This window comes from Cuculus canorus, chromosome 7 (genome assembly GCF_017976375.1).
Source record: "Cuculus canorus isolate bCucCan1 chromosome 7, bCucCan1.pri, whole genome shotgun sequence".
NCBI classification, from domain to species: Eukaryota; Metazoa; Chordata; class Aves; order Cuculiformes; family Cuculidae; genus Cuculus; species Cuculus canorus.
Genome location: NC_071407.1, coordinates 16455974 through 16694683, shown reverse-complemented (window position 1 = coordinate 16694683; position 238710 = coordinate 16455974). Strand labels below are relative to the sequence as shown.

The window sequence follows — 238710 nt, the reverse complement described above, 5'->3', positions numbered from 1 at the left end:
GCCATTTTGCACTTCTTGTCTGATAATCATGTCTATCTGTCATGTCATTGTGTATAAAGTATAAATTCCTGTGAAAAGGCATCGTGTTATGTCTGTCTGTAAACTGCCAATGCACAAATGTGGCTCTGTATAGCTAATAATATGTATTAGGCTTTTCTGAATGTTGAATTGAGTAATTACGGGTGTGTACAAGACCTCATTTTCAGGATGCCTTGCAGCGTCTGAACAGTCTTAAGTTTCTCTGAGCTTTGAGAGCAACAGAATAAAAGGTAGCAGAATGTCTCATTAATTTTATTAACTCTATATTCTCTACTAAACAGACACAAAAAAAGGCACTTGAGATAATTTGGAGATTAAACCCTAACTAAATACTTAAACTGGCCTGACAATTAGAGTAAATGTGTTGCCCTGTTGTATGTTGATAGCCCTAGATCATAAAATAGGTGTCTTTTAAAATGGCTTTGGCATAAATTCTGACTAGTCTTTTATAATATTAAATATTTATAATATTAAATAATGTTGAACTAGCCTAATGGTGCTGGAATTATTGTAACATTCAGCTTTTTTTCTTTAATTTGAGATCTAGATTTAAAGTCTCAGCCTTGTATTGAAAGAACATTGAATAGAGTCTTATAGTTCTGTATCTTGTTGGATTGAGCTTTAATTTGGCAATGATGTTAGAGATGAATGACAAAGATCTGTTACAAAGATGCTGGAGGAGCTGCTTTGCTATTCACCAGGAGTCACAAGCAAAAAGAGGAACCTCAAGATAGTATATACCGACACTTGTGAAGTATGCATTTGCAGCGTAATTAATCTGTCCCTTTTTCTTAAGCTAAAGTAAATAATACACCTTCCAAAACTGGATGGAAAAATTTAATAAATCTGATTGTCCAGCAGCGCAGGAAGAGGTAATTGTTCAGCAAATGGACTGCAACACAAAATGAAAAGCAAGTGTAGGTTTGTGTGTGTGATTAAAGCAGACTGTAAGGGATAGCACAATCAGTAAGCTTAGACTGTTTTACTTATTCTTCTGGTAGTTTCTGGGTCATGGAAATTGCCGAGGTGCCCTCAAACGTCGTACCAGAAAAGTACTGGTGATTGTGTGCACAGTCCTGGTAGGCTGGCATTGCAGGAGAGAGACCGCACCGTTTGGAGAGGCATAAAGGGAGTGGATAGATACAGTGTCCGCAGACCAACAGCAGCTCTTGGATACAGAAAGATGAATTGGTAATATGTCTTTCTCATCCTGAAAGTGTGAATGGCCCAAGCTGTCAGGAGAGGAAAGCCCTCTTTGTTGGCCCCTTGCAGTCTCGGATGCATTGGGCAAACAATGTAAGTTCTGTTCTTGAGCAGCAGCCACAGCGAATCCTCCCTACTCAACAGGTCTTTCTTTCCTTTGGTTTGATTTGATATTAAATGTTGCTGCCTTTTTCTGGTCAGAAGGGAAGTTCAAGTCTATCTCCTCTTTTGCATTTTTTACAGTGCACTGTTAGTGCTATTTCCAAGCAGTTGCCTGTGCCTCCAGGCAGTGGCTGTGTGTATGTATTGGAAATCTTCAGAATGAACAACACAGCAGAACTGGGTGGTTTATTCACGATGATCCGAGACTTCCGTTTGATTTGGTTTGGTTTTGGTACCTTGCTGAATCTTCAGAGCTGGCACTTACAAAATATTTTTTTCACCTGGAAAGTCAAGCAGGAGTGACTTAACTGACAGTAAATATTGAACTCTTGAGTGCTGTTTTTACAGTAATGAATTCTAGATCAGGATTGTATCCTTAATTTGCAGAGGAATGTTCAGGTTTATGATGTGGTCGTGCATATTCAGTCACTACTTCTTGCTGCATCACCAGGTTGGGGTAGGGGAAGGCTAGGAAAGGAAGAACTGAATCTTTTTTGTTGTCCTTAGGTTTTCTTATCTGTTTCAAAGTTTTTAAAGAAAATTTGCTATGCAAGAAATCAAATTTCATAATTTGTAGAAAGTGTCAAGTTTTAAAAAACAGGTACACTGTAACTTTTTAAATGTGAAGTTCAATTCTCATTGCTTGGAAAACAGCATTTAATTCCCTCAAAAAATCAGCTTAAAGAGCTTACCATGAAACAAGCAGTTTTCATGGCATCTTTCCTGCACACTGTAACTAAAATTCCTCTTGGTGCTATATGGTACAACATTTGCTGTTGTTCCCTGTAGCCTTGTAAAGAGTTCTGCATCTCTTCTTAGCGCATGCAAATGATTTTCTTCGTTCTGCTGAGGAAAACTGTGTCTGTATGACGCTACAGATAAAACCATAAAACTTTAAATCCTTCATCAGAGAAAATAAATCACTTTTAAATCACAGAGATGGTCCAGATGTGTATTTTGTAAGGAGTGAGACTGTGTGAAGGCTTTATCTTCACCAGTTTAGTGTTTCATTAGGTGTCCTGTGGCTTAAAACTGCTTTCCAAGGGCTCTCCAACGTGGTGATGGTGATGGCAGCCCCATTTCCCGCTACTCCCTGCAGTGGGAACGGGGCTGCTTTCAGCAGCCTGAGGCACAGTGGGGCCATGAGAGGGGCCAGGCCTTCGCCTGTCCCCGTGGCTGGGGCGTGCGTGGGAGCTGGGGATGTGTGGGACAAGATGGCAATGCTGGAGGCAGCCTGGCCCTGGGGTGCCACAGGCTCGGCTTCATCTCACAGCTGCCTCTTTCTTTTTTGTATGGACACCTCATGTGATGTGTCCATGAATTAGAGGGTAGTTTGCCGCAACAGGTGGAGCTGCAGCTTTGCCAGTGCGCTGAGCACAAGACTGATGTGATGCCTGTTCTCCTGAGGGGAAAAAATCCTATATGTATACCAAAAAACCACACCTATATATCAGATCTCAGGCATCACGAGTGGAATTACCTAAATTCATCAGCACAGCAGAACCCGGGTACTGCTCGCTCCTGGCCAGCCCTGGGGAAGGTGGTCCCTGCGGGTTTGCCACTGTAGCAACAGGCACCACCACAGGGAGGCTCAGGGAAAAGGGAAGCGATTTTGCCTTTGAAGCAAGTTTCAACGAGAGTGGCGTGCGGGGCTCTGTGGAAAAGAGCGATTGGATCGTGGACAGATCTTTCATCAAAGAGGGCAGAAATAAGGCTGCACAGGTCACTGTGGTTGTGTTCCCTAGGATTTTGCATTACAGGGACGTGGCAGTAAAGTGCTGGTAGCACAGACGTAGAGGTGTAATTGTGAAGTGTTAAAAGGGAAACTGGAAGAGGGGGGAACAGCCTTCATTTTGTGTTACTGTGGTGACACAGATGTGTTATCTCCTGGGGGAGAGCCACGGGATCTGTCACGTGCTGGATGTGTCAGCACTAAGGACATGTGTGTCTGTGCGATAAGCTCACATCGCTGGCATTTTGAGGTGCTGGAAAGCAGCAAAAGAACTGAGGCATCCACTCTGCTCTAGCCTCCAATGGTGATAGCCTTCCCCTGTCTCTGGATCCGCATCCTTCTCCCCTGGCAGTCTCAGTCCACACCTCCTCATCTCTTTGTCACTTACTTCTTTCATCCAGTCTGTGATCTGTCAGCCCCACGCTCTCTGTGTCATGGATTAATGCCACAATTTCTTACCAATTTTTCTCAATGACTACTCAGTCCCAACCTCTTTGTCCTTCCTTCACTACAGCTGTTGCTGAATCCACGTTTTATCTTTTGCCTTTGAGTAGGATAGGCTAAGCAGGGAGCTCTGGAGGACAGGCTTTCTGCTTTGAGGTCCAGCTATATGGCACTGCAGGTAGCAATAAAGTACTAAGATTCATTTCTTCTCTTAATGTGCCCCTTACACAAAAAAAAATACAGGAAATTCCAGTTCAGTTTCATCAAATCCCGAGCAGCTTCAAACTTCAAGTCTACAAGGTGTTTGGGAAGATTATTCATACAAGTCACAAAAGCCTCGACCAGAAATCTGAGGTCCTTACTGCCTAATTTTCAGTTCCCTGCTTCAAAATTTGCACTTGTTGGAGACCTGCCACAAATTCTCATGAGGTGACTGTGGAAATCTTCCTGCACGTTGGCCTCTCAAAAGTTTGTACTAACTGTCTCCTCTCATCTCTAGATGTTCTAATCTGGGGGAACTCTGTGTCCATGTAGGTGTGTGCAGGCACAAGAGCACTGGGAAAAGAATAGCAACATGAGCCTTCATTGCAGAGCAAAGGAAGCAAAATTGCTCTGGCAGCAGGAGGTAACTCGCACCAAGTGCATACTTTGCACAGTGAATGAAGAACAGAATTACTCAGCAGCTGGGAATTGTCTGCCCCTTTCCCTGCTCTTTGCTGTGCAGCAGGACCTTCCTTTTCACCTGCTTCAGCTCCCTGCTATGTGTGAGCATCCCTGGGCTGCACCTGGCCGTGGTGGCGCACTAACACATCTATGTGCAAGAGATGCCTAGTTTGCACGTTAGAAGGATAAACTGCTTATCCTGTTTTCTGTAATTCTGTCACAGAGAGCAAAAGCTCGTCTGACTGGTTTAACTTAGGGATAAGTTCAAGGCAATATGGTTGAAAGCGATAGAAAATGGAGAAGGGATTCTAAGTCAGCTGATTTGTATTTAAAGACTTTATTCTGCTTGCTCTCTCTTTCTAAAAAGAATTTCTTTTCTGGTTTGGAGAAATAAGACATAAATGATCCCCTGGCAAGAAGTGCATAAAATCTGACAGATTAATAAATTGTTCTCTCCAGAGCTGTGAGCTTGAGAAGAACATTGCAGAGATAATGCGTGTTCTCGGCTTGAGAGAAGTCCTGTCCATTAGAAATATGCCCCTCTGAAGACTGATCTGAACTTTTGACTTCCCAATTGAATAATTGCTCTGTGAGATTTGAAATATTTTGAATTATTTAATTTCCTATTCACCAATATTGAATAACATCACAGTTGGTGATTTAAAATGTTGCTGAATTAATGATGACATTTTGTTAAATTCTCTTTTGTCTTTCCTTTGTCAGTTTTTTATTTCAAAGACAGCCCATGCAGAGAGTGTATCACCCCAATGCAGGGGAGAGATGAGTCAGAGATTTGTCAGCTCAAATGGCCTTAGACCTACTTATGCCTACAAACTGCTGTGATGCGTGTCTGAAGTGATGGCACGTGCATATTAAAGAACGAGACTGAGAGAGCGAAGGCTTCCTTGCCAACCTCCGTTCTCCTGACCCTGTCTGCTGCAGCCTTTCGTGGAGAACAGGTCAGAGTCACACACACGGAGCTGTAATAAATTATCTAAATCTAGCAGTAAAGGAAAAGGTGAATTCATGTAGGCAAGTCAGGGTGAGTCTGAAGGTGAGTTTTATGAGCTGACTGCATCGTTCTTGTGGCTGTCTCTCAAGGAGCAGGTGCAGGTTCCATCCTCCTTCACGGTGCCCAGCTCCTGCTGTTGGGGCACTGCCAGGAACTGGAGTGGGGGCTGGAGCAGCTCCTGCAGGAAGGACAGTACAGGCCTTACGCTGTCTGGGTCCAAGCCATGCTCTCGGTTACCCAGTTTTACAGGAAGTCTGATACAAATCTGTTACACACAGTATGAAAAGAAGAGATGGATCTGTTGTTGCAGCACCTTTCTTCATCTGCTTTTTAATTTAGCCTCATAAATCTGAGGTCTCCAAAGTTTTAATAGTAGCCATGATTTAAGTAAGACCAATATTTGTGTTAGCTGTGTATGTGCACCCTGCATCTGACGTACATATATGTGAACGAACTCTGTACAGAAAGAACTGCTTTCGAAGCTGGGCCACGCGGCTGCCGCACGAGGCCTTTGGCAGAGCACACGATGCACACGAGCTCCGAGCAGAGCGAGTGCTGCTGCCCCTGCCCCTTCCATCACCCGTGCTGATGACTGGCCTGTCTGTAGAGCTGTACTGCTGTCTGTCTGCATTTTGGTGTCAGAGCCTTCCAGGGCACCACTAAAGACAGAGGATTTATAAATAAAAATACCGTATCTTCTGGGGAAAAGAAACAGTGCATGAGCTTTTTCAACAGAGCAGATCAGTCTCAATGCCATCTTTAGGTGAAGCAACAGCGAACTCAGCTGTCTGCATTTAGGCTGTGCTTTCACTGCCTGGAGGGCAGCCTGTGCCTTTCCTGAGTCCTAGGAGAACTGGCCTTGGCTACCCTCCCACAGGGAGAGAGGTGCTGTGCTGCTGGCCTGGCTCCAGTACAAAGGAATTACCTTCAGGTCAGCCCAGAGCTCCAAGTTGGCGGTGCCCCAGGAGTGGCCCCCTGGTGCAGGTAGGCCATAAGCTGGCACCACCTCAGGTCTGCGATCCATTTGTTGCGTGCACCATTAAATAAGAGAAAGGGAAAGAGGGTCTCGGCCCAGCTCTGAGCTTTCTCCTAGCAGCCCTTGCACCTGTCCTGCTGCTGGAGCTGGGAGCAGGTTACCCCTGCTGCCTGGGTGAGCTGGTCACAAGTGGTGGCCAGGCACCAGGACAGGGGCATCAGCTGTGGTCTGCAGGTGCATCCCCTGGAGGCAACTGAGCATTAAGACAGGAGCATCAAGATCTCACCCAGAAGAATCCCACTAGCATCCAGCAATCATGTGGAAGGTAGGAACGGGCAAGGTGCAGTACAATTTGAAATACCAGATGGTGTATCTGTGGCTCATTCCATCACAAAGTTTCTCTATTATGACCTCTGCTCATCCAGCAAAGACCACACCTGAGTCATGTAACGGCATCTTGAACCAGCTGAAATTAATTCTGTAAGAACATCCAGCTGTCACAAATTTGTCAGATATGTGTGAGAACCCCCACTTCTCCAAGGGACACCTTATGTCGTCAAGTTGTTGCTTTGTTTCTATAGATGGAAAATGGAGTTGGTTTGTAGGACTTCTGGGACTGAAAATCAGATTGTGCAGGTATAAGTGACTCTGCAGTCCTTGCCTGTAGCACCCTTCACACTTCAGTCACTTCCGAATTTAGTTTCATCGAGTGATTCATCAGATCCCCCAGCTTTTCGGCACGCGCTGCCATCTCCAGGTGAGCCCCATCGCAAGTGGCAGAGCAGAGCGCTGGAAGGGCAGGATGGCCAAGGCTGCTGCTCTGCCATCGCGCTTCTGCTTTGGTATAGATATTGAGCAAAAAGGCAGATTTTGTTTTGTGTGTGCACACTGGCAGGGTGGGATAAACGGATGTTTTGTTTTATAATGCTGATATATTTTAGAAGACAAAATGGATGATATGCGCTACTCAAGACATAAGAACCAACTTCACCTGTTAATAGTAACTAGAATTTAACTTCATTGCACCCTCTCCCCATCCTTCTGCTTTTTTACCTACTGGACAGGGAATTTTAAGTCTTGTTACTGTATTTTGATGGTGATACAGTTTAGTTCCTCTGCAAATCAATTAGTAAAGAAAGAGACTTGACTTTCAGAAAAGGGTTGTTACAGAAAAGAGATATTTTTAGGCCATCTAATTACATCTCAAAAATGCAATAATAAGGAAAAAATCTACTTTGGGAATACAGGAAATGTTAGGATTCAAAAATACACCACTACTTTTGGAATCTGCTTACCACATGCCATCTAATTGTGGTGCATATTTGATTTATCCTAATTACATGTCAGTATATTTATTTGCTTTCTGACTGGAGCAGAACTGCCACAAACTTTATTCATCTTCATGAATAAAGTTTGCACCTTTTCTGTGGTGTGCAATAGCTGAGCCTTGTTCTTTTAAAAATAGAGTAGAACCAAACCAAAACTGAACCCCCCTATGCAAGCTGCACATCAGGGCTGCTGTATAAATCCTCAGTTTCTCATGGTCACGTTCCTATGTGCAAACATGCTTTAGCATTGGCTCAGCGGCTGCCATTCGTACGGACATAGTTTAGGTGCAAGAAGAGGATTACGTGCCTTTCCAGGTCGTTATGCAGCTGCCCAAAGGGATGAATTCAAGTCTTATGCACTGCTTTTTGATAACACTTTGTTAATTTGTTCTCGAGGAACATCCAGATGCAACTAATTACCCTGTCATGAGGCTCTTAAAAGCTGACAATCTAACAGGCTTTTGAAGGTGTCCAGTTTATGTGTGATAGAGGATGGTTTGTTCTGACTTTCTTTGAACCGTTGTATGTGCACGTCATAAATGGTTGTATTCCTCACTGATGAGGCACTCTAGGGGAAGTTTATGGGATTTAATTAATGTGGTAACAGGGATTATGGAAGATGCATTCTGTTTGTCAGCTGCAGGTTTGCAACTATTTACTTAGGTAACACCAGCATGTGAGCTGCAATGAATTAAGGACTTTGGCCCCGATTCTGACGGTAGGAAGCCAGTAACATTGGTTAATACATGTACCTCACACAGTCTGAGGAGTTGGCTGCAGTATTGTTTCCCATTCGAGCATCCTCCTCTAATTACACCATCTGCAACTGCAGTTTTCTATGCACAGATTTTTCCTTGTCTTGGTACTTAGTTGAAGAGACGGAGGCACAGAAAGCTCAGTGCTACAAGGCACAGGGTATTGGCTTTGGCAGAGGAGGTACTCAAGATTCATGCTTGGTCAAGGAAGGCCCCACAATGCTCAGATTTTTGAGAAGACAAGATGATCCCTGACATTTGGGACAATTTCCATGGCACGTTGCTGGAATTGTCTCTCAAATGTCTCCACAGATGCCAATGGTAAAGCTCATTTATGTTTTTCTTGATCCTAATCTGTAGATTAGGAAGAAATATTTGCGGGCTGCTACTGAATCTACTCTCAAGTGTTATAGAAAGGGATTCCAACACATCGTGTATAGGATGTAGCTCAGCTAGAACTGAAATGCTTTGAGCAGGACTTGCTGAGAGGAACATTATAGACTGTGATCACTATTCTGACTCTATCCAAAACAGCTTAAGACCTCAAGGCTCAGGAAATAAACATACATTTTCTGTCATCTGGCATATAAGTAGCTACCTGTAAATGTTATAAATGTATTTAAAAAAAAATCCATTTACATAGTAATTCTTGCCACCCATTAAACAGAACAGCTTTCACTTTTGAGCCTCTTTAGAAAGCAAGCTAGAACAACTCTGTTCATAAAGAATCTAAAGCTGAACAAAGAAATGCAAGCACCTGTACTTCAGAAATCCCTTGTGAATTTACTGCTTAGGTTAGTTTGCATTTTTGTTATTCTTTGAAACAAGAAGGGAAGAGAAGCTGTTACCAGTAAGATGGTTTGCGACTTAAAAACAGTGCAGTTCTGTGTCTACGATAGCAGAAAGGGCTTGGTAATCTGGGAAGGTCACTTGCATTGCATGGTATTTAATTTATGCTAAGTGGAAAGCACTTTCATTTTTATAGTACCATGAAATTTAACAGCACTGTGGGGTAGAGAACCCTGCAGTTAGAAGATACTGGTGCTTTTTCAAAGGGAACCACTGTCAGAACAAAACCACCATTGCTCTGCATTTAAAAGGTACCAAAGAATTTAAGAAAAACCAGAAACTTATGTTTAAATGAAGTTCGGACTGAATTATCCTTATGGGTTTGCAACAACTTTCTCTGCCCCTCTCAGCAGTCAAAAGAATTGCTGTTATGTTGGCTGTGAGAAATCCCACTAGTCATTTCTGGCTTGGTAGTAAGGAAATCTGGTCCAAGTCTCAGATTCAACATGGTAAAATGGCATTTTTTTCTATCTCTGAAATGATCTTAAATTAAGTTTTCATTCCTTCAGTTCCGCGCCCCTAAAAGGCTTTCATCATGTAACTTGTGTTCCAGAAAGATTCTGCAATGCTTCTCATCCAGAGGGAGTTATTGTAACATTATGTACACTTAACCAACATGTGTCTTGGACTAATATTTATACATATATAAATCTCTGAAGCTGAAGTGCAAATAAACTGGAGAAGCAGAACTTCCCTTATGCACTGTGGTCTTACTTGAAACAGAAATGCAAGCAGCTCATGCAAGAGCAATGCTAGTAACAAACTTCGAATCACCCATGGGATCTGAGCCTAGAACTCTGCAAGTGAAGCAAGATAGCAGAGATTTTCTTACATCAAGTCAGTCAAACACTTCTGAACCAGCTCCCATCTTGCTGCAGAAAAAAACCCCAAAATTACTCTTGATGTTCATAAACATAAAACTATTTTTGATTCTGTCCGATCTTACCTTCTATGCATGAGAACTCTCTGGAAAATTGGTAGGAGGAGCCTCTTCCAGAGGTAGTGAGTAGGGGTAGGAGCTTCTTATAATGCAGAGAAGAAATAATTATTCACAAAAGTCTTTAGACTTAGAGTAAATATTTGATCACTGTATTCCTTTATCAGCTCCCATTAGCTGTAGCTTAAGTGTTACTGATTGTAGAAACAGTAGAGGAGCAATTGAAAGAGACAACAGCCACAGCCCCTGAAGGTGTGCGTGCTGGATCACAGGGGCCTGAAGCTGGAAGTTGCTTTTTTGTTGTTTTTTATAAAAATAAGCACAGCACTTCCTAGGGAGGCTCACTGCTGCGGCAACTGCTTTTCCATGGCTTAGTCATCCAGCATTAAATGAGGTGCCTGTAAGATGTGTTTTGACAGCTGCTGCTGAGCTGTTCAGTTGAGGCAGTTTCAAGTCATGTCTGCTATTTGCTTTTAGTGGTTCTGGAACAGGGGTTTTCTACTGAGGTACTTAGTACAGTAAACCAGACATACTGCTTTATGCTTACAGTACTCGAGGGTGCAAAAGCAATTAAATATCTAAAGCACGTGAATAACTGGCAAGAATGGCCAAAGAGGCCACAGCTCTTCAAACCTTCTTGAGGTACAGGGCCACCACCTGAAGGACATGGTTCACCTCTGGTTAAAGAACAGAATTTTTTTTCACTTGCAGTAATATTCTTCACATGCATCGTGGGAGTTTTGCCTTTCTGGAAAGTGAGACATACTCTACCTCCTGAACAAAGCCTTGAAATTAATTAATAATCCTACTCTGGCTTTCTATAAATTAGTAAAGCAGAAAGAATTTGAATGGTTTAACTCTGAATGGCAAACTTTGACACAAATACTTCTAGTATTACAGCTCGTTCCAAGGGAGCAACCTGTTTAACAGCAATGAGGAAATAAGTCTTGGCCTCAGTGCCTAAAAGAACTGAACCAACTCATTAAGGAACACTGGGTTCCAATTTTCCCAAATTATGCTGGAATCAATTGAAACAGATTAAAGTGAGAATTCCCCCCCAAATCATTTTAAGAGAAGGCTTGCCTTTGCAGTCCAAAGAGTTAGAAAATGGTAGGTACTGAGAGGCTGTGAGGATAAGGAGGATTCAGTAGTATATTCCAAGCACATATACGAAGAGTACTTATTTACCTCGCTAATTTAAATATCAAGTACATGTCACTTCTTGAAGCAGTTCAAGTTTTCCCTCTGAAAACCCTAGTAGAAACAGTAAGAATAATCTGTCCATTTAGTTATGGTGGAAGAGTCAAAGGTCTCAGTTTAGGGAAATGGAGCTAAAAGTAAGCAAGTTGGCAACAGCTGAATTCCTCATATGTTAAAATGAAAATAAATTAAGCCATTTTGCTTAGTGAAGAAGACAGCAGATACTGCACAAACACTGCACAGCCTGTAGGTTTTTAGGTCATCTTAAATACTGCCTGCAACAAATTCTATTTAGTTGACAAAACTGTAAACAGATTTGATCTTGACAGCATGGAGTAGTGTGATGGATCAAACTGTTGTGTCAGTCCTAGCAAGAACCATTTTCCAATATGTTGCTATTTACATGTAAGTACTTATCTAAAGCCAAGAAAACCTTCTAGTACAGTTTTCTTTTTTTTATTTAGAAGAACACACATACTGGAAAAGAACTTCTGAGAATTGAGGACAAGGGCTTGTTTCCATAAACAGTTCCTCTCTCAGGCTAATGCATTAGTTAACTTTCAGCCTCCTTGAAGTTTCTTTCAATGCAACAAGCGCTATCCCAATCAAGTAGCCACATGGCCTTGTCTTTTGCGAAAAAAACAGGAGGAAAATTAAGGTGACAAGTAACACCTACACACCAAAACAGAATCACTGCCATTTTAATTATCCTTCAGAACCACAACTCAAACTGCATGAGAATACGCTAATACTTTTGGGGTGCAGAGGAAGGGGCCTGTGAGTGAGAGCACAACTGCTAAGACTGTTCTTCAGGATTCTCTAGCTTTTACTTACAGTCCTCATGCTTTCCTCTATCAACCAACCAACCAACAAAAAAAACACAAACAAAACCCACAACCATAACACACATCAACACAAGTTTTGGCAGCAGCTGCCTACTAGAAAAGAATTCCACAACTAGACTTTTTAGTGAGTGTGGCATTTGTACTTTAAAATGGGAAGCAGAATTGTCAGCACAGCATTTTTTATGAGAACAAGTAACATTAATACACTCAGTGATGCTTTAAACAAATTTGACCCTAGTTCTTCAAAAAAAGAAAACCCAAACAAAGTGGCATGGATGCAGAATAGTAAATACAGGGGTAAAAGCAAGATTACTGGTGCAACCATAAATGGATCCCTGACCTTTGTAGTTCTACTCCCAGCTCTCTCCATCAGTAAAAACCACTATGCAGATGAAGAGACATACTAGTACGTGATTAAAAACTTTTCTAAAAAGCAGCTAGTAAAAAGCTGCTGTGAACAACCCTCAAACACCTCTTCCATAGACTTGTCCAAGTTCCACAGTATGCATTTAAAAAAGGGGAATCCTCACAACTGCCACAAACGTTATGCAGCTGAAATTCTAGTAAAAATTGTATCGTCAGTTAAAAGACATAATTCTGTCTGAAGTCATAATTCCTAAGCACAGAACTACTCTAAGTACTGGAGGGGTCTTAAATAGCTACATGGTTGAATCCTCTGATAACCAAGGGAGACAGCTGACCTTTGAGAAACAACTCCAGATGAGGAGGGAATTAATTATACTTCAAACGAGGCAACTCACGGAAATTCTTATAAAGAAAAGCTTTTGTAGGGGGAAAGAGTATGAAGGAAAGAATGACCATTCAAACAAAAAATAGTGAAAAGTGTAGTAGGGCTCCATCTATGTCTAAGAGTTTAAGACAGGAGGGGAGAAAAAAGGGGAGAGGCATCTCCCATGTATTTACATAATCGCTGCTCAGATAATTTCTGCCTTTATGTTGGTATAGTGGAAGGCTAAGAGAAATGCTAGGTAACATGTCATATCTGTTGTTCTGGAAGTAATGAGGCATAAATTAGCCATCAGTGAAAAACGTACTTCCTAGAGCCAGTATTCTTTTCAAATGGAGAGGGATCAGTGTATTCCCCAAATAAACGCTGCACGTCAGCCAACCCAGCGGAATGTAATGAGTCCCAGCCCAAGCTCAGTACTATCTGAAGTTGTTAGTGTTGCAGCAATTCTGTTGCTTTAAATGTTTAAAAAATGCATTTCCGTACTTCATTTATTGATCAATAGAGAGGAAGAAAAAAATACAAGAAATGTAAATGTAAGTTTGAAGTCTCTCAGTAATTCTTCATTCATTCCCAAGATACTTCTTTAGGCTGTCAATTATATAATCCTTAGGTATACATTAGAAATAAAACACATTTTTCACTTATAAGTTTTGCTTCAGGCTTTTGTTCAATTGACAAAGTACACTAGGGAGTGTAAAAAATATTTATTCGACCTAAATCAATGCAACTATAAATTGCAGTACTTAAGAACAAGATTTACAACAGAGTAATGACCTTTTGCCACTCAGGTGAAATAATTTTATAATCCATACAGTATTTTTATAATTGTATTTTTACAACAGCTTCAAGTTTCCAGAGGAGACAAGAAGCTTTCCCATTGACTAAGTTTCAAACCCACTAATTTGCACCTTTCAATTCTTCATGAGACTTTAAAAAACTGTAATAAATTGGTTGGAAATATACACAGTGAAGACCACTGAAAAGCTGTTTACTCGAAATGAGGAATTCTGTAAGAAATAATACACATTATATTGTTTCAAGACTATCTTACAGAAAGCAGCAACTTGCAGAGGTTGCTACTCTATTTAGAGTTTTATATAAAAGTGAGCCCACTAAGACAAATATCATCAGCATACTTACAAGATTATAGGAATTCATCAGTTACAGCAAGAACCTCAAAAGTATTTGATATTGATTGAATATATCATTTTAAATACCTGTATAGTTTATGAATACTAGTTGGCCATTATATACACTTCTGTACAGCTCTAAAATATTACATCTCAGTAATTAAGACAAACATACTATAGAAAAGGTACTATATTTTGAATTTCTCTAACATACATTATTGCAGTCAGATATGAAGTTCACTCTGCATTTACCTAATTTCTGGTGAAAACGAAATATTTACTTATGAATACTCCCACTAAATGATTTTTTCCAAACCTTTCTCCATGCATTTGACATACTAATATGAACAAACAAAATTAAAAACAGCTTTGAGAAAAAACAAAGTGCTGTTAAGAAAAAACTTCAAATATTAAATCTAGGTTAGGTCTGATATGAATATTAAATGGCTGTATTGCATTTGTCAAAATTTAACTTCACAAAACAGTTAATTTTTGTTGAAGTTAAATTTATAAATACATCAAATTACTGAAGTGCTAATGTCTCCCTCAGCTGGCTACTTTGAACATATTGTAACAGTAAAGATTACTGTATTAACAAGCTTACTTTATTACACATTTAAGATTTATCCTTTAGTTCTTCACAGAATGGAACCAAGTTGTCTTAAGAGTGTCCAGACTGCTGGTATGTACCATGCGCAGAGCAGGTACCCAAAGCGTAGTGCTGCCTCTTCCCACAGGAACCCTCCCGGTGGAGCCGTGATGGGCAGCAAAGCGCTCAGCCTCGGTGCAGAGCCGAGCTAAGCACCCAGGTCTGGAAGTTTAGAAGGGTGCCCTCATCTGTCAGTTCAAAGGTAGCTTTAGTGTCTGATATTGTTTCCTCATATATTTACTGCCCTTTGTACTTGTAGGGATATTTACATCATCAAAAGTAAGAGGAAAACTAGACGAGACCTCTAATACTTGACTACAAAACAAGCAACTGAAATTTACTTCCTGCCACGTAATCATTTTACTGTGGAGCATTTTTTTTCATCCACAGTAAAATAATGCTATCCAGCACCAATAACAAAATAGTAAAAAAGCAATCAGAAAATAACACCAGGCACTGCAGAAGATACAACAGGACAGTAAAAATTATCAGTAATAAAATAGTCACTTGGAAGCCATGCTAATTTCAACACCTAGTACTTCAATGGCTAAAGCTGACACATGAGTTCTGTAGAGTGATCCATCTTCTGTGTTCTATGAGCAGTCACTTGAGTATTTTACACTCCTTTAAGGAAACCTTTATTGACCGGTGTCCCACAATTACCTCTCCTTGGTAATGACTCACATTTCTTTTCTAAAAGAAAAAAATTCCCTTCATTGTGTGAAACGCTGGACTGGATGATAACGGGGGTATGAAAACACATATAGAAAAGGCATTTGGATATACTACACAATGTAAAATGCTGCATTAACATGTATACTGCATTAACTACACAATGTAAAAAGATCTTGTTCTGCAGTTGATGCTTTCCCCCGCCGCCACCATTCAGCACATCGGCTCAAAGAAAATAATTCAGAAGCCTGTTGCTCAACAGAAATACCCCAAAATAATGGAAGCTAAATCACATTCTTAGGTTCAGTGGTTGCTGAAAGGATTTACCCTGCCACAAAACAGTACTTTATTATATTTGAAGAGAAAAAAATAGGAGCAGCAACTTATCACAATTCTTCACTACTATGCAATAATGATGGAACCAATACAGCATGGAAACCTGTCAGGTAGGACTGTATGACGTCTGGAGATCACAGCCTTATGCTCCTTCTTGCTCAGGATAATTTAAAATTTTGCGGTGAGCTTGGCGCAAATATTGCTGCTGTTTGAAGTAAACCTTAAAAGCTCCTTTTATAGCAACAAAAGCAATTCCACCCTGAAAGAAAAAGATATTTTGAAAACCTGAAATGTTCAGTGTCATATTAGTGCAAACTTTCTTCTTAAAAGCTTCTGGTCAAAGAGGATTTTTTTTTCCCCAGTTACATAACAGTTTCTTTTGAAGTTAGCTAATTAGGAGTATCTCAAATGAGTATCTCAAAGTTTTCTGTCACAATGCACTATTACAGATGTTAACATTACTTAAAGGGATTACATATTGCATCGGAAAATCTTTAAAAGGTTGTATTTGCTTGGAAGTCTGATAAATAAACTAAACCCCCCAAAACACATCCCTATATAAAAGAAAGTAAAATGCAGATAGGTACCCGCTTTCCTCCCTTCTCTGTGTATACACTATACACAGCACAAGGAATAATTACCATTCTGTAATCAGGCTGTGAAAAAAGGCCATTTACCAAAAGCAAGTGCAGTGAAATAAAATATGATCTTTGTAAAACATTTTTTTTTTCTAGAAAGTTTTACAATATTTTTATCTCAGGTCTTCCAAGAAGAGACACTAAGAAGCCTTTAGTCTGCATTAACGGTTGTAATATCACTGTTTCCTCCATATGGAACAAAAGGGTGTGTAAACATGCCGGAATTTAGAAGAGGGGCTGAAGTGACAGTCAGATGACCAGGGATACCATCTTGCCAAACTCTGTGGGCTTCCCCTTGAAAGACTGCAAGCCAGGGAGGTTATTCACAAAGGAAGAGATTGTCTCTTCTCTTTGTCCTCCCCATCTCCATTCAACTTCTATGGACAGTTTCTTTTTTTCTCCTTATTAAAATAAGTAACAAAGAGTTTCTCTCAAAGAATTAGTTAACAGAAGCTAATAAGAGAAGGTTGATAATATAAACCCCAGTCTGTCCTTATAGGGACTGTTCTTAGAAGATGCTGGTTATTCATCTTCATGATCACCCTTAATTACTGCTAAGGTCTGCCTAGTACAGTACTAGTCACAAGTTTCAGCCTTGTCTTGACCTGAGATTAGTTTCAGTCATAAGGACAAAGTCTCTCACACACGTGATTTGTCCACTGCCAAGATCAGCCACCTTAAAAAAAGACCCCTTCCTTTAATCAAATGCCTCTCAAGTTCTAGATCAATTTATGTTCCTTTTTCCTTTCCCCCCTCCCCCACAACACTTCATACTGCCATATTATCATTGTTTATAAAATAAACAATACTGGATCTTACCAAGATTGTCCTTTGTAAATTTGAGTTAACGCTGCTGAACATCAGCTTGCCAACTATTGTGGCAATAGTAGGAAAAACTAAAGCTCCACATAGAATTCGGGTAGCAGAGACATGGTCTGCCAAAGGGTTGGCCTCTGCTGGAATACGAGGAACAGGACATCCAATGCCTACAGAGGTAAGAGTGAGGGAAGAAAAGGTTACATAGCCACTACTTTAAACAGAACAAGTGCACACCCCAACTCCATAACAAATCTATAGCCCAATTACTTTTTGAGAACTATCCCTCTTCTCAGTGACTATTCCATTTCCATTAAATAACTGTTATTAATAAATCAATTTTTACTTTCAAAATAAGACCCATGATTTCCAGTAGCTTGTTTTGTTACTAAGGCCTTAAATGAAACCACGCTCCTGCTCCTCTTGCCCCACCTTTCTTAGTAGGTAGTATACAAACACAATCTAAATAGACTGAAGATAAAATAGAGGGAAGGTGTTAATCATCTCCTGTCCTCATCTCCTTAATGGCACAAATTCAAGCTTGATATTTCCTTTCTAAATTTAATCACATTACCTGGAAATATGCTGTTCAAAATTTGTAGTTTATTAGAGTATTTGCGCCACAGTCTGAGCACATAGTCCTCCCAACGAATCATCTTGCCCAATATCAGCATGACTGGGATAGTGGGAAGTCCAATCAAAAGAAATAAAGGATCAGCTCTCTCCATGACGTCAAGACCTTCTTTGTGACCCACAACCTGGTAAATACATATATAACTGACAAACGTAAAGGCCACAACTGAACAAAGAATGTAACTTCTAAAGAGGCTCGTTTGTTTGGGACTGCCCACACTTTTTAAGGTAAAGGGAAAAAAAAAAAGTACTCTTTCACCTAAGGTACTTTGTTTCCTGAAGTGTTTTCATTGACTTCTTGTTTTTCTCACAAATGCAAAAAGCTATTAAGTCTTCGCTTACACAGAAAAAAATCCTCAAAATCCCATCTCTTCTGCTTTAGATTACGATTTCTGTCTGTGTTCAGTAACCCCACATATTACTGATGTAGGCACTGGAGTCACAATGTCAACTCTGTATTTATTTTTCTCCATCTGAACCGTAAGCTTTAAAAAACAGCTTTTGTGCTTTCCTCTGGCCTTCCAACTGAAGGAAGGGAGCCTGAAATGCATCAGGAAACAAATTCTATTAAACCTGGCAAATTTGGGGTGGCAGGAGGGATGGTACAGTTTCCCCTCCACTCCCAATTATCTCCTCCATTATGAGCAAAAATAAGTTATTGTCTTACCCAGTGTGCCCTCCATTTAATAAAAAAAAATTCAGCTTTAATAAAAGAAAATAACTAATTCTTCATGCCTAGGATTTGACCAGCTGTCTAAACTAATGTTTAAATAGATCCTAATTTCAAAAGCAAAACAATACAGAGAGGAACGTTTATGTTTCCATTTGGTTATATAGTTCTAGAGAACTAAAAGGTCCTATATGTTCCTACAGAAAAAGGCTCAAGTGTAGCAGTGAGCATGGAGATTTAATAGCAAGATCACAAGAACAGCAAGTAGAAAAAATAAGTATTTTTTTCCCTTTCAACTAACCTATACAGTCTGAAGTATTTAAAAGTATATACTACTCCTTTTCAGTGTTTTGCATTTGTTGTTTATGAATCAATTGCACAGTTTTAGAACATGCATTTTCCTTTATAAAATAAAGTGGTAAGACTGAAAAATTCACCATGTCTCAACCCTTTATGTCACCAGCAAAATTTTTCTGCAGGTAAAGGAAGAGATTACTCTCATGCCTTTTCTGAAGAATTAGACTACCCCTTAGTAGTGAGATGGTAATGGTACCTTTGGTGTAAGAATGAGAGTGAGTTCACCAGCCTGCCATACGAAGGGCAGTCAGCTGCAGCAGTGAAATTTGTTAGTTGCAGACTGAGCCACGTTTGAACAGGCACACTTCTCTTTACCTGGTATGATCAGTTAAAAGTGAAAAGCCTTCTATTTACCCATCCTGAATTCTCTTGTTAACTACGCTGAAAGTGCTGAAGGCAGCTAAAGTGTGTTTTAAGCCAAGGAAAGAAGAGTCTCAGTTAACTGACATTCTTTAGTATCTTTCAAAGCTGGTAAGAAGAGGGAATACATGTGTACCTGCATCACTGTCACAGCTCCATATGTAACAGCTGTCCAGTATATAGAGCCCACCATTATTCCAGCTGCAGCAAATGGACATGCCTTTGAAATCAGTCGATCTGCAAGATCCAAAACGTAAACAACTGGACCTATGATAAAGGAAAAGTAAGGTTTCAAGATATATAGAGATGAACACATGTAAAAGAATACTGGAGAACGCTCTTCCACACCTATCACTGATCAGAAAAAAGAACTTAGCAAAACACAAGACTGATATCCCACACAGGCTGTTTAAATGAGAATATATAATTAAAAAGTTACTAAGCTAAACTTGTAACTTATTTCTACCTACCATTTCCAATCCTTCTGGGACATTAGGTGCCAAGGATTTTTCTTTTTTACTTTTCTAAAGGTAAAGGTCTTGTATTTTGCATTCTCCAAATATATATATTAAAAAAACAAATCACTTGGGAGATCAATGCTTAGCTTGAATACTTGTAGTATATAACAATTCTATACTTTTATTTTTTTTAGGGGAATAACAACTTAGACCCTGTTCCCAAAAAGCTTGTCTCTGAACTATCACATTTACAGCAAATTAATTAAAAGCTGTGCATTTAAATGTATAATCAAGACTTGAAATTCACATCAAAAAAAAGTTTGCCTGTATGTTTAAATTTCCAGGACAGACTTAAGAAAGTGCTCTGATGTCTATTGACGTGCTGAAAGTAGCAATAAGACCATAACTGCACTAAACGCAGAGTAATTTACGCATCTTAACTGTTTCCCAGGGTCACTGAAAAAGTTGTTTAGTCGTACCATTTTGAAAACTTATATTTGGTTGAAGAAGGAGTAGACTCAAAACCCCCATCATACTTGGCAAGTCCAAAAGGGCAACACAAAGCACTGCTGCTTGTGTTGCACATCCTGGCAAGAAGATCTGACAAGAGCAGGAGTCAAACATTGACAGTACTAATATATCACGACTACTAATACTAAACATCACTTTAGAAGCAAGCTACAGAATTAGGTATAGGATCTTAAGAAAAGACTAGAAAAAACAATTGTTCCAATTTTTTTTTTCAGTTGGCCCTTTAGGAAGCAAGAAGGGCAAACGCAACTGTTTCCTTTAAGATGATATTAAGGCAGAAGCAGGAAATTAAATGTCACTGACATACAAATTAAAGAAGGAGATATAAAATACAAAAATATTTTTCATTTCATGAAAACTATCATGCTTTAACAGAGCTTTTTCTGCCAAACTGTTTTCTATTTATTAAAATGAAAAAATTAAAATACTCTTATGACTTTCAAAGTGGCAGTAATATTTCCCTATTTAATAAAAAAGTTGTCAGAAGAGAGCAAAATAGCTAATAAGAGTATAGTACCAATCTCTAAAACTGATATGCACTATCAAATTTGAAATGGAATTATAATTTTATGATACATCATTAGACGGGTTTTTTTTAATTGGTAAATACATTAAAAAAAAGACACCCACTGTTACTTATAGGAATATTTGTTTATGCCTCCTCAAGTTGATATTACTTCAAAACTATAATCATAAGCAAAAGATGTTATGTTAGGGAGTGCTCTTTCACAGAAATCTGCTTTTCAGAAAACATTCCCAGCAGGATATTAAAGAAGAGTTAATGTAAAAAAGTTTTTGAACTATGATACCTAAGGGAAACTTTAGCTGTTCCTTCTTCCCTGCTCAAGTAATTTTAGTTTCTTGAATGGTATGACGGGTAATGTCTTTGAAAGACATCTGCTCCAGCAGAGACAGGACTACTGGCAAGACTGCTTGAAAACACCTAGCTGTCCTAACTCTGCCTGGTATGACCTTGACTGACTTATAGCTGAGTTGTGATAGGACAGTTTTGGGTTACTAAAAAAAGCTACAACAGGACAAGACTGTCTCTCTTGTTTAAGGCTTCTGAAGGTCAAGATTGATGTCTCATGGACCCAAATTCACTTCCCCGTTTTACTACAGATGTCTTGTGTACTGTTACACAAGTCTGAATTTTTATGCCCTTCTCATCTTTAAAAATGGAAAAAAAAATGCATTGTGAGAGGAAAATACATCAAAAGATTCTTAGATGCCTGCATGCTAGAGCTGAACAACCTTGTGCAAGAATTTCAGGCCAGCTTCAGGACCTTGGAATGTTAGCAGTTGGGAATCTAGCATTTCATAGCTAAAGTATGCCACAAATTGCCTGTTCTTGGTTATGTGCATATGTCCTCTCCAAACTACAGCTGCTTCACCTTCTTCCCCACTGCCAAAATAAAACACAAATGCAGCACACATTACTATTTCATCATTCAAGAAACAAATGAGAATTTCTAACAACTTCAAGCTTTGTGGAACGTTGCAAGAATCAAGCTATCAAACTATTTTTTTCCCCCTAAGCCAATGCTAAATGTTGTCATTTGATATCTTCTTCATTATGAAGATTATGATTCCTCTCTACCTTATCCTTATTGGCAAAGCTGAATTGTGGTTGATACATTAATAAGTTGGTAACATATTAAATGCTGGTTTGTTTTCTTGAGTATCAACAATACACTAGACTATTTTCTTTCCCATTACTCAGTGCTCTACTGTGGAAATAAATGTCATTGCCCATATAAAATTCCCTTCACACCTTAATTTTGTCATCTCTTATACTAACAGGAAAGAGGTCCTGTCCCAAAGAACTGACAATGCAAGTTGTTTTCAGCTATTTCATTACAGAAATAAGATACTTTAAGAAAACCTTCAAAATCCTCTAAATGCTTGTACTCACACACTGTATCAGCAGTTCTTTAACATGCAGTTTTACTTTTTTTTAAAAAAAAAATGTTTCCATAGCAACATTTAATTTTCTTGCCCTACTTAATATAACCCAAAGAACATATGGGCAAATGAAGGCTGGAATAACAGCAACCACTGCTAATTTAAATATATGCAACAGACTGTGCAGTGCCTTACTCAGCTGCTCAAGTAAGTAGACTCTAGAAGACCATATCCAATTTTTCTTTCACTGTGATAAACAGAGCTAGAGCAGTGCCCAGCAAACACAGGTATTCTGCCTCCTGAATACAGGGCAATATTGATCCAGGAATACCTCCCAAACAAAGTAAAATTATGTTTTTCAGGTAACGCAACAGCTTGCTCTGAATTTCAAATTCTCTGAATTTCCTTCAATACTTTTTTTTTGTCAGCTTGCAGAAAAACTGTTATGTGTTTACGTGCTAATATGTGGCAACTGCTGAAAGAAGTCACCCTCTGCTCAACAAGAAAAAACACACAAATCACATTAACCATGAAATAATTATAGAACAATCATTTGTAAGATTTATCAATATACCTAAGTGGAAAACACCCAAAACATCCTTTTCAGAAGGTATTTAACTAAGCCACCAAATAGGACACAAGCAGGAAATAAAGTTATTTCTTTCTGTCTGGAAAAGGGAACAGAAAAGTTTTCAACAGAACTGATGCTCTGAACATCGAAAAGTAAAAAAAACCAAAATAGAAACAATATAAAGAAAAAACCTATTGTATTATGCCTAAACGTTAAATGATAAATATCTTACCTAGCTTTGGAAATACTATTAAATATTCTGCATTGCACTGAGGGCAAGCAACTCTAGCAGTACTGTTTCCTCTTTGCTTTTCATCCACCCAGCGCTGTAGGCAAGTCTGATGAACCCACTTTGTAGAGCCCCTGCACCTGCAAGGTCTCACCCACTCTGCTGTCCGATCATCCTCATCGGTGGCAAAACAAACCCAGCAGCTTCTGTAATTAAAAGAAGGAAAAAAAAAAAGTATGTAAAAGTAGCAAAAAAAATTAAAACCAATCAAATTTTACATGTGAAATCATGTAGTTCTAGAAAAATGTGCACCTAGAGGAGATGACGCTGGTTGCTTGATTATTAACCACCAAAAGAAGCATTTTGAACATAGTATCACAGACAGCTAAACAACTGCTTTTAATACATTCCAAATTAGTATTTTAACTTTTAGATAACTTATGAATTAAAATACACTAAGACTGTAGTTCAACCTCTGAACAATTCAGCACATGAAAACCCCATATATTTTTAAATGTATCATCTTCTACAGCAGGTATTTTAGTAGGTTTTAAAAACTAAAAGCATAATATCAACACAGTGCCTTACCTGGGAAACTAAATACAATCTGCTTAAATGACAAAAGCAACACAAATGATACAATGTGTCACAAAAACTGTGGAGAATTATATTAAATTCATTCTCTCTGAAAAGAGAAAGTAGTTCATTTGGATACATTATTTTGTGTAATATAAGTAACAAAGTACTTCAAGAACAGTATCCTACTACTAGAGGAAGAAATTTCTGCACTGAAGAATTATCTGGATATAATAAATCCATACATAATAATTCTACAAGGAAAAACCACAAGACTGACAGGCTACATGATCAGACCTGAAGAGAGTATGCACCCTAGTAATTCCCAGATACCTGATCCGATGATTAAGCCAGACCCTTGGACACCTTACAACTTGCAAGAGAAAGCAAAGTATGCATCTAAACTAGGAAAATATCAGACACAGTGATCCAATACTTTAGTTCCAACTGTGAAATAATTTGCTAACTCTCACATTGAAGATACTGAAGTTTAGATTCTGGTTTATTATCTAACAAAATAAGGATCTTACTACAAGTATAATATCATGTGATATATTTTATTAATTATCTCACGCAAGCCGTTCTAATTTTAGTTAAACCTTTATAAAAGTAGATGGCAACAGCATCCCTAATAATCTAACTACCCAGATACAATATAATTGGACATAATGGACTAACTAAGTTTTGCAGCACTATTTTGATGCTGAAGTTTTATTCTCTTAACAATCTGAGTAAATAATATTAAGATGAAACAGAAAAATGTTAAGATTCAAGAACCTTGATTGCAGTTTCCATATGGGGATGTTCATGATGCTTTTCCTCTCTCTTCTCTAGCATTTGTAGTCCGTAATAAACCTTCCAAGCCTCTTAAACACTTCAATCCATCTTTTTCCTTGTTCCAGCCTCTCAACTACTCCTCAGCTTTATTCCCTCTCACCATCTTTTGTTTCAGTCTGCCCTTTCTGTATTCCATGTCTAACCTTTATTACCATCTGGGAGAAGAAATTACAGTTTAGAAGTCCCTTCCAACTCTTGTCATTTTGCCAGATAGTCATATTGTCTCTTATGGAAATCAGTACTAAATAGTTGTCAGAAAACTTAGTTGAAAAAAAAAAAACAAAACAAAACAAAACAACCCACAACTCCAAAACGCTAACGCACAACCCCAAAAAAGCCAAACAATGCTTGTAACTAACCAAGGCTTGTTAGGCAGAATTTAGAAGGGATTTACATGCACAGCAAGGGTCAGTCTTGCTAGAGCCACTTTCAAGGCAACAAAAATATAGTAATTCCTTGAAAAGCTCACTATTTCCTCCCTAGCACGTCAGTTGCAAACAGGTTGGGGGATTTGTTTTTAACTCTGAGTTGAAAGGTGGGGGAAATCTACAATGGGAAATTTTGTCAGGTTCAAACCCTAAGTAATGAAAACTACTGTTGTCTAACAGTTTCCTGTTAAGATCTCACTATTTTGGATTGATGGTGTTCTATCTGTAAATTGAAAATGTTTCTCTACCAAAGAATAACGATGTTTTGTTTACAGGAATAACTGTGCCTATACACAAATTTGCAGGAGATTCTTTTAGAGTACTGAAGCTTTTTCTGTTTTATAGCATTGCAAGTACACTGAAATCACGTTGCAGAGTTGTAAGGGCTGAATATAGTCTGTAGCAACTTATTCCTAGCACATTTGTGAAAGACAAAACAATTTGAGATGCAGATTCCATGGAAGACTACAGAAAAAGCAATTTAATATTGAACAACATATAAAACAAATGTGTCTGTCATGTCCATGTGTCCAGTTGCAAGCACAGAACATATTATAGTCGGTACAGATGTAAATTTTTAAAACTGATCCTCTAAAACTAAACCTGGATTGGTTTGCATTCAAGAAGACTGTGCAGTTGGGAGACTGACATCTTGAATCAGAACAGCAATTTTTTTCCATTAATTTTAATGGGAAGGTAAAAGCAAAGTCTGACTTTGCTTCTTCTGTCCTCCCCCGCAACTTGTGCTCAAAGCAGAATCATGCTATGGACTCCTGTAATAACATCCCACTTTTCACCTTCATGCTCCCAATATGCACCTATAGCAGTCCCAAATGAAAGGACACATCAACCTTCCTATGCAAGAGGAGGAAAGACAGCCAAGCCACAAGTTAATAAGAACCTACATGAAAATGCTGAGACCACCACAAAGATTTGAAAGTGTTACAAAGCATTGCAGACGCTTTGATTCATTGCACTTAAGAAGATCTTAAGTAACACAAGTTCTTGCAATGTTTATTAATTTTATATTTACACCAAGAAACCCCACATTTACTGCTAGAACAAACAATACAATACAATACTACTGATAATTGTTCTGCTTCAACATTTTTTTTGCATTAGAGGTAAACATTCACTCATTCATTCCACATCCTATTTAGGTCTACAACTGCTGTAAATATGTGACTTCAATTTTTATTTTAAAACCACAGGCTTCACAATACAGCTAGTTAGGTCTGTTGCTGCCAGAGAGGTTGGATGCCATCACACCACTAGTCTAAAGTTCATTCAAATAATGACAGACTTAGGCATGAACATAATGTTGCTACATTGCAATTTTAACTACCAAATTTGTCCATGAATATCTGTAGGTTAAACTCTGTTCAAGTTTTCTGTTAAGATTCATAAGTCAAGAAAAATAGGCATCTTTTAATTGCTTCATCCAATTTCTTGCCAGGCAATCATATCTGAAACCCTGAAAAGCATCACAAAATTCTTTACAGGCTTAAACCTTTAGCAAGTCATGAATAATGAACAGTTAAGTTCCTTGTTTTTGGTCATGAGCTTTATCTCTTTCCATTGACAGCAGCTATAGCAGAAAGGGCTAAATAAAACCATTTCAAAACAAGCATCTTGGCTCTTGCCAGATTTTCCATTTTCTTGTACTGAATAAAATATGACCTTGATTCTTAGCACCGAATCAGGCTGCTACTCAGATTACCTGAAATAGAAAAGGCTGACAAGGTGGAATAAAGCATTGCTTCCGATAGCAACTCAAGCCTTCTTCCTTGATGACTTTCTGCAGAGCCAAAATCAATAACACTAATGTCTTTTTCCACACTTCCTTGGCTTAAAAAAAGAAAAAAAATCAAAACAAAACATACACAAACCCCACGCCAATATAATTATTTCAGCTTTGAATACAGGGTTACAAATGCCTTTTAGATTCGGCTCCCCAGCATCTATAACTCTCCAGTCTCAACAATTCTATTCTGACTCCAAGAATAACTAATTTATTGCATCTGTTTTATTCACTATCAAATATAAATTCTTCTCAGGATATTGCATATATTAAGAGCAAAACAGATGGAGATAAAATTGTATTAAAGACTAGAGATCCTACACTCCAACGTTATATGACTAATCTAGAAAGCCAAGGCCTGCCTAAGACCAGATTCCTCCAAGCTACAAGTTTCTAATCAGTAAAAAAGCCACTCTATCTGGCTGGAAGCTCCAATGCCAACAGACACACCTACAGGCAGGCCTTCCTTTTCAGTGAGTTCTACTTCTCCTAAAGGTTACTTTTCCCCCCAAACTAGTCTGAGCTGGGAGAGAGGACTGGATCTAATTCATGTTAATTAAATCAAATCTGCACCAGTCTGTGGGAGCTGATTTCACCATGACACAGCATTGTTCTCAAGCAGGCATGACTCTGCAAGCAATTCAAAAAAAGGTACTTAAAAAGCAATATGTTAATTTTATATACAGTAGTAAAAAGTTGGCAGAAATCTTTAATGTCCCATAAGTCCTGCAGAGGTCCTTATGTCCATAACACTTAATGGAAGATGATTTGTGAGACTGGGACGTCACAGCTGCCTAATTTTTTTTTTTCTTTACTGCAAGAGAGAACGCAAAAAGTCTTGCAATTTTTTCCCTGATGTTCAGTGGTACACGTGTGTGAATAGAAAGCAAACACAGAAAAATTCTGAGAAAATTCTGACAAGACCCAATCCTTACCTTGGAAATGCAAATCTGAACATGCATGACATGCTCTGGAGTGTAAGCTAAAAATAATTCTTCCTTTTATTACAGTTCCTTCATAAAAGATAAGAAATCTCTTTAAGGAAACTTTTCTGCATTTCTCCCACATCATAAAGCACACCTCTTTCCCCTAAGGCAGCAGGAGTTTGCTGATATCTTGCTAGCATATCTTGCTAGAGTAAAGCATCCTTGTTCTGCTAAGCAGTTAGCAACTGACTAACTTACCGCAATTGAATTTCACATCCAAAACCAAAACAAAAGTGCAAAGCCTGAAACATACATGATAGCAATGATAGCACAGAGGGCTAAAGCAGTGGGGGGTGAAAACATATCATGGAAGAAATAACTGAAAGCATTCCAATAACTGGACAGAAAAAGGCACTGTTCCAAAGGATGACCCCCAAATCACCTCTTTCTAAGAGGCAATTTTTCATGACCTTCTATGAAAAAAAATTATGAATAGTCTATACTGACAAATAAGATATCTTTGATGAGGAATAGCAATAAGCTTCCACTACACCTGCCAACTACACTCTAAATACTATAAGATCACATGTAAGGTGGGAAGACTAGGAAGTCAGAAAAATCAAGAGTTACTTAGCAGCACGCAACACAGGTAGCCCGCTTTGGAACTGGCTCGAATTTTAGTATAGAAACACAGTAAACTGTTCTCTCAAAAAGCAAGAGAAACAACGTATTGTAAATTTTACTGCCACACTCTTCCTGAGTTTGAAGGAAGCAACAGGAATAAGATTCTTGTGCTAGAGGGTCACTACCTGGTCACAACATAATGCAACCCTAGCCTATATATCCTTGATAAAGGCTATAAAAGAGGGGAATGCCACTTAACCCAAGAAATGCTAGTTTATGCCATGCTTCAAAGAGGAGATTGAGTGCTGGAAGAGATGAACTCAGCTGCAAAGCCTAAAGCATCATGAATACCAACAGTAGAAAGCACACAGACCTATTTACCAGAATGGTGGAAAGTGAGTAGCAGAGGAAGACTGCAACAGGATGAAGCACTGTCTTTCCCCAATATTTTCCTACCCATCACACACAGCAGAAAATATTTTTATCTTCAGCCCAAGCTCTCTCTATCAAACTCAAAAAATCCTTACACTATCCTAAGGGGGAAAAACCCCAAACACACACACACAGAGTGAGTAACAGAGATACCAATGCAAAAGCAGTAGTCTCAGGTGCTCCATCATTACTTCTGCAATTGTTTTTAAGGCAGCATTGAGTAACAGCCAAACACCTGGATCATTCAACTAGAAAACATGCTGCCACCCCAAAACAAAGCCTAAAATCTTGCAAGGAAGTTCCTGAAAGTCCTGTGACCAAATATGCAATTCTGCTCTGCTGAGACATCAAGACCAGATGTAATACTGAATAAAGGAGAAGCTGATGAGAATCTAGGAACAATAGTAACTAGTCTTTACTACAAAAGTAGTGCTTTCATTAAAACCAGCAGTGGAAGGTTAAATAGAAGCTACCAGGCTTGTGCTGTTGTGAACGTATGGCCACACAAGTGGTATCCATATATAGGTTCTGACTTCCTCTAACCACAGGACAGCACTGTTTAAATTTTAAACAGCTTTTAATAAAGCCTGTGTATGACTAAAACTCAATAAGCAGTGAAACACAAAAGCAAAGCATAGTTAACTAGAAACTGTACCAGAAAGATCTAGTGATTACCAGAAGCTCAATTTAAACTAATTTATATATTCTCAAATATAGCTCCAATTAAGGAGAAATATTTTTACACTTGAGTTAACACACTATATAAAGGCAGAGATACAAGTAAAGGACAGTTCACAGAATCCTGCTGGCAACGTTCTAGTTTGTGGATAAAATTAAACCTGACTGCCAGCCACCACCTATAGTGCTTGAATTGTGCCTTACATGGCTTCTGCAGCCTTTGCTTCTACCCAGCTTAGAATAAGAAATCTCCCATAGATCAATCTATCTCATTGGGTTTTAGTCTCTAGTTTGTCAAAGACAATCTGGACATTAGTAAAAAAATTACCTTTCATTCAGGACAAATTAAACTTTTGCAACCAGTTATTTGGGCATATCCCTTTTGCAAGGACTTCAAAATTCAGTGCCCTTAAAGGCTATGTTTAATATTATCATGCTTTCACTGTTCAAAAGGAAAATTTGGTAAGCCACCAAGGCTCAGTGGCCTTGCTATGAGTCTCTAAAAAACACCATCGAAGTTCTCTGTATGTTTAAGGTAGGAAGGGAAAACAGTGCCCTTCTAAAAATGTGCAAATGACAAATGAGGTAAAACTATTACTCATACAATAATCAACTTATTACTAAAATATTACACATTCTGCTAATTAAGCTTGTTATGTATTAGCAGCCTGGCGTATAAGTTCAACAACTTAACCTACTGAGCGTCAGCCGGGGCAGTGACCCTGATTCTTACCCTTATGTTTAGGATGAGAAATAAAAGTGACTAAGACCAGGTGGTAAAAAAAAAAACCAAACAAGAAAACCAAAACAAAGAAGCCATAAGCACACACCCTCCAATTTACTTCCAAAGTGAAATACGCCTTGAACCACATGATCTGGAAAGAAAAGCTGGAATATGTAGTCAAATATATACATACATAGCAAACACTGAAGAATACTAATAGCATTAAGTTCATACATCAGCTGTTTAATGGTGGGGTTTTTTTTCATAATGCAGACAGCATCCCCATTACATAGAGAAAATATTTTCTTAAGCACTGTTTGACAAAGCTGCCAATAATCACAAACATAGAAAGTAACAGAGCTATGAGGCAACTAGCAAGTTGTTATAGAAACTAAAGTTACTTCTTTGAATGTTCCTTTAAATACCTTAATGATGTATTAATTGCCTGTAATATCCACAAAGTTGTATGACAGTATGTCTGAAAGCTCCTCCTGATGAGGAAAATGAAATCTGCAGAAATTCCTTGAAATCTGACATTCTCTCAAATGTCTAACAGCAGAGCATCATAATGTCAAGGTATAACTGAAATAGTAGGAGGCTCAATCAGCTAGAATTCATACTAACATGCAGCTTGGATAAAGAAATAAAGCTGCTAGCATGTTCAAGATATTCCAAGAACACTACATGTATCCTTCTCTAACAAATGACATGCCCTACTAGGAAGGTAGGAAACCCAACTACTAACAAGCTGTACTATCTGATTTATGTACAAGTAAGATTATTTAAAGGAGGATGGATTATTATTTGAAGCTAAAAATAATTGTTTTGGTTCTAGCAAGACTGCCAGATTTAGCAAAGGAAGGCAGTCTCAGACTTCAAAGTAGCTTTAAAAGCCATTCTTTTTATAATTCATCTGCAATCTACTGTATTAAACTCTTATAGTAGACCTCACTCCCTAGAGATGTCACACATTTCACCATATACTAAGCTTCAGGGTTTGACTGTCTCCATGGTTTCCAATATATTAGATCTACTTGCCAAACAGTAAAATTATAACTGTAAAACAAGTAACCATATACCTAACTTCAATCATTTGAGGCCTCCTGGAAAAAATATCTTTAACTGTCGCCTTGATCACAGTCATCATAACCTGAATTCTACTATTTAAGAAAAAAGAGCATTTGCATCATTGTTTTCAGTAGCTCAGTCAATACCCTCTCCAGTTCGGCAGTGACATTTAAACCAACACACACAAAATATTGGTGGGGAAAAAAACAAACAAACATACATTTAATCAAGAATAGTGCACCAAAAATTACTCACTTGGCTCTTTGAATTACTAATGCTAAAGAACCACAGATAAATAGAAGATAGGGGAAGGTTTGTGTGAAAAACATTAACTCAGGCAGCAGAAAATTGATTTGAAGCTCTAGAACACAAGAGGTTGTTTCTTTGTAAAGAGAATGCTACAATGCTCTAAGATACTGCCATAGCTTAATTACATATATAAACTATTACCCAGTCAATATTCCCTCGAAACAACTTCCTAACATAATTAAAGAATTTAAAAATATTAGCATTGAGGCTAACCTTGATATCAAAGCAATTCTGCTTACAGCACTGCTTGCTTGAAAATGCTGCCTATGGACCAAGGTTACAAATCACTGCACAACTGCTTCATTGCGATGTCAAAATTCTGTAATTAGCTGTGCCATTCAATGAGTGGTGACTATTCATTTTCTCCTCTATTAACCAAGCTGCAAGTTAAAGGCGGCATTTGGTGAACTCAAAGGAATTTAACCTTCATTTCTACAAGTTCTGAGACAAGGGATAGCAAGCACTAGTCCTTCGTATCTCCTGGAGGATTTACTTTTCCATAACAGAAGGTTAACATTTATTTACTAGCTTCCTTAATCAAACACTAACCATATCTGTGTTTTTAAAGATCAGTAACAAGATGTTTTTAATCTGCTGTTTTAAACTGGAACATTAAGTACAATTCCTAGTCCCAGAAAAAATGATAAAAATATGTAGCTTGCATTCAACTAGTATTAAATAACGTTGCTCTGCACTGGGGGAAACGGGAAGAGAGTTGCTTCAGAAAAATATCAATAGCGGTGTTTGTAGCATTTGTACAGAGTGGATGACAGATGTTACCAATATAAGTGACACGCATACAGAATAGACCAACTTTGACATGTCTAAAACTGGAACAGTCCTGACATTGACATAAGCAAAAGACAGAAAACGCAAAGTTATATTCCACTCAGGGTTTGCATGATGTGAGCTCAATCTCCTGCTGAAATTTTCCAGTATTACATGGGTAATGTAAGAATATAGATTAATCTTTAGCTACAATATCTTTAGATACAAAAGTAAATGAATTAGCATAGACTTATTCTGTTAGAAACCAAATTTATGGTTACTCACTTTATATTCCATTCTCAGGCAAAGTAATTCTGAAATAAACAACAGTTTTTGTATGGGTGCCTACAGAGTTTCATGGTTAAACTCACCATACAAAGTAAGCAATTTTTCTGCTATCTTCTTCCACAGAAACGAGAAGAAAAATAGGAAGTGTAGTCCTCAAGCTGCAAAAACTGCTTTGCACTCAAGAGTTCATATAACAGACACTATTACTCAAGTTATTCTCAGTTTATAACTTCTGTTTTTATTAGAGAATTTACAGTGCAAAAAAAAAAGCAAACCAAAAAGCTCTACTGAAGTCAGTCATCTTATATCCTCTTAATATACATAATAAAAACTGATGAGACCTAAAAATTATCAGAAAGTTTTAAATGCCAAGAAGATACATTCTTGGGACATAAGCATCTCAAGAGCAATAAAAACCATCATCCAATGTGGCAAATTGAATTTGGAAATGTCCTTATTCTGAATAGATGTGAGCAAAACTCCAAGGTGTCTGATCATAATACAACAGAACTCTCCTTGGCACTCTGCTGAACTGACTGCATGACTTGCCAGAAGAACGACTAAGCACTCTGCATTTAAAAGTGGAGATTTTGATTGGAATTTGTCTTATCCTGTACTAGTTAAACAAGAAGCGTACCATCCTTTCCTCAAAATCACTGTCACAAAAATCCTTACCCTGTGCAGTTTCATTGAATGGTAGAAAGCTATCAACAAAAAGGACTCGTATTACCATTAAAATAACAGGAGAGAGGAAAAAAAAAAAGTGGGGAAAAAGGAAGTCCAACTAGCCAAAAAAAGTCATCTAAACTTTTGACTGTGGATTTCAGAGCAGATGCTAGTTAAGGTATGTGCAGATTTGCCCAAAAGTTTTAAGTGGGCTGTACTTGCCATATTGGCACTTCCAGTACAGTATGTTCATGTCATGCAGTGCAAATAGAGCACCAATGCGCTTCTGTTTCTCTGTTTAAATGCAAGGTTGCTTCTAGACCTGGTATCATAAAATTATTTAGGTAGGAAGGGACGACAGGAGATGTCTAGTCAGATCTCTTGTGCAAAGCAGAAGTAACACTGAGAACTCAGACCGGATGGTCAGAGCTTTCTCCAGCTGGGTCTTGAACAGCCCCACAGACAGATTCACAGCTGCCCTGGGCAACCTATGTCAAAGTTTGACAGCATCACTCCCCATGCCCACATGCTGAAAACTTCTGTTCAAATTTACAGTCATCCTCTGTGAATCTCCAAGATGAGTCAGACTGCCTTCTCAACAACCTTCTTGGTAGGTATTAGGAGGTTATTAGGTCTCCTAAAGCCACCTCTTCTACAGGCTAAGCAGGCCCAGAATAGTGTTCTCATTCTTCTGCACTGAAGATGGATTTACTACTTGTGTCGATCCGCAAGTGCTAGTAAAAAAGTGAGCAAGTCATGCACTTTCTTGATATAAGCATTACACCCTAAAACAAGCTAGCACCCAGCTCACTTTGTTGCTGAGGAAGAAAATATGATGCATCAAAAACCTCTTATCACTTTCAGAAACAGAACTTCCCACCTACTTTTAGTAAGACCATAAGCAGGTTAAGCCATCAAAAGCACCAAGCAAACAAGTCCTAAACAGGTGGCATCCTCATTATCGCTTTAAGTATTGCTTTAAAAGATGTTCCAAAATGAATACCTAAACCTTGATCCTTCTCTGTAAATTGTTATACATAGAGATATTTATGCAATAGATTTGCATTAACTGTCAAGTTTTAACTTCAGTGAGCACTGCAAGACACTGCCAAAGGAAACAATCACAGTTAAGCACTACTATAGAGGTCTGAGAACTATTATGTAGCAGATGTCAATAAAAAAAGCTTTTTGTATAGCTTTTTTTGATTAAGCAGATACAAAAAATATTATTTCAATGACTTGATAATACACAGAATACCAATTTTTAATACCAAAAATGATAAATACCCTCTCAGGAGTTTCCCCATATTTAAGCAGGAGGAATAATTGCCTTCTGTCTGCAGGTAGAAGTTAACAGTTAAGCAGCAATTAACACATGTATGTTTGTTCCTAAGCATATCAAAGCAGAGGTCAAGGATGGAAATGTAATGCACACAAAATGACACGCAAAAGGTTAACATAGTTTACAAATAACATGCTGACACTTTTATTCTACAGATGGGCAAAGAGCATTCTACAAGTCTGCAATAAGTTTTCACTAATCATCTCTGCTGATAAGACACAGGAAGAGCTCAATCTCAGCATAAAAAGAACTGGAATAGCAAGGGATGTACCCGGGATGAAGCAATAATGAAAAAGTCAAGCTCTGAGAAAGCTATTACTGTTTCAAACACAGCTTTTTTCCATCCTATACCAACATCAGCTTCCAATCAGTTGGGGTAAAAATAGAGGAAAACACCTTTTTTCCTTTCTGGTAGGATATTAACTCAGCACAACCCATTCTTTGTTCTTATATTTTATTCTTTCTAAGCATGCATAGTCTACTCTAGAGGAACAACAGAAGGCCAGGTACTTTCAGCTGCTGACAGACTTTGACCAGAAGCCAAGGAAAGTCCTCTTTCAAAAAAAGTGACTGTGTTGTTTAGAAAGCAATTCTTTTGGGTAGGGCAATGAAGAGAGGTGTGCTTGTTCAGAGCAGGTTGAACAGACAGAGTAACTGCAGAGACTGTAAATAGTTTGTGAAAAGTAAAAATACTACATAAATCCTGTCTTTTATGTTGTTTATTACTCTGCATATCTTATCCAGTTGAACTGCACTCCTAAAAAGATTTACTCGTGTCAACTTTTGTCAGTGACTATTCACAGCACTCAACATCTAAAACAAGTTAAAGGAGTTCAGAATAAAGGTCTTAAATCAAGGGCCACATTACACTAATTATATTGCCTGAGCTTCAACAATGTGAACCTATGTGTCTGGTTACTAAAGTATCAACAGTTAATTGCCCAAATAAACCTAAATCAACACTGCACTTCCAAAGATGGAAGCAAAAGATTCCTAGCAGCACACATGCTAACTGGGATGAACAGAGCGACTAAAAATGATATACTACCACTTATAAATAAACTACCACTTATGTTTTTTTTTTTTAAAAAAAAAAAGAAAGAAAATCAGCATTGAATCAGATGACAGTTCAGAAAACCAAAATAGAAACCCCACGATTTTACTATTTTGCAGCTTTTGAACCTCAACTGCTAGAATTTTTCTCACACATCAGTGCTCTGGCAAAAGGAAAATTTAATTGCAACAATATTACTCTCTTGATAGTGTAAGTAATTTCTTAGGCCAACTATAATTCCTCATTTTATCTTCAACTGCTTTTAAAGTCTACCTGCAATTTCAACTCCATTGTCTTCTTCAAATAAGGAATAACAAGAGCAGAAGACAAGTCATATGAATTTTCTCTTGTTTCTATGAAGTAGTGCTGCATATCAACCACAACTGAACCAAATGCTATCTATTCTAAAAAAAAAGCATGTAAATTCAAAAATTAAATCACTTTAAAATTATCACTACATTGATTCTTCAGCATGTACCTGCATAAGCCTCCAACAGATTATTTACCACATTTCTACTAACATATCTGAATACTGAAAAAACAGAAGGCAAAAGTGACTGCGTTCTGGCCAGCTGGCAAATACAAGGGAAGGAGGGAGCAGGACTTGTCTTTATGTCAGATCGTATAAGCAGCACCACAAACCACAACCACAAAACATGCTTTGAAAAAAAAACAACGAAACACTTACAAAAAAAACCCTCAGCATTCCAAATCCTTGGTATAACCAATTTCAAGAGCAATCGCACATAATCCAATGGAAGTCAGCAAATAAAGCTTAAAAATATGAGTACATTTTAGCATTATGGCTCCCATCAAGGCAGATACAGGCAATGACATAGCTAGGGAAAAACTGGTGTGTGGCTAAACATTTGGGTTTTTGAGGACAACTGATTGACCAGACTATCTTCATAAATAAATCAGAGAGCATCTGTGATATATTTATCATGAAAGTAATGATAGTTTTAAAAATTTGACCACATTGAGGATTAATCAAATATTTACATTGCCTAGGTTTTCTATCAACATGAGCTTGCCATCAACTTTGTGATAGCAAGTACGTGTTTAACAACTGTTTTTTGACGTCTTGTCACTTCAGGAAGTGGATGCTCAACCAACACAGTAAAAATACTGCATAGCAAGATAAATGGTTATTAGTCTTGTTTTCTTGTATGTATCCAAACAGCAACTCTGGTAAGACCCCATCTGTAAGCTCTGTAAGAACACAAAGTAGTACAGGATCACAGCCAACTGGAGTCCTGGCAATAACACACAAGCTATTACAGAAAGCTATAAAATAGCAAACTGACAAGATGTCGCAACAGACATAACTTAAAACCAAAATGAATTTACACATCAGTTCTGCTTAAAAACATAACTAAAAAATAGGAGAAGTAAAGTCAAATGATAATTGACAATCAAATGATACAGGAAAAATACTAAGTACTTAAAGGATTAAGTTTTTAACCTAATAGAGCACCACAATCTGCCAGAAAGTTCTACATATTTTCAAAGTTACTCAGAATGAAAAAGTTTGAAAAATGCATTAAGACAGACTACTCCTTGTTACAGGTGCTACACAGGATAGCTAGAGGAAGAACTGTTGTCAAACAGTGCTAAGCATAGAAAGGTTACATGACCCAATTGAAAACAAAACATCAAAAAAGCCCATACAACACTAAAGTTTTTTTGCGTATTTTCAAAATTACATTTGAAAGCACAAGGAAGACTGACTCAGGTCATGATCTTGGCATACCGGGCACAGGAATTTCACTGTAAAGGTTAAACATCCTAACACCATTCAGAAAAAAAAAAATATTTCTATGTATTTCCTTAAAAAATTGTTGTATATTAAAAATGTGTATAGAATATTAAATAGGCCCCTGCCTATTAATATTTGACAAAGGCATTAGGACTGACTTTCAAGTGAAGTTTGCCCTGTGGACTTCATACAGTAATAGCTATAATTTCTAAGACATTGTCATGTAACCTGACAATTTTATTTAAATAAAACTTGAAAAACATTTTTACATGGGTTTACAGCATACAAAAACCCCTGCCACATAATTTCCATTCTTTAATAGAAATCCCTATCATTCTGTAATTTATCCATTAAGACAACATGAATAATGAGAAAAAATAATAAATCCTTACCATTTAGACAGATTACTAATCATTGCCTTCAAGTACACACATCAGCCCAAGAAAATCGCCCTTTACTACAGATTGCAAAGGTTTCTGCATGCAGAAAGGGATGGTATTTTAAGGCCATTATCTAGGCCTCTTACTTAAGCACGAGCTAGAAGAAAAATAATTAACAAGACAGATGAAAATTCCAATTTTGAGGACAGAAATGATTATGATAATCATCTGGATACTTTTCTAAATGCTGCAGTTGAGAAAACTTCAGAATACAGTGTCACTTCATGGTCCTGTCTGCTTCTCATGCTTCTTATAGTAATGATGCAGCCAATCCTTCAGGCAAGTATAAAATCCTTAGCTATAAATTTCAAGTAACAAATACCTTAGACCTGGACAGCTATTTACCCTCTTTGTTACAAATGTGTAGTTTGCTTCCAGAATAAAATTACATAGGGAAATTTCAGGATGGAACACAAAATACATAAAGAATTAATCCCAGGCAACAATGTTGAGATGCTATCAGGACACTCCTTACACTGGAGAAATCCAAATTGCTTTAATAAGGAAAAAACCCTCAGGTAAATCATACAGATGTAAAAGTTAAGAGTCAAGAGAGTCTTATTCACTGAAAAGCTGTGTTCTGCATCCTTCACTAAGAGATCTGAATACAATTTAAACGTATGTGCTTTGCATTAAGTTATAATCCACAAACAGTTATTCTTGAGCTTTTGCATACGTACTTTTTCCTCTTACATGGGAAAAGAACTGTCATTAGCAATAAAGATAACAGGATAGTAGAGACATTTCAACCCCTCAGAATCCCTACAGATGATTCACCTACAAGATAGGTCCCCTAACATGAAATACTGCAGGTTTATCCAGATCATCACTACATACCACATGAAAACATTTATGTATGACCTTCAGGAAAAAAAGAAGTGAAGGCAAATTGGTTTCTTCCAGTGTAGCCTTGCTCCATAATCCAAATATTTAACTGAAAAATTATTTAAAGTGACTGCATTTTGAAGTCTTGGTTATTCTAAAATCCTTCTGTTGGTACTGTACTATACTCTGAATTAAACTGAAATTCAAAATATTTGTCTCCTTAATATTCCATTCTTCACTTCTCACACTACTGTTTCTAAAGCTTCCTACGCTGAGCCCAATATATTCTCATATGAAAACCCTAGCCTCACTTCATGCCTCCTTCCATACTACCTAGGTACTTAAAACTTTTTTCCCCACTGTTCTCATCAAGGAAGTCAAGGACACTCTCAATTGTTTTAGATTATATCAACTCCAAGTTTACTGGAAAAAAACACTTTGAAAAGTGCCCGAGGTACAAATTAAAATTTCACAAAGCTGAAAGGATACAAGAATATTAAATGTACATCAAACACCACAAATCCATTACATGTAACAACTGGAGGACAGTAAATTGGTTTTGTCACTGGTTAACTAATTTCCCTCTTTTTAATTAACTAACAGCTGTTCACATCTCATTTAACACCTTCTTACATTCACTTCCCAAAAAAACGTGAACTAGGACATCATGGTATGATAAAATCACCAATTACGGAATCCACTCAGAATATCATGGTTTCCTAGAACTTGAAAACAAACTGAACACTTTGCTCATAGTATTTCTAAAAATCTACCTCCTTCCTGTTACTTCTTGGATATGCACTGGTGGTTCTTGACTGCCAGCCTCCTCAACAGGCACTGCTCCAAATTATAACCTAAATCATCCCATTGTCACCTCTCACTTCTTCAGTTTTTCTAAAACATAGGAAAACAACTTTCCCTGACTCTCTCCCCAGCTCACCTTTATTCTCTTTCCACACCAAACTGAAACTTTTCTTCCTCCACATTCCAGGCTGCACAATTTCTGCCCCTGCCTTATGCACTTGCCTGATGATTGTTTGTATTACGCTAAATCCTCTTTCCCCTAAGGACCTTTCCTTAGCGGTGAACCTGGAAAGGACCTTTCCTTAGCGGTGAACCTGGAAAGGACCTTTCCTTAGCGGTGAACTTGGAAAACTAAGGGGTTTTTTTTTTCTGCTTCCTTATCAGGAAAACTTGACAGGTTCATCAACCGAAGCCTGATTCTTTTTGGGTACCAATCTTCTGAAATACCAGGCTATCATAATTCCCGCAATAAAAGGCTATAAATTTCTTTTTGTTTTCAGGGGCGGGTCCTAAGGGCTTACTAGATGACTCAAAATTATACATAAGCAACCATAAACTCTCAGTAGCACAGGGTAAAAGTGCTACATATAAGCATAACGAGAAAGCCAGTATAGTAAAAATATTTTTAAGAGTTACTAAGCATCCTTCCTCTCCTACATTTAAGCCAAAGTAGCTTTTATGTCTAAAAAGCACTACGGAAAGCAGTCATAGAATCACAGAATGCCCTGAGTTGGAAGGGACCCAGAAGGATCATGGAGTTCCCCTTCTGTCTCTGCACAGGACAGCCTCAAAGTTCCCACCATGTGTCCGAGGGCCTGCAACCGCAGCCTTTCTTCATAGCTCACAATAAGCAGAAACAGAAGGCACAAGGCCAGCTCAGCTTTCCCGTCTTTCAGCGCCGTATTCGTGCTTTCCGCACCCCCGGCCCCACCTCCTCCCGCCCAAGCGACACCCCTCACACGACTTCCCCCGGGCCACCAAAGTTCCGATAAGCCCATAAAGAGAGCCCGTCCCCGGCGGCGGCGGGGGCTCAGCGTCCCGTACCTGTCCAAGCTCTGCGGCATCGCCAGGCCCGTCTGCTCGGCCATGGCGGCGCGGCCGGACAAAGGCGCCGGCGCACCCGCGCGTTACGCGCACGGCGGAGGTGCGCGAAGCAGCGAAGCAGCGCCGCCGGCCTGGCCCCTCCCTCCCAGCAAGGCGGAGCGCGCGGAGCTGCGCGGCCTGGGCCACCGGGCGAGCGGAGGCGGGTAGCGGCTCCTCTGCGAGGGTCAGCGCGGCCCCGACGCCCGTCACCGGCCGCAGCGTCACGCAGCGCGCCTGCGCCGCCGCTGCCCCGAGGCACGCTGGGAAATGTAGTCCCGCCGTGAGCTTAAAGGCGCTGCGTGGCGCCCCCTCTCGCCAGTCCCGCAGAGGGACGCGGGTGTGCGGGGTCGTGGCAGCGGCCGCGCCCTTGCACGTGGCCCCGGTGTCCCAGGAGGGCGAGGCGTGCGACGGGCGGTGGCAGCGCTCGCGTCCCAGTTTGTAGGCGTGAGCCCCGATGGGAGAGAATCCATCTAAAGTGCTTTTAAATTAAATGAGTCACTAATCCTGAAGTCAGTACAGAGCATCGCAGTCTGGGAAAATGGAAACGTAGAAGCAGAGAAGTCTTTATAGAACCAAGAGGTCCCTGCCCATTCCAGAGTGGGTAGAACAAGATGAACTTTAAGGTCCCTTCCAACCCAAACTACTCTATGATTCTGTGAACAGTACCTAGAGACAAGTCACCTTCCCATTCTTCTCCAACATTAGTGTCTGCCTCCCTTTTCTCACTCCAAGTGTATTGCGATTTTGCATCCATGTAAAAGCTCTGCCTCGTGCATCGTGTTCTCCCAGCAAAGGGCAAGATCCTACTTCTCAGAGGCAGCGGTGACATTCCAGGTTCTTGGGAAGGCTGATTAGTAAAGACCAGTTTTGAATCTTCCTTTTCAGGTTATATATAATTCAAATGTATGTATGTCTTTGATAAATTGTTCTCGTAATAAGCTTTGCTATATGCAACTACTCTCTGATACCTTGTGTAAATTACAGCTTTGTCAGGCTGCAGTTGCTGTACAAGCTACCTCTGTCTGGGCCCACCCCACCACCAAGCAGCTGCGTCAAAATACTTCTGGTTTTGGTTGAGACGAGTAGTGATTCCACGGTTATGTAGCAAAATGCATGACTACAGGGATGAGCTAGAGTAGGAATGAGAACACTGAATATATTGGATTCATTGACCATCCTGCCTTAGCAAGGGAAAAATCAGTCTGGTTTTCGGAGTCTCTGTGGAGAGGAAAGTGTCATAAAGACATATGTAAAATATCTGGACTTGTACTTTTACCATATGTATGGGGGTGTGTGTGTTTCTTTTCTGATTGCTACAAGTATCATAAACAGGAATGCTAAAGTAATTACAGTGATGTAAATGTTCATTACAGAAGTATGTGTAGAAGCAGGTATGAAGAAGGCATCATGCTGACATCCTGTCCCAGAAAATTCATGTTGTACTTATTCTTGGGACAGTAAAATTTGGGTTTACTTGCACTGCTAAGAAGTCATGGAGGTACAGTGGCCTGAGTAAACCATATGGGCATGGCTTCCTGGAAGAGAACCTAATACACGCTGTCCTAATTACACCTGTTTGTGAAACGTAACAGCAATATTAGATATCAGAGTTTCTGGTTCCTAACCTTGGTCTGGAATAAATGCATTGTCTGTTGGCCAGAGCATTGACCAGCTAGACTAGCCAAATACTTAGAGTTTATATATTTAATCTCAAACTTTACAAGTGGAAATAGGAAAGCTGGTTTTATTCCTAAAGTTATGTGACTTGTGCAATTTCTGTATTTTTGCTTCGGAGTGGGAAGGATGTGCTAGTTGTCTGTCATTTAGGTTAAAGCTATGAGGTCATGATGACTAATAATGGCTGTGAGCAATACTTACCTGAAGAAATGTAACCAGAACTCAGGATCACTTGGTTACCAGTTGAGGCTGAAGAACAGTCTCTGACAAAAGCAGCCGCTTTGCTCTACCACTGGCACAGGAAGGGATGACACGACTGGAGAAAACTTGAATATCGGGTCAAACAGTGAATACTTGGTAGGTTTGGACATTTTTTTTTTCCCCCCTACTTTTTTACAAACTTGAAATATAAAAAAAAAATAGGATACGTAATAGAACAAGGGGTAATGGTTTTAAACTGAAAGAGAGTAGATTAAGATTGGACATAAGGTAGAATTTTTTTATGATGAGAGTGGTGATGAGGTGGTAGATGCCCCCCTAGCCCTGGAAATATTCAAGGCCAGGTTGGATGGGACTGTGAGCAACCTGATACAGTTGAAGATGTCCCTGCTTATTGCAGATGAGTTGGACTAGATGATCTTTAAAGGTCCCCTCCAACACAAACTATCGCATAACTAGCTTAAAGATCCTGAAATTTAAAAACTGATTTGTGCCTTTTTATTGTTCAGGAGTTTGTTGGACAGCTTGGGGAATGTATTCTCCATTTTTCTGCTGTTCTCAGAATTGAAGTGTGATCCTAAAATACATATATAACTAACTCATTCTAAATTTGAGAAAAAACTCCTTATTCCCTGACAAAGCAAGAGTTGTCATTCTATCCTCATCTCTTCCCCTTAACAAGACCGGATATGCAGCTGCTCTATTCAAATGCTTGCTTTATTCTACTTAACAATCTCCTCCTTCAATTCACTCTCCCTCATGCCCTTTTTCTCTTAATTTTCTTTCCGCTTTTTATTCTTTTTGCTTCCTTCTTTGCGTTGTGAGTTTCCACTGTAAATCTCAGATTGCCTCTTGCAGTTTTTCATTTTTTAAACTATTGCTTCCCGGATCATCCCTAAACAGAGTCTTCTTTGTTCCTTTCTTCTGTCTCCATGATGCTCACTGCACTGTCTCCCTCTTTCCTCTCTTACCTTCACCTGGTAGTAGCTGCATTTGAGCACAGAGAGAACTCTCGTGGGAGCAGACTCCCTTTCGCCAATGCAAAATAAGGGAAAATGATTGCTACTAATTGAGATTTGACTGAGCTCGGCCTCACTGATATCAACGGAGATGCAGCCATTTTGAATTAAAACTGCACATTTGAAGGCAAGTACAGACCTTAGTGAAAATCATCAAAAAGAATAAAAGCTATTTAGAGCTTTAAAATGACCCCCAAATTTAGCTATCAGATTTATGTCAAAAGATCACATTTTAAAATACAAAATTGTTTGATAATAAATCTATACAGATTTAACCTTAATAAAGAAGTTGACAAGCAATTACTGTAAGACTAATACAGAGGTATATGAAATATTTATCTGACCATTTCAGCATGGCCTGAAAAAGAGGCCGAATAATGAAGGAGCAGTATCTTAATACGATTCTTTTGATCTGACAACATTAAGAGTGTTGGAATTATTCAGTGTTTTCAGCAAAGCTAAGTAACTTAGCAATATGGAAGTGTTCTATTTTGGCAAAACTGCATTTTAACTGCTATGATAATAATATGTGAAATTAAATTACGAGATCAATTAGGTGTTCCCTTTTTTAATTTACTTAATTCCATCTTTAAAAAGACAAGGAACCCATCATATCTAAACTGAGAAAAACGTTTCTACAATAAAACTTGTTTTTTTCAGTAACATAATACTTCATTTTAACCTTCAAGCTAGGTGGAATATTCACTGGCAAAAAGACTAGCATGGTGTGTTAGTCATAGTAGGCTTAAATTGCTTCATAATGAATTTCATAAAATAAAAATACACTCAATTCAATGTTAATTGAATTAGCTGGGCTTATGTGAGCCTTTCTTACATTTGTTTCTTCGGAGTAGGCCCAGGTCAAGTTATTCAGATACCAGATTGAATTAAACTCTTGTGTTCTGATACAGCTGTTGTTATTATTTTTTAACTTACAGTTAGGAAAGAGTTGGCTGGTAGAAATAAAAACTGTTTTTCTTCTAGTGGCTAGTTGATAAAAAACTGTCTTCATGTTCTCATTTTCTTTGGTTCTGGAGTGCTTCTCCATTTGTGAATATCATAATGAGCACTCTCCTTATCTTAATAATTGACCTACAAAGTGAAGCTGTCTCCTGGGAAGTACTGTCAGCAATGGTGTGGTCCCTTCCACACCAATCCTCAAATGAACTGAAAAGCAATAACACAGAAGTAAATAGGAAGATAAAGAAGGGGTATAGAAAGACTAGAGCCAGCCCTGTGCTAGATGGGATGTTGCAACAAATCAGATATTTTCAGCTGCTGTTTTTCAAGGGCATTTTTCCTGCCTGGAATGATTCAGAGTAGCACAAGCAGGTTAGAGCAAGTGTTGAGAAACTTTTAATTACAGCATTGGTTTAAAGCACGCAGACCATACAGTCCAACATAAACAGACTGTAGAAAGTAGAGACATAAGTGCTTTAACAACACACTTTCAACTGCCCTAATTTATCTGTCTCAGCTCTCTTTCACCCATAAAGCTACGCAGTTCATCCTTTGAAAAATCAGCCTGCAATTTTATTAAACACTGATATTTAAATGTTTCTGTTTTCAGCTATGTAACTTCTATACAAAAATTAGTATTTGGTCCTAAATAATTGCTAATATGAATAATTACCCAGAATAAATATTCAGAATAATTCATGGACTAGTACAAGACAATACAAGTGCCAGTAAACAATATTCTGAAAACTTTAGCTAACCTACATTAGTCATCATAATATTAATATGACAGGAACTCCTGTCAGGCTGTATATTGATGAGGAGATTGGAGATATGTGGATAATGGGTAGAGGAAAGGAGGTAGCTGAAATGTGGAACTGCAGCGTTCAAAGTAAATTTTCTTCAGTTTAGCAACGTGACACAATCTCCTTTGTACTAGTTGTATACTTTGAAGCTGGTATGAGCTTATAATTAATTTCTTATACTAGAAGTTGGAGGGAAGTTTGGAAATAGTAGAACTATTTCTTTGTTTGGCAATTGTTCAGAAGAGGTAGCTATTTTGGCACAGACTTAGAAATTAAACTGCAATCTAATTACTCACTTTCAGCTCAATCTGACAGATATTTATTTTCTTAGAGCTGGTGATTCAGATCGCAGCAATTTTCTTTGGAAGGCGGGAGGGTGCACAGATTTTCTTTCCAAGCCCTCTTCCTTTGAGGACAGGCAGCAGGGAAATGCCATCCGTAGCTCAGACTTCAACCCCCAGGATTCCTTGGGAGAGCATGCGCTGAGAGCTCCCAGTTGTCAAAGTGCTCTTCCCAGAGTGGTCGACTATTTGTCAAACACCAAACCCGAAAGAAGAAAATAAATATACTGTCATTTTGTTGCTCTTTAAATACAGAAAATTCAAAGGTAACTGTTCCTTAAAAATTTCTGTGTTGACTGTGTGGGTTACTGCATGCAAATGGTGCTGGTATTGCTGTGGGGATATAGATTTCCTGTACTGGATTGTAAATTTGTACAAATACTTACACCAGAAAATAATCAAGAGGTACTGCATATTAGTCCAACATTAGACATTGGCTGGCCTGTCTTTCAAAGTCATTTATGATCCAGTGTTTTTCCATTCAGGCTGGCTTCATTCATCAAAGGTAGGTCTTGACCTTGACAAGAGGGTCGAATTGTGCAGCGAGTTTTACCTTTAAGAAGCAATATGAAAACAAATGTGGATTACAGTCCTTAGGATAAAGTTCAAAACCGGCTAGCTACGTCATGGTACTTATTTGGAGCAACTGCTGTGCTGGTCACTATCGATTATCTAGAGGCTAGCTGATTTAAACACACTTTATTAACAACAGAATTTTAACATTTCAGCTGCTACGTTTTTCCTCTCTAAAGATACTTTTATTCTGATAGCTCAGAACTAGGAGAGGGATGCATATAATCATTTTCTCTCTCTGATGTGGGATAATCAGTAATTTTATCTAGCCTTAGGAGTAATATTATTTTGATAGAAATGAAGCTAATGGAACACTACGCAGAGGTTTGTATATTATGTTTTACTGCAGTACTGCTTTAAACTGCCTCACAAGGTTTTCTGCACCCCCACCAGCAGCAGCAGAGTGGCCTGTTAGAGCTGCAATAGTTTACTCCATTTTTACATAGTCTGTTCATGAACCCTTGCTGTTCAATTTACATATTAAACAGGTAAATAACAGGGAGCATGAGCAGTAACTTACGGGATAAGACAAAACTGTCCTGACATTCATTTTAACTACGAGGTGTGTATATGGTTCAGAAGAGATTTAAAAGAAAGGAACAAAAATTGTTAAAGATATACTGAACCATCTAAAAATTCTTGATGTCTTTCAATGTTACATTAAAACAACAGTCCTTAAAAAATGGAATCCTAGGAAAGTACATGTCATATGATTAACTCAATATAAATGCAATTAGGTATTCAGTGATAACAATCTTTGACATTATTAATTAAGTGATTTTTGGCTCATTTAAAATAGTTTTGAGATTTAGGACAATCTCTTTAATTGACTAAAAGTCTGCAATATGTGTAGGTTCCCATTCTAGTTTCATACAATTGCTCTGTATGCATTGGTAATTAGCAATTACTATTGTCTTTCAAAATAATAATCAAATCATAACATGTCCTGTTTCATATGGAGCACCATTTCTTGCAGGTATGACTCAACCATTTTACATACATTTACTTTTTAAAGCATCAACTTATGTGTTGATTTAGCAAATAATTTGCATCACTAGTCTTTGTCTTGTGCACATAAGATGACTTTTAGAGTGTGGCATGTCTATATTTTAGATATTTCAATTTATATTTCAATTTGTCCCATTTTTGTTTTTCATTGTGAAAGCATTGGAAGCGTTGCAGTGTAATAATACCTCCCAGATCTGCTCATTTTGACCTTATTTTTTTCCTCCCAATGAACGAGTTACTGATTATTTCGTATATATAGAAATACAGCGAGTAGAAACACCCTTAAGCGAAGGACTGCTTTGATGCAAAGCAGCATTTTACACGGAAAGATCGGAAGATCACTGAAGGCAGATGTAACACCCATCGGTTGCTTTGTGTGTGTGTGTGTGTGTCTGTCTGTCTGTCTGTCGTCCGTCCCGTCGCCCCGTCCCTCGCCCCGTCCCTGCCATCGTTTCTGGTGCCCTGAGCAAGCAGAAAAAGGCCAGAGAAGGATCGCGCAGCTCCGTGTCGGGGCGAGACTCCGTGTGTGCTCTCTCCGTGATACGTTTAAATAATTGAAAGCTTGTTTGTTAATTAAGGAAAATCGGTACCCGGCTCCTTTAAAGGTCCCCTAATAGAAAAGGGGGTGGAGAAGAGCGGAGCCTGGTGTCTTTTTAACCTTGCTGAAGGACGCAGCAGTATTTATTGACGTATGCAAATAACCAGGGGGAGGAGGTGGAGGAGGAGGAGGGTGCTTGGAAAAACAGGAACCAGAATCAGTTTCTCATTGCAGGGTGAGAGCTCTGAGTTCCGGTGTAAGAGAAAAGAGACGTGGCGAAATTGCTGTATATCTCTGCCCTATAAGCACATCTCTCATTTAGACTGAAGGGAAACAAGGCATCAAAAAGGGTGAAGCATCTTAAAAAATATTTTAAAGGCGATCTAGCACGATCAAAGGTTACATGATCCTAAATGGGGGGAGGGGGGAGATTACGGGTTTGCCTCGCAACTTGCTGTAGCGTAGCGCTAGCAATAGGACGAGATTTTTGGCCGGCAAATGATTAGAACAGCCTGCTTTGTGGGATGAATGACAATGTTAATAATCTGTCTTTGTGGTTCTTTCCCCTACTGTTCCAGCTGCGCAAACCATGCAGGATGATTTACTGATGGACAAAAGCAAAGCCCAACCCCAGCAGCAGCGGCAGCAGCAGCAGCAAGATCCAAACTCAGCAGAAGCCCCCTCTACACCCATCTCGTCGGAGACGCCCAAACCAGAAGACAACAGTTCAGTGACTAGTATCGGCTCATCGGCTCCTTCCCAAAATAGCAAGGAGAAGATGCAGATGGAGTCTCCCATTTTGCCTGGCTTGAGCTTTCACCAGCCTCAACAAGAACCTGCAGCCGGCACCTCCTTGTCTCCCTCCTTCGGCAGCACCTGGTCTACAGGGACCACAAACACGGTGGATGATAGCTTTTTCCAAGGAATTACTCCAGTCAATGGGACAATGCTTTTCCAGAATTTTCCACACCACGTCAACCCTGTATTTGGTGGCACTTTCTCTCCTCAAATTGGCCTAGCTCAGACTCAACACCACCAACAGCAGCAGCAGCAGCAAGCTCAGCAGCAGCAGCAGCAGCGGAGGTCACCTGTAAGCCCTAATCAGGCACCCTTTGCCCAGAGAAATGCTGCTTACAGCCATCAGCCCATCATGACCAGCAAACCGTCTTCGTCCTCTGCCTCCTCTTCTTCCTCCTCCAGCTGGAATAACCATCAAAACGCGGCTTGGAGTACACCTTCCAACCCTTGGGGTGGGCTGCAGGCTGGTAGGGACCCTCGAAGGGCAGTTGGAGTGGGGGTCGGCGTGGGAGTGGGGGTCGGTGTGCCCTCCCCCCTCAATCCCATTTCACCCCTTAAAAAACCGTTCTCCAGCAATGTAATTGCCCCTCCGAAGTTCCCACGAGCTGCACCCTTAACCCCCAAATCCTGGATGGAAGACAATGCGTTCAGGACGGACAATGGCAACAATCTGTTGCCTTTTCAGGTAAATGTCTACATGCACCTTCTCCCTGGTGACAGCTATCACAAACTTGTATTTCTTGCAGGCGTATATTTCATATTACTATTCTATCCGAGAGGCATCTCCATAACTCATTTGCATCGAATGGTCACCTTATATGAAAGAAGTGGGGTTGATCCTAGGGAGTGCATACATAGAGATTCAATATTCTGGCTTAAGGTTTATAGTCTTGCTTTTCTTGTAACTTATTCTTAAATGTAGCAGGGCTTTTTGATTATTTTTTTTTTCCTATTTTTTTCTTTTTTTTTAGCATCTGAAAGGTAATAGCCTTCCTTCATGAAAAACAGGTTTGGCAGGCTACGCTCTGTTGGTGCTGTGTGTGATCATTTTTTTCATATTCTCCCATATGTGAGAAACGGGAGGCATTTAAATCGCTGGCTTTGGTTTTTTAACTGGCATGTTAATTTTAACTGAAGATTCTTCTTGATCTGAAATCCAGTTAATTATTTTATCACAATTGAAGTAACTAATCGGCCTTATGTCACAGTGGGATTTAATAGGGAGCCTGTTCGCATAAGGTATATTTATGAAAAGCTGTATACGTCTGATATATACACCCTGCTGTTCGATTCACAGTGGACGGCTCGAATACATCTAGAAGCAGCGTGGGTGTGTATGGAAAGAGTGGCGTATCTGTCCTTTCCAGCAAGGAAAAGCCTAATACAATTGACGTGATTTAGAAATGGCAGGGAGGTATTGTGTAAAATAAACCATTTTATGCTGTTCAAAATATTTGCAGAGAAAAGAGACAATAGGACACGACCTTCAGAGCCATATTGCAATGGAGTCAATTTACTAGCTACATAGCTCTGAAATATTTAAAGCTGCAGTGCCCTTTGCTGGGTTTTTTTTTTTTTTTGTCTATGACGACAAAGCAGATCAATTGCAGCTGAAACTGGGCCACATAGAAGATTTGCAATTTTAATGCAGAATGAAACCTGTCATGGTGTGAAATCCATTTTAAGTTGAAAGAAGCAGAGCATGCACTTGCAGTTTTATCAATACAAGGTGAAATGAATCTCAAATTTCTTACAGGTTAGCTTTTTCGGTCTTGGACAAATTGAAATTTTCTGTTTTGAAATACAGTTAAATCATTCATATATGCTTTCTCTTTAGGTAATCATTTTCTCAACAGTATAAGATCTCAAATGTTTTCAGCTTATCAGTATGGTAAGAATAGCATCTAGAATTGACAGTATTAAAAAAAAAGTAAAAAAAACCCAAAACCAACCAATCACCCCCCCATTACTTTAAGACATTGTCGAAGTAAAATGTATGCATTCCTGTGCACTTTCCAGTCCCATTCAAAGAGGGCACCTTATAGTCAGCCCTGACATTTCATTTTGCTGCTTCATTCTGTTTAAAGGTAGAGTTGCTGATTTTTATTGGCTACCCTAAATGAAGGTGGAGTGGGTGAACTGCTGGACAATATCTCTGTAGCACTCAGGTCTGGAGGAAGATTATACTTTAGACACAATATGCCTGGTGAAACTACTATGTTGCACAAAGCACAGCAACACAAAAGACAATGAATATAGCTCCTAGTCTTTTTTTAGAAATGGGGAATATTTCCATTTCTAATTATTCTTTTTTTTTTTTTTTAAATTGTCCACTTGTAAGACACTACAGATTCTGTTAAATTTGAATTAGTAGGGAAAACAACAGTAAATGATCTTATTTCTGTGGTTTGGTCAGTGAGATAGGTCTTTAATGAATACACAACTTTACTATTGTGACTGTAAATTGTCATAAATGAAATTAACAGGTACTTATTCATCACTGGGAAAAAATAGATACGTATTTTTAAAGAATAGTTCATTTGATTTTAAAATTAAAGTTGTGCTCTTTGGAAACTGGCTTTCTTGTCTGTAACTTTAACTTGATATTTTCCTGTGCAGCTGCAAGCAAATACTTAGAATACTCTCAGCACCTGTTGGAATAACAGTTTGGTTTCAGAGACTCAGAAATTTTTTATATCTTTTCCTGTTAGGCTCCTTTTTATACAAGTCACTCAGTTTTGCATACAAGACTGTCATCTGAGTTAACGTTGATCACTCCCATATTTAACAAACTGCCAAATAAGTCTTGAAACCATCCTATCGATAGAAGGCAACTGTTTAGTTACATTGATATAAGTGGAATTAAAATTCATATAAAAATGAAATATTTGCTGCCTGGATTCTGATTGCTTTTTTTTTTTTTTCCTCCTTCTTCTCCCTGCCCCCCTCCCTGCCCTCAGAAGTTGGGCAATATGTTGACACAGTTGACACAGTAAGTTCTGCTGGTCAGCACTATCAAGTAGTTCTGGCAGGTTTATCCATGTATATCTGCCAACCTTTATAAGCGACTGTTTTTGACCTGCTTCAGAAATACCTTTCAGTAAACTTGGTAGCAACATGTTAATGCACACTACCAATTTTTGTCCTAACCTGTTCTTTTCTGTTATACTGAGGTTTTAAGACTTCCTCAAATTTGTGGTTTATATTTAATTAATTCCTTAAGATAGAAATTTCAAGATGTTCTAAGTAAAACCAAATATATTCATGTGCTCACTGATTGAATTAACATCAGCGGTACCTATTTTTTAATTCAGGTCTTTGCAGTGATCAAAAATTTTAAGTATAGAACTTTTATAATTGAGGTTTGTGTTCTGAGTCTGAAGACAGCTACTGATATATCTAGTTCTAGGAAAAAATACTGAATTTGAAAGCGTATCTCTTAAGAACCTGTATATAAAGCAATGTGCTAGACGTCTTCATCTCTGAATTTGAGTAATACATAACTGCACCTCATGTCATAACCAATTGTCGTCTGTCCCAAGGACTTGTGCTGCAGAGTGTATCCGAACATTTAAAATATAAATTGTTAGCAATTTTATTGGTGTCTGCCTTGTGGTTTGTGTTGAAAGGTGATTGAGAATACTTTGGAGGAGACTTCATATACTTCCTAAGGAAAAGTGATTGCATGGTATCAAAAAAAAGCATTGAAGATAGAAAGCTGATAGTTAGAAGGGAAAAGAAAAGAAGCAATTGGTCTGGAATGAAGTGTGTAGCAAATACGGTTTGGAGATAAGATCATGGATGTGGAACAAGGCCAAATATGAAATAAAGAAATGTGGCCAGATTATTGTTCCGAATATTTGTTGGCTTCTGAGTGGTCCAGGCAAAGGTGTGATTGCCTTAGGTGGTCCTTATTTCTGGCTCTTGAGGCTGGTATTAACTGATTGTCCCTGGGACCTGGGCAATGGTTCAGTTCCTTTTTACAGCCGTGGTGAGCCCTGAAAAGAGCCATTGTCATCTTGTTCTTCTGAGCTTCTCCCAGAATTCTCTTTTCCTTCCTCTCTCAGGTAAATAGTGTGTTTCTTTTGGCTTTTGGCCATATGAAGATATTGGGACACAGCTTGTGAGGTTAGGAGGATTGATAGTGCCTGAAATAGACCCTTGGAAGCATGGATAAGAAATTCTCTTTACAGTAGAGAAGGTAGAGAAGGAATTAAATGTTTTGAGATGAGTATGCTAGTTAAGGAAATTTATCATATGGATTTTTAATAACAACATTATAACAAGTTTTGCTGCTTTCTGGGTAATATGCCTTAGAAACAATAAAGCACAAGTTTTAGATTTAAAAAATGCATTGCTCTGAAGATTCTGGCATTTATCAAGTCATTCTTGGCAGCTTTACTGATAAATGCTCCCTAATAGAAATAAATACGGTGATATTTATTGTCGATAAAGATGATTTTATAATGCTATCTTTTGCAGGGAGGCTGAGAGAGGATTTTGGGGGGACATGTTTGCTTTTTGTTTTTTTTCCTCATTGATTTCAATAAGAATTTGTCTGGACTCAGATAAAATTATAAGCTAAATTTAGAAATTATATAGAACTTTAATATTTCATACTTAAGCAAAATACAAATCCAAACATGCAGCAAGTTTGTGTATAAGTATATATGTTTGTATGAATAGGTATAGATAAACTAATTAGTAATACATTAGCAGGCACAAGTACTTTGTCATGTGTTGTACTGAACAGACTGTAGCTGTTTGTTCGGTAAAATGAAGGACAAGGGAATGGCCACTGCATAATGTTTGTAATTCCAGTGTGACTTTTGGTTGATGATTAATAGACAGCTCCTTAAGAAGCTGCTTTCTTTAAACATTTGAAGTTCTCCAGGCCTGTCACATCGGCCCAAACTTCGCTTTCTCCATGCAAATACATATTGATACTCAAAATAAATTGTGTGCGTGTGTACACATGCGTATAAATTCACATGCATATGCAGTAAACTAATACAGAGTAAATTTTGTCTTCAAGTCTTGGGGAAAATACTATTGAATTAATTGTTCAATTTTTATAATGTTTGTGTTAACTTCTTCGCAGGCAATGAATTGGCTGTAGTTTCTTTGTCATAGTTCTATTTAATAACACTACAATAACCTGAAATACATATTAGGATATCTCATATGTATATATGTTTGTATTAAAAATGATGACTGAATTAAAATAGTTCAAGGTATTGCAACATTCACTAGAGTAACAAGCACAGCATTATATTTGTAAGTAAATGAGTTTTACTGGCCAATATACTCTGGCAACTATAATTTAAAAATCTTTGTTTAAATCTAGGTAATTTTTTTTTTGCAACCAAAAATAGTTGTGTGCAATAAGCCTATTTGAAGATTAATGTCTAAAACACGGTATTTCTTTCTTCTAAATTTGACATTCTGGGCTCTTAGCAGTTTAGTAGGTAACCATACACAGTAGCATCACTGGTAGCTTGAAAACTATTTCTTAATGTGTAGGAAAAAGAAAAACATGTAGCCTTAATTTTCCTTACGTGATGACAGACAAGTGACAAGTACTCACAGCTGGCAATTTTGTGAACAACAAAAAAAAAAAGAAAAGGAAATAGTTCTTGTGAAAGCAACTTAGTCCACTTCACACACCCCCATCCCCCCGCCACTATTGTTACTATTAATGAGGACAATAAGTAGCCTGAATCTGAATATTAAAACGTGAGGACATGTCATGGTCTCTCTAGTCCTCCACTGTGGCAGGTGCAAGCAATACATGACATTCCAGCTCTAGTAGCTGTGAAGTATTTTGCATTTTTTTTGAGATTTTAAATTTGATTGAGTTCTACGTGTCAATATTTTCAAACTAATAAATATGCAGTAACAATACAGAAGAAAAAGCTGATGACTGTTTCATACTTAAAGTATGGTGATTTGAACACTTGTTACTTATTGATTGTTGTCTTGGTTTTAAGTAACCAATTGAGTCATAGACAACCTCTCAGTTAGTGGAGGTAGAGCAAAGGTGTCATTTCAGTATGTAGCTGATATTCTGAGCAACTCTATAGATAGGCAGGACTGACTTTAAAACATTAAAGGTATTAATATAGAACAACAAATCAATAATTTTTTCTAAAGATTTGATGAACTATTTATCTGCCTTTCCTTTGGGAGGTAAGATAGAAGAGAAGATGAAGGGCATGGCAGTTTATTGTACTATTTCCCTTCTTGGATCATCCCCAGTTTTCTTTTTTTTTCCTGGAGGCTGCTCTTGTGAATTGAATATAACAGGAAGAGAGACCTGGAGCAGTAATGTTTTCCTGTTCCAGATGATTTTCATGGAGAAAATAGGAGTTTGCGAGGTGGATGATTATGAAGGTTTTCATTTCTTAGCAGCTGATGAAATAGCTCTTCTTTCTTTAAGGTTACCGATGAGTGATTCCTGACTGAAACATACCAAAGGGAAGGTAAAACATAGCACTGCTTAGTTTGAAGTTATAGAGTGCATATATATATGCAGTTATATGCTTAAACTGCATATATCTGAATTTTTCTTGGTCTGGATAGACTATTGTGCTTTCAAAAACGTTTAAATTAGGCTGAAGACAAAAACATCATACCAAGACTGTCTGGTGCTGACCTTTGAGAGAGGCCCTACAGTTCTCTGGCATCTGTTTGTTTTTCCTACCGATCGCTTGATCGCGTTACAAGTTTGAATAATAAATAAATAAATAAAACATGCTAGTTTTAGAAATATAAGTGAAACATTGTTTCAAACTGTGGCATAAACTCCCACAGGAAATAAAGGCTTTTACAAACTTTGCTGTTTTTCCCCAAATAAGCATGCTGCTTTGATTTTACTTTTGCTTTTATCATAGTAACATGTAATATGTTGTTTAAAGAAAAGGATCTGTTCAAGACCTCTAGCACAATGTCAGTCAGCAGACTTTAAATAGAAGTAGTATCTCTTTTCTCTTTTTGCTGTTTCTTCCCACTCTGTCTTCTGAACTCCTAGAAATCAATATTGAAAGCTTTTACTGTATAATCGTTGGTTGCAATTACCTGCTGAAAATGGAGCACCATATTTTTTAGGCATGAAAGAGGACTTTTTGCTCATATCTTATGTCTTCAAAAAGATGATGTCTTTATTGACAGAAGATACCAAAAGCTAGGGAAGGAAGTACTGTATGATCTTTACATGGGAAAAACAATGGAAGTAGGTTAAAGTTACTGCCTTCTTTCAGGGGGTAGGTAATCACACTGTTGTGGCTTTGTAGTTTATTGCAAACCCAGTTAAGTGCTTAGTTTTGCAAGATACTGTCTGAAGTAGTTCTTACCATTTCTCATCTGAACCCACTTTTTCGGTACGGTGGGGTAGAAGCAAAACTTCAGAAGGGGTGGGAAATGGAGATTTCTAATTCCTGTTTACTCAGCATAAGGTCAGCTAAATTTCCCTTTGGAGTCTTCCTGGTGCTGTGTGGGCTAACAAGTTTCCTCCTATAGGAAAACTCCCTAAAAGTCCATATATGTTTAGAGATTTTCTTCTTCTCTCTAGACAGCAGAAAGTGGAACGTGTAGAATGAGAGAAATAAACTATGCATACTTAAAAACTTTAGGCAGATTTTCCATTCCCAGTAATGTTAGCATTTTGTATACAAATATGCAAAACATAGATACATAAACATATATTATCTGTATATGTATAGGTAGTTAATTTTCTCCAGAAAGCAGTTGTAATTAATTTTCAGTAACTCCTGCTTTGGAACTACATTGACAAAGTAGGTTTTGCTGTTATTGAGATAATTTCCCTCATTTTCAAACTTAAGCTAAACCTGTTTTTTTTCAGCTACTTTGCAAGTTGAAATGTAGTAGTTTTCCATTCTCTTTTTCTAACAAGGATGTCAGAGCAGTGTTTAGAATTTTCAGGTTTTTTTTAGGCTGTAACATTTTATACACTCTGTAATTAAATTACTGTGTTTTGTTTCATTATTTCTTATTTATTTATTTTTCCCATTTCATTTAGTAAAAATTTACAAATAGTACAGAAGCATTGCTTTTAAGCAATTACTAGAATATTATACATGCTGTTAACAAGCAGCTGCCTCAAAATAGATGAGTGTACTGGTTTTGTATATAGAAATGGATGTTCATTTGCGTAATATTTTTACTATTGTAAATTTTAGAGTTTTTAAAAGGCAAGTTGTGAAATGCCACGAGACCTTTGCTTGTGCATCTTCAAACTTGGTCAACATTTTCATAAGCTTCAATTATATGTTTCTAACTTTTCCTATAAGTTCCCAGTAGCATTTGTAAAACAGCTAATTGATACCTTCCTTTTTCTCATTGTTTTGTGTGGCTTTGTCTCCTTATTGTAAACCTTTCAAATTCATCCCAGAGGTAAAACTGTCAATTTTTCTGAGGTCTCATAGAAAAGAAGCCCTGTGCTGATGAGGATGATCAGAACAGATATTGATCTGCTTTGTCACAACAGTGTTAGGAGAAGGGGTGGTGTGATCTCCATTCTACGGATGTAAATATGAGGTACAGAGTTTGAAGAATTAATTTTCTTCTCAATGTTCAACCGAAGAAGACTAAAAAGGTTGGTTGGGTTTTTTCTTTTCTGGGAAAAAAAAAAAAAAGTTTAGCATTTCTAGCTCTTTGGAAGCAGAGCATCCATTCATTCTAAGTTTGCTGCTTATATGAATCTCTAATTAGGCACCAAAAAGTGAAGAAAGCAAATTGTCAACTGTGAGCAGTTTCAGTTTAAGTTATGTGCCATGTATTTGGGAATTAAGAACTCTTCATCAGGGAATAGAAAAGAAGCAAATATTTATTTTCCTTAATTGTGAAACCCACTTTTCCTTCATCTGCCGATGTCAATCTCTATATATCTTTCAAAATCTGCAAAAACCAACTCAGAAGTTCTACAAACAACCAGACTCTGAATTCTTTATGAACATCACTGATGAGCACTGGATGAGATAGAGCTTTTGTTGGAAATATGTTTTTGAAACTTAGATAGCTATAGTTTATTCATGCAAGATGGTGGGATTTAAATTGCACAGATAGTCTTACTCCTGCAGGTCCTAACTTTTTTTTGGTGTGTATGGCTTTGCAAAATTTGTAAGAATTTTGCATTTTTTTTAAAGTTCTTAAAGCTTAAGTAAAATATTGAGGCAAACCCACAGATTCTGTTAGGATGATGACCTTCACGTGATTCATCAGCCAAGTTGGAGGCTTTTGATCAATTCTACAAGTGGTTGTTGGTTGAACTAAGTTAATCGGAAGGAGTGCACGCAGAGCACATACTGTCAGTGGGTTTCAGTGTTGTCCAAAGAGTGATTTTGTGAGCATGGCTCCTTTTTATCCAGCCATGAACTATTTGACTCCACTCCATCCAAACTTCCCTTCTTCTTCTTCCTGTTCCTGCTTTTTGATCCCCTTTTCTACTTGAGGCTTCTCATTTCAGTTGACCTTCCGTATTCCACTTTTTATGTCAAAGCTTCAAGTTATAGGGGAATGCCAGATAAACCCTGGTAGTCATAAGCCAAATTGTGTTCACTTACTCTGTGGAAATTACTGCTGTGCATACTTAATAGCGTGAGAGATTTTAAGTAGGTATAAATTCAGGAACAATGGAGTTTTCATGAATATTGGTTAGAAGTTCTAAATTTTGGAAATTTAGAAATTGTAACCAAGTGATAACTTAGAACATGCTGAACTGATTTTCTTTCCCCATCCCCACATTCATCTTCCAGAACATGTGTCTTGGGATGGATTTACACACAGATTGACAGAAAAACACTTCTGACATAAAGTGAGAAAGCTTTGTCTTTAACATGGATTTTTTAATATATAATTCTCTTTTATGTTGTAATTGTATGTGGATGTTCCAGTGGAATCAATCTTTCCTACACGGAAGAATTATTGTAAAGGTGCTCATCTTAAAAAGATTCATCCTATAAAGTTATTTTTGGCAACACTGCAAGTGTTCGCAACTTAAAGCTGACCTTTTAATGGGAAATGTCAGGCAACTTTAGAAAATGATGCTATCTACAATGTATTATGTTTCTGAATGAATATGTTCTATATATAAAGGCTCTTCAAAACAAAGAAAATCACCCACTGAAGTTTTCTTGTTTTTTTTTCTTAGAGTGGTAGAAGTTTTTTTGTGAGTAAGCTTTATTTCCTGGAGGAAGTCTTTAAATTATGGCTTCTTATGAAAGTTGATAAAATTAAAACATAACAAACATTTTACTTTAAAACACTTGAATGGTAATATTTTCTTTTGGATTAAATGAAAATTCATAATTCCTCATTGGAAGTTACCGGTTCCTTCTGCTTGAAGCAGTGGAAATGTTTTAGACTCTTACTGCTGTTTTTTAGTTATCAGCAAGGGGAAAAAAGTAAAAGGAAGGAATTGGTGTATTGTCTTGAATGATTATGTAATTCCTACCTGACAAGAATTGAAAAGGCCAACTCGGTGATTTTGACTGGACTTTGAAGGATGAAGTTTTAGTCATCTCTATGCCATCAGTACTACTGCATTATCACTGTTGTTTAGTTTATTTACAATGTTTGTGTAGATGAACTAAATTTAGGAACAAGAAGTAGAAGCACCAAACTCATTATATTTTTCTTCAGGTTTTTTTTTTTGTTTTTCAAATTTAGGCTTTTTTTCAGTTATTACTGCAAGATTTTCACTTTTTGCAAGATCTTAACATCCTAAAAAGTCTCTTGGATGTTTCTTCAATCTTAAACTTACTATGCTATCTCTTCTACTAATCTCAGATTTCTTCTGCCTGTATCCTTATTTAAAAAAGACAATTATATTTCAAACTAAAACCAATTGACATTTTTTTCTTTCTAGTTTTTACTTTGCTGGTAAAGTCGGTTATCATAATGGTTTACTAAAATTTTCTCACTGGCATCTACCTGTGAAATGTCATTTCATTTTGGTTACATGACATACAGTGTATGTAACAAACAATTCTTACCCTGAAAGCATTTAGACTGTTAAATAAAAAAAGGCATGGAATAGGTGAATAACTTTGGAGCTTGTGCCGGGTATTGTTGGACCATCTTCTCAGCTTAGCTATGCTGAATCTTATGCTTTATACATATATTTTTACTTTCACCTGGAATGGTTTTATTTTACAGAATTGTAGACTTTATTTTTTTAGGCCATATTTGTACAATCGCTTTTTCTGATGCTATTTAAAATAGTGGGTTTTAAAGTATTTATGTTTAGCTTGGCTTACAGAGTTGCTTGATTAAGTTAGAATATCTAAGAATTGCAAGATGCTCTATTAAATGTTAGATCATCTCAGTTTTTCAAGCCTGCCTTCCACTGACATAACCACAATCATCCAGTTGTTCTTATTATCTTTTCTTTCTCTGTAACTTTCAAATTTTTCTATTTCTTTCTTATTAACCTAAAAAAAGCTTAAAAAAAATCAATCTTCCCAGACTATCTAAGTAAGTATTAAAAAGGCAAAGTTAATTTGAAAGAAATTGATGGAAAAAATTAACCCTTATTTATAAGAAAGGACTTGTGTTTTCGTTCACCTAACGCATTTTTCTCATGTTCAGTAATGTTTTATTTAAAATCTAATATGCAGGTATGACAGACAAGCTCTTCTTGAATTGCTCTGAGCAGTTCTTGTTTGTATATTACTTGTAGTGTAATAGTATAGAGGTCCAAGAGAGCTTGTATCTGCTTAGTTTATCAGGAAAACACCTAGAAAGTAAAAGGCACAAATCTAAATCTCTTTTTAAAGTTTATTATGTGTTATGCAGCCAGAAATAAGTTGGAGAATGAACAGCATGTGATAGACAGTCATCAAATGTTATATGACCTTACGGGGTTAACAGATCATACTTCAGAAGCCTTAAATCTAATGTACTAAACTCCCAGGTTCCCTGTGGTCTCGCAGGAAAATGTTTTCCAGAGTGCTACTTGGAGCTTTTTTAAGGAGATCCTTTAATGCAGTATTTTACTTTATGAAGGAGGTTTGTTAAAAGCATTAATTAATGCTTTCAGCTTCATTAATATTGCTCGTGGCTAGTGTTACTGCCAAGCACTACATGACCTTTACAGGAACTGTACATTTGTGAAGGGTTAATAGATGATTAATGTATTAGCTGATTGTTAAGTTGCAACTTATTAACAGATGGCTTGTAACCAAATCTAATGCCGTCTATTTGTGTGCTTAGTAACCATTAAGATGTATAGTAACCAAATCTGTCAAATGTTTATAATGTACTTCATAGTTTTGAAATTTTCTTTAAAGTAGTTGTAAAGATACCTTTTAAATTATGGCTACCATAACAATCTGACCTAATATTTCATCTTGTTAAATAATTCTATTATTTATTCTTTCTAGGGTCATATTGTTTCTTACTGCATCATTTAAAAAAAAAAAAAAAGTTGAAAACAGTGAAACCTCTTACATTTGGCTGCTAATAAATGAAACTGTACCTGTGACTTCTGAGTAATAAACGCAACCATAATTGTCAGCAGTTGTAAGTAACGTTTTGATACAAGCTTCTGCAAACAGTCTTGCCTCCCTTGCCTAAACAGGAACACACTCTGCTGACGTGGTTTTGCAGAGTAGAAATAGTAGATTAGTTATATAACAATTTTTTTCTTGTTAGGCCAGGGAGAAGTAACCATGCCCTATTTAAAACTACTTGAAAATGGATTGTAGTAAATGTTGCTATTTGTTTGGAAGGCTTCACTTTCTAGAGAAAATGGAAAGTTTTCTTGCTGTTTCACTTGCATAGTAGCCTTGTTTGAATATAAATTTGAACTGGTCAGTGTTTCAAAATATAGCTCAGTCCTTGGCTACTTTGGGTGTGTCGAGGAAGGAGAATAAATTAAAAGTAAAAAAAATACAATGAAAATAGTTTTTTAAATGCATGTGGATAGATGCAAAAAGCAACCCTACTAGAAATACAATTTTTCATACAGTCTGCAGTTCTTTTTTCCTTTTCACACTTAACTGGCTTATAATTGTCCAGAAATTAACTAATAGACTCATATCTTTCTCCTTTCTATACCGTTCTTTCTGGTGGTTGAATCCCAGTTTATAGTGAAAGTTGAGTCCTTGAGGTCATGACCTTGTAATTAGTGCTATTAAATATCATCCTGCTTTGCTGCAATTCTTCAAATTAATTCAATTCTTCTTGTATGATGAGCTAATTGTGCTGTATTGATGTCTTGTAAATATTATTACCACATTCCTACTTTAAAAACCAATATTACTGATAAAATTGGTCTCAAGACTTGTCTTTAAGAAGCTCCATTAGTAACCTTTCTTTAGCAGATTTCTCTGGCACTATCATGTCTTTCCCTTTTTGTCATTTTCTTTCTTACTTCAGTTGCACTTATTCCCATTTTTATCCCACTTATGTAGTTACTTTGCTCGTAGCACTATATGATATGCTACACTGACATCCTTGTTAGATCAGCCATATCGTATTCTGAGACAAACCAGAAATCATACTTTCCAGGATCTTCCACCATTAATGCATGATACTACCTCGTCTCTGCTTTTTATTTCTTAAAGAGAAGACATCCTTGAAATTCAGTCATAAAAACTACAAACAGTGTTTGTCATCCACAGCTTTGTATCGTGTTTCAGTTATTGCGGCTGTTGCACTTTTATTTTGCTGGTCAGATATACACAGTAGCTACATTCTTACTTGGACTGTCTTTAGTTGTTCCACTAACTGGGCCTTGCTGACTCTTTACAGTGTTTACCTGCAAATGATGTCTACTATTGAATTGGGCAGTTGATATTGCTTTGTTTCTTACTGTTTTCCCATCTTTAGCATTTACCTTCGTTTATCTATTTTTCTCCTCTGGATGTGAAGACTGGTTATGGAGGCTATTATTTTCTCCTGACTTGTGATATGTTTTTGTTTAATTCTGTCATCAGTCGTGGTAGACTTTTTCCTGGACATTTGTTGTCCAAAGTATTCATGTTGAACTTGCTATGGTTTCACTGAGCGTACCTGAGTGGCTGAACATCCTGGTTCTTTCCTTATGGCAGTATTTCTTGAAGTGCCTGTCGAACTTTATTTACTTGTACAAAAAAGAAAAATTCTCTTGCAAATTAGGTAGGGTTTTATCTCCATACGTTTTCACTGTCTAGGGCAATCTTTACTGAATTTGCCTTTTGCTAAATCAGTTTAACTCTTATAATGTAAAAGGAAAGCATTTTTCTGGCTCCTATGAGTATTCTTTCTATTTCTGTGAGGAATTAACATAAAAAATCCCTTTTGGTTAATTTCCTGTTCATACAAATACTTGTGTATCTTGTATGTTATTTCTGAATTATTTTAATTCCTTCCGCCCACATGTGCACCGGTAATTGGGATGCATAACCTGTAACTGACAACACAAAAATCCTTATAGCCTCTTAGAAGAGGAAGAAATATCTATTCTAGTTATTTTTCAGGGCTCTAACATAAGCATTTAGGCATCTTGTATGTGACACAGTTGTTCTTTTCCTCATATCGTGTATGCCTTTAAGCCCTTTTGGTAATAAAAGATGGAAGTGTGCATAGTGTGATTCAGTTGTTATTTTAATGTATTAATTTTGAATTTGTTATTAAACTGATTTTTTTTCATACATGGGATGATTCAGTACTTGCAACTGGAAACATTTCTTCTTTGTTTACAAAATGTGATCTGAAATCAAATTGCTTGCACGTAATTAGTTTGAAGAACTGCTTTTATTAAAATGTTATTTTGAACTGGTAGGTTTTTTCCTCCCCTTCTGCCCTTCCTTCATTTAAGTGGAGCTTGATGCTGTCAGTGATCTCTGGATCTCTATGCTCTGCTGTTTCACACCTGTTCAGTTGCATAGGTATAGCCTTTGATAACTTTGAAGTTGATCACATAGGTCATGGGAAATATTCTCAAACTGAAATTTCTAACATAATGACACATTAGGAAAAGGATTTCCTTGTATCCCAATGGCTATACATGAGTCCTCAACTCATGTTTAGAAGTAGCTGCACAGCTTGAGAGATCCTGTAGTCCTCTTTCCGTTATGAGAAGGTGGCTGTGACAGCTTAGGATTCTATGATAGATAATGTTCTCCATAAAGTCCCAGGATGGAGAATATTTGCAACTTAACTATTCTCAGTCATCGTTAGGAAGAAGGTGGCAGAGTAGAGTTTTGTGTGTACATCTTTAAAGAAGGTTTAAATTCTTTTTTGTGTCAATTTGACAAATTGTCATGCATGTTAGTTGTGCTGTAGTATTTTAAATTTAAGCCTTGGGCAATGTACACAAGTAATTTTAGTAATTAAAAGTATATGGCAGCTAAGAGGTTAATAATTTTCTTTAAATCCTGCTGGATGCAAAGTGACATTATATGGGAAAGGTTACTTCCTTGTCTTCTCTGGGAGCTGTTTTCCTTGAGAGTGTTTATGGCCTGGTTTAGACCTGTGGGTAAATGTTGGTAAATAACTCCATTCCCCTCCCATACTGAACAGCTGTTCCCAATATATTCAACATTTTCTTAGTTTCCTTTTAGAGGGAAAGGGCTATATTGACATTGAAATGGCAAAATTACTGTCCTCTCTAAGGGTGGTTCTTGAAACCGGTAGGTGAAGACATTTCCCTGTAAAGGCAGGTGAAATGTCACGCACAAAAGCACTATTTCTCTTTCAGAGAACCCCTTGCTATTCCTTAGTGGTAGCCATAGAAAATGAGGCTACTGAGCAGTGCTATTCTGACATCTGTTAGAAAATTATCCAAGTAGTAACTGTCAGTCTCCTGTTTTGTCTCATTATCCTATATTCCCATGAGACAGGCTGCTTCTGTTGTAAATCTTTCCGATTTCTGAATCTTTTCCTGATACAGTACTGCCTTTTATTTTATGTAGTCCAGACGGCCAAATGTGATCATTCGGATCCTTTCGCACTGTAGCATCCTCAATACTCTCTTCTCTTCCGTTTGCAGTCTTTGTGGCGCTTTCATCTTGCAATTTGATGTTTGCACTCAAGTTGTGCTGTTTTAGCTGGCAAGCTGGGCTTAGCTCGGTGTTAGTTTTCCCTTGGTCTGGAACACAGGCTTCGTTCTACTGAATAGAGTGGTAGAAGCCCAAAAGGTAACTTATCAGTGTTGAACTCTTGCACAGTGAGCCAATGAACCAGTTAAATTATGTCGTTTTAATAGCTCAAGGGTATAATGAATGGCCTTGGAAATTCTACTGCTGACATTTTTTTTTTTTCCACTTGCTTGTTTTTGTGAATTGATGATCATCTTGGGTGTAACTACTTTAATCCTATATTTTACAAGTGTTAGAACCATTTGTTACTGGAATCAGTAACTATAATGGAAAGTGGATACGTCAGCTTTTTGAGATGCATTCAGCAGCAGCACTGGTGAGCAGATTTTTATCTAAAGCATCACATTGAACAAAATATGACTAAACATAAATCCTGTCAGTGAGTGCTCAGTCAGTTGTAATGTCTGCAAATCATTCCCTACAGTAGTGTAATGGATGTGAGAAAAATAGCTGCTTTGTAGTTTCTTTTGATTATTTATTTATTTAGTTTTTTTTTTAGTTTTTGTGGGGTCTTTGTTTGTTTGGGTTTTTTAAACACATTGTCTAATTGTTTTGATGGTAAAAGGAAGACGTTTGAAATATTAAGTGTATTATGTTTCTCTTTGCTGGTAATAAACAGCGTTCCCTATTGGAGCATTGGGTTAGGTGATTTCAGCATTTGACAGAGGGCTTTGCTGTCTTTGAATCTGAAATGGAGGAATAACACTAGTGATCGTGTCACTAGGACATTTGGCATATTATAAAAGCCTGTATTGGAAGACTAGCTAAGTGTCCTTCAAGGAACACAATAAGTAGGCTATTGCTTAGTGAGACTCTGATGAAAGAAATGAACAATATAATGTAGGACAATATATATGTTTTTTTTTTTTTTGTATGTATAGTTTGTATCCAGTAGGGCCTTACTGTGGTTTTTTTTCCAGCAACTACAAAACATGAATAGCTTAAACCAAGGAAACAGTTAATGCACTCAGTCTGCCCTGTAGCCACCGTCTCTGTTTACGAAAAGGCAGGGTAAATTATATTATTTTCTTCCCTGCAGTTTGCAGGCAATATTGAATATTCAGTAACTTGTCGAGATACTCCATTTAAGTGATTATGATTCCAATTCTTATGACTATAATGCCTGAACATTTTTTGATATATTTTGAGCATATATTAAGTGCGTACAAGAAGGGAATCTCATCTTAACTGCAAAGTAAAATGACCTTTAAACTGAATAATATAATTCATACTAGTTTTTGTAATTCTGTGTAGTGCCTGTTGTATCTTTTCATATTTCTGTGCTTTTTAGTTCATTTGGAAATAAAAATGGAAAAGATTTTATTTTTCTCGTAACTTTTAAAATACTTAGAATTTACGAGAGGGCAAAGTTTGGATACAACCTTTACCTTTCTTTGTGGAAAAATTGATATAGTAGGTTGTTTTCAAGGCTTTTGGATTCAATCTGAGTTCTTGCATGTTAGCTATAAAATTTTATGTAATGCAGCCAAGATGATTAAATGTCACAATGTTCTGAAGTGTTGTTATTCAAATTATATGGAAAAGTTTCCATAATCTATATGCAATTAGATATTTTTTAATATTTATATTAAACTTCCTTATTTTTCTTAGGAGCTTTTTGAACAAGCCTCAAAAAAAAATTCACATTTTTCCCAGTGAACTTTTGAACATCTTTAAAAGTGAGATGTGCTACAATTGATAGTGACAAGAGACAAATGTGTGAAAAGTCAAGTTGTTTTATCTGTGGGCATTCCAAGAGCAATAGTAACATAAGAAAACATTCCCCTTTTTGTTCCGGTAGAAGAATGTAATAAATCCAGTTTAGTTTAATACTATCCAAAATTAACAGGAAAGATTAAAAGAACATAAAATAAAATTAAATTCTATGAAGACTTAGTACTGGTAGGTCTGCTGTAATGTTCTTATCATGGCCATGGACAGATTTCTGTATTTTTCCCTGCTATCTACATTTTATGCCTTCTTATTTGTTTTGTTTCATTTTGTTTTTATGAAATCCAATATAAGGAAAAAATTACTGAGGTTTCTGGTTATTCTGGTTCTGCATGCATCTGTGTTGTCAGTCACGTTGTTACTGGCAGCATTCCAGTACCAAGCTGCAAAGGAAGTAACACTTGCTATTTACAGTTGTTTGATTCTTTTGCTAAGTGATCATTTTCCTTTATCATGTGATCGTATTCCTCAGATTTCCTCCCTTTGGAAAGATTTTCTTTTTTTTTTTAAACTTTATTAAGAACGTCAGTGGGATTGCATCACAGCGAAGCTGCTGGGAGCTAAAGACAGCTCAGTGAGTACTCAGAGCTTGGTGTCTGTGATCGTTCATGTGCACCATCATGGCAGATTGAGCATGTCCCAAGCCAAACCACTGTAATACTATTGTGCAGTTGCTTGTCTTGCTTTGGATTGGGATACTGGAGCAAGACAAACTTGTTTTCCTTGTGTTCTTAGTAATCACCCCTGCTGCAGGTGCTAGAACAGAGTGAATGAGCCCAGTTTAAAACAGTGTTGGCATTTTACCCTGTATTTATTAAAAGCTCTGCTTCCATTGACTTCAGCTTTAGCTGGCAATGCTTAGCAGTCCTGTGCAGCCAAATCCAGGCTTATGTCAGATGCAGAAGGATGGAACACAGCAGTGACCACAGTGATGAAGTTTGCATTGGTAGATAAGTTGTTTAAGCCAGAAGAGTTGTAGCCATTCCTCAGGACCTCATCTCCTCCTTCTGATCGAAGTACTACATGTCATGTCTGAGAAAGTAAAAAAATGCTGGGACTTCTGTGAGCTTAATTGGAATTTTGGTATTCTCCTGGAAGCAGTTAATAGTTCAGTGCGTGAGCCCATCTTGTTGCTCTGCAGAGCTGGGCTGCGTGATGCCACATACTGGTGCAGGAAGCTAAAAAATCTAGGGCAGCATGAAAATGTAGAACACAAATAAATTACAGACACTGACATATTGTTCAGAATGTAGGAAGCTTGGAAGCTTAAGAGGAAGTCAGTTAGCAGATGGACTGAAATATACAGACACAGGGAAATGTATCTTTGGAAGGGTGCGAGTACCTGGGGTTTTGTTGCCTGTATACTACAGACGATAGGCAGGTCAGATTTATCCATCTGCTCAGTGCGTATTTTATGCTGCAGATGCAGGTGACCATCCCAATGAAGATTCAACGCGTGTAAATACATGGTTAAGGGCATTGTGTTAGATTCCTGACATGCTTTCTCAGGGTAAAACTTCTCACTTTGTGACTGTAGTTTAATCAATTAATGGTCAAATGTCTCCGCTGTCATGATCCTCTACAGATGCAGAAGAAAAAAGTACAGCTTCAGTTTCTGGAACAAGGTGCATATTCTCCATGTCTCTGCCATGGGATATGTTGATGATTTCCTTTTTAGTTCACTACTTCCAGTTACTCTGGGCTATGGGTTCAAGCTGAAAGAGGTAGTGAGGAAGCCAGGCTGTATTAAGGTCCACTTGTCACCTGTTGTGCTCCAGCTCTAGATCTGGTCTTGGCTTTGTCACCCATAATGTAGTCATATATTCTTTTTTCCTTCTTTACCTTTCCCTCTTACTATTGAAGTTTGTGTATCTATTGGGAGGGAGCTGAAGGAGTGCTAAGCATGCCTTGCCCTTACATGCCCATGTGCTGAGTCTGAGGGGGGCAGGACAAAGCACACAGCGTTACAGGCCATGACAAAGGCAAAAATTCTTTTGATTTCAAATTATGCGCATACATGTCAATTACTTCAGGTACTTCTAAGTAATCTTTGTTTCATAATTAAGATAACCCTTAAGTTTAAGAATGTCTTTTTCCCTTCCGGAATTGGCTGACACACTGATTACACCTCTGCCATCTCCTGGAATAAGCAACACGCGTATCAGTCCTAGAGATAAACAGGCCTCTTCAAAGCACTGCTTTGATTAATTCCTAGCGCTGGTTCATTATGCATATTGGATGGAGATGGGAGACCTCTGAAAAATTATTATGGTTCTGTAATTAAAGACTCACGTAATACATATGCATAAAAGTGAAAAACACAGGTAAAATGCAAATTATTGCATTTTAAAATTTTGTTTTGGTGTCTTGACTCTGCTGTTATTTTTTGGGAAAGTTACTGTTTGTTGTTTGTTTTTTTTTTTTAAATTAACAGACATAGGGACAGTATTTTATGACATTTTTGATCAGCCGTACAAGCAAGATGTTTAAAGGTAGAAAGTTGAGACCCGACTTCAACTGGAGGTCCATTTCACTTTGTAATCTTTCAGCTATCCGATCCTATGTATTCTTTTGTAATTTTTGGTTATGCTTAATGTATACACTTCAAGGAAATCTGTGTTGTGGATGAACATGTAGATAATAGCCAAAGGCTCGGATTTGAAGTTTTGGGACCCATATCTACTGTAAGAGTTGTTATTACTAAGTTGTTTTTCTTTCTTTTAAGACTAGACCATTTTAAGAACTGAAATATGCTGCCGTGTACACTGGAAGCTAACAAGGAGGGAGCTGCTTTCTGGGCACAGCAAAAGTACAATCCAACATGAGCAACCCGGACTTAATCTTTTGCTAAGTTAATGATTGCTTTGTAGCCAAAGGCAGTCTTGTAGCTGGAGGTTTTTCTTTTATCCATAATGTAGTTTATCTAAGTAGGTCTTGGGATCCTTGTCTTCTCTAAAAGATCCCAGCAGATTTTCCAGATGTGCTGGATTTTCAAACTGCTTCTCCAAGTTTTTTATTCTGCTTTATTGTTCTGTAGTTTATATTTTGATTTCCATCCATAGTTGTAGTCCCAGTACTTCCTTGCAAGGTTCTAGTCTGCTACTAAGGACCTTTGTGAGTCATTTCTGTTGTTACGTTGTTTGGCAGTAGGTTGGCAGTCTGTGGAAACACAATGCAAAAAGCAAATCCAGGAGATGCAATAGTATCAGTTCACAAAACCAGGAGAACCTGTTCATGCTGAGAAATAAGGAAACATCCTGTGCGTGTGTGTGCAGAAGCACCAACCCTGGGAGAAATTGCTGAATTTAGGAAGTAACCTTCAAATCTGCTGAGTACAAATGAGTTACTACTGAAATGAAAGCTATTAAAAAAATTATAATAGCCCTTTTATTTAGGAGCTAGAATATTAGACGTGACTTGTTTGTTTTATCACACACACTACTAAGTCTCTAGTCATCATGCATTATACTCAATACACATGCCACAAAATATTCGTAAAGATCTGTTGTGTCCAAGTTTGCTTTTCTTGATTTAGCTTGCTCAATTACTGTAGTGAGAAGTGTTATAAATACCGAGGTAAAGGGTTTCGATTGAATTGATCTTTTTGTCCTCAATGTAGGTCTATTTTCATAATAAAAATATTTTGTAATTTTGTGCTTTCATTAAAAGGTTACAAAGGTCCCACATTATAGCAAACCTGCCCTGTATAGTCTTGCCTTTGATGCTATGATTTTTTTCTCCCTTTTTTCACATGTGACCACGTGCACAGCTCCTTGGGAAGCTTTAGAACAAACCAAGATCTGCCAGGGATTTCCTGCAGTAGTAGCATACTTAAAATATAACATACATATGTTAATAAATGACAATTAAATTCCATTTGTAGGCTGTGGCCTCTTCTGAACTCACTCCTTCCAGCCTCTAAGACTGTAATCTCAGGAATGGTTGAAGCTGGAATAAACTATCATTGTGGCAAAAGCAGCAGTCCTGCCCTTCTGCATTCCTGCCAGCGTAGGTTTTGCCAGCTCAGCTCTGCTGTAGCTATATAGTAAACCAGATCAGAGCACTGATCTGACTGAAAAATGCTTCTCCACCCCTATTCAGGTTATAAGCTGGATGTTTGCTTTCATATTTTCTCTTAAAAAAGATGCTGTTGTTACGTACTGTAACACCTGACCTCCTTACGTAATCACAGTAAGGATATTTAAAAGAAACAAATAGAAAAGCAAAACTAAATCTTTTTCTTTCAGCGAATAATATAGATACTATGTAATCAAATTACTAATATATCACACGAATGGATATATTTTATTTTTTTACATCCAAGATGCTCTTTCTTTTCAATCTAGCCTTGTATTTCTTTCAAGAAAGCTATTATGAAATAAAACAAAACACATTCTTCTCTCCTACTACATATTACTAAGCAGTGGGTTGCTTTAGCTGAAATTAAGTTTTCCTTAAAACAAAAAAGCTCTCAGGCTTTGGGCATTTTTTTTTGGTTGGTTGGTTTATTTGTCTTTTTGTTGGTTTGGGTTTTTTTCTTTTTTTTTTGTTTTTGTTTTTGGTTTTTTTTCCCCAAGATCTATTTTAGATTTCCTGGGCATACATTTTATTTGATATTCCATAGGTACTGGTCCATTTGTATAGGTGAACAAGAACTCTTTCAAATACAGCATACGAATGTTGGCGTTCTAAACAACTGTAGAAGACAAAAAAATTGTCAACAATGAAACAAGGGGATCAATCTGTTGTGCTGTCCTGTTGCATAAAATACTCTCAGTACATGGGCATGGGTAGACTGTTCCTGGACTTTGAAACTGGTTATTTTAATAGGACTGCTAAAGGTTGTTTGTTATGTTTATATTATTGGGGTTGTTTTGTTTTGTGCTTTTTCCCCTGTTACTGAAAAGAACAGAAGCTGAACTACAGTGAATTAAAAATGGGAGATCCAAACAATACAAACCAACCCTTGCTCAGGTTTTTTGAGTGCCCTACTGTGAAAGCGTTGCACATCCCATCTTTGTTTTGTCTTGCATTTATTGCACTTTCCTTAAATCTGTGAGAATCATGTTATACATTTGAGGAATTACTTGGTACTTTCTGGATCAAAATCTTTCTGGATCTGGATCTGCCTGCTGGCATTTTGAGCATTGCTTGCTTCTTCTCTGGTGTTGAGAGAGCACCATGACAGAAGGCAGATGATGAAGCTGTAAAACAGAAATCTCTGAACTCTGAAAAAATTTCACTTCTCCAGTGTAAACATTAATATTACTTTATCTCTAAGTTCTTAGTTAATTCTAAAAATTATCATTTAGATATTGTCTGTATATATTTTTTTAGAAGTATTAAAATGCCTTCCTGCTTTTTCTTAGCTGTGCTGGTGAAAGAAGCAGTTGAAAAATGAAGGATATTATTTTAACAAGCGTATTCTTATATTTTCCTTTTTTCTCATAATATAAAAAGTTTTATGATGTGTTAGTAAATTATTTTTTCTCTAACAATCTCTTTTGTGTTTTGTTTTTATTCTTCTAGGACCGGAATAGGCCCTATGACACTTTTAACTTGCACTCTTTGGAAAATTCCTTAATGGATATGATAAGGACTGATCATGAGCCTCTGAAAGGTAAACACTACCCTCCCAGTGGCCCACCAATGAGTTTCGCTGATATAATGTGGAGGAATCATTTTACAGGTTAGGAATATTCATATGTCCATGCTTGCTTGGTGTTTAAACAAAAATCAGCTTTTCAGAATTGCTGTACACTTTTTGCTAATGAATGAGTTGTCAGTTATGCAAAACTCTTCTTTTCCCATCTTCAGATAATCATCTCCACTGTAGGAAGATAAGATGAAACGTGAATACATTTATTATATGTGAACAATCATAATATTACATAACTGGCATTTCTGGAGTTTTTGTGAATCAGCAGATTGCACAGTTGAGTCTCCTGCTGCAGTCACTCAGTTCAAAAAATACATGATGCAACTGAAGTCCAATTGTTAATGTTCAACATCTTATTCAGAGTTAATACTACTTTTATTTTTGGATCATCAGTTAGTATACTGAACCTACTCTCTACAGTTGCTTCAGATTTACTCTACAAAACTACATCGTAATGTGGATTTTGAATTGTTAGGAGGAGACAAAAGCAATTAGTTGTTATTGATTACCGGGAAAGTTTTGATTATTTATGCTAACAAACTGTTTGTTCTACCAGGTGTAGCATTGGACATGAAGCCATTTCTAATACTTAGCTAATACTCAATAGTGAAAAGTTGTGGCAGCATTTCAATGAATAAATATTTCTGATTGACCTGCATACTCCTCTATCTTAATCTTTCATTGGTTAAGATTCAAAGTAGATACACATTCTTGCTCAGTCACATCCTTGCTGACTCTGAAGACTGAAGCTAGTAGTAAGCCAATAGAAAGACAGTATTGAGCTAGGAATGATTCCCAAACTCTAAGAAGCCACTGAAACTGATAGAGAAAAAAATCTAGTTGTTTCTGGAACTTACTGTGCTAATGCATATACATACACTTTTCGGATGTCATGTCTGCCTCATTTGCCCCTTTCTCCATTTATGTATTAGCACGTGGAAAAATATTTTTTCTTGGTCTAAGGGCCTGTGCCTTTTTAATTGTCTTTCCAGGTACAGAGCTTTTTTACAGCTATACCAAACTGGTTTCTGTACTCTGAACTGTTTTAATGTGTGCTTTATCTTGAAATTTGCAGTGCTAGGGCCTTCATGTGTCTTTAACCATTATTCAGCTATCTAAACTGGCAAGAAATACTGTCTCCTATCTATTCTGATCATAGTCCTTCAAAGTAAGTGTTAACCTGAAACGTAGGAAAGACAAGCTGAATAAAATTGAGATTTTTGCTGGATATACATTTAATGTGTTTGGTATTAAAAAAAGAAAATATCTAAATTACTACTAAGTAGATGTAAGTATTTATTGTATAATGTATTATCTTGCAGATCAAACTCCACATTTTTTAAATCAATATTTATTTCAATATACAAGTTGAGGCTAGTTTTTTAAAGACTGAATTTACCTGTGAACCTGAGCATGGACAAAAATGAGAAAGATTGGATTAGAAATTCTATTACTCTAGAAAGACTTTAATATCATAGAAGTGCAATTTTGTTTATCCTTTTATTATTGTCTCTTTATAACCATTTAAATTTCTTTTATCAGAATGTTAGAAAACAAAATAATAATGGGTATAAATTTTAATTCTTTTGTGTTGTTGGGTTTTTCTGTTGAGAATGGTTTTCAGTACTCAGCAGAGCTTGCCTATGGAAGTGTTGCAAGTGGTGTACTCCACAGCTGCATCCGAGTGTCATAATGCTATATAATGTTGGTGTTTTGCAGGAGATAGAAATGAAATTCTTGGTTTCATTAAGCATTTTCATGCTTTTCAAGAAAAGCATCCTTTCAAAAATAAGATTAATATTTTCATCTCTGCTTGGTTATTGATTTAGGTAGGAGACCAACTAGTTTAAATAGACATTGTTTGCATCTGCTCAAAAAGTAAAACCAAAGGGTTGTGTATTAATTGCAAAGTTTACGTTGATCTTTCCCATTTGCCAGTGGGACTGTTAGCTTTACTTTTTTCTCTAACAAACATTTCTGTCACTTACTAGATGTGCTCTTCCAGACTCATTTTCTCACAATGCTGCCTCATCTGTTCTGACTTTCCTGCCTCATTACTTAGCTCTCTCCAGCTTCCAGTCCAGTAACTATTGAAGTCTTATTTTCTATTAGTTATCTCACTCTGTCTCTGCCCAGCTGCTTTTTTTCCCCACTGATATAGTTAATTCCCTGTCTTGCTTTCCTCCTCCCTCTAACTTCAGGGCTTACTTTGCTAACGTCCAGCCTTGGCTTGACCTATCTCCTGTTTTAACACTATGCAGAATGACTGGCAATATTCGTAGGAGTGGCTGTTCGAGGACATATTCATTCTCTCTTCCAAGAAGTGTTTGTCTTCCTCTGTGTTAAACACATCTATGTTACCATTTTATCTGAATCCTTTTCATAAAAACCTAAATATTTTTTCTGCAAACATTGATCCACTTCTCAAATCACTTCCCTATTGCATTTTTATCATTGCTTTTTCTGTGAAAATCGATCTTGACTCTTCCCGTGTACCTCCAGCTGTCTGCTCTTCCTCTACCAAAGACACAGAACAACTGCTGTTGTTCTCTGCAACTTGCTCAGATGTCGCTTAATTTTGTCTTCTAAACTCGCTTACTTTTTTCTTATCCCGCTCTCCTCTGGCTCTGCCTTTTAAAGTAGCAGTACATTTTAGTCTTTAATCACCTTGAGAAAGTAAGTGACTGACTCTGCTTGCTTTTGCTTGTTTCTTAACTCATTGTCACATTTCAATTTATTTTCACCTTGAAGTTTTTTGAATGTACTGGTTATGTACTTCAGCTTGATTTTTCAGCTCCTTGTAGAGCATTCCTGTGTGGATGCTTCTTGTGCAAAGTTTCAACTACTCTTTATGGGATATTATTAACTTAGCCTCTTCATTTTACCTCCTCTGTCTTTCTTGGTAAATTGGGTGTGGTTTTTCCCTTTAAATCTTCCTTTATTCTGGCAACTGTGACTGTCCTCTCTTAGGTTTTGTGCAGCTTTTTCTTGTGTAGGTAGAGAGTACAACCACAAAGATCATGGTTTAAAAACCAAGTAGACAAAGGAAAATAATGACATGGCTTTCAAATGACTTTTTAAATTGTTAACCTTTTGGTAAATGAGCCTTATTCTCTCAAATAATTTTAGGTAACAGTGTTTAGATCAGTTGGCCTTATGTTTGCTCTCTGAATTTTTGAACAGAAGGGGTGAAAAAATGAGTATCAAAAGCCTCTGATTTTGAAACACAAATATTTAGATCTAGAAAAGCTGTACGTGTCTTGGAGCCTCCAATGAATGTTGCGAAGTCAGTGCAGCTATTTCGGGATCCTGCCGCTGGCTACAGTCTTCAGCAAATGCATATTTTTAGGAATATTGTCTGTATATGTATTCATTAGTAAAATGTTGCAGATGGTTTATCTGAAGTTTGAAACTTTGCCTGGAACATATGCCCTCTTGGCACATATGCCACCTCACATCCAAACAGATACTTGACACAAAAAATAATGATCTTGGATATAGAACAAGGACTTTAGATTAGAATGCGGGCAAGAAGGTTAACCGTGAAAGATTCTGATGTGAAGACCAAATTGAAATGATTCTGGGATATTTTCTTCTCATTTTGGTGAACAAGTTGGTGTACAAGTTCTTCATGCTCTGCATTGTTCAATAGAGGTAGTGGAGGAGGTCAGGTATGAGAAACAAAGAGCCTATTTCTTGTTTGTAGTTGTTGAAACTCTGTACCTTCTCTCAATCTGAGGTATGATCAGACTTTGTCCTGCAGATCACGGACATTGATTTTATTTCAAGGTCACCAAAACAGGCCACTTTTCTTTTTTTTTTTTTTTTTTAAAGCATGTTCCACTTGGCCTTCAGAGGGCATGTGATTAAATTACTTATTTGGGGCGGTGTTGCTTTCAAGCGTAGAAGAGGAGAAAGGCTGAAGGATTGTTAGTGCAGCAGAAACTGCCTGATCATCAGTCTTGCAATATAGAATCTAGCAGAACTAGGATCACTTAGTTCTTTTTCAGTGCTTCTTGCTCTAAGAGAGATTTAATACCTTTCTCTAAGGTATCTGGAGTTAGATAAATCACCAGCTTATCCATCTACGTTGCATTTTATTTTGAGCCCAGTCTTGGGAGAAGGTGTTTGGTGTCAGCTCTAATTCTGTATCTGTGTAAAACAAGATTTCTTTTTCTCAGTTTTTTGTACCAGACAGGGGTACTCTGCTGTAGGCTCCTGTCTTTCTGTCCTCATAGTCTGGGAACTGTGTGACTTTACAAAGCATTTGCCATTTTCATGATTTGAGATTTAAAGGATGTAGACTCATTAAAAAAGGAAGTCTCACTTTCTTTTCTCCCACAACCATTAGACTTCCTTACCTGCTTTCTCTGCCATCAAGACCAGCTTCGATATTTTTCTTCTCTTTCAGTCAATACTCATAAATCCTTTCCTCCTTTCAGAAAGGAGGGAAAAGAGGGAAAAAGTGCAATAAAGGAATTGTTTAGCCTCTTTGAGTTGAAAACAACTTACTGTACATGGCCAAGAGTATCAGATTGTTCCCTGTGCCAGTCATAGCCAGGCCGACATGACAGAAGTATGTAGTATTTTCTAAGATGTTTTTCCTGAACTGTCTTACTTATTTTCCGAGTTCTCGATAAAATATATTATATGCTACAAAAACATGGGGCAGAGCTTTGCTTTAATGAGGAAAGGATATATTTGCAGTATTTTGTAACCTGTAGGTATTTACGTACTGCTTCTACCTAATGCTGTAGGGCAGAACTGAATTATCAGAATAGCTATGAGAAGTTGCTGCTTATTACTGACTAAAACATTTTTTTCCTACATCAAAGTGTCTCCTGTCTATAGTGTAATATGTCACTGTTGCAACATCTTTATCTGTGTCAAACTATTGCATTACAATGCAAACAGAGGCATTCTGATCTATAAAAAATATTTTGATCACTAGTAACTAGCAGCTGCCTTTGTTCTATTTTTAAATAATTAAATAAAATATTTCAGCTGTGTTGGATCACATGCTGTGCACATGTGCTACTGAGGTCATCAAACCGAATCAAAATATAAAATTGAGAGAAATCATGTCCCTTCAAAATGCTGATACAGTAGTTAACTGTAATATTTGGGATTTATTCTAAATCAGAATGGAAGCAAATTTGTAATGTGCAAATCCCCTACTAACAGAAATTCTGAGCTTTTTATGAAATAGTAATGCAACACATCTACAAGTGTGTGTATTTGGAGACAACATATGTATAAGGAGAGTTTCCAGAACAGAGTTTATTTAAACTAATTTTAATGGATGTCATATTGTAGGATACATAAAATATGTGCTGATTAAGTCATAAAATTTCAGTAGAATGTATGTTCTCCCTGACTATCTTAGCAGAGATTGTTTGAGACTGTGACTACAAATGTACAGTGGTTTAGAGGTAGAAAGACCGTCCATGGGGAAACTTCATCTTGATTTTCAACCTGTGATGAGTGACACCCATATATTTACAGTACAAAAAAGTGAAGTCACTGGGATTATTACTTTTAAAATGGTGTAAAGACTGTATTGGGTCATATGAGAACTAAGTAAAATTTAAGATTTCCTGTTTGCATTTAACTTAAATATGTTGTTTATGAGATCTGACAGCAGCGTTTGAAAATTATATGCAACTTAGGCAGTCCATATAGGATGGGCCTTTACTTTTCCATGTTGATCCTCAGTTAACTTCAGTGCATGCCACCAGATTTTGTTCAGCTCTAATTGTTAACAGGCTTTTTGTAAGCAAGGCAGTAAGTTTGCCACATGACCTGAGAAAACTGAAGGTGAATGCATGGTATTTATGTTTGCAGTCAGCAGCTGAACACAAAGGTCATGCAAATAGAACAAATGTTCTCGTCTTAGTCCTAGAAATGGTGCCACCCAGTTAGAACTTCTTGCATCACTTTTGCCAGAAAAAAGTGCACTGTAACAGTATTTCTCAAAATCTCAGTGCCATTCAGATGCCTTTCCATAAATGCACATGAAAAACAGAGTGAGGAGATGTGTTTGCACGTCTGTTGGTGTGTAAAATTAGGCCTCGATCTAATCCTTTTAAAGGAAGCATACTCTGTTTCCTTTGCATTTAAAACTGCTTATTTAAGAAAATCTGTTTAATAATTTTTTCCAGTGCTTTCTACAATGATCGTGTATTATGATCATACTTCCTAATTTGCTGCTGGCATTCAGCATGTCCTTGTCTTTGACCTGCTGAATCTGTTTTGAGCAGGATTCATGGGTTTTTTTTTGTTTGCTCTGTTTAGTTTAAGGACTGGTGATACAGATATCAATTTTTCCTTCTATTTGTTTCCATTTTTTCATTGTATTATTGAAGACTAGCTTCACAGAGGCCTAAAGCTCTTTCTCTTTTTTCTTTTTTTTTCTCACTTCTCTGTTTTTTTATTTTGTATTGCTCTTTTGAGTACAGTTCTAGAACCACATCTAGAATGGGCATATGTGTGCATTTACTTCTCTGTCCCTCATAAGTAAAGCCATATTTTTTTTTAATGTTCATCAGGTCTTGCTTTTAAAATACTAGTATTTTCAAACAAGCTAAAAATGTTTCACTACTTAAATATATGCAAGACCCTTGTATTTTTCTGGAGCAATGCAATTTACTTATGAAGCGTGCATTTTGTTGAGATGTGTGTGCCGTTTCATTTTAAAGGTTGCTTCCTCTGCTGATGGCATGTATTTGTTTAGTCAGTGATAGGAAGGACTTAGTTTCTGCAAGCTCTATTACTGATTCATATCTGATAATTATACACTTCTGATCACATTGCCACAGTATGTATTTGCACAGTAAAAATGTGTATGTGTAAACACAATAATAATTCTTCTTATTTCCTTTCTGGCAAACAATGGTATTTTTGTTCTGTTGAATATATTAATATGTAAAAGATGCATAAATTACAAGTAGATGTTTAAATTTATGGAAGTGAACAAGTGGCAGAAAGACTTTAAAAAAGGGCTGAGGGTGGAGAAAAGAAAGAAAAAAAAAATACCAGCAAACTTCTTCATGGAGTTACCTTTTATTTTTATAATTTTTAGGCACCTTGCTTACACAGTTCTTGCTTTTGAAATAGTTTTGGGCTTGTATATTGAGTGAGGAAGCATCAGTTCCAGGTGTGTGGTTTTGGGGGAAGGGAAGAGAGAATGGCCTGGGTTCTACTCAGGTAAGGAGGATTGAAATTCTTACATAGATGCACACATGCCTCATGCTATTTGGCCATTTGATGATCATGGCACGAAGACTCATAGCCGCATTGCGGTACGGAGGTGTGGATGTTAGTTTGTGCTGTAAACTAGACCCCAAATACACTTGGGTGAAAATAATCTTGTTACAGACACTTGAGGGAATACTGGTCTTGCTTTGATTTTTGCACTTTTCTGTATCTAAACTTTGCTCTACCCCACTTGCTACCTGTCCATCCAAGTAACTATTGCTGTTTTGTAAAGTGCTTTGTTGGCACAAACTTTGAAATCATTTGATGGAAGAGATAAGAATGATAAAGGAGTAATTCATGACTAAGGAAGTAGAGCAGACTTAGTCCTTTTGCCAGTTTCGTTTGACTTTGCCACTGAAGTCCTAGTCCTAACTTGTAATTAATACCAACAATGATCTTCATTCACATTAAGTTCAGGACTCATCAAAAGCAGGCCAGCTTTGCTGTTTTTTAGCAAATCTTATGCTGGATACCAGTCGCTGAATTGGTATAGGTGGTCGATCTTGGTGAGAACCATGAGGTATAACAGTGCAAGAAGTTTTACTCAGTAAATAACCAAAGAACATCATTTCTTGCAGTGTTGATTGCAACATGACAATTATGAGGACAGGTAACTGTAATCTTAAACATCCTTCATTGCGTGAGTGTTGATGTCCAGGTGGCTGATTAGGATTTCACAACTTCAGAAAACTGTAAAGCACTTAATAAGAGAAAACTAATAAAAAGAGAAAAATAACTCAGGAATTTTTCAAAGCAAAACCAGTAGTTACAGCTCTGGAACTGGTTAATCACTGATGTTTGTTTCAGATGTAAGAAAATAATGGTGATACCAGCATTTATATACAAAGATGAAATTAAAGATTGATTTTACTCTTAGCTGTAAACATATTGTGCTCATAAGCTTGAATACCTGCTAAAAATAGTGGATTTTAAAGGTGGAATTAAGACCACTGCTATGGCCAAGCCTAGTACTAGACTGTCAAAAAACTGCAGTTTGTTAAAACTGTGCCTGATACCCATTTTTTTTTTATTTCTGAAACAACGTTCTTTTTGAAAACTGTTCATGTAACTTGAAATTATCTAGAGAATTTTACAAAATCAGATTATCTGTTTGTGAAAGATTTAGTAAAGAGATTCATGTGTGGGAAGGGTGCACTTCCTTAAGGTATTGGAAAGATTTTGGAATTGTTTCAAAATCGTATCTTTCTAAGAATAAGGTGAAGGTAGATTACAGTTGAATCTTCTTATTTCCAATATAATACAGAATCAGAGATGCACATATTTGAGATGCGCTCTAAGGAGGAAGCGGGCTCTCTGCCATGACATGCGTGATATTGGACATCGAGCAGAGTACTTTAAGCAGTCTAGCCAGAAAAGCCTCTCCAAATGCTGTTAGGAGAGAGAATTTAAGGAATCTAATGACACAAGATATGCAAAAGAACAGCCTGGGCTGTACAAGAATCATTAAACCTTCACTTGTACTCTGAAATATTTAAAGAGCCAGAAGTACATAACTGGATTATCTCTTCTTTTTTTTTTTTTTTCTTTTTAAAAATGAGGAATTGAAAAGATTTATGTGAAAGAGTGATTATTTTTGCAGCCTAACTAGTTTTATAACACACACTTATATTACTGCATGTAATTAAAAATATACTCAGTAGATATGAAACCAAGACAGGCAAACTGAAAATGGCAGATGTACACTAAATACAAATACTGCGGATGTTCTTACTGGAAAGATTCCTATTTATGACTTAAGTGAACTGCTGGAGTCCATAACTTCTGTGCTCTAACTTCTCGCACTTCTGCATATTGTGCTTAATAATTTTGAAAACAGAAAATTTAAAACAAAGATTCTGTTTTGAAACTGTAATTAGAAATATGTGCTTATAGAGACTTTGTAAAGGTCCAGGTAGCATACACGTGCTTTCTTAAAATTGATTGTTTTCTGATAGTCACTTTTGTGTTTAACACAAAATATGTCCTTGAAGGTACATTTTTCTTATTTACATGTCACAGTTTAATATTGCATCTTTAAATACATATTTTTTATGCTGTCTTCTTGTTTCTTAGATAATTATGCAGTTTTGTAATCTGGATATGTTCTCTTTTTTTCTCTAATTGAATAATTTTCTTCAAATAGCAAGGTATTCAAATGTAGTAGCTAATATGAAAGGCTATATAATTATTGGTAACTAATTGTTTTATCATTGGTGCATTACCAGTCTGGTTTGAATGCTTTTAATACATGTGTGTTTTGAAAGTATTCCATTAATCTATTTCTATAGAATTGCAGTAGGGGACCTCTGGAGATGCCCAACATTATCCCACACTGTTGTGTAGCTCAGTGTGAGAACATGTCCTTCTGCTTGTGCGCCTCTCTGTATGCTGCTCCTCTTAAAAGATAGCTGACAAGAACTGTTTAAAAATAGCACGCCAAGGGCAGGTGACAAAATGTCATGCAAGCAGCACCTGGTCCAGTGACAGCTTGGAGGGAGGGAAAAAACAAACCCAGATGTCACAGATACAATTCTATTTCTGAAGCTGGTCAAACAGCAGAATTTCAGCTTCAGCGGTGGAAAAGAGAAGGGCCTCCTCCGAGCACTACGCATTCAGATTTTACTCTTTCTTTTTTATAGTAATCCCCTGTTTTCTATTACAAGTATTAGTTTACAAGTATAGATTATTATATACATCTTTTCTCTTTGCAAGTAATACTTGTGACCTCACAGTCAATAATATTAAGGAAAGGGGAATTAATGCCAATCTGCTGAAGATTTCTGAGAATTTTAACACAAGCTTATACTAACTGAAACATTAGGAGCTTTACTGTTTCTGCAGTGCCACATTTATGTGAAAATATGTATAGAAGAAATGTCTGTAATTAGGAAATTTGTTAACGAAGATCCTTTTAAAAAGCTTTGCTCAAAGAGTTGGGAAGTAAAACTGGAAGTTTTATCTACCTTCCTTCTGCCCTTGCTTCTTTCTAAAGGTGCTGTTCGGTTTATAATCTTGTTTTGCCAGCACTTTTTAATTTTTTTTTTTTTAAAATAAAAAGAACGAGAATACTATAATATGAAGAAAACATATATTTGTTTTTTGTTTTTCTTGACCTGCTTATGACAGTTTCAGAAGCGTATTGAAACTTCATGTTGCATCTGTTCAGAAAGAATATTAATTACAGCACAGCAGTCTGTGACTGGGAATAGAAGGCTGTAACTTATTGGTGGGAACTAAAAATAGTGAAGAAGAATGGCTTTGTTGCTGCTTTGTCAAAGCTTATTTGTTAAAACTTGCTTTTGCAGAAGTACAGGAACTTAATGCACATACTGGTTCTTGGGTGTAGTGACTGGGTCTTGAGCTCCCGCACCGGAGTCCCAATGGAGTGAATAAATGTGGATTGCCTGCTTCCCTTATCTCCCGACCTCAACCACCCATCTAGCATCTAGAGATACGGAGAGCATAGGAAATGGATTACAAACACTTAAGTTCTTTACATTACTTAATTGAAATAACTCTGTAGGTGGCTTTAAGGATCCCTTACAGCTTTTTCCATGTAGAGACTGACATCAATCACAATGTTCAAATTGTTTCCAGGGTTTAATAAAGAATGTCCTGTTACAAAGTTTCTTCAGGGTAAGAGTTTAATGCCTCAGCACAGTTAAATAGTATCTAAAAGTAATCTGAACAGTAGTGGTGTTCACTTATTTCATGAAAGTAGATTTCAGTGGACTGTCTTGTTTGAAACAGAATAAATGGGAGTTGTCTCTCTCCTCACCCCCCATCCGTTCCTGAAGTCACTGGAGGTCACCTGAAGCCAACTTGTTAAATTGTTAAATCTCACCTCAGAAAAATGGTACTAATTTGCACCTTTCTAGCTACCTGGAAACACAGCCTAGCAGATTTCGTTTGAATTTTATAATGTACCCTCTGTGTATGGTGGTCTCATATTATGGGTCAAGAATAAATACTTTTCAAAGTACTTATGAATGTGCTTCATGAGAACAATGCTCCCTCCAACCCATTATCTCCAACAGTAAGCCACAGCAGGTTCCTAGGCAAGAACACAAAAAGGCAGGGTAAGCACTCTGTCTCCAACGATCTGTTAACTCAAGAGCTTATGGTGCCACAGGTAGTATGGAAAACACTGACTTATTTTGACTGATTAAGTGGGGGTTTTGTAATACTGTACTCATTTGAAGCTACTATAAATGGCGTAACTGCAGCAAGGTTGAACTTTGAGGCTTTATTTTGAAAAGGTAAATGTAATACTTTACAAAGCAAAGGGATGTATTAAAAACAATTATTCCATTGTTTATTCTGTGATTTCCAGTATTTTAAGTACATAACAGTAGAGGCACTACATCGTTAAAGATTGTAAATGTGTATTCTTGGGAAGTTATCCTCTATAGATGGAAGATTCACAGCTAGCTTGACTGTTCATCCCCTTTAGCATTTTTTCATATTAATGAGTTTAATTCAGTTTTGAAATAAAAGTAGTAAAAATAACTTTTATTTACATTGCAGGGCGTATGGGAATAAACTTCCATCATCCAGGAACAGACAATATTATGGCTCTTAATAGTAAGTAGTTAATATCTTGTGACGAATATTGTCATGTTGAATATTATTTCTTACATTTACTGTGTGTATAGCTGTACAGTGAAATATAAATATGTCTAATAATATTTGCATAGGAGTTTATGTGCACTATCTTAAAATACTTTTCATGAATCAATTGTCTCTGATTTTCTTGGTGGAATTGGTGATTTTTTCTACTAGCTTTAAAATAGATTTATGTGTTCCACTGGAAGCTTCATAATGCCTGCTATAGCTAATATTGCAAAGCAGTCTTTGTTGTTCCTCCTTTTGTAGGTGTGTATAATCTGTGCTTTTAATTTCTAATATCTGTTCAGTCACATTTCTTCTTTTTGGGATGATTTGTTACAAGTTTTTCATAAAACTACACTGACTGATGGAGTTTACTTTGTTTCCCTAAAACTTTACGTAGGTGGGATTGGAGAGAATGTTTAGACATCTAAATGATGAGGAAAAAGTGTGAGGCTAAACTTCACTGAGCTATTACTGCTTTTTGTTTGTGTTGGGAGAAAAAAAAAACCAGTCATGAATGCATACATTCTAAAAACCTGCCAAAAATGCACTTGGAAGCTCTAGAGAGAGCTTCATGTCACTGAGTGCGGATGGAATGGGGTGTGAGGCACCACCAGCATGCTGGAGAACTGAACTGGCCAAATCAAAGCGTAGTTTTTGTCCATCAAATCCTAAGAAACCCTAATTATTTTGAAATGCCCGTTTTTACTTAAAATGTTGTATTAGAGCTGCTAGGATTAATTTACTAACTTCTCTAAAATATTTTGCCTTTGTGCTAAGTTATATTGTGTACAGTTGAAAAATGCAGGGGGGTTGCGAGTTACCAACAGAATTTAAACAACAACTTATAAATGTGAAGAACTGAAAATCTGTAATAGACAAGATATGAGGGTTTTAACATTTCATTTTAAATGCCAGCTTTTGGAACCTACAAGACTGCTTGTGCTCTCTTTCTCGGTTTTACATTGTTAATGATGAAGTGATATTTTGCAGTTTCTGTTGTCATTGCATATATATGCCCGGTTTTCTTATGGGCACGTGAAATTATAGGAAGTCAAGTAATTGACTGGGAGAAATCCTTCCTTTGATAAAAGGAAGATGTTCATGTGGGTGTGCATGTGCGTAAGTAAGTTCAACACAGTGCTGTCTGCTGCTGTTTGACATTAAGAAGGAATTTTTTCCCCATGAGAGTGGTGAGGCACTGGCACAGGTTGCCCAGGGAAGCTGTGGCTGCCCCATCCCTGGAGGTGTTCAAGGCCAGGTTGGATGGGGCCTTGGGCAGCCTGGTCTGGTGGGATGTCCCTGCCCATGGCAGGGGGGTGGAATTGGGTAATCTTTAAGGTCCCTCCCAACCCAAACTATTCTGTGATTCTATGATTAATTCTCATCTCAGAATGTATTTGTTGTTCTAACTTGGGGATTTCAGTAAGCTGATTGCGATAGAAATATAGTTGTGAGTAATCGAGATTATGATGGAATTTAAAGTTATTTTAAAAAAATGGACAGTTACTACAGAATATAGAGCAGTGTCTCTTAAAGAGTCCTGCAAAGATTTTTAAAAGATGGAATTCATAAACTGATACAAAAAGTTATACTAGATACCGTACAACATCAAATTAGGGTTGTTTCATTTTTGGGCAACTCACTTTTATCCTAAGTGGGTAAATATATTGTGTTCTGATTTCTGTGACTCGTAGGTAAACTTAACAAAAATATCCTTTTTAATGAAAATAATGTTTAAGAAAGTGTTTCTTCCTTCCTGCCTAATTCCTTTGAAAATTTTGCAGCAGCTATATAATCTAATTGTTTGTAAAAAATAATGATCCCTTGCAGCTGTAGTCCTGGTGAATTGCTAAAAGGTTAGTATAACTCACTGAGGACCTAAACAAAGTATATTTATGCATTCCAGTGTTTAAAATATAGGTTTTTTGAAATAGTAACTCTTTAGAGACTTAAATAAACCTGTAAACATAAATATGCAATATATGCAAAATAGCAGTGATTGTTCTTTTGAATGAAATTCGGCACAAATCAAAAGGCTGGATAAATTCCTGTGCATTTTTCCTCTCCTGCATCTCTTCTCCCTCCCATTCTTTATTAGGCAGGGCCACATCATTTTTGGGCATCACTAAGTCCAGAAGCTAGAGTTTTATTGCAGTGTGAAACCTGTGTTTTGCTTTTACGTTTTTGAAGAGTTGAGACTAAAAGCAAGCATTCAGATACATAAGCTTAAAAATTACTTTCTGTTACTTAAGTCCTCTTTTGTATGCAGCTAAACCTGAGAAATCTAGAACTATGTAATTCCCATGTGATCCATTACCTTTGCCATAGGAAGAAAGTTAGTCCAAGAAGAAACATTCTTTCCTGTGCTGGGATGGTTCTGGTTTGGGTTTAAAAAATAGAATTAATAAAATTAAATTAAAATTCCCCAAAGAGATTGTATCCTAGTAATCTTTTGAATAATTTGGAGATTTACGTAACTTCTTTAAATCATTAGACTTGCAATATCTATATATAATTCCTCTGAAACCAAACACTGTCTTCTCAACCTGTAAATCCAGCCTTCTTGTTCTATTTATAGTTGTTGCTGCATAAGCATTTTTCTCTTTTCCTGTGAAGACACAGTAATAATCCTTAAGATTTATTATTCAAAGCTAAATTTCTCACTAACAGTGTATGCAGTCTTTTGGAGCTGAAAGTCAACATAGGATCATGCCAACAGCAACACAAAACTTCACATGTTGCAGGGAGAGGGCAAGGTTTCTTAGGGGTATTCGTCTCTTTGGCTCCTTCTCATCCTTTGTGGCAACACTTTCAACTGTATTTCAGCTGTTTTTCTTGTTTATTGATTGCAGCCTTTTGAAACGAAGCATTCTCCTGACTGACTTGAGCTACTGTCTGTATATGTTGAAGGGGATTGTTCAGTTTGTGGGGAGGTGTTACTTGCGTAGTTGGCAGGGCCTGGTGTAGAACATGCTATAAGCATTTCGTTCATCATTGTGCAAAGCTATAAATCACCATCGTCTCAAAGCACTGATTTCTTAAGTAATAAAATTAGTGAGATAGATGATAATACTTTTAAATGTGTAATTATTATTAGCCTTTTCTTGTCATTAATGGCATTAACGTGTACACAAACTGCTGTTGCACGTATGTATAAGTGTGTTTATATTGTAGAGGTACTTGAAGTTCGCTATCAGAATTGGGCTTCTATTGAAATATTCTATTCAAATATTCAGAGATCTGAGCATAATCCTCGAGCATTTAAACAAAAGGAAGATGCTAATATTTAGATTTGAAACTTTGTGCAAAGGCAAAAAGCTACACCTTTTGTCTGTACTAGCTCTAACTGAAATGTCTTTAATTGAAATAGTGCTTTTAACCAAGTAGTGACATCTCCTTAACTTTTTAATAATGTAATTCATATAGAAGAGTATAACAATTTTTATAAGCTTCCACATATAGCACCTTACTAAATACAATTAATACTGTAATTTCTGGGGGAAATGTGGCATAAATTGAATTATTGATTTTATTCATGTAAATTAATATATTAACTTAAAGAAAAAACATTTACTGATGATCCTCTCAGTAGATGTTTGCCATACTAATTAAAGGTTGTGTTTACAATACTAAGCAAACCCCCCAAATAAATTCATTTGCTTTGTCAAAATTAACTCAAAGGTATCCTCTATCTCCTACTTTTGCTACTATTCACTCCCATCTGCAGTCATATGTTTCTGCAGCTGTTGCTTCTGTTTGGGCAACACTGGACATTCTCTCGAGTCAATATGTGCTCCTTTTTTAGTTAGCTATATAAATAAGACAATGATTGTGAATACAGAGTCACTCACATGCTGGTTGGTGGGCATCTTTAACACTACTTCTGAGCTCTAAAAAGCCAACAATAAACTTCAGGGAGAGAGAGGGATAGCAGGTCAGAAAGGGAGGCACAGAAAAAATGAGGATGTGTGAGCTTTCTAAGAAAATACTGACCTGTACTGGTGGAATCCTAAGTGAACTTATGTAATATGAGTTTAAACTAAAGGCAGTCAAACTGAAAATTGAAAAAAAACCAAACCTTTGTGAAATGCTGGAATTTTGTTTTTCTTAAAGCTCCTCTGTACAGTGACTTTGCGCTGCTGTTGAGCTTCAACTGTTCCATCTGCTTCCAATGTTCATTCTTGTCTCATATGAAAATGCATCATCTGTGAGGTCTGGTACTGTTTGCTCTCCATCTGACTATCTTTTCTTCTTTTCATTAGTGTCATTTCGTTCTGTTTGTTCTGCATAAAATAATTTAAAAATACGTGAAGGCAAGGGTTTGGGGCACCTTTTTACATGTTTATGTAGAGATTTAGTTTTTGTTTTATTAATATAGATAATTATGTGGGGGAGTTGTCGCGCTGTGAGAGAAAATTTAATGGCAGCAAAACACTGGCATGTTTGATTTTCATGCTTTGGGTTTTAAAAGTGCCTTATCTCTTTAAGAGCTGTTGTGCTGGGCTCTTCCTATATTTGATGTACTGTTTTCAAACAGTCTATTTAGGTATAACCAAGTTGCTGAAATAGCATTTTATATTTAAATTTAATAATTAAAATTTAATAATGCTCTTTGTACACCTTGAAATGAACCACTCTGAATAGAGAGTTTACTGAATTATTTTTGTCTCGACAGATTTTGAGTTGGCAGTTTAATAGCTAATAAAAGCTTGCTTTTTGTAGTGATAGTATTATGGGGAAAATGTGCAACTAACTTTTGAGGGGTGCCAATCTCTCCTAACAGTTTGATACCTGCCTATAGGAATTTGCTGAGTCAGGTTACTAAGGTGTTACTAGCTTAATAACATATAGTGTATAGTATGAAGGGGAAAAAGGCACTGTGAGAGCTAATAAGGTTTGGAAAAGTAGACCTGATTTAATTGTGAAGAGAGCAGTTTATTTAACTGGAGGGAAAAAAATTAATGTTGTGAAGTGTGACATAGCAAAGGCAGCAGGGTTTGTAAGAGTCTCAGAGTGTGTGAACTGTCACTTTATATATAACCTTGTTAAGTTTTTCAGAACCAGCTGTACAAACAGTTAGTATTGGTGCTGCCTTGGGGGCTGTGCAGCGGGCTAGCTGATAGCTCAAGTCCCTTCTATACCTGTTTAATTAAAAAAAAGGGGAGGGAGATAAGGGAGGGGAACAATAAAACATGTATTTTCTTCTTTCTTCTTTTCAGTTTTTTATATTGGCATCGACACTTTCTGAGATCTTGTTTGGATGTTACCGAAGGCAGTTTGGCTGTTACTGAACATGCTCTTATCAGTGATTGCTGAAGGCTTTTTGTAGCAGAGGAAGTTTTTTTAAAAAATTTTCTTCCTTTCAGTCCAACTATTTAGGTCCTTTTTGTTTGTTTGGTTTTTCTTCCCACCGCTTTTCCTGCCTCATAACCTCAACAATGTGCTTTCCTTTCATCTATGTGATCTTCCCTATTGTGTGTGAGTGCCATCTGTTTCTGTGGAATTTTAAGAACAAGGTTAGCAAGGCTATTCCACAAGCATTATGTACGATGCTAGAAGAGATGAGATGGAAATCCAGAATTAGGTTTGGTAGATTGGAAGTAGTATGAAGGAAGTTCCTATCAGCCTGTTAGAAATGTGAGTTTTTATCTTTAATCTATATTTTTAAAACAAAACAAAGAGATGCTTGGCTGCTCAATACGACTAAGGAAGGAAGGCCTAAGGAGTTTAAACAACAGTTTTGAGTACCGTGCAGTTCACATGTTCGATCAAGTGTTTGAAGTTCGGTGTGTGGGCCTTAACTGCATCAGCTTGTATGTAGGTCGTATTTTTCCAATGGCGGGATTTGGTTGTGTATGTATGTCAGCATATGTTATCAGGGAGATTGTTGTAATGCTCACATTGCTAGCACTGGAAAAAAGTGAGCCAGAAGGGACTGTTCAGGCCAAATTATCTCAGCACCCATCTGCACATCCAGCCCATCTATCAGGGGAAATTTAGAAACACCTCTTGAGCCACTCTTAAATGAGCAATAATTTATCCCAGCCCCAACCCCCAAATCATTTGGATGACATGTTTTCTTTTATATATCCTTTTAAGAAGACTGGAGGATGGAAGTTATACTCTTTGTGAACAGCTTTTCTAGCCATAGAAAAAGGGAAAGAAAGAGCATTATTTTTTTAAACAAGCTGTTCTATTGCATTGCTCATCGTGAAGAATATCCCCTCAAATCTCAAATGCTGAAACATGCTGAAGTAAAAATAATTGCAAATGCTATCCCTCAAAAATGGGGCAAGTGTTCTGCAAATAACAGATTAATGTGTAGAAAACTTTCTTTGGAAGCAAAGAGATTTCTGTGCACATAAAGCTCATTACAAATGTACTATGGCAAGGAACCCAGAAGTTAGTATAGTGAACCAATTTAAATTTGTTTTTCTCACAATGTAATTGTTATTTTTCCCCATGCTTTGATCCACATGACACGCTGAGTTTTGTCATGTCACGTTGAGTTATCACCTCACTTCTTGTCTGGATAAAATCCAGAAATTGTTCTTCAAGAAATGGTGTTTTATATGCAGTAAAGTCATGCTAGTTCAAGCATTGGTGTTGTCATTGTATGCAAACAGTTCTTGTCAACTCAGTAGCTATTTTAATTAGTAAATATGCTGAATTTAATCTAAACTACATTTATGTGCATATATTTTTTTATGCTGATTGCTACTAGTTAAGTTACTCAAACTGCTTCTGCTTCAGCTACTGTTTTTCATACACTTCCAACTGTATAAAAATCCACTTTTAAAATAAAATATTCCTTACCTAGCTCTTACTCAGTGATATTTTTTTTCCACATTTTGACAGTTTGTTAGATATCCTTGACTGTTCAGACTGAGTAGCATGGACTGACGGAGTGATCAGAGGAAACTTTCACTTTTAGCTTTGATATGGAAAGACTGTAGATCTAGTTCTTCTCAGTTAATGTTTCATGGATTTACAAATTTAAACTGTTTCATCCGTATACAATGTGCAGATCCACTCCTGTACTATAATAAACAAATAAAAAAAAAATCGGAAAAATAACGTGACAGATCAGATGTCAGCAATTTGTAAGTCACAATCATATTTGGCATATTAGATCTCATGGCTTAGACATTTTAGTTCATCTAAAATAAAAAAAATTAAGGGTAAGGTAAAGATTATTTTCATCTTCCAACAAAAGTTAGCTACATTATAATAGATGTGTTTTCAGTTTCTTAATTTTACAGAATTTCTTAATTTTCCAGTTAGGAGCATTGTGCAGTGTGCAAGCTTTAGCACCAATTAGTCCTTTCCATACTTCTGCTGAAATCTGTGCAGAGGGTCTTTCTCAGCTTGTCAGTTTTGTGTTGCTATTAGAATCTGAGTTAAAAGACAAGTCAACAAATTACTTTGACAATATTATCTCCTATATGAACATAATGGAAGTATATCAGCTTGTCTACAGACTTAAGTTATCAGGTTTTTAATAAGGTTTGATGCACTTGAAAATCTTTTTCGAAAGTTCTCTCTCACAAGTTATTAATTAAACTGTAATGAAGCTGCTGAAAGCTCTTGATCTTCTTCATGTAGGTGAATGACATTCAAGTTTCTGTACAGAATATTTTCTTGGAAGTAGTGATAGCAACATGTTGAATAAATATCAGCATGCAATTGATTTACTTCGTAAAAAATATATTTTAAGAAGGTCATTGTGTTTCAGTCATCCTCGTTAATTGTTCTAGCAACTTTCTCCCTTGTGTAGCTATCTTTCTTCCGTGGGGAACTTTCTCCCACAGTTTGACTCATAAAAATTGAACTCTTAACTAGAGATTAAGCTGTTAAAGTGGATATTAATTGTTTCACATGACTAATGTGTTTTCTCCAGGAGATGAAGTAGGGTGGGTTTTGTTTTCGCAAGCGTTTCTTAACTTCAAAGGCTGGTTCACAGGGATATTGAACTATAAGTTATAATTATGTCATCTTGTACTGATGTAATGTGTCAGCATTTAATTGAATCATGTCAGATGATTCTATGTTTCTAGATTGAGCTTTTGTGTAATCATTGCTGGTACCAATTTTTCCCCAAGTGCCAACAATTTTTATTTTCTGTTGTCTTATAACTCAAGTGTATCGTGAACAGTACATATTAAAAGCCAGCCCTGTTACAGGTGTGATTTGAGACCAGAACAGTGAACTAGTGCAAGCCCTAAAGCATGCATATTTTCTTTTAGGAAAATGTTCTCATGGCCTTTCTGTGGAATAATCCCATTCCATAGGAATAAATTAAACCAGTGACAGCACGTAGTTCGGAGTTTTTCAATTTTTTGACTTTGCAGCCTTGGGTAAAGCTAATGAGGCTGATAACGAACATCAGTTTCACTGCTCTATTTCAATTTTCTCTATCCCCTTTGGAAGCTTAATATTTTTTTTCAGTTAGCTATGCTTTTTCTTATTTGGTGCTATCAAAATAGCTAACTACTAGGATATAATTTTCTCTGGATATTATATTTGTTCTTTCACAGAATCACAGAATGGCAGGAGGTTGGAGGGATCTCTGAGCATCGTGTAGTCCAACCCCCCTACTAAAAGCAGATCCTCCCTAGAGCAGGTTGCACAGGAATGTGTCCAGGCAGGTTTTGAATATCTTCAGAGAAGAAGACTGCACAACCTCCTTGGGCAGCTCATTCCGGTTCTCTGTCACCCTCAAGTTTTTCCTCATGTTCAGATGGAACTTCCTGTTCTCCAGTTTGTGCCTGTTTCCCCTTGTCCTGTTGCTTGGCAGTGCTGGGAAGTGTCTGGCCCATCCTTTTGATATATTCAGGTATTGATAAGATCCCCCTCTGTCTTCTCTTGCCCAGGCTAAACAGTCCCATGTCCCTCAGTCTTTCCTCATAAAAGAGATGTTCCAGTCCTTTAATCATCTTTGTGGCCCTCTGCTGGACTCTCTCTGTTGAAGACTGAGTACCTTGTCTGGATGGTTGGTTGGTCTTACCCACCAGCACACTGCAGATGAGCTCTCATAGGTCTTCTAGCTGAGCTATATAGTTCATGTCTACATTTTAACATACACTAAAAATAAGTTTATAAGAATATGGGTTAGTCCAAGTCCTTTCTTCTCTCTAGGTTGTCGCTTGGTTTTCTCTCTTTCAAATAAATTGTAGAACACCTGCCTTCCTAATAATATTTCTTAGAAATAGTTTGTGCAATTCTGCTATTTATTTACGTGGTTTGCTTTTATCACACAAATTACACAATGTCTCTGTTTGTGTTGGAGCCTTCCAACATAAACAACAGGGAAAACCCAAGCTTATTCCCAGCCTAAGTAGAGAGCTGAAGAATGAAGGTGGTTTAATTGTTTAGCGATGTTCTGTTGCTTGATTGTGTTGTTAGTTTTCAGGATGTATATTGGCTGACCAAGAGTAGCTTTAAACTGCAGAGTAACTGAGGTCATCTGCGTAACTCTTCTTCTCTTGCCAATGTTGTAACACTGTGGACGTAGTGTCCTCTGCCTTTCCAGGACCAGAAGCAAGTATTGTTAGGTCACTTCTTCTGAATCCTTGAGGGCTATCTTGTGTGGATGTGTGCTTCTGTGTGTCATGCAGCTCTGCTCATCTCATAAACCATGTTATTTCAAGAGTTTTGTTGGCTCTTCATTAAATTTTATGAATGTGCTCTTATGCCGCAGTAGACACCTTCTCCTTTGACCGTCAGGCAGATGTTTGCAAAATGCAAGCCTTTCAAGTTATTTTTCTTCAGTTTCCTGTAGCTTTCTTTGAGATTCAGTTAAAATTTGAGCATTTCAGTTGAGTTTTTTTTAATTTATTGTGACAATGGGTAATCTTACCTGCAGGGTTTTTAGAATTCCAGTTGCATTAGCGCTATATTTACTTAATTGTATTGTAAGATTTGGGGGTTGGCAAGTTTGTTTTGCTGGTTTGTTAAAAGCTTAGAGTTCTGTTCTTCAACATACATAATGTTTGTAAAAATGCACTCTACTTCTGGGATGAGGTGAGTTAAAAATTCAAGGAGAGTTATCAGGAGGTAAAAAAGAATGTATTGTTCCTTTGTATTTGAGTACATACAATTTGGGACATAGTGGTTATGTAACTTTCTACCTGTCAGTTAAAGAAAGTTGCAGGGGGATCCAGAAATGCTAACACGGTAGTTATTCTGGGAGTTGTGCAACTATTGGTGCCTGTTGCAACAATTCAACATTTTACATGAGAAAAAGCGCTCATCACTTCCTACAGCAGCTGTGTTTTCCTTAATACTGCAATCTTCTATGAGGTACCTAGAAAAGAATCACTTTGATGTTCATGTTGTTCAAAATGATGTTCATATTCGGCACCAAAACCAGTATATAGGAGTGGCTTCCTTTGTGATGGTACAATTTTGAGATCTCTTGGTCTCCTCTTTTCTTTTGTCTTCTGCTGGAATTGCTCAAGAGAGAAGCCAACTTCAGATATGTAACACTGTGCGTTGTTTGTAACACTGCAATAATTTTCTTATTGGATCCTAAATGTCTTCATTCAAGAACGATTTCTAAATCATTTATTTTCCGAAACAGTCGAACTGGAGTCATTATGAAATTTATCTGAATTCCTTCTATTAAATCTATCATGCTCTGAACTTTGACTTATGAACAAGATGGGTATTTCTTAGTAACTTTGACACATTGCTTATTTTGCATCCTGTGTAAACAATGTAATCAAGCGTGTGTTGACATTCGTAAGTTGCTGTGCTGAATAACTGTTGGCTTTTTAGAAAAAGTAACCTTTTAATGTAACTACTGGATAAAATTGAGTTTATTTTCAAATTGTGCACGTGTATATACATTTATCCATATATATATATAAAGATGTCAACAATGGTAAAATTTCACCTTCTTTGAGTGTTTAAATGTGATGCAATGTTTTGAAATCCGCAAAAGCTGACTAGGCTTCTTGTTTAAGTGGATTGCACTATTTTCCCCCTAGACTTTACAGGAATTTGTAAATAAGGCTTCAGTAAAACTTTTTTATGGATATAAAGATTATGTGTGTGAGTGCATATATAAGACAAAATTAATATTATGCAGTGCCGTATAACATAGATGTGCTATAATACCTAATGGTGATAGGTTATTCTAAAATGTACAGAAATCTGTGGAAGATTTCTGCCATCATGTATTCTTATCTTGTTCAAGCCTAAATGTTTGTGAAGTGTATAAAGCTTTATTTTCCCTAGAAGAGTTTCAGAAGTCTTTTTCATCTCATACGGAAGTAATGCTTCTTTATTTATTTATTTTTTAGATTGGTAGCTTTCTGTTTGAGAGACTTCTTACAAATAAATTACTCTTAAAATGTGTTGATAGCTGTACCTTGATATATGCTTTTTTTTTTGTGCATGGGCATTCGGCAAGACAAGGAGTTGCTACGTGAGGTCTGACAGTGATTCTTTGCCACCATAAGAAGTAATGAAATACACCTCTAGCAGTAGTAGAAAGGGGGAGGATTAATTTTATTCTTGCTGTAAAGCCTACTCTAGTATTAATTCTTGCTGTTGTTTGCTGTGCAAGGAGCTGAGTCTGTTTCAGGGCTTACCAGCTACCCCACTGTGGCTCAGGAGTTGTTTACACAAATAACTTCTACTGTCTTTATGTTAAATATAAATGGTGAAGTAGTTCCTCATCATAGCCCTTGAAATTTTTCAGGCCCCTTAATGAAGTATTCACATAATTGCTCTTTTTTGGCCTCACTGATAGCGGGAGAAAAAGGTGAAGGTGTGTGGTGTCTGAGAACGTTTCCTGAGGGCCTGAGGAAGAAGTTCCTTGGGTAGAAGAGAGTTTGCTGGTGCCTGTGCTGAAGGAGGTTCAGCCTTGCTCCGCGTAGCCCCAGCGGCCACTCAGAGCTGATGGTCATGGGACCAGTCAGCACATGAGTAGTTCTCAACTAGCCACAACTGATCTGTGATGTAACTGCTGGCCAAAGAAAAGTAGGTAGGGAAAGGTGAAGGGGTATGGTGGGACATCTCAGGATGTGCCTTTGAAGATGAAAACAGAAGTATAGGAACAACTGAAGGTTTTATGCTAGAGAACACTTGGAATATGGAAGGAGGTAGTAGGAACTACATGAAGTGGCCTAAGGGGGATTGTAAGGAGAGATAAAGGAATCACACCTAAAACCTGGCCATGTAGGGCAGTACCAGAAGGCATTGTGTTAGTTTTGGAAATAAGAGATGCAGTTAGGAAGGAGGAGGAACACAAATAGTGTTGCAGTGAAGAGAGAAAGAAGCAGAACAAGGCTCTTTTTCCTACTGCTTAGGCTCATTTTCTGTTGAAAAACTCTAACTGATCCTTAGCCTTCTGCATTTGACTACCTTGGAGGACCACAGGTATCTTTTGTGACAGATCGAAGTCCCTGTGTAGACAGTGTGAAGACCCTGTGAAGACGGTGTTTTCCAGATTATTTTCTGATAGCCTAAAATCTCAGAATAAAAAAAATGCTACTTTTTGCCTTTCCCATTATATCACAAAATATGCTTCTGCACTTGTACAACATTGTGGATTTTGCCACTGATGCATATCTCATTGAAATGCTGTATTAATTCTGGTGGTTACAAAGACATTTTGTCAGTCTGTTTTTATCCATATGAACATATCAGTTATTCAGTTCATATTGCTTTGGTAGGATTTTAGTATTTACAGATGGTTAATTATTTAAATTGAAGCATAACTGGAAAATATGTTTTCCACAACTAATTAATAAAATGTAAAATTAATACTTTTAATTAGGATTACTGTTGATTATGTTTATTGCCTCTTAAAACCATAATCCTAAATATTATTTTATGGTACTGTAAGTCTTATATGCCTGATTTTTTAAATACCTTTGCTATGTTTTTGGGTTTTTTTTCTTTTTTTTCCTCCCTGGCCGTTTCATCTTCAAACTTTTTCTCTTGTCTTGGGTTGTTTGAATTTCATCTTGCACTTTTTGAATGTCTTTTCCTTCTTTATGGTGGGAGGGGAAAAAGAGAAGAGGTAGAAGCTAAATTTTCTTTGCTTTTGGAGCTAAATCTAATGACTCCTGTACCGACAATTTTCTTCTGTGTTTACATGCAGCCAGGAGCTATGGGCGGAGAAGAGGTAAAAGTATTTACTACATGTTTTGTTTGCTGAATAGTGGGAGAAATAAATATTTTAGTTCTCTCGTGATGATGTTACCAATTTTAATATTATTTGGTTGATCAATTGCTTCATATAACTCAGTCTCATATTCTTCTTTTGCAGAACATCTCCTTTTTAATAGCAGCTAAAGTAATTATGAGCTGATAGCTTCAAGTGTGTTGCTATTACTAGTGAGATGGAGGATGACTCAATGTGAAGGCTCTTTCATAACACGTATTAATGACTTCAAATGTGTAGTATTCCAAAAAAATGGCTGTTTTTAGGTGGCTTTTTTTTTTGTTCAGATGTGCAGTGTTTTAGTGCATTGAACATTTCAAAAATACTTTTTTCTTAGCTGAAGTGCCTTTCACTGAATTTATTATACTTGAGGATTGTGTTGGATTGCTTTAGGTAGAACATTGTGAATACCAGTACTAGTAATTGTCTTCAATAATAATAAAAAAGCTAAAACATTTGAGCACATTTTAACTTTATTTCATCATAGGCAACCCTTAAATAAAAGCAGACCAAAACGATTTTACAAATGTTCACTGATGCATATAAGTTTATTCGGTTTATTCTGAGAGATTAGTGAACATGGATGATAGTTAAGCTTGCTGACTAACAGGAAATCTACTAATGTAGCTTACATTTGTGTATTGTGCTGTAACTTACGTAGGCTGGTTTTTATTGAGAAAATATTAGTGAAGATTGCATCTTTTAACAGTTAGAGTTGGACAGTGCTATCTGCTTGGAGGACTTTGGCATTAAGCTTCATTTTATCTTCTTTTTCATGTATGTTCTGTGACAGCTATGCATGTGACATTGCTTGCTTCTCAACATGTAGAGTTTGCATCACGTTTGTGAAGAAGCTTGGAGACAAACCTAACCAAACAAGCAAAGCTGATAGTGTATAAGTAACTTGTAGTTTGCCCGTATATGTGGATTGGGGTACTAGGCTGTACTGACTGTACTAACACAGTTTATAATACAGAATTTAAGCTGATTTTGTTCAAAGCCAATTAGTTTTAGTGTCTGTTTGATAGCTAAATAAAAAGAAAATATTTAAGTTTTCCCCACGAAATTACATTCTTTTTATTCTTCACTACTTCCAGAGAACAGGCTGTTGATGAACAGAGAATGGATGGTGAAAGCATCCTAATACTTATACTTTTTCAGTGCTCTCACGGTACTAAAACAAACAGAAAATTATGCAAACTATGTAATATCATATATTCTCTGTGCATATGAAGACTGTTTAATTTCATTTTAAGACTGGCAAGTGTTTTCATATTGGTCAAGTGGCACTGAAGTAGGGAGTGAGGCGGGAATCAATTGGAAACTATTAACTTCTTGCAACTCATTTTACTTGAAGAAGGGAAATATAGCAATGTGGCTGTGGTGAATACAGTGCAGGCTGTTTGGTACAAATTGTAGTGGTGACAAAATAGGGCAAGCAAGTTCTGAATGTGCTGGACTTTCAGAATTTTTTTTTACTCTACTAAAAAAAACACGTTTCCCTAGATAATAGTTTTCCTATGTGAAATTCAGGCTTTTCTGTAGTAACAAGTCGATTTATATGTGTGTGTGCGCATGTGTGTCTTGTCATTAATGTTAGGGGTTTTGTGATGTGCCTTATTCATACAATATTCAAGTCTGTGGTATTCATGCTTTTTCATTACTTTGAATTTTCTAATGTTGCTTTGAGCTTTCTTAACCTTAAGAAACATAAAATTTTGCAGTAGTCTGTTAATGCATCAATGTGTTGTTTATCAAATGTTCTCATATATCCCTCTCTGTTATTGTTTTTACCATTTGCATTGTGGTAATGTGTAGTGTACCCAGCAGCGAATCTGTACAGGGACTCATTTCGTGTTTATTATACTTGGATATTTTAGTGTTTGATTCTGTCACTGTGACTAAGCATCTTCAGTGACAAGAGGTTTTGTCAGAAATTCCTTGGGGCTTGCCACAACCTATCAGTTCTCTACTTGATCCTCTGTTTAATTTGAGGCAAGCATTTCTTTGTAGGTATCATGCTTACAGCTGTTGAGTCATGGTCTTTTAGGGACCTTGTTTTTAACTTTTACAGCCAGTTTTTCAAGTGCAGATGTAAGCACAGCTCTGGGGAATTAGCCCCAAATCTGTTCTGCTACACTACCAACTCAGAGATGCCAGGGGAGGGGTGTGGGCGTGTAAAAATAGGGCATTTAGTGATGCTTTCCCATAATACTCTCTGTGAGATTTGTCTCTGGGGGTTTCTTGAGGTGATGTCTCAATATTTATTGCTTCAGAATGATTTTTTTTTTTTCCTGTTTTTGCTCATTGTGTTTTCTGAACCTACAGAAACATTTCAGCGTACTAAAAAGCCTGTGGTAAGGGGTGACTTGCTTTCAACTCTGCTATGTGCTGATTGTGTTCCGTGCACTTCAGCTTCCCCTTACTGGAAGAGACAGTGAACCATCATTCCCTATTCCCTTGTCTATATGCTTTCCATTGTTTTAAATGTATACTTCATATATTTAACTCTAAACTACAAAGTTTTAGGTCATCTTCTGCATTTACTTAAGATGAGTGCAGTACTTACGGACTATCAAGCACCTGGAGCAACAAGTTCTGTCTTGCTTTTTAAGCTGCTGTGCATTTTTATTATTTCCTTCAGAAGTCAGCACTTATTCAGCCTCTTCTTTAGACCTGTATTTTAGTTGAACACCTTGTTCTAGTATATATTAGTTTGATATGTCAACTTCTACTGATAGCTTATGTTTGGTTTTTGTTTTCACGGGGTGGGAATTAAGAGATTATTTAGCTTCTTTGTAATGTCAGTCTCTTAAGAATATTATGAAATTTCCCACTTTTCAAAGGGTTTTCTGATTTGATATTTTTATGCAATTTTAGCCTTTGTAATTATTGTTTCTTTCATGTGTTCTCTTATGCTGAAATACATATGTTTATATATGTGCTGTTTGTCCTTTAATGGAATATTCATCAGTAGTCTTTCCTGTTCTATGCTCTAAATCCACCACTCCTGACAGCCAGTTATACTAGACTTTGAAGAGTAGCATCCTTCTCCGATTATGGCATTTACCCTGTTTTTTATATTGGTGCCTAAAAACACAGTAGGATTTTCACTTCAGTAGATTTTTGTATCTGTGTCCTCTGTCGTCGTACATTCAGTAGATTCTTTCTAATCAAGACTTCTCTAGTGCCTGTTTTTATAAAATCAGGCCTGTGTTGTGCGTCAGTCAGAACATCTTCCCTGTTTTTTGTTTGTCATCTTGTTTTCCATATGCAGGATTGCTGCTTCTTTTTGTCATCTGTCTTTTTTACCACTACTGTCTTTTACTATTACTGATATTTGCAGTGTATACATTTTTTTGACTAGTGTCTTTCTGCATGTCTTGATTTTTCTCCTCACCCTTGTTTTTATTTCCTGTACTTCACTGTGCCGTTAACACCAGTAGGTACTAATTCTTCCTTAGGTCTTGCTGGAAGTCAGGTTCATGTGATCCATTACTCTTTCAATTTAATTATGTGACCCACTGTTTATACTTGTAATTAACCCTCTATAAACTGTTCAAATCAATTAATTATAATTCTGTCCCTGGGAGCAATCTTCCATGATACTTGGGAACAATTAGCTTTTCCCATTTATACATCTCTCTACATTGCAGGGTTTATTTTTCAACTCAGGTACAGGGAATTATTAAATTCTAAATTGGCGTGTTCTACACTGTTGCTTACATACAAACTTTGAATATTTTTTTATCTTCTTGGTTGAGAAATCTGTCTTTAAGATAATGTGTATATTTTTGGTGGTAATGGCAGCAAGTTAATTGCATCAGATGGTCACAAATTCTTTACCTTTCATTGACAAACTGAGCAGCGGCCATTTATGTTGCTCGTTATTAATCCTTTACTGAAAGAGCGCTTTAAGTCTGAGTAACAGCTTGACAGGCTATCCTAGCTAACAACTTTTTTTCTTCAAATGCAAGTTTTTTCTGGTTTATTTAATAAGATTTTAAAGATTTTTTTTTTTTCTTGTCAGCTGAGCTTCTTGCTTTGCCTACATGTTTAAAATCCACAAAGCTTTTCTATGTTTATTTTGCTGTTGCCCCCTGTATTCAGACTGGGGCTCAATTCACTAGAGGAGGAAGTGATGCAGCTCTTTTGGTTAGGACCATGTAAAGCACTCTGAAGAAGTCTGTCCTGCAGTGCAGTGGCTTAAGGGCTCTGCTGTTTAAGATCATTCCTTCAAGATCCGTTATGGAAGATTTAAATCTCTAAGAATCTGTTTGACATGTAAATCTTACAAAGGTTCTTTCTGTAGCTATGACACACAATTTCATCAGGTAACTTGTATTTCATTGCTAGCTATTTACAAGTGTTTGTTTTAAAGCTAGAGTAGGTTTATTGTCTTCTAAGGATAATATGTTCTTGGAAAAATAGAAGCAGTACTAATGGACATCATTTGGATAACTTAGCTATAACTTAGCTATAGGCCCTTTAATGCAAATTCTGTTAAGGCAAAACAGTAGAAAGAAAAGATACTTTTTAAAATTGAAATACATAATTTTCCGGGAAATAGTGTTAACTATAGATACTACAAAATCTGTTACAGGTCGGTCTTCACTTTTTCCTTTTGAAGATGGCTTCCTAGATGACAGTCACGGTGATCAGTCTTTATCATCGGGTCTCAGCTCTCCGACACGCTGTCAGAATGGTGAAAGAGTGGAACGCTATTCTAGAAAGGTGTTTGTTGGAGGTCTTCCTCCTGACATTGATGAAGGTACTGTGAATAAGTTACATTGGTGTGATGTGGGAATTGGTTTAAATATAATCACTTTAAAAAGGTCAGATATTCATAAAACCAAATGTATTTTCCCCAGTATGTTGCAGTGCTTGTGGCATCGTTTAAAACAAACATACACCACCACCCCCGTAACATCTGTGAATTCACTTGACATTCTTTTGTACAGTCGATCAGAAGAGACGGAGACAGAAATGACTGAGTAACAAGTCTTCTCATGTGCGATAGCAGTATGTGTTCCTATGTATGTAAAGTGGCAAAGCTGAAAAAGCAGCTGAGTGGGTACTGCCACTCCTCCGTAGTCTTTCCCTGTTCTTTTTAAAAGATGTGATTGTCTTTAAGGAAGGACATTGCTAATACAGTCCTTATCAAAATAAATCGGTGTTTAATTGATCAACTCTTATATCCAGCATACATACAGTGTTTAGTTGACAAATGTAGGGCAATTAATACAGTTAAAAATAATAACCAGCTTAGTAGGTATGGTCAGATTTTTCTCAATCAGTATCTGCTTTACTTGTGTGCCCCCACACACCAACTCCCAAACCAAAACTGTGACAGGGTTTGATGTGTTAGTAATATTATAGCTAGAATCTACCAGCTGCAGTTGGCATACGTAGGGAATTTGAGGATACCTTCTAAAGAGAAGAGAGCTATCTTTGAATCTGATCTACTAAGTTGAAGGCTAAGCCACATGCCATTTTAATAGAGAAAAAGTATGAGTTGCAAATCTATGGTTTACAAACAGCTCCAATGCAATTCCCATGTCACATCATAGTTGCAGGACTGTTGATACAGGGACCCCTGGGTAATTTCAGTCCCCTTGTGTAAGAAGATGCAGGACAACGGGTCACTGATAATGAGAATATATGCCCAGCCTATTCGGCAAGGAAGTCCCATGGAGCTGTTACCCCTTCCATGATAGGTCTACTCCAGTAGCACCATTTTTCTTCAGCTCCTGATTTGTGTGATATGTATTTTGTTGCTCTAGTTGCTTGGAAAATCTGACATGCAACTCTTGGGGTTAGATAAACTGCACACATCTCAAACAGCAATAAAAAATGTAGAAAACATCTGCCTTTGTCTTCAAACTTTTCTCCTGATGTATTGTTGTTCTGATCATTCTAGCATCACATTAAACACATTTTTTAAATAATTCTTTCTTTAAAGTACATGAATTAATATATCAGGGAAAAAAATTAAGAAAAAATTACTTCTTTTTTTCTGAAGCATTTGCATATAAAACAAAGTTGTCCTATATATTGTCTGAGGTGTGTGTTCCACAGTGTTCCTAAATTTAAAAAAAAAAAAAAAGCAAAGAAATAACTTGGTAATTCAATGCAGATTTCCAGAGAGAACAGAGGAAGGTGAAATCCCCACAGTCGCATGACCTGATGCAGCCTGCTTTCTAGGGCATGCTACAGGGGGTGGCTGTGCTGACATAGAGCACCTCCATCAGTCCCATGTGGCTGCATCTGACCCTGCTTTGTGTCTGTAATTAGAAATAGACCGCAGCTGAAGCGTATTCACTTCGGATGGATCATGTTTGCATTTAATCCTGCAGCAAACTTGCATTAACGGAATGTAAAATTACTTTAAGCAGCCATAGAGGTGAAAGAATGTTTAGGTATCTTCTATGCACATTATTACAGTTTTCACTGTTCTTAATAGGTGTAGAATATAGTCTGTTTTGTTTGTTTGGTTTTTTTAAAGTAAGAACTTTCACCTTGCCACTGTCAGTCTTCAGATTCTCTCTAAGGTGCCTCATTTGTCTTTTGTAGATGAGATCACTGCCAGCTTTCGTAGGTTTGGACCTCTTGTGGTGGACTGGCCTCACAAAGCTGAAAGCAAGTCATATTTTCCACCTAAAGGTAATCAGTTTAAACTACATTTATGCAGGCTGTTCTGGTAAAAAGAAGCTACATCTGCAATGTAGCTGATCTGACAATCCGTTACAAAGAAAAGATTTGACTCTTTATGATTAATTTTCTTTCTTTCAACAAACATATTCTTAGCAGTTGTCATGATTTGAAAAACACAATCCAATGACTGAAAGGTGATCCTGTGTCTATACTACTTCCGTGAGCCTGCGGTCCTTTAATCATGCCTTAATTTATACAAAGCTCTAGAAGGCAAGTTGTAGAAATTTCCTAGTGCTGATTCTTTTGCACTCTGCATATTGTAGAAACTATAGGAATAATGGCTGGAAGTCACTGATGAACATAGTATTTTGTAGAGAGGCACAAGTCCACTTTGTTTTCTCATCCAAGAAGCTGTGATGATGCTCAGAACCATGAGGTCTGCATTGAGGCTCAGCACTGGGTGCAGAACCACAGCAACGAGCTCTGCTAAGAGAGGACAAGGCTGGCATCCTGTGCCACCGTCACGGAGTTTCTAGATTCAAGCTGGTTTGGTTCAGTGTGGTTTAGAGTGCGTGCAGATGGGGCAATTTTACATCTGTGAGCAAACACTATGCAGACCTCTTCTGATTGAGAAAGAACAGTTTATGGGAAACCTGTTTGGAAGGATTACTTGGCCAAATCTAATTCTTCTTATTTTATCCTAGTTTCTCCTATGATTTTTGTAAAACTATAGTCACTGTATTTCCAGTCAGTTGTGCCTCTTACATATAGTTTGGGAGTTTACTCGTGATCTGAAACAGTAGCATGAAATTATACACAGAATTTGTGATCTGTATGTTAAGATTTTCTGTTCTCACTGACCTTGAAAGCTCTTAATTACTCATTAAGGCCACTGATTATTTTGGCAGAACAATGGGCTGTTCAGTCAGTGAACTAGCTAATCCTGCAGTATTTTGATAGATATATTTTGACTGTAAAAGAACCACACAAAAAAGGCGACTCAAATTAACTGGAAGTTTAAGTGCTGGAGGCTAGGTAGCTCTGTGACAAATACTTGCCCTATAAATGGTATCTGAGGCACTTAAAAACAGAACAAAAACCAGTACACACTCACTCTTTCCTATTCCATTCTCACAACTCAGCCTTACTGTCGCTAATTATTATGCAAAATTTGTTCTTGAATTTATTTAAAAACAAAAAAAAACCCCAAACCAGCAACAAAACACCAAAACCTTAAACTGCCCCCCATATATTTCTAAAGACAGTTGGTAAAATATATGATTTTCCCTTTCGTTTTTAAAAGTCTTTGCGGCTAGTGAATTGTGGTTGTAACAATTAGAGTAAAACCAGCTTCTCCTGGTCCCTAGTATCTCCTAGTACTTTCCATTGTTTTTCCTTTTTTTATTTTTTCTTAATAAATCAGTAAGTAACTACTAATGGTAGATCAACACGGGGCTTCCAATTATAATTTTGTTCTGTATCTGAGAGTGGAATAGTTATGCCTCGCCAAACTTGTAAAAATATTTTTGAGTAAGATCTATTTTAGCAGAAGACAAGGGAATGCAGCCTCACTTCTATTTTTGTCATGATTCTAATATAGGAAGCAGCTTTCAAAGCCCCTGCCAGTTGCCCTAAATGTCTGTCTGAAAGTGCTAAACAACAGTCAATCCCAACTGTTCCAGATTTATTTATAACTGACTTCTTAGTTATCAATTAGGGCTGCAGCATCACACATCCTACATTCCTGTCTTTGAGATTCACTTACGTTCATGTTAAGCTCGGTAGGTCAAATGTTTGTGATTTATTGTGATCCTATATAGGCAGCATCTGCACAGAAGACAGAGTGTTATTACCAGGAGTCGAAGTGTAAAGTTTGAATGTGTGTTATAGTTTTTTTTTCACAGCTTTTTGTTCTGTTTTATAGTTATAAACAGTACTTGTTTTCCAAAGTTATTGTGGAATGATTGACAGAATTACCACAATAAAACGCCTCTGCTTCTTTAGAAGTTCCTTTAGAACTAAAATTGTAATTTTTAAGAACACTTATTTTATTTTAAGCTGTTTTGATGCATTATCTGGCATTTTTTTTAAAAAAAATAATATTTGAAAAAGAAAAGAGATATTTGAAATTATGCTTGGTGCAAAATTCAGAGACATGACTCATTCAGCTGTCAAATGCTCATGAATTCAGATGTTTTCTCCCTTCCTTTTTCTAGATGTCTTTTCTTCCATGTTGCATTGCTAGCCTGTAAATTCTCTGACTTTTTTAATATGATTCTTTCAAATGGAAAACATGTAAAAAAAGAAAAGAAAATTATAGAGGAGAGAATGAGTTGGTGTTTGTGTGCTAGCAATCTCAAAGGAAAACAAGAAAAATGGATTGTTGGAATGCAGTGGGGGTGATGTGGAGGCTAATCCTTGTTCACATGTTAATAAAGCCTGATCTCCAAGGCTTCACCCACCTACTTGAATGTGCCCCACTGGCAGTAAAATTGAACCCTGCTCTTTCTGAAAATATGCCATCACTTCCACTTGGTTTTCAGTGTTCTTTTGATGGACAGCCTTTTCTATTACTCCTTCGTGTCTGTAGGGTCAGACCAGTGGGCAGCACCTGGACTTACAACAAAGTTCTTTTTTTTTGTTTTGTTTTGGTTTTGTTTGCTTTGATAAGCATTCTTTTAGAGGTTTGGAGCAGACGACATCCGTAGTTGATGCCATGGGTCAGCATTGTCTGCTGAGTTTTACAATGGGCAGTTTTACACCGTGGTTTTCTGTCTTTATTGTTACCTCCAAACGATGACATCCCTCACAGTCATAAGTGTATTAATACAGACTTCCAGTGACTACTTATTGGCATAATTTATTGAATTTGTGGGATATTTACTATGTTGGTGCAGTATATAAATTCCCAATAGTTGCGCTATATTAGGAACACTTGATAATCTTAGGGCTAGGCACAAAAGGTTACGGGAACTGTTAGCCATGGCTCATCTGATCAAGAATGAAATCTGAAAGATTAAAATAAAATGTTGCTTACAGTCTAGTGACCTTCCCCACCACTGCCACCCCTACCCCCGACCCCCTAAGGGCTTTATCTGGTTAGTTTAGTGAGCAATTCAGGCCATAGATGTCTAGTTAGTTCTAGCAAGCCTTATTAGCTAATTCATTAATTAGTATGGTTGATTACCTTAGGTGCAGTGGCATATAAGCTGTTTTCAGCACTAGCTGGAGTCCAGAAATATTCCTGCAGCGTTGTGCTTGAACGAAGAAGGGTTTCCTGGATTTGGCATCCTGAGCAGGATCATATCACCACTGGTCCACTTAAGCACATTACCTCAGATTTAGTGCTGGACCCAATGGACATAAATGGTTTTGTGGGAAATATGCTGAACTGCAGTCTTCAGCGTGGGGAGTTACATAAGGCTCATTTCAGTGCAGTGCCAGCATTGTGATTTCAGACCTTCAAGGATCGCAGATCGACATGGCACAATGTTCCTCAAGTACACCTGTGCTATCTACATTGTCCAGGTTTTCCTGTTTTCCCAGAGGTTTCTGTTACCCTTTGAATCTTGCCTGCCATCACAGGAAACGCTGTCAGCATGTGTTTAGGAAAGCAATCTGCCTTGGTCAGTGGTTGAGTTTTGGTTAGTATAATAACAAAACAGAAGTAATGTAATAGATCAAACAGCTCCCACAGGATGCATTGGTTGCTACTGAGTTCAGTATTCAGGTTGCTGAGAGGAGAGGGACTGGTGGCACGCAGCTGTTTTGTCACTGAAAGTATTATGCACTTGTGCAGGAGAAGCTGATAACAGCTGATGATGCATATTAAGAGGTTCCTGTTGCTAGTTCTGAGCATTGCCTTAACATTTCTGTTGACCCCTCCTGTGCATTGTAAAGCTTAGCACCATGTTTTTATGTTGGTGTCATCCATGAGTTGACTTTAATGCTTTGCTTCTGAATAAGGCAAATTCATTCCTATTGCCTGAAAAATCTTTGGATTATTTCCTTTGGCATCTGTTTGGATTATGTTAGTAACGGAACTAGCAAAATTATAAATGCCATGTGTTGGTCTTGGGTAAGCAGATGCCTGGTTTGTAATGTGTTTACTTGGCTTTCACCACAGGATTTTGAGAATTAAATGCGGTTTGTGGCTAAGTATTTTTTGGGTACCTATGAGATGCTGAGAAGTAATGACATATATGCTAAATGTTAGCAAATGTAGTCATACTTTGCCATGGCACAGTCTATTATTCTATGACAAAACCCAGATAATTCATATTTTATTTTAATAGAAATTGATGGGGTTTTTGCTTATTTGCTGGCCTGCTGAGTTAAGCAGTGTTTATGCTAACTACAGTAATTTTTTTCCCTTTTTTTTTTTTTTGTTAAACAGATGGTGCTGTTTCAAAAACATCCTTTAAGTTTTGGGTTTTTTTTTTTTAACAGATTGCTAGCTTTAAAGCAACTTTTTAAAAAGTCTACTGACTTTTCTTTGTGATAACTATGATTTTTTCTAGCAGTCACTGAAAACTGCACAACTTACTTTAAAAAGACAAAAACTATGCTAAATAATTCCTCTGCTCCGTTCCATCTAGGTGGACTGATGTTTGGATAAAGAAGAGATTTAGAGTAAGAAAATGAAGCATAGCAGAGCTTGGAGATAGGATGTGTTTGGGATGGGGAGAATGCTTTGGCTTTACAGTTGATTTAGATGTGTAGTGCAGCAGTCTGATCTGCATGTGTTTTCCCTGTTCTTCACTTAGTTAATTTGTTTATTGATAAAAATAAGCACATTCTCCCTACTGCTCCACAGGGGACACTAAGGGTTAACAAGATCTCCTGAAGAAGAAAATAGCATATGCAAAGTTGCACAAAGTAACACTATGAAGTGATTTCCATGCTTTAATTTAAAACAAGTGGTGAGAGACAGACTGTAGGAGCCTTCCTGATGATATCTAAGGTATCGTTAGGTGGGAACATTATTGTTGGTAGTCTTCTGACTGATCTTGATTTCATGGATTAGGACCATTTGCATGGTTAATTCCATTGTCACTGTGGTAGCAATGGTAGCTTCTGCCAGAAGAGCAAGAATGAACAGTTGCAAGGAGAAAGTATGTAAGTCATAATCCTAATTTCATCAGTCATATTCACAAGAAGGTATCTGGTTTGTCTGAACACAGCAATCTGTTGTACTGAAACTAACTGCTTTGATTTAGCTGATATAATACCGTATCACCAAAGTCCAGCATAGAATGCCCAGCCACCTCTTGTGTTCTAAAACCTGAAGTCAGAGGTCATAATATTTGTGAGAATGGAAAATGACTTCCCTTATCCAGAAATACATTGGATGACAGAGAGAGATGCAAGATCTTTTTAAAACTTGGTTTCCATATGTTCCAGCACACACATGTGCGGCATCAGCCTTTTACCCACTGACATCCGAGGCCGTGTATTTAATTTGTAGTCCCCGTGTCTTTCCACAGCAGAGCAGCATAATCTCAGATCAATGCAATTCACTCAGTGTGTGATAGCTGGGCAGGTACTGCATTTTGCTACAGAAGAGCACATTACTAGCTTAAGGTAGGTTTTGTACAGAATTTTCTCATAGTTTTTTGATGACTTTTGTTTAAACCTCCCTTTGTGGAGATCTGCACATTATTTCCTGTCTTGTCCTAAATAAGGATTCTTGCTAGTGTACTGATAATGATGATTTTAAGCTGTCTGTCTTTGAGACTACTGTGCCAGTTATCAAAGAGCATTCAAGGAGCTTGCTTCGTATAATGGAATCTCTGTCCGTAAAACAATGCCACTTGTAATTTCTTTATCTAGGGGTAAACAAGTATCTGATGAGGCAAAATATAAAAATCTTTTTTGAACAATTAAGCCTAGGCAGAACAAATCTGATTTTGAAGTAGCATTGCAGGATTATTCTCTCCCAGCTTTTCATGTTGCTTTCACCAAAAGCTATTTTCTTTCAGAATTGCTAGGTGGCTATAAATTTTTTAATCCCTGATGAAACTACATTTTTCTGGCAAGCATTTGTTGACCCTTTTTCAATCTGCAATAGAAAAATGACCAGGTCCTTTCAGAAGGGGCTCAGCATCCATAGTCTCCACAGGATTTGGTAGTAATGGTGTTTCTATCAGTCTTGCTTGTTAATTATGACTACAGTAACTGTTTAAGTTAATAAAGCTATTTATTATGTGAAGAATATAATGATTGTAGCCAAACATTCCTAATGAAATTTAGGTTATTACTGAAAACCTTGTTTTGAGAGCCAGTGCTGTGCAAGTTTAGAAAGGATGGGTGGTTTTAAGTTCAAGAATGAAATCTGGGGTTCTGGGTTCTACTAAGAAATCATAAAGCAGAGTAAATCCAACTCCAGCAGCTTCTAGCTTCCTCATTAGTAAAACCCAAATCTTATTATGAGGGAAAAATCTTTTTGAAAAATTAATTTCTCTCTTTCTGCCTACTTCCTTCACTTCTTTATTCTCCTTATGTTGTGTCAGAAAGCTTTTTCCAATCAAGACATGACAATTTGATGTAATTCCCTTAATTACTGGATCAGCTCCTTTTCAGGACTGTTCTTGAGCTGCGGAGGCAGCATTGGAGGAGTGGGGAGATATTGGGCTGCAATTACTGATAGTGGCACTCAATTATTATTCTCAGTTATTATTGTGTAAGAATTGATCTTGGAACACCATATGATTGATAACACTGTGTAAGAAGTCTCTTGTGAGATTTTATGTAATGGGACTGAATCAAATTATTTGATATCTACTTGTAACAGAAAAGAAGGCTGTTGTCCAAATTTAGATCTCAGTCCTGTCAATAAATTTATCGCTCATTATGGTTGAATTATGGTTGAATTTTAGTCTACAGGACAATTGTCTATGAGCAGACTTTTCTTTTGTTTTTTCTTCGTTTCTCCCTCCAAAGACTTTGAAGTTCTTGAGATAGCTCTGACAATCTCAAGAGATTCTTGGTTATCCACCAGTATCCTGGCATTTTTGGGCATTTTTGGTAGTTCTTTTGTTCAGCTGAATAAGATTTTTAGGATCAACAGTCAAATCACATAGAATAACACTATGTCTTTGTACTGTAATATGTTCTATGTGCACAACAGACAAATAAAGGACTAACTTTTCTGTGTTTTTAAGAAGTAATATGAATTTGGAGTTAATGTGTCATACATGAAAAAATTTCAGAAGCTTTCCATCACCTATGCTCCTCTTTATTACTCAAGCAGATTATTTAAGCAGGAAAAGTTCTGTTGCCTCCAAAGGGGGAGTTCAAGGGATATATCACAGGATAGTCCTAGAGTAGCTTTTCCAGTGCATATTGCTGATATGATAAATTTTACTGTCAGACTTATTTGTTATCTGCATGAAAATTTAGATTTTAGTAGCTGGTATTTGAAGATGAATATGAGTTTCACATGATTGCTAGAGAAACAACTTGTTTTCATACTTCTCCTCACTAATGTGCTAATCCCCAGAGTTTCCAGAAAAACACTTGTAAAATGGCAGTCCTGTACGATGCTTTCAATTTCAGCCTGCAAGTTCATCTGTCAACCAGCCACTTTTGCATCTGAATCTGTTGGAAAGTAGTTTATATAATCAGAGGGTTGACTGCCGTGGCTAACCATTCACTTAATTTTACAACATTAGTAATTGTTAGAAGAGTTTTGTAGTCACAACTGCTCAGAGGCTGTTGAGAATATTTTGATAAGTGGTAAAATGCGATTTTTACAACACAAGTCAATATGGAAGGTGGTTTTGCTGTATTCAAAAATACAGTAAATTCTAGCCTTCTTCTGTTGGTCTGTGAGATTATCGGAAGAACATGGGATGTCTCCTAACTCCATCAGCAATATTCTGGCCTGTATCTAGAGGCCTTGAACTTCCCACAGAAAAAGTTTAGGTTTCTAAAAGACCTTACTGATTTGTTGGTAACAATTAATGGAGGTGTACTTTGGAAGCCCATATCGTAGTCTGCGTTCTATTTATCGTTTTCTCTTGAATTGTATCTAATAACTGAGTTTTACTGGGCCTGATGGGCTAGGTAGTATGTTACATGAGGAAAGATACTTCGGCCATGTCTACTGCTTCTAGGAAAGTCAGTTCTGAAGTTCATACACATCGCATCTGCACCTACTCATAGTCTTTTTTCATAAGTCTCCTGAGTCTTTGGGGAAAACTAAAGGTCATGTGTTAGAGTTTTGTGATTTTCTCTTTCCAGAACAAAGTCTTTCCATAAATCATCTAGTCGCCTTTTTGTTGCTCATGCCAAAGAGGTAGGCCGTTTTCTCTCTCTCACTGCCTGGAAGTGTTAAGATTGCAATGGGATTTCTTATACTTTACATGAAATATCTATTTTATTACAGTACATTAAATTAAGTCACAGTTAATGTTTAGGCTTGTCTCAAGGGGATTGCTGCCTCCTAAATCTGAAGAGCAGCTGGTTGAAGTCTAGTTCATGCATCTATTAGTCACTACGCATCGTCACAAACTTTCAATCAAAAGCCAATTCAGTAGGTTCTGCTTAAATAGCAATTTCAAGCATCCGCATTCTGGACTGTAGCAGTAAGTTTGTTTGGGCAGATGCTGAAATAACTGACTAGGAGTTTTCACTAAGACTTACCTGCATGTAGTGCCCAGTGCAGGACTGGCAATATTTATTAATTAAAAATGTCTGACCAGCTGGAAAGTAGCCTAAATCTTTGGACTTTTGCTTTCTTCCGCTGAAAATCTTTGTATTTATTTTACCTCATGCTGACATTATGCATGAAATAGAACCTGAAATCAAGCAGACAATTTATATTTATCTGGGATTTTTCTATGTTAATGTTGCTTGGAGTAGAATTGGAAATTGGCTTATTTGCAAGGAAGAGTAACAGGTTTTGTTCGAACTTGGAAACTGATCTCTCTTCAGCCATCTGTTCAGAGTAAAAGCAGCAGCAGCAGACCTGACCCCCTCCCGACGATGACAATAACCTGCTCTGCCCAGAGCAATCACCATTTCATATTGCCCTTGAAATTGAAAAATTTGAAAAATCTGAATTTACTTGCTTTTTTTTTTGTATTTATGAATGTGAAGGCTGCTGACCCAGTAAACTTCACAAAGACAGCTCTTGCCTCATCAAAAATTTAGTCTTTGTCATATGATTAATTAATGTGGCTATTCTTATAACTACAATAAACCAAATTATATGTTATAGCCTTTCTTTTATGTTTTTATACCCGTTAATTCTGATTTATAACTGCCATAGATCATGTTGCAGTCTGAAGTTTTAAAATGGCTGTGACCTTTGAAAGAGGAGACAACCCTATAAATTTGCTGTTGCAATGTTTTACACTAATGTAGACATAAAAAGCCAGATAAAAAGAGAGTCTTTACTATGCTTGTAGAATATTCTTTTATTCTTAAGAAAAAAAAAAGGCATGTCAATGTTTTCTTTTTTGGTACAGGTGGGTAGGAGTATTTTTTACTATAGGATAAACTGAGATGGTGTATGTATACTGGGGTGGGTTTTTTCTCCCCCACAAGTGGTGAAAGTCTTGAAGTAGCTATGAGTAGCAAATTCTTTCTGCTTCTTGACACATCTTGGAATTGAAATGACTTTATAAATCCTTAGCTGTATATATTCACCATAGCCCTTTTGAGACTTTGTCCTTTCTATTCAGCACTGAAGTGCAAAAGAGCCATTGGGGCACCCATATCCCAAAAATAGTGCGTGTCCTCATGGAGCAAGCAGGCGTTCTGTGAGTGGTTTGGGGTTTTTTCCATTTGAATTGAAGATGTGGGGGGAAATCTCTGCATATTTATGACAGCGTAGGAGATTGTAATTTCTCTGTTATTTGTGATATGGTCAGATCATTAGTAGGAAGGGTTAAATGTTAGTTTCCATTCTTTTGGTAATCTCAGTGATGTGGGCTGTTTAATGGTAAAAGCCACGTTAGGAAGACATGCCATTTATTTTGCAGAAGCTACTGATACAGAACCTCAATTTTCATTCAACTCTTCCATATGATCTGCTTACTTGTTGACTTTTCTTGATATGTATCCTGCCTTCCATTTAACTATGCGCACTTATTTGATTGCTATTTAGATTCAGGATCCAATTATTTTTCAGGGGAACTGAAGATATGGAGTACATACCTATAATTGAAACCAAAAAAACATACCCCAAAACCTGTCTTTATTGTGGCCTATGGAGAATTTCTTACATATAAGACTACTCAGTACTCATGAAAAACATGTAAAAATGAATATGAGTCTTACTGTAAATTTCTTATACACCTTTCGTGTTTTAGAGAAAGGAATCAGTAATGGGGTCATACGCTGCCTGCCATTTAAAATTAGACTGACTAAAAGAAATTTGTCTTTGCAGCCCTGACTAATACGTAATTTCACTCTTCTGCGGTAGCTAAGTGAGATTACAGCCCTTTCTATTTTGAGGTTTCTTAAGGATTTAAAGTCTTTGATTTTTTTTTTTAAATGCAGTCATGCCACTGCAATATTTAAAAGAAAGTCTGCATTTTTTTAACCCCTCAGGTTTTTATTTTTCAAAAATGACTTTAGTTTTTAATAGTCGTTTCATCTTTGGGTTTAGAAATGTGTTTTATTCATGTTCAAAGCATCTTGTAATAAGATTACTAAGGGTGACTTTGAGCAATGACCCTTTGTCATCACATTAACTGATTTAGAAATATGGTTCACACTGTTTCTAAATGTCCCTTTGCTGTGGAGTTTGAAAAGAAATTTATTCTAAAAGTTCTCGAGAATACAATCATAATTAAATTCTAATCAATTTTTAAAAATCCAGAAAAAAATAGAAGAAGAAAGTGCTATTTATATGCCATGAAAACAATGTCTATTTAAATATTGACTTTTTTTGAGGTAGCCGTCTCAACCATCTAAAAATAAACCAAAGAAATGAGATGAGAACATTAATTTTCTTTGCCGGTTAAACTCCAGCTTTTTTTTTTTTTTTTTTACATAATAATGTGAGGTAGATACACATATTGAAATACTCTTATAAGAGATCTTAGGTGGATGGTAGATGTTATTGTAACCTTAGAGCCTATAAAAAAAAATCAGAGAAGACAGAGTCTAAACTTTAAAAAGATAGAATGAAAGCAAATGTGCTTCAAAGATAGTTTTCAAGTGTAAGTAGTCCTTCCATTTTGCTTATGAGTTTAACACTTGTGACTACTCAAAGTCTGTTCTGACTTGCTACGCAGTATGTAAAGAGAAGAGAAAGTCCTTCTCTTTGTTGTTTTAGGTCTGCTACTCAACACCAGTGTTATAAAACTGAAAATGCGTGACCCTGAGAATATGATTTCTATATGTGATATTTAAGTGGGCTGAATTTTGGGAAGTATGGATTTGAGGTCAATTACATAGTCAATCAATAGATGGTATGCAGACCTCTGACAGGGATATTCAGATATTCTTTGACCTTATGTAATTCTTCATAACAATTTTTTTCTTTGTCTGAAAAGTAGCTCTGATTCAAAGATCCAGAAATAGTTTAATCTTTCCCTCTTGGTTATATAACTTTTGAATGCCAAAATGCTGGCTTTGTACCAGAAGATGCAGCTTGTGGTTGATATATTTGAACAGCAATTTATATGTTGCTGTTCTCAAATGCAAGAACTTAAAGAACTTATTAATTACCTTTAGTATTCACAAGTTGAGCATAAAATGGTAAATTGCAGTTAATTTAAACAGATGGAACTAATTCACAATTAACTAAAATTTCAAAGAGAAAAATTGTGATTGAATTCAATCCACTCTGGACTTCATTAAGGGAGAGATCTGTGCAGCTACTCCATTAGCACCTTTCTGAAATATTCCTCATCACTAAGTAACTAGAGACTGTTCAGATAACCTTAGCACTCATAATGTTAGTAATTAATCACTTAAAGTGAAAGGAGTGTAACAACTGTAGTATACCAAACTTTTTTCCTGCCTTCTCCCTTGGGCTACAAAACACAGTCAATTATTTAATTTTATTCCACCTGAGTTTGTGTCTAAGGATGGAGCTGTTTAAAGAAGGAGGTTTCTAAGTTTAGAAAAATAAAATAAGCCCCTCCCCCCCCCTTTTTTTTATCATCTTTTGTTCATGGATGCTTTCAAATGCAGTCTGTCTCTTGCTGGAGGGCCATGAAAGGCATGAAGTGGCATCATCTTTGAGAAATATTTTGGTCTGGATGACAACGTAGTCTTCTCTGATAAACTCTGCCAGCTATGGCTTGCTAGATTGAATGGTGTATACAAGGTCAATGTGTTTACTTTCACTCTTGCCTTGTGCACTTAATACACATTCTGCCTTAATAAATGTTCGAGTAGTTCTTTTCATTTGAATTACATTGAGGAAGGATGGGCAGAATACATGCATGACACACTTCTGGATAAAACTCCAATATGTTTGCCTGTAACCTGCACCAACATGCCGGTTTTTAACTTAAAAGTACAAATATCAAGATTCCGCTAAGAAAGGCGGAATAAGTACCTTAAGCTTTCCATCTAGTGTGTTGTTTTGAAGAGATCACTGAAGCCTTATTACAAAATATGCTCTCAGTAATACAGGAAGGTTCCCATCATTAAAGAAGGTATGCCTATGTTGATATTAATTGAAATATTTTCCAGACTGTCTAGCCTGGCAAAAATGCATTTGCAGACTATAGCAACATTATATGGTAGTTCAAGTGTATCTTGTATTTCAAGTGACAGCCTTCTTTCAGGTTTGTGGGACACAGTGTATAGGTCAGATTTTCAAGTTTGTTCTCAGCAAGGTTAAATGAAATTAGACCAACTGGACTAAATTATCCTTTTGTAGAGAAATTGTGTCACTGTTTAGATGTCAGAATGGGATGTGAACAAAGGAGCTTCGTTCTTGTACTGCTTTCCATAAAATAATGAATCCTTGAGCTCTCAAGGTTGAGGAGCTCCTAGGCTGTGTTTCAGAACCTAGGCACATTAATCTTTCTCATCTTCCCTCTTCTCTACGCTCCTCTAAAAGTTGTGGTGACTTTTCTTACAACAAAATACAATGTTGCCCTTTTCCAGTGAATTGCAAAGGGCAATTTTTATTGTCACACTACAGTGGTGTCTTATACCAACATCTGAGAAGGAGCTGGATTGTTTCTGCTCTGCCAAGAAACCATATATCTGTGTATATAGATTATTCAGCTGTTGTCATGTACTTTGCTGTTTTCTGGGGCTTCAAATGTCTCATCTGTTTTACTTTGTGGAATCTGAGTCAGGAGCAGTCCTTTGAGCCCTCAAACCTTTAGAAACATTGAAAGGGTTACTTCTGAAGTTTGTCTGCAGCACACTGCGACAGCACGCTACTGAGTTCTGCTGCAGATGGTCAAAGTTTTGAAATCCATCAAATTTCTTACTTCTTGGAAAAAAAAATGTGCTCTAAGTCATATGACACCCGTGATGCACAGAGAGGAGAATGTGCTGAAGCACTTGATGCTGAGCAATTTGAAGCCATTTTCAGCACCTGCTAAATAATGCAGGTTATTTGGATTAATGCATTTTTGTTTTGGAGACCAATCATCTTATTAATTCTACCTCACCTACTGTCTTTAAACATGAATTAAGTTTCTTTTAAACCTAGATGCCCCTGTAACTGACCATTGTGAATGTTAGAAGTCAATTAGCCATGCAAATAAGGCATTTAGGAGATTAGGCTCGTCTCTCACCGTCTGTGGAAGAAGTAGGAATAGAAATGCACAGTAGAACAGGATGAAATGCCTAAAGTAGATGTTTTTGAGAATCTCTTCAGGAAGGAATACTCTTAGCTATAATGTTACAGAGTTATAATGCTACAGCCAAATTTAGCATTTAAATTCAGCTGACAGTAAAAGAAAATTAATTACTGTTAGTTTATAGATTGTCATTCAGTTTTTCTTTAAATTGTGGATAAAGTTATTAAAAATGGTAGTTTGTTTCTATGCAAAAATGTTATTTGATTATCAAAATGCATCTAGTGTGAAATTATTATTTACGCCATGTCAGTTTTAGAATGCGTATTTTCTGATTTAATATTATATACTGGAATCTGAGCTCACAGTGCAACTCCTGCTATGGAGTTCCAATCAAATGGAGCGCATCCACGGTAGCATGTATTTGCTTGTATGAGCGAGCGGATGCAGCTTTAAACAGTGGTACGGAGAGCAAGGGACTAAGTCTTCAGTAACAGCAATGCCTAGCGCTTCCCACTGCTCGGGGGATGGAGCTGCACCTTTCTGAATATAAAGCCCTATGGGTTTCTAGGAAACGGGTAAAAATACCTTTAACTCTGGCAGGTATCTTTCTTGTCCATATCAGCTTCTACATGATCCTTATATGATCTGAACTTCATTATCTTTCATTTCAGTGTAGTCTTTGTTTATATTGAATATCTGGAGTCCTGGAATAGATGTACAATCATCATGTTTTAATTAATGCTGGACATCACGTTATGCTCATCCAGCCTGCTTGCTTTTCTGGGTTAACATTCGACTGCTACTTGTACCTGCTTAGTTGTCTTTCTTCAGAGGGCCCATAGCCACCCTGTAGCAGGCAGGAGAATGTGTTAACAGTCACAGAGGTCTAGAGGAATGAGGAGGTGTTAACTTGAACTTCATGGCAGGCACTAGCCCCACGTTAGAAAACTGAATTCTTACTAACTTGGACTGCTCTTGTAATCCAGCAGCCAGAGAAAATTAATGACTATCTGTTAGATTAATTTTAACTGGTTTGTGAAATTATGATCACACTGTTTTCGTACTCCCAAATCTCTGGCAAGTCCACCTACCACAGGTGCAACCTCTTACTATGACCTAGAAAAACCTGATAAAGCTTCATAGAAGAAAGAAGTGTCCCCAGCTGTGGCCAAGATTTTTGCTAAGTTGTTAAGCCACAATAAACATTTCTGAATTTTTTGTTTTGACTTTATACTAACAAAATTTCCAATATTTTGCTGTTTTAAGATTATAAACATCTGAAATAGATAAAATTTTATATTTTAGGGTTTGAATCTTATGATCTGATCAGAAGAAAAATCCTAAATGTTTAAATCTATTTAAATATATTGTAAAGTATGCATAAATGTATGTGGATTCTTATCTCTATTTTATAGTACTGGAATGATCTGCACTGCATCTTCTGTGACTTTGTCTCACAAGGCATCTACATAAATTTAAGGCAAGGATTGGTCTGAGCCATAAATTGTGATCAGCTGGCTTTGGAGGTGTAGTTGCCATGGTAGTCTTCTCCCACTACCTAGTTTTCTGACTGGGACATTTTATAAGGCTGCAAGATCTACTAAACTAAAGATGCTTTAATTTCTATAAAGTTTTTGCTCTGATATTTTAGTATAATCAGAAGGGATGGTGTGAAGTGAGGAAGATGTAACAAAGGCATTGATGGAAAATAAAATGAAGCAAAAAGTGATAGTGATTACAAGATATTTATTTTCAAACTCAGTAAATGTAATTAGTTTTGTAAATTCTAAAATTATAATGTTGAAGTGTGTTTAATGCTTTAGAGGACTGTTTAAGAGAATTACATCTGCTAGAGAGGTAACCAATGTTTTTACTCAAGAAGTATTTAACTTTTTATTGGGACTAGTACCATTAATATACTCCAACTCTAGGTATGCAAGTTCCTTGTTTGCTAGCAAGAGTGATTGTCAAACTGTTTTGTTTTCTTAGGCAAGGCAGTCTTTCTAGGTGTGTTCTGGGCTATAACTATGTTGGTAACAAACTTTTTTTCACCTCTGAAAACAAACAACTGCACAGAATTTAATATTCTTTGAGGAGTCCCACAGGACTAGAGATGGTAAGGTAAGAGGTAATTTGGTAGATAATAACTACAGAGGAGAACACTTTTTCAGTGTCTATCTTATTTACTTTTTTTATAAATCAGGGTTGTGCAGTATTTATCTATAAAGCACAGGTCAAATAGTGTTTACTCAAGACTTAGTGCAAAACAGCGTAAATCACTACTGTACTAATGGCAAACAGACTGTGTAAAGCTATATCAAAGGTTGTCAGTATTTAAATATGGTGTATCATCGTGTAGGCATTTAGTTTGTGTCAAGGAAGTCTAGCAGTCCCTGCTGAAGCTCCAGCTGCCTCTAATTGCCGCAGATTTTCTGAAAAGAGGTAGCCTGTAAGACACACAAGTGCCAAATTGTTAAAGGTCAAAGCCATCACATTCACATTCAGTGAGAAAACTGAGTTGCACTGATTATGAAGCAAAAGAGCAGTGCACGTTCAATATAAAATTCCTCTTAACTGGGCAGTTGTGTTCAAGTCTATCGGCCAGTCTTTAGATGGCTTTGCTCAGTGTAGAGTGTGCTGTTTTAGTTTCATTTCTAAGGTAGCAAAAGCATGCACTGCTTGGGTCAAATCTTCATTCAAATATAAGAACGCTAAGTAAAACTGAAGGCTTTCTTGCCAGCTGAGGTCAGGAGAGCTCTGAATGCAACACACTTAGTTTTCCTGGCCAATTTAAAGTCCTAAAATTCTGAATCAATTAGTGCAGCTTTTACTGGACTTTATTCTTTCTTTCTTTTAAGCTGCTTTACTTAAATAAGTGACAACAGCAGGTCTTTGACGCATAATAAAGCACAACGCATGCTATTCTTTTTCACTTATGCTTATTACTTTTAGGTGAGCATTTTTGTCGCAGTTAGGTATTGTGAGCATGGAAGTCTAACTGTTCACCTGTCCATATTTTCTAATATTTATTCATTGTATATAGTAATCAGAAACTGGATGCCTCTGTTGGAAGATGATAATCACTGATGCCAGCACATACTGCTGATAAATAGCTCAGATACAGCTGTTGGATAATAAGAGTGCTTTATTCACCAGCCTATAGTCTTACTGCTCAAAATCAAATAAACACACTCCTATGCAGCAAACACTCTTGTCTTTGTTCTGAAATCAATACTGTGTGAGGGTACAATATTCAGTGAACTTAAATTATGAAGGCAAACTAGCAGCCTTAACAGTTATTTGTAATTTGTATATCTTATTCACGTCTTGGGTTTGTTTTCTTTATTAAAAAAATGCTTTATAAATTAATTTGTTCTTGTTCTTTCTTGTGCCTCTATCCTTTCCAAGGTTATGCCTTTCTGCTGTTCCAGGAAGAAAGCTCTGTACAAGCTCTGATAGATGCCTGTCTGGAAGAAGATGGGAAACTGTACCTGTGTGTGTCAAGTCCCACAATCAAGGATAAACCAGTAAGCAACTTATGCCATGACACTTATGCTGGTTGCTAACCCATTTGATGTTACTTTTTTCAGTTAATAAATAAATACACACAGTTAATTGAGTTGTCTTATTTCCTGCTGCTGTCCTTGCCATTATGTTGAATTGACTTTCTGTATCAGTGTAACATGATTTTAGCATTTACTTCTTTCTGGTAGATGCCATGTTTAATTAACTTTTATATTTAATACTTCTGGTGTCTCGCAGGAGTGTTTACAACGTTAGCTGAAAACAATCGAATTATAATTTTACCCTCAATATTATTTGAAAGAAGAGAAAGCCTTATGCAGTTGAAGAAACTTAACCCCTACCAAATTAAAATACAGATATCTTCAAATATCCCCTGTACTTCATTAGGTTTCTTAATTATTTTTTTTCTGCATCCAATAGCTAATAAATTTATAAGTTGGGTCTCATTAACTTATATTAACTGCAAGTTAAAAACAAGTAAGGCAGACAGCTATAGCAGAATAGAAAACATAGGGCAACTTATTTCTCTTGTTCACATCTCTAACACTCTAATGCTGGTCTTTTTGTGGCTATGGATACATACAGATTAGATGGAAACTACTGACAAATATGATCAGGTAAAAAATGTGCTGCCTATTAAAAGGCTTGCGTAGAGGGCACAGAGACATGAACAACCCAATATTACAGTACAGTAAGTGTCCTTATTTGATTTTTAGGATTAAAAAAAAGGATGTATGAACAGCTTTATTGAAATAACTTCTGAGCAGGTTTTTTTGCATGTAATGTGATTATGTTCTGTCAGCTGTGTTATCTGCTGCTTAATGGAAGTGAGCATTCTCACACTATAAAAACTCCTTTTGTATCCAAGCACAGAAATTAATTTTATCTCTGTCCTATCAGCGCTTTAAAATTTGTGGATCACTGTACCTTATTTCAGGAAAGACAGAAGCCCAAACTGCAACTGTAATTTCACATACATGGTAAAATACTCTGAAAGTCCTTTCACAGATTTCTTATTATAATGGCACTTAGGGGCAGGGAATTAGTGAAGTAGGAGTTTGCTATGATGAAATTTAACTCAAGTCTGGCCTCTAGAGGTGGTAAATGAACTGTCCACCTTCTTCCAAACATTTAGATAAGCTATGTTCTCAAATTCTTTGGTGCTTATACCTCTGATTTACTGTTTTTGCTAAGTTAAAATTATGTTTACATATAGAAATATTTTGAAGTTATTTTGTAATTTTAATGGAGTTTTCAAGTTCCTCTACGAAAACCAATTCTTAATACAGGTGCAAATTCGACCTTGGAACCTAAGTGACAGCGACTTTGTGATGGATGGGTCTCAGCCTTTGGATCCAAGAAAAACGATCTTTGTTGGAGGAGTTCCACGGCCTCTCCGAGCTGGTGAGTAGAAGTGGAATATAGGGCATGTAGAGTCATTCCAGGTGAAGTGGAGAAGATGAGAAAAGATATACAGTACATGTAAAAGAGCGGAAAATATACCCTGTCTTTTCCAAAGATTGTAGCTCGCTTTCTAAATCAATGAGTGTCTGTGAACATTTTTTTATCTTTTAAATAGTTTACTATTTTGGATTTGCAGTAGAAAGTTTTCTCCAAATTTGCATAATATCCTAGAACTTGGATGTTTTTTTGCAATGTATACCATGTTAATCCTAACCCTGATTTGCTTGCTGATGTGCAGACAGTCTCCCCTTTCCTTCAAGTAGATGGCAGACTCCTCCCAGCCACTTTCCAAACCAATTCCAACTGCTGCTTTATGACTTCTCTTTGCCTTTTTTCTCAACCCTAACCTTAATTTTCCAATAGAGCTATAGACAAGGCCTCTCAGCCATTGTCCGGAAGAAAAATTTCTTCTAGCCCAGGTCTCTTGGTAGCCTCACTCTGTACTGAAAACCACTTTCTAGACCCATTCCTAATGTAGCTCTGTTTCTCAATTATTTTTTTCCATCTTTATCTCGTTTTTCTTCACTTTTATTTGCAGAGTCATAGGAAAGAATCCTTAGTCTTTAGCCAGAGGAAACATTTATTTCAGCCCAGATCTCCTGGCAGCCCCTACGTTGATTTGAGGGTCTCTTTTCTGCACTGTTCCCAACTGTAGCTTGGTGCTCTTATCTTTCTTCCTAACCGTTATATTCTTGGGGAACAAATGACAAGGTCACAAAGCCATTAAATTTGAAACATTGTCTCCTAGCTAGGTCTTCTGACAGACCTCACTTCCATTTAGTAGTCTCTCCCGTATGACACTCCAAGTCAGCTGCATGGTTTCTCATTTTCATCCTCTCTAACCTAATCCTAGTTTTCCAGTGTGGTAGTAGCCAAGGCCCCTCGGCCCCTGACTGGAAGAAAGACTTCTGGATCGGTTTTCCTGGTAGCCCCTGCTTTCCTTTGGCAGCCACTTTCTAGCTACTCACTTTGTCTTTCTTGTAATCCTAATTCTTTTAGGAAGCTGTACACAAGGTCCATCAGCCGTTGCTGACAGTAAGATTTCTGCCAGCCCAGGTTTCTTGGCAGTTTTCATTTTTTTCACCATCTTAAAATAAGGTGTAATTGTAGGATGGTAATTATGTAAATAGTAATAATTAAACATTACCCCATTTCTGATTATACCCTTTATAAAACTGTATGGCATTTGACGTGATTACATTTGAAATGCATTACATTTGAAAACTGAGGCCTTTAAATAGTTAACTTCTTCAAATTAAAAAAAAATAATTTCCAGTTTTTCTTGTTTGCAACTTTAAAGATGTGATACAGAAGTTTATCCTAAGATTTCTGAACACTACATGGTTTACTTGCCCTGGAATTCTATCTATTCTTTGTCTGTTGGCAAGAGAAACTTACTGGGACTACTATTGTAAATGTTTTCAAGCATTCCTGATATTTATCCCATACTGTCACTTTCTGAGATCATTACCCTAATGATGATTTCAAATCAGTAGAATGCAGAAGAATTTACTAATCACTACTTGATGCTGATAGTTCTCCTTTACTGTTTGGAGCAAGATTATTATCTCATTCATTAGAATGAGTCAGACATTCATTTGCTGATTGCAAATGGACAGCTTAGCATATGGTCTTCCCTTAATGTGACACACGCATTTATACACTCATACATACAAATTTCAAAATTGTCTCTATTCCTTACATGATTAACTAGTGACAATTTTGTGAGAACTACAAGGTTTTAAACATTTAGTATATCTCTTACATTTTATCTTGGGTGCTAAACTTTAACTTACTATCAAAAGTGTTTTCACACGTTAGCATAAAAAAAAATGTTGGTTTTGCAGGGCCTGTACAGGTCCCAGAGTTTTAGTGAGGGCCTGCCCTTCATCCATCTGACAAAATTGTTTGCCTATCAACTTCTACAGAGAACTAGGTTTGGTGACCATACATTTTCGCACAGTTTATATTCCTCTTCTCCACTTCACTCCGCCTCTTCTCCACTTCTTTCTGCTCTTTCCCTTAACTTTCCTCCTGTGTGTTTTCTCAGCCATGCAGTCAGCCTTTCTTATTTTATTAATGATATTCATAACATCTTTAGAGTTATTCTTAGTGTCAGCAAAAGCAACAAACCATTTTAAAAGATCCACAATCTATTTAATGTTCTACAAAAATACTAAGTTAAGTTGCACCCAAGATGTCGTCTTGCTGTAAGTGCGGTAACTTCTGATGTTTCACAAAATTTTGTTTCAAATGTAAACCACTTCCTTAATGTCTTTTCAGCCTTAGTACTTAGGGCAAAATATCAAATTCTAAATACAAGAAACTCTTTAAGTGATCTTATACATAAACTAGCATTAACAAGCCTGGCTAGAGGTGGGGGAGATCCTGAGTACCTAATCCCAAATACTACAGTTTCAGTTTTCAGTATGATAGATTTTAAAATATTTGACCTGAGACCTATTTTAATGATGTAGCTGCATTTTTTCCACGTTTCAGTCAAACCAGGTTCCTTTTTACAGATTCTGGGTTTTGCCTTTTATGTTTTACTGTAACTCGTGTAGGGTTGTTTCAATCTCTTAAAACTAACATTTTGGGATTATTGTTTTAGATTTTGGAAGACAAGTACGCTAAGGCAAATAGCACTTTTTTTTTAATGCAACAAACCAAACACAACAGTACTATTTATGTTAAAACGGTAATATTTAACAATTGACTTCTTGCAGTTGAATTGGCAATGATTATGGACCGTTTATATGGAGGTGTCTGCTATGCTGGCATTGATACAGACCCAGAGTTGAAGTATCCAAAAGGTGCTGGCAGAGTGGCTTTCTCCAATCAGCAGAGCTATATTGCTGCTATCAGTGCTCGCTTTGTCCAGCTCCAACATAATGACATTGATAAACGGGTGAGTAAAATAGCATGGAGCAGAGTGGTTGTTACTCACAAAACCATACAGAAATGAAAAACATCTTTATATTAATATTGTGTTGGAGAACCCTGTAACCTCTGTTCTTCAGATGACATTTGTTAATTATGTAAAAGTTCATTTAAGCAGCTAAAGCAGAGTGAAAAAATACATCTTAAACATCTTAACGATTTAACATAAACCCAGAAAACAGTTGGTTGTATGCTCATTTGCTCTTAATTTTGTTTTGAATTCTGAAGGTCAAACACTGTAGAATTTGTCAGCTTCTTTCTCCTCCTTTAGATGTTTGTTTATTGTGCATCAACACCTTTGAGTTAGTGGCTACTTATATAGCTTCTGGCATTTCTGCTGTTATTGGGCAACATTTTCTTTTGGCAATGTACATCTAGACTTGTGGTTCTTCAAGCACAGGTTTCATAAGTGTAATAGGTAATGCTGACCTCAAAAGTCTTGAATTATTTAACCAAAACCAGGTGCCAATAGATGTTTGATAGGCCAAGGGCGGGGAAATGAGATGGTTTTGTTCAGTCCCTATGAAATCCTGATTTCTAAATCCCTGGTTCAGGGATAGAGAGAAGTTAAGGTATTTACTGAAATAATGTCTGTATTGCAGACATTACTTAATTTCCAAGATATTTTTTTTTTTCCTTTAGCTCTTCTGTCTTCACCTCTTGAATACATGTACAAATAACACCTGTGTTCTTGGGGACTTGACATTTAGAATTATTCAAAATAGCATACAGCATGCACTGCTGCTATGTATTTTTACAGTGGGGATGGGTTGTTTTCTACTTAATCTAATATAAATTGTTTCATAAGTGATGGGTGTCTATTGTGTGCACTATATGTATAAAAACACACAGCTGCAAAGCCCAAACTATTTTAATTTTCCCTTTAAAATTGAAACTGAGCTTTTTGTTGAATTAGATGAGATCATGGAGTTACCAGTCCTCAAACAATTTTTCTATGGTGCTGCAAAACTTCATGATTTTAACTAAGACAAGGCTATTCCTAAATATTTCTCTTTTTTTCTGAAAAATTTTAAAGGGAGGCTAAGAAGATTAATTCTGGAGTCTTAATCACAGTGTTGAACCCCTTGAGACTTATATATCAGCCATGCTTAAAAACTTGAGGTTTTTTTTTTTCTAAGCTTTAGCATAGAGCCACAAATTATGCTAGCTGGTAGCTTTTTCCATCAATCAGTGCTTTTTCCAGGTGGTTGATGGATAATTTAAGTTTACCTAATTACGTTTTATCAGTTTTTAAAATAGGTTTATGCATGAGTTTGAAGAAGCATGAAGTCTCTTAATCAGTTATGTATTAATTTTATAACCTTATAAATTGAGCTCCCTGAGTTGTACAGCACACATTCTTCAAACTTGTTTCACTAGTAACCAAAACAAGAAAAGGAGTGAGAGAAAGAGAGAATCTATTTCAGAACTTCACAATTCATGCTTTGGAAATGTGAGTAGGTAGGGATCTAGAGAAATGCTGGACATTGGACCTGCTTTCTTCCAGTTTCATTTGAGACAGTGCTGTTTTATTTTACATGATGCTTCTAATTTTAGTGGTAGGGCATCTGATATGCAAAATGGCAGTTATTCAGGCTCGTTCCATGCAATACTAGTAGCACAGTATAATTTAAAAATAAATAAATTGACAGTTCTAGCTGTTCCATAGGCAAGAAATATGATTCGCTACGCAAGCTTTACTTCGATTGAGTAACATTTGTTGAAATGTGATCAGGATAAGCTGAAGTAAAATTCAGCATAAAGCTTTTTTTGTTTAATATATTTCTTATTTTTCAACTTAATATCTCATTCTGTGTTTCATTAATACTGTGTGTATTTAAGTGTAGTTACAGGAGTCAAGTTTTCTTTGCAGTATACAAACCTTTCCAGATTAGTACTTGTGCAGCTACAGCAAAATTATTTATACTAAAAGAACATATAATTCCTTTTTTTTTTTTATGTATTTAAACCACTTCATAAATCATAGAGTCGTAACAATTACACATGCATAAACTAATGATTTCCGCAGAATGAATAAACATTCAATTTAAAAGCGTGGGCTTGATTCTTGGGAGCAGGCACACCGGAGGGAACTCGCACGTTGTCAACTTCTGTAAGAGTATTGTTGCAAGTGCCTAGTCGTGTATCCAAATACTGCTGTGTTTGGCCCAAGTGCTTTAAAAACAAAAAGAATTCCAGTCCTAAGATGTTTATAACTGAGTGTAGGACAAAAGTCGGCAGCTCTCCAGCCTATTTGTAGTTGATGGCGAGGCCACAGCTGAAACTACTATGAAATCTTACTGCATTTCTAGAGGTAAAAATCTTTAGATAGTGATTTTTTCACACATAAGGGGTAGTATTTAAAACAAGTGCATTTAATCTTGTTTAATTTGAATCTTCTCTTTGTTTATTAGTCTGGTCCTGCATTTTGCAGTTCACAACAAAGAAACAAAAATAACTCTCTGGAACAAAAACTCTGATACTCACCAGACCTCTGAAGTTTAGAAATATAAGTTTGTTTTTTTCTCTGTCGTTTTTCTTCCTAAATGCTGCTTTCTCAAGCCCTGCCCCTATAACTGTGTTCACATTCCTCGAGGTTTTTTAGACAGTAGCAAAATCCTTGGAGATGCTATCTTTAGTGTACTTCCATCTTAGTACTTTCATGTACCTAACTTTTCCAAGAAATGCTGAAGAGTGACCAAAGCACATTCTTCTTTCTTGACATTTTCTGACACATAAAGTGGTTGATATGAAAATGTACCTTCCCAAACTCTTTGGGTTAATCCAGCATCAGTTGAAAACCTTCAAGACAGTAAAAAAAATTAGAGTGTTGTTCCTTCTGTTTATATCCAGCAAAACTATGTGATCTTCTTACAGTTATTTTCCTTCTTCCCGGTGCAGGTGGAAGTGAAGCCATACGTGTTGGATGATCAGATGTGTGATGAATGCCAGGGCACTCGCTGTGGTGGAAAATTTGCTCCATTCTTCTGTGCCAATGTTACCTGTTTGCAGTATTACTGTGAATACTGCTGGGCAAGCATACACTCTCGTGCTGGGCGAGAGTTCCACAAACCACTGGTAAAGGAGGGAGGTGATCGACCCCGCCACGTCCCGTTCCGCTGGAGCTGAACCCCAGGCCTCACCCAGCAACAAGTACTGGAGTAGATAAAATCGAGTGAAAAGAGAGCGCTGCCTCAGGGCTTAGTGTTCTGGAAATCTGTGCATTCGTCCTCGACTTTAATGAAGATATGGGTCTTTTTATTACTATTATTATTATTTACAGTCACATTACTGAACTCAGTGTCCAGTATAATACAAACCGGCAGAGTGTAACTGTACTGATTTTGCACTTTGATTCACACAAACATCTGCTTGGTACCTTAATTTCCTACACAAGACTTGTCACTAGTGACATTACGTAGACTGCCATTCTCATCAGCCTTCACTGGGTTGATGTGTATGTGATGAAGATTTTTTTTTAAATATAATTATTTTTATTTTTAAACTGGAGCATGCACTTATTTTCAGAAATTTAGACTTGCCCCTAGCAGATGACTTACCAAAGGTAATATTCACAAGTAGGTGGCAGATGTAGCAAAAACTTAAACAAATATTCAGCAATCATTAGTTTGGGTCATTTAGAGTAGTAATAACCCTTAAAGAAAATAAGCCTTTAGTTGCTCTCCATTTTGACTTGTAAGGATGATACCTCATAAGCTGGATCAGACTTTTTTCTTTTGTTTTGCTGAGGGGTTTTTTTGTTTGTTTTATTGGTTTTTGTTTGGTTTTTTTTTTGTTAGGTCTTTTAGTGTTATGTAAATGTATGCTGCAATAGCTTTTGCTGCTATTAAAATGGTATTACTAATACCATAATACTCTATTCAGGCTAGGGTATCAATTAAAAAATGAATATGTGATTAAAATAGTGATGGCTGCTGAAAGGAGATCAGTATAGCATACAGAAAAGCTTCCAAGGAAGGTCAATATTTTTTGACTGCATGTTTACTTAATCAGGTTGCTGCATGCAATAAATTTTATATATGTCTAATATAAAACCTGCCCACAATGCACAAATTATGAATCTACGTAGGCTACAAAATACTCAGTAACAAAAAAAATTGATTACTGACTGGAGGAAGGCATGCCTCAGTAAATGTAATGCTTCTGAAATTAGGATCAGCCCATTACAGAACGACCTATATTACCACAAATATAAAAACTAGCTGTAGGATATTCTTAAAACAAATTTGTGGATGGTAGATGAAGTACTTTGCGGTGCTCTGTTATATATCGTGCAATTTATTTTATATAGTAAAGTGATTATGTCTAGTACTGTGATCAAACTTAACTGTTAAAGCCTCTGTATCCAACATTAACACATTTTTGACAGTTCCTAACAAGGTACATAAACAGAAATGAGCTCTTAGTTACAATCTCTCTCCTAACGCTTGCATCATTTACGTAGCTGCAGACCTTGTCCGGAAAACCAAAGAGCTCATGCTAGCGTACATACACTACCGATTAGATAGTCTGTCTAATAAACTAGGCACATTTAAGAAAGCTAGGGGAAAAAAGTGGTGCTAAAGAAATGTCTGCATATAAAAGTAACATGCGATGTCTGCTCTGTGGATGTGGCGTTATCTCTCTAATCCCTGGATGTATCCTGTGAAGCTTGAATACAGTTAAGACCTGCTAACACAGTGGACATTTTTTTAGCATGAACTATGGGGCTGCAGATAGCGTATAAATATAAACACACTTGGTATACTAATGATTGTGAGAATGTGTACACTATTTGTTTTCTTTTTCCTCCTTTGTTTTGGCAGTTCTGGGGACAATCTGACTGGATATGACACCGCATAGTAGATTTTAATGTTCTGGTTTTTGTTTGTTGTGATGTCCTTGTTTGTGTCTAATTTAGTAAGCTGTTTTTCCCAATGTTTAGTTGCGAGTATTGGCTTTGAAAGGATTTTTTCTGTTTTTGGAAAAAAAAAAAAAGAAAAAATAGTTTTTTACTGGTTTAAAATGCTTATTATAATTATCCCTTTTGAAGTTACTTCTGGGCGTTTTTGTGATATTGCTTTTCCCAGCCCAGGTGTCTTTTTTTGGTTTTTTTTTTCATCTGTACAAGACATTTTGTTATGCACTACTTTTTCTATCTAGACAGTTTTCAACAGTCGGCTGATTTTTTTTAAAGAAAAAGGCATGCTTTCTGACTGACATGATCTTTTGCAATACCTCAATTTTGAAATATAGGAAAGAAAATGATATTTTCTAAGTAAGTTTATTCAGAAAAATATATATTAATTTAATTCTGCAAGAAAAATGATTTAACAGATGGGTAACTTTATTTTTTTCATGCTTATTTGAGTTTTTTTGAAAATGAAGAAGTTAGAGCTTTATAACTGTAATATTAAAAATCATAGCTAACCTACAGAAATCTACCTAATTATGTGAAAGAAGTAAACCTTTTTGAAGAAATACCCCTCTTTCGTGTAAAAAATACCCCCAGAGAGAAAGAGAGAGAGAGAGAAGCTGGAAAATGTACAATACAGCGTAATGTTGGATTAAATCTAAAACAAAATCATCGTAAAGAACAGGTGTAAACAAAAACTCCATTTGGTGCTGAAAGTTGTGAATAGAAGGTGAAAAAATATTTTCCCTTAATTTGTATATTTATAATCAAGTGTGATTATGCACGACTGACCAGAATTGTGAGAGTTCTTCTGTTTGTATTTTTTTAAAGAGAACTTTTTTTAGTTTATTAAATTATGACATGCTCCCTTTTGTTTTGTAAATGAATGTGCCCCTGAGTTGTTAATATGTTATATTAAAAGAGGGTCCTTCAAAAAAAGCTATTTTTTAAAATATGGAGTTCTGAACTGCAACTTGACTAAGAAGCCCCTGGGTACAACAGGTCCTATTGTGGCCTTTTCTGATGTGAGACTTGAACTAGTCGATTTTTTTGAAGGCTAACCTAACCTCGACTATTTGTTGTTATGTGCAATACTGTTTGTACTGTTTGTATAAAAAAAAAAAAAAGAAAAATGAAAAGAAAAAAGGCATAAATCTTTATTGCAGATTTATTTTCATTGCAGACTTTAGACATTGTGATTCACTAAAATCATTTTTCTACTGTCAAATATGTACCTTTTCTTCATGCTGGTATTTTTTCAATAGTAATGTAGCCTTTGTACTGAGACAAATTTTCATTGTTATTTTTAGAAAGATTTTTTGCTAAGAAAAAAATTAAACATATTTACATATTTTTCATTTTTATTTCGTATTTTCTTTAAGGAGTGCTTTCTCAACCATTAATATAGTTGTTTCTGGGAGAGACTTTCATATCTGGTCAATGTCATTAATATTATTTTGTATTTTTACTTGGAATAAATTAATTTTATGATGCTAATTCTTTAAAAGTTTATTTTTTTCATTTTCAGTTATTTTTGAAGCTAAAATCTTTGTAATATTGTTACTAAAGTGTCTAGTTTTTTGAAATGCAAAGCTTTATGTATTAACTTGCTGATGTGGTTTACAATAGTGTGGCAATGATGAAAATGGTTGGTTATGTAAAGTGATTGGAAAATTGTAACAAAGAATTGGGCAATAAAATGACAGAATGAAGCAGAAAAAATGTGATATTTTGAAAAGCCTTTTCCTTTATCAAAATGATTTAGGGAGATAATAGGGATGTCACAGTACCAGTTCGCTGTCTAGATTTATACACCACCAGTGTTGATGAAATACTATTGCCATTATAAGGAACTAAATCTACTGAAACAATGGGTTTTTGACCCTGCCCATTCAGCATAATGCTCCATTACTTTTCTCATCATGAACTCGACAAACTCTTTTCGATAGTCTTAGATTGAACCTCCTAAAATATATAGTCGTCATTGTATTTTGCCACCGTGTTATTAATTTAATTAAATAGACCCTTTCCTGCACAACTTCCTTCCTGCATACGTTTGTCAGTGGCAGCATGGATCAGACTGCAGGTACCCACATCATTTTCTGACCACGTTACCACACAGTGTTGGTAGCTCCTAGTTAATGCAAAATAATGTCCGTCCGTTTCCTGGTAGCAATGCAGTAACCCATATTGCCACCGTGTCTGAACATCCATTCAGCTTCTTTGTCTTTCTCTGTTCTTCTCTGCCTCTCTTGTGTCTTCGTCCTTTTTTCTTTTCTATTGGCAATACCAAGTGCCAGCATCAAAACACCTTTCGCTTCACCTCCATTTACATCACCTTTGTTTCCCTATGCAGCCAGAAGAAACCCCTTCCTGAAGCCAGTGACTCTGTTCTGGCATCTAAAACAATCCAGACTAAAACTGGTGTTGCGTAAACAGGGCATACAATGACTTTCTCTAGACAAACCAATTACTTCAACAAGTTATCGATGACCTTTTAGACTAACTTAACGCTAGAATGTTAGAGTGGCTCATCTGTAACTTGCAGAAAGAAATGTGTCCAGAGTTGGTCTATTGTGTATCCTCTGTGTGTTCAGTTCTGTAAGTAATGTATAGACTAGATCAAATAGTGAAGTAAAATTTAGACTCAAATTAGGTACTACTGGTTGGAATGTACGCAAATTGCAAACCAAGGAGATTAAGGAATGAAGAGGGAATAAAAGAATTCCTGCTAAGTGGTACAAAGTTTATGCTTATATTTCTGCCTACATGCTTGTATTTTATAGCCTGCTAGCAAGGCATGGGCTAAAACAAATTGTATTGCAAATATGCAGTTAGCAAATAACTTTGCTGATTTCACTATCTGTTAGAGTAGTAAAAAAAAGCAAAAAAAAAAAAAAGCAAAAAAAAAGGCACTTAACTGGGAAAAGCTCCCATGTTAATATTTCAGTATTGTGACATCTCTACTTGCAAGGTATGAGTGAAAGATTAGTCACAGATTTGTAGAAATGTCTCTTTTGTTTAATCTGGCTTGTATGTAGTTGCTTTTATGCTAGTTTGTATGATGTCAGCTAAACCCTTTTTCTTTTCCTTCCTTCCTTTCTTTTTTTTTAAAAAAACAGACCAACTTCGTAATCTCTGCTGCTATAGTGTTCTATCATACCACAGAGTATTTTATATTCATGTTAGTGACTACTCTATACCCCAAATGGGTAGCTGGTCAGAAATCACATTGGTCACATAATTCTGACACACTCAAATTTACCTGAGAAAAAGTTCAGCAGTAAGTAGAAAACCAGGGTGCTAATAAGAGGTAATTTTGGCTTTTTTTTTTTCCTGGATGCAATTCTGTTGGGGTATAAAGTATTAGATATTTGTAATTTTACTGTCAAAATAATGGACATAACTTTTAGAGTATTCACAGCTAAGATCTCTGTACTTGTTTTTCAACTAATTTTAAATGTACTGTATCTTTTATTACATGTTCTCTTAGATTGTTTTTGCTAGTAATTCTAACAAGGCTTCTTCCTTTTTGGCTTGGACTAATGCTTGTATGGAACTGCAGTACTGTGACTAAACATGGAGCTCAATGCTGCTATTGCTTACAACTGCTTAAACTTTGTAGTTTGGACTTTATTTTTTTTCTGTAATAACTTATTAAATATAGTTGTATGAAGTACTGATATTTGTCATCCTTTGCACATGCTAAGGAAATCCTGGGATATGCATTATGGGAATGTAAGCTAGCTACAATCCCCTCCAAATCTTGAGTTGGAAAACTGCTTACACTAGATAAGGTTAAGCAAATACACACCTTACTCACATACACACAAACTATCTTTTCTAGTTATTTTATAATACAGCTATATGGTACACTTACGTTTTCTGTCTAAAACAGAAAAGCCACTCATTAGAAGGCATTTATTATGCTAACCCTAAGGTGAATACAAAAATATGTACGATGGAAATATTTCTGAGAATGTACTCTTCCCCAGCAAATGTGATATCAAGGGGTTTTAAAAAAACAACCTGTTGATTTACTTTCTCTGAATGCAACAAAAATTGCTGCCTAACTGACATTGCACGTTTTTGTTAGCAGTGTAGAAATGACTGCAGGTTAGAGGTTAGGCTGATGGATTGAAAAAGGAAAAAGCACTACAACACTAGTTTCTAAAGGCTTTTATTTTAAGGATAGGAGGCGGTTAAAGCTCAGTGATATGGCTGTTTGGAACTCCTCAGAATACTTCTTGAAAAAGTGTGATTTCTGCTGTGTCAGGGCAGGTGAAGACCACAAGAGCAGGGATGTTCTGTGCCACTGCTTCCTCTCAGTATCCACATGAATGCAGCTCAACAGCCTGGCTGGAACTATCAGCACTCAAAATTAAAGGCTGACTTCAATGTTCTCTACGCAGACAGGAGCTGCCTAGTGTGACACTAGACATTAAATGCCTTTTGGAAACTGTAGGAAAAGCTAAGGAGCTGTGCTGACTCAGCATCATGCATGTTCCTTTAGTGTGCAGAGTGCTGTGGTTCGGGTTATGCTATTTTATCCTAACATTACCATGTGCAATAGCTCACACATATGAGAGAAAAAAAGCTTGAATGCCAGAAAACAAAAGATTGCTCAGGCATAGACTTGTTTTCAAACTAGTCGTGAATAACCATAACCCTCAGGAGAATGGTCTGGTGACTGTTCTTTCAGGAGATGTGGTTTTACAAGACAGTGATCTGTAAAAGGAATTCTAGTAGTAAATAACTGTATAGGAACTTGCGGGCTTCTGGTTACTTCAGAGTTACCTTTCAGAAAGGAGTTCTTATAAACATCTTCCAGTGACTGTTAAACTGCTTATTAAAGCCTCTCTCAGAGTCCATCTGGACAAAATCAATCTGAGTTTACCTCCATCCTCTATTACAGAGAACAATTGTGGGAGGAAGCACAGCCTCTCTGGAACTTCTAATCCCCCGTCCTTCTGTTACTGCACTACTGCTAAAGTAAACCATGCCGCTTGTAAGGTACTGATACTGATCATTTTCCTTCTCCAGCATTTAACTCAGCCATTGCTTACATTAAAAAAAAAAAAGGTTGCACTAATTTAATTTAAACCAATGCACTTAAATAACTACAAAAGGCAGCATGGCCTCTTTTGCGTCTGGTTTGTATGTTTTACTTTTGCTAGTTTATTAGGATTAAAATTGCTACCTATATGACTTTAAAGCTTGTGTTTTAAATCTATTTAGGCATGCTTCTAAGCTAAACATTTTTGCATTCAAGACACCAAAGCAACATCACCCCTCATGCAGACCTGCCAAGCAACATATTTAACCTGTTTTCCTAAAAATGTTGCTAGCTACTTGCAAAACCCTTACACCACAGTTTTATTCCAAACGCAGGACCAAGCTGCATACATCAGACACAATCAAACTACGCCTATTCAAATGAATTCTCTCTCCTCAGTGGTAAGCAAGGTTTTGCAAAGTTTATCTTGGGGTAACAACCTGTATCTACAGTTAGTTTGAGACGGAAATGTGATAGAAGTCCAGAAATTTCCTCCATTCCTATTTTGGAAGGAGAAATAAAATATCAGCAAGTATAAAGTCCTATGGCAGGCCCTTGGCATTACTTAGGAAAGAACTCAGCTGCCTTACAGCACAGCAGTGCTCCAGTGTGGCCACACCAACCTGGTGAGCACCATGGGCGCTTGGGGCTAAATCAGTAGAACAAGATAACCATCCTCTACTTTTAGGTACCTGAGTGACACTCGTGCTACTGCCTTCCTAAAATGCCCTTTGATCTGCTACCTAGCGTTGCTTGTGCCCATGGTCTGTGAACAGGAGTATGTAAAGCTGCTTGTGTCTCAACACTTCTGAAGTGTTCTGTAACCCAAGATCTACTGAGATTATCAAGGTGTTTTGCTGCATTTTATTACCTGCAGGCCTAAACCCAGAAACCCCTTGTAAACATATTTATAGGACCAAGTTTCACATAAAGGAGACAAGAGGTATGTTTCTGCTTATCTATCCAATAACCTGAGCAATTAAAACACTTTGGGTTTTAAAAATTTTCTTCTTCTTTGAAATTTCCTGCTGTGCAGAGTGAGAACTAAATCTTTTCGCTCGTGGCTGTAGCAAATACTGTAACTATTTTGCAACACATTTCAGTTGCTACCAAGTGAAGAAATCCATTCTCTGGAACAGCACAAGCATAACCCCTGAAGCAAATACAAAAAATAATAATAAAAGGTTGTTCATAAAATGACATGTAACAAGATGGTGCCCTCTTATACACCTTCTTGCCAGCTTCAACATGTACTGTAGACCCATTGAAATAAAAGTTTGGATGCAATATGCAAAATAATTCTGAAAACTACTGCCAAAACCATGACAAAGATGCAACTCAGGATCTCATCTTTCCTCCAAGATCCTCACCTTTCAAAATTACAAAAAGGCTTCTAATCTCATTGTTAGACTACAGAGTGTGGTCTGAGTCAAATAAAAAACACATGAAATTCTAGGAGAAGGGCAAAATCTTGTTCATACTGTAATAAATTGCTCCAGCTGTGCCTTGTGCATATTGTTGCAGTCAGAGCCCACATCACAGAATTACAGCATACGCATGTGCCAGAGATGTTCTGCTTTGCACGCTGCCTCTACTTTTCTTACTTCTGACTAGAATTCCATGGGGACTTACGTCCATTTGGTCCTTCTTCCAATTTCATAACTTGTCACCAGTGAATGAATGAATGAATGAATGAATGAATGAATGAAAAGCAGTTGTGACATTTCTTTGCTCTATATGCACAAGGTTTGACCTGTCACAGAGCACCGACTAATATTGGAATGCTAGTGTGATGATGTCTCACAGGAGGATTCTGCCTAAAGCGATAGTTGGGAAAGGGTAAGATTCAGCATAGTTATAACTTAATCTAGAATGCGACCAGATTCTCACTGAAAAAGACAAAGCTAACCAACGCAGATTCTATATTGTGGGTAGTTGTTTGTTGCTTTTTTCCCCCTTGATCACTGTCTAAGGTGTAATTTGTCACAGTTCAGAACTCGACAGTTTTATTACTGAACATTTACATTTGCATCCCTTGATCTGTTGCTTGCAATAACAAATGGAAAATATCAAACATAAATCAACATTAACAAAAGCATTTAAATTATTACAACTGTAAATACCTTTAGACAACAGGCACCCAACATGTTAGCTCTGTATAAGAAGTTCCTTAGACAGAATCATAGAATGGTTTGGGTCTGAAAGGACCTTAAAGCTCATCCAGTTCCAACCCCCCCTGCCATGGGCAGGGACACCTCCCACCAGACCAGGCTGCTCAAAGCCCCATCCAACCTGGCCTTAAGCACTTCCAGGGAGGGGAAGTGAGGAATTTCTTCCTAATACCTAATCTAAATCTCCCCCCTTCTGATTTAAAGCCATTTCCCCCTTGTCCTATCACTCCATGACCTTGTAAAAAGCACCTCCCCAGCTTTCTTGTAGGCCCCCTTCAGGTACTGGAAGGCTACTATAAGGTCTCCTTGGAGCCTTCTCTTCTCCAGGCTGAACAACTCCAACTCTCTCAGCCTGTATTCATAGCAGAGGTACTACAGCCCTCTGATCACCTTCATGGCCATCCTCTGGACCCATCACAACAGTTTCATATCCTTCTTATGTTGGGGGTTCCAGAGCTGGACACAATTCTCCAGGTGGGTTCTCATGAGAGCAGAGTAGAATGGCAGAATCACCTCCCTTGACCTGCAGGCCACGCTTCTTTTGATGGACCCTAGGATATGGTTGGGCTTCTGGTCTGTCAGTGCACATTGCTGGCTTATGCCAATCTTTTCATCAATCAGCATGCCCAAGCCCTTCTCCACAGGGCTGCTCTCAGTCACATCATCCCCCATCCTGTATTGAACTCGGGGATTGCCCTAACCAAGGTATAGGACCTTGTACTTGGCCTTGTTGAACCTCATGAAGTTTGCACAGGCCCACTTCTTCAGCTTGCCCAGGTCCCTCTGGGTGACATCCCATCCTTCTGGTATTATGACTGTACCACTCACCTTGGTGTCAATTGCAGACTTTCTGAGGGTGCAATCGATCTCGCTGTCTATATCATCAGTGAAAATATTAAACAGCACTGGTCCCAATACAGACCCCTGAGGGACTCCTCTTGTCACAGATCTCCATCTGGACATCAAGCCATTGACCACTACCCTCTGAATGTGACCACTCAACCAATCTCTTATTCACCAAACAGTCCATGCTGAACACAACTCTGTGAAATCACTTACTAATCAAAATGGTATGCAATATCAAAGTCCAAAAGAATGTATAAAAATAAGGGATAGAATATTGTTGCCACTAATTCGGAGACAGAATTCCGTATTACAGGCTTCAGTGGCATACCGTTTCACCAGAAAATGTTTCAACTTTCACCCAGTTCTTACTGGCTCCAGCTTTAGACAAAACATTAATGTTACTCCGGTTACTTACTTATGTTACAGTCTATCTAAACATCTCTAGCTTAGAAAATGCCTAATCATTGCTTTCTATCCACCGACAAACTTACTTAATTGCACCCAATGACCTGTAAGTGCACACTAGTGAAGGTGATGTGAGGAGGAATGGGGAAAGGTTAAGCAGTCCATTTTATCAATGTTTTATCTAGAAAATTTCAGTCACTCTGGCAGAAATAAGTAGGAGTATTTGACACCCATTATAAAATAAACTCAGAAATAGGGCAGAAACCAGAACCAAGAGCTCAGTTCTCCAAAGTGGCTGTCCAAGCCTTTCGATTAGTAAGTCAGTCACTCATTTACTCTCACCTTAGCCAAGAGAGCCTTGATTTGTTTTATATAAAGTGTAACAACAGAAAGCAAAAGCCTTCCTCCAGCTTCAGGCAGCATAATGCAAGCTAACTGTACTGTCATGAGAGTGAAATGCTCCAATATGATAATCCACTCTGAAAAGCAACTAAATTAGCCAATGCTAAAGCACCTTGGGTACCTCTAGACCACAGGTGCTGTACAGGTGCCTAAATCAAGGACATGGATGATGCTCTGGCCACCACAATCTAAACAGTTAAAAAAAAAAATCAAATTCAGAGCTAGAATGTTCTAGCACTTTTCTGAAGAGAGTTTAAAGGCAGAAAACTACCGCTACTTTATGGCCATGTAATGAAAGGACTACCCCCACAGCACATGGGTTATAAATATGACAAACTGTAAGTGTCTCCTTCCAATTAAAAGAAAGTAAAAGTTCACGGTTGTGATTCTGGGACACGTTTTCCCCAATGATCAGCATTTGGTAACATTTTGTTCTGGAAAAATCCCTGAGGTACCAGGAAATTTCACTGCTAAAATTCTTTCAGCAATACTACTTCAATCACTGCCCTGAAAAGAAGTTTAAAAAAGACTATGTAGCCAGAAGGCCAAAAAAAACCCTGCAGTTTACTGACTCTGCAAATCTGTGCACCATTATGCAACTCCGTAACTCTTGTATCTAACTCACTGCTGAGAAATGACTATTGATAGCTAATCCTCAGTAAAGCTGGGTGTCATCTGAAACAAAGAAAAAGGAAAACAAATGCAAAAATACATGGAATATTCTGCATTTGTCAGACTATTCACACAGAATATACATCTAAAAAAATCTGAAATTCACATCCTTCCTGTGAGTCTGTGCTCCACTGTACACAGTGTAAAGAGCAAGTGTAGAAATTAAGAGGAAAAGTGGCAAAGTGTAGGGTAGAATTAATCTCCCTTGCAGTGTAGAGTTTTGTTAATGCGTATCTGGGACATTATAAAGGACTGTTCATAGAAGCCATAGTTCAGTATGCCTGTGACAGAGCCACTGCCGTCCTGAAGAAGGCTGCCATTGCTCTAAAGTAGGACGATGACTTTTGTTTTGAGTAGGATTTTAAGGAACACCATATCTGTCTTGTCCTTGATTTCTTGTTTCTGATTGACATATGAGGACAAATGGGCAACGATGGCCCTTCCACTGAGGAGTGACACCAGACATAGGACAACACTATGTGACATTCGCCTTTTGCTCTTTTAAGTTTCTTCAAACTCATGCTCTCCTAACCTAATTTGAGTAGAATTTAGAACTATATTTATAGCAGCTTTTCTGCTCTGGAAACTGCCTTCACTTGCAGAAATGACGTTCTCTAGTGATTAAGTTGTATATTATAAGCTGTGGTGTTGCCTCTGAGAAAAACAGTTTGGGCTAAGCCTGTCTGCTTTAATCCTAATTATTATGGATCAACCTCTTCACTTGTGTTTCTGGCAAGTGTGAAGAGTTCATGGGGATTGGTTGTGTCAGTTCTTTTCACCAGGGAATTAAGCTGCGTTCAAAATGCTGCAGGAGCTAAAGCAGAGTCAGCAAGCGGCAGTGTCTTTCTATTAGAGTCCTTTTAAATTATGCTCTGAAGGAGGGATGTAACAGAAATAACATTATCCAGCAGTGAACTCTTTAAATTAAATATTCAAACTGAATCTTCGCCTGATTGCGGAGCCAATTCCAAATACACTGTCAGATTAGAAATTTGGGGAGTGGGGGTGGAAATATTGTCCTTCATTTTGTGATCCTTGCAGAAACAGGACTGTAAGAACAACCTGGTGGCCCCAGAAAAGGGAGTCACTGTGCTGGAGAGTCGCTCAGCTGCAACACGCGAGTTCTGAAAACTTTGCCCTCTCAGCTTCCTGAAGCGCGGGCTCCGTGGCTGAGCCAGCGCCCATGTGACTGTGAGTCTCTCCGGCTCCTGCTAAAATGAGTTCTCTCTGGCTATCTCCAGCACACATACTGTTCCCACAGACTGAGCCTGTCATCACCAGCTGTACCACCTGCTTGCACTCCTGGGGCCCTTCTGCATCTCCTCCTATTACCAAGCCAATTACTTGTTATAGCCTCATCCTGGCAGTGGGACAAGGCAATCAGGGAAGATGCTACTTCTTTCTGGATCTGAAGAACATGATATCCCTTCTGAGGCATCAGGAGGTGACTGATATCATCTTTCTGTCAGTTCCACCTCTCCTCATAAGCGCAGACCCAGCCATGCTCTAGACCCTTATACACAATTCTTCTCAGATCATCCTCACTCTCGAGGATGAACAGAAGCCTCATCGCAGGACTGCACAGCTGAGGAAAGGAGAGCACAATCATTTGTGTGTCTGTGCTGTCTGATGCAATCCACAGAGCTACACACGCATTTTCTCTACAGAAGCCATGAAAACCTGTCATAAGCTGCATCTCACTTCTTGTTGCTTTGCTTGTTAATATTTGGGATGCACCTGGTAACAGCTGTGTATTTTCTGACAGAACTCCCCAGCGACTTGTGGCTTTTCCCACTGCCTGGAGGAAGGGCTGAAGATGTGAAAGTCAGCTAGGATGTAGTGGGGAGGGTGGTCCCCAAGACTACAAGATGCTCATCTAACCAGACCATCTCTGATGTGAAGTTGCCTTCTGAAGTGACAGACTGAAAGACCCAAGCAGTACTGCTAGTGCTTAGGATCTGTCTCTACTGATCAGTCAATGACCCCTGTAATTCCATGTCCCGTGTCAGAAAGCTGCCAGTCCCAAAAAGCTTATGCAAGAGGCGAAAAGAATTCTTGTTCCAGGAACTGTAGAACTTGCCCCATAGGAGAATTGTGCTGGAATATGTCACAAGTCCCAGGAGATGAGACAGGGTTTGATACCTGTGTACAGCAGTGACACGTATGGTTTGGAAAACCATAGAAGAACAAGATTCATGTGCAAAAGGGCACGTGCCTCAAAGGTATAGGTAATGCCGGTTTTGAAACCAAGAAAGAGCTAAATATATGTTTAATGAAATAGCAAGTAAGTTTACCTGATACGCTTGGGTGGTAAACAGCAACAGTACAGCCTCACAGGAAAAACAAGTCTATTTCTTGCTTCACCATTCTCAGATTTTGAATGGGGCCAGGCTGGATAGTCTGCTCTTCAAGAGTTAGTTGTGGTTAAAAAGGAAGGGAAAGCCCTGCACTCTCAGACAGCGCTCTCTCTATTATAGAATTCTTTCATCGCCAGTGCCTAAATGGCACATAGCCTGGAGACATTTCCTAGTACAAAATATGATTCAACAAATCACTGCCCAGAGGAAATGATAAACTCCCTCATTCATCTAGGTTAGGGTGCAGTAGAAAGTGAAGGATACATTAAAAAAAAACCAATCAGGACAAGAAATAGTGACATAGATTTATCATAAATTCAATTCCCTTATCTACAAATGTCCCAAACAATCCTTCCTCTCTGAAAAGTTAAGCTGCTGTAACTTCTGCTTAATAGCCCTGAACAATATTTGTCTCATGTATAGCATGGAGCTGGTGTAACTTCATGTTTTAGTTCAATTAGTTCAAAGGAGTTTACATGAAAAAATTCCTAATCCCAGTGCAAAAGCAATTCCATTTCTAACACACCTCTTCATTCCTTATCTGTATTGCCCTATTCAGGCTTTGTAAACTTCTTAATTTTGTGGAATAAATACCCAACTTTATAAAAGCTTGTGTAAAATTTTTGCTAATTAGCTGATTGCATTTTCATGCAATCTAGCTAATGAATATCAGCTTTAGCAATACATTTTGCTTAGCTTCTCAAAGTTAACCATAGGGTGTTTACTTCCTTCAAGTTATCTCTCCAGCCTATAAGTCATAGATCCTCTCAGAATTGTAGCTAAAGCAGACTTGCTGTCCGTGCTGACAGAGCAAAGCAGGCTGCCACTTTTCTACCACAACAGAGTAAAGCAGAAATGCTGTTAAATTTGGAGGAAGACTCCTGGGAGCCAAGATCTGAGCAGCTATATGAGCCAGAAATTCCCCAGTTAGCAAAGCACTTAAACACAAGCCTGACTGACTGGAATTACTTGTGTGCTTAAAATTGCATACGCACTGAAGTAATTGCCAAATTGGGGCCAATGGCTATAACTGAAATGCTGAGCCAAAGTATTCCCTGCCCCAGTACTTACCAATGTTTCTACTGTTGAACCTGCACAAAGACTGATGCCATTACTATGTAACTGAAGCCCTTGACTGAAAGGCCATGAAGGCCCAAGTGCTAAACACTAAAGTAGACATTTGTCGACCTGGACATTGATCATATGGCTGTATTTGTAGTATATCAAAGCCAAATGTAAAGAAAAAGAGCTGGCCAGGAATCCTTTCAGATTTTCTGCACAGCTGTGTCCATATTTCAAAACACAATCTAATGACACTCAGGTCAACCAGATGCCAAATCCAAGTCCTCAGGTTTGCTGTCTGTTGAGCCTTTCACCTGCATTTGCTCCTGGCTGATGTAGTGTCACTCTATCAAAACAGTTTCTAAGAATATCATATGCATCACTTAGAGTGTCCGTCACATAATTCAGGGCTGAGCAACACAGCACAGGGAATTAACCCTTTATGAGTATTTGTAGCTCTTGGAAGAAAGAGGCATTAATTCAACCACTCATTTCAGAGAAAAAAATCCAGTATCTGCCCTGTTTAAAATCAGGTGGGTAGGTGAAAATTCAGGGTTGGCAGATGAAGCAGATGATAGATTGCAGGCAGAGAGACTGCACATAGGAGTCAGGATGTTCTCTGGCATGATCCTATTTATGAATAGCCAACATGAATTCTTCCTTCTGTCAGCAGAGGAGAAATAAGTGAAACACAGAGACAGTGTCTGAGGTCACAGCTGCAAATGCCTTTGAAGGTGAAATCGTTGGTTTGGAAAATCTTTCACACTTCCTTAATCATATTTCACTGTAGGGCCAAACTGAAAAAATAAAAAAGGATGTAATTAAAAATTAAAGTCCCAAACTGTTCCTTAAAACTCCTACTCAGCTGCTTCATAACCTTGAAGCTGTCTGAAGTCTCTGGCTGCCTAAAGCTGCCTTTCCACAGAACCAGAGTTGCCCGTCCTGGCAAAGAAGAGCAGGTCAGTCCACAGTACCTGCCTGAACAGAACCAAAACCCAAAGAGCAAGTGCTCGTATAGACTTCCATTGTCCGCTTTCATTTCATACCACCAAGTCAGAAGCTGTACCCTCCACCTTTTCACATAATTTGTCAGAAGAGTTTCAGTTATATTGACATGTTCAGGAAGAAAGAAAAAAAAAACGATGACTGCAAAGGACACATAGGTGTAAATTCCAAGTGACACATGCTAAAGAAGGGCAAGATCCCAGATGTGCTGCTGCCCATACCACATCCTGTCAGATAGTTTCAGCAAAGTGTCATTGCCAAGTATGAAAGCATCTAAACGCCCCTGACACTGTGCAGGTTCAGGATTCTCCAACTATCTAACATATCTAACAGCCTACATAGATGCACCCAACTTTCTGGGCTTATGAGATATTGCCCTCGTCTATATACGCTATAGGCAAGTGAACAAGGATCCTGCCTTGAGGACTGACAGCTCTACCAACCAAGTTCTATGCCTCAAATAATTACAGTTACAAGGAACGCGTGTTAGTGTACTAGAAAGTGAATTAGAACAGTCCACCGTGACAAAATCAATAACCTATCTAAACCTGGGCCACTCCCATGGCAGAAATATATTCTCTGATTACAGAGGACATTATGGCAGCCACAAACCTTGTGAGTGAAAACACACACCACAACACTTGTGTTTCATCTGTGGAATAATTAGTGATGTTACCTTCATTAAAAGCTCCTTCTACACCATAAATGGGGTGAAGCAAACCGTATGCACTCTACCTGTGCTTAAATGTGCCCTTCTGTGATTACATTGGTCACTTTTAATTAAAACCATCTTGTGGGACTTCCGTCAGCTTTAAAAACAAAGAAATTAAAGGCCAGAGTAATTCCAACAGTGACTATGTTTTCAGGTGCTCCTTATTACAACCTGGCACCAAGTCAGTAAGAAGGAATTTTAACTACACTTATTTTCTCACCTGTGAGATCAGGGTCGACTTATATCAGTGCATGTTCACTTGCTGTGTCTTCTGCTGCTGGTCATGGCTAAGAGGTTTCCACTCCCTTAATACTTAACCCTACATCTGTACAAGTGTTCCACCCAGCTAATAACTGCAGAAGGCAATCTGACTCTATAAAAAATTGTCTAATTAAATATATATATAAAAAGTAGATCAACTGCTAGAGCTGAGATGACAGGAACTCTGGAGAGAAAAAGTTTATAAAGTGTAGTCAGATCAGGTGTCTCTTAAACAACTTAATTTGCTTCTCTCACTGTGCCCTGAGAGGAACTGCTCTTCGGGGGAACAGCAGCCTTTCAGTGGCAGTGTTTGTACACTGCCATTCTCCTTATGCTGACTGGAACTGTCAGTTGCTGTTGTGATAAAAATAATAAATAATAAAATAAAGGAAGGAATGGCAGATTTATATTGTTCTTCAAAGTCAAGACTACTTTGATTCATTTGTTTGTTTTACAGACTGAATATTACCACATTGTCAAGCTCCTCTCCCTCAAGACACTCAATGATGAAACTTTATAAGTAATCAGGAGCCTCTGCTTAGAGAAGGGAGTTCAGCTTCTAGTAAAACTCTTCTGGGCTTTGGGTACTATCGAGGGATACAGGTATCAATAAGGCTAATTTGATCTTCAGTCAAATGCAATCTAACCAATCACAATCCATCTCCTTCAATCTGCCACAGCTGCACAAGTGTTTTGAATGTTTATAATGTTTGCAAAAATTCCCAGCCTCCTCCTTTCCAAGACAATATTAATCAGCAGAGAGCTAAGAGTGGTAAAAGGTCCTCCTTCCCAGACCAGTTTATTATTTCCCATTCAAAGCCCATGTTGCCAATTGTCTTTGAAAGTATTTAAGTTTCATCAGTGTCTAAAGGCCTCAAAGTAAAGCAGTACTTTATTTGGCCTGGCGTTACATAAAGCACAGAGACAGATTGTGTCCTAAGTGCTTTCAGTCTAAGTAGGCAAAACACACAGAGCGCATAGGAGGAACAGAAGGACTGAAAATAAGTGACTTGTCTGAGATCATACAGCAAGCAAGTCAGGAAAGCGCTGGTCTCACTTGTAATAATAAATAAACTCAGCCCTTTTTTCAAAAGAAAAACATGTGATGATCTATTTCTGTCTCCATTGTAGAAAACACTTATTGGTGCCTATTAATTTTGACAGTTGACAACTACAAGGATTTCAAAAGCTTTAATTGCCGGTTCTTTCCTACTGTGTAAAGACTCGAGGTTGAAAGTCTGATCCCTGTTTGTAGGGACCGGGCTGGGTAGAGATGTTTCACATTTAACTGCCTCCCTACCCTCAGCACTAGATTTTATTAGGTCAGTGCTTCAAAGATGTGCCTGTGATGTCCAATAAAGACTATGGCAGCATTCAAACAAACCTTGTACTCAGAAGAATACAATACAGAGGCTTCTTCTCAGAAATATCCCATTACATACTCACTCATTTTCAACTGAGACTGAATTAGTCAGAACCTTTTCAATGTACTTATGTTAACACTACAAACCCCTTTGGATTGCAAATCAGCAGCAGAAGCAGGAAGAAAAGGCTTGCTCAGACATTAGGAACAATTCAGGCATCCAAGCTCACAACAGTTATGACTCAGTCTGGCTTGATTTCTGGTAGGCAGATTAAAATGCATTGTTAGTACCAAATAAAGCATAAATAATAGTAACGCCTTTGTCTGCCCCTTTCTCTGCTCTGCTGTTAGAGCTGTAGGAGACCATCCCCCTACAGGTGGTACAAAGAGATTGTACCTTCAGGTTCCTGCTTACAGGGATTTCATGATGGGGCAAGGCTGGATTCAGAAGAGCAGATGGCTGTTCAGGTAGCTCTCAGCTTTGCTTTATCTTCCTAAGTCCTAGGATGAATATAGTGAGATTGTTCCTATTCTTCAAGTCGCTCTGATCCAATTGCTCTGTTTAAGAAATGATAATAAAGTGGAGTTTTTAATAGAATCACAGAATCATAGAATATTTTGGGTTGCAAGAGACCTCAAAGATCACCCAGTTCCAACCCCCCTGCCATGAGCAGGGGCACCTTCCACTGGATCAGGCTGCCCAAGGCCCCATCCAACCTGGCCTTGGACACCTCCAGGGATGAGGCGTCTACAACTTCTAAAGTTAAATTCTAAAGGATGTAACTCTGCCCTCTGCATCAACTTTTTTTTTTCTTTATTCTTAGAAGAGCTAATGGGGCTGATTTCCTCACTGCAGGACAAACTGCTGCACAAGTGTTGTCTTTTCTTTGGCCCACTGGGCAGGATGCGGTCAATAGGGATATTCTTTTTGAAGCAATAGGGATATTTTTAATTTACACTGAAAAGACACTAGAACATTATGTGGTGTGATACAACTTGAGATAAACAAATTCCTTTCTGCCTGTTTTGTTTCTGTATCCACTAGACAGTGAGGCAGAGTTTTGAAGTAACTGTAGGTAAGTAGCAGTTACATTACCAGGACTTTTTCTGCATTTTAGCCAAAGAAAGTTTTGCTTAACATTAATAAACTGAACAGTCTGTGATGCAGAGACATGCATGAAATGCCAGACTACAGCGAGCAGCCTGACAGCCTTGCACACACACACACTCTGCTCTTCATGATGCTTCGGTTTGTTTTGCTTTGTGGCACATCCACAGCCGAGGGGGCTGCATGTCTGTACAGCAGCATTGCTGAACAACCACTCTGGACAGAAACAAGAGAAACAGAAGGACCTGCACTGCCATTTGCCGCCGCTGCTCCAGCTCTGCTCTAAAAGGACAGGAGCTGTTACCAGGTATTTGTGCCCTCTTATGCAACCAGGAAGAGGAGCACTTATTTCTGAATCCAGACTTGGTTTAAGTGAGACAAAAATACCACATTACTCAGAAAGGAAAAGTTACAGCCGTATGAGAAATGACCTTTCTCTTTTGGCTTTCCCATTTCTCAAACACGGGAGATATATATATAGATATATATATATATATATTTCAGAATTTGCTTTTGAAACTTTAAAAGCTGATGAGGAATGTTGTTTATCAAATTTTTGACCCAATTTTCCTTCCTGTTCTTCACATGCTTTATCAAATTTAACTACAAACTTAATTACAATATCTACACTGCATCACTAGATACTTCCTAAAACATAATTTATAGAACATGAAACATTTGCTGTACATTTGCAGAGTACTGGCAGATTACATGATCCCCAACACTTTTTTCACTTTTACTGTTACTCAGTAACATAAATATATGAAAGTGCCTTCTTTCTTGATATCACATTTCTATGCAACCAGCAGCAATTCCACAAGAATTTTTGTCAGTCATCCATGGGAAGTAATGAGATAGGACTCAGCATTGATAACTCCCAAATATTTAGGAGAATCTTTCTTACTCCACTACTCCCGAGTAAAAGTCTCTGCTAGAATTGACAAGACTTTTTTATACAAGATCCTTGAATTTCCAGCTATAATTCTAGTCCTCATATGGCCAGATGGAAGTCTGAAAACATGATGCCTAAAGCACAATTTCTGTTATTTTGTGAACTGCTTCAGTTTAAAACTGACAGCTGATCATAGTGGAAGGGTGGGTTTGGGTATGTGGAAAAAGTAAAAACCTTTGTGTCTGTGCTGTGAAAACCCTCACATCCGTTCTACAAAACACTATTCTAGTGGCTATCTTAAGGTATTGTGTATTTCTAGTCATAGACAGATCTCAATGCTTTTCAGCTGCTTTGAATTTCTCTAAGTGCTGATATACAAAAAGTCATGATATATAAAGTAACTGCATCTGAAATCTTTCAGTATGCAAGAGATCTAATTCTGTTATTGTGTCCTCAGCTTTAAATACTCTTAATTAGCAGCTGCATCCAATCTTTTAATGTCTGCAACATCATTTAGTTCTGAAGCCACACGCTGTTCAGATTGCCCTTCCGATTTTAATTTGAGTTAAATTAGGGTTTAACTTTTACTCATCTCCCAAGTTCTTCAGCTGTGACTAATCCTTACAGCTCAGTGATTTTGCTGGTATTTGTTACCTGTGCCATGCTGCTAAATTGCTCCTACCTGTCCTAACAAGCTCTCTGAGTGGGCCAACTGCCCACTGTCAAAAAACAAAATGAAAGGGAAAACAGCAACAAACTCTCCTAAGCTTAATTGAGCAGTGTGAGAAACAGGTTACCTCATCAACTTTTGTAATTTTCAGGGATTAATTAAAGGATAATGTTTGCTGCAGAGGAGTTTATGAGGCAATAAATAGCTTTTGTGGCTGATTAAATGCCAAAGCAAAGCTGATAAAGGCCTCTAATAATTTCAAAAGCTGTTTGGTGCCTTGAATACATCTCTGCCATGGATGCGAGCCTTACCACAAGACAGATCAGGAGCAGATTAATGAAATAGAGAGTTCTCCTTGCCTCTAAAGACCTTGAGTAGATACACAGACACGTTCATGAGGCATGCAACTCATCCCCAAATCTAGGTTAGTCCTCACTCATCAAGAAATAGACAAAATGCAGCTGAAGATGGTGATTGTGCTGCTCTACAAACACTTCAGCAGTCCACAAGCCTCCTTCTCAGGCCAAGCATGATCATTTTGACTGCAAAGCTGCAAAACCCTATAAGGCCCATGTTGTTCCCCTGAGCAAAGCAGTATAAGCTGCTATGTAGAATGTAGTGTCATACAGGTATCTAATCTAATCTAGGGAACTGGTGAATGACTAGGTCCTCTCTTTCTGTGATATTTGAAGAACAGAATGAAAGGAAAAGGCATTGAAGACTGCAGAAAACCAACATCTGGCTGGTATTCAGGAGACAATAAATATGAGAGGTCAAGATAACCCTGATTTTAAACCTTATATGGAAACTTCAAAGGAGGCCAGATGCCAGTGAAATAGGGCAGGGTCCTGCTTTGCAGACTCAATAAAGGACTGTGGGGAGCACGCACAAGGGGGAGGACATCTATTATAATTAGTATGTGATTAATATGCATGATTTTTACAAGAAATGTAATATGTATTTGTAAGTTCAGTGTATAAATACCTGCTACTCATAACCATCAATATACACGCCAGGCCTCCGTGTACCTGGTACCAAATTAAGAATGCCTGCTTCTTAAGCCCCCCAACAGGTGTTAAGAAGTTTCTTTCCTGATTTTGGTGACACCCACTCCCCAGCATCTCCAGCAGCAGATGGGCAGTGTTGCTGCTGCTGGGGGAGAGACCTGCACCCCAATCCATCTCAGCCCTGGCTCTGACATGGGTTTGGTATTTTGGGGGGTGCCCAATGGCAAACCTAGGGGTGGGATGCAGCAGGAGAAGGTGCTTTGAGGCCAGCTTGCGCCATGCGACGGCAGCTGTTGGTGCCTCAGAGTGAGGTGGGAAGCTGCTGGGGAGGCCTGCACTGTCTCTTGGCTGTCCCTGAAAAACATTATATTACTTGGAGCAGGGTTGCAGGCTTCTGGAAAGGTTGATTGGTGGGGCAGGGCAGGCTCTGCGTGCTGCCCCATGGAAACTACCGTCCAGGCTTCCCGCGGCGCCGCTGCCGCCCACTCCTTGTGTCCTCAGTGCATGGCTGTGGGACAGGCTGGAGGAGGGGAACGTGAGTGCTGAGATCTGAGAGCAAGCCGGGGACAGGTGGCTTTTCTGTTATCATCATCATCATTATATGATCATCATTGCAATTTTGCATTGAGTGTGAAGGATGGTGGATGTATGAAGGCAGCCCCAACTGCTGCATCCCCACAGCCAGGGCTGGGCCTTGGAGTCCGCGTGTGAGAGTTGTATAACACTTCTTCTCAAGTGGGAAGAAACCAGAGCAGCACACTGGGCTCCCAGGGGTAAGGTATTCAAATCTCCTCCACAGCGTTACTGTGGTGACTTGGGGACCAGTGACCACATCTGTATTGAAAGGAAGAATACTGCACCACGGGAACTTAGGAGAAATAAACCAGACTGAGCCAGGGACAACAGGCTGATGGCAAGTGCATCTCGTGTCTCTCCCTCCTCCTTCACTTGCCCTGACTCCACACAGCCCATGTGAACTGTCATGGCATGGGTTTTTGTTGGTTTTTTTTTGACTCTTGCTTTGTTTGCTGCCTTGCTCTTCAGCTGATAAATAACAGGTACAGCCAAAGAGTGCGGTAACTTGTAACTGCGAGAACACACAGTTCTGCATTTTATAAACAATAATTAACGACTGCCGACTGCACCAGCTGTGAGAAGCCTGAAATGCTGATCACATCTTTCAGCTCTTACCAGGGCAGCAAAGAAAGCAGAACTACCAACTTCGAATTCTGCCAGGTTGTCCTTTCCAGCTTGCAAATGAACTGATAATTTAACTGATATGATGTCTAAGTGGGTGAGCATTACATTAATTGTAAACAAAGACAAGTATTGGTGGGCCAATGACTGTTGGCAACAACAGCACTGACTATTATTTTGGTTAGTGCATATGATGCTTTTCCCAGCATTTGCTTAAAAACACATTCTCCTGAACATGAGTATTGGCAGTATTTTGACTTTATGCACAGACACAAACTTTGCCTATGTTTATGTAGTTATCCAAATCTTCCCAAAGGACAGAAAATAGCACTTCAGTACTTTTAATTTAGTTGACAAGATTATTGTGTTTTGTGAGTGATGATACTTGCAAGATATAGGTGCCAAGGATGAACAGTTGCAAGCATCCCAGAAATGTTTTATAACTTCGGTTGAGATGTGGGCAGCGTGGAGAAATAGATCAAAACACAGAGCAGCTTTTTCCTAAAGCCATGTTTGTTTTGCTAGCACAGAGTCAAAAGTCGAATTTGCTCCAAGGTGAAGTAGCTCTGATTCAGAAGAGAAGCAGGAATCTGAGTGTATTGCTTTCTGCGGGTTGATGTCTTTTTCATGTCTTCCTTCTCTGGCTGTGGGAGAGATCACGTACGATTCAACCGACTTTCTTCAAGCTGTGTTTACTGACTTGCAAAAGCAGTTAGAGTTGAACATCTGCATCAGCTCTCCCCTTGGCTTATCCTTACAGATTTCTACTTGAAGGCTTTATTTCTAGGATGTGAGGCTGTGAGTGATAATTAAATTGCTGTAAGTGCTGCATGAGTCATGTGAAACAGGGTCAGCATACATAAACGTGTATCTGGAGAGAACAATATTTATTCAAAGAGAAATAACACAGAAACAGTAGCAAAAAGCATACCACAGTTAACCACTCAATTCACTTGCTGCCGGTATACTGATAAGTATTCCTGTTTTCTCGCTAGGGTATCTAAGCAGCTAGCCTGCATAAACTGTGACATGTAATTACTCTGACACATGGGAAATCTCTGGCAGGAACAGGCTTGGCACGGACAGAGCAGCATCACCCTGCAAAGGCCCCTGGAACCAGAGGGTATTGGAGACATGGCCAGGATGTTCCGATAGCTCAGCTATTTCTGAGCCTCTGACTGAACTGCAGACCAGTTCAATTTGCTGTGTTCCTGGAACAGCCCTTTGGCAGGACGCAGCATATTACTCTTCCTTTCTCCCCATTTCTGCATTTCACCCTTCCCTATTTTTCCAGCAGTTTTCATACCTGAGTCTGATTTTATGGGTTTGAAGTTGCAGCTCTCTGGATCAACTTCCTTCCACCATCTAAAATGGGAAATTGAGCATCAAATGTTTCCTTCAGTTGATGGAATTTTCCACTTACAAGTTAGCAAATCCTGGTCTGAATTTCATTTAAAAGAAAATACTGCAGGTCATTATCTGTAAGAGCATATGGTTGTTGATTACTTGCTAAATTAACAACAGACACCCAACACTGAGTTAGCTCTCCACATGATGTAGAGCTAAGATAGTAGCACAAGTTTTGAGCGTGTAACTTTTTCAAGGCATGGTGAAGGGAAAGGGAGAGGAAAGATAACCTAACCAAGTTCCTAAATCCATGCTTGAGTTTGCTAGTGTTATCTGGTGCTAAGTATTTTGTTTCTTCAGCTATTCCTTTCTCTCAGTTAAAGTATTCAAGATCTGGCATAGTTTAGCATTAGAGTTCGTACAGTCTTTCACATATTTATATGCTAAAATGGTGCCAATGTTTTAGTCAATGTAAATGCAGTCTCAACCTCTTTGTGCATGCAGTGGATGTGTTAATTTTCATAGAATCTCAGATTGTTCATCTGCACAGAAACTTCAGATTCAGAGAACCAGCCTCTCATCCCATTTAGCTGTGCATTCCTCAAGTTTATTCTAATGAGCTCAGTGGTGCACCAGTCTTGAGAATTACAGTAGCCTGTGCGGAATGGCACGTTCAAAGTGATGATGGTTGAGGGCGACACCCCACTCAGCTACATGGCAATATTAGCAACTGGATGGACTCTAGTTGACAAGAGAAAAAAAAAAAATCTATCAGAACCTGTAGAAATTACCATCCTTGTCATATTGTAGCTTAAATATTTGCCCTAAAAGCTCCAAGAGCTATATTTGAAAAGCATCTTTCTTGTAAGTTGTCTCTGTTTTTCTTGGAAGTGACTGTACTTTTTGGTTAATAAGGGTATAAGCATCATTCCAGACTTTATGAAGGACTGAGCAAGAAGCCTCATTGTGTGATGGTGGGTATTCTCACAGGGGCATAGTAGAAGCCCCTCTGTGCTATTACAACATCTGTGCCTGGAAAGCTCTAGGTAAGAGTTGAACTTAATGTGGCTCCATTGTGCACATGCTTTATGACCACATGCAGTCCCTTCTTATCTTGCTGGTTTAACAAGATCAGCATTTCATTTTCTTACTTTTTTTTGCAGTACAATCCTAAGCCTTTACCATATCTTTGACTACTTAGAATTCCTAACTTCCTCTGCCGATGCCTACCGCAGCTACTGACTGCTGCTCGTGCATTATACTATCTGAGTATCCCACTATCTCAGTTTTAGAAATCCCTTGTGAGATGAGGAGGTGCTATTTCTCCTCCAAGCCTTGGCTCTCCTTTGTGAAAGTAGTAAAAAGGCAAATCTGTTAAACTTGGGTTCCTGACATCAAGCACCTGAGACTTATTTTTATACTGACTAATCTGAGAATCAGTACATTGTTGTTCCGAGACTTCAGCTTTAAGTGACGGGGCTCCTCGTCTTAACTCTTTCCAAGGAGCAATAACAGAGACCTTAAATTCACTGCAACCTACATTTCATGAGACTTTCTTGAGAACTCATTTAAATTGAAAAAGCACTAAATTACTTAAAAAGTTTTCGCACAGCCCTATCAATTAGTGAAGCAATAGATTTTGTGTTTGAAACACTGATGCTCACGTGTGCCGGTTTGTGCAGATGCAATGCTGGCTGGGTACAACTTAAACGGAGACAAAGTTGAAGGTTTGGATGCTTGTGTCTACAAGTTCATAAAAATGGCTTAACTTCAGCAAAAGACAACCATCAAGTGCTACTCATGGTCTTCTTGCATACCTAGTGCAGTTCAGCATCAAAAAAAAAAATCAAGATTTTCAGCACAGAAAGTTCCCACAATTCCTAACATGGCTTAAGTTGCCCTACTTCCTGGAGTAAGACTTAATCAGAAAGATGTGCTGATTGCTTTAGTAACCTGGAGAACCACAGGAGTGTAGTAAAAGTTGTGATACCTCTAATGGCAAGTGTAAGAATTTGTCTCTAAATATGGTAATTTTAAGGTAAAATGCAAGCTTTCTAGAAATAACATACATCTAGTACAACAAAGTGAAGCAAAAGACTGAACTTGAACTAATTTCAGTTTAACTAAATCATGAGTACGCATACCTTGGATCTTCAGTGCAATTCCATTTCAGCAAGCTTGAAAAAAAACCCTCAAAAAACATTAGGCAGCAGGATTAAAATCACCCACAACAGTCATAACTGTTATTTGAAGTAAACAAAGCAGCTTCTTGCTTAAATGGATGCCAAAGATGCAGTGCATGGAGTAAGACATACAAGAACTCACTCAGACTAGACTGACATTTCAGAAGGCGTGTTTATGCAGGCTTGGTGCATGCTTGCAGAAGATATTTTTTTCCATTTAGTTTCAAGTAGAAATTCAAATGTGAAATTTCAAAAATAGTTGAATAGCACCTTTATGTATAGTTGTTTTAAAACAGTTCTTCCAGCCCAGAATGAGGTTACCAGTGAGAGGTACCTAGTTTTCACAAACCAAAAAGCTTTGAATCTAGGACTACGTTTAGACATCTTGCTTTGATGACTATTGGTGTTCTTTTTATGCCATTAAATAATGGCAATAGCCCAGTAATCCAGTGCAAATTACATGATGCACCAAGCCTTGGGTATGCATGGTTCCACTCACTGGTCATGGATTTTGGAGCCTGCAGTGACTGAACTTGCAGTCAATTCAAAGTTAAGACTTTGTCTTCATTAGCAAATATTTCACTGCAGTAGGGGCAGAGCTGAAGAGCAAATGGTTGGTGCTGACAACCTGACATCCATGCACTATCTTTGCAGTTTTTATTTCAGCCTAGTTCTGGTCTGGTCCAGCTAAATACCCATTAAGCAGGTCAAGGGCAGTTAGAGGCATTCCAAGAGCACATTTCTTGCTTGAGTTTTGCTATAACTGAATGCAGTTTGAGCACTGAGAACATGGTAAACGGTCTGCTAGCTTGGAAAGTGCAAAAAGCTGTTAATTAAGTATTAAGGTAAGTAAAAATGTTTTTAATATACTTGGTGCAATGTTCCTGCTGGCTTCCATTTGAAAGTATTAACTTACAGAATACTTAGAACTAGTCAGTACATATAATAATCCTGAAACAATGATTGTAGGTTCTACTCCTCCCAGTTTCCCAGGCGCAGGAGTCTTTTTGATGTCATATCCAAGAGAGCCATCACTGAGAGTATTATGGTTGCATAGCAACCTCAATGTGATAAATAACTGGTTTAAAGCAGTCCGTTGCTGTGTATTTCTTTTCCAGCAGGAGCTGAACAGTTTCTTGCACTGCAACTAATGAAACTCAAAAACATACAGTGTTTTAAGGCTAAATATCTTGTTATTTTTGGGCACCATCACCAAATTATCACCAAATTATTATCACCAATGTATCTTGAAGTACCCAGTATTCCAGCATTATAATTTCTCTGCAAAAACAACACCAAGCCCCATCTTGCCTCTCCCCCACACTTGGATTATAAAAAGCATAACAGAAAATTCTATGTATGAAGGTAGAAATAATCTAACATATATAGTAATCCAGCTGTAGTTTCCAAAAGCATTAGCTTCTTATCTCATTAACTACAGTGAAATTCTTCTCTACAGAGAAGCCTAAACATAAACATACACAACACACAAGTTATATATTCCCAGTTTTGTTTATTTTCATGGAATGCTAATTTAGTTACAATATGGCAGTTCATAACTACTGAAATGTGACATTAGTTAATTTCCAATGTTGCAGAACAGTCTTGATTTATATATATTGTTTTAAAACAATCTTATTTTACATGGTTGAGGTCTCTTGGTGGTTTTTAAGCTCTGATGCTTATGCACACAGCAAGCTACAAACCTTAGGTTTTATATTTATACATATATTCTATGTATTCAGACAACTGCTGTAAGTTATCTATAATTTAATATTTATAAAAAGTGCACATACTGGTGCATATGCACATCTAGAAACACACCTCTACTACTGCCTCCCTTTTTATAAAAAGCTGTGTAACATACAGCCATATTATTCTCACTCACTGCTATTAAAGTCCTTTACTATCTTTGTTGCACAATTTCAACTATTCAATTCCCTCAAACTGAATGTAGGTACTTCTACGTATATTTCCTCCTAAAGAAAAAAAAACTCCTCCCTATTCCTTTAAGAAGGTTTAAATCATGCATCAGTTAGTAAACAGTCACTTTAGCATGGATTTTAGAATCCTAGACAGTGTAAAATCTACTTTTGGAAAATGTCTGTCTGTATATTTAATTTCTTCTTTTAGTTACAAAAAATATATAGGATTGAAACATACTGAATACATGCATCTCTCAAAGTGGCTATATTCTAGCCTTATAGATAAATTAAAAAAGTACACCCCTGCTAACAGGATGCAAACATGGCCTCAAATAGGCCATTACCTGTATTTAATATAGCTCATTACATTAAAAAGTTCAAGTCAGCTGTTCTCTCAAGATGGTGTCAAAAGACTGAAGAGCATATTGTATTTATACTCAATATACAAAGGCGGGTGCACACATCTAGTGCCTTTTAATTATTCAATGCTTTCAAGGCTTCTAGGCTTTGCCTCTGGTGATAGAAGTCCTGAATTGATCTGAATGAAAGTTTAAGTTGAAAATTATATTTAATACACCGTAAAAGCAAAACGTGTTTAAAGGAAAGATGTACACTGAACAACCTGAAGTACTCACTTAAACAACTGTACAAAACTATTATAGATACAGAAAGAAATAATGGTGGACTTAACTTCAAACAGAAGTAACACTTGTTAATATATGTAAAAACTTGCTTTGTTTTATTATTCTACCAAGTAAGAATTTGCAGCCGTCCAGAACAAGTAAAATTCAAACCACCTCACAATGTTTACATTTAAAGTTTTTATACAGTGCAAACGTTTAAGACAGAATAACTTCCCCAGTGAAACAGATGACACTACTCAGTGCCAGTCATTTGAAGATTCTTCTTTCAATAAGTCTATTTACACATTAAGCTAAAGGTTCACTATATATGAAGTTTGCTGAATATCAGCAGAAAAATAAGTGAACTAGCAGCAGCTGAATTACAAATATATGATGGTTACTTTAATGAATGCATAAAGTTTTCAAGATTGTATTCAGTGTCATACTGTTCTTGATCCCATAGTTCTCCAAGGTTTTCGAGTACTGATTTCATTGATGCTTTCCCAGATGAGGAAGAGGTAGAGGTATCTGCTTTTTCAGTTTTTCCATCCTTAACAAAAGAAAAAAGTAAATATATAGAGTAATGTTCTCCAGAATATACCACATTCTTTTGATTGTTTTGGGGAAATACCACTTCCTCCGTTTTTTCAGAGAGCCGTCTACTACTCATCATTCCAACTTCAAGTGTTTGTCTGATTAAATTCTACATTTCAAAGCAAAAGTTTTCCCTAAGTTTACTCTATTTTTGCTAAAGATTTATAAAAATGGTCTTTACCTTGTCAAGAGTGAACAGATCAAGAAGCTGTTCTGTTCCCATGCTCTGCAGGCTTGTGTTTTCTTGGCTAATCACTGTATTAGCAATATTCATTTTGAACTTTTGAAGACCCATGATCTTCTCCTCCAAAGTTCCCCTTGTTATCAGGCGATATACATTAACAACACGTTTCTGAAAGAAAAACACACACTTAGCTAAAAAATACCATCTTAAGAATTTGAGAAAGGATAACCTTTTAACAGTCATCACAGACAGTCTGGAAGCAGTTTGGCTTGGAGTTACCACTTGCTAACTGTACTCAGTAAGTCTGACTGGCATTAGGCAAAAAGAATGAAACTATACCAGATATAACAGGCAATTGTGCCTGTTCTCCGGAAGTCAAGAATTCACTGCTTTGTGTAGCTGTAGTGAGACTAAAAGCAGTCATTCTTTCCCTGTTCTGGAAAAGGGCAACCCTGTGGGGTTTCCATTCAGTTCCTTGACTCAGGTGCATCTATTTCTCCACTAAAGGACGCTTCTTTCCTGGCCTCTCCTCAGCAGCTCAGGAAGTACTGAAGAGAAGGTATACCAAGTTGGGGCTAAGATACAAAAGTACATACTTCAATATCCGACTATTTGCAAGAAAGCACTACGAAGGGAAGCCTGGTGGAAAACCCCAGAAATCCCTTTTACTACATGCCACCACCTTATCCAAATTTGAAGTAAGAGGAGTTCAGAATTGAAAATAAAAGTCCAAAGAACTTATGGGAAACTTTTTCACCTGTCCAATGCGATGTGCCCGATCCATGGCTTGCAGATCTCTCATTGGATTCCAGTCATGTTCAACAAATACTACTGTATCAGCACCTGTTAAGTTAAGTCCCAACCCACCAACATGAGTGGTGAGCAAAAGAACATCTATAGATGGGTCGTTATTGAACCTGCATTCAAAAAAAGTTAAGCACAGTAAGTTTCATTTAAGCAATGAATTTAAGAACCTCAACTGCTTTGAGGCAGACAAAAGAACAATTTTGTACCATAAAAATAACAGTTCATTACAGCTATCTTCATATTACTTATGAGGGGATATGCTTACCGGGAAACAATGGAATGCCTCTGGCCAGCAGGTATACTGCCATCTAGTCGTAAATAAGTAACTGAAGGTAACTGAGGTCTCAGAAGGTCATGCTCCACTATATCCAACATACTTTTAAGTTGACAGAAGATAAGTACTCTGTGCTGGGCCACTACAGCTTCTGTACCGCTTTCTGAGGAGCCACCATTCCCCAAACCACAGTCTAGCAGCAGCTTAAAGTAAGAGAACATTAATTTGTAACACCAAAATGGCAGTAGGTCTCATGAACATTGATGTACTATCAAAAGCAGAAATAAGAGAAACACTAGATTACAGAAGGAAGTCTGTAAATGACAGTCACTTAAGTAATAATGCAAAGTTTGACTTCACTGTTAAACTGAAAAATTTAAAGAGTCAGAGTAGTAAGAGTCTTCATTTTCCTTTACTTGCAACAAAATTTAAATTATTTAATATAACGTAGCTTTATAAAGCCAAGTTCCCCATACAATAAGCAGGAGAAAAGTTCTTCTGTAACAAGAGGGATAGCAGTAAGAAACAGAATAAAAGTATGCCAACAAAAATTACATAAACATCATCACCTTGAAGGAAGCTTATGCTTCTTCCTCTCCCCCTTGAATTAACAGCAGAAATAGGGCATATTACTAAACCCCCCCGTACCCCATTTCATTTGCTACTTAACTACTGTTTTAAGATCAGTCTTCATCTTCATAAGATTTATAAACCAAACCCTTCTAAACTAACATCAGTAGAGACACTGAGAAAATTGGCACAACATGCGAGTCTACTTACTTGTTTTAAAGCAGACAGCTTGGGTGCATGCTGGATATCTCGAAGAGATGAATTATGAGCTGCTAGTTGCTCTGTAATTCTTTTATATTCTGGATGTTGAGTTGTTAGCACTAATGCTGGATGGTTGCACAGCTTCCGTAAGTACTGCAATGCCTTTATTTAGGAAACGAAGTTCAAACAAATGGTTAGCGACAGTGTAGGTACAGAAAAAGGATACAAAAAACTGAAAACTTATAGCATCCACTCAGTCACACTCCACAATTTGGACTTCAGGGTAGATTCTCCTTCAAATAAAGTTGCAAATTTTATTAATAAAACATGTATTTCAAACTGTATCCAGTAACTGTTATGAGCACAATGATCTTGGTTCCTGTTGCAGGAACAGTGCAAAGATTATCATTTCCCACATCTTCCTGTGAGTGTGGGATACAGCAGACGTGTAGGGGAGCTTTGCTGAACCTTTGATAATTGTTTCCAATTAGCCAAGAAAATCTATAGTTCTGCAAGACCATAAACGTTCCCAATTTAGATCTAGCCTTAAGGAAACTTTTTGGTTCATGTTTTAGATTTGGAGTAGAACAACTGATGAGATCAAAATTAGTTCCCTGTTGTTTTGAGGTTTTGCACATTCAGTAATCAGTTTTTAATTGAGAACAATATCCAAGACCCACAAAATGCCTGAACACAAGTTGAGCACAACACATTTAAAAAAACTAAGATTGTTTGGTATGACCTAAGACACAAAAACATACTTTAAGCATAACAGCTATAACAGCATGTTCCAGGCAATCTGATCCAAAAATCTAAATACTTTATTTAGATCACCTGGCCACAAATGTGTAAGTTTACTATTTTTATTTCCATTTTATTAAACCCAGAAATACAGTTACCAGAAATAAACAAAATAGGTTGTAAAAATTACTGAAGAATTCTGTACCTGAAATACATGACCTGTAGCTTTAAGTTTTGGTTTTTCAGTTTCTTCGTTCAGTGAAATTGAAGACACTGTTTCATCAATATCGCATTTGGCACGAGACTTGGCAAAATCTTCATAAAGCTGAACCTGTAGACCAGGCCCCAAGCAAAAGAATGAGTATGTTTTCCTGACAGAAGATGAACAGTCATTTCTAGAATTTAATTCTGAAATAAGTTCTGAGTTATGATAAATCTCTTGGAATCTCTTGCAATTTATTTTCTTTCAGCTTGGAAACTATTATTTAAAAAATGTGCAGATGCCCAGATGTTGTTCCTGTAGAATGATGCCAGAAATTATGCTAAAGAAACACTCTAGTGCAACTGGACAGAATTTAGTCTTCAAACACATACTACAAAAACTTGAGTCCATCCAGAGAATGTCAGAGCTGACAGATTGACCCAGGAACACGGATGTGGTTCCTCTGTGGTCTTAACTGTGCTGAAAAACTCTAAGCTTCCAGACACTTTCAAAGCATACCTGTAGAGGACTGAGAACACAGTAATAATCTTGAATAATTTTGGGTGGAAGATCTTGCAGTACATCCTCTTTCATTCTCCTTAGAAGGAATGGCAGAACTTGGCGGTGTAGTGCTTCCATTGCAAGAACACCTAGTGAAGGAAGCCGAAGCAGTATTTCAGAAAGGAAATAATTTTCAAAAACATTCAGCCCCCACATCAACCTTATACATTGGAACTCACGGCACTCTCTTTTCATTAGCAATTCTCACCTAAAGGAAGAGAAGGAGAAATTGATCCTTACCAGCCTCTTGCTCTCGACTGGAGCTTCGGGCATCTCTGCTTGCCAGTATGGGTTTGCCGTAACGAGCTGCGAATTGGCGTTCGGTACCCAAAAATCCTGGCATGAGGAAGTCAAACAACGACCACAACTCCAAGACATTGTTCTGAATGTAAAAGAAACACTTGTTAAATTATTTTGAAAATAATGAATTGTTACAAGTTATCAGAAACACTTCCATACATATTTAATACAGCCTATAAAACACTAAAAACATAACACTTGAGCTCCTGGAACATGGTTCCAGGCTCATTCACCAACTGAAGTTACAAAGCCCAGGAAACAGTGGTCTTAGTCCTGGAAACTCCACAGACAAGTCTTTAGAATAAAGCCCAAAATCTGGAGTTCTCAGAGTCAAGTTTCTTGCTAATTTCACCAGAGGCATAAGGAAATTCTCTCTCCCTTTCCCTCCCTGCTTCTTAAACAAGTGGTAGAGAAAGTCTTGTTGCCAGCTTTTGAGCCCTATTAGTGCCACAGATCTCACACCTATTCCCCTATACACTGGTATACTGGGAAATGAAAAGGATATAGTTCCAAGTGTTTAGCAATTAAAGGCTTTTTTTACAATGTATACTTTGAATAAGACAACTCTAATAAGCACAATAAAATGGATCACAAAATAGATTTCTTGCTTGTTTTCTACTACTCACTCAACTCCTTCCAAGAAAAAAAAAAAAGGCAGTTACCTGGATAGGTGTCCCAGAAAGAATTATCCTGTAATTGGCAGTCAACTGTTTTACTGCTTTTGACAGCTTTGTCTTTCCATTTTTTATTACATGGCCTTCATCAAGAATGCAGTAATTAAACTTAATATTTCTAGAAAAGAACATAGACTTAAGTAGCACTTAGAATTCCAAGCTATTAGAAACTCCAGAAAACAAGCCAATTCTTACCTGAAGAAGTCAATGTCATTTCTCACAACATCATATGAAGCCACTATAAGATTGTGTCTTTTCACCTGGTGCTGTAATCTTGAGGAAAAAAAAAAAAAAGAGATCATAACTGAAGTGTTCCTCACATGTTATTTCAGCATTTAAAGGTGCCATCACAAGTTTTACCATGTCCACAAACTATGCTTCCGTAGCAGTAGTAGTGAAGTGAAACGCAAAATTCTGTGTGATTTTACTCTAACCAAGTCAAAAATGCAATATCTATTACCTTGCTCTCTCGGTAGGAGGTCCCGTATAGTGCAAAGGATTAAGATATTCTTTTGAGCAAAATTTGCCCACTTCATCCACCCAGTGTCCAGTGAGCGTAGGAGGGCACACCACCAAGGAGGGAAGAGGAACACTGTCCACCAGTTTTGTTCTTGCATATTCCTGAGCCCTTTAAGAACATCAGAACAAGTTTAAAAAAAAACCTGTTTTTCACAGAACAGCTGAAATTGGAAAGAACCCCTGTTCAAGCAGAAGCACCTACTGCCTGTTGCCTATCATAGATAAAGCCTATCATTAAAGTCTTTGAGATAGAATGTTATTTATTTAAGCTTACCTGTGGCAATGATCACCTGCAAGAATGCAAATGGATTGTAAAGTTTTCCCTAAGCCCATGTCATCACATAGAATTCCATGGAGTTTGTATTTATTGAGAAATGCCAGCCAGTTCACTCCATCCTGAAATCAGAAAATAAAAAGACTGTCTCAGAAGTAAAAACTAGATTTTGGCTAGTTCAGCTTCACTTCAAACATCGCTATATTCTATCATCCTTCACTGCCCAACTATGAGCTTGTTTACCACCATAAATGTATCCTCACCATGGCCTATTTGCTCAAAGCAGAAGGGAATAAAAGGAGAAACATAAGCAGCCAAAGAGTGCAACGAGGCTTGGCTTTCCAGCAGTGAGCTGCTACAGTCAGCAAAAAATGACAGAATCCAGAAGAAAAAAATATCATGAACAGAAAACAGTGTAAGTGGCATTACTTAATTCCTTCTTCCTTGCCCTAGAGTCCAAGATAAACACTGCACAGCTAAAGCTAAAACAAAAACCAGAAAGATCACCAACTCTTACCTTTCTGTAAAACCTTATCAGACTAGAACTTATTGCTCTTAAAATAAAAATAGAAGCTGTTACCTGCTGGTATTTTCTGAGTTCTGCTTTGATTGGTACTGGAATTTTATAGTTTTCCAGTTTTTTTCCATCCAATAATTGTTCCAGAAAGTGACGTTCTTTAGCCTTCATTCGGATTAATTCTTCAGACATGTTTGGTGGATCTGGTATACCAGCCTAGGATATTTTTAAAGCAGTAATGTAAGAGCTACAGGACTTAATTCTCACACAGACACTAAGAAACAAAACCCCATCCTGGCTTAGACATTTTAAACAAACAGGTGGCAAAGATCTGCAGTCTTCTCAACTGTATAAATCCAAATTCAGTAATAGGCAAGGAATCAAACAAGCATCAACTCACCCAGGGCTGTAGCACGTGAAAGAAATACTGTCCTAAAGGACAGATTGAAAAGCTTGAAGCAATCACATTAGAATAGCAGCAATCCTGGTTATGCTTTTAACATTTTACAAAGACTAAGCTATTCTGCCTCCAATCAGAGAGTTGATCTGGCTGGCTAAGGAATGCTTCGACATCCATTTCCCCTTAGACACAATCTACCATCCAAAGTTGGATAGATTTTTCTCCTATGGATGTTAGTAGAATTAGATCTAAAGTGATACTGAAATCCATAGGTGCAATTCAAGCAGTTGGAAACTACTACAATAAAGAAAAACCTAAACTTCGCCAGGTTTGTAAGAGTTGATCTTGGCTTTCAAGGTACTTCCCATACTAGGCTAGAAGCCCAAAGCAGCTATATCTGGGTACCAAATACACTCAAACATTCTTGCTTGCTAACCATATACAGCAGAAAAAAAGGCACTGATATTCCTTCATCACACCTGTCATCCCACTCTCCTGGGCCGCCACCATCTTTAGTTAGCTTTACATCAAAACTCAAATTGCTAAATCACTTAGGGAGGGTTCCTGGCTGAGAAAATGTCTATCAAGTAATTCCACCATGTATGTGGTTAATAAGGTGGGGGGAAAAATAACATATTTCAGATGTTTGAAATGCTCCCGTAAGTTATTTAAGTACATACAGACAACAGCCTAATTGTTCAACTGCTCTTCCTACCCTCTCAGCTGGAAGAACATGTCTGAAGTGCAAATACCATGCCAGTTAATTTAGTTCAACAATATTGTCAACTTGCAGCATAATTGCTTATCACTAAAATAGGACAGATTAAGTTGATACATTTATCCTACAACCCTCCTTTCAACCATCTTTCATTTTTATGGTTGAATGAATAATTAAGTTGAGAATAAAGATACAGGAAACCAAGCGCAGCTAAGTTCTCCAAACCTATTAATTACTATTCTTTCCCCAATTCATCACAATTGGAAACCAACACAAAAAAATACAGATTAGAAATTCCAACAAGCTTATTCAGACCTCGATCAATTTTACTTATCTAGCAGCTGAATTCAAATCTTGCATTTTAGGCAGCAAATAAAATGCCAGTAATATACACAAAAGACTAGATAGACTGCTTTGTTACAGCACTGTAAGTCCAGCTTCAGGGACATGAAGCTGAGAGAGTGGAAAGAGGGTTGCTTTAATAATACCACTGTAACTACTGAAAACAAAGAGTCTGCCTTATGAAATGTCTGCTACTCTAAAAAGTTTCCCCATTTAAAAAAGTAAAACTGTATCCATAACAACTTCATAATTTTTTCTTCCACATAAAGCACATGTGAGCATTTAATAGTGAAAAAGCTAAGAACAGTTATTTCAATCTCAAAAAAATGATTTCCTGGTAAAGCAGTTCCCTGTAAAACACTGATTTCCCTAGTTGCTATTGATCTAGCTCTTACTCTTTCCACTGGGATGACTCCAACCCCATTACTGTTATCAATTTAAATTCCTTGGTTGGCTTAACATTTAAACTTGCTAGTATTCAGAAGACCGTCTCACAACAATACTGGTATTGTCTCATTATTAACCTACTTCACTCTCACTCTGCGTATTTCTAATTTCACATACTTAATATAATTCTATACCCGATGCTGAACTCCCTTTAACTGGAAAGGGAAGCCTTAAAGGAGTTCTTGAGTAAGTACAGGAAAGAAGCATAAACTCATAAAGCATAAGTATGCGATTAATAAAACAAGCATTCTACATTTTTATGAGCTGTTCACTAAGTTCTATTAAAATCACTTTTAAAAAAATTTAAGCTACACACACTCCAGAAGATTATATTCAGATGTATATGAACAGCACTGGTGTAAATGGCATTGGAATGAACAGCAGCACGCCAGAAATGAACTTCTAGTTTGCTCACTTTAAATGCTTTCAGCATTTCAGTGTAAGCACACAGAAAGAAAGCACTCCACTTACGGTAGATTGGTAGTTATCTGATTCAAAGGCTCTATTATGCTAAATTAAAAAATTAAGATACCAAATCCATTAAACTGACTTTCGTTTCATTAGAAACATGCAAACGAATTCTGAACTGTCTTCTATTACCATCTGCTGGTGAAAATAAGTTACTTAGAAGCCTTATAGTCCTTGAAGTGCAATATTAGAGAGCACCTGAGGCATGCAAGTTCTAGGAGGAGTGAAAAACTGAAGCAAATCTGTACTGATTAAACACTACTGGATCATAATAAATATAATATTCTGCTCAAAGCTGTTGGGTAGGTTTTTTTTTTTTTTATTTTAAGTAGGTAGGAATAAGTAACTGTACTTACTGTCACATTATTTCATTTTTTCCTTTTGTAACAGTATTTCCTTTTTATGCATTTCTCTTGATCATATACATAACATCACATTTACCTATGGAGAATGCACGTAACTCCCAAGACTTTTGAGCCAAAACTAGCAAAAGCAGCATTACGTGCATAATTAACAAATATATACTTTAACTTCACTTACACAGTTGAAATGAGTTTCTTAAAAAGAGAAACCTTAGTTTAATTCAGAAAATGCCTAACACTGGGTCCAATTTTACATTATAAAGCACACTTCAACTATCTGTTATGGACTCAACATATATAAAGCAAGTAACTCATTCAGCATTTAACATGCCAGAAGCTTGGACTTCATGGCTCGTGAAAAAGCAAACAGGACAGTTCACATATTCATATACATACAACCTGAATTTACCTCAAGAGGCATGAGTCTAATCAGCGTTGCAAAGCACTGAGTAGCCATGAAACGTACGCTGTCTGTCTGATCACTCATTCTACCCAGAACTGGAACCACCAGAAGAACAATGTATGGAACAATACCAACATCCAGCTGCTCCATTACACCTGGATCAGTTATTAAGGAAACAGCTTTTACCAGTTCAGGATTGTCTGACACCAATATATACCTGGCAGATTTCACACTGAATAGACAAAACTCATTACATTACAGATTAATTCTCATTAAATTACATTAAATATATAGCTATACAATTATATTACATTCAGATGAACAAGATTTCTACTAACAAAGCAATGGGGGGGAACAGAGAAAAAGTCTAATTTACCCAGTTACATTTAGGGCAGTGAATTTCATGGTCCAAGAAACTGAATTACTTCCACCAAAACCTCATTTAACAGATAAAGGCAATGGAAAGGAAAGTTTCTTTTATTTCTTGTCTACAGGAAGAAAATATCTTAATTTATTTCATTCCTCCTCTCACTTTCTTCAGGCAACAGTTTCTGATCCCTCAAATAATGCAGCTGCAAAGAGGCTTCTGCATTTTTGAATACTCAAGAAAGGATACAGGCAAGTGCTTCAATTGCACCTTCTTGTTTGGTGTTGTCATCTATCGCTCCCAGCCAGGGTAGAACTTTCTCTAGAAAGACATTCATTGTTTCCATGGTAGCTATTTTGCTCATAACACCTACACAACGAGCAGCCATGTGTCTCACTGCAGTACTGGGATGTTGAAGGCACATATAAAGATGAAGCAAATGCTGTATTAACTGAATAAAAGCGAGGGGAAAAAAAATTGTTAATACAAATTAAAAACAGATTACTGAATTATTCTGAAGTAGTCTTTTAAAGTCAATTTTCTCCCAAAGAATGCTTGAAATTGCTTAAGATCTAATTGTTTAGAACAAAAAAGTGTTTCTGAAGAAAAAGGCAATTGAACTTTGAACAAGTATGACTCCCCAATACAGTTAAAAGTTCAGAGAGTAAAAAAAGTGTTTAGAGTTTCAGTCAAAATGCAGACTAAAGCAGCCCTTGATAGGAGGTATTTCACACTGGGAAAAAAAAAAAAACAACAGTACTAGGTACTCAGAACTTTTTATTAAAAAAAAAAACATTATTGCTTAAATACAGATACTTAGATTAAAGCATTCCTTCCAGCTAGCAAATTCGTCCCAGACTCTTCCCATACACATTTAGGCAGAGGAATTAACCATGTTGGGAGTCTTATTAACTGTGTGGCAAGGAAGACGCACAGAAGGAAATTCACTTCTTAATGGGGTACATGTGTACATGCATGCCTATCACCAACACAAATACATTTTTATGTTGGGTAACTTAAATGGACAGTCAGTTTTTCTCTAGTGTGGAAGTTCCGAAGTATTAGTTTTGATGAACCAATTCCACTCTTCAACACACTGTAATGTAGTTTTTTTTGATACCTGTACACATTATTAGCACCACTCAAATCCATCTACACAGTAACTACAGACCAAATGTATATTTATAGAATATGTGTATATATATACATATATAACAAAAATCTTTCCCAGTCATATGCTAAATTCATTCAAATTACTTCAGTGTTTTATTAAAATAGATAAGAAACAACTCCATATGTTCCATGTGAATTCTCTCCATCTGCTCAGAATTCTACAGCCATTCCTTATACTCATCCTTTCCTACCATATCCTTTTGAGACAGGGTTCTGGCCTACTTATTCCTTGCATAGGAACCTTTTTTTATATTTTTATCATCCTGTTGCCTGTCTCTATGCCTCTTCCAGTGCTACAAAAATTCTGAAATACAGTACTAAACATAGGCTAGATACAGGCATAATGGTGACTTTCTTGTTCTGTTTCTTTCTTAAGTCTTTATTGCTTCTTTTAAACCAGTATTTTACATTCAGCTGATACTTTCACAGAACTATCCTAAATCCAGGATATATCTCCTATGTAGAATAGTCACTTCAAAGCCTAGAACTGCCTGTAACAGTTAGTGCACTGAATGGTGGGTAAAAAGAAGGAACTTAATCAAATCCAGTCTACTTGGGGATAACTGAGGTCTTCCAAAATTTTTGCATTCCTTGTGCCAGGAGCTTGTCTGCTCTCAAGGTTTAGGAGATGTGGAATTAGAATAAAGCAGAATTGAGATGCTGATTTCAATGTAACACAATAGCACAATAGCACAACCATTATCATAACTCAGACAAAATCTTGTTTGGACATTTCATCTAGAGAAGGGTAGGCCACTTGTAAATTGTAGTAAGGTGTCTGCTTTTGTAGTTTATTCTACAACCTGCATAAACAAATATAGAATTTAACATCCTCCAGGACACACGAAAAAACCCAGTTTTGAGACAATTTAACTGCTGAAGGTAGAAGGCACTGTCTTCAATTTATCAAGACTAGGATACAGGATGTGGAGAGCAGGCAGGCTAACAAGTGCAATAAAAACACCATTCGAGCAAAACTGAAAAATGCCTAAAGAGAAGCCTTGCAAAACAAAGGTTTAAAACAGTGGCAAAGAACAGACTTAATTGCTCCATACAAAAGCTGCTTTGGGATATGATTACCAGAGGATGTAGCTGAGCATCCATCGAAGCTGCTGTTGTTTCAAAAACCTGTAAAGAATTTACTAGCTCCTGGGCAGGAGCATCTCCTTTTTCCAGTAAGGACTTTCGGTCTGTTAAAAACAGAAAAGGTACTCAGTTTAAGACTGACATATCGTACCCAATCTATCAGCCCCCTCAGCTTAAATTAGAGGTGTACTTACCAAAATTATTTGTGTGAATGTTGTTCCTTAATGATCCAACCATAGCATCCCAGAGATGTGGCAATCCTGTTGCCATTTCAGCACCAAAATGTTTAGCTATGGTAGATAAGGCAAATTCTGCTCCTCTTCTCTGTACGACGTACGGTTTCTGAGCCTAGAATTAAGCAGTTTAACAAAGCAGTGGGGACAGACACGTTTAAGAACAACCAGTATTTTCAAGGAGGCACCCACTTATCTAGTGATTCAATTCTGATTGTATTTATAGCTACCTACAACAAATTTGCTGGACAGCTCTTTTATACAGATAAAAATTTGAATTTTTTATAGTATATTTAAATACTATAGATTTAGAGATATGGCTTTTGCTGACATCAGCCCATTTCAGCAAGTTTTTCAAACTGGTTTCGGCTTCAAATCCTCAGATATTGCCAATATAAGACATCAAAACCAGTAGTACACTAGCAAACCTTCCTAAAAGCAATACTTGATTTGTTATTAAGCCCCCTTACCATCTTCTTCTGAAAGTGGAATTGATAACAATCACTTTAATGATTAAGAACAAAATACACAACACTGCTTAGGAATCACAGTTCTGGTAGGATCTTACTGAAACATGCTGAAGTTCAAGAATAGAGCAGTTAACAAAGAAAATCCAGCATATCAAGTGTGGAAATCACACATCCTAAAGACAGTCACATTTCAAATACTGTTTTTAATGCTTTAGAGCTTCCATTGTGCACCAAGATGAGCAACTGTTTAACAGGACAGCCACAGCACAATCTGTGGCAATCCATTTGCATGGATTTAGCTCAAGATATTCATAGCCTGTACTAAATGCAAGATATTTCAGCATAATTAGTCTTCTGAATGACACACTCAGGAGTTAAATCATCATCAACAACTAACATACGATGTTTGCATCACAAAATTTTACATCAACTGAATTCTTCCATGAAAACATCCTGGACATTCCTGTTTTAACACTATCAACTCCAGTGAATTCAAACTAACTGATGTGCAAGTTGCAAACCCAAGTTTTTGACATTTACCTCATCAAGTTCCGCAGGAATGCTTCCACTACTGCCAGTGGGGAGATCTGCAATTGGAGCTTTTGGAGCTTTTGGAGTAGGACCTCGCCGACTTGTGATGGCAAAAGCAGCCTTCTGATGTCTGTACAGTGTAATTATTCCCCTGTGCTTAGTAACTGTATGATGCATCCCATCTTTATCAGAGTTGGGGCCTAAAGGAGAATTGTAGTTTAAAACTACAAGTCATCTGCAAATTTCAATGTCCTTTAAAAAAATTGTCATGGTCCTCAGGAACGGAAAGTTTAAGCAGTTACTCTGTCAAGCACATTAGACTTGGCAAGAAAATGTAAGTGTGCAAACTGCCATGTATATACACTTATTCAGCAAGAAATAAAAGTAACAAGACTTCAGTCAAATATAAAAAGCTTGCAAAATTGATTTAATACATAAAACAATACATTATGTTCTAAAATTTAAAGTTAGGCTCTGTGTCTTTTTACAAAAAGTTCAAGACCTCTATCATGACACAACAGCAGATGCCATCAGTACCTTAAGATTTGTTTGTTTCTATTTACGCTTATCAGCTTAATTTTCAGTCAGATATGAATGTCATTCTACAGAGACAAAAGGTCATTAATTTAAAAACGAAAGTTATATAAAGGTCAAACCCTAAAGCAGGCTAGAATCTTTGAGAGTATTGATTAATTTGTGTTGTTCATTCAATCCATATATTTTTATCAAGGGACAGTTATTTAAAGAAAATCCATGACCACAGTGTGCACAGCATTCTTTGGTCATTTCAAACACTGTCCTCAACTTTTATTAACTACTAGCCTACAAAACACAACAAAACTCAGATTTTTGGTTTTTTATAACAGACTATCCTAAATTCCATACTGATTCAATTTCAATCAAAAGCTTCATAACACAAGTGAAATGTGATCCTAAGCGGGTAATAATTGAACAACACTGAATAAGTGAAAATTGGAACAATAGTCTTTTATACCTAAGGTTCCTGAAAAACTATACACATTATTCATACAGTATCATTTAAGATACTTAAATGAAATATTTACTAATTGCTGGCATTTTAAAAAAAAAACCCAACACTGAAAGACTCAAATACTCACTTTAACAATTCAGAGACATGCAGACACATTTCAAGAATCCTGGAAGTCTAAGATATCATACCTTTTGAGTTCTCATGACCACCCTGAGGCTGTGCAGGACATGCTGCTAGAGGGGTAAGATGTGGATCCACACAGAGGGAGTTGCAGAGATTCTTTACAATCTTTGAGTTGGGACAAGGAGATCTTGTTGTGCACTGCTGAAGTAACTTTGCTATACATGAAGCCACATAGTTTTGTACAAGTGTATTCTCTTCTTTTTTGATAGCTTCCATTAGAGGTTTAATAACAGGATTTAGTTTTTCTGGAAGTTGTTGCAAGTTCACAACTGCACACGCAGCAAATGTGTGGACACGCAGATGCAACAATTGCCATTCTTGATTTGTTTCTGTTACAGTCATTTGGACTTGTTGTCGTTTACTGTCCAACTGCTGTAGAATTTTAGGATTCAAAGTAAAGGATGATGTCACTTCATTGAAAACAGAAGTAACCTAATAAAAGAAGTTAATTAAAAAGTTAGTCTGTTTTATTTACTGGAAAATGCAATATCCTCTGGAAACCACAGTTCTCATGGCAGAACACAAATCACTTCAACTGGAATTAACATCTCCATTTTCCCAGGAAATAGCAGGAAATTCTCTAAAATGTAGTTTCTAAAATCTTGAACTTCAGCTCAAAGGGAAAACCAGGCATATAATGAACATTTCAAGTCTAGATAGCCAAAGCTAAAAGAGGAGTTTACATACTCCTCCAAATTTAGACTGCCCTAAACCTGCCAGATATATCCAAACAGTCTCAACATTTAGTAAGCACATGACAAATAAGCACAGGAGAATACGCTACGAATACAAGGGGTCAGAAAGGATGTGGGAAGTCCAACGCATGATGGAGTTTTTTTTAAGCTGGTTTTCTTATGAGGAAAGAGGCTGGGATGAAAGTCTAAGAAAAAATTAGCACAACACAGTAGTTGCAGGACTTGTTATATCCTTCCCCACTCAAACTGGCTCACTAGTGTTGCTTTCACCTGTTTCCTGTGAAAGACTGCAAGTTACACGGACTCATGGAAATGCTGGTTAGTCTATTGAGAGACTAGTTAGGCTCCTAAGTAAAGGAATGATGAAGGGACTTTTTGTTGTTTTTGGTTTTTTTTTTTTCCGTCTGTTTTTAAACATTCAGGTCAACTCTTTCATCTATCAGACTTGTACTGCTTCATTCCCAGGTTCAAAAGAGTACCTGCCTTGATAAGCATGACTGCCAAGCTGGCAACAGAGGAGAAGGCCGAAGTACTCATCCTTTTTGCCTCAAGAGCTACCTCTTATTAGCATGTCTAAAATCTGATATTTTCAGATTTAAAAAAAACCTAAACAATTGAACAGGCAGGAAAAAAAAAAAACCCACTTAAAAGCACATCTTGGGGGGAGTCAGTGGGAATAAGGTCTAGAATTTCCACAAGTTACTAGTCTTTTGACAGTAGATTTTTGTAGAAGTTCCAGCCTGCTTTGTCATCTTCTTATGTTTCAACAGTGAATCTACACCTGGAATCAGAATTCTGTCATTTTTTCCCCCTCCTGTTAAGTATCTACCTTGCACTTTACTCATTTTCAGGCATAGGCTGTAAACACAGCAAGGAAAGGGGTAAGTACCTGTTGCATATCTCAGGTCAAAGGATGTGTAAAGTAATCACATTACTTCTGAAAGTTACTGCCTGTACAATAATTATGCTGAAGATTTATTTCAGGACAAGAACAGATTTGACAGAAGGGCAGGCATGCCTCTACTTACCAGTTCATTAGCTTGATCTATTGTAAATACACTGCAGTTTACTCTGTTTCCAATGTCAATGTTTGCATCAGCTAACAGTGAGATGAGTTGTTTACATTCATTCTGCATCCGTGTAAAAGGAACAGCAATTTCATCATAATAGAGGTGTTCAGAAAGGACCCCAAGTAAACGGGGTTGCACACAAAGAGCCACAGTTGTACACTCCTATAACAGGAAAAGATGTAATTTGTACTTCTCAGCAATCAGTTCTTTTGTTCAGTTTTAGGCACCAAACAGCACAATCTAACTAAAAAAATCCAGTTTCCAGAAGGACCATTAACATTTTTAACCCAGAATATTAAAGATTATTAACAAAACTTTGTCTGCCACTAGAACAGAAATGATAGTGAATACAGAGAAGGCAGTCATATTAAAAGGAAGCACTGGTCTTGATAACACACATCTTGAGAATGGACTTATTTGTAGAAGAAATCAAACATATTTACTGATTCATAGTTCCGCCAGTTGGCATTTAGCTACCAAGTAATGTGTTCCCATTGTCTAACAATCAAGATTTTAGTATTTATACATATAAATAGCTTTTTAGCTTATCAACTAAATTTTTAATTTAAGCTAAGTAGCAGATGACAAGCTGTTGATTAAGATAGTAAATCAAATTTATTTTTGCTGCAGAAACATCCTACCTTTTGCAAGGCCGCCCACTCACAGATCACTAACGCAACACTAATCCTCTGCAAAGCAGATTTAGAATTCAAGTGGAAGAGCAGTAGCTGAGCTAATGATTCAGCTGGCTTTATTTCTTGACTAACAGTATTTACACCTGGGTCACAAATACAGCAACAAAGTGCTCCCAGCAACCTGACAAAAGGAGAAAGAACAGTCACTTACAATTACTCTGCAATTAATGACTCAAAATGAACATGCCAAGAAAGTCCACATAATTAGATTTACAAAAACACTATCAAAAAAGATAAAATTGCTTTTAATTATTTTTTTCAAATTTCCAGTAAACTGACTTTGCTGCCATCATCCGAGCTCGCATGACAATATAATCCCTGGTTGCTGGATCTTCTGCAATGCTCTCTGCCCCAGCAATATATTCCTGAATCACTTCCTTATTCTGGGTTTGACCTTGACGCAGTTTAGCGCCTGCCTTTTCCTGTGAAATAAAGATGGTAGAGGTCAAAAGTAAACGTCTGCAATAGAAAAGATGAATTCTTATTCCATACACAGTAACCATCATACCCTGCACCAGTGGAGCTAAGTGCAATAACCAACTTCTTAAAGTAGTTAATCAGTGCAAATCACCTCTCCGCTAGTATTATCATAGGTCCTATTATATGGTTCCTTCACTATAATGTTAAAACTAATACTCAACACAACTGATAAAATGAGTCCACAGAGGAAAACAGAAAACCTCTTCCAGCATGTTTTCAGAAAAACACAATGCTTTTGCACTTAAGTCAGTCCTGCAAGCAGATGGTTTTGGAACCATGTAGATGAAGACTTCATAAAGTATTCACAGGGAGTACACCACATGTCAGCACTTCAAATGCTTGTGGATAACCTGACAAGAACTATTTTGCTCCACACAACAGAGGTTCCGAGAGGTTACATTCAGAGTTGTAGAAAGGCACCACCACTTCCCTAATCCATTTCCTGCTTTCCCCAGGACAGTTAGTGAGGTCACATTTCACTTACTTTTGATCTGGTTTTTACTTCTAGCAACATATTTAAGTCAATGGGCAAATGAGATGGCTGCATCATTAAGCAGAGCCAGGCTCCCATCCACGGACAAGCAGCTGCAACCACATACTGTACAGATGCCTTGTTTAGCAGTTCCAGCCACACCTTGAGAAAGAACCATAGTGTAAGTCATGATAAATTTGCATGTGAGTTTATGGAATATCACGTACGCGCTGATAAAACTGTAGGAACCATCTTACTGTCTTTCACTCTATAACAAAGCATCGCAGAGTGCATTCATGTTAATTATTTTGTAGTTAGCCTACCTGCACAAAAGTGCAGAGAATATGAAAGAGCAGGATATACCAACACTAAATATCTAGGTTATAAGTCAAGTAAATACCTTGTGAATAAGATCCAGAATTTCTTGGTTGCTTTCTAAGATACAAAATTGAAATATGTGCCTCAACATGTCTTGCAGAATTGGAGTCAGCCATGTTGAAGAGCTCTGAAAGAAGGACATCATATGATCAAGCAGATTCTACTCTGTATCTTAGTAAAACACTGCTAACTCCAATTCTTACCTGGTCTTGGGTAGACAGCAGTGTGAATAATGTTTCCAATGCTGCTTTTCGCACAGAAGATATAGTATGATGCAAGAACGGCCACACACGTGGGACCAAAACTGTGAGTGATTGCTGAATACTTGTACATGAAGGGGAGACAGAGGCAGTGACAGGGGAAAGAAAAAACACACACAGAGCTAAGTTAATTTTGTTTATTGTCAGTTAAAGTTCTATCCAAAAGAAAGCCAGAAAAAGTATTATTGCACATGCTTGGCAATTTTGAAGGAAGATCAAATTACTACAGCTTAAACACTTAGGGTAGTTTGAGTCAGTATCTTTTTTCAGGAAAATACTGTTTTTTCTTACTGGTATAAAGAACTAGTTGATTCAAGCACACTTTTACCATGTTGTTTCCCAGATTACACTTTGGGCTTGGTTTGGATTTGGGCAAAAATGAACTTCAGCAGCAACAATCACACAGGATGAGAAAGATAAGATGTGGGAATCAGCTACCTTAAGCACAGATACTGTGAGTTTACCATGTTTATTATGAAAAATATTAACACACTGACATGCAATTCCTTTAATTTTGCTAAGTCCCAAAGTGCTAAGTTTGGCACTGTCTTCAACCAGTCACAGAATTACTTATACTGTTGATGTGAACTTTCACACGTGTAGCTTTCTTTTGAACAGTTCCAATAGTAAAGTTCCACAGGTACACGCATATGTTTTAGCGTACACAGTTTGCTCTGTTTGGAGTTTGTCAAAGAGAAGACATCAAGAAGTCTGTGGGCAGGACCACCATATGAATGGAGTCAATATGCTTTACTAAAATACCCAAGATAAATGGGGAGGGAGAGGGGGGAAAAAAGTCATATAAACAATGTCTAGTACCTTTTAATTACTTTGTTGCCTTTTCCTAATGGAATGAAAATAGGAGCACTGTCCTAACCTTCACTTTATGGAAAACTAAAGTTAAAATACTGCTTTAAATCAAGCATCTCCTTGGCATGATTCAAAAGCAGTTTTGGTTGTTCTAATTTAAAAATAACTGGACAGTCAAACCTGCAATACTGAAGCAATACTAACTAAAAAGTTACCTGCATTTGCGGACCTGAGGATAAGTCAGAAGTGAAGAGAGAAGAATCATGATACTGTTTGTGGAAGCTGTCAAGTCATCCAGCTCCAGAAGTGCATCCCACAAAGTATTGAGAATAAAAGGCACCTATACAAATAAGCAGAAGAGGTTATCATAAAAAATAGAAAAATCCAAGCGCTGCCTCTAAGTGTCATTTTCTTCACTTACACCAAAAGTGAACTTTTCAATCAGAATCGATGGAAAACAATTTGTTTACCTTCTGAGACTGAAGTTGGACTAGGCTTTCCACTACTGGTACCAAAGATGCAGCAGCAACAGCTCGGACATCATCATCCAGATCTTGGAGACCTTCAACTATTGCAGGCAAAACTTTTGGCAATAAGGTGTTGATCATGTCCTGTCAAAAAGATAAAGCATTTTTTAAGTTTAAAAATCATATAATGCCCCAAACAACTAAGATGCACTCTTAAGCACATGAATAAATGTCTGTTATATAAAACAGAAGCTACAGGTCCAAGACCAATCTAAATATTTTAGGTTACTATTCATGAAGTAAAACAAGAATAAAACATAGCAATGTTTGCACAATAATACCATGCACAGATTAAACCTCTTGTAGCGCTCAGCTCTGCTAACCTCACATGTAAAAGCATTATCAAAACCAGGCAAACCTCTACTTATAACGTTTTGTGCAAGTAACTTATGTACTTGCAGATTTTCACAGCCTGGATGTAAAAATGCAGTCACACATCTTAACTCACATGAGACTACAGGGCAAGCAAGCTTGCTTTATGGCAGCTATCCTACTGCTCAGCCACATCAACTTTAAGCAGAGCTTTTTGTTCCAAGGCTCCCTCCAATTTTTATCAGGGTTATTACCTGACGCACTGCCAAAGCGTACTTTATTCCCAGGAGACCACCATGTCTTACTTCCCACTGTTCCTGTGTAAGCAGCTTCAGGAGAACATCCACGGTTTTATGAACTCCAGTCTCATTCATGTGTTTCAATACTACGCCCAAAGTCTGGGCACAAGTCTCACGTACTGGTGCTACCACCTAGTATGATGTAAAAGATAAAACGGATATTTCAGTATGAAATTTGTCTTGGAAAGAAACCAATGAGTCAGATGAGCAAAACTGCTATAGAAATAAGATGAAATTTATGTATTGGTGACTTAGTAACAACCCTCTCTAAGCAGTTAGAACAAGCACATGCAGTATCACTGTACAAAAAAGTGATCCACTGCCTGCAGACGCCTGTGATTCACCTGTTCCCTCAGAGACAACTTACTTCATCTGAAACAAAGTCTCCAAATCTGTCCAATGCAAACACACAAAGAAGTCTAATAACCAAGTCTTCTAGCCACTCCTGATGCTGCTGAAGCATCTGTAAAGAGAAAAATTGAACACCTTGACTATATTTATTCAGTTATTTCTGATATCTTCACTTCAGCTAAAGTTCATAAGACATATGACAATATATGCTCAAATTGACTGAATACAGTCATCTTGCACAGACAGTCAAGGCAAAAAGTCAGCACTAATTCAGCTCATATAGCCTATTACCATCATCATAATTTGTTTTTTAAAAACACGTAGTACCTTTATCAAAAGGCTAGAGAGTACTTTGTAAAGTATAAAGAAAATCCCTACACAGCACGCATAGGTAAGGTCATTCAGATAAACCATCCCAACTAATGTCAACACATTCTAGGTGAGTCAATTAATACGTTTGAAGAATATTTACAAATAAACAAACTACGAAGTAATACTTCACTGTGGGAGGCCCAGTGCAAGGAACATGATTTTCTGCTGTCATCCAAATTTGACAAAGCAACTTAGACCAAGCTTGTCTTGAACCTCCAGCCTCGGCTAATTAAAGGCCCAATAGCTCTGTAACTCTGAATTTCAGAGCAGAAGTTGCATAAAAGCAGCACCTCAGGCATCATCTTTCTCATCTCCACAGTTCACCTACTAAATCACTACTTTCCTTGACAACCGCAACTTTTATGAACTATTTCCATCATGTTATGGATTTCACATTCGCATACATGTAAAAAATTTATAGCCTGCATATAGCATGCATAGCAGGCTTTCAAGCTAGCCTGGAGTGTATATACTCTTTACATGAATAGTTAAGAAACTGTTTAAAAGTATTTTATCCCTGCAGCATGTGTTACTATTACCCTGCATTCTCCCACTAAACAAATACTACTCAGGAAAGCAAGGGCAGATAGCAACTTTTGCTTTCCCTATATGAAAGTACACTAAAGTAGCTTGATTTACATTTCACAACTGTATCTCCTCATTCTTCAACACTCTCTAAACCACAGGCTCCCCCAGTTACCTTTACAGCAAGGAAGTCAGTATGAATCTGGATGAGGTTCACTATTAGTAAAGAAGCTATTAGTGTCAGAATATTTTAGAAGTGTTTTTCTTTTAAATAGACTATCTAAATACTACTTCTCACAATAAAGCAAGCAGAGCAACAGAATCACATGACTATTTAAGTGAATCCAATTAGACGGTCTGAGACACTTTACTTGAGTTACATAATCAACTTGTCAATTTTGTTCTGTGCAGCCTCATCAGCCGGGATAGTATTTTCTAGTATGGAAGCCAGTGTTTAATAGCTTTACACATCATCTACATATTAATGGCTGCTTATACAGTAGTATTGGGTTTTTATACAAGCCTTGTAAAAAGAACGTTAACATTTCATCAGTGCATACAGTGACTTCAAGCAGATTATTCTGAGCAGTTAAATCTCATGGTTTATATTTCCCCAGATCATCTACCTCCTACAAAGCTTCTGTCTCCTGAACTTGATTAAAGTAACGTGTTAAGCCTCCATGACTGAAAACTTACCTCTTCTAAAGAGCTATCTCCCATTTTACCACCACTTTTACCATGAGCTTTAAGTATCTCTCTCAGTCCAGTGCCTGCACCATGTCGCACCTAGAAAAGTGAAATAAAAAGTCAATTTTAAAACACCTGGGAATAGAAGATTAAAAACTACACTAGGTAACTAAAACAATACTTCTTTAGTCTCAATACAGATGTTTTAAGCGCTGCAGAGTTAGTGGTACTTAGGCTTGTGAGAAAGGGTAGTATTTTATTAGATCGAATCAAATACTTAAATACTAACCTGTCACAAGAAAAGCTGTTTTTTCCTAAGCATTTGCCAGCTATGACAGAAGTAATTAAAAACTGCTTCTATTCTTTAACACGGAGGATATTGTTATTATATTTGCAGTAATGTGGCCAAAGACAGCTTTCATTTAATTTAACCTCGCTGTGTTCTAAAGACAGTAGTTTTGAGAGAAAGAAGCAGCAGAAAATATTACTGGTTTTAGTAAGTTTATAAGCTAAAGAAATGCAATACTGCTAAATTTCTTAGACACTTTCTATTCATTTTTATATTGTATTTCTTAAGCAGAGTTTGGACTCCACTGAATATTCTGGAGCCTGCAAACTGAATTCCTGTGAACTACTACTCTACATAGCTTACAAACCTGCCCTACTTGGCTAAATATTTAAACCTAAGTGCCTAACAAGTGATATGGGAAAGCAAGTTATAGCTACTTTTATGTTCCCACCAGACAGTTGGAACACACTAGGAAGAGTTTTGGCAATCACAGACCACCACTGGAGACAGCCTAGTCTTAAAATCCTAATTGCTCCAATCATTTGTTCATTTGATCCAATATTGCTTACGAGAAAGGTTTTAACCAGACAAGCGGAAGACTGTGCTAGTTAGCTTCTCAGCCTCAGAAAACACAAACCAGCAAGACAGACAAATGTATAAAGGAGTGCCAGTAGTAAGATTCATCCTGCCTGACTTCAGCTGCCTGTAAGATAAGCAAGCAGTCTGAACTAGTCATCCAGGCTGTCTCTAGATATTGCAAGAAGATGCCAGAGGGTCATTTTATAAGCATTTATTTTGAAGTAATTTAACTTGTTTTTCATCCAGAACACACCATAATAACGATTCTATACTGATCTACTTCTTTAATTAATATATGCACACCCTGTATCAAATGTACTAAGAAAGCTATGAGAGTGCCTGCATTCCAGAAGACAAGTGGGCTTTAGCTTCAGCTGCAAACAGCCTGCTTTCAAATAAGGTGAGGGCTATTAGCTCAGATGCAGTGATGTGCCACAGAAATATAATTATCCTTTTTCTAGGCCCAAAATAATTGTGCTGACTGCATATGTTCTATCTCTGCATTTCCAAGACTGAAGTCAGTACGGGCAGAGCCAACTTGCTATCACTGAAACTTTGCTACAAATATACCCAATTAATTAAAAACTGAAGTTAGTTGACAACAGTCATTTCTATCTTCTGCTTAAGGAAGAGAGAAGCTACTTCATATTTTTGCTTGGAACAGATATCAGAAGGTTGTGGAAAACAGCATAAGGATTGAATAACACGGTGAGCAGACCAGGTCTTGAAACTTGAAAGTAAATTTTCTAGGCAACCAAATATATAGGTTTTGTAGTTGGTATTTACTATCATTCTAAAACCAAAAAGTTTCTTTTTTAAATTAAAAGAACAACAGATAATATGAAGTCTACTCCCCTTTTACTGAAGGAGTAGTTTTCCTCCACTTTTCTACTAGCTTAGCATTACACAAACACACCCCTGTTGTCAGCAATGGACTCTCCCAATATTCTTTAAACTCCTGATGAACCCAAGAGTTTACATTACTTAATCTTTTTGATCATAGATTCACATGCTTTTATTGTTTGAATTTCAATACTTCCAGAACTCTATTATCACTGCTTTCCTTATTTTTCCCACTCTCCAGCTGAGTATACATTACACATTTTCATTTTCCCTTTAAATGAGTCTTAAATACTTAAGTTCTCCAAAAGCACATCTGTCATAGCTATGCAATTTGTATATACAAGTAAAATAATTTTTGATATCTAGCAAAATGCTAAGTTCCTATGCATGCAGTCTGTGTGTTCCTGTTGAAGCTTTTTTTAACTTATAGTTATACCTTAGATACCATACATCTTACCTCCCAAGAAGGGTTAAAGAGATCATTGCACACCTCCTCACAGAAGCTTTCCAGAGGCCATTCATTTGCCTAAATTAAAAAAGATATACATTTTAAGTATAAGAGTAAAAGAGAAAGGATAATGCAAACGCTTCTTAATTGTAAGCCAATTAGATACATGAACAACAGACCAAAAGTCACCTTCCCTGGAGGTGTTTAAGGAACGGGTGGATGAAGTGCTTAGGGACATGGTTTAGGGAGTGTTAGGAATGGTTGGACTCGATGATCCAATGGGTCCTTTCCAACCTTGTGATTCTGTGAAAAGCTTAATTATTTTTCTTTGCTACTAGACAGAACTGAAGAAAATAACCAACCTTCTTCCACACTTCAGAAACTTTGCTGATTGGCAGTAGATCTTTTAAAAAGTTTATGAAGTTTGTTAGTAGCATAACCTCTTTATGGTAATTAATTTTGATGTTCTGGAATTCAGCCTCCTTCTAGGAATCACACTAAGGCAGAAAATTAAGTTTCTTATTCTCCCCAGTGATTCTCTAAATTTATGAGCTTTGTCTTTAAAGAACATAATAGGCAAGACTATTTGAAATTACACTACATAATCAAATTGGGTCAATTAATCTAGTAAGAAACACCACCCATTTCAAAACACATTCCACATTTCTAACAGTCAGAAGTGTATCCGCTATTCCAAAATGTCCTAAAAGGAAACCAACATGGCTGTGGAAAAGAAGTTATGGTACTAACATTACTAAGTTCACACTACCACAAGCACAAAGCACTTGACAGGTGAGCAGCCAGCAGCTATTCAAGCCTGCAGTTATTGTTAACATCTCAAATTAATTTTCTAATCACCATTTCACTAATAATTTAATCACCAAGCTATGTCTGGAAAAAAATTTTTTAGAATACAGACTAAACAAGATAAAGCACCTTCAAATGAACTCCTACATCGCTTTGTATTCTAGTACAGTATTTCTTAAAAGTTTCCAGATTTTCAGTCTATTGAAACAAATGCCAAGTTTTTCCAAGACTAAGGTTACTATTTAAATCTTCAACTCCTAAAGATAGGCTTAATTTAGAATTAAGTTCTAATTAAGTTAAGGCAAAGATTAAATAAAGTGTACGTGAACATTTAGATCAAATTATTTATGGCTCAGTGTAATCCTATCATCTAAGTGTTTAGCACAGTTTTACAGTTTAATACCAGGTCTGACACCTGTAATCCACCTACTCAGTTTCATTTGGGTCACAAACTGCTACCAATGGATTACACGTGTTTTCTTTCTCAATGCTGTGCTGTTTGAGGCTTATTTGCTTCATTACATACAGAAGTAAGATGGCAACGACATTCTTTATTCTATTTCTCTTGATGCTAAAACAACTGAAGAATTTGGAAGCATAAAGGAGTTTGGTTCTACATTACTAAAAAACTGAATAATCGTTCCTGCTAAGAGCAAAACATCTTATCATACCTCTTCCGGAGCATTTTCTACCAATGTTTTTGAGTCTGTGGCAGGCTGGTTGATGACAACATTTGCAACTTTTCTTCTCTTTTCTTCTGGTTCCCCATCAGTGCTATCATTACTGAGAATTAACAAAAATATATTTATGAACTGAAAGTATGCTTTAGGGGAAGAAATTACTTCTACGACTGAAGTCTTCAGAGACAGTGAAGTGTGGCAAGAATACAAAACAGGTTTAGCACTGAAATACGCAAAACAGGCAATAAGTTTACATGTAAAAAAATCAGTGAGAAACAGTAGAATACTCTTCTAAATGAATAAACTTCAGCCTCTTCCAGGAAATACAGAAATTCTTAAATATAATCAAGGAAAGATAATATTTACTGCTCATTATAAACACTGTAGGTACAACAATAAGTCACTACAAACTAAAGTGAGGAACACAGCATGCATTAGAAAGTTATATCTTCTTAAGTCCCCCATTTTCATGCCCTATTCTCAAGCCATATGTAACAGAGACAGACCAGAAATTTGAACTGTAGCTCCCCCGTACTTCAAGATTCCTCTGAAGATACATCTTTAACAAATCCCTACTGAGAATAAGCACGGAACACAAGTGTTTTACCATCAGCACATTTAACACACAAAACCAAGACTGAAGGAAGTTTTTCAACAGATAAATAAAATCACAATCTCAGCTTAACTGAAATAAAAGCAAACCAGTTCACTATTATACCTCTTCTCATTAGTTTCCACTGCATCTCTGGATCTTTGCTTTGCAAATAGCTTAGCCATTCTTTTGGCTTTATTCTTTTGTCTACTGCTCATACCAGCTCGAAATTCTGAGTCAATGAACTCCGCAGCCTGAAGAGTCTGAAAGAAGTAATTCATTGTCAATTCTTCTTACAATGAAGGTCCTGAAAAATCCTCAAACCCATATTGCTCTCGGCTTCCCCAACCCTCCATCATTACAAATTCAGAGCACCAGTTTGACATCAAATAACACTAACAAGCAACTGTGGGGCACAGAATTCAAGAAGCTAAAGCCACCGTATAACATATCGAGCACCATATTCAAAATATAAAGACTATAACCACAGAAGAACAAACAGCAAAGCCACTGTGTTACTGCTTGCAGTAAAACAGCCCAAGGTTTTACCTACAGGTTGTTTGTTAACTAGTGAAACCGAAGAAGGAGAATAGTCCAGATCTTCATCATTGAAGAGATCTTCAGTATTCATCCCAATTGCAGCACCCATGTCTAAGCCAAGTTTCTTTTGTAACAGCTTCCTCTGTCGTGCTATCCTCTCTTTAGGATCAATTTCACCTTAAAAATTTTTTAAACAGTGAAGATGTGTCAGATTTCCAACCAGATATATTATTGAAGGTTTGGTCAACCAAAGAACAAAAAAGCCAGAAGTTACAGATTTACATTGTATTGAGGTAAAACATCAATACACTCTTTTAAACCAAGTCACACCTTTTCTGCTGCTGAAGCTACACTAGCACTTAAGTGGAAATCAATTTTTAAGCAGAAAATAGCTCCCCAGAAATTCATTAAATTATACTCAGTCTATGAAAGTAAAAAAAAAAGTTCTCCCCAATTTTTAGGAAGCTGTATTTTGAAAGGAGCAAATTAACACACTAAAAATAATCCAGCAACTGATTCATGAACCAGCACTTTTCATGGAGCACATGCATCTTGTGGGATCTGTTGATTTTGGCAGTTTTGTATTTTGGGGTTTTTTGTTTTGAAAGATTTCTTTTCCTCCTAAACTTCATCTTCTATTGGGAAATGTAGAGCTAAGAAATAACCACCAATAAACCAATCTAATGATATTCAATCTGATATCCTGTATTAAGCTATGTTGAATCTGAACCCATATTCTTCAGAAACATTCTTCCTTCTAAAATGCACTAGATCCAGGTGTCTCATTTCCCTCTGTCCAACTAAACTCCTGATGGCAACGTAGACTGAAACCTAAGCATGATTTTCCAAGGGTGCTGAAGCCTGTTAATCTTACCCTCAAGCTTCACGTGTCAGACGGGGCACATCTAGGAAGTTCAAAGAATGCTGTTCTCAAGAATGCTGTGAAGCTTCAACACTAATTACTGAACACCTAGACTTTGGAATCACTCACACTTATGTAAAACATAGAGGATTTTAGTGTCCAAGTAGACATTAAATAAAGTAAATAAAAACTTGGAGACTGTATGGCCCACAGACTGCTTTCTTTTTACACATGCAGTATGGAAACAAGTTAGGAGATTGAGTTTTTTTTGTTACTATCTGCACATAAATTTGTAGGTAGGTGACCAATTTTAGCAGCATTTTACGGTACGCACCAGGTTGAACAGTAAGTAGTAGCTAATTATGTTTATACCAATCACTATTTTTCCCCCCCTCCAAACTGCATTCTACTAGCAAGTAGAAAAATACTAACAACTTCCATTGTCTAGAAGATATTTTTCCTTTCACAAGTTCATCTTAGGAACAGGTATCTAAGACTGCTGATTCCAACGACTATTTAACTTGCAGTACATCCACTCACATTGGCTACTTACTTGAAAACAACAGCTGCTCCAAAATGCCAAAGAAAAAGCAGCCTTTGTACATTTTCCCACAAGTTACAAAAGAAGGAACTAAAGATATTATTAGTTTAATTTTCTTACTTTTTGATATTATTTTTTAATTTATTTTCATTCATAAAATTATTTACATGCAGTCATACAACACTGGGATAAATATCAGACTTCTATGAAATAAAGTGCCCTACGATGTTCTACCACAATGAGGGTAGTGAAGCACTGACACAGAAATAAAGATATACCTGATTTATCATCTTGGATTTCAAATTCAGCACCAGCAGATCCAAGAAGAGATGCACCATGTTTTAACAATCGACATATATCAAATCTGTCAAAACGCAACCGATCTGTTGAAGGTGAATCTTCCATAGGACTCTCTGAGCCTGGTTCTAGATGGGACATTGAAAATAATTTTAAGGACAATGTGATGAAATTTTTGTTACAAGTTCTGGCAGAAGGTTAACCAGGAGAAAGAAATCATTTCTTATCAGGCCAACAGCATCTTGATTCACAAAGCATAAAGGCTCCATTTTGCAAAGACAGACAGAAAAAAACTCACACTTAATTGCATAGGAAATTTTAATGTTTTTCCCCTGATAAGTTTAGCTATTTAAAATCTTGGGACACTGACATACCACTAGGTCTCTGTGCATCCAAAGCCAGCTTGCAGTTTGAACTGCATATGGCTCACAAATAGCTAATACTACATACACAGCCAAGCATCCTGGCTAGGGAAGCAGGAGAATAGTCCTAAACATGGGAGAAAGTCAGATACCAAAGGCTGCTGAAGACTAGTTATGAGCTCTTGTCATTACAGTTACAGGTATGGTACAGAACAGACAAGGTGTCAGTTTCTGGTTAAGAATTTACTTCCAATGTATTCCCTCCCCTCAACACTCAAAGACTAGTGTGCTTTGTGGCTACTCGTCATGTGCAGTTTAGTATCCAAAAAGACTGGGCATTGCAATATAATCCAGCACTCACATCCTGAATTACAGTCAGCAGTATAAACACAACTGTTGCCTACAAGAAATATAGCACTTAGTTTGGTGTGTTTCATCCTCCACATACACTTACTTATGAAAGCTTGTTCATTTACAATGGATTGAGCCTAAGTGCACATAGAATACTGCACAAAGTAACCACCACTCGGTTGACATTTCATTATACAGATACAAAAAGAAGGGATTTATAACAAGCCTAAGAACCTAAATGCAACCAATCAGACCACTCAAACCACAGAACTGTTTGGGTTGGAAAGGACCTTAAAGATCATCTAGTTCTAACCCTTCTGCCATGGGCAGGGACACCTTCCACTGGATCAGGGTGCTCAAAGCCTCATCCAACCTGGCCTTGAACATCTCCAGAGAGGGGTCATCCATGACTTCTCTGGGCAACCTGTTCCAGTATCTCACTACCCTCACAGCAAAACATCTCTCTTACCTAACATACCTCTAACCTAGATCTCCCCTCCTTCAGCTTAAAACCATTACCCTCACCCTATCACTGCACTCTGATAGAAAGAGCCACTCCCTCAGCTTCCTGTAGGCCTCCTTTAAGTACTGGAAGGCTGCTATAAGGTCTCCACAGAGCCTTCTCTTCTCAAGGCTAAACAAGCCCAACTCTCAGCCTGTCAACATGTGTTTGACTACTACAATAAACAATTTAACTGAAATAAACCCCACATCTGCACAGCCAGGTAGCACTTTTAAATGGCATCGTTTTCTCAAACATATGTAATTACCTTTTCAATTTCATATTTGATAGGTAGGTACACAAGAACTGGCCAATGCATGTAACCCATCACTCAAAACAGCTGCCCTACTTGAAGAATGATAGGTTGTCAAATTTCCATGTACAAAAGGAGTCCTGTTTATAAATCTTGGAACTAGACTAGTAAAATTAATTTCTATGCTTGGTAAAACAGTAGAGTCTATAGATCAAGTTCAGTATGTGGACAAATGTGATTTACTGGAAGAGTCAGAATGGCTCTTCAAAAAAAATCATTAACCTGATTATCAATGTCCAACAAGTGGATAGAGGGGATCCAGTGGACATAATATATTCAAAAAGTTTTTTGGCAAGGTTTCACATTAAAAAATTGAAGGAACTAAGTTACCACAGAATTGAGGAAAATATAATTTTACAGATTGAAAGGTAGCTAAAGACAGATAAAAGCTAGCTTTGGAGTCCTTCAGGGATCAGTATTGCAACTAATTCTCAGTCTTCAACGGGAAAGAGACTTCAGTATGCTCTCTTCTCCAAGTGTATAGGAGACTAAGCTCTTTTGCATAACCAAATGCCACAATGGCACTAAGGAATCTAAGGAGGGTTCTCAGAACAGACTAATGGGGAAAAAAGTCAGACAACATGCAGAATGAATAACTTAAAACATGCCTACACAATACTGAATTCAGAAATGGCAGTTAACATTTAATAAAGATCTTGGATGTATTTCTGACAGTTTTCTGTCTTCACCAGCTTATTCAGCAGTGACAGCCAAAACAGTCAATCAAGTACTGGGCATTACCAGGAAGGACAATGAAAACACGAAGGGCATAATTTTGCCACTACATATAAATATGAGTACTCTGGAGATGTAGCTACACTGTGCAGTTCTCTGCAACACAAAGAGGACATGAGTAAGAAAAAGCAGAGGACAAAATGTTATATAAAAAACAAAGTAACTGTCTTCTGAGGAAAGACCAAAGAGACCGCAACTCTTCAATCTGGGGAGAAGCAAGTATGATGGTTTACAAAAATCATAAAGGCAGCGGATAAGGCAAATGCAGAACTTGTCAAGTTCTAAAGCAACCAGGAGGCACCAAATGAAACAAACAGGAGATCACTACAAAACAGATAGTGTTTTTGTTGCCATTTTGGGTTTTTTTGAACAGCTAGTGAATTTCTGGAACCTGTGCCACATTAGCCTGTAAACACAGGAGTGCCAACAGGTTCAGACAAAAATCACTGACAATCAGTCCATAACCTGACAATAAATGCAATTTTAAAATCCTTAACACGACAATTTCAGATGCAAAGTGAGTACAAACAGAACAGACTTCAGCAAGCTGCCATTTCACCTCCCCTTTTTCAAACCACCTTTCTATGGAACAGAGAAGAAAGTGTCTGCAAAACATCAGGACAAAGGTACTACTTTTTTTCGATTTTACTAGTTTTTATTCCTTTTATTCATAGAAGTAAAGCTTTATAAGGGTACAAAGCACAAGCAAAGGGATATTAGAAAAAACAAAGGTCAGGCACATCATTGTAATTCAAAATGAACATCTAAAGCTAGATGTTTTCTATAGTCGATGCAAATAAAAACCCCTATGCTTATAAAAAACAAAATGACACAATTGCCTTGAAAAGTCTCACATAGCAGTCAGTTTGCATCAGATAAACAATGATTTTATTTAAGAAGCACCTTGTTTTGATCTTGGAGTTGGATTCCACTCTGGTACATTTTTCACTATTGCTTCAACAGCCTGGCCAGCCGCAATACGAGTATCCCAATTTGTACTTCTTAAATACACCAACACCTTTAAGGAGAGACAAATAAATAAAATTTTTGCTTGAAAAGTACTATCAGAAAATCCATCTGCTCTATTAAAACACATAATGCTATGGATTAAGGCAACATACAAAACCCAAACACAACAGACAAGAAAACAAACCAAAGAAACATGAACAGTCTTCTCTATATTGCTGACTGCTTAGCAGAACTCTTGTCACAGCCAGATATTAAGAATTTAAGATATATTTAGTCCCATCAAACAACTGATTTCCTCCAGATACTGAACAGGCTTGAGACCGTTGGGTTTGGTTTTCTTTGTCTTCTGAAGGAAGTGTTAAACTTTAATTAAGTCATTTAATCTAAGACAGGGGTACAACATGGGTCACCTGAAGCAACGTCTGGTCTTCTAAACTAATTTACCACTATGTCTCAAATCTGGAAAAACTATTTCTTTTTCTAAAAGTGGTTTGATAGTAATGATTACTTGGCCACTGATATCAACTGTGGTGAGGGCACCTGTTCAATAAGAGCAGAATTGAGGTCACTCAACCATCTCCAGCTGTCAGATACAGACTATTTTTGGTATTTTTACTGGACTTTGCAGAATTGAAGTCTCAAAGTAATGGAAATATCTTTCCATTTTCCAGCCCTTTTAAAGGCATGCATTCTTCTATATTCTTAATGCCGAATCAGAACAGTAACAATCTCTAAAGGCAGAGGCAGAAATTTTTATAAGGCAGTAAAGAATCTCTTCATAGAAGAAAATCTGAACTTGCAGCAAACACTGAATATCTATATTGAATGCAAAGTGAAACCTGCCTTATGTAACCATTTCAGAGACTGACCAAACAGCAGGCTGAACAGAAGTAGTCTCCTAATTTTCTTCAGCCTCCCAGTTTCAGAGAACGCAAGACTACTATACCTTTACTACTTCTTCCCACAGACCACAGAACCCACAGCCCTTTAAACAAGTTTTATTCTCACCATTAAAGTACTGAAAGCAAGCTCAAAAAAACCTGCTTACTTTAGATAAGAGATTATTCAGTTCATGAGGATGCAGTTTCACTACTTCTCCAAGTTGCTGTGCAGCTGCTTTTCTTGTTACTGGTGTTGTACCGGTGTCCAGTAAAATAAAGAGACGATCAAGCCTAAACAATTGACAAAAACCAGAAGCGTTACACTATTTTTTAGTTCAGCTGCCCACTTCTATTAATATTTTCCCATATTTTTCAGTGTATCAAATGCAAACAGAAAAATGTTCATGTGAAGACTATCATTTAACAGGATGACAAATATAATTTTTTCTAACAGTAAGCACAGTTGTTCTAAAACAATATTTCATTTGGTTAAAATTAACAGTGAATTTGTTAGAAACAAATTTTAGAATTCTGCAGTTACAAGAAACAATCGTTCCCTTCTTTGTTCTTCGACAGAACATTTTCAATACTGAAAAACACTTAAGTTGTAAGCAATCTTCACCAAATTCTGTCTGACAGAAAGCTTGACTTCTTGTATTGTGCATTACCATTTATTTTGAAGACATAGCCTATCATCTATAATAGCAAACCGCTTTTCCAGGATACCACACATTTTTACTTTTTCTATATTCCCCCCCTAACTACCTGGGAAAATATAAGACCAAACCTGTTGCTATATTTACAGTTTTGAAATAATATAATACCTCCAGCCTTCCCATGAAATACAGGAATTTAACCAGCAGATCTGTTTTCACAGTAGCACTGTATTCAGCGAAAGAGACCCTGACCATCTATTTTCAGAATAGCCAGGTTATTTCTTGTTTAGAATTACCAAATAAGAAAGTCATTTTATTAAAAAAGCAGGCAAAAATAGAGACTATCTAGATAATCAAATTAATGATAGAAGTAACAAGTGTTCATCATTCCCTTCACTGTAAGTGGGGCAGTTAGAACTCTTTACAGCATGTCGAGTTTATCTACTAGTTATTGGGCAGGATGAGGCTATTGCTGAATGAGAGTCTAGGATCTGCCTACATAGCACAACCAGAACTGCTCCTTCTAGCCTTAATCACAAAAAAAAATCCTCCAAATACTGCAACAATATGAAGCTGGAATTCAAACAGCAGTGAAGGTCACCTAGATCAGTCTAATGAAATAACAATACATGTACCCTGAACAGCTTCCCTTCTCATAAATACATACTCTAGGCTTGAGCAAATACAGGAAAAGAAAAAATGTTTTTGCCTGTTAGTCTGTTGCTACTAGTAACATTTCACCAAAACTGCCTTTAACATTAGTTCCAAGCATAAAAAAAACCCAACTAAAACCAAGAAAAACCTTCTTTCCAACATCACTGGATTTTGTACTTACTTCGAAACGCTTATTCTCAGAAGTAAATGCGGTTTATCTTACAATGTGTCACAATGCATTGGAAACAGCTACAAAGCCAAGGCAGTAATGTCACAGAAATAGTCCCAAAACCCAAACACTCTCACAACTGGAGATTATAAATTCATTAATATCTATTCCAGATAATATAACCAGAGTGTGTATATATATATAATATTTTTATTATACATACAGAATATCCTTACACAAAAAAATTTCTAACTGAAAGTATTTCCAATCATTCTGCTATTTTAGACACACTTCTGATATTTGCCAGCATGGAAATAATTCTGCTGCTACTAAAACAGGTGAGCTCATTTCAATTTCTGTAGATAAAACTGGAGCTTCAACTGCTAAGACTCACTAGTTAGTGAATTGTTATAGAGTCACATAAAAATTAAAGCCTAAACATATCTACACTAGGAGTTTCGTGTGATTAGACAGTCACTGAGGAAAGCAAATGCTTTATGGATCAAACTCTTCCAAATCCCCAACAGTGGACTAGTCAGGAAGAACATCCCAGATACTTATCCCAGCATTTCTACCTTAGTACATTTGACAGTAACAACCCAATCTGATTTGCAGCACTATTATTCAGTACAAAATATGCCAGCTTGCAGAGCGAACACAGCTTGCTCTCACTTACTTGTTCTCTCATTCTGAGACTCACCCTTCTCATTCTTCATTTCTCCATGAAATTTCTGTGTTCCATACTGAATAAGTCTGCCCATTTAGCACACCCACTCCTTTAACTATCAAAGTATCTTTTTTTACATCTCCAAAGTCAAGCTGAATGTGCAACTTAGACCACTTCCTCAGCTAGAACTCTTCATGTGTCAAAACAGGAGAAAACCACTATTACGGCCTGCCCCTTGGTTTCATTCCAATCTTGGCTACAACACTAGATCTACACTCCTAAATCCCACAACCTTTTGAAGATGCATTACCTACAAAATATACTTGTTTGGTTGATGGTTTGGGTCCCCCCCAGCCCAAGTTGCACTACGCTTAGTTTGCAATTCATGATTTTAAATTGAAATATCTTTAACTTGCATCCAAATGCAAAATGAAACAAAAAAAACTTCCTACTCTCACATCTCTGTAGGAAGGTTTTAGTGTTCAATGCCAGCAAAATGAACAGAAACGGGATTAGCAAATACAGCTAACTATCTGACTAGTTGGTTGGTGTACTCCTAGTCACACCAACCACTCTTCCTTTCCATCCCTCAGACTTCCCTGATGTACAATTCCCAAACAATATTTTGAAAGTATTAAGTTTTGGTGCTGCTGCAGGGAATTATAGCAGGGCCTGAATTATCCTGCTCTAGTTGGAAGGGCAGCACTGAAAAAGTTGCCACTGATCGGCAGTGCCAGGGTTTTTTTTAAATTAGAAGTTTCCATTCCAAGTCTCATTAAGAATGAAAAAAACTAAAAAAATCTAAACAAATTAATTTTGAGAACCTGCAGCTTGGAAATATTAAGTTCTGACAAGGTTTTCAATCCCAGAAAAATACTAAAGTCTCTAAACTAATTCTTACAAGGCAAAAAGAACCAAGAACTTTCTAACGGCGTGTGGCTCTTCTCTCGCACTAGATAAAGCTGCAAGCAAAACACTGTGGCTCGCATCATTCACAAATGTAACACAAGTCCAAATCAGTGTGATAAAGAGAAATGCTCTACAATGCAGATAAAGTTTTTAATTATTTTATGAAAGAGTTCAACACAGGCTGTCAAAAAAGTCATTCTAAGCATACGGAAGACAAGCAAACAAGATAGAGGTAGTACTTACAGGAAGAGAAAGAATTAAAAAGAAAATCAAAGAGATTTATGAACTGTTATGAAAATCTAAATACCAATGAATGCTAAAAATGAAGTCTCTCCAAAACTACTTCTCCTGCACATTAACTGCTATAATCAGAGCTTAAATATACAAAGTCCTTCACTTATAACTCCAAAGCAATGGTTTAGACAATTTTTGACTGTCATCTTCCAATCCTACATCTCATTGATAGGACAGCAACCATACTCTGCTTCTATGTGAGCTCATCACAAAGCACCAACTTGTTCAGAGATAGCTTTTTCCTCTCACTTGAGAAATTTTAAATTTTCTAATCGCTGCTTAAATGTAACAGCAAGACACACTTGAAGCAGCAATTCAAAGTTATTATGAACAGCATTACACCACAAGTATTTTTCCTTCTAAGAAATACCACATAAGCTTTTACACTGACACAGAGCTCATCAGAAATGTTTCTGACAAAAACATCTATTCAAGCGCTTAAGAACAGGCACTTAGTGACATCTGAGATACCTCAGAATAAATCATACACATGGGGTCAGCAGACAACACAGGATGCAGGACATCTTTGTTCTTAAACATGCTGGAAGTATTTAAAAGATGGGTAGATGTGGCACCCAGGGACACAGTTTAGTGGTGGACTTGGTAGTGTTAGGTTTAAGGTTGGACTCTGTCTTAAAAGGTCCATTTCAACCTAAACAATTCTGTGATTCTGTCATTCTGAATTGGCAAGGACACCTTATACCATCTAAATTGGCACCAGAGACCTTGATCAGGTAAGTGAAGCCTCCCCACATAAATACTGCAAGTCATCAAACCCAGAGCATTTTCATTAAAGCACAGTAGTTTCAAAATACTAAAGCTTGAATTCTTACTTTCTGAGTAGAACCACCAGAGATATACTCAAGAATAACCAATAGGTCTGTGATCAGGATATCAACTGGAACAGCCACCAATCTTCCACCACTAGACTACCTACTACTCAATTCTATCTAATAATCCTAAAAATGAAATAATTCTTAGGGAAAGATTGCAGAAGAGAATAATTCTAACAGTAAACAATTTAATTTGTATTGCTTTTAATCAGAATAGCAAAGCTGGCTGTCATAAGAGGGAACACCATCACGCTAACCAACACTTATGCACAATTATTCTGCATACAGGCTGATTTCAGTTAACTAACGGGGGTCTCATGAATAAAAGTACATAATAACTATTATTGACCCCACTCACTAAATACAGCAAGCCTTTTGCTCAGTGCATTATTGCCAAGACTACAAATACAAAAAATTACAAAGGACAAACATGAGATCGAATACTTTCAGAAGAGCCACCACTGCTTAGTCAGTGGCACTCTCCTGGCAGCATGGTGACTGTTTTCTAGTCATTGCTTTCCAATCAGTTTGCACATTCAGCATTAGGCTATGTTAGACATAACTGTATCCACGCACAGTAGGCAAATTTTGCAGTAAATGACCCTTTCTGTTCTTCATGCTAATCTTCAGTTCCTTGCTGCCTAGAGGTACGTCTCCAAACAGAGGATCGACTTCCTTTGGAAGGGACAGTGATAATACTAAAAGCAAACTTTACAGCGCTCCTATGGAAACTGAATGATGTGGATTTGAAAGCCTTACAGCTACATAGGCATTAGAAAGCTAACAGCAGGATAGCTGGTCAAACTCAGCCCAGAGCTCTTCAGAAAACTGCTAGCTGGCACCCACTAGAAGACAAAGGAATACTCTTAGGAGTTGACAGTATAAATTGTATTTCTACACCTTACAGCTTCCTCCCAGGCACTATTTCTTAGTGCAGAAATAGCTCAGAAACCTAGAAAACATCCCAACGTTAAAATTTAGACTTGACAAGGGTTGACATGGTGAAATTCAACCTAAGTTCTAATGTGGAGATGCCCTAGCTTTTCTTGTTGCCCTGACAACCTTTGGTGGCATTTCATCATTTGGTCAAATCCCAGCTTAGCTTTGAAGCCCAAAAAACTCAAGCCCCTACTTAAGCACACAACCTGTTAAGTGATCAAGTAATCAACTTTCTAATATACAATCAACAAGAGGAAAAATACACACTGAATAGAATTCAGAACAAATGAAGTGTGATGATGTATATAAAGAACAGATTGTGATTTTCTTTCTCCTAGGTGGGAGACTGTGGAGTAAATGGTTATGAAAGTGGGGCTGTGTACAACAGAAACATTGTTTCCTACAAAACAGTGAAAGACAACTGGAATGAAACAAGAGTTCCAAGACAACATCAGTCCCCGTATTACATACTTCACATGGAAGCCAACTTAATGTTAAAATTAGTATAATTAACTTGATATGAAACATATTTCATAATATATGATCTATAGCATTAGGCTGTACAAGTTTTATTTGTAAACTATTACATGTGCAGCTACATCCAACAATGCAGCACAAAAACAAATGATCATTTACATTACAAAAACTTTAAGACGGCATAGGAAACTAAAACAGCTGTAAAGGCATGCTAATATAAGAAGTACATTAACAAGTTATATAGGCAATGCCTTGGTGAGAATCCAAATTCCAGCTGCTGGAGCAGGTTAGAACTCTTTTATAAAAGTGCAATCCTGACTTTCAACTTCAATTTCAGTCTGTTAGGTGCCCAGGAAATTCTGCAGGTCTATCTCATTTGGGCAGTAGTGCACAAGGTACTTCTGCCTCTCCCCTCCACATCACTGTGTTGGCACTCCCTCCCACGAACAGGAAAGGCAGGCCACTGTTCTGGTCTTTCAGTCAATAATCTCCATCTACAAGAGAATGAATGATGGTACCAGTGTACACCTTTAAGTAGTAGTGACAACATACTACTTGTTCAGCTTAACTCGTTTTTCATGGAAGAGCAGCCACAACACAATAGCGTCCGAACAAGCAAGAGGCTAAATTCTTTCTTTAGAAAGTTTGTGATAACTGCAAAACAACATTTCTAAAAGGTACATAGGGACCATAAAAGAGATTCTGGTGGATAATTTGGGTATCTTGTAAAAACTACAACCTGCTAGAGATGCAGTATTACACCTGAAGTGTTGCATAAGTAAGGATGACAGCCAGTGCAGCCATTCATTCTTGGGAAGACATAACCCTACACTTCAAAAGCTAGGAGTAACCAACATATTAGACCTGCTTGTCTTCCAGGAGATTTACTGTCACAGCCTTCCAACATTATGACTTATTTTAAAATAAAAACTAGGTCCCAAATCTACATATTACTGATTAGACAAAAAATCCAAGTAAGTGAAAACACTGAAGGCTCTAGAAACTAGTATTAAACTTACATGGACCAAATCAAGGATGGCTTGCAAAAGCAGCAAGTTATTACACTCGCCCATACTTGCTTAAGGAACTGTCTTGAAAATACCCTGAAGAGGCTGTCTTTAAGGTATTTCAGGGTGAACCTAAAGGTATACTTACTAAAATAAAATTATTTATTCTTTATGCATCTTAGTAGCTTCATACATTTAATCATATTTGAAAACCACATTTGCTCTCCTTTGTATTGTGAGGGCCCTCAAAAATAGGGGAAAGCCATTAACAGCCTTGGTGTTGGAACAATGATACCTGACATACCTTTGAACGCATTAAAGAAACTAGAAAAAAGTTTTATTAGAGACTGAAAGGGCCTATCACCACTATTATCTACTGAAACTCAATCATCCACCTATGAGCATTGTCATTTTCCATAAATTGGCAGCACTGCTATTCCATCTGAAGTATCTCAAAAGATCACTGGTGAGCTATTGTACTTATTCACTTGGATCATATACTTTGTAGGAACGAGGCTGAAGCAAAACTTGCTTCCTTTTTCTCAGTTCCACTACCAGGAATTATTTTTCTTTTTTTATTAGCCATGCAAGCAAAAAAGTATGCACACATACTTTTAAGACTGAAGACAGGAGATAAAGCCTACCAAATTAGCTTGCACATTCACAGAAAGAACATCAGCCTTCCTACCCCTCCTATACATACTTCTGCAGGATTTTGTTCATTAGTCTTTTCAGCACAAAACTATCAAATACGTGAGTATTCTGCAACATCTGTTGGTATGAGGGATCTACTCTTCACAGAAGTGTTACATAGAAGCAGGTCTTCAGTCCACATAACAGCAGAATCCAGTAAAACAAGCATGTATACATATAATGCAAAGTAAAATATCAGAATCTTTTGTCAACATATCAAAATTAAGTGGCAATTGTTTAAGATGACCTTACTAATAGCAAAGCTGCAAATTCTCAGGTTAGTTTTCAGATATTTCAAAGCACTTCTCATATTTGTTTAGATCCTCCTGAACAGAACAGGGTTTTAAGAAAGGTTTTCAAGTGGCAAGACAGCAGAAACCAAACTTCACTGGGAAAACAACCACTTGATAGTTTACTGGTTTGAGCACGTAAAAATACCCCTGTGCCCAGCCCCAAAAATGGTCATTTTACTCAATACGGCCCCAATATAGAACCAACCCTTATGAAGTTTTTTTGTCACTATCAATGTTTGGTTTGCAAAGGCCATGGTCCTCGGAGAAAGATGAATTTGAATCAACTTCTCCCTCACTTTCCACATTTCTATAGGTGGAATCATTCAACAATGAAATATTATGTTGGTCCTCCAAAAACAAAATGCAACTGTAACTATCTACAGGAAATGTGCAGATCTCAACAATTAAATGGAGCTTGTACAAAAGATGCAACAACCACAGCCTTTTACAGAAGCATACTTAAGTGCTATACAAGTGTACAAAACAATTACTTCTAATCTGTCTGAAAAGAAAGGAACTTAGAAATTAAATGTTCTGAAGTAATAAGTGAAGAACGATTTTTTTTTTTTTATTATTTATAAAAGCAACACTGCTGTTCTCTCATCTCTGTTCCTATGGTCCAGCATCCAAAAGGTTCATTTGTCAAGAGTTGTGTAGCTTCAAAGGGGTATGGACAGGTTTTGCTCTATCTATTAAAAAACACATGAGGCAAATTTACACAGTATCACTTCTTACAATTATAGAAGCATTGGAGTCTGCCAGGAATAACCAAGACCTTAGAGCACTGCAAAACATGCAATTCTTTTGCCTAACTTGCATGTACAATTGAAACAATTCTATACATAGCAACTCACAAGTACTGCAGCAGGTTTATTAGAGTTTTCTACATTATTTTCAACTTATGTAAATTTTGATCTTAAAAGGCTACTCTGAAGGAGTTTGTCACACCTGACATTAACACACCAACTTCTAGTAGTCCAGGCTGAAGCTTAGAATAATCTTTATCCAGAACAGAACTTTTTCCTGTCAGTTACCAGACCAAACAGGTGTTAACTAAATTTTTTGCATAGAGCACTACCGCTTTCCACTAAAGTCATGTGGTTTTACCGAAGTGCAGAAACATTGGTGACAGAATTCGAAACCTATCTTCAGAGAAGGCACTACCTCAGCATTCAGCTGGCAAGTTTTACCTTGATATTCCATTTAGCCTCCCTATCTATCACATGCACATTAGCACGGTTATTTAAGCAGACTGCCCCAGACCTAATGTAATTAGAACACCACTCTATGTTACATGATGGCTTACAGTAGTATTTTAGTATACACAGTAGCCTTTTTACAGCAATCCTTACTACTTCCCGAATCTTACGGACAGCTTAGGAAAGAAAACTCTAATGTAAAACTGTAAGAAAATAAGAGTAGAATAAGATAAAGGGATACTTTACAGAAACTACAAAGCTCTAAGACACCTGCTACTGTAAGTCTTAAAACATGTATAAGACTATAGCTGCTATAAGTTTAGATGAAGACTGGATTTCCAGTACAAACACGCACATCTATACCTGGCTAAGTAGAACTGTAAACTTACTCATGTACAGCTTCAGAAACAGCATTTACTTTTGTTACAGCACTTCAAAAGTACCGAGATACTACCAACACGTGATTTGAGGCTACTTTATCACAAGGTTAATTTGTATTTATGGGTTCTTTTCAACTATCCTGTTGGAAAGCTTACGTGCCCATTTCATACACACACGCACACACACAAAAAAAGATGGCAGGAACTTGTGCTCAGCATTTTTTTCTACTACAGCTCCACTAAGACATACCTCTCTATCTGAGAGCACTTTAAACGCTGGCACACCCCAGCGCACATGTGTGTAAGCAGATATCTACCCACCGTCTTAAGGCAGAGCCAGAGCACACCGATCACTTTTCCCCACGCAAGCTTGTCTTATTTCGGCTACTTTACAGCTAAGGGCCCCAAAAACCAAAAGGGTTCCGTGTCAGTTCTCGAGACTCGGTATCATTCCCCCTCGTTCCCCAGCAGTTTAACCCGATGAAGGGCTGGCCAACAAAACGAAGGAGTCGAGCTCAGGAGGAAGCCCGAGAGGCCCCGGGTCGAGCCTCGCGGCCTCAGAGCGCGCAGCCGCCCCCAGGCCCCACCGGGGCAGCTGGGCCGGCCGAGGCCTCCGCGGGCTCCCGAGGCGATAGGCCGCCGTCGGCCCCGCACGCCGGCCCGAGGAGGCCTGGGGAGCCCGTCCCGCACCGCCCCCACCCCGGCTCCCACCGACCTGGAGACGGCCATGGCCGCGCTGGCGGGGGCGCTCCCGGGAGGGCGGGCGCGGGGGCCTGTCTCGGCCCAGCCGGGGGCCCGCGGGGAGCGGCGGGGCGCGGCGGTGCCCGGCGAGGGTCGGGGTCTCGCTCCCCCCGCAGGGGCGGCGGCGGCGCGGCCGGGAGCTGTGCGCGGCGCTCGGAGCGCGAGTAAAAGCTTCTATTCCCCCATGGCCGGGGCGAAGCCCAATGCCTGGTTTTATATGAGCAGCCATCTTGTATTTATTCCCTTCCTCCATGATAGCCGCTTCCTGATTGGCGAGCGCGCTCGGCCGCAGCCAATAGCGACGGCGCTTCTAGGAGTGAGGAGGGCGGCGCGCGCGGCGCCCGGGCTGAGCGGGGCCGGCAGCGGCGCCTGCCGAGCCGATGAGGGAGGGGGGCGCCCGCCTCGGGCGGGTCGAACCATCTGCACGGGGCGGGGGGGGGCGAGCCAAGGGACAACGCCGCAGCCCCTCCGCCGAGGGGAGTGGAGAGGCTGCGGAACGCCAAGCAGCCGCGGCTTCCGTCCAGCCCAACGGGTGTTGGAGCTTTTCCCACGGAGTGCGGAAGGAGAGGACGGCCGGGAAGCCCGCGTGCTCGCTCCGCCCCCCCCGCTCGCTCGCCGAGGTGCGCTGGTCCTCGGCTTACGCGCGGCGCGGCCGCTCGGCCCGCGGAGGCGGTGGTTCCCGGCATGCACCGCGCGGGGCCGGGGTTGGTCGTGGTCTGCTGCCTCGGGGCACTCGGATGCTCATGGGGGTGTATTACCCAGCCCCGACCCCCAGTCCCCGTCCCGCCGTTTCCCTGCGGCCCCGGCGCCCAGCGCTGCGGCGGCCTGCGGAGCGGGGCGGGCTCAAAGGCGCCCCAATCCGCCCAGGGGTCCCCATAGCTCTCGGAGAGAAGGCCGAACTTGTCGAAAGAGGGGCTGGGTCGGATCTGGACAGGTCCGAGCTGAGCAATCAGCCCCAGAACAACCATGTGCTGGTCGATGAGAAGCCCGACATGAGCCGGCAGTGTGTGCTGGCAGCCCAGGAAGCCAACTGTGGACTGGGCTGCATCAAAAGAAGTGTGTCCAGCAGGTCGGGGGAAGTGGTTCTGCCCCTCTGTTCCTCTCTTGTGAGACCTCATCTGGAATACTGTGCCCAGTTCTGGAATTCTCAACATAAGAGGGATGTGGAACTGGGAACGGGTCTAGAGGGGGTCTACAAAAATGATGAGAGGGCTGGAGCACCTCCAATATAAGGACAGGCTGAGAGAGTTGGGGTTGTTCACCTTGGAGAAGGGAAGGCTCAGAGGAGGCCGTATAGCAACCTTCCAGTACCTGAAGGGGACCTACAAGAAGGCTGGGGTGGGACTGTTTACAAAGGCTTGTAGTGATAGGACTAGGAGCAATGGGTATAAACTGAAGAGGAGCAGATTTCAACTAGACATAAGGAAGAATTTTTTCACAATGAGAGTGGTGAGGCACTGGAAGAGGTTGCCCAGGGAAGATGTGGATGCACTATCCCTGGAGGTGTTGAAGGCCAGGTTGGATGGGGCCTTGGGCAGCCTGGTCTGGTCGAAGGTGTCCCTGCCCATGGCAGGGAGCTTGGAATTAGATTATCTTTAAGGTGTCTTCCAACCCAAATTATTTTATGATTCTATGTGAATTAATGGTCTTGGACAGGGGCGGAGATTTAGCTGATGGGTGTAACCTTTCTGTGAAAAGTTGAAAACACAATAATACTTTTATTTCCTGTAAATGATGCATAAACTTGCATAAATGCATGAATTTGCATAATACTTCATGATAAAGTTTCCCTCCAAATCCTATTTTGCTGCTGTTCTACAAGGATTTTTGCCTGCCTGGCCTTTCTCCTGGATGTTCTGCCTGCCCCTAGAGTAGTTAACTCTTCATGTGTGGGTCTGCTCGTTCATTCACCAACACATGCCTATTTTAAATAGACATACTAATGACATCTGCATGTTTGCTGCCAGTTCATAGTTTCGTAGACAAGACACTGATACCTCAATCTATTCATATCTATGTAGGTCCAGCCTGTACTTGAGTCCTTGGGACAGGTTTGCCCCAGGTTGCTCTTTCCTGCTTGTTCCTTCTGTCCTTTGGTGGAAGCTCTGTGGTGACTAGGGGCTGGAGTTAAAGCAGCAGCTTCAAGAACAGCAAAACCCAGCAATGTGAGTTGCCTCAGGGCCTGTGTGTTGCACAATGTGGCCACAGTAAGCCACAGACTTCATTTTCGGTGGTAGACACACTTTTTGTCACAGTTGCTACACTCAATGATCCAGATGATGCGTTTTGCTGATCATGGCTCTGATGTAGAAACTACCTTTGGATAGCTCCACATGCCTCCAGTTGCAGAATACACAAAAAATACGGTGTTTTGGGCTTATTTTTTTTTGTTGGAGGCCTAGAGCCTCTTACTAAAGTACCCCAAAACTACACACATCTTCCTTTCTGCCATCATATGCCATCATGTGCTGCAGGTGCAGCTGCCTGCATCCCTGACCTACAATCCAAGGCATATGTCTGCTCCTGTCCCATGTGTGCATGTGTTTTCACATGATGGGTTGCCTGCTAGTCAGTCACGTGATGGGGAGGAACGGCAGTGAGTTGGGGAAGGAAGCAGGCTGATGGTGGATATGTTTTTCTTGTGTGTAAGATGCTGTTGACAGGGAGGTACCGCAAACATCCTTGATAATATCTCCGCATTTGTTTAGCCAGGAACCAGCAACCATCCTTTCTTGCTGGGGGTGCTCCTGAAATGACCCTCAGGTGCCGTTTCCAATTCTAAAACTCCATTTCCTCTTAGGTTCTTTAAAAACATTTTGAGCATTGTTTTAATTGCAGTCAAGGCAAAGTGCTGATCAAGCATACAATAAAACTTGTTTTGAACAACTCCATGGCGGTTTTCCTACCTGATAAAAATAAGTGCAGGGAAAATATTGGTGGTGGGTCTTAACACACTGGGTACTTGCTGAAATGATGAGAAACTGCATTAAAGGCAAACAATCTGCAAAAGATACAAAGAACGACCTGTCATTTACCTAATAGCAGGAATTCTGGGCTGAAACAATTAATACAAGTTTAACACTGTATATTTTTCTATTTTGATGTCATGTTTTGGTAAAGCACATCTTACTTAACTGGTCACATTTATTGCCTGCTCAGTCTTTTTACTACACCCTATGAAACCCAGTTCTTCTTTGTCCGTGCATCTGTTCACTTGCTCTGTAAGTCATACCAATCCTTTTTGTGCATTTGTTTTCTTTTGACCTATTTTTCAAGGAGCAGCCCTACATTGTGTCCTTTTTCTTTTTGCATGTGTTAAAGAATCCTCCCCTCACAAATCTGCTCTGTGCCTGTATACTCTCTCAAACCTGTTCCTAAGTTAGATAAAACACAATAATTTCCAGTCAGTTAGTATGTTATAATCATTACTTCCTGCATTGATCTCAATTATTGTTGTTTTCCTTTTCCTGCCTCCAGTGTCCACCTGTGAACTCCTATTACTTAGTCTGCAGATTCATAGCAACTGCAGCTTTCTTGCTACGTATGCCTATAGAGCCCAGGGAAAAATGGTGCAGTCTGCAAGAGCTACAGCTGTGCAAATAGTAGTTGACAGGGGCACAGTTTTCCTGGAAGAATCCCTCCCGATTAGACCTGACATACCATATCTTCTACATGTTCTAGTCTTCTAGTTTTATTTTTCCAGTTTGTTTTTTGTGTCCTGAAGGTTTGTAGATTTGTGTTGTTTATGATCCCACCAGCTTCTCTGTAAATGCAGTTATAATATTTGATACCTCCTAGTCTGGTAAAAAAAGGTTATTTTTCTAATATTTTGCATGTATTTTACTGGCTGTCTTATTTGATTTCTAAATTTCCCTGGAAACCTTGTCTGAAGAGAAGCTGGTTTTAGAAGCTGGCCCTTATTTGCAGTTTGTTCGGACACCTCTGCTGGTGTCTTAATCACTATCATTATTTTGAATATCTTGGGAAAAATTTTTCTGAGATAAGTTTATGCATTATGATCTTAGGTAAATTGTGCTGGTTCTTTGCAATGTGTGTGTTTCTTAATGGTATTTTCTGTTCTGACATCTGCAAACTAACCAGTTATTTTGTAGGCTGTTTCTAACATACTTTAAAATACTTATACATTTTTATACATTTAACTGTTTCTTCTTTAAGAAGAAACTTCCTAGTTTTTTAATCTTCCTAGTTTTTATTTTATATTTTACCTCTGTTGGTTAGGCCCCTTTTTACTAGTGACACTAAAATAAGAATTCTGATTGCTGAAGGATATTTTTTTCTTGAATAATCTCATTTTTTGCTAATTAATACTTTTTATTGCAATTCTGCTTATTTTTTACTTACAGGTGTATTTGGTTTTTATCATCTGAGATTCACTAGTTTCCATGCCATCTGTCATGCTTTTAATGGTCTCATTTTCACTCCAAGGCAATTTTTGACTAGCTGCATAACCTTCTTGAAAGCCTCCCTAAAATGTGGCAACTGATACATGGTCCTCCTTTTAATTTCTTCACCATAAGCAACACTGACTGGAGGCTGGATGGTACTGATGGGTCTTGTAGTCCAAAAAGCACCTCAGAGATACCTGTGTAATGCTGTATTCCCAGAGACAAATCAGGGCAATGGCACTACCACCCATGATACAATTAGCAACATTTGAGAAAAAAGGTTGATAGGCTCCAATTTTTCAACATCAAACAGGACTGTAATAACAATCAGTTCGTGAAAATAACCAGTATCTAAAAGCTTCTGAATGTCACCAGAGTTGTATAATTATCTCATTAGATGTCATCACCTCTGATCATATTTAACATTGTATAATTTTCCTGAATGAGAGGCTCCTAATACAATAGAGAGAGAAAACTTGTGTTTCCCTTTCTTTGGACACACTTTATGTACAAAACTGGAAGTTCCTTAGTTTAACTCTGGTTTAAATAAATATTTCATAGTTTGGGTAGTTTATTGTTTCTGTGGCATGTTTTTTAGGAAATGGTATATCTATCCTTTTCTAAGGGTTGTCCTTTTTTCCAAAATAACTTTTCTGCTTACATTTAAATCCTCCCTCATTTTTCCTCTCTTTGTAGCCTGTTATTATTAACTACACGACTTCCCATGTCAACAAAGTGGCTAAAGCATAGGTACATTCACTACATCTAGGTTATGAATACTTATGATGTATTAGGAAATTAACAGGAGTAACTCATGGACAATTGCACCTTTATATCTGGTCTCTTACTGACATTTAGTAGAGCAGACATCTTCATTTATATACAGAAATTTATATATGTTTCTAGTGCACATATAAATACATTTTTATATATATATATAAATTAAGTATTTTATATCCAGAAAGAAGACTGAAGGGGAGAAAGACTGCCATTAAGTATCTAAGTGGGGTTTTGTGGATCAAAGTAACAGGCAAAGATGAGCCACAATTAGAAACAAAGAGAAATGGAAATAATGAGGTCAAGTTCTTCCTATAAATCTGCAAGTCTTTCTGCATAGACCTGTAGAAAAAACACAACGTGGAAATAACATGAGAGAAACAAGCAGAAACCTTTTATTAAGTTATTGTATTCTTTAGGCATGTGTGTCTGTAAGATTTTTTCCTTTATTTAATTTCAGTAGTCAGATTCTTCTTTTTCTCATGAACTGAGGCATGAGGGACATTAGCCTATGCAGTTTAAAAAAAAAGTGCATATAATTCCAATGTGCACAAACTGAATAGAAAGACCATAAATAGAAAAGCACCTCTGTCATCAGGGACATAAGGATTCAGAAACAAACTATAATGCTGAATTAACAGGGCCAGAGGTTTCACATCTAGTCCAGCTCTTTCCAAAAGCTGTTGCTTTTCAAAGATAGAAAAGAAGGCTAATCTGTGGCATCGTCACAAGTTCTGCTGCAGTTAATGAGTTCAAATTAGATTTAAAAACAAGTTGGGGAACATATCCTTTGCTTTCTGTGTATTTATTGTAATTAGTACATTAAATGATAGAATGCAATTTATGTTTTTCTTTTAATTTGTGAAAACTATTTATCAGAGTGTATTTTAGGCCTATTAAAGATTTCTGGTGCGTAACATTTGAAATTTACCATTCATCACATACCAGAATTGTGATTAAATAGCTCCAACATGGTGTAGATCCCAGGATATTGTCGTCTCATTTTCCAGCTGGAGTGTGCAGACAAGGATGAACCAGCTGTAACATTCACTTTGCAATGATAGTTTATACTTTCTTTCTTCTATTTACTATGTGCATACCTGAAGGTCTGAATACACCCCAAAGATGGACTAAGATGCGAATAACTGATATCAACAATAGCTTGTACTCTCTTATCTTCTCCTTAAAGGGTTCTTTTTGCTGTATAGACTTTTGTTTGGTGGTATAACTTGCAAAGTGAAAACTTATCCCTGTTTATGCCAGAAGAGCTCTTTTGAAGAACTGCATCAGGATTGTCCTCAGCTGTGCTAACTTTTAAGTGTCTGTTTGGGGGCTTCCTCATCTTCCTTTGTGGAACATTCAGTCCTGAACGTTCCTCATAAAGGAAGAAAATGCCTTCTGCTCCCAGTATGACTCTGCACTGACTTGCTTATTTTGCTTCTTCTAGAGGCAGTTACTTCAGATTTGTTTGTTACACTTTAACTAATTCATAACTGTAAGTTTTGTGTGATAGGTAAAGTAACAGCAACTTATAGAGTGTTCCGATACTGCCCTGAAAGTGTGCAATAAGGCAGATATGTATTTGTAATAAAGAAATTGGATTTGATTCTCAGATTCCTCAAATGATGGTATTCGTCGTATCCAGTAAAAACCTAGATTGTTTTCGATGTGTGAAACAGATTTGTGGAGTAGTTTCTAACTTGATTGTTGATATTCCCATTGTATTCTGGAGGGAATATCTTCAGGATATTATACTACACATAGACTAGATTTAAAGCTGAAAGCGAAACCTTAATTAGTTTTAAGCTCCCGCATGACTTTATTGCAGGATTAGAGGTCTGAGAGCTCCTGTATTTTTTTGATAACTTTATTTACATCAGCATGGCGCTCACACAGAGCCACAGGCACGGCTTAGAAGAGCCAGATAAGAAGTTGCCAGAAATTCCTCCTCCACCATGTGCCCTCTTTTTATACCCCATATCTTTCACCGGCTTTTTATACATACATCTCTTGCACGTTTCTTCCCTCATGCCGATAACTCTTTCCTCCTGACATATTTATTTTCATTTTTCCTCCTCTCATAATTTTTCTCTTTTCAAATATTTTTTCCTCTCCCCTTCACCCCCAGCCCCACATTTTCTTCTCACCTCAGAAGGGAGAAGCAGTTTGCCCCCTCACCTGGTTTCTTTTTAACATTTGTTTTTTTCTAACTCCCCACAAGAAAAAAGGGATCTGCAGGTTTGGCAGTTGCTGTCCACTGGAACCAGTAAGGCCCAGCCTACTGACAACCGGAGCAAGGAAGACTCAGCCTGGAGAATAAGCAAATGCTACTGGTTGATAACAGCATGGAAACTGTTGCTTTTTGTTTGCATACACATTTTAAATAAACTGTTGTTCACAGCTAGGGAGTCCTATCTCCTTCCTAAGCTCCATACGAAGGACACATTCCTTCTTTCCACAGCACTGAGTAGAATCGAAATCACAAATGATGTTCGTGTGTCTGCCTTTCTGGATGCCTCATGTGAGACTTCTTAAGAAGGAACTGACCATCAGAAGCTTTAACCACTGGTCCTGGTGCACTGGTTGTAGCAATGCACCCCAGATTTGAATCATAATACATCACTGATGGCTTTTGCACATGAAAAAACCTCTGCAGCTTGCTAGCAGTTACTCTAGATGCAAATAAACAGGAAAGGATCCTGATGGTGCTTAGGGCTCGTTGTAGATCATTTACCTTTTGCCCCAGCTGAGAGAAAAATAGTCACATGGAAACCTTTCTAGCCCTTCTTTCGATAACTGTTTATCCTTCACACAAAAATAAATCAGCTGTATATGTACTGCAGGTTTCTATGTATAAACTTAGCTGTACTCCTATGTTGTAGTTTTCTGCTGGAGCTGATCCCTCTTTTTCCCAAGCCCTTCTTGGGAGCCAGCCTTCTGCATAGAGTTCATCTGAGCTTTCTTCCAGCACTTCCCAGGAGCCACCTGAACATACCTCAGGGAAAGCTGGCCCCATGCCTTCATCACCTGATAAAAATGAGGCCGCCAATTAAATCACAACTTGAGGACAGCAACAGAAAGGGAAGTTCAATAGTTACATATATTAAAACTCTTACAACTCCTTCAAATAATTTTATGCTACTTCCAGATTTTCTGTATCCTTGTGTTCTTCTTCAGGATTTCAGAATCAGGGCAGTGGGAAACCAACTCCGTCCATCTGTCTTGCTTTCTATTGCTCTGTGATAGAACAACAGCTATTTCTAGGTTTGCTGAGAAGATGCACAGAAGAGGCCAGTAAGATTTTATGGCATTTTTGTAGAACAGTGAAATAAATAAGAGAATAAGTCTTGAGAGGTTTTGTGTAATTTTTATGAGTGCTGCTGTAATACAATATTCGGTTAAAAAACAAGAAGCATTTAATTCACTTGCATTCTCCACCATGTGAATCAATTAGTGATTGACTACTACAGATGCAAATATGCAGTGATGACTCAGCTGTGGAATTTGAGATAAATGTCAGTAACAGTTTGTAATGTATCATGTGGTCTTAGCTCTGCCTAATTCCATTAGGAACAATAAGGCAGAAAGCCTTATACTAAATTCTAAAAAAAAAAATAATTAATATATAAACTTAATTTTGGCTATTTTCATACAGTCACCTCAAAGCCATTTGTGGAAACATCACATTTATTAATTTTGTTTGAAAAGAAGAATCCAACAGTTACAAAAGTGATGTTTATTTTGTCCGATAACAGGAATTAATCCATCTGACTGTATCGAAACAGCGCTACAGACTGGGGGAGGAATGGCTGGAGAGCTGCACGGAAGAGAAGGACCTGGGGGTGCTGGTTGACAGCCGACTGAACATGAGCCAGCAGTGTGCCCAGGTGGCCAAGAAGGCCAACGGCATCTTGGCTTGTATCAGAAATGGGGTCACCAGCAGGTCCAGGGAGGTTATTCTCCCTCTGTACTCGGCACTGGTGAGACCGCACCTCGAGTACTGTGTTCAGTTCTGGACCCCTCACCACAAGAAGGATGTTGAGGCTCTGGAGCGTGTCCAGAGAAGAGCAACGAAGCTGGTGAGGGGGCTGGAGAACAAGTCGTACGAGGAGCGGCTGAGAGAGCTGGGTTTGTTTAGCCTGGAGAAGAGGAGGCTGAGGGGACACCTTATTACTCTCTACAACTACCTGAAAGGAGGTTGTGGAGAGGAGGGAGCTGGCCTCTTCTCCCAAGTGACAGGGGACAGGACAAGAGGGAATGGCCTGAAGCTCCGTCAGGGGAGGTTCAGGTTGGATATCAGAAAAAAATTCTTCACAGTAAGAGTCATTGGGTACTGGAACAGGCTGCCCAGGGAGGTGGTCGAGTCGCCTTCCCTGGAGGTGTTTAAGGAACGGGTGGATGAAGTGCTTAGGGACATGGTTTAGGAAGTGTTAGGAATGGTTGGACTCGATGATCCAATGGGTCCTTTCCAACCTTGTGATTCTGTGATTCTGTGAAACCCTCAGAGGGTCCTGCAGGAACTGACTGAGGACTGGTAACAGCTACGGCTGATCCTAACTCCTGATGGCACACTTCTCTTTCCACTGAGCTCTCCAGTGCAGTTGCTTTCCAGCTGTCCAGGGCATCCTAGCATCCCTACTCTGAAGTAACAAAGGATTGTTTGTAGGTTCACTTTAATCCTAAAAAACATAATTCAAACCCCAAAGAAAAAATATGAGAGGCAAGTGTTTGCTCTTTATTCACTTTATGAATACTGCATACAGAGCATAAAAACCCTCCCAAATGCTTGTAATACCAGTCCTTACTTCTTAGCTCCCTACTGGAGAATACTGGAGGGGGGATTATTTGCTGTGTTTTTAAAGAATCTGGCTGTACAGTAGCAAATCTTCCTTGTCTCCAAATAAAGGAGCTGAGAAATATTCACAGCTTATCCCCGATTTAAAAAAAAAAAAAAAAAAAAAAAAAAGTGAAGAAATAAATGCCTTTTCTTAACATTTAGAGCTCAGCTCCACAACTCGTTTATATCTAGAGAGCTTCATTCCTGAGACCACATCAATGAGTGTGGGAATGTAAGGGCAGATTACAAGGAGGATTGTAAATGCACCCAAGTGACTTGCAGCTGGAGTGTAGGAAAAAAAATATATGGTAGTAAACCCTGTTTAAGTCTTGTGTGCTTGACAAGCAGAACCTCTGTATTGGGATAACATAGGCCTGCAATAAACCTGGAGGCACCCTCGTGAACATGCTCAAGATTATTGCACTGCTGTGGGAAAGATCAAAGCACAGTGGAAAACTACACCTGTGTGAATCCTTGCTATACAGCCAGACCCAGCAGGTTCAGCAATATTCTCCTGCAAAGACTGAGCTCCATGGTGTCTGTGCTCCTGTTTGCGTGCCTCTGCCCAGGTGCTACTTCGGAGATACCCTGGTTTGCAAGGTAATGGAAATAAATTTACTCTTTGCATTTCATCTGTGGTTTTGTGGTTGTTCCTGCATCCTGCCTGTGCTGGCTCACACGATGAGGCTCCTAATCGGAGACTGAATGGGAAATACAATTCACTAGCTGCTATGAAAACGAGAAAACTATTTACTTTGCACAATGAATAAAGCCAAAGTTGTTCCACTAGTTGCAAAGACAATGAAGCATTTGCAGAGTAGAATTTATATCCACAGAATGCTTGGATTTTGGAAACTTTTTGCATGCATTACAAAACAACAGGAGTTGCCAGATGTTCCGCTTACCAGATCTAGTCCTTATTTAGTAGCTATAGAACCATGAATTCAGAAATTTTTTTATGCTGTTAGTTAAAAGGCAAAAGCAATCTGTGGGTTCTGGCTATGAACACTATGAAGGTTTTTGCAGTTTCCTAGTGCAGACCTCCAACCTCTTTCTTGTTTTATGCTTTACAGCTATACTGTTTTTGAGGCAGTTTCTTAGCTGCATGACTTAAGTATCTAGAAATCATTTTAATTGTGTATTTTAATATCATGGTCTGGCTTTATCCTTATTCACTGTGATCCCTTTAAAAGTATTAATTTATGAACATTTAATAATAATGAAAAGTGTATAGTTTTTAATTTACCCAAATATTGCATTAATACTGTTTTCCATCCTATGAATTAAGATTTCCACAGTAGGAGCTGTTGGTGCTACTGAGCAGCCGGCACAAATTTCGTTACTCTTTAACTGCACTGCCTTCTTGAGATCCACTGAACTGGGAGTCCAGAGGAGACCCTCCAATACTTGACTCCTACAAGTAACCTACTCGAAGAAGTCATTCTATTCTAATTACATTACTCTGCTATGCTGTAAAAACGCGTATAAAATAGAAGTGAGAATAAGACAGATGCAACTGACAAACAGGAGGGTGTAAGTACACAGGCACTAGTGATCTTGGCCAAGTGAGACAGGCAAGACAATGATATGTGAGGTACCTCATTTGGAAGTGCTGCTGAGAAAATTGTGAAGTTGCCTGCACTGGGCTATTCTGAAACATATATAACCTATGGGATCAGGAAAAAATATGCAATCAGAATGGGATATTCCGATTACTGAAAAGCAAGACTGACAGAGTATCCAAACTCCATTCATGCTTTTAGCAATCTGGGAAAAATTCTGCTATGAAAAAAAGAATGCAGCTAGGTCAGTTCTGTCAATGGTATGGAAAATCTGGAACTAAACTGCAATGCTACGGAGACTGTTAGCAATAATTCCAACTGTTATTTTCAAATTAAAGAATGATGTGGACATAACTTTACTTCATTCGTTTCATAGTATTTTTTCTACAATGTTAATGCTAGTTACCTCATAGTGCAGTATTTTATTATGTCTTCTGCATCCAGAAACTACATACATTTTAAAGAAACGTAAAACAAAAGACACAACTACAGTCACTTGGAAAGTTGTTTGTTTTAAGGTATGGGGTTCCAATTCCACTGAAAGGAAGGACTACTTTAATTCCATGTGTACCGAGACCTTGTCTCCAACTACACATAACAAATACACACTAATAAATTTCAAGAACCAAACATCAGTAGAAGCTAATCTTACAATAGAGACCAGTTCTCTACTACTGAAATTTGCATTTTCCTAATTTGCTAAAAAAAAAAAAAATATTGGTCCACATACAAAGTAAAATGGGTAAAAGTATGTCTAATCTGAGCAAGCATCATCCTTTTTATTCAGTTCCAGTTGTAGCGCTGTCTTGGAAGTAAACCATAATGTGTTCTCTCTTCCTTTTCAGCTCCATAATCTAATGGCAGGCCATAATTGTAGTCAACTGTTACAACTGGTAATCTTTTGCTTTGTTCCATCTCTCTGGTAGTTTCACCTTGAACAGGTTTTCTTTCATAGTCTACTGAACTATCTTCTTGGTGTACAGATGAAGATGGATGCGTTGTTCGCGAAGAATATGGTGCAAATCTGTGTTTTCCTCTATTAAATTCACCTGAGGGATGTATTCTTCTATTCCCTTCAGGACAATTTGGTCGATTACTGTAAGAAGAACAAATATGAACAGTGAAATCCTTAGAAAGAAAATGATTGATTTATTATTGGTGGCCACCATTAGAAATTAAACTTGTGTAAACTTGGAAGAACTATTCAGATCCTCATTCTTGTGTTTACCTCCTAAAATTAAAATCATCTCTACTGGATGTTGCAAACCTGTTTATATTAATTTTACAGTACTAGTAATTAAAGTTACAGCTCTCTATAGTAAGTAATTCTGCTAGAAGACATTTTGTTTCAAGTGCTGTTTCTAACTAAAATTCCTTGCTTATTCAGGGTTTCTTTACTTAGGGGCCACTTCTGTTCCAAAGCCAATGTTTTAATTTTGGTGAATACTATGTAACAGCGTATCTCCAGTACATAGTCTCAATAGGCAATAATATACTTTGGATTTGTATCTCTAAATATTTTAATTATTTATTCTTCTGCCACAGAAGAATCACTCTCCTACAAAATACATATGGAAGAATCTAAAAATGCATATACAACATATACACCTTTTGCTTTGGATTCTCTGTACTCTCAAGTACTTTATGTTACAAAGTAAGTGGTGTATAAAGTCAATTCAGAACAATCTTAGTAATTTTAAAATCTTCTCCCTCACTGAACCATAGATTAATTTAGACTGGGAAGGATCTCTAGAAGTACCTAGGGCCACTCTTTCAAAGTAGATCTGATTAGATGAGTTTGTGTAGGGGCCGTGTCCAGCTGAGTTCTGAATATCTCAAAGGATGGGGATTTCAGATTTGCTCTGGGCAACCTGTTTCAGTGTCTGACCATCCATCACAGTAAAGTTCATTAGCTTGTTTTACACAGCAGCTAAGAGTTCAATATAGCTTCTCTATTTTGCTTTTTTGCTTATTGACAATAGCTTTTAGTATTTTCGTAGTACATCAGCTTGAACTGTGTTTATCATGCCTATAGCTTTCCTTAGGGACTCTGAAACCATTTCATAATCACAACGAAACTCAACATAGATGGACCACAAATTAGTCACATTATTTGCTCAGTGTTCACATTCAATGGTTTAAACTGTATTTAAGCAAAAATATTAGTATCAATTTTTACACTGTGCAGTTAATTTGTATTTTTTAGCTGGGAAACTGTGGGGATAACAGCATAAAGGTAAATCAGAAAACAATATGTGAAATCTGATATTTACCTATAACTTCTGTTAAAGTCATCATTACTAGACCCATAATCTCTGTGAAGTGAAGGAGATGAGGAGAAATGAGGTTCTGGTACATTTTCATGGGAAGAAAAAGATTGACTTCTGCAAATAACCAAAAGAACCGCATGGTAAGAAGAGCAGAAATGGCTGTAAGCTTTTGAATAACATGTATTTATCAAATAAGGCAAAAATATTTTTACTTTTAATTAAAATTTACTTAAAATATTTAATAAAAATTATATTAATTGTAATAATTTAACACCTCAAGGTGGTACACTTCATTGTAATGATAGACTACTCTGTTTCACCTCTACAATGGAAGAGATTAAACTAAACTTCACTAGTCCAAGGAACATCTGAAACATGGTATGAAAAATATTTTGACATATGTCAGAATCCAATAGGTTTACTAATAACCAATATGTGTATTTTGGAGAATATGATGCAAGTTCGGAAGCAAAGACATTCCCAACAAATAATGAACTCATGAAGTAAACAAATGCAAGTCAAACTTCCTTTGTAGCCTGTTTATGTCTGTTTAGCTGAGGACATAAATAAAATTTCATATCCTCTTCTGTGTTGAGGATTGCTTTTTAGATGTAATTTTCTATACAAAGCAAAGTGGGACAAAGCTTTGTTTCATGCTGACTCTGAAAAGGTAAAGGAAACACATAAGCTTAAATTTAAAGAAGCACAACCTTCTAATTTAGGAAACACTGGCTTCCAAAGCTGCATCACTCCAGTCTTACATCAAAGCCTTCCGTAAGTATAATCTTATGGGATTATATTATTACATATAATCCCATCTGTATATGATTTTAAGGGGATGATTAATTGATTTCAGATTTATTCTAAAAATAAATTAATTTGAAATAGAATTTAAAAGTGCTGAGGTCTGCAATTTTATTCTCTAATACTGGTCTTACAGCTCAAGGATGTTTACCTGTCTGAACACCATTCACGTGGCAAGTCATTGTCACCTGGATGATCACGAAAAGGTCTTGACCTTTGTCCATGACCTTTACTAACATAATCAAAATCTTTTAACTGAGCCTCTTCCTGTACGACATCATAAGGCTGATGGTCATGAAAAGGTCTGTGCCTTTGTCCAGGGCCTTTATTATCATAATCTTTTAGTTGCACCTCTGTTTTTAATTCAGTGCGTGGCTGGTGATCATTGAAAGGTCTCAACCTCTGCCCATGACCCCTATTAACAAATTCAAGATCTCCCATTTGCATCTGTGGCTGTAAGTCATCATGTGACTGATAGTCATGGAAAGATCTCACTCTTTGGCCAGGACCTTTGCTGACACAATCTAACTCTTTCAACTGGATCTGAGCCTGAAATTCATCACGAGATTGATGGTCATGAAACAGTCTTCGTCTCCGGCCACGGCCTCTGCTACCAAAATCAAAATCCTTTGACTGCCTGTCTTCCTGCAAATCACTGTGGGATGGATGGTCAGGAAAAGATCTCTGCCTCTGTCCACGGCCTCTGTTAAATTCAGTGCCCCTTGATTGTCCCTCTGCCTGTAAATCATCATGAAACTGGCGTCCATGGAAAGGCCTCAACCTTTGTCCAGGTCCCTCGTTACTGAATTCTAGGTCCTTCGGGGGCAGGTCTTCTTGAGAATCATCATAAAACTCGTGATCAGGAAAGGGTCTTCGCCTCTGTCCCTGTCCTCTATTGTAGTCCCAATTTCTTGTCTGCATTGGTGCTCTTAAATCATCTTGAGTCTGATGGTCATGAAATGGTCTTCGTCTTTGTCCAAGTCCCTTATTAATAAAATCGAAATCTCTTAACTGTATCTGTCCTTGCAAATCATTGTGAGAGTGGTCATCATAAATTCTTAATCTTTTCCCAGACCTGTAAAGAAGTTTTCGTCTTAAATATAACATCATACTTATAAGTGCTGCAAGTCATTAATGAAAACAAATTTTTTAACTAGGAATTGTTACGAAAGACATTGCAAGTAAAATATATACATATCAAAGATGCTTAGAATCCAAACTGGAAGATTATAAAACTTTCAGTGTCATAGTAGAGGCTGTGACAAACATTCAACTGTGATCCTATAGTGCTTCTTAAACAGCCAAACCCAGTGACTCCAATTATTTGAAAATAATTGCAGAGTACTGTAGAGTAATAAAGTAGTACAGGCAAAGTAAAGCTCTAAATTTTTCCAAGTGAACTAATTACTTATGGATTTCTAATAGCGCACATTCCCTTTCTTTCCTTTCTCTTTTCACTGTTTCATCAAATTCTGTAAATATATTTTGCCTGAGTAGACTATAATCATAACATCTCTTTAAATTAGAGTATCTATAGAATTTTCTGAATAAGAAACAACCATCTTTCCCACTGTGGTGTTTTTTTACTTTTAAATCTATGTTTCAGCCTATTACCCCTGAAAATCTTCATTTGGGAACCGTTCTATAGGTCCTTCCACTGCATGTGGTGGAGGAATGATATCTTCATCTGAATCCCAAACATCCATTCCGAGGTTACTAAGAACAACAAAAACATCTCTTGTTAGTTTCCTTTTTTAAAATACACTATTCATACAGAAAAAAAACCCACATAAAATTGTTCAGTTTGAAATGAGTGAACGTTTTGTACATTAAGTTAACCTTACAGACATTTATAACTTTTCAAATTTTAACCTTGTAAATTTATTTTGGGAAGGGCTGCAGGAAAAGCAAAGAGAATACCTAAACTTCCTAAGCTTGGAACAACATCCTAAAGGATATGAGACAAGCACCATACCTATTAAAAAAATCTGACACAGGACTAACTTAATCATGCACAGACTATAAAACAATGACAGAAGTAAACAAAACAGAATTAAATTAAACTAAAAAGACTCAAATCAGTCAGGTCCTATTTTAAAATGAATTTACTGCTCTAAGATATCATAGGCACAAATAACTTAGGAAGATATAAAGATAAGCTCTTTTTAGGTGAATATAATAAGCATAAAATTCATACACAACAGGGATACAACTCATGTGAACAGAGAAGCTGAGAACAACTTTCCACTTCATGTAGTTTTCCACATACTTTTTTATTCTTAAAACTGTTCCACCTTTTTTTTTTTTTTTTCCCCCAAATATCTGGTTCTACCACACCAACAAAAGCAGGCAGATCATAGAGCTATAAAGAAATGTTTGAAGTAGCTCCTTTCAGCTTAAAATGAGAGAATACAGACTCAGTACACTTGCACAGTATGATGAAACCCTACCAATATTCAACAGTAGTTGTCAGAACAAAAAATCTTTTGTACCATATGAATTCAGAAGGTGAACGAAGGAAGTACACTGCATCGTGTTATTCATATTGGAAGTCTTACAATGTGTGTGTAGTTGCATATTAAAGGCTTGAGATGGAATTAATTTTGGCTTATGACTGGAACTGAACTTTTCAAAATACCACTACCAGTTTCAAAATACTGGAAAAATCTTAACCATACAACTAAAAGCTTTTTTTTACCTTCTCATTGGTTGTGTTCTGAGATCTGTGAGATACACAAGACCATCCATGTGATGACCTCTAGCATCACCAAAAGCTAAAGGAAAAAAGATACAAGTCTAATGAAATGTGCTGAAACTGAGCCACAAAAATGTGAACGGTTATGTTTCTGTTCACCACTGGATGCTGCATGTGAAACAATTCTAAATTGATATTAAGTACTTCGATAAGCTGGCATCATTGAAGCATTTTTTTTTTTTAATTTTTTTTTTTCAGAACAACTGAAACTAGCATTGGTAGCAACTCAAGACTGGAAACTCTTCAAAGCAAAAGGGAAAATATTTTAAGCAGCTGAAACATACTCCTACTACGCTGTCAATTTGCTAATGCTCAAGCCTTGCCTGGAACAGAATCAACAGTCAGAAAAATGTTCTATGGAAGCCAGTGCATTAAATAACGGTAAGGATACTAAAACAGAATTGTAGTATTTGTGACTAGAGTTGTAGTAATTGTGAACTACAACCTGATATGTGCCTCAGTTCAAACTATAAATACCTTGGATTGCTGCCTCTGGATCCCAGCCTTCAACATCTATAAGATATCTGAAGAAAAATATTATCAGATTACCATCTCAAAGAGATTACAGATTAAAATAAGAACACTATCAATGATGTCTGTTTTTATACAACCCTTACCTACATATAAGGTAGCCTGTTCTATTAATTCCATTAGTACAGTGAACGCCAATGAGTTTCTCTATCAAAAAGGAAAACAAAGTCTTTACTAGTTCAGAAAGTGAAATTACTAAAAAATTGGTGCAAGCAAAATTACCATTTTGCTTTTTGGTTACCATTTACCATTTCCTGCATTTTCCCATAGGAATTTTCTGACCCATTTTTTGAACTGTAGGATAGTAGCATTATCAGGGACTTCAAGTCCAATAGTATAAAGTTTCTTGTACTGCACGCTTTTAGGTAAATCCTAGCAACAAGAAGGAAAAAAAGAAAGGTAAAAAGTCTTGCATTAACAAAAAAAAATCTTGAACAGTGCCTACAATAATCTAAACGAAACACAGTAGCTCAAAGGCTGAATAGAAAATTAAACCAATCTTGACACAATTCTATAGAGACACGCTCTCAGAAGCTACCATTTACATTTCCACTTTAAAGACCTAATCTCAAACGAAGAACAGTTTCTACACAAGACTTGTTCATCCCTGGTAATAAAGCAGCATATCAACTAGAGAAAGCAGATTCTTGTAATTCCGTTCTACCACATTTTACAATCATCAGCAATATTTGTCCTTCTCACTCACAATTATATATCTATATACTCACATATTCACTCCTTTAATGCTTACAGCCCATGTACATTCAAAGATTAACATTCAGTTATAACACCGCTACTTCTACTTTTCAATAAGAGCCTGATAAATCACAGTTGTTTGGACCACACCGGTAGAGAATGTGAAGTTAATAAGGTAATTTAAAAATGTACGCTTGCTTAGTGGATTCCACTGAAAATCAATTAAAAAAAAGACTCTATGAATAAATGAGAATGTCTTCAGGGCACAGACTGTAAGTCTTCTGCATCTTTTCTGTGGTGCCTGGCACCAAAGTCTTTATCCATTACTCTGAGATACCAGAAGATGAATAAGCCACAAATGCAACTAGCTGGGAGGAGTTATCTCCTCTGTGATAAAGCATTTAGTTCCTACTGGAGACACAAAATAAGTCTAGATGGCTCACTAGTCTATACCAATTCACGGTAAGCAAATGTGTAAATGCTTAAAAACAAAGGTTGCAGTAACTATTTTGTTTTGTTATTTTGCTTACATTACCTTAACTTCATAGTATCGTGTGGTATATGTTAAATCAATAATTAATCCAAGCTCCACATTTTGGGCTTTCATTGCAGCAATCAAGTCTTTTGGTGTAAATTTCTGTGATGGGGTAAGCCTCTGGTTAATTGCCTACAATGAAAATGGAAAAGATTTCCCTTTTAAGTTCTAATAACAAGACATTTGTAATATTCAGATGTTTTAATTAGGACTAGGAAACATCATTCAAAAGGGTTGTTTACAGTATCTGAACCATATCCATGTATTATGCAGATAAAAAATGAAAAGGAATCAAATAAAAAAGAAAGCAGGTATTTGTTGTCTATTCCTATTCAGATGAACAATCAAGGAAATGTGTTAGATCTTCCACTTGTAGGATATTAACAAACATCACTAAAACAAGCATTAATTTGATAGATACAATAACCTTGCAAAATGCAGCATAACTATACTTATTTTTAAGTAACTGAACGTCAGTAAAAAACAATACACCACAAAACCGCGATCCCTTTTCCCCAAAACATACTTTGTCTTGCACAAAAACACAAAAATAACAGTATATTTAACATAAAATATTAGAAGTTGTCATACAAGATTTCATTTATTCTAAAGGTTTTGAATTTCTCCCCACAAATTATTTGCAGACATTTTATCCTTGCTTCATCTCTTGGCAAAATGTACTTGCATGTAATTTAGCAGTGGGAAATATTAAGTAAGATTAAAATATGGTGACTAAGAAAGCTGCATGTTGCTGGCTAATGAATAATTAATTTAATTGGACAGAAACAGTGGGAAAAATGTTTACTCACCCTACTGTTGCTGTATTTTTTGAAATGTGTTCTTCATTCGAGATATGATAATGCCTCATATACACAAGACTGCATTTTCTCTGAACAGTGTGCTTGTCCGTTGTGACATCCTTTTGACAAAGGCTCAGCCACAACTAATAAAGACAGTGGCAAGGATGCAGCAGCCCCAACCACCTCTCAGTTTGTCAATGAGAAATTCAAGCAGATTGGACTCAGAAGTAGTGGAAAGGAAGGCAGCCACAGACCACATACCTCTTAGAGCCACAGATGGTATAAGGCAACTAACCATTCCTTCTTTGACTGTACCGATTATAATCTAAGATGCTAGCAAGCACTTATCTCGAGTCTGGAAACAGAGATAGGAAACCAAATTAAAGAATAAAGAGCAGGACAGTCCTGTCAAAATTGGCATGTGATTAGGAAGCTTGAGCTAAAATGAGTAGGGTAGAGAGCATATAGAAGTACTCAGTCCTACGTATTTCATGTACCGGTGGTGCACTGCTGAAAAATAGTGGAAGTTGAGGTTGAAACAAAATGAACATAGGTCAGTTATTGCTATTCAGCAGCGACTTCTAGTAAAATCTGAAACTGAACTTACTAACTTTGAGGTTAAATGATGGCAAATCTCCTAAAGGTCTCTGGTAGAACATTAAAGATTTTTTTCTTTTACTATGTGAAGTCACAAACTGAGGTGGAACACAGTTTACAAAAATAAGGTCTCTCTAAACATACTGCTAAATTGAGCAGTTAAATGTGTTACAAAAGACTATTTTTAATTTTCTGAAAAACTCCTGTTGAGTATTCAGTTTAGGTGTTTAACTGGACTTTGAGAATGTGAGAAACTTGTATCAATTCTAAAACCTTTCTAGTGGCATGGGAAAGAATATGCCCAGTCCTTACTATGCTATGATGTTACTATTAGCATCACAATGATTATCTGAAAGGAAGGACAGAAAATCCTTCCAAGTAAACCCATGATCTTAAAGCCTTTACTACCAGCACAACTGCTAAAACAACAACCTTTGAGTCTTAAAATACTGAAAATATGTTTTTTCCTTTTAGGTAAAATCACCAATCATCAGTTTCCTAATAGGTAGCAAAGAGGGAAACTGCTGCATATTTAAGAGGCCTGTTTCACCAATTCAATAACAGGACTTCTGACAGACATCGACCAATCAGTTCTTCAGCATTTCCAAATGGGCTTACTGACCTCCACGGTTGTGGCAAAGACATCACGGTTTAGCCAGTCATGCATTTTATGTGTATTCTGCCACAAAGTCCATGAGCTTCAAGGTCAGTCTCTGGCAGATTTGTCATATCTGTATCTTACACTGATGAGACTGGGCAAACTGATAGGACAGAAATGTTATAGGTTTTGCTTTCTTGGGTACCAGACTTTAGATCTGGCCAAGTTCAAAAACAGCTTCAGAAAACAGGGATCTGTGCCCCAGTGAGATCTGCAGGCCTGGGAGTTAGCAACACGCTGGAGTAGAATGCCTGCTTGTGATACATTGCTGTAAACGTTCTTTGAGCATGTCTGCCCTTTTTATGATCTCTGGTGGAATCCCTTACAGACCATCACAGGAGCTACAGGGAAAGAGTGCAGTTAACAATGAAATATCTTCCTCTGAAATCCTGACTGGCAGGGACAGGGAAATGGAAATACAGGCATTGAAAAAATCCTGCCTATAATAGTGCACCTATGCAAAAAAATTGGTGTTGGATCAAGTGGAATTACAGGAGCTGATGATGCAAGAAATCCTCTCTCAAATACCCTAATGACAAAGAATCTGATTATAAATATACTGAATTTTATATACACTACTACATGTGTCCACTGTCTCAGTCTTTGGTAGAAAGGCTCATGGCTACACTCCACCAGTATGGAGAACATGACCCATGTCAAGCATGAGACCTCTGGTGTCAAAAGAACCAAACCATCATACTAAACATGTAAAAGCAGCTGCAGGAAGCAAACCCTGCAAGCCTTGCACCTCAGTCGTAGCTGATGAAAGTGAACTGAATGGTGACAAAAATCATAATAGGCACTAATAAACCAGAAGAACCATTTTTAAAAAATATTAATACTAGAGTGCAATCTGTAGGCAACAGCTTAGACAGAATATTTACTATTAACGGCAACAGTTATGTCTAGCCACTGAACTTTAAAAGAGCTCAGAAACTTTTAATTCCTGTGTATCTGGAGCAAGAACTTGTAAGAGTTAATTTCTCCAGCACTTGTGTTAATTTATACAGAAGGGCAAATTTGTCCCATTTGCCCTAACTTGCCCAAATTTTCCCTATGCCTCAATCCACTGAAGAACTGAACAATCAAAAAAAGACAGCCTCCACATTTTCTATTGTCAGACAGAATTAAAGGATCTGACTCGGTGCACTTAATGGATTAGGATGGTACTCCATGTTAGTAAGAATCTAAAGGAAGTACTAACATATTAATAAAAGACATCTAGGAAGACTTTTTTAAATTCCTCCAGATCACAGAGCTTTTTGCTTATGAAATTGGTAATCCGAATCTATAATTGTGAAAGTACTGCAATGTCTGGTATCCTTTAATGAGTGCTCAATTTCTGTAAAATTATATTTTGACTTACACTGCTCAGATTGTTATTCACATCGCAACCCCTTCCATGTGATTTTCTTACAACAGTCATGAAAAGATTTTAAATAAGACAATCAATTTAGGCCACTTAATAGTGATCAAATTCATCGTGCTGACTGATTAGGGATTTTATGATTTTAAAAAGATAAACAAAAAGTGTAACACCAAATAAAAATTTTACAAGAAAGAGAAATAATATAACATATTACGTAAAAAAAACCCAGCAGTAGATGACTGGAATGGTTAAATCTGAATAAACTGGTTTTTTCATAGAACTTTCCTGAAGTTTGCATGAATAGCCATTACTTTTACACTGTATCTAACAGAGCCAATTTGTAGTTACTTTTTATACATACCCCTTTTAAAGGTACTTTGAATGCAATAAATCTGGTTCCTGCTATAGGCTGTCCAACTGGTGTCAAACTCCGCCACCTGTAACGAAACAAATATTTATTTTTAAATATTTTCAAATTACATGATTCAACAGAAGGCATTTGCAGATTCAGGTGAAACTTTTTTTTTTTAAATAATATTTCCTCTTAGGAGTAAATCTTTCATAGAACAAAGCAGATAAAATTTATGCTCTTTTAAAGTTATAATAAGTTACTTCAAACTATGTGAATGAAGCATCTTACAAATATCAGGCAAATCTGTTGCTACATTTCACATAGTTTGAATATGATAGTTATTTCAAGATTCTCCAAGCAGAAAGGTATTAGTCATCCTTTTTTCTTTTTCTGTGACAGGCCATATCATCTATGTGCACATTATATTAAGATCTAGATTTCCAAACAACAGGATCCAATGGTTCCTAAAATTTCTTGGCCACAAAAGCAAGCACGAGTTTGAAACAATGACCAATTAAATCCTGATATGTAAGAGAAACCTTTTTAAAAATCCGTTTTCCATTAGTAACCTGCCTGTTTCACCAAGAAACTAAGATCTTTTGAAAAGAGCTATAAACATTAGTTATTACATAGTTGAATAAAACTAATAGATTAGCATTATTTGGCGATAAAAGAAATGGGGAGTTGCCCAAACACTGCTAGAAGAATATCAAAAGAATATTGCTACTGAGCAGGGCAGAAAATTATTTAACACACTACACAGCTTAAAGATATTTTTATTGTTTGCAAGGCTAAATTCAGGAGCCATAATAAAACCAGTATTTTTAATCTGTAGAGCGCTACCATGAAGAAAATACTTCTTAGAGATAACGTGCACTATTATTCTCATTATGCAGCAGAATTATGTCACCAATTCTGCAATTATTCCATGAAGTGGTTTCAAGGTATTGTCATGACATCTGAACACAGTCTTTTTCCTTACTTCTCCCTCAAATTCCAAAAAATTCCTCCCCTCAAAATGGTAGGACAGTATTTACCAACAAGTAGCAACAATTTAAGCAAAGTAGGTGGGTAAGGTTCAACAGATTAAAAAGTATTCTTATATTATAGTTTGTGGAAATTTTTCAACTTGGCTACATCCAACACCTTTAAAAAGTTATCATAAGTTCACATCAATCATTTAATCGACCATGAAATGCAAAGTTTATTTTTATTAAAAAAATCAAAGCTTCTAGATTTTGCAAATGTGTTTACTTTGTAATATGCTTCTTTTCAAATAAACATTCTTCACTGCATTTTCTCTAGGTACTTTGAAAAATACAGAAAATATTTCATCACACCAAAACTTTGCAAAAAATCACCTACTAATATGAAGATTTGTTACATCACTCAAAACACTCATAATTCCAAACCCACAAAGAACTAGTGTTCTTTTCATAGAAGAATTTAGGACTTCTATTTTTTCTCCTTCTATGAGGACCAACTATGTCTATGACCTCAGAAGATGCAGCTGGATGACTTAAAATCAACATGGCCTTTTGCATTTTCAGCTTGCACCTCAACTATTAAAACAGAAAACATTTTCATACGGGTCTTTAACACTGGTGCCTATTCACTTACTGATTTTTCTGAATTAATATTTAAATTAATACCTCCTTTTAAAAGGGAGCATCCAACAGCTTCTAAATTCCTTTCTAGTTTTCACAAAACCACATAATTTATGAAATAAACTGAATATTCTATTTTGAAATATTATAACCACGGAGTATTTTGCTTTGTTCACAGTTCCCAACTTTGTACCTCATAACTGCAATGAAGGAACAAAACCAGTCTCTTACTTCATATATTCCCTTATCTTAGGACAGTTGCACACAGGGGCAGAAAAAGCATGTTCTCAATCAGTGGAGTTTGAAAAGTATTGGTCAAAAAATTACACATTGTGTATTATGGAAGAAAAGTGTTCTAACTTGAGAAGTCTTCCCAAGTGAATTTTCAAAAGCTTGTAAACTTTGGAGACTGGTAGTTGCACACTAGCTGTAAAATAGGACAACAAAAACCTGAGACTATGTTTCATTTATCCTAGTTTGTTAGGTGAATTATATATATATATAAATTAAGATCATAAACAGTGTAAGTGGATCAAAATATTTTATTACTGAAGCTAACAAAACCCACAGCATAATGAAATATCTTAGTTGCAAGAAGCGCTCAGTTAAAGAAACAAAACCTACAGAAAGACTGTGAAATCCACCCTGTGCACAGTTTAATTTTATCTCATTCACTTCATCTTAGAAAGGTACTGAATGCTGTGAACCGTATTTAGATGTGTATTTAATCTGAAACACTGCTAAAATTAATGACAAAGTCAGGTTTAACGCTAGCTCTTGCATCTTGCTCATTTTAATAACTCTGGAAATTACATGTCTTTATTTAAAACAAGGAAATACTCTTTCTGCTTTTGTTCCTAAACTTCCAAATAGAACTAGAAAACAGGCTGTACCTAGAGATATAGAACCTAGTGCAGCAAATGCTGTTATAGAAATAAAACAAACAAGAATACAGTATTTTTTCTTCAACCTAGTCCAATTACTTTTCGGTGTTAGGTCTACCAATAAAATGTACAAAATGCTTTAAGAAAGTAGTATTTAATCTGATAGCCAGACATATTCTCATACACATATTTAGACACATTCTGAAGGAAGGCAGAAGTAAAAAAAATACGAACCACAAAAGACCAATTCTCTTCTGTAGTAAGAAAATTTAAAAGATGCCATAAATTAGAAATTCAGATATTTTTAAACCTGCTTTCTCTTGGAAAACTATGAGTGGAAATCTACCATGATTCCCATAATTATGAGCCAATAAGAAATGTTCCAAAAAAAAGGCTTAAAAATGTTACTTTCTTTAATTATCAACATAACAAAGAATTTGTAAAAATTCTGAACTTTTTTTCAGAGTAAGGGATTGACAGAACAATGCAACAGGATTACACAGATTGTTGTCATACCCTAATAAACTTGGGGGGTTATTCTCCTGTTTTTAAAGCTGTTTAAACCCTCACACAAAAAAAGCTGCAAAAGCAGCAAGAAACTCAAAAGCTGCTGACAGCTCTATGGTAGAACATGAGCAGAAGGCACCCTTCATCAAAAATATGAAGGGTGTGTGTCCCATGTTATCTTTAAAATTATAGTTAAAAGGCAAATTTCAGCATACTCCCTGCAGAACTAAAAGCTATCTCAAATTAAAACCAGCAGATTGAAATTAAGTACTTCAGAGAGAGTAGCAGTTTAATAAAAAGTGACATATCACATGATACATTTTCAATCACAGCTTTATTTTTCTAAGTTTTCAAACAGGCAACCAATCCACACACTACATGCAGATCAAGATCTGAATAAATAACTGAATAAATGAACTAATTATTTTACTTTTACCTTTCACAGTTTCCACTTCCCTATCATGTTTTGTCTCCATTACTCCCCAACTACCACCACAAATTAAAACGCAGGCAATATCTGAAGCAATGCTTGACATTTCAAGGGTTTCTACAACTCTGGAGCCTCTCATGAACATCTATGACTATGACGCAGTTATAAGTTTAGAACTTACATGTGAAAGTGAATGCCAAAACATTCAAAAAGGATAATTTTGTAACTGTAGAGAAACTCAAGTCTGAAACACAGTCAGTTGTAGCAAGATCATTTAAAAATACTACTTGGAACCTCCTCTCCTTTTTTGTCTATTGGTACTGCATGATATACACAAAGCTTTATTTTCCAAGTGGCTTCCATACCTCTATGGACACCAGATTCTGTTGAAGAAAAGATAGCTCTATAAAGAACAGAGCACATTGTCAAAACAGAGCACATACTGAACAGGTCCAAAGAGGAAGGGAGGGAATATATCTTTTAATCATCCGTAACTACATAATTTCTCACTTTGCTTTTCTTCAGCTCCTGCAGGTGGGTTACAAATAAGTCATAGCTTGTAAAAAAATAGTGTGGATGTAAAGCATGGGAGAAAAGTTTCCTTATTATGCCTGGAAGTAATTGCATAGCTTTGTACTTGTGTATTTTAACTCAAAATATGGGCCTTTCAAGTTTTATAGCAAAGCTATCATTACCGAGGTATTACAAGAAGTAATTTCTCTCCATTCCACATTTTTAAATGCAAATGCTCTAAGCCTGATGGTATGAAGCACTTTTACTTTACAAATAAACTCTCACCTTATGGTAACCTTTTTCTCCCATCCATCCTTGAACATGCACAATCAGTTATGCCATAGACTTCAACATTCCTGTCTAAATGAAAATGCTGATGCTTTTAAGTCCGCACAAAAATAATTCAGTTAAATAACTATGTTTATGGTATATAGGCGGAAATAAGTTGGCTTTGCCTTTATTATACCCCCTCCTGGTATTTTTTCATACCACTCAAGAGAAACGAGCAAAAAGATGACATTTCTGAAGATGCTTTTCAGAACTGAACTCGAGTCTGTGAAATTATACTCACAGCAGGATTTTGGATGCTGATACACAAACATGTATAAATCCATAAAAACATCACAGTACTCTATGACTCTTATGTAACTTGAACTTCTTTTACTGGCTGGTTCTCCACTAAAATATTGCAATACACAGCTACTGGAGGACAACAGCATTTCAGACACTGAAGAATCAGAACTTGTATACGGTGGAAACTGCAGTGCAAGGGGTCACTTGAATCCCTCTTACAGAGACGTCTCACTTTACTACAAAATTACTTCTCTAGCACTTCTTTCAAGGATTGAGACTGCAATGGGCACTGTACACCTTAGCTCTGCTCCAAGATATCACTGGGAAAAGGGAGAAATGCTTTTTGCTATGAAGGAATACATTAAGTCTTATTTCCAGCACACCTCCTCCCCTCATTGCTAGAGCAAAGACTGTGCAAATAGCATCAGATCAAATATTCAGGGCTAGGGCTGAGTGACATAGGGATACAGAACAAGAATGGGCCAAGAAGGTACAAGACTAGCAGTGCAGATCCAGTGGCAACACTCACAATCAATACCACTTTAGTATTACTTTAGGTGCCAAGTACGCTCAAAGTGCTGATGTCTGGCATGGTTGTGCAGTGCTACAGCAGAGCCCCTACCATAAAGGCAACTTTAATTACACTGCAAAGACACTATTGCAAAGTGACAGTACGTAACTGGCCAGTTAAAAATCGCTATTTCTTGTTTAGTTGTGCTATTCCTAGCTACTTATAACTGAAATCTCAAGTTTATTGTATTGCTTTAATTAGCATAACGGAATCTGGATGAAAACTGCTAAGAACTGTATAAAGGATTTCAGCCAGTAACAGAAAGAATCTTAAAAAATGTCTATATGTAGGGTGACTTTCTTACACTTTCTACAGTGTTTCTCATGCAGTATCATTAAAACCAGTTACTGTTAGATTCATTGCTATTACAATACTGTGATATGATTCAGGTTGTACTTCCATAATACGCTACCATCTTGACTGGTCCTTATGCTATAGTGTACCACAATCTCACTCCTGCCAACAACTACTTCTGGGGGCAGTATAGTACACGTGCAGGATCACCTACTGCAAAATTAGATTTCCATAAGTCCTCTTCCAGGGTTCATTGCTTATTTTTTTTTTTTTCCCTCCTGATGAAGTAAACTAACTCACATACACATGGTAATTCACATCATGCTGTTCTAGCACAGAGATGACATTGGGAGATTTACAATTCCTTAAACTCTCTTACTGCCCAAACCCCAATACTGTGAATGTCTAGCCTGCTTTGTTAATAGGATCGAAAGGTAAGTATCTGGAGAAGCTGAAAGCACTTCAGTACCATGAGCTTTCTCAGATGGTAACACTAACTTTCTAATCAATTACTCCACCACAGGTGTTTCTCTCCTTAAAAGATACGCAGGTATTAGCTTCCAATTACAGAAGCTGAAAGTATAGTCCACTGCTTCTTCCATACTTCAGAGAAGAAATGCACATAGCCTGAAAGCTGCACCAGTACAAATACAAAGGGAAAAAAGAAGGGAGAAATGAGCACCCAGTTCTCAAAGTCTTACCAATAATTGTGTGGAAAAAGCAAGGAGGACAGTGATTCTTTCAGGCTTGCCGCGTTACTGCTTACAAACTTAACCGACTTTAGCTCAACTTTTAACTGAAATTTGATAGAAACTTTCAGAGCAGACATGCTTAAATGGGTTTTTAAAAATTTTATTCCAACTTTAATCCCCGGGTTTTTCAGCTACAAGAAAAGCTTCAAAGTTTCTTGAAGTTATTTTGTTAAACTTTGTTCATCTTTTGTTTCTATTTATTGCTTTTAAACCTATGTATTTTGCGGGAAAACATGCTTTTTTTTATTTATTGCTCCTCCTAAGAATGTTTTTAATAAACTTATTTAACACTTCCCTTGAAACTGAGATGTCAACCTTCCCTCAAATAACGTATAGATTGTAAGTTATTGTCCCATTACAGCATGCTTTTATATCTCAGCACACTGTTCTGAGAAATTTGTACCAATGGCAGCAGTAACACACATGGGCTAAACTTTTAAGCTTGGACTACCTGTTTTTTTTCTCTCAGTAGAGCTGGATAATAGAACTCTGTTTTACATGTGATCATTCTGTGCTTTCCATATGCACTCCCAGTCAAGTCATCAGAAAGCCTGTAGAGTGCATTTGGGGTTTTTTTATTATTATTTTTGATGATAAAAATATTTTTGTTGTCCTCTTGTTACAAACAGAAATGCAGGATGTTTCTGGATCTGAAGCCACGAAAATATTCCTTGATCACTCTCATGCAACCACCTGCTCCCATCTTAACAGCTCTTCCACCACTCCTGGCAGCAAACATCTGAGTAGTCAGAATGGACTACTCTCCCATTTGGCCAGTAAGTATGCACCTGTGGGTAAGAAGGGTACGAAGAAGGGACTGTGTTTGGCTGATGAAGGAGAAGTGTTCACAGACAGGCTGCAGCATTATACTCACCTGGGGGATGAAGGGCTGAGTTGTTCCTGTTTTGGAGAAGATACCTACCTCACCTGGCTGTAGGTGGTGCAGGTGCTTGCAGCAAGAAAGTGCTGGGGCAGTCAGCGCCCCTTTCTCTGTGGGCAGGACTGTGCCTGCTCCTGCCTCTTACTTAGAGTGAGGGATACTTACCCATCGGGAATAGTATTCTTCTTTACCATGCTGAAAAGCAGGAGCAGGCAGAACAGGAGACAGCGGTGAAAGTGGGCACTGCAGCAAAGGAGAGAGAACCGCGCAGTTAACACGGTGCTAACCTCTTTCTCCATCAGTGGGCCTTTTCACTGGGCTGACTCTCAAGAAAAATAAACGGAGCAGTCAGCTGGGGCTCGAGGCCAGCCTGACCAAGTTCTGCATCTTGCAAGCTAGCCTATTTTCTCCACTATTACTGTACGACAGGAGGGAAAGACAACAACTCACCTCTCCTCTCGAGGAGATCAAAGGAGAGAGGAGAGGCAGGAGGTTTCTCTCTAACTCTAGCAGCAGGGATGACGATCTTCCCGTGGCTCGGAGCAGCCTATCTTGCCCTTGCGCTCCCACAGCCACAACTCTCGCCTCAACGAGAAGCTCCAGGCAGCTGCAAGAGGCGAGGCCGGCACCTCAGCGAGGGAAGGACCTTCCCCTGCCCCTCTCTCTAACCCAGGCGGGTGCGATCCCGCGGGATGCTGGGCACCCTCACAGCCCGGTCGCCCCCGCGGGACCAGGGCGGGGAGGAGGAGAGCCAGGGGAGCTCGCCCATCGCCGCCGCCGTGCTGGAGGCTGCCAGGCTCCCTCCTCGGGACTGGGAGCGCCGGGCAGGACCGGCGGAGCCGGGGGGGGGAGGAACAGAGAGCGGGGCAGGGTGGGAGGCGGCAGCCCGGCTGCGGGCTTTGGGAGCAGGGGAGGTGCCGGCAAGGCGGGGAGCACCGCGGATGCGGGCGGCCCGTACCCTGACACGATTTCCCGTGCAGAGGAAGGTTGGTGCGACTCAGAACGTTCCCGAACGGGGCTCGACTGCGCCTGCGCGGCACACGGCCAGCTTGCCGGGACGGGATGGGTGGGAATTGCGCCTGCTCCTCGGGAGAGCGAGCGCGCGTGCGCGACGGGACCCGAACTCATCCCTTCCCCCGCCCCACCCGACTTGGCCCGCCCGCCTGCGCGTGCGCTCGGCCTGGGGTGCGCTGCGCCTGCGCGGCGGGAGCCTCTGGGCGTGCGCGTGACCGGCAGGGCTGGGCGGGAGTGGCGCTGTGGGCCGAGGGGATGCTTAGCCGTGGCTGGTAGGGGCGTGCAGTTCCGCCCCGTGCCCGTGCTCCTGCTCCCGTCCCGGCTTCTGCCCGTTTTCCTGCCCGTGCGCCGGCTGCAGCCCCAGCTCGTGTCCCAGCTCCTGCCACAAGTCCCGGCTCTTTGCTGGGTGAGGGAAGCGGCGGCGGTTTGTGTCAGGCGCGCTGCGCTCGGTGCCGGTGCAGGCGCGGAGCTGTGCCCGGTGTGTCCGTTAGCGAGAAGGGCTGGGAGCGGCTGCCCCGTCTGACCGAGCGGTGCGCTGCGTCCCCGGCCGCGTCTTTCCTCTCGCCACGGGCGGTGGCTGCCGCGCTCGGCGCTTCCTCCGTAACTTAATTAACGCACGAATGTTGTGAAGCGGTAGGAGCGTTCTTGCGCTTCCCATTCACTTTGTTTTTTTGTAACAGAAGCTGCCAAAGATAAATTTCAGAGTTGAAGTCCTTTGCTTCATAGTTAATAAGCCTGCGTAGTAATTACAGAACTGCAACATGGTGTGAAGTCACTGTGCTGGTATTGGAGACACAGAACAACTTTATTTTTGTTTTCTCTAAACTCCTAACATTTCTGGGATGAGTATTACAGAATTCAGCAGTTGTGTGTGTGTGCGTTTGGTTTTTTAAGTTAATATACTTGAGAAAAAAACCCCAACTACAACTCCTGAATACGCTTTAGTCTTTTATTGCTTCTTTCCATTTCACTCTTCTGTTGCACATTTTAAAGCAGTGTTTGTGTAACTTTTTTACTGTGCTGAATTAAATGTACTCTGAAGCAACGTTCCTTTTTCTGTATATGTTTTTAAACTTTTTTTTAATGCAGACACTTCAAACAAATGGATCCTGATCAGAAACCAAATCAAAAGTCATCAAAATAAATAACTAGGGAGATAACTTTAAAACCACCAGATTGCACTATTGCAAAGAAAGAACTAGAAAAATACATAGCAAATGTATGAGTTCCATAAGTGATGTTTTGCCAGAAATCTTCACTTTCGTCCTTTTGTCCACATCTGTGTAAGATATGTTTCATGACTGATTTCACTAAATCAGTGGAATGACAGCAGAAAGTGTAATTTATGCTTTAGACCTGAGCATTCAGGCTAGAAGGGGATTAGTAATCTTTTTTTTTATACATGTAAGAATAGAAATAGCTTTAAAACGAAAAGGATCCCCATCCACCCACCCCACAAAGCATCCCCCAAAACTCAGTTTGAAGCTGAGAGATTGTGGCATAGTTCTGTGTGGAAAGGCCAGTCTTAGCCAAATCCATTTCATGTGTACAGGAAAACGATTCTTTGGTACCTGATCATACCCTGAGTGATGTGTGAGCAGCTAAACCAAGCAACTATGCATGCAGTAAGTTCTCTCAGAGCAGTCATGTTCATTCTCATTGCTGAAGTGCTGTCTGAATGTGCCTGTGCAGTGTATTCTGAAAAAATGGAGACAGCTATTCCATGGTATTTCATCACTTGGCCTTCTGCACTACTATTTTGTGAAGTCGTAGCAGTTGGCTCACAAGCACCCTAAAGTATGCAGTATAGGGTGGAGTGGGCCATAGAGTGCCTTCTCTGCTTTTAGAGAAAGGTACACTGTAGAAAAAATGGATTAAACTGCTTCTTTGAAGATGTTTGTGTTGTCACTGTACTACCAGAAAAAAAAAAAGTACTGAAAACATTATTGAATTTCTATCTGCTAAGAGTAAAGTAATGGTTTTTAGGAAATTTAATTGACATTGTATATTTTAATTAGTTGGATAGTTGTTGGGTTTTGTAAAGCATTTATTTCTTAGAGATAACTATAATTTGCATGGTTACCACAACAGTACTGTGGAAATGTTTGTTGTTGTGAAATCTATAACCAATAGGAGTACAAGACATTTTCTTAATAAGTTTTTTGTTTCTGTTTTTGAGTATAAAACTTAATTATGGTCAAAGAATACAAAATGCAGATTATATCTTGGGTTTTCTTTGGGTTTGTGAGTGAGTGTTGTGAAAACTACTTACGTTTTAGCCATCAAGTATAACATAGCCATCAGTGTTTCATAGCAGTATTTTCAAGGTTTATGCGAGGACAGTGTTATGCGTTCTTTTTAATTACAAGAAATGGACGAAAATAAATCCTGTGTCTTCAAGAAAGAAAATATAAAACCTGTAGTGCTAAAATATTTTAATCTGAGGGAAAGACAAATACCACAGTGTAATTCACCATTGTTTAGGAGAACCTTGTAGAATCATAAGGTGCTGTTATTAAAAGAGAGTGACAAATTATTGAAATTCTCATAACACTTTATCTTTGAAGAATAGATGAATTTGACTTTCTTACACTTGGGCATAAAATCTTCCTCCTGAAACCCAACACTTTAAATAACGTAGATCTATAGTAAAGGTTCTAATATAAGTAAGCATCCTGCTCTATTTGCCTCTCTGTGGAGATGGAGAATCCACTTCCTTGCCTTAGTTTATACTCATATTTAATCATATATTCAGTTTCTTGACTCTTATTTCTCTTTGTCTACAAGAGCAGTCACTGTGGACATGGTAAGTTCTTCATTCAGTGTGTTTAAGAAGACTGAAGTTGATTTGAATAGTACATAATAATTTATTACAGTTCTTAAATCCCTCTATGAGAAACTTTCCCAGCCTTCTAGTAATTATTTTGCAGCTTTTTCCGGTATTGTTTCTTGTTTTCCTCTGTCATTTTTTAAAATATGGACCCCTATGTTGTGTTAGGATTGGCTAGGTCAGTACTAGATAGATGTGCAATTCCTCTGTACTCTACAATGAAAAATTATTGCTGTTCTTTTTGCTTTACATTTACATGGAATTCTGTCTACAGTTTGATTTTTATTTTTAACTTCTAGTTAATTTTTTACAGTGACTGCTTTTTCAGGATACGCTTTGCAGGTGCGATGTACATTTCTTGCATAGTGCAGCTTTGTTATTAAAAAGTATCTTGTATGAGTGTATGTGGCTTGAGGAATATGCATTGCTATAGCTCTGTCAGAATTTACCATTCTTTCATCAGTTTTGTTCTGCCACCTGTACAGTTTTATTTGAGATGTCATATTTTCTTGGGCAGTGCAGTGAGCCTTTTCATCTGTAGGTCGCAGGGAGCTCTCTAGGTTCAAATCAAGTTCTCCTTATCACTCAACCTTATTTAGACTCAGTTTTCTAGTAGTAGCACTAAATGTACTTTGAAATTACGTTGCATTCCCAAAGCTTGTGCTTTTCTTTGTTGTTACTTGAGCGAGGTGTCAGATATGATAGCAGCATGGATTAAACGGAGGATCTCCTTCACAGCTGGAGGCAATGCCAAATTCTTTTCTAACTAGATGTTTCAAAATAGACCATCTCCTTAGTCAAAGATGTGCGAATAATGCAGATTTAAAAAACAGCTAATCATCTTCCTTGCTTAAGCTGATTTATTTTTGGTTTTAGTGTCTTTGGAATTTCATTGAGTGGTGCTGTTTGGTTTGCTTAATTATTCCCATATACTCCCACTCACTATTCTGAGTTATCATCAGTGGATGACAGCCAGAAAGCTTGTACTAGAAGCATGTTCTGAAAATTTAAACCGTTATTTACAGTGAAACAGCTGTTGTATTGTTGGTCCTCATGATTTGTTTATTAACGTATTTTGACGTCTTTTGACATTTGATGCTGTGTCATTTAATGTGGATCATAGAACATGTACATTAAAGGTTTTAAGCAAATATTTTGAGTTTGTTCTTCTTTGCTCTGTTGTATCTTATTTTTTCAAAGACTTTCTTCTCTCTCATCCTAGATTAACTGCTTTCATACAGCAGTTTTGAGATGTCCCATTTATGAAACATACAAATATGCTTTCCATATATGGTTTCTGATGCTTTTCATATTGGTTTATTCCTCTTGGTTTTCAATACAAACTGATAATTCATGCCTGTTCATTTTTGTGTGTTTCTTCTATTATAACTTCACTTTTCTGATCTCCTGTATAGTTACTAAACATCAGAAGGGCACTTAGAAAATACAAAATTCTGTTAATGGCAATGCTGGTATAGATCTGTAATAGCTTGTTTTTCCTTTTTCTCATTTAAGTAGCGTGGATTTGCATGCATCAGTGTAGCTGATAAGAGTGGAGTCCCTTCTGAAAAGGGAAGACTTGCATCCAGTGATTTGGCTTGGATTTTTTTCAAAGAAACGCTTGTGCATTTCTGAGGGATGTTTGCGTGCAGTTGGGTTGTATTATTAGATTGAAGGAAGATCATGTACTCACAGCTGAGCTGTACTGTAAATCAAATACCTTGAAAAGGTTACAGCGCTCTAAACAATATCTGTGTTACCTTTGTAATGGTACAGTGTGTTAATACCTAATATTCGTGATTTATGTCAAATACTGGTTTGCATGTGATAGGTTTGTACAGCATTTACTGGTTATTAATCTCTTTTCCTGTGTTGCAAATGAAGAAGCCTACACTTTAGTCTGACTTTTTTTTTTAAAGAATATAATCATAAATCAGAAACAATGCTGACTCAACCTCCCTGTATTTTAATTTCATTGTATGGAGTGCTAATCTCGATTCTTGCAATCTCTGACAGAGCTTTGAGCTGTGAACAGCAGAGGGAGCAAATGCTGTGGGCGGCTCTGGCTCACTGACAATGCCTTCATTGGTCAAGAATTAGAGGCTGAGTGCTGGCCCGTGACTCAATCAAACTCCGGTTTTTTTTTGTGTCAGAAAAGAATCCATTTGGAAATTAGCAATAAATTTTAAATCTCAAACAGTAGACACATTAGGCATTTTAGTTTATTATTTCTATCCACTAATAAAAATGTGACAGCTGTTGGTCAAACAGTTAACATGTAGGAAAAAAACCTATATGGGATTTTCCTTTTATTTAAAGCATTGTTTTCATAGTTTATTGAAGTTATTGAATATGTTGGTAGATGACAAATAGAAGAACTTGTAAATTGGAACCTACAGGAAGGCAGTACAATAAAAATTCTTATTTACATATTTCCTGCTATTATGCAGCAAAACTTAACCAGTCAGCTAGAAGTCTAATAATTTTTATTTTTACCTGCTTACAGTGAATAGTCCCATTGAACTTGGTGGCAATTCCCATGATTTAAGGTACAGATCTGTGAATTTAATTTCCTCATATTCACTCATCAGCAGCAGTACCAGTACATGGTGTCTGAGGCCTTACTGTTGAGGAGGGATGTCTCCAAACCTCTAAGTACTTTGAGAAACCATAAGCGAGAAACCCATGCTGCTGTCTTCCCCATCAGCTCAGCCTCAACTTTGCACCTACGTGAACAGTGTCAGTACAACGGCAGGAAATAGAGGGTGGACACAAGGTCTGTTACCATGTACAGAAGGAAGCTGGCAAGAAGCATGATCACCATGCTAGTTTTAGTCATATGATTTAGTTTTATATCGTCCTGTGAGGAGCAGGGAGTTGGGCTCGATGATCCTTTCGAGTCCCTTCCAGCTTGGGATAATCTATGAACAGAAATGGCCCATGTGGAGACATTAGTCTTTGGATTAAGTTTGTGTCTTCATACAAGGAGGATTATGAGGTGCACAGTCATATCCTTTGCAGAATAGAATTCTGCAAATGTTATCCACCTGGGCATTCACTAGGTGACTATCCTTTCAGACATCATGCTGAAGCCCAAGTTACTAGGGCTACTATTTGTAAGTATCCAATGGAATGACATTAACTTAGCTTGCCTGTATTCCTACAAATCACTACACAGCTTTGGATTGCTTTGTAGCCTGGAAAGAGTGGATGGATTAATGTCTAATGTGCATTTAGCGTTCTTTGATTTAGTATTTATACATTTCTGAATCAAATCCAAGGAAGAGTTAGGTTGTTAGACCACTAATCTGTATTAGTGTAAGGATTTTGCTTGTAAATTCCCCATCCTTAGCTCTGTCTTTCAGAATCACACACATTTTGTGGTTTCTCTTGTTTGTTAGCCCATAGAGGATTTTTCTCGTCTGAATTTCTTAAATTGTAACAGAGTTAGATAAGACTTTTTGGTTTTCCTTTGTTCCTTTGTCACCTTTTGTCTCCATTATAAGAAAGAGACACTGTTTGAGACCCTCCTTGGAATAATGTGTACAATTCAGTTGCCTGTGTTCAAGAAGGATGAGCACAGAACAGAACTGGTACACTAGAATGCTGGGAATTGCTGGTTCTGTGAACAGACAACTCTTCTGAGAAAAAACTTAGATTTGGGAGCAGTTGTGATCAGAGAAGCATTTACTGAAAAGGCTGAAGTGGCTGCAACTTCCCCTTCCCATGTTTAGGATTGCTTATTGAAGCACATGTTTTCAGACATGTGATGGGGGAACAATCATGCAGCTCTCCTGTAGCTACTTTATTTAAGTGGAGCAGGAAGAGAAACCCAGAAAAGGAAAGAGTGATTTAAATTAAAAGACAGCAATGGTGTAAGAACAAATGTCCATGAATATGTTTTAGTTCACAGAACACAATTCGTGAGCTTTAAATCTTATCAGACCAAAGTTTCAGAGCAATTTGATGAAAGATTTTATATGACATGTTTGCTTATGATAATAAGGTATTGGACTTAATGACCTGGGATCTTCTCCAGCATGTTTTTATGAAAGCTTTCATCTATGAGAAATTGTTTCAAGGTTTTTATAACAGATTTCAGTCCAAGTCATTTCCCTTGGCTGATAGAGTTCTGTAGTAGCGTGTTGTTGTTAAGATTCTGCTTTTTCCCGTTAGGGATTTTTAGAGAGACCTGCAAGGATTGTGGAGATTGCTATTTTTTTTCCTTAAAGTTTTAAAGAAAATTTTTCAGAGTGAAAGTAGTGAAATGCTTGGTAGTAGAAGTGCCCAAGTCCATGATTGTACCATTTCTGTAGTAAGTTTTAATACAGCTATAGTAGTGGATAACTTAAAAGAAGCAGATGAAGTCTGGGTTGGGTTCTGAACACCACTATCTTTATCCTGAAAGGAGACACCAAGGGGTATGTCTTTGTCCTACAAAAAAAAAAATCCTCTCTGAACTTTCTCTGAGAGGCTGCCGATACAGACTTCTTCCTGTTCTTGTTAAGTGTTTGTGAATTGTTAAGTTATCAGCCATTCAAATGTTAAAATGCAGGTGAGGTGCTACACCTGTGAGGTAGTGAAGTATAAACTTCTTTTGCAAGCCAGGTACTTGCTGTAGTCAGTT

General features: G+C 37.7%; 4 protein-coding genes across 10 annotated transcripts; 1 reads left to right on the top strand and 3 right to left on the bottom strand.

The window, feature by feature from the left end:
- Positions 1-15786: 15786 nt before the first annotated feature.
- MARCHF5 (membrane associated ring-CH-type finger 5) lies at positions 15787-40518 on the bottom strand. Its single transcript, XM_054071861.1, has 6 exons — positions 40245-40518; positions 22855-23057; positions 19294-19424; positions 17712-17895; positions 17141-17307; positions 15787-15942 (listed from the first exon to the last, which is right to left on the bottom strand). Exons 1-6 carry the CDS (start codon positions 40286-40288, stop codon positions 15826-15828), a joined length of 846 nt encoding a protein of 281 aa, XP_053927836.1. The 5' UTR covers positions 40289-40518; the 3' UTR covers positions 15787-15825.
- Positions 40519-45469: 4951 nt separating this feature from the next.
- CPEB3 (cytoplasmic polyadenylation element binding protein 3) lies at positions 45470-130848 on the top strand. Of its 7 annotated transcripts, none has more exons than XM_054071257.1 (11): positions 45470-45568; positions 48000-48904; positions 71583-71742; positions 83497-83553; positions 96698-96721; positions 101364-101531; positions 103334-103423; positions 120553-120671; positions 121959-122073; positions 124860-125041; positions 127975-130848. In XM_054071257.1, the coding sequence occupies exons 2-11, from the start codon at positions 48011-48013 to the stop codon at positions 128200-128202; spliced, it is 2037 nt and encodes a 678-aa protein (XP_053927232.1). In that variant the 5' UTR covers positions 45470-45568; positions 48000-48010; the 3' UTR covers positions 128203-130848. The 7 variants fall into 7 exon arrangements, with proteins under 7 accessions (XP_053927232.1, XP_053927229.1, XP_053927234.1 ...); XM_054071254.1 differs by lacking the exon at positions 45470-45568 and adding an exon at positions 47611-47656; XM_054071259.1 differs by lacking the exon at positions 45470-45568 and adding an exon at positions 47638-47771 and having other exon boundaries at positions 71583-71673.
- Positions 130849-156188: 25340 nt separating this feature from the next.
- On the bottom strand, positions 156189-200514 carry BTAF1 (B-TFIID TATA-box binding protein associated factor 1). Its single transcript, XM_054071506.1, has 38 exons — positions 200254-200514; positions 190536-190659; positions 189422-189536; positions 186237-186383; positions 184569-184732; positions 184142-184278; positions 183415-183526; positions 181946-182014; positions 179787-179876; positions 178210-178305; positions 177798-177974; positions 177175-177315; positions 176920-177044; positions 175838-175958; positions 175657-175761; positions 175269-175418; positions 174584-174726; positions 174251-174425; positions 173568-173771; positions 171850-172276; positions 170680-170870; positions 169631-169784; positions 169431-169540; positions 167427-167628; positions 166817-166965; positions 163734-163886; positions 163154-163275; positions 162821-162988; positions 162556-162633; positions 162349-162478; positions 161627-161768; positions 161345-161475; positions 160829-160954; positions 159892-160044; positions 159103-159314; positions 158788-158947; positions 158028-158198; positions 156189-157802 (listed from the first exon to the last, which is right to left on the bottom strand). Exons 1-38 carry the CDS (start codon positions 200265-200267, stop codon positions 157650-157652), a joined length of 5541 nt encoding a protein of 1846 aa, XP_053927481.1. The 5' UTR covers positions 200268-200514; the 3' UTR covers positions 156189-157649.
- Positions 200515-210424: 9910 nt separating this feature from the next.
- LOC104067855 (uncharacterized) lies at positions 210425-231862 on the bottom strand (the record flags this gene model as incomplete). The annotated part of the gene is made up of 12 exons (XM_054071559.1): positions 210425-212957; positions 214135-214245; positions 215087-216010; positions 216550-216651; positions 217634-217709; positions 218168-218214; positions 218308-218395; positions 218470-218593; positions 219453-219584; positions 223238-223313; positions 230405-230482; positions 231198-231862. Coding segments are annotated over 12 exons (2736 nt in total), but the record flags the coding sequence as incomplete, so codon positions are not given.
- Positions 231863-238710: the final 6848 nt, after the last annotated feature.

What these genes read in the sequence shown, in the direction of transcription:
- MARCHF5 (XM_054071861.1), bottom strand. Translation starts at nt 40,288, where the DNA reads ATGGCCGAGCAGACGGGCCTGGCGATGCCGCAGAGCTTGGACAG. An exon ending in ATGCCGCAGAGCTTGGACAG is followed by an intron (nt 23,058 to 40,244) that starts GTACGGGACGCT and finishes TTTTAATTACAG; the next exon opens with AAGCTGCTGGGTTTGTTTTG. An exon ending in TTTGAACAGCATATTTCCAG is followed by an intron (nt 17,308 to 17,711) that starts GTAATGTGATTA and finishes TTACCTCTGTAG; the next exon opens with GCATTGGATGTCCTGTTCCT.
- CPEB3 (XM_054071257.1), top strand. Translation starts at nt 48,011, where the DNA reads ATGCAGGATGATTTACTGATGGACAAAAGCAAAGCCCAACCCCAGCAG. An exon ending in GTGGAGGAATCATTTTACAG is followed by an intron (nt 71,743 to 83,496) that starts GTTAGGAATATT and finishes TTTACATTGCAG; the next exon opens with GGCGTATGGGAATAAACTTC. An exon ending in TCCACGGCCTCTCCGAGCTG is followed by an intron (nt 122,074 to 124,859) that starts GTGAGTAGAAGT and finishes GACTTCTTGCAG; the next exon opens with TTGAATTGGCAATGATTATG.
- BTAF1 (XM_054071506.1), bottom strand. An exon ending in TCTTTAACCCTTCTTGGGAG is followed by an intron (nt 179,877 to 181,945) that starts GTAAGATGTATG and finishes TCACTTTTCTAG; the next exon opens with GTGCGACATGGTGCAGGCAC. An exon ending in ATCTGTTCACTCTTGACAAG is followed by an intron (nt 157,803 to 158,027) that starts GTAAAGACCATT and finishes TCTTTTGTTAAG; the next exon opens with GATGGAAAAACTGAAAAAGC.